Source organism: Ylistrum balloti, unplaced genomic scaffold (assembly GCF_031769215.1).
Source record: "Ylistrum balloti isolate Yb309-2 unplaced genomic scaffold, AGI_CSIRO_Ybal_v1 Utg369938, whole genome shotgun sequence".
Taxonomy (NCBI): domain Eukaryota; kingdom Metazoa; phylum Mollusca; class Bivalvia; order Pectinida; family Pectinidae; genus Ylistrum; species Ylistrum balloti.
In genome coordinates this window covers 46,206-334,563 of record NW_026782047.1, presented here as the reverse complement: position 1 = coordinate 334,563, position 288,358 = coordinate 46,206, and the positions used below count along the sequence as shown (strand labels likewise).

General features: G+C 35.9%; 2 protein-coding genes across 2 annotated transcripts; both read right to left on the bottom strand.

Moving 5' to 3' along the window:
* Window positions 1-75,614: 75,614 nt before the first annotated feature.
* LOC132547188 (conodipine-P3-like) lies at window positions 75,615-77,508 on the bottom strand. The gene is made up of 3 exons (XM_060210948.1): window positions 77,494-77,508; window positions 76,430-76,603; window positions 75,615-75,851 (listed from the first exon to the last, which is right to left on the bottom strand). The coding sequence occupies exons 1-3, from the start codon at window positions 77,506-77,508 to the stop codon at window positions 75,615-75,617; spliced, it is 426 nt and encodes a 141-aa protein (XP_060066931.1).
* A 4,560-nt stretch (window positions 77,509-82,068) lies between these two features.
* On the bottom strand, window positions 82,069-258,376 carry LOC132547210 (uncharacterized). Its single transcript, XM_060210975.1, has 38 exons — window positions 258,028-258,376; window positions 253,881-254,008; window positions 241,391-241,460; window positions 237,717-237,823; window positions 237,450-237,581; window positions 231,369-231,417; window positions 231,032-231,256; window positions 229,984-230,126; window positions 229,461-229,681; window positions 227,248-228,143; window positions 226,896-227,081; window positions 226,217-226,456; window positions 225,783-226,028; window positions 225,421-225,579; window positions 224,924-225,131; window positions 223,889-223,998; window positions 223,149-223,314; window positions 218,005-219,795; window positions 217,673-217,764; window positions 217,234-217,326; window positions 216,927-217,006; window positions 216,510-216,603; window positions 215,998-216,245; window positions 215,453-215,546; window positions 215,130-215,306; window positions 214,585-214,770; window positions 214,241-214,417; window positions 213,604-213,695; window positions 213,330-213,410; window positions 212,711-212,926; window positions 211,554-211,742; window positions 211,134-211,331; window positions 210,848-211,024; window positions 209,438-209,741; window positions 207,379-208,724; window positions 206,395-206,586; window positions 82,725-82,898; window positions 82,069-82,305 (listed from the first exon to the last, which is right to left on the bottom strand). The coding sequence occupies exons 1-38, from the start codon at window positions 258,374-258,376 to the stop codon at window positions 82,069-82,071; spliced, it is 9,873 nt and encodes a 3,290-aa protein (XP_060066958.1).
* Between the last annotated feature and the right edge of the window lie 29,982 nt (window positions 258,377-288,358).

Genomic DNA, 288,358 nt, shown 5'->3' with positions numbered 1-288,358 from the left:
TCTTAAATTTCACCGTACCACAAGTTAAAAATGACCTGTATGTCCACCTCAGTATGAACCGTCTATAAGCACAAATTGTTGTCGTCCGTCCGAACGGACATTATATTTAGATAAATCCATCATACCCTGTTGTTGCGTTCACCGTACATGAGAGTCGTTATACTATAAGCTCTCTACAGTAAACAAAGCAAAGCATGGTCACAGCTGTTCAGTCGTAACAGTACCAACACTCTAAACACTTTCAGGTATACAAGTTTCTTTTCGGTAATTCTTTTTCTAGTGGTACTATAGTTAACATCAGTGGCAACACTCAAGCTTGAATTAATGTGTGTCCGATTAGAATCTTAACTAAGTTGTGGTGGTGCTCATCTACCCGTCTCAATCCAGACGGCGAGCTGTGTGTGTACCTCACAGTGTTGGTTTAAATTGGCACCGTTCCAACCGGTCGGTGGCTCAAACATGTTCATGACGCCGATCTGGTTATTTTTTAAACTTGTCTTTGTAATTTTCTACGAACACAGCTAAGTGAATGGAAAAGTAAAAAGATAACGATAGACTTAAAATCATACTTAATATGCACACTGAACAACACCAAACAGCCAGACCAAAAGATCATGAAAAGGATGAAAGGTTTAAGAACAATACTGAAAAAATAAAATTTCTGAAAATGCAGATGAAAGTTAGATAGTTAAAAAAGAAATTATCATAATTCGACGTTGGAGTCAGTGTCAATGTAATAAAAGAAAAAAAAAAGATTAATTATAAAACACAAAACCAAAAAATTAAAGGCATAAACATACAAGCAAACAAGAGAACAAACATCTGACTGCTCAGGTCAGCTAACAAAAAGTTAATTTTATAGTAGGCTTTAAAAAAAAAAAAAAAAAAGGAAAGGGGAGGGGGAGGGGAGGGGACGGTGGTATAGCAAATATCTCAGCAATATTGCAGATTAGAATAAATGTTATTGGGAAATGGAAGTCAAGGAATGCCTAATAGCAATTAGAGGCCAGAAGAATGGGTGTGAGGTATATAATCGGTTGTCTTAGATATCGTTTGAGATACAATAGTATAAAGGCGTTAATAATGAAACAAGTGCAAGTCAGGAGAAGGGGAATAGGGAAAGAAGGATATTCAGTAAAAAAATAAAAACAACAAATATACTGACAGACTATCACGGTCATGCAGCAACAACAACAACACCAGGAAATATACAGCGTTACAGACAGACTATCATGGTCTCTCGCAACAGTAACAACAACAACAACAACAACAACAACAACAACAACAACAACAACAACAACAACAACAACAACAACAACAACAACTACAACAACAACAACAACAACAGCTGGAAATATACAGCGTTACAGACAGACTATCATGGTCTCTCGCAACAGTAACAACAGCAACAACAACAACAACAGCTGGAAATATACAGCGTTACAGACAGACTGTCACGGTCATACAACAACAACAGCAAATGGAAATATACAGTGTTACAGACAGACTATCACGGTCATGCAACAGCAGCAACAACAACAACAGGAAATATACAGCGTTACAGACAGACTATCACGGTCATGCAACAACAACAACAACTGGAAATATACAGTGTTACAGACAGACTGTCATGGTCATACAGCAACAACAACTGGAAATATACAGCGTTACAGACAGACTATCACGGTCATGCAGCAACAACAACAACAACAACTGGAATTATACAGCGTTACAGACAGACTATCATGGTCATACAGCAGCAACAACAACAACAGGAAATATACAGCGTTACAGACAGACTATCACGGTCATGCAGCAGCAACAACAACAACAGGAAATATACAGCGTTACAGACAGACTGTCACGGTCATACAACAACAACAGCAATTGGAAATATACAGCGTTACAGACAGACTATCACGGTCATGCAACAGCAGCAGCAACAACATCAGGAAATATACAGCGTTACAGACAGACTGTCACGGTCATACAGCAACAACAGCAATTGGAAATATACAGCGTTACAGACAGACTGTCACGGTCATACAGCAACAACAGCAATTGGAAATATACAGTGTTACAGACAGACTATCACGGTCATGCAACAACAACAACAACAGGAAATATACAGTGTTACGGACAGACTGTCACGGTCATGCAGCAGCAGCAACAACAACAACAACAACAGGAAATATACAGCGTTACGGACAGACTGTCACGGTCATGCAACAGCAACAACAACAACAACAACAGGAAATATACAGCGTTACAGACAGACTATCACGGTCATGCAACAGCAGCAACAACAACAACAGGAAATATACAGCGTTACAGACAGACTATCACGGTCATGCAGCAGCAGCAACAACAACAACAGGAAATATATAGCGTTACAGACAGACTATCACGGTCATGCAGCAACAACAACAACATGAAATATACAGTGTTACGGACAAACTATCATGGTCATACAGCAACAACAACAGAAAATATACAGCGTTACAGACAGATTATCACGGTCAAGCAGCAACAACAACAACAGGAAATATACAGTGTTACGGACAGACTGTCACGGTCATACAACAACAACAACTGGAAATATACAACGTTACAGACAGACTGTCACGGTCATGCAGCAGCACCAACAACAACAACAGGAAATATATAGCGTTACAGACAGACTATCACGGTCATGCAACAACAACAACAGGAAATATACTGCGTTACGGACAGACTATCACAGTCATGCAGCAACAACAACAGGAAATATACAGCGTTACAGACAGACTATCACGGTCATGCAGCAACAACTACAACAACAGAAAATATACAGTGTTACAGACAGACTATCACGGTCTCGATCACCATTCCTATACACAATCCCCCAAACACTTATCTTTTACATAATACATGTAGTCTTAGCACGGAGCTGTTTGACCACGGTGACGACATGCATATACATTATCATTACGGTTATGGGACTTCATTTCCATTTTATTACAATCCTAGACTATTGAATCAGTATTATATATATAAACACTCTCGATGAGATTATCCACTTTTACCGTCAAGGGTTTGTTTTAATATGTTTACTGGAATACGTTTTAGTATATAACATTTCAAGATGATTTTGTCTGATACTTGTGCCAGGAATAGATCTTATCAACAAGGAGTAAACTATATATCCGCAACAGGACCGTAGATCATTCATTCTTCGTACTATACACGATGTCAGCCTAGGCTCAATTGTAGCGAGATGATACAAGATAGTGTTTTTTCTATAAGGCTCTGCTACCTTCACGGAACTTTCTATTACAATCTATCGCTGTTTTTGATGCCCATTAATTTCCTGATTGTTTCCGTTTTCGTGTATCTTCTTTTCATTTGAGAACGTGACATTATGTACATGGATTGACCAAGGTTAACATGACGGGTGTCGATAATGAAGTTGAAGACGCTTACTCTTCCGGAACTTAAGGTTTTATTCCCCATGTATTTTTTCAGGAATATCCGAGTTCAGATTTTGCCATAGAATTTCATGTATTGAATTTGTGTTCTGAATATGATTATGTTGACATGTTTGGTATTTTCTTGGTGAATTTTGACTGATTTTGATCACGTCTCAGTAACTTTTTCTATCCTTTTTTAAAACATTTTCTCTGAGATTAAAAACAAAGTGAAAAATCAAATATTAGTTATAACTGTAATTTGAGGTTTCCTACAAATATTTATTGATCATAAAACAGTAACGTAGTCTCAAAACTGTTCAAAAATTATCATCCACAGGTTTTTGCTACATGTACTATCTGTATTCTATTTCACAACTCTCTCGAGAAGCATACCTTCGGAAGTGTTATTTGACGATAACAGCTTGTACGCAACATGATACAGGTCTATCACGTAGTTACTTACAATTATAACGACTGGATAAGCTAAGTATGATATTTTCTTAAATCTGCAATGCAAGTTAAAAAAAATTCATTTTGAGATTAAAAAAATGTTATTCAGTCATTCGGAAGAAAAAATGGAAGCGAGTAGATGTTATCATGCAATGAACCTATTAGTCGCGTTGCCCGACATTGAAATAATGATAACTGGTTTGACAGGACGCAGGCCTTTTGTATCCTCGGATGCTCCAACATGTTTCCAAGGGTATTACCAGATGTTTCTGTGTGGTAGCACTGAAAAGTGAGCATCAGTTTCGCACTAACGCAAAGAGGCTGACAAAAGCATATCGCAACATCCCGAACACCGACCCACTCGCATTGCATACATTGAATGACATTATTAAAATAAAACAATATAAACCTAAAACCGCTTACAGCCAAAATATATTGTATAGCATGACATAGATTGCGTAAAAAATGAAAAAAATGAAGGCAAAATAAATCATATCAATCATTTAATTTGACATGATTGACTGTAACATGACAATCAGTTATTTAAGTATTGCTTTATCAATAACAATTACAAGTGACCATTACTGACCATTGTTCCGCAAAAATTATCACGTTCCATTAAAATGTTATAGTGAGACAGACATACACATAAACCATTGCGACTAAATATGACAAGACACAAGGTTAATTTATAGACAATCTTTTCTTGTGAGTAAACCCTGAGTTCAAAAGAAAACAGGTAAGTGGTTTCCAATCGATCGTGTGAACACAATTATCTTTTTAATCATAATAAAAACACCATTATGATAGCGTAGCAATACCTTACCGACTATGCATGGACGAAAGACGCGAGGAGATATTCGTACAGGCTATGAAACTACAACACTAACTGGTGTTAATGGATACTTAGTTTTCACGCAATTTCTTCAATATTTTCCACGGGAATCCGTTTTGGAAATTTAGAACGGTATTTCTGTGGGAAAACATGATAAAAAATTATAATAATGATAATAAACATCCATGCGTTATACTGAACATATTGGAAGTATGTTATTGATAAAGTGTATATCTGTATATTTCATATCTCATATCTAATTTCATTATATGGGCAGTCACCTTAAGATGAAGATTTACGTACGCTGTGTATAGCAGAAGTTTGTACAAAAAAATACGCTTTATCGCATCTTTCAACATAGTAAATAAAAAGAAATATAATCAGACACAGTTACGGAAGCCATGAAAGCAGTTAACAACGTTAACTCAGTTAAGTTAATATCAAACTAGGTAAAAACGAGCACTGATATAATTGTACCCCCCCCCCCCCCCCCCCCACACACACACACACACAACACACACTCCAATTTCCTTCTCCTAAACCAGATCAACAAACATCTCAGTACCATCGGCATAATAGCATTGCCATCTCTTTCGTAGTCCTTTCTGCATTAATTTTTTTGAATTACTCGGGGTAATCATACTTGTGTATAATAGACATGATTTCCAATGAGTAAAAATCACATGTACACGCAATACACTAAAATGTTATATAACAGACTGGCAAGGCGATCGCCTGTGTATGAAGACTTATCGATTTCAAAAGTTACACCAGACCTTTAATTGAATTCGTTCGTCCCTTAATTGTTTTAAGGAAACCCGACAAATCCAGACTTTATAATTATATTTATATAAAGACTTTCATCACGTTTTCTCACAAACCATATTAAATACGTTTAATTACAGACAAGTCTGATCGGTAATGTCATGCTTATAAGCCCATTGTCAAATACAATAATCCGTCTTCGGTGAATTTGACATAGACTTTATTGAACAACGATGTCCCAAATACGGTTATTAGATAAATTTGAATCTCAGACACGAACTTCGAAAAAAATGTAGAACTTTATGTCATTCTTTTTTTTTTAAAAATTTGTGATTAACGCCAAACATTAGAAAAAACTTTATTTCCCTTTTTTCCTTTTTTTCCTTTTAGGAAATGTCATATCGCTAAGTTTTGTTCTCCAAATCTCACGACTCATCATCACTTACGAGATGGACTTGGTATTGAGCCTCCGAGGAAACAGGAGATACCGTAACCTCGATTTACTAACGAGTAAGTTTATTACAATGGCCGTAAATTTAAAAGTTGATGCCCCTAAAACTATCAATAATAACAATAACACTGATTATAAGATACAGCTCAGGAAAAAGTCATTGTACAAAGAGAAAGATGTCGATAGCTGAATACGTCAAATTTGGTGATAACATGAGTTGGAGTCAGGTAGCAGTGATAATGTTCCTGGTCTGATTAGTGAAATTCAAATAATGTAGTGATGGTACATTGAGTGATGAACGTACAGACTATTTCATTCCTTGTGTGGCAAGACACACTGAAGACTAGACATGTCGTATATATAATCTTCATATACTAGTACAATAGTGCTGGACTATTAGTAAATAAGTCACACCCATGCAATACATTATCTTAACTGTTGTATCAAACTTAATTAAATTGAAATACTATTTAATGATGAGTATAGATCATACGCCAGGTGTAAACTGAGATAAATCAAATCATTATATTATTAATTTTGAACTCACAACATTATAGCGATATTGACAATTTTTACAGCTTCTTAGGCATTCTCCTACATAGGTAGGGAACTCTTCATGGACATAAGTTCATGGTTGTAGTCATGATATAATAATTGTTGAACATGAGTTCATGGGATGCAGTCATGATATAATGTATAATAAATCAAGCCATACACTGACAGATTTATTTTTGCATATAGAATGTAGCGCTGACTTATTTCCAATGTTATTTCATATATCTATTACATTAGATAACACAAATTCATTGGTTTAAAAATTCACATGCAACAAATATGAAGAAATGCATTTCGAGAACGAGGCTGTGGTAGTCACAGATGATATGGTAGCCACGAGATGATACGAGAGGCACGCATAATGTATGTCCGCAAGGAATAAGATATAAAAAGTGATGTGTAAAATTGAGATGGCAGTGGCAGATAACGGGGTACGGCACCAGTACACTGGATGTGAGAGATAGATACGACTGAATAATAAGTCAATGAGTGGGTGATTAATTCGGGACTTTTCGCATATTTACGTGTTTGGCATTCTTTACAATATGACTTATATACAATTATAACATCTTAACGTAGATAACCTATTGCACTTAGCACCACAGCAATATCAACGGATGGGTTAGATGTTCGGTTTTCGAAAATGATTCGAAAAATGATCAATTTTAATGATTGCTGCCATTGAAATCAGTGATTACGCTTATGGTCTTATATTGTTTTATTAAACAAATGCCGCAAAATGCAAAGCGGTGGTGTGAGGATGGTCAGCTGATTAACTGAACTGGGATTATTTGGATGAGAAGGGGCTGGGTGGATGACTTGGGAAGGTGTTTTGATGGAATATGGTAATTACTGATTAGGTTTGCTGTAAATATTCATGTGAGTCAGCGGGCCAAACGTGTAATTGCTCACTCAATGTCATTTAACCAAAAGCGCACTTGGCAACTTCAACCTCTTATCCTTGACTTCGTTTAAAAATTTTGCCTTCATACAAAGATTGTTCTAAGTACGTAGTCATTGATTTTGTCAACAAATAAAAGTATGGGTCGATCTTATGGTCGGTCAATTTTTCAATAAAAATATAACGCCAATCATTTACTCCTTATGTGAATGATACATCACAACTTAAGGGCACTTATCGTGCTGCAAACTGTCTTAACAGAAAATAGAAATGGGGTACTCGTTATCGTGTCAAATCCACGCGTGTCCATTTCCCCGTGATATTTGAGAGAAGTCTCGTCGACGTCGTGAGTTAATAACGGTAGAACTTGAAGCGGCTTGACACCTGTAAATTTATATGTCTCTGGTACAGAAATATTACGGAAGCAAAAACATCAGAATTGATAATATATTATCATTTTTACAGTCTGGAAACTTCCGTTTCGTAAAGTGAAATGTCAGGTCTTTCACTCACATTATTTATTGAGGATAATTTTACCGTAATGGACTGTTTCATTTCCATATGAAAACATCACGGAATCCACTATACCAACTACTGACATACTTAAACAGGATAGATATGATTCAACAATTGTACTTGAAACGTTCTCCTAGAAATAATGAAAAAAAAAGATACATTTGTGCCCAAAATGACTGCTTTGATTCCATTGCATCAGTCTTGTATACAACGGATGCCACTATACCAGCAACCTAATACAAATAATGCATGGTCTACTTACTTTGTTATTAGAACGTATTTTTGTAATCACTTTCATAAAACATTCAGTATGATAGCCAAAGGCTGGTAGCCGTCGTTAAGGCCAAAACCAGGACAATTCTTCTACGGAAAATAAACGAGAAAAAATACAGGTGGTTATACACCGTGTCATATCGAGACTCATTTGAGAGCATTATGAAGCAATATCTCCAAAGACGGACGATAAAATCCAGATATTGCTCTTCTAGAATAAAAATCCAATTATCAAAATGCCCCTTTTTTCCACGCTTGATTACAGTGGATGGATGGGAATACCGAGTGTAATCATGTAATTCAAACACTTTTTATAAGAAGATTGTAGAAAAAACACACAAAAAAGTGACTAGCGTTGTTTAATATCACCATGGAGAAATGTACAGCAGAGTCAAACAATGTAGTAAACTGCTTCATAAAGCTGTTTTGTCCTTCTAGGGCACATCAGAGCCAAAGTTTACAGTCGAGAGGGCGATTGAGGAAAATTTAAAGTTGTCGAAAGAAAAGTCAAAATCTACATGGGGATGTGCTCTAGTCCAATAATGCAATAAATTTCGAAATGTTCATATGTCAGATAATTTAGGGAAAACGTCAAATCCACGTGTATATTCTGATCAAGATATTCGCTGCTTCTTGTCAACTATTGTGTAAGAGATACTTAAGCGTCTGTAAAGTATAATTAATATTTGTGTCATATGCAACTTGTCGATCTTCCAAGCTGCACAAGTCATACCCGCGAATGATCTTTGTTTTTAACGATTGGTAACAATAAATTCCGAAACAGGCTTTGAATTATGCGTGAATTGAATCAACTGAGCTAGTTGGACTTCACACACGTATTTGGTTAGTTTAATAGGTTCAGGAAATAAAAAGCCAGTGTACCATTTCTGTATTTAATTTTGAAATTATTTTATATCGAAATATGTATTTAAGTAATTACGTTCTCTATAAAGGAAAAGAAAATAATCAATATCAGTGGGTTTGTCAATTACAATTGTGTCAAAGGGCCGTCTGTTGTTAAGATGAATTCGGATGACGTAATATTCAGCCTTGACGAACAAGACAATCCAGACGACTCTCATACCCTCATGATTGGAGGCGATAAATAGAAATTTGCCGTATAAACGTCTTATAGAAGAAGACAGACATCCTGTAGATGGATTGGTAGATGTATAAGTTCCTTTGTGTCGCTGCTCCCTCAATTCATGGTGTCGACACTGGAAATAATACTCGGATATTGATAGTGGCTGTTAAAACAGGCCGGAGCTTCTGTAGTTATCAATTAAGAAATAAAAAAAACATGGAGTGAATCTATCAATATTTATATTTTAATTAAAACATAAGTGAGAAAATTTGATGAACTGGAAATAAGCTCAGAAAATGAATATAGCGAGACGCTATTTGAAACAGATCATACCTATAAGCAGATATTGAAACAACGAGTTACGTTTCGTTGCACAAAGTGTTGTCGTGTTAGAAACCAACGATTAGTTAATTGTGATTGAACAATTAAGCGAATGTTACATGTTTTGATGTTCATTTCTAAAGCACCAGTGTTTGTAATAACTTTCACAAAGAGATGTTAACAGAGAACCAATCCTTTCTAAAGAGATCTCTCAAGAGAGCAAATAAAGGTGGCTTTTATAGATAGGTTTATCCACTAAGAGTTTTGCTCCATTGTAACCAGAAGAAGAAATCCTCTATAGGAAGGTTTCTGCTATATACAAGTGGCCTTGTGGGCGAATTTGACTGCATTATCCAAATAAGGTAACAAAGACTTTTACAATAACATTGAAGGCAGTTGAATCTCTAAATCGCCCTCACGATCTTATCATGTGTATTGTGTTTTTCTTGAACGATATGAAATTAAATGTGGTCAGTGCTCGTTAGTATACTTTATGATTGAGTTGTTGTAAATCAGATTCTCATATGAATAAAAAATACCATATATACATGGATTGATCAAGAATTACGTGGTGCGGAGATGACAGAAGAAGCTTACTCTTCATGAACACCTGGTCTCATTCTTATATTAATGAGAAGGTACAATGTATTCGTGTCGATCTTTCTGTTGTTCATATCTTGTCCTAGTTGCACGATGTCATGATTATCTCACTAGGGAACTCGTCAGTATGATTGATGGATCCGTTTTTGTTTACCTATGGGAAAGCGACATTACTTGCTTAGCCTTAGTTCTTCCGAATTTGAGTTTGAATTGAGATTCCGTAAATTGCTGTTATTTTCGTTGTCTTTTTCTCATCAATTTCACCTAAGATTACGATTTCGCTAACAACACGATGTTCTTTTTTTCTTTATCCTTCATCATGACTCCTTCGATCAAAATCCGACATGGAAGGCAATGCGACTGAAAGCAAATTACAATATAGCTTCAAAGATACAGTATCGTAATGTAAGATGGTACAAGACGACTTAATGTACAATTATCCCGTTGCTGCCATATTGGATACGTCTAGCCTTTTGTTCTTTTTTCGAATCCATAGAGACATCTCTACTGAAGTTCCATGTTTTGAAAATGAAAACAGATGTTAACGGGAAGGAATATGATGTATTGGCGATGCGGCTGGTTAATACATCTGGAGTTGTCTCTGTATAGATTGACTAACCAATCCCTTTCTTTAAAATGAACCAGACACATTCATAACCCCAGGAGTAGTATTCTTAATTATTTGCTTAATGGACGTTCTATTTAGGACTAGTGGGTCATATAAGAATAAAGCCTTGGGGGACCTCGGTTTCTCTACTATTCTCGAATACTTCTTCCTTATCTCGATATATACAGCATTGACTGCGCCATTAACTACGATGTCGAGTGTTTAATAACATGTCTATGTATACTTTCTAAATCTAATGTAAGTGCATGTCACAAACGATAGACTTTCAGTCAAAATGTAAATACAACTTGAGTATCTGGTTGTTTTAGACGTTAATCTAGAAACACCGAATACTGTAAAATCAGATATTATCGTAGTGCTTAATTTTCGAGGTTCTAATTTTTTTGTTCGTGAACATTTGATTTCACGGATAAATATCTCAATAAAACAGATTGTACAAGTTAATGGACACGTGGATTTGTGTTGATTATGAGTATCCAAGAAATGAACGAAAATAAAAATCATACCATGCTGAATTATTTCATATCAAGTTTATCATCTATACATAACATTTACGAGACTTTCTGTTTTCAATAACCGACTCTATTTACAGAATAATAACACAGGGTTCCTAGCTACGTTACAAAGGGTGACGTAACATTATTGTCATGGGGTGGTAATATCACAAGCATTCAAGATAATAGGGATACTTATTATTATTTTTTATTTTATTCTATTTATTTTTTATTGATTTTTTTATTGCAAAAAACTCATACATTTTCGTTGGGTTTCATTTTCGTGGATTTGGAAATTGAAATCACTATTTCACGGCCATTTTTTGTCGTGGATGAATACAACTATTATCAGACACGAGAATTCATAAATTAAGAATAAACACGAAACCTTCGAAAATAAATTCCACACGACGTTAACGCCATTGTTCATGACGTCATTTTCATGATGTATTTGGGTCATAGACGTTATAATCAATAACAACAAGTTATTTTGTTACATTAATTCATTCCCTCAAAACAATCTTAAGTGTTAATATACTCCTTATACATTTTGCTTTGAGACAATATGTAGGTGCAATGTAGCAGACTCCGACTCTTCCGCGGTGATGTTAAGATACATTAGTTGTCCCTTTGACTTTTCCGGCCTGGAGCTCTTCATAAATTAATAATGGAAGTCAGACTATGTAATTATAAAGGCCTTAAACGCAGTATGAAAGATATGCTTGCATGATGTATTATGTCATTTAATTCTGTAAAGAATTTTCTGTGTTATTTTAACTTTTCTGCTGCTAGGATACTTGGCCTCGAGCTTAGAATAGATAGCTATGAAGCACAATAATGTCGTTCTATATATGGGAACCTTGCTGGTAGTATTGTTGGTTTGAGATTCGTGTCGAGGGTAGAATATCTATACATCTTAGCGAAAAAAAAAAAAAAAAAGCCATATTTCTTTTTATAAGTTGTATAAATGTCGCTTATGAGCAATAAATCACGTTTATGCAATATTCTTTAATAGGAAACTAATTGTGTGGCATGTGTTTTCTTCAAGGCTGGTATACATTATATTGTAGATAAGGCAGGATTTCATTTAGCATCATGGTGTACATCACAAGGACTAAAAATGGACTTCAACAACATTGATTGATCGACTTGATATATTGATCACAAGGTTGACTTGATTGATTCATTGATTGATTCATTCAAATACAACCATAGAAAATAAAGACCTAATAAAAGTAGATTTATCATTACAACATAGCAACCTATTTGCAGAGTTCATCTTGCAGTTTTACATTTTTCTATATCCGATGGTTCAACGATTTCAGAATATCATTGTTTGCTGTTTTTTTCGTCCTGCGAACATCCAATATCAATTGGTGGATGTCTTTTTGAATTTATTGGTGTCTATTTCATTGAACAACATGAGAGAGGTTAGTCGCGCATATTTGGGAATCTCACCCCAAGAACATACCATTGTCATCGAAAGACCTTCTGGATCGTATCTTCTTTCGAAACATGAACTACACCGACTAGGAATAATGTCACATATCTCCCGATATTCTGATCTTCTTCGCAGATTGTAATGATGTCAGCTGTAATGACTGACCTATCGCAGCACCTTAAAGGAACAGTAGCATCTGCGTGCGTGCAGCTCCTGGTGTATTTTCTTCATGCCATTAAGCAAACAATGTTTCATTTTTTACTCAGCTACAATTATCGTGATCAATAGGTCCTTAAGCAAGTTCACAATCAATATGTCAGAAGGAATTATTCAAGACATCCGAAATCGAAATTTCGGTGATATTGTTGGCAACTGCAGGATTTCAATGACTCGTATTCATTTGAGATTTTCAGTTATGTCATAACATCTTCAAATGCTTAACAGCTGCTTAAACAACACTTACCCAGCATACATCGTCTATTGAACTGCATGACTCCGATTTCAAATCATTGGTAGCAATTAAATCATATGAAAACAGATTGGTAAAACCTTAGATGTCACAAATACACTAAATGTTCGTTTCTGTATTGGCTGTTCTTACTTCATATAGGGTTATATTTCTCGTAAATATCTCTGGTCTTTGATATATATGTTTTAATGACCAGTTCCTGTTGTTTCAACCTTTTATAAGTATATTTGTTGTGGTGTTCACGCTATTTAATTTTCTTTCTTTACGTATCATTGACTTTATACATATTATTATCTAGGTTGTAGTCTTACATTGAACGTTAATATATGATGTCTTTTTTTTTGCCTTCATGCTCAGTCTAAAGGTATAAAGGATTGTGGATGAACCGTAACACCATGTTAAATGCTATAGTCACATGAATTAACACTAAAGTATGTCATTGATTCATTCCTTGATTGATTGATTGATTGATTTAATTGATTGATTAATTAATTAATTAATTAATTAATTCATTCATTCATTCAAATGTTACATGTTACTTATATATATATAATTATTTCTTTGATTTATCGAAGTCACATTTGTAGGTTTGTGGTTTTCCGATGATACATAATATACAAATTAACCCTGTTTATTCAACTCTGTGGGTACCTATGTTTAGTATTGGAAGAGTGTCTCTTCATTGCCTCGTGAATCTGTTCTCTTATTAGCAGTACTTCTCTAAATGACCTTGTCTGAGTTCTTATTTTTTAATGTTATTAGATTTTTATGGAGTAAATATCAACGCAATTGCCAAGGCCATATAAGGACATGTTAAACAAAATAAATATATCAAATTATTATGTTGCAGATGAGACTCAAATATAATGCTGTCAATGTAATTTCGGAGGAGAGTTGATATGTCACAGATTTAATTCCTAGGTGGTTTTATTAATGCGTCAGCAGTAGACAGATGTCAAGTAGATATATACATTTCATGACATGATTAAACTTTTACCAAAATATCAATCAAATAACATTTCTGACTTGTGTGCATTTTAATGGCACGGTGCGATTATAAAACTATCAGCAATCCACGAAACATTTTAACTGGGAGTATTCAATTTGAAAATAAACGATGAATATTTGAGCCAAAATCGCTTATGTCTTTGGAGTAGAACAAAACGACTGACTCTAGGGAAACAGACTAACAGTTGATGTTTCGTATCAAATGACAAAATAGAATTAATACACACCGAAGCAGTAAACATGCTAAAACATGATGGAAGATAATTTTTACCACACTTTGTCATTGATGTTATCATTGAGTGTCAAGGGTGTTCTCATAAATGTCGTTAACACACATCGCTGAGAACTGTGCACCCAAAGTCATTTCTTGTTTTAGCACACTTCGTAAATCTTCTTGTTGATGCTTAAAGGTCGCTGAACTGGTGTCTGAATAAAACTTGAAGAAGCAATAAGAGATGGGATGGTTAAAATACAAACCTTTCCTTAGGCGGCCTATAGTATAAAAGTGCTATTAGAGTAAAAACAAAGACTGACAATGTCACCCAATCGCCGAATAGTAGTCAGTCCTCAAGACTCAATAATTTACACTCGTTGTTTAAAAAAGGAAACGTTCGAGAAACTGCATAACAAATATAATTTTCAATATTTTTTTTATGCCAAAGATAAATGTATTTATAAGAAATGTAGAAAAGCAATACTTAAAACCAATCTCATTTTCTTCAAAAATATCTTGCCAAACGTGTCTTTTATATTTACAATCTCATTATTCATTCATTCATTCATCCATTCATTCATTCATTTGATAAATTTGACCTCCCTTGGTCTATCACCTTTCCACGTGAATCTGATCGACTAAGATCTGTAGTAACATTATTACACAATAAAGGGTATATTGTCCTAAAGGGTTGGAGCCGGATGTAGCTAGTCGTGTCCTGGATTTCTATCTCCGTTAGTTTGTCCCTTTTATATCGACATGGACTAAGACAATTTGATGTCAATCTTAACAATATATTACGAATGACTGATAGTTATAAATAGTCAACAGAATTATTGAAGGTTGGCTAGTCTACGGTAACTACAGCAAAGCATTGAAGGTGGTAACATATTCTGGTATCAGTGATGGGATAACCATATCGAGGAGAACTGCGTCATCACTTAGGATAGACCTCTTTATTACATTAACTTTTAATCTTATGAAGAGATGTCTGAGAATGCAAAATTAACGGCAGTTCAAACAAAATTAGAAATTTAACGTCTTGAATATCAGGCTGAGCTGGAACAAATGTAACTCGGAAATCTTCAAAGGAAGTTGATTAACCAAAACAAGAGAAAGGACGTGAATTAAAGCTGTATTGGTCAACTTATTAGAAAGTCTGCTTCTATTTCCATTTTCATTTAGATGGTCCTTATATGTCGGTTTCGTGTTTCGAAGCGGAGACACGGACTTGGGTGTGTTCTTCTGCATGATACTTTATCGTAATAGCTCGAGATGACATGTAGCCGGCCTCCTGTATGCTGTTCTGTAAGTTATCAGCAAACTAATATGATGAGACTCCATCTAAAAATGATCATGGCTGTTCCGGGTAGATAAACAAAGCAAACAATTATTTTGTCATAATTAGAACCACTTGGTATATGATCAGTGATACATGTCATATCATATTTCTCCTCTAACGTTACCAAACCATGTTCTTAGTTTTTCGGTCATTTGCTTGATATACTGCAGAGAAAAACTGAAAATTTAAAAAAAAAAATAAGTGTAGATCAGTTACGCATGTATTTACACACGTATGTATTAGTTCTCCTGTTCTCTTTAGTTTACGCCTTAATGTAAAGTCGACTGATATAATATGCAGTGTAAGTATATCAAGAAAGATAAAAGACGATACTTTATTCGTTGAGTTAGGTAGCACAGATATCTGCATACCTAAAAAGCAAACTGTGCCTCTCTCTTGACTGACATGATTTTATTTTCATCCAACGCTGTATCGTTTATAACCATCTGAATTGGAAAGCCAAGGACACGACAGAGACTTCTACATCAGCTGCTGCTACCGATCGTTTCTTATAGCGAAACAACAAAGAACAGCTTTCCAACAAGCAAGTGTAGTGTTTTAAAATTCCCTTTTCGATTTCTTGATGGTAACAATCTGACATCCCCAACCTACGCATTCTAAATGTCTTGCCCTGTTCACAATATCAAGATTTTCGAGTAAGATGTTGGCAGCTGCCAGCATAATACACAACACTTGGTTTTGGGAGATTCAGGTTTACGAACACTTTGTGGAAATTTTTATGATATTCATCATGTTCTCATGGATTTAACTATTTTAATGTAAGACGCATGCCTTAAATTTGATACCGTTGTTGTAATTAGGAAGTGTCTAGTTGTAATGAAATAAAAAGACGGAAAATGACATCTTGTAGCATGTAGGCATTGTAACTTGGTTACAATTCTTTCCACGAGCTCTGTGTGAGATTATCACGTTTTAGCGAAAGAAAAAAACCTTTGATAAATCACGATCGAAATAAACGTGACGTATTTAAAGAGGACATAGAACGTACAATTCAGATGGTATTGTGAGGACGGGAAATGCAAACGTGATCACAATGGACGAAATCAAATCGAAGAATATCTTGACATATATAATACGAGGCTTTCACGCAAACGTCTATCTCTGATGTATTGCTGGGGGCGCATGTCAAATACTTATGTCACATACGAATGATGCCAATATATTGCATAACTGTGTTGGAGTTGATGTAATGCAAATACATTCCCATCTATTGACTATGTGCAATCAACGATTTTCAAGTCAAGGCGATTATTTATAAGCGAAAGCTAGGTACAGAAATTATTCAACACATGTTATTATGGTTTGGAATGCATTTGACTTACTCCTGTTTAAGTATGCATTGCATATCAAGAAAGATAAAAGACGATACTTTATTCGTTGAGTTAGGTAGCACAGATATCTGCATACCTAAAAAGCAAACTGTGCCTCTCTCTTGACTGACATGATTTTATTTTCATCCAACGCTGTATCGTTTATAACCATCTGAATTGGAAAGCCAAGGACACGACAGAGACTTCTACATCAGCTGCTGCTACCGATCGTTTCTTATAGCGAAACAACAAAGAACAGCTTTCCAACAAGCAAGTGTAGTGTTTTAAAATTCCCTTTTCGATTTCTTGATGGTAACAATCTGACATCCCCAACCTACGCATTCTAAATGTCTTGCCCTGTTCACAATATCAAGATTTTCGAGTATGATGTTGGCAGCTGCCAGCAAAATACACAACACTTGGTTTTGGGAGATTCAGGTTTACGAACACTTTGTGGAAATTTTTATGATATTCATCATGTTCTCATGGATTTAACTATTTTAATGTAAGACGCATGCCTTAAATTTGATACCGTTGTTGTAATTAGGAAGTGTCTAGTTGTAATGAAATAAAAAGACGGAAAATGACATCTTGTAGCATGTAGGCATTGTAACTTGGTTACAATTCTTTCCACGAGCTCTGTGTGAGATTATCACGTTTTAGCGAAAGAAAAAAACCTATGATAAATCACGATCGAAATAAACGTGACGTATTTAAAGAGGAAATAGAACGTACAATTCAGATGGTATTGTGAGGACGGGAAATGCAAACGTGATCACAATGGACAAAATCAAATCGAAGAATATCTTGACATATATAATACGAGGCTTTCACGCAAACGTCTATCTCTGATGTATTGCTGGGGGCGCATGTCAAATACTTATGTCACATACGAATGATGCCAATATATTGCATAACTGTGTTGGAGTTGATGTAATGCAAATACATTCCCATCTATTGACTATGTGCAATCAACGATTTTCAAGTCAAGGCGATTATTTATAAGCGAAAGCTAGGTACAGAAATTATTCAACACATGTTATTATGGTTTGGAATGCATTTGACTTACTCCTGTTTAAGTATGCATTGCATGTTGGCGGTTCTTTTTACGGTTGAACGTCCTCGTAAAGTCTAAGATCACGTGATAAATTTTGCCCATGGGGAAATACAGAAAAGAAGGAGAAAATAGAAGATTAAACCGTGTGACAGCCGGCGAGCAGATTAATTTAATTTTTTCTGTGTTTCAAAACCATAACACTACAAAATGCCGTCATTTCCTCACCTCATTGTATTGGAGTCACGCAGTGGTATTTTCTGCTCTAAAAAGTCAACGACATATCAGCGTTATTAATCCATGTAAGATAAGTCCTAATGTAATACACGAAACGATTAAAACATGTATAACCAAGTTGAGTTTCTTATCGAAACTGTTTTGGTGAACCAATAACGCACAATATGCGTTTCAAACAGTAATGTTCAATGTTGGCACGGACAATCCTTCGTTCCATAACGAACAATTCGGGAAATAAATTTTCCGAAATGAATCTCAGGTTTCATACGGTCCTTGCCCGTGATAAATACTAATGCTTGGACTGGTATAACAGAGTTAACTGCTGCGGGAGGAGAATGGAGTGAAAAAATTATACTTCCAAGAATTAAATATATCTGCGTTTAAATAGATTGTATTGTTCTATTCGAGAAAAGGGAGTCTCCGCTTTCATGAAAGAATGACATCATGTGATACCGTAAACAAATTGGAAATAATTTCTACAAGTGTTTGCCTGGCCTTATTCTCCTTATTCAAAAGTCTCTGCATAAACCTTTGTTTTGACCTAGTATTATTGAATGTGAGTTTGGATTATGATTATGTTGCTATGTTAGTATTCTCTTTTTATCAGGTAAGCGGGTAGCAGTCATTCTAAAATGTCAACAATGTATATTTAATATCTGTATTGTCCCGATATCGGTCGACATGAGAAGTTCGAGTTAAAGATGAATATCTATTTCCATGCCTTTTGGTTATGATATAAATTTAATACGTTAACGAGTTCAAAAGCTTAAGTGAAAGTTGGATTATGTACAAATTGTGATTTCGATCTGTTCCATTTCTGATTAAGCGTTTGAAATAGAAATCTGTAATCTGCCCGATAGTATTGAGATGAATAAACCAACGTTTTCCGACCCACCAAACGTTTGATCTCAGACAACATATCTGAACCACAATAAGACGCTTATGAAATCACTCGATGCGATACTTATCAATTGCGTTTCTAGAAACGTTTCGTGATCAAAGAAAAGTTGTCCCCGGGAAAATCTTTCCAATTATTTCTGAATACCACTGACCTGAGGGACATTTCAGACATAATACCAGAATATCTAGCGATCATCCTGCGTGGTTTTTTCTTAATCGGTAAGTCTAGCATTACAAAGTTTTCCTTCGCTATCACGGGATTTCCGTATTGTATCCAAGCATGTAATTTCTACCCGGGTAGGAATTACAAACATAACAAAATGGATATATAGCAGTCAGATGAGGAAAGAAAAGACAATATAGACATTCACAATCAGTGTTGAAATTTGATATGTTTGGACTTTTCATTGTCCTCTAGCAGAAGAACAGCAGATGCATGGATGAATCAAGTGAACGACAATCTCTGAGGATGCCTGAAGTTAATGAATGAGGACTGGTTAAAGACTGTCAGTTTTTGTATCCTGGATGTATATCTCAGCACGGGGCACTTACACTACAAGTTACTTTATTAATTGCATTAAAAAAGACTTTTTTTCTAATTCGGTGCTATTCACTTCTGTCTTTTGTACAATCTTTGCATATAAGCAGAAAAATACAGTATCAATGATTTTGTCGATGGATTTATATTTCATATTACTTGCAAATAAAATTTAACCATAGGATTTTTTCTAATTTCTTAAAGTCATTCCACTTGAGAAAAACGTCACATGTTGTTAAGGACATCATAATCTTATAGTTAAACTACTAAAAATATGCTCTGCCTGCGTCATGACAACCTAGGCAGTTTGCTAAATGTCAAAACAGCCATACACATTCTGAATCCCCAAAAAATCCCAAAATTGAGGACATTGTTTGCAAGAACGAAACAAATGTAATTATTCTTGTTAATTGAAATAAACTATAGATATAGTATGAAAAAAGTTCGGAGACATATAGGTATCTCCTTACAAGCAAGATGGTTTATGCACTCCTAAAGGAAACGCTGTGTGTACTATAAGGGTTACAGAGGTCAAGTTTGTCACGGTATCTTTAATCCAATTGACACATTCTGCAATATTTCAAAATATTGGTGGACGAAGGGATCAATTCTCCCATCAATCTAAATAAAGGCAATGGATAGCAAAAACATTAGTACATATCAATACAGAAACGATCAATGATGTCTGGTTATTATCATATAACAAGGTTGAGGATGCTTTAAACTTGTCTCTAAATCAATCTATAACGACAAAATTTAGAAGTTTCTGTAAAAACATTGAACGCACGATAACTGTCTAAATTTTATCAGCTCAATGTTTCGTAAAACATTGGTAAAACAAATCAGAGTAAGCCCATGTTTTATATCAATCATACCGTATAGCAAGTCATTTTCGAGGGTCAATATTTTCGCACTTTTCTTTTAAAACGATTGGATTATATTTTAACGAATCAAAATTTCGCAACCTGTATATAAAAGAACCTCTTATACAATGATAATACAATAATGCCAATAATTTGTAATACATTACACTGAAAAATCAGGAGACATTAGTTCTCATTGTTATCGTTATTCATGTATTTGATAAAATTGACTTAAATGAAACAGTGGAGCTAATATTTTTTTACGTTTCTTCTGTATTCGATAGAGCTGCATAATCCATTTTTATCATCGTTTGGATACTGAATGTGAAGTTTCGATATCGTGTGGTTTTTGTAAAATATGTTGATGGAGACTATCCATTTGAATATACTCCAGTGATTATGGACGTGGTGATCGACATCAACCGATCTGGCGTTTTGTTTTTCTTTCCATCTCTTTGTCTATTTTAGGTAACTTCACAAATAGGCTGTGTGCCCGTCTTAGGAAACCATAAAGATACATTGCTTTTAATTCTTAAGCTCCTCTTTTTATAGTATACGGAAACCAATAAGAGTTACAGATTGTCATAAATCAAGCGCTCGCTACGAACAGCAACCTTTGAAACACAATATTCCATACCTAAAAAGTGTCGTTATCCAACAAGGTTATCTAATAAAGGCTTCTTTACGTATGCAAAGTGATTAGAAGTGTTGAGTGCCTGTTTTGTTTTCGCTAAGCAGCAAAATGTTCATATAATCTTTCATGTAGAAGTCCGGAGCTGATGTCGATTTTCAGTGCTACTTTACCGTTCTTTTACAGAATGTGTGGCAATAGTTACGTACATGTACAAGTATATATTCAGCAAAACTATGTCATCAGCACTATGACCTATTTATAACGGCATTCTGTAAACCCCCAATAATCATAAAAACCACGAAAGGAAGGTTTGCCTTGTCCCTTATATCAATAGTCTGTCTAAGGAGAGAAAATTAATGACAAGTGTCAAACATATGTCTGCTCTTTGTGTATATATAATCTTATTAGTTTACCGAAGTTTGGTTTCAGCAGACAAGACATGACATCCGGCTGTTAGCAATTTGTATCATTTACGTAAAAAAAGTTAAAAAAAAAAAATAGCGGAGAAAATCCTCAACGTGTCTAAAAAGTCATAATTCATACTCAAAGGCGACAATATGAAAGCAACAAATAAACAGAACCAATATTTCCACGGAGGCCACTGAAAAAGCAGAAACATAATCAAACTAGGTATTCCGGGATGTTATATGACTTCTGATTCATCGACCTTGTTCGTCATGATAATCGACCATCTCGGTAAGTAATGTCACGAATGACAATGTGGTTTACAAAAAGGGGACAAAAAGGCATACTAACGAGCGTCGGATATGGCCAACTTCATATTGGATAAGGACATTAACTATTTCACAATTATATAAATTTCAAGACAATGAATCTTCCTATGATCTTAATCAATAGGTATTCCTTAGAAACCCTGTGTTGTCTTCTATTCAACATTATGTAGATAGAAATTTAACGTATTAATACAAAGATTATAATGAATAGTACATGGTACAATCTGACACTATGATGTAATAACATAACTGACATAGTGGTACCTGTTTCTCTCTCACGCCTAAGAAAACAAAATCATCTCTTGTCTTCATCAATATGCAATGTCGACTTATTTGGATCAATAATTGATTAATTTCCAGTCATAGTTAGTGATATTGATTAGTCATAGCACTTCCTTTCCTTTTCCAGAATTAAAAAACAAAACAAACAAAACAAACAAAAAATCGCCTCAAACCTGATCCGTGGCAAAATGCAGCTTTGATACAGCGAAAGTACAATCCATGGCTACATGTTGAAAAAATACTTCCGTTCGGAATAAATAGGCATGATTCTTTTTTAAATTAATAATTGGGGCAAAGTGAGATGTCATCATTTCTTTCTTCTACAAAGGACAACCAGTATTCACATCAGGCCTAATGAGAGTTGCACGCGGTGAATGGTATAACTGGAGTCAGGTATCTTTCGCTTGTATAGGGTAATTGTTCGCTGTTTATCTTAAAGTTTACACAGCGAGGATTTCACAGTGGTGGGCAATTTCTGCGACATTGACCTGTCCACGAAATTTGATTTAGAAGTATATTTCAGGAATTCTTTCACGGATTGTTTTGTGTGCAAACTATAGTCAGACAGCTTTGAAGTATATCTACTTAACGAAAAGGTGAAACTCTTTTTTTCTTTTTCACTGCTGCCACTTTCTTTATGGTATCACTCTATTCATGTTCCAGAAGTTAATGAGTTAGTATGTTGACTCGAAAAAAATAAATTAGAAAATCTAATAAGACAACACAAAAAATACTAACATGTGAACAAAGTCAAAATCCAAACTGAAATTCAATAAAATTGAGCAGAATATGAATAAGGAGAAATGAACAGGGAGACTCCTGAAAATTTACAAGGAGAATAAGACCAGGTGTGCCGGAAGATAAGTGTTTTCTGCTTCATTGACGAAAAATGTTAGATGTTTGATATATAAACCTGAAAATGAAGACATTCTGTGTGCATGATAAAGAAATAAAATGCACAACAGATTCTCTTCAGCTTAAAAAAACTATAAAAAAAAACCAAACAAAACAGAAAACAAGACAAGAAACAAAACTAAAACAGGAAATAAAAAAAAGAGAAGAAAAAGTAACATTCAATATGGAAATTATTATTCCCTCTTCAATTTTCAAACATTAAGCTTTATATGTATCCCAATGTATTACATTGAATAACTACATTTTACGGAAAGTGAAACAGTTGATTAAGCTTCAGCATTTTGTTGACGGGTGACTAGCTTCGGTACCTTTCTGTAGTCAGAATCGAAATGACTTCTAATTACGTAACTTTGCGCTAATCAAGATGAACGAGCCTACTTGTCTACTTCCAGTCAAAGTAAAAAAAATTCTATAAATCTAACTTCATGTCGCATCTTTGTCCTTTGCAAGGACATCAAAATAGCGAACAAAAATCTAATTTCCACTAATGTTAAAGAATTATTTAAAAGATCCTTCAGTGGATAACTAATTCAAACAGAAATTTGAAGTTTAATTATATTTTTCATACAGCTGCTTTGTTCTCCTAGTAATTTCAGTGAAGTCAATCGAACATGCCTGAACACTACCTATTTCGGGATATCTGTTAATATGTTTTCCGTCTACAGCATAACATTATTGACATTGACTTCTATATATTTCAGTTATACGTGTAAATGATGTGTACATTTTTCTCTGATGATATACCAAATACTCTTACAAATCGTATTATTTTTATGCGTTTGACTGAAAAATATATAATCCGATTCACGTGTCTACTTATTTTACGGCGAAATAACAGCCATTTTGCAACAGAAATAATATGCAACAGCATAGTACTAAAGTTGGATTATACATGTAGCCCGTTGTCCGTATAACGTCACCAGGTTGGGTATCATACTTATATCTACATCATGATATTTCAGTGTGACAGCACCATAAACGCGTCCGTCATTGTCTGTAAGCATCAGACAACACCGTCTCACATGATCTTATTTGTCGTGTAAAAGATTCAAATCACTATCGGAAGTTCAAACAAAAACATTTTTAAGGCACATTATTCAAATTGCATTCATAAAAGCTTCTTACATCATGTTATTTGGATATGGTGAGCTGAAGGCGTTGAAGATTTATTTAAGATATGGCATATATGATTCTGACTTACATATACATGTTTCAAACAACTCCCATGGCTTACGCAACTGTTCTTCTTGTTACACGATAATGGAGCACCACGCAATCCACCATTAATTCTGAGATAGGAAATGTAGCACTAGTACATTCACCAATAACCATAGGTTTAAATTCATAAATCATATATATATTTCAATAAGAGAGCCGAAAAACAGCAGTGAGTCTTCAGGTATCGATTCAAATGTCTGATTAAGTTTCTTTTTATGTTTTTTATTTACATTTTGATAGTATGAAAGGACATTAATTTTTCATAACATGACAACTGCTCTCTTAAATTCTGTTTCCCTCCCACGATAACCGAAAAGGGATATTCACGGTCTTGTTTCATTGTCTGCCTTTGATTCCGAGCATGTTTCGGAATGATATTATTCTCAGACAAGATCAAGTTCTTAGCAAATACCAAACTCATTGTCTAATATCATTTTCGGCATTGTCCATTGATTTCCTCATGACTTTGAAAGACATGCTGTAAGTAAGGGATTTTTCCTGTTTTTTGTTAATTTATTTATTCATTTATTGCTTCTGACACACCATGGAAAGGACAATCCATTGACATTACATGGTGTAGTGTTTGCTAGTTGACTATAACCCTCTTTGTTTGCCTCAACAGCTTATGCTTTGATCCAAATCATATTTTTAACATTGCACAGATTAACACGGAAAGGAAAATCAATTGATGTTACATGGTGTAGTTTCTAATAGCTGAAGTACGATCCCTTGTTTTGCCTTAACATCTTATACTACGCTCCGAATCATATTTTTAAGAATATCTACATAACCATAGTGTTGTTTTGAAACCATCCAATATTGAAAACATAGAAAAGCACACATCCTTATGTGAAACGTTTATGCAATATCTATCAATTACATGTACGATTTTCTTAGTTATCTCAACACTTTAAGGACTTTGCATCACTGACAATTCCTACAAGTATACAACAGCTGTTTGATTGTGCTTTTGTAATTTTGAATTTATAAGGATGCCAATGTTTGGTTTATGTAGCATGTTATCATAGCACAAATGTTGTCTGAAACATTTAGAAATAGAAAATAAATATATGCGTTATTTACAAACACGTCCAATATACACTTTTTTCAGTAAGTAAACGAAACATTAACTTAACACACTCTTTAGTGTTGACGTTAGTAAACAATAAAAAAAACCCAATAAATTAATTTTCCATAGGTGTTGGTGTTATTTCAGGCTTATCTTAAGCAGCCAGAAGTATTTTCATTTATTTGGTGTCCCGTTCGTTTGCGTTGTATAGTCAATCAGGATATATCCATTGATATCGTTATAGTATTGACCTTGAAACGACCCCACGTTAGCATAACGACCACCTGTCTACTGCGGTCACGTACTTGGTTCCTATGTAAAGAAATTCATAGAAATCGAACCTCTATATAAAGGTCACCTACGAATAACGGCCACTTTTCTTTGCTCCGTTGAGTGACCTCTTTGTACGGGTTTTACTGTATGTACAAGGGACAAGGCCGAATAACCTATGACCTGATATAATTATAGCGGATGTTAATACAAATAAAATACATAATCTACTGACATATAAATATAACATTAACTGCAACTCAAATTTGATGAAACTAGGGCGAAATATTGACGAAAGTAAAGGTAGGAGTCATCCTGTTCCTCGGTGACACACGCCAGGCTAATCTTGTTCCGTTAAGTAAGTAATGTCACGTACTTAACTGAAATCAGGTTGAACACCTCCGAAACCTAAAGTGACATTAATCGCCAATATTGTCGCAACCGTTTGAGGCGGGAAGCTATTTTTGTTTACTGGCGACGGTGTTTTGTGCGCATGCGTTATCATATATGTCGATTGATCACCAAATAAGGCTTTTCTTTTCTATAATTCTTTATAAGGTGATACACTCAATATAGCAATAATAAGAAGAATCAGTGATAAAATCATTTTAATCTGTTGGAAGACCCTACAACCAAAACAGATATAATCAACCAGGAATAAGATCATTTTTACGACTTTGTTATCACATATTTCTTTTCTCTCTATTTTAGATATAATGATTCAGTCCAGTTCACGTCGATATTTATTGACGGTCAACTTTCTTTGAACTGAAAATTTCTAACTAAATAATGCTATTGATTCAGTATCGATAGATAAATAGGCCAGTAAGTTTGGTGAATTTTCATCCTAAGATGACGGGCACGCCGAGTTTAGCACACAAGTATTGTTAGAGCGGTGGTTTATTTGCTGATTGGGATTTCATGAAGAGCAAAGGTTCAGTTTTTCAGGTGGGGTCTCCTGTAGTAGTCTCATGTCCTCCAGAGCAGTACGGGTCATGTGTCAAGCCTAACGACACAATTTAGAAAGTAGGCAACCTCAAACATAAGCAACTTCTTTCGACCGTTTACCTGGCGACGACTGTTGCAGTCTAATCCATTGTTTCAGTCTTCCTTGAAACAAAATCTACACCCAAGGAATAAGAGAAAAAATGATATCATTAAAGAAAAATAAATAAATAAATGATTAATAATTAAAAAAAACTAAATATGTTTATAATTGCTATGCCCCGGCTAATTGCAAGTACATTTTGTAAAACAATTATGTCTTCATTGTGGTCCAATGTAATAATTTGATAGTTTTAGCTCAATAGTTATGGCTGATATTGTTTTTTCAAACGTAGGTAAAAGGTCATGGTAAAGATCACATGGTTAGAATGTTGGTACCACTAGACAGATCTTGGCACTAGGAACACAATACAAAATATGAAAGTCCTACTTCTTACGGTGCAACAGTAATGGGCAAGGTTAAAGTTGACAATAGACAAACAATCAGACAAGCAAACAGACAGCTCAAAAAACAATACGCCCCCATCATTCGATGACCAATAGTGAATTTAAGCCGAGTTGGTAGTAATCGCAGCTGTAAAAGACGTTAAACATGTATATATATATATATATTTACCAAAGACAACAAATTTGATTATTCATCTATCTTAGCTCTTTCTAATGAATCCCATTGGATAGATAAACTTTTTATCAAGAATTCGTTAAACTGCAATCTATCTTCATTATACTACCCCGGTAGAATCTTCACATCTTTATTCTAGGGTTTTAGTGCAACAGTATGAAGAAAATCTAATTATTTTTCGCAAATCCACACAAGATAGAAACATTAAAACAATTATAAAGGATGCCATCGTATGATGCAATGTTTAGCTAAGCTTAACATTGAGAAATAGTTCCCCGTAACGAAAAGATATTTAACCTCTCTGGGAGAAAATCTTATACTGTAGACAAAGTCGGGCTTTATATCGGTCACGATTTGGTTTGTGTAGGATGGTTGTTTGCTTGTTTGTTTCGTAACTTGCTTCTCCGCTCGTTTTTTTTTTTTTTTTTGTTGTTTTGTTTGTTTGTTTTTTTGTTTTTTTTTTTTTTGTTTTGTTTGTTTGTTTTTTTTTTGTTGTTGTTGTTTTGTTTGTTTGTTTGTTTTGTTTTTTTGTTTTTTTTTTTTTTTTTGTTTTGTTTTGTTTTGTTTGTTTGTTTTTTTTTTTTTTTTGTTTAATGTCATCGCGACAGCAGGGGTCAACTTAAGTCGGAAGGGCCTTATTAGTAACTTGATGTATGACATGTGAAATGTCATTAAATATATAACCCAGACACGATAGCATGATATTCCACTCGTTACATTATATTGACAAAGTACTTACAAAGAGGATAAATACGACTTTACGTTCATTATAAGTTCCGACAGATGAAAAACATTAATTGGAAACCAATCGGAATTTCCGCCATACCTTGAATTTGTTGTCACGTAAGGAGTCACTCCAAATCGATCTCAGAGCATAACGGAAACGTCAAAACTCTGACCGATTTGCGTCAGTTTTATACCGAGTGTAAGGAAAGATCCTTTAACATGGGTTCCAGGAGAGTATGTTGATGAGGACAAAGAGAATGTTTTTTATAAGAACGACAAGAAAATACCAACGTAATCATAATCCAAACTCAAATTCAATGACATTAAGGCAAATATTAACAAAAATAAGATTTAGGCAGAGACTCCTGAAAATGTACGACAAGAATCAGCTTCATCGACGAAATCTGCTGTGTAATTCTCAGTCAAACCAAGAAAGATATCACTTTCTCAAACAAGGTGTACAACAACGTGACCAAAGGCTAACTAACGAGCATCAAACACGTCCAGCTTCATATCGCACAAAGAAATAGAATAGTTCTCAATATCATAAAACCGTCTTCATTTCATAAAAAAATTTACTTCCTTGTTCGATATTATATCTTTCTGCATGGCGTCTGGTGTTATAGGACCGTTAAATATACTGGAATTTTAAAATTTTGCTAAGATGTATGAGGTATTGTCACGCGTCAAAATATACGTTTTGTAGCAAGGCTTATGTCTAACGACTAACAAGATATATTTTAGACAGTCAGGAATCGGACTGATATCGACCGAAGACGAAATTCATCTCATGTTCTTAAACTAGAACAGATCACTAGATATTTAAAATGACATGAAACGCGGATTTTGTATTTCATATAGGTTTATCATATATCGGTTAGCTACACGTAATGGTCAACGTTATTCAATCACAATGCCGTTATATGTCGCCATACTTACAATTAATAAAGCTATTTCTCGACAACACGTTCACAATTCCGTAGACTAATGATTGAACTGTACGTAATTCCAATGATGGATTGTCAAGACTGACTGCGATATATATAATCTACAATTTATTTTTTTGGGAATAATGAAATATCGCCGTTGTTAAAGTACACCTATTATCGATCTGTCTGTCCATCTCTTATTTCATGCATTTACATACTCAAAAAGTATATAATTGTGCTTGGAATTGCCGAAAATTATCCTCAGAAGCAAAAGTTTAAAAACTGAAGAAAAACAAAACTGAAAATCAATACCGTATTTTCCTTGGAGATGAGTATTGATGTTTCTTTCCACATAGGGAGACATGCAGAGGTATTCCAAAGTTAGGAACCCCTCTGTACCTTGTGTCTATAATGATGACAATTTTCAAAGCTAATTAAAAGGTAAAACACTACTTTCATGAACATTTCGATGTAAAAAAAAAAAAAAAAAAGAAAATACAAGTAGCTATTTTTGAGTTTTAAAAATCATATCTTTTCTAAAACTGAGAATGTGAATGCAGAATTTCACATGTTTGACATTCGCGTGTTCTCTTTTACAAATGACGCTATACGTAATCCAGGACATGCGAGTGTTCCTAAAGGAAACCACTCAAACTTACAGATATAACGACGGATCCAGCACAACAGTATTTGTATTTTCAGTATCCACTAAGCCGGATAATCAGACGGATAATCTTCTCCCGTTACTGGTTCAGATATTTATGATGTTAATTAACATATTTCGTTAATATGTCTTCATGTTTCCGTGTTTGACTTGGTATGTAATGCCCGTCCTCGCAACAATTAAGGACATTTGAAAATTGTGTCTTGCAAGCAAGAATGATTTGGTATCTGACGGATGTTTGTATAGTGCAATCACACTGAAATATCGCTACCAGAACACAATATTATGACACCCCACATGATAACGTTATGTAGAGACAAAAAGCTAACCAGTCTGGTTGAAAAGCAATATCTACTTGCAAGTTGATATTTAGACAATATATTGATTCACTGCGCCTTTTAACAAAGTAACTAAATGATGCAATTTTAATTGAATTTAGCATCAAATTTTGTTCCTCAAGAGATCTTTATCAATTTGGCCTCGTTTTAACTTTAAGGTTTTAGTTCGGAGCGAACCAAGATGAGAAAAATAAAGTGGATTCCAATATAAATTACAATAAATAATCACATCTAAACATTGCTATGCTGAAGTATTATCAAAGAATACATTTACTTTCTATCTGAAAAAGGCATGTCATTAATACTCGCTATTTAATTCAATTATGTTTATATGTTGAAATTTTACGACCGTTAAACCTTCATGGCTGTTATTGGCTGGCAGCTTTTTCAGGAACAATTATCCAGTTTTAAAAGGCTACTCCGCAGTTTAAAGGATTTTAACAGTTTCCTGTACAAGATTAGAAATCTAAAAATCCGATTCTGTGCGCAAGTGCAACAAAACAAAATCCGGTATTGATTTTTCAAATTTAATAGCGATGCGATTTTCTTTCACGTAACTTAAGAATTGTAGGGGATCCCCCTATCCTCATCCCAATAGACACAAGCTATGGGCAGTCTCTGTTTGTCGAATGTTGATGCCATAGTTACTATAAGGAAGTTACAGCGAATATGAAAGTACAAGTCGATTTGTTTTGCAAATATCATTGATTTTACTGGGTCAAAACCTCCATTGATAATTGTTGGCTTGATATGTTTATGTGAATGGATAAACAGATAAGTTGCGTGGTGTAGATGTTTTTATATTACATGGCGAAGTAAACAAATTATCAAAACTTCCAAACACTCTCTGTGCAATGTCATCTGGAAATCAATCTTCTTCATCACCACCTTCAACACCCCCCCCCCCCCCCCCCTGTATAAAGCGATTCTTCCAACCGACAACCGATTCTCTCGCAGAACCTCCTACACACGTTACTCTCGGAGCGTTTCGACTTCTAACCAAGAACTTCCCCACTTGCCACTCTCATGCCAGTATTCAGTTCTTTACTTCATTCTTTTCTACATTTGAATGGTTCCTCAAACTCCTCCTTCTGTTAGCTCAACCATGATCATTCCCTTTCCTCGGTGTGTGCCGATAAGCTTTTCTGTGGAGGTGTAGGTTTGCATGAACGATTTCTGGAAACACCAGATTTCCTCTCTCATATTCTAGTTTCCTACACATTTGAGAATTCTGTTCTGGTGACTTCTCTACTCGTCTTTCTTAATCAGTAACCTCCGACTTACTTTATCATATCTCAATCTGTATCGTCGCTGAACAAAAGCAATATCACCTGCAAACAGCACGTTGGCGAGGGTATCCGGTGTAGAATGGAGAAAACAGACACATATAAAGAGCTAATTACGATTCCAAGTGTTGAGGGTTTGGTCGCAGACCAATCCAAGTCTCCTTAATGTACCAGTAGGACAAAGCGAAAATACCACGTAGAAGGCTACACAATAAATGAATACTTACCATAAACAGCAGGGTCTTTACACGCTTCGGTACGGGCGGAACTATTTGTGATGAGAAACTCGTTAAGACGGTAATGCATTCAACGTTACAATGAACGGTTGAATTCCATTTTGAGTTATAACTGAAATCGCTACAGATGCAACATTTACGAATTACGGCGAAAATTTTGGTTTGGTTTTACGCCTTCATAATAAAGAGAGTTACATGAAGATAGTGGCAACGGTTGGTGGAACCAGTCATGAAACCACAACTTTGAAATGAAATATCCTAGATAGATATCCCCATTTGTCAAATTTTACTGTAAAAAGTTACCAAGCTCTTTTCATGAACATGCAATACAGAGCCACAAACAGGCAACATTTAACGCTAATTCTTTGGAGGTTATCGTACTATCGTTAATGACTAAGCATTAGAATATTTGAACTGTTAGGAGAGTTTAAATTAGAACCTTGAAATTTCGTGATATACTGAGAGGAAAAAGAAAAGCAATTAGGAATTTCCAGGTCAACTGTGGGAAATAGAAAAGGGTTTTAGAATATAATTATGGTGTAACTGGAAGATAGTCGAGCACTCTGTCATCTACGAGAATTGCATTTGTGTACGTTAAGTAAACCTTTCAAATTTGACGTTGATTCAAGAGTACCCCAGAATATTGTGTGTGCCCCCCGCGAGCTGCAGTAACTGCACGAACTATTTTGTGCATTGAATTGATTGGTTTACGATTCCATTCCTCATCCAGCGCCAACGTCAACTGAGCGCCGTTGATTGGAGGATTCGGCCTACGTCTTATCCTTCTGTCCAACTCGTCCCATAAATGTTCTATTGGGGAGAGGTCATGGCTGTATGGGGACCAGTCTAGGGTGGGGACTTTGTTTGCAGCGAGATAACCACGGCAAACCCTCGTTACATGCGGCCGGGCGTTGTCCTGCTGAAACGTCAGTTGACGCTGCTGTACTGGAGGAACAACATGCGGCGCTAGGACTTGATCTCTATAGCGCACGCAATCAATCCCCATACCATGACCGATCCTCCTCAAAAGCGGTCATTCTCTGTCATGCAAGTATCTGCATAGCGCTCGTGGGTACGTCTATAAACACGACGTCGGCCGTCTGCCCGGTGAAGTGAAAACCTGGACGCATCTGAGAACAGGACCCTTCTCCTACGTTGCATTGGGAACCGTCTTACGGAATGTGCGTTCAGCCACTGCATTCGTCTGGCACGTCGCCGCACATTAAGCTGTGATCCAACATATGGCCCCCGCTGTCTTAGACCGAAGGCACGCAGTCGAGTACGCACTGTCTTTGGATCAATTGGAACATGATGACGTCTAATTGTCTTCCTAGCTGTTTCCGTGGCCGTCAGAAAGCGATTGCGTAGAAAGTCGCATTGCCCCATCCTGCCGACGCGTCGTCACACGAGGGCGACCGCATCAGGAACGGTCTACAACCCTTTCGGTGGCATGTAGTCTTTGGATGAGACGGCAAATGTTCGATGGATGGACTTCAAATTGATTAGCGACTTGATTTTGCGGGGTACCTTGCATAAGAAGTGCACGACCCCTGTCAACTTCAGACAGTCGTGGCATTTTTATGGTGAACTGTTTATGCTTAAAATGTAGGAAATCAAGACGGATATGTCTGAAGATTCGCACACACAGATTTTGAACCAATTCTTCATACTGGGTTCGAGATATATTGTGCTTTTTTCTCTTATTCTTTTGTACAAGCGGCGTGCGCAGTTTAGTTATGCATCAGTGATTTTAATACGGTACCATAGGGACCTAACTCAAATGCACACATTTGTCAAGTTTCAAGGGTGTACGTCAAGGATTTAATATATCATATTAACTTTCTGCTAATTGCGTTTCTTTTTCCTCTCAGTATATATATATATTCAGGCGAAATATCATACAGAAAACAAATACTACTGGTTTTCCAATGTATAAGGGAAAACATGGAGCTGAATAAAAACTTCACATTTTCAGAGATATCGATTTTAACTTCTGGAAATCTTTAATTTCATTATGCATCCCACACTCTTTTCATCTGCTCATACTTTTTACTAAGTGCCGACTAATTTCGGTTTGTTGTTATGGTTATGCGCTGATAAAAAGTACCTACCTTTGCTTGTTGTTTTGCTCATCGTAATTTCGATCGAATTAATACCAATTACTAATGTAATCCGTAACTTCCTACAAAGGTGACAAGTGTCTTAAAATCCAGCTCCGTATATTCTAGACGTAATTGTTGGCATTTTCCTAAAGGTCAATGTAAAAGTTTACTTGTCTTCACTTCTAATTTGTCATGTGCATTTCCGCTTTGACAAAAATGTATAGCGTAGATGTGTTGTTAGGTAAAAGGTTGTATTTACTACCGAGAGTGAAAATACAATGGCTGCTATATGTTGTTACACAGATAATATATCACTCGATCGTCTTAGAAGCGAAGGAAATCGCAAGGGAACAGCACTGGTGCTTGAGTTGGTCACGACTGTGTTTAACTGCTATGAATCTAAGCAGATTGACCATTTTTTCAAAGCTAAATATATTCTTACATTTCGTGGGCATAGACATCACAGCCGGAGTGTAAGAGCCATGATGGAAATCAATCGTGTTTGGTTATTTTTCTCATATGTCAAGCAGTCACCAATTAAAATTTTCGTGAAACCTTTTTATCGCGCATTCATCAATATCCCATAAAATGAGCGTCAAAATTGATGACGTTATCAATTTGCGACATGGTGAAACTACATAACCTAACCTATTGTGCGTAGCTAATAGCGCGTACCATCTGTAATTTATACGTAATATATAATAATATCATACTTACAATACGAGGGCTGAGAGCACCCTATTCCCTGCCTATCTAACGCTGTGTACCCAAGGAATGGTGTCATTTGGTCAGTATATGTCGGAGATGTAACACTCAAGTAAACAAGACAATTAACTTTTGAAAAAAATAGCCAGAAGAATTGGTATTTCACAGGAATGAGTACACTCCATTCTTACGAAAGATATTGCAATGAGAAAAATCACCGGGTACCAGGACATCTGACAGTTGATCAGAATCACACCAGGAGGACATTATGACTAGTCTATACCTTTTAGATGCAGACCCATCTAGTTTTCTTCAGAGGTTTCTAACTATCGATGACACGTGGGTTCATAATTTCACCCAAGACAGCAGCCTAAACAATGGAAACACCCCGATTCACCCTCGCAAAAGAAGGCTAAAAACATCAAAAAGTGTTATGGCCGCGGTTTTCTTTGAAAATGGAACAAACAGTCAATAGCAAATATTATGCATCATTTCTTAGGCAGTGAAAAAACAACTCAAAAGCCGAGGAAAAGCACATGTGCGTTGTTCTACCATGACAATGACCCTTTTCACAAGTCTGTCAATGCCATGACTGCCATTAACGAATTTTGCTTTGAACTAATTGAGCATCTGCCATATTTGCCTGGTCTCGCTCAGACTTTCGTCTATTTCCAGAATTTAAAAAGGCTATTTCAGATACCCACCCAGGTGATGACGTCATACAGTCTGTGAAGTACTTTGTGTACTGTCAAGAAAAGGATTTCTTTAAAAGTGGCATTGAGATCCTTAAACATTGTTGACAAAAGTGTATAAATATCGAAGGTATAACGTTGAAAAGTAATGCAATACGTAATGATTAGAATATACAATAGTGTCTGCAGTAATAATAATAAAAAGTTAACAAGTGTGTCTAAAAATTAAGTGTCTTTCATGAGTGAGCTGCACAAGTGAATTATACAAAAATATTTGACACACGACTTGAATATGTCTATTATTAGTGCAGACATTAATCTTAAGTTTCAATAATTAAATTTTCACAAGCCTTAATAGCTAAATCACTGGCATATTTAGGACAGATATAAAAGGACGAAGCTGACTATACTTTTCGCGCACACTACTCACTCATTATAACTTCGCAGCACGGTTCAAAAAAATAAAAATAAATTTTAATGTTAATTAAATTTTAAATTAACATAGAAAATATCAATAGCAGATGAAACTGTAAAAATGTAAAAATTTTGTAAAATGTTCAGAGAGAGTAAACCTGTGACTTTGCGACTGGTAATATTGCGGCAATATAAAAAGCTGATGCTGCTGATGACACGAATCCCCTTTAAATGGCTAACACTACATTCAAGATGTTCGGTTGGGGATTGGGTTTGATCTCTGATAAGGTAATCTGAGTTGCATCGTTTGCTGACTTCAATGGGGGAATTGAAGGTCGTGACAACTCCTTTAGGCTTTTGATTGTGTGAAGATTTGTGCAGGGTTCTTGAATTCGCCAATTTTATCAGATGATTTGTGTTCTAACACTTTAATCAATGAGATGTTCCTCACTATTTCACTAGCAAAACTGTAATAAAGAGTTATCTCATTTCTTACAGCCACGGAACCACCATGTAAAGTATGTAAGAAAATATTTGCTCTCCAAATGTGTAAATAAGAGATCTTCGTCACTGTCTTTTACAATGGTTTGCAAACATTTATGAGACAACGTATCACTTGACAATCAACGTACATTAGTGTCAGATACACTTTTCCAGGTAAATAATGTCAATGTTTTCCTGCTTTATCAACACAACCATGTGTTTATGACGTTTTGATTCTCTATATACACTGCATTTTTTCTGTAATTTTGATTCTCTATATACACTGCGTTTTTTCTGAAGATTTGATTCTCTATATACACTGTATTTTCCCTAAAGATTTGATTCTCTATATACACTGTATTTTCCCTAAAGATTTGATTCTCTATATACACTGTATTTTCCCTAAAGATTTGATTCTCTATATACACTGCGTTTTTTCTGAAGATTTGATTCTCTATATACACTGCGTTTTTTCTGAAGATTTGATTCTCTATATACACTGTATTTTCTCTAAATATTTGATTCTCTATATACACTGTATTTTCCCTAAAGATTTGATTCTCTATATACACTGCGTTTTTTCTGAAGATTTGATTCTCTATATACACTGCGTTTTTTCTGAAGATTTGATTCTCTATATACACTGTATTTTCTCTAAATATTTGATTCTCTATATAGTATTTTCCCTAAAGATTTGATTCTCTATATACACTGCATTTTTTCTGAAGATTTGATTCTCTATATACACTGTATTTTCCCTAAAGATTTGATTCTCTATATACACTGTATTTTCCCTAAAGATTTGATTCTCTATATACACTGTATTTTCCCGAAAGATTTGATTCTCTATATACACTGTATGTTCTCTAAATATTTGATTCTCTATATACACTGTATTTTCCCTAAAGATTTGATTCTCTATATACACTGTATTTTCTCTAAATTTTTTGATTCTCTATATACACTGCATTTTCCCTAAAGATTTGATTCTCTATATACACTGCGTTTTTTCTGAAGATTTGATTCTCTATATACACTGCATTTTCCCTAAAGATTTGATTCTCTATATACACTGCGTTTTTTCTGAAGATTTGATTCTCTATATACACTGTATTTTCCCTAAAGATTGGATTCTCTATATACACTGCATTTTTTCTGTAATTTTGATTCTCTATATACACTGCATTTTTTTCTGTAGTTTTGATTCTCTATATACACTGTATTTTCCCTAAAGATTTGATTCTCTATATACACTGCATTTTTTTCTGTAGTTTTGATTCTCTATATACACTGTATTTTCCCTAAAGATTTGATTCTCTATATACACTGCATTTTTTCTGTAGTTTTGATTTTCTATATACACTGCATTTTCCCTAAAGATTGGATTCTCTATATACGCTGCATTTTTCTGTAGTTTTGATTCTCTATATACAATGTGTTTTTTGTCAAGATTTGATTCTCTATATAAGCTGTATTTTTCGGAATTTTTGTTTCCCTATATACGCTCTATCTTTTCTGAAATTTTGAATCTCTGAATACACTGCATTTACGAATAGCATTTTATAATTACTTTCAGATACCGTTAACGTGCAAGAAGAAAGGTATGAATACGCAACACGCACATTCACTTTTTTACATCATCTGTCTTGCTTTCTCAGTTTAGTTTCGTGCAAAATGAAATTAGAAAAGAGCAGTTGAAAACAATTATACTGGCCAATTTGTTTTCAGATATGTTGCAATTCACAAAAATTCACGATTGATTTAATTAAATTCACAATATCCTTAAAATCCACGCCATAATACGAACAAGAGTAAGATTTACACGAATACAACTACATGTCCAACGTCAAAAGTCTTTCCCCAAAATGACCGCATGTTCATATCTAATCTGTTTATCTTTAATTTAAACTGATATGACCACACATTAGACTTGATGTATGGACTTGGTCACCCCTTGTCACTACAATGTTGGAGTCCTATTGGAGGCCTTCCGCAATCTCATTAAAATCAGATGAAAATGAGAGTAAAGAACATAATAATGGCCCAATAGGTTAAGACAACGGGACAGTATATTCCAGTGTGGTAGCACTATAAAGCCACCATTTGTTTCGTACCATAACAAGGAAAAATACACGACTGTATTGAAACCTCCCAAAATACTCTTTTAACACATGCACATACCTCTAATACACCATGAGGCCGCACTTAGATGACCCCATCTGTTACTTCAGCAATCTAAAACAAACCTTCACTGAATTTTTTAAGTCATATTCCTACCTATTCATATAGACAAGCACACGTCGTCCAGTGATGGCTAAGCTAATGTCCCAAGATCGGTGTGGTCTTTACTAGTGTAGTCATTACAGGACATCAATCTTCTGTCAATGGTCAGTTTAATCAATAATAGCTGGACAAACAACAGAGGCGGTCACTTATACGCCTAATGTGTTGTTTGTCTCACTTTTACCGAGCACGAAGACGTAATTAGCGCTCGGCCAATATTCTAAATATACAATACGAACATTATGGAGAATGTCATTACACGATGAGTTTGAAACTTACTTCTTGGCCATTGAACCCATTGGTCGTTAAGGGAAGACTTAAACATATAATAATTCATTTTTGAGAAGGATTCATTAAATTGAAAACTCCATTGCAGATATGTAGTTTACTTTTGCAGGGGAAATTGCAGTCAGGACTAATTACGTACGACATAGGAGAGTATACAAAACATGTTATATCAAGAAATGTGAGGAACGCCTACGAAGGATATCTAATCTTATCACGAAGGCATTACTGCTTCAGTCGATAATTTCTATTCTAGTAATGGGTTAATGTTGAAAACCGTATCGATGCTTAAGGATAATGGATACCGGATATATCTACTCAAGACAGAAACAAAATAACGGAGAGCTTCATTTGTTATTGTTGTTGCTGATGTGGCTCACTGATAGTTCTTCTTTATTTACGTCCATGCAACAGCCTAATACCATACTTTGATTCAGCCTCTTCTTTAATATCAACGACAAAAGATATATTCCTTTCTGTTGAAAGATTACATATAATTTTCATTATAAAGTAACTTGTATCATATTTATAAAGCTAATTTAATGGTTAAATGCAAAAGCATCGTATTTTCATGTTCATGGATATATCAACAGACATGCGGCACACTATGTCAGAAATGTCAGAAGACTTCATATTCTATTGACAAAAAGTAAACACATTAACGTCTTTGGTCCACTTCGATGCTGGAGAGCAGGCATTAAATCGTCACAAATGCTCGAAATAGATTTGTATATAGATATTAAATTCCTATGTTATAAACCCATGTAATTAACAAGTTTTGTAACGTTACGTTTGCTGAGCTATTTGGCAAGGCAAAACTGGTTCATTCACGTGAGAAGTTAGAAATTCATTCATTAGTTTTATGCTGAATAGCCATAACTTAAAACGCGGAGTGATCCGACGGTACAAATCACTTGATGGTTGTTAATACACGTCTATATACTCACCAACACGGAGAGAATGTTTCAGAGGTATAAACTGCATCGCCTAATATACATGGTAATACCATTTGCTGTATATCAAAACATCACATTATTTTATTATACTCAATGAACAGGGACTATGGTTGTTATTACTGTAGAATTGATAAAGAGTTATCAAAGACACTGAGATGGAAAGGATTAGCCACTACATGCTCTACACTAGAACAGGAAACTTTACCTCATTGCCAGTCCGAATCATTGGCCATTGTAACTGAGGCATGACACAGGCCAAGAGATCAAGGAGAATAGGTTGTTTGGAACGTGGTCAAGGTTTCCAGGTTATAGGCTAGGAGGCATAATTACTTTTAGCATGAGAAACATGGGTCCATATTCTTGAAGGACTATAAAATCGATCAAGGTCATATCTTATTATTAACCACTATATCAATGCTGTAAATCACAGACACTTATTTCTTTGATAATAGCTTTCTAACCCTTCACGTCATTCCTAGTATGTCGCTAATAACGACTGTGAAGAAAATAGTTTACACCAGGGGGTTTCCCCTTTCCACAGTTTCTTACCACTGGTACTATTGGACATAATGCATTAGGAGGTTGATAAGACAACAAATGCCTACACAAAGGTCAACTTTCATTCTTATGTTCTCAGTGTTGATATTGCAAACAGGCGATGGCGAGGTTCAGGGTGTCTTTGAGGATGAATCAATCTATCGGAGACAAACTTGGCAGTTGTCCATTTGTTGCGCAAATACAACAACGAAAAATACATACGACTTATCCAAACTCAAGCAAACAAAAGAGCAAGTAGTGTCACGTTTCCAAATGAGAACATGGTATTCGATTACGGAACCAACTAGCAAACTAACGAGCATCAAACAAGTCCAACTTACGCATGGTTTTCATCAACCTGCGTCACTCGAAACCTTTTTAGGTGAGTTTGTCAGTTGTAGACATCTTGCATGACAATTGCGATAATGAGGACAGGCATCTGAATATCGAATGAACTGTGACATTTCAACGCAATATACTGGAGATGCAGAAATGTTATTACAACGAAATGTAAAATTCACTATTTGGACGTGTAAATCACCATGCTTATCATACAGTTGTCCATGTTGGTTTTGTGGTAGGAAAATCTCTCCCGATATGTCTCTTTTAATTTGAACGTATGGTCACGAAACTCCCTACAGCATAATGCACAACCATCGGTATTTTAAAACCGTTCACCTTTCTTGGAAAATGAAGTTCGCATAGCAAGAGAGCGAAGGTGTTCTTTTAGTTTAGAACGGGATTTGGTGGTGATCAGACAGGAAAAATCAATTGGTCTTATGGAATATTTTACCAAGCAGGTTGTTTTTATTTCTTAAAATTTTAAACATCATTACTTCCACCTCAGTTTCACATTTAGACTGTAACCATGAGTACTAAGAACAGTAGGAAGAAGTTCTAACAATACATTTATATATAAGAATATATGTAAGAATCGTCCTCTACGTTTCAACCCTTATTAGACAAACAGTAACACATATCCCCATCCGGTTGTACTTCTAGAAACAAGCTACAAAGAAATATCATACACAGTAAAATATGTAAACATTTGATAACTCCCATTTCTTAGAATGCTAATCGCAGAAAAGACAAATAATCTGTAGTCAACATTTAAAAATGTTTGCATAAGAATTACACTTCTAACTAACATTGTCCCTACAGAAGATGCCTGTTTCTCTAGACCATGTACTACTATTTACAATTTGTGCACGTACCGGGATAATTCTATTTATAAAGGCTTTTTCTTATTTGTGTTGTTTAAATTGAAAGAAGTAACTTCCTCAGTAAATGTAAACAATCTCTCAAAATAATCCCTGCTTTTGTATTCAGAGCTGTGAGAAAGGGTACAACGGCGAAGAATTACATTTCGTCGATTAAGCACCAGACGCTTCCACTTCCGGAAGAACTGATATGCTTTTCCTTGAAATATTTTGCCTCCGATTCATCAATTACGTGATGGAATTGAGATAATGTCGTTTCTATGGGAATGTTTTCATGGTCAATGATTACTCTTAAAGAGTGATTACATTGGTATTTATTATTTTCCAACCGTCAAAATGAAAAAGCTAAGCTTGCATTATTTTTCCAGACAAGAAGTGAAAAATCTACTTTGCCTCCGAATGTGATGGTGACGTGATACTCAAATTGAAACATTTTTTCATTAATAAAGCTATTCCGTCCAATGTAGGTTTGTCAACTTATTCTCTAAAGTTTCAGATATCCCTCTAACGTGTGAACGTCATAGCTATCAGATTCACCAAAAGCTCTTATAAGTTGATCTTCTCTGGTGTTCAGAGCATTGACGGGATCTGTGATAGGTCATTACATCCATAACATCATCCGGGGGATGATAGATATAAGATTAAATCCTATTTTTCTATACGAAAATGAATGTCGTAAAAATGGCCAGAATCCGGCCCGCATTGTTTCTTAACTCTCTGACCATAATGGCTTTTTATTATATTCTTCGATGAATGATAAGTACAATATTTTACTCACTCATATCTATTATAACTATAAGTGCGAGGTCATTTACAAATCATTCGTCCTGCACAATGACAGTATCTGTATGTGGCAGAGAAATCCGGGTCAGCGATTTCTACCCAACAGTTTGATTGACATACAGTAATGGGTGTTAGGTTCCTGTTGAAGGTCAGGCAATACTCAGGATATGCTTGATTGAGAGGAAATCCATCAGATAACCATGATTTGTGTACCGAATTATCCCTCCGTGTCCCTTGGGATGGCCTACAGATTTACTAGTGAAAAAGGTCGATAGATTCAAATTATGTTTTTTATTTAAGTGCATCACTACTTAAATAAGAAGTGATTTAAGAGGTCATGCAGTTATTAATGAAACATAACAATTTTGATTTTGTTTGATAATATCATCTTGCATTAAATTACTGGTTTATTTAGCATACTTCCAAGCACTGTACAGAACAAGTCCAATTTGGCTCATTCATATAATATGAATTTAATTATTTCAAAATAGATACAATTAGTATGTAGCAATGAGAACACAAAATGTACAACAAAACTTATTTCCGACTGCTAAGTTTTTCACGTACTGCCACAACATTAGGAAAATACAGTAGAGTTAAATAGGAAGACGTCGCGATGATATCATTAAACAATCGATAATTTTTCATTAATTAGAAGTTTTTGTGGCTATATTCTTCATAATAGTTTAATCAAATAGCATTTACAAAGGGCAGACCAAAATATATTTGTCATTTGATTCGAATTATATCAATCGACATTGCGACTCAATAATGACGTAATTATCCATCAGGTATATAAAAATAATGTTTATTTATTTGACAGAAATTTTTTTTGACAGAATGACTGCAGTCTTATCGTGGGGGGGGGGGGGGGATATTGGTGAACCATAGGAAAATGCACGTGCTCGGGTAGGTGATTCCTGCCATGTTTCCAGGTCTGATCCTGAAACAAACCCCGAAAGTTTAGGTGAACAACAAGTGTGTTACCAGTTCTCAGTCTAACTATCCATCGAAACACAGGTAAACCTATCAAAGGAAGTGCTTTTAAACTTTGCACAGCTTCCAAGTTGATTTGCGATCGCCGACTATGAGAAAGCTTTGTTTGATTGAGACACGTGATCCTGAGGCTATATTCTTTATCCTGTCTCAGTTTTGTTTTAAACGCCTTTACATATATATTAATAATAGTGTTTAAAATCCATACAGTCAAAAAGATCGCTCGAAGTTTATTGATTTTTGTCAACAATAGCCAGTTAAAGAAAACAATGTTCAATCCCAATACAAACTGGCAGGGTATCAGCTACTCCAACATCTAAGCATACCAAAGATCGTCAGACATTCTTTCCTGTTATGAAATACGACTTCAAAGATATACATACATGTTTTATCTCATGAATACCTGATTTTGGTAGGAAGAAAACGTGGGCGTACAATTTGTACTTTGTTTAAACAACTATATCTTTCCCAGACATGTAAACTAAAAGGTAAAATTACCAATATGAGACTTTCCAGAGCATTTTTGCCAGGGAACAGGTGATCTCTTAAGGTGGAGAGAAATGCAATGCAGGTTATAAGAATCAAAATCAATTGCTGAAAAACAAGACAATATACAAGAAAACACATGGACATTTTTAATGCGTTTATGTCGAATTCATGAAAAAATCTTGCAAAGAATCTCTTTTTATGAATTTCGATAAGTTTGAAACAGCATACGAAGTGGAATTTATGGCTTGACATATATAAAGTATCCGTACATAATGTATTTACTTGAAATACAATCACGACAAACAATTCAAATGTGGTCGCTCGGATAGCGCTGTGGTAACGCTATCTTCCGAACAGCGTGGATTGTTAAGGGATACTTCGATTTTAGGCGACAGTAAGAGACTTCTGTCCAACAAGACTGATTTATATAAGCTTAAGTAAGTTGTATGCGATAATTTTAAAACATAATTATGAATTTTTATAGTTCATTTAAATATAAAATCAAACGCATTTTCCCCTTTCGTTGTGTCTAATGGCAAAGTATGAGATACGTACACATGTGCTCTAATTCGAACATGTTTGAACATTTTGCTTGTGTGTGTACAAGCCCTTGATTTACAGAACATGTATTGTCTATTTTCGCAAAGTCGTCTGCGACGTTTTGTCTAATATCATAATGCTATTTCAAAGATACAATGTGTAGAGACACAACATACAGTCCAGCACCATGATTATACTCTACATGTGGTAGTTGTATTTGGCCGATATCTTGAATACATTAGCATCGTCGTGAATTGCAAATCGAAAATTGCGGCCAACATTTACACATTGATAGCGTTTTCATACTGCGTCGAAGGAAATAAGAAATACCGTTGTAAGTCGGTAGGACTAGGCTGTAAGACTCGATAACGGTCGTTATGAAGGCCTTGTGATATTCTAGGTTCTACATAAGGCTTTGGTACAGCAACAGTAATGGGATTACCGTAGACAGAAACAATTTTATCAGCAAATTTACTCTATGAGATTCATTTACAGATTTGAATGACGTAGTCTGGATGAAACACTGTCAATTATTTAACTCTACATATGGTGTATGGCGTATCTGTAGATATATATCTGTACAATACAAATTACTGATTTTTCTGATTTTATCTAAATTTTTATTTTTTTTTAATAAATTGCGTTGAATAAAATTTTGCGCCTTTAAAATGAATTCCCTTAAATCAACTTTTCTTATAAACAAATTGTAAAAATGTAGTGGTGTAATTCATTCTTTGACGCGAAATTGAAAACGCACATTTTATGTAAACTATTGGGAGCATGATTCAGTTACTGTTTGACGTTGTATGAAATACCATACCATGTTCTGGTCCTCGGTTTTATTACAGGAGAATATATAGTTTCCTGCTGTGTAAGTCAATAGCTTTCATTTCTATTGCAGCCAGCACTTTTATTAAATGGGTATATTTGCTTACTCAGACAGCATGCCGTACCAAATCAAACCAAGACGTCAAATCATGGTGGAATATGTTACCAAGGTCAGATGGGCTGATCAATCTGGCATTGACAAATACATATATCAAATCTCTGTTGTGTATCACATCGCTTGCTTTGATAACAAAATGATAGTTGAACTTATATGTACAGTTACTAATTTGTCATTTTGAATGATGAAAAACATCAAGAAAAACCCAACATATCAGCACGGTCATAATTCAAACTAAATTTCATGAACCCAGAGCAAAATATTAACAAAGGAAAAATTTACATAGAGGCTCCTGAAAAGGAACAAGGATAATGAAATCAGGTATTCCCGAAGACGACACCCGCCATGTAAACCTTGGTCAATCCAAAAAAGTAATTTCAAGTTCTCAAATGGGTACAGGTGTACAACAACGAAACCTCAGGCAAACTATTGATAACCGAATACGACAGGCTTCATAACACACAAAGAAATATGATATTTATAAATGAAATTACTATGGCGACCATAAAACTTTCACATGATTTTCATTAATCACCATGTATCTTTTAAAACTGTGTAGTAACAACTTATGACTATTTATAATTCATGACTTCAAGTAAAGAAGAACACAGCAAGTTTTTGTTTTGAATAAGTTTGGGCCTCACGACCCTAAAAACAAGTTCAAGAATGATGGGGCCACTGACGGGCGATTTCATAGTGCCAATATACTGAAATACAATAGGTTGAACAAGGTAGCGTGACGCCACTTAAGGACACATTGCAAATATACTGACAACAGACTAACAAAACCATTTGTGCCAAATACAATCATCGGCACAGTATACTTATGAAAATACAAACCCGTCGACAGATTAATGACCCAACTAAAATTAAATAAAACTAGGGTAAAACATGAAAAAAGAGAGAGAATTATTTACACAGTCTCAGGAAGAAGTACAAGGACTAGGTGTTCCAAAACTGATCGCATTTGTTTCATAGCTGACACCCACTATGTAAATCTTGGCAAATGCAAGTAAGTGATGACATATTCCCAAATGAGAAAAAGGTACACAACAGTGGAACCAACAAGTATTATGGCGATCAGATTTTTTCCTGTAAAAAATTATATGCAGAAGATCATAACATGAGACGGAATTAATATAAAACTTCAGAAACTAGATGCAGTAAACCATACACTACAAATCATTCACTTTTCCTGATAATGCTCGTGGTTTCTCTATTATAGTAATTAGTAATATATCACTGCCAGCTGACTTATAAGCCTTCTAGTGATCGGCTGGTAAATGGTTTTGATAATGGCGACGGATTGATAGCTTTCAATATATACATATAAGAAATGATCCGAAATAAGATGAACAATTATTAGAAGAAAATGAAGAAACCGTTCGGAAAGGATTCGCGGATTTTGTATCATAGTAAGTAACCCTACTCCCAATTATGTAATACCTTAAATTGCTTAAGTATCATCTTTTTTTTTTTTTAATTTTTTTTTTTTTTTTTTTTTGTCTTTATTTATTTATTTTTCCTTTTGTTTGTTTTTTTAATCAAGTATAAACGCTTGAATGTACTCGTCGTAAAATGTGTCTGCACAGTGTACAGTCGAGATGTATTTGCTGTCTCGCTACTGATATTAGTGAATTTGTCTTCGTTGAATTTCATCAACCAAATGTATATCACATTGACTGACTGTCGTACGGCTGGTTACAATTTAAGTGTCTTGTCTTTGCCATCTAATGTTCTGTTAATTATGCAGTCGTTTGAAGCAGGCTTCTGTTTTATCGACTCGAGAGTGTTTCTGTTTACAGTTGGATGAATACCAATATATCATTGATGTTGCATCCGATATGACATGTATCTCGTCTATATTTTACAATAAAGTGATGTAACATTACACTCACCGTCAGTATCTCATCCATCCGCAGACAAATCAATAATCATCTGGCATGTCAACATCACCCAGGGCACGATATGAACATAAAGAAATATTTCCACCGAGTCGCTGGTAGTTAAACAAAAACAAGGTGTTTCGGAAGTGGAAGCGTCTTCGGCTTCATCAGGCATTACCGAGCCTCACGCATTTACAACTCCTTATCGCGTAATGCACTGTTATAATAGATAATTATGACACCGTAAAACATCAGCGCAATTTTTACAAACGGGCATTTCTCCACAACCTATTAAACAGGTTTATCTGCCAATCATCAACACTTTATAAAGAAAGTTCTGGTTATTAATTATATATTGTGTACTGAACAATTCTGAAGGATACCAAGATACTTTAGCTATATATTGCTATATGTCTGTATCGAAATGCAAATGTTTAATAAACTAAAATAATTGATGCAGCGCCTAATCTATGGAACGAAACGGGCATTTTTCAGCCATAATATACACTCCTTTCATGTGGATTCATTGAAACACTTTATTCTATATAATGTACACAATCGAAGTATTATTCTCCTTCCTATATCATCTCCGAAGGACTCTTTAGATACATAGATTGGCACACCTTTTTCCATGTACATGGCCGAATTGAACTTTTTATATAAGATTTTTAAAAAGAATTTTGCCATTTGAATCACGTCTAGGTTCAGTTAAAATGTATATAATGGAGTTGGTTTTTTAAAAATATTTTTGGAATATATTTTTTTATATTGTTTTTATCATGTTTCAGGAAAATGGAAAAGAGGAGAAAAAACAATAATCTTTTGCCTGAGGCCACCAACAAGGAAGTTAAACAGTATGCTTGGATCAACGTGACTGTAGTGCATTGGCTGTTTTGGTACAACGACAGTATAATCCCATGTCCATAAAAATATATCTGTGAGCATATTGCTTTAGATTAGATTTATGATTCCTCCGCGGGTTAAATTGAAAAATTCGTTTTGATGCCTACGTGTTGCGTACCAACGGTTGGTTTTAGACGTTTGAATGTGTCCTTATCCTAAGGACATTGTAGAGCATTAATATAGATAAACGTACATCTCTCATGATCCTTCAGAACGGACTGGTCTCTGCTGTCGTGGTTTTGTCCTTGGACAAAACACTTAACTTCGATTTCGCTGGATGACATATGACAAGTTATTCAGTTATGTAGTCACAGCTACTATGAGGAGACCATGACCTCAAAATGACCATATAGCCGTTTATTGGACAATAAAACCAGCAAACATACAGCTGTGTATTGGACATTAAACCTAGAGAGAGGGGGGAGAGGGAGATAGAGAGAGAGAGAGAGAGAGAGAGAGAGAGAGAGAGAGAGAGAGAGAGAGAGAGAGAGAGAGAGAGAGAGAGAGAGAGAGATATGTGTGTGAAGGAGAGAGAGAGAGAGAGAGAGAGAGAGAGAGAGAGAGAGAGAGAGAGAGAGAGAGAGAGAGAGAGAGATGGCACCATTCTCAACATAAGAACTACAATGCGCCTGACTCTACTGCCTGATAATTATTAGAGGAAAAACTACTCATTACTCATCAACAATAGAAACTTGTTAACTTTAAGCCTAATGAACATCTAAATCTAAAGATCCGGATTTAGGAAAGGAGAAAATTGATGAACGGTTTGAAAATATACTTTATGTGTAAAGATAAGACAATATTTAAAAGAAACAAAGGAATTTATGAAAAGGTTAGGAATGTTTTCACGTTAACTATTGAAAAATGGACCAAGTCAGTCGTCTGGTGGAAGAGATTGGTCAAAGATATAATGATAAACACATTCTCTGTAATCATTGTTCCGGGTGTTTAAGTACTCTTGACATTGGTCAGCACTTTCTCTAACATCTAGTAATGGACTCAGTTATCCAACAGGTTGACCCGTGTTTACTTAAGGGGTTGTTATCATACAGGTCAGGTCAGAAACATCAACCGCCCAAAAGATTAATCCAATCCTTAAAATTGGTTCTTTGGTGAAGTGCGTCAATACCACAGTGAGATCGGATTGTAGGCATCCTCTCTGGTTAATAGTACAAAGAATTCTTTCAGGCTGAAGAGAAAACAACTCTATAAAGATATTTTGAACCTAAGAATCGATTCCATTATCAAAGAGCAAATGGTTGCACTGTATAAAAACCTGTTTTGAGAAGGAATAAGTCTGAATGATGACCTTTTAATTTACGTATCTCAACTTTGTTTGCTTCTTGCTGCGTTAACAGTGAAGAGTAAATGAGAATTCTCAATGAAACTTTAAAGCTGTGGAAATAAAAAAGATAACAACCCAGCAGAATAAAAAAACGAATTAATTATATATAGGTTTTGTTGTGGACAGAAGTATTAAAACACAGTTACTTGTAGCGTGTAGGAAAGTGTTTCTTCATGTTTGATAAACCGCAATTGATAGCATTTAAACACGACATCCTATTAAAAGGGTACATGATGCTATCATCATTACAACATTATATATAATTATCATGAAATGTCTCCCTATCTTTCCATATAACAATATTGTTTTAGAGTGACACGTCAAGGAAACGATGCACACAAACGTAGCCCTTATCTAGGGTTTAATTTCACTTGATGAATGACAAATGTAATTTACGGATGTCCTTTCTTGTATTTCAACAACGCGAATTCAGCTCAGGCGTGCGTGGGTTTTATACAAATATGAATTCGAGCATTTTGAAACGTAGTGGAAAATCAGTCCTTCAAACATTAAAACAAATACAATCACGGATGATTTATTGTTTTTATCAATCATTGCAAACTTTTTTTTCGTCTTTTGAAACACACGTTTAGACCTGTTTTCTATACATATCCACAAAATGATGTCAGGAATATTTAATCCATGTTTATGATAATTTATGTCTTTATTGAATGAACAAATATGCGGTTTCTTGAATTTCATTGCCGGTTATTATCCACGTTCTCTTTATGAGAACATGACATTAAATAAAGTGCATTATGGGTGTTGCCTATGAAGCAATAGACGCTTACCCTTTCCGAATGTTTCTCTTCGTTGAAATCTAAAGTTTATATTTCGCTTTGGTAATATCGATTTTCATTTTTCTACACGCTTGATGTTTTGGTTAATTACGATAGACAAATTGACTTTACATACTTCAAAATACAAATTATTTCTTTCAAGAAACACGTGTTCAGCCGATTAAAGACCAACGCCTGCGTATTCTGTGTTTTTTTTTTAAATTATCTATTTGAGGACACTCCATTAACCAAACACATCCATACCTTTTCACAATGCTTCATTTCGGAACGAACGATGCAAATCATTCAAAACAATCGGTTTTGTAAGAACCAATTCGTCGAGAGAAGTTGCTCATTCTAACATACTTTATTGATAATAAGTTTGGACAGTTCTTTTATCTGACTGGGCACTCTCTCAACGTTAAAATACAAATAATCAAAGATAACACATGATAACTTAATTTAATATATTTAGGACAGTTACTGGTACCCGTTCAACTCTATAATGTAAATGTTAATTCGGGAAGCACCAAAGAGAAAGGAAAGAATGGCGATTGGTTCTTAGCAAAATATATGTTCTGACTGCTCCAATAAAATGTGTGCCAAAATAGCACCACAACACCTTCATAAATCTAAATTCCGTCTCTCTTCAAATATATTAACTTTTCTCTTCCTGCTTCACAACCACTAAGAAGCAGTAAACTGCGCTTGATGACTAAACGTATTTATGAAAACTTGATATATAACACACGACTAGCCTGAGGGTGTCAATATTCCGTCACCCTTACTTAAAACAAAATACAACTGTATGAATATATCAATACTAACAGACATATTGACGGCTTTTTCTGTCCAAAGTTTGCTGATTGTGCTTAGCTTATTGACCAGAAGTGTTTTTTTCATTTCTTCTCGCAGACGTGAAATCCGTTTTTATTGTATCCTTTTGCACCGCGTCCAATTGTTATGTGTTACACTGTTCTTATAGTCCCACTTTTCCCTTCTTAAATAGTTTGTAGGGTTCGGATGGTAAAGTCAGTTTTTGTGTTCTTCTCTGTTCATGGACGGCATTGTGTTGTCTCGATTTATCTTATGATTGATGAAATGAAATAAAAAAAAAAAAAAAATATTTCGAAAACAGTATCATTGTGGACAAAGACGTCGCCCTTTTTTTAGATTTAAACTTGTTGATATTCATCTCATTGATCGTTGACTATTTATACGTTACTAATAAAGTAATAAAGTATATGTAGGAACAGATACCGTTAAAAAAGGCAATTACGTTTTGATGGCTATATTTAGTCAACTCAGAATTTGAGGAAAAGTTTAGATGATTTTCTAGTGTTTTTAGGAATATTTCATATCCTATGTGCCATTTATAACTATCAATTTATTCCTACAAACTTAAACAAGATCGGCTGATATGTATTCAGAGTTAATTCCAATCGACGATGTCCCTGTAAGCTTTTTTAAATGTCTTTTTATGGATGATGGTGTCCATATTTTTTATGATGATAACAGTCAAAGACTTGTTTTCAAAATCACGATTGTCGTGCGAAATGTCGGCCACTGACAGACAAACTAACAACATGGCGTTTCGAGAGACGCAGGTTGATGGAAAGATGGGGAAATTTTTACAGTCGTTATAACTATCTCCTTGGGATTATTTTTTTTTTTATTTTTATTTCCTTTTGTGATATGACGTCTTGAAAGCAAATACACATATTCTGTCCATATCTATCCAAAATTGTTACTGTAAACGGACATATTTCAGTAGTAACCTTATTTTAGCGCTTTTCGCAATGAAATTATAGCTCCTAAAATGATTGCGATAGCTGCTGTTTCTAAATATGGTTTGTATACCAATTAGGCTGCATATACATATTTAGAATTGTGTTAATTTGTCTAAAGTGGCAAGACGCTATTTAGCTTAAAAGTGGTCAATGATCAAGGGTCAAAGGACACATTCGACAGGCACTTCATAGTGATCAAACATTTATATTTATATGTATTGGGGCAGGAGTATTCATCTCTTATAGACATTTTCTAGTTTAGACAATATATACACAAATATATCGAGAGAAGTTTACGTGACCAAATAGACATTCAATGATTCGCTACTATTGTTCTTTAGTCAGATAAAGGTCTGGTGAGATTTATAGAAGCCAAGCTGAGATTACTATAAATCTAGCCAGCTTCTGAATTCCCATTAACTGACAATACCTCACCAAATAAGTGTACGATAAAGGTACCATTTCACCTCGGAATCGTGTGAGGAACCGTAGAAAGGGGGAACATAATATAGATATAGAACATATGTACACGTCTTGATGTATGCAAAGGAGTAGTAGTGTTATTGTAAATGGAATTTCTTTAAAAATAGAAACAAACAAACAAGAAGCGATAAGCACAGGTTAAGTGCATACTTAAAAGTTCAGCACAATAACAAACTCACTGGTCCAATGTCAGATTAATAAAAAGAATCTAGAAATTACTGTTCATCATCATTTGATATTCTTTAAATACCAACACCTCTTTTTATCGCATTTTTATTCGTCTGTTGTATTCGTATTGAAGAATGTGTTTACTTTCCGAGTATTACTTCTGATATTAACAATATTTAAAAGCAGACGTCTTAAGTGAAAGTTACTAATGTTGAATTATTGTAATCTGATGGCATGCACGTAATTGTCAATTCTAAAGTGCCTTAAGAAATTCTTAAAAACTTAAAGTTAAAACAAAATCTAATTGATGCATATTTCATCTGTAAATCCATACTTTATGTGTTCATTTGACTTGTCGCTGCTTTCAAAGGGATTTTGAAGTCTAAACGTATTCAAATCTGCCCATTTCGTTTTGATACCCCTGATTTACATACCAAAGTAAAAAAACAATTAGATGATGGCCGTGTTTTTCCTTATCTGCTCATTTCCTGGAAAGGACATTAGGTTGATGCAAACATAGTATAGCATGATGACTGCATAATTGCCACAACAAGAGGCCAAATGGGCTAGAATAGGCAATCGACTAACAAGCTTTTAAAAATGACTGATGAATCATGATACCACTTTGAAATCAATGTTAAACTAAAAAAAATATCATCAGCGGTTATTAGATTTGTCTCCTGTGAACTTTAAAGTGTGTGAGAGTCATTTCGTGTAGCAAAGTCGATAAACCTTCTGTCCAACATGTATTTAGTTATTGCTTTATTTACATCGTTCGTCAATATGAATACAAACTGAGAAAGAGTGGATTCAACTGTAAGACCTCTGTTTATTGCATCTGTGTTGTCCATCTGGTATTCATATCGCTACATGTATTTGTATTAACGCCAGCACAAGTTTCTTCAAGGCTTGATTTGGAAGAAAAGGTTCCATACAGACCCCGACCTGGAGTATTAGATTCCACGTCGTGCGGTTATAAACGTCGTTGCTGAAATGCGTGTCTTACAGCGTAAGGAATTTACAATCTAAGTCTTCTAGCTCAGATGTAGAAATAACTAGATTGTACGCCAATAACTGGACATTGCTTTGGCCGTCGGTAGCCACTTATCGAAGCCTTACAAATGCATCTGACCAGGAACTGACCATATTTTCATGAACAAGAATTGTCAGCTTCATCAGAAATGTCGTATTCATATTTCATCAGTAACATATCAAAATCATAGTACTTGGACTGCATACAATTCGCAAATAAATGATAAAACAAACAAGCAAAAATGGCATTTAAAAGATGCCGGGAATACAATAACGTCCAATCTAAGAGGTTGAATGTGTGAAGTACATCTCTGATAGAGCGAGGTCTTCGCATTTCACCCAAGTCTTGTGTTTTGTGTCAGCGACATTCCGTCAGTATGTTTATTACAAACATGAAATACTTCGATACTTTTCTTCTCGTCAAAGCTCTATGGAAATAAGAAAATACATATGTATTGTTTTTGGGATAGATTTACTCGTGAAAAACCAGTATCAGCAACTAGTGACATCGTTATTGGACAACATTAGGGAGGCTCCTGACATGACATCAAACACTTCGGATTAAGTGTATTGCGCAGGAATACAACCACGTCAGAACATGTCTGTCCTTTTGCATCAACTTTGGAAATCAGAATGGGGAGAATCGAACCACGCACCTGGGATCGTAACCTAAGGTTACATATGACAATGCTCTAACCGAATGAGCTCGCCATCCCCAAGCTTTCTTCTTAAATAGAATCTCTGCTTTTGATTAATCTAACTCAAAATTTTGTTTGAAATTTATTTTCCAATAAAATGATAAAACAATAATTTTCAAATTCGAATTAATTTTTGAAGGACACACACGTAGTAGAAGGTTCGAGATGCCGTAACCTTTATTCCTTTTTCAAACGGAACGATATATACTGCTGTTTTCATTAAGATAACAGATTTTAAATAAACATATCATTTGAAAACATGAACTACATAGGTAATAATCTGGCATTTTGCTATGGCGACATATAATCACTATTAATTATTCAATTAATTTCCGTGATAATTTCACCGACCTTGCTACAAGTTAATTGCATAGTGCTTACATTATTGACATTTAACAAGAAAACAAGTTCCTAAATCATAATAATCATTTTTACTTCAGATATCCTACGCGAGATAATTATTTTGATGCCCACACATCGTAAAGTGTATGAGGAATATGCCACACTGCTAATACGGATTTCTATAGAAAGCATAAATTTATCACGTTTTTTCTCCAGGGTCGTAAATAAAACTGACCCATATCACAAATAAAAATCTGTTTGCGCTGTTGGGATTACTACACAATGTCATAAATCTGAAATAACCTTTAATATAGATGAGTTTTATCTCCCCTTTCTGACAGTAAATCGGTAAATGTATATTTCTTAATTAGATTCCGGAATATCTATAAATGATTAGATTCCGGAATATATATAAATCATTAGATTCCGGAATATATATAAACCATAATTTTCATTGTCACATATCCCTATCAGTAACATAACTGTTATGAATGCAAGCTGTGACCAGAAATTTAGATTATTAAAAATTTAAAATGACTACTAAATGAATAATTTAAATAAGAGGGAAACGTTTATTTCTTAAAAATCATTCCTATCCTCAATTGTTATAAATGTTCATGAAATTTTAGAAAAACAAAACAAAAACAAAAATAAAACAAAAATATCAAAACAAATTACAGTAACGATCCTTGTTTTTGCGAGTGAAAATAGGTTTTTGCCCGAATGCTGCTGATGAAGGTTTTACAGGGTAAGAAATCGAACATGCTATTCAGTATATGCTGGAGGCGACTTCAGTTTGAACTCCATGCGGAAGTGAGACTTGGTTCCGTGATTTTGATATTCATAGTTTCTCCCTACTCGTTTCTCAGTCTTTTTTCTCACGGATTCGATCTTCATAGAACAGTTGCATAAGATTAAGTGTGATTAGAGTCTAGTTGGTAGTTTGATCTGTTTGTTTATTTAGTGTGTCGAGTCATGGAGAGTCAAGGTAACTTTAAGGCAGGATCCCCTTGTAGAGCTGTTGATTTCCTTACTGAACAACATAGTGGGTGCTTGTCGCTTACTACCCAGATCAATTATAGGGGAAAATGTCTTTCTCGAAAACTAAACAGCCACATGTCTGGATCGTCAAATCAAGTACCTGGTATCTTCATCTGAGGAAACGTTGACCAACGCCCTTCCGACTGAGGTATCGCAGACCCTGGTTTGATTGAAATTTATAGGAGAAAATTACACAAACATCCGGAGCCAACATTATGTAAATCAAGCACCTGTCTAACTCCAGGCGACGGTCGTGCCGGAGATGTCAGTGAGCTATTGATCTCTAAGTCCTCTCTCAAAATATTTATGAGGGATGGTTCTATTCTGAGCTCGATATTCAATAAGTCTATCACAGATAACCGCTTTTATCATAAATATGTCACTCTACATCATACTTATAAAAGATAACATCCATTACAAAAAAAGGCGCGAATCAGCGAGCAAACGGAAAAAAAATTAATACTCCCTCTTCACTTATGTACGTCAATAGGATAATAAAATTTCGTTCTTCCCCTAAATAAGGTCAATTCATGTTTAATAGGGTGACACTTAAACGAAACATTCCATTTTTTTTTCTTTCTTCTTTCTTTTTTTAATGTGAAATTTCAGTTAAATTTGGCATTGGAATATTCGATGTTACTTTTTTGGTAACCGAAGTACATTTGTGAGATCGCGACAACGTTACACGATGTGCAATGTGCGCATGATCTATGCACGCTGCGCACACGATAGGAAAATTGGACGAAATAAGCTATCGCTCATCTATACGCCCCAAGTACTGTTCTATCGCTCTCATGTACGATTCTATGGTGGTTGACATACATTTAGAAATTACTTACAGCGAAGGACAGGGTTTATATATTTTCTGAATATATTAAAGCACAACTAAGTGCATAATTGTAGTGCCGAATTAAGCAAAAATTTGTAGGATGAACACATATAAATCTATCAGATACAGACTGAATCGTTATATACAATCGTAATTTAAAATATTTTGTTTACAAATTGCTACACGTGACCAGCTTCAGTGTACAGATACCCATTATATATACATTATATAAGTAAATATTGAATGGATGTCTATTTTGTCCCGGCATTGAATCATCTGTTAACTCTTATTCTTATATCGTTTTGTAAACAAAAATACATATTCAGGTACATCTTCAGTGCTGTGTTTGTTACATGGGACACATAGCCGGTACTGGTCCTGTCACATACAGATATACGCCGCTCGCCACTCTTTTAGGTGTGAAACTATACGATAGAAAGACTAATTACTGCAGGGCCCAGTGTTCTTTCAAAAATTGTCGAATTCAAACATTTTTTGTTTAATCACCAATAAATTTTGATGCGCCTCTGATGGCTATTTAGTAATAATTTCATGGGTTTTCCGTTTAATTTTCAATCCGCAATATTAATCAATCATTTTGATCAAACCGAACAAAAAGAATTATAATACACGTGCTGTGTAGTTCGTGTATGAGCACGATTTATGCACTTTGTGTGCACGAAGGTTTTGGTGCGTTGTACGTTACCACAACTGTACATTTGGAAGTGTTAAAAGTTTGTATGTATCTAAAAGTAGTTCAATTCTCACTAGCTCCGTTGTATTCTCCTACAAACGTGTACTACTAATATACACCACAATAGATACGGGTAATTTATGAGGCGAACGGGTAATCAATCGTGCTGAATAGAAATTGATAGGAAAATAGAAAATCTCTTCGTCGTAGGCATTAATAAGCAATTACCTAACACAGTACTTATGGTGTAGATACAGGCACATTGTATAGACACAGCTCAATTTTCAAAGAACTGGAGAAAAAACGTTCCTTCGATACTAGTTATTGACTTTCCAAAACCAGATTTAATAAAATCATGTGTTCCGTGTACATAACAAGACGAAATGAGACGAAGTATATAGTATAGATATCTTTTTGTTATCCCAGAGCTGAAATGAAATTCTTTTGACAATTTTCATACAGCACAAACCAAGTGGAAAACAATTTGAAATCTTTTTTGATCACGTGCTCAATTTTTACTGACAAATATATTAGAAGCCGGACATTTCGAAGTCACATTTGAAGTCCAGGTTTGCTCTAGAGGTATATATAAGATGTTCGTTGTTACGTCACATCTTCTCAGTATCTGGAATGACGTCACGACATGCTTTACAAAAAAGATGACGTGAGTATATTCACTAAATTGACAAGGCAATCACGTGATATAACCAAAAGATGCCATACATCTATGGAGATAGAAATTGTGATCTAAGATTCTTATAGGTAAGGGTTTCATTAGCTGTAGTTCGCCTGTACAATGATATCTAAAATTGTTCGTTTGCAATACGGTAAAAAGAGGCGTACATGTAATATTCAAATCCTCTCATTGTTGTGTTTTTTGTCACTTGCAAGGTAAATTTAAAATGTCTAAACTCGTGAATTGTATCATACAGCTGTTTCGTCCTTTTATGACTCTTCGACTTCATTCCATTGTATGACTAGTAATTTACTCCTAACAAAGTCAACATTGTACTGACACAACCGTAGACAAAGTCACAAACGACGGTTTTTTTGAGGTTTTAGGACATGGATGACGAATATCGTACTCGTTACCAAGGCTACATACATCACACCGGTTGTTCCGAAAATAATGTTCTTATTTACTAAAATGTCACATTAACAGTTTATAATCTTGCATACGTCAAACATGCATTGTTTGGATCTTATTATGAATAAATCTTTTGTTAGATTCCGATGAGGATACATAACAATCTTATAGACCTTGATATTGCGGTAGATTCCAGAGAGGATGTTTTACAAAACCTTGCTAGTGCGACCATGGATCCGCGCCCGAATCATCAAATCCCTGGACCGCCAGCTTTTTCCACGAAATGACCATTAGGACGTCATTGTTGTAGGCATCCAAACGGCGACAGCTCGCTGACAAAATTGCTTTTTGTTGATTTGGGATATTGTATACCAGCTTAATCAAATCAAGTTCTTATAAAATTCTAAGAGCCAGAGAGAGAGAGAGAGAGAGAGAGAGAGAGAGAGAGAGAGAGAGAGAGAGAGAGAGAGAGAGAGAGAGAGAGAGAGAGAGAGAGAGAGAGAGAGAAACAGGCACTAAGGGACAGAGAGAACAGTATACATCAGGAATGTGAAGACTAGTATGCTTTGTTATATATAAACGACCATATCATCACATTTAAAAGCTTAAATATATGACAATGGTATATCAATTCTTGTTCGCAGTGAACGTTTTTCCGGAACTTGCCGAGTGTCATCTACCCAACACCAGTGGGTTCTTTTTTAAATAAACGTTATTAGACACTTTGTCCTTTCAGTGCGTGATACAGAACGGAAGTATCACGACAGATCTCGAATCATCAGAATGCAATCTCTGAGATTCAACGACAAGACAAACGATAGTGATGAGTAGGCAGTTAAACGATATTGTCCACAGCTCGTGGTGCTCGCAGACAACTGAATGGTGTAGTGATTTAGAAGTATAACGTTAACAGGAATTCTTTTTTTTATCAAAGACGATATCTGTTTGAACTTTTATAAGAAAATACGTTGAATGAACATTTACACGCGATGTAGGGTTTAATTGCAATCTTATCCATGCACATTTATGTACAAAGAACACAGATAGGTCTCTGATTTTTATTTAGACGATGCTGTAAATGCTTTGAAATCATCATAATTGATGTTTTAGGGAGAAGTCCAACATGATCCTGTATTTATTAAATATATTTACTCGTGATTCTTACTCATGCTCTGTTTAACTGGTCAGAATAACTGGGTGTAAACGGAATCCTGCTTGTTTTATTCGTAGCATCATTCCATTTTGTAATATCCCAAGTTAGTCAGAAGAGCCAGGTTCTGTAATGCCGAAACATACTTTTTCCCTAATTAAGGATGTTCGACACTGCTATTAACCAATATATTAACTAATGTAGTGTAAAAATGCATATCATGTTGTCAATTAAAACTTTAGCTTGAAATCTCTCGAGATTTTTCCTTCTCGTTCAATGTTGGTATTTAAGTTCCTCGTCGGTGATTAATTCCCAGCTAAGTATAACGATGTACTTCTTTCTTTCCTTTTTTATTTCGCAGTGATTTTGATGACATTGGACTACTGTTACAGAGCATGCACGACAAAACTCCCAGTACATCCAAAAGGTTCTACGGTACTTCAAAGTGTTGAGAGTAGTAATTAAAGAAATCTTACAGAAAGACATCAAAATGTATTATGGAAGTTTGAATAGTGAAATATCAAACGTTTCTGAAGACATCTGAAAAGTTATTTGCGGATTCGATAGAAAACGCACATACCTATTTTTGTAGATGGAAATTATTTCATGCATACAGGACATTGCAAAGGTCTTACCTGAACATGTTGTATAGACAAACAAATCAACGCCAAAAATAGCTTCCTGGTACGTTACGGCATCTTAAAAAATTTAAATCCACTTCATGTCTCTCGATTAAATGTCTTCTTTCTAAAAGTAGGTTTAAAGAATTGTCACGAACTGTAGAACTTGGCAATCAGTTCTTTCCTAAACACACTCCACATATTCTGTTGTACAAGTGTTATATCAAGTCTGACAAAGACAAATATGTCAATGGTTATCAAATTATACGACATCGGCTGCAAAGTTTTGTGAGGTGTGCATTACCACGTGCGACTAAGCTCAAGCAATGTTATTGATTGGACGTTGTTTCGGCCACACTCCTTCCAGCACGTGCACGTGGACGTGTGAAGCGACCACTGAATGTCAGCCCTTCTGGTAAAAGCAACACTGACTGAAATATATGTAGGCTGTAAGAGAGCGTCTCCTGGATTCAATACTTGCTACTCAATTCAAAATCTGCTACTCATGCTACTTTTTCATCGACAGATATTATTTTATGATTTATATTACACTGAAATTAGGTTATATAAACTATATTACACCAAAGGACCTGTTTCTCAGTAAATGTAATTCTGTCCACATCCCAATTTAATATTTATTGTGTGTTATTTGTAGTATCCCAGTAAACTCGTGAGAACGGATGTTTAAAAAATTCAAAAGTCACAGATGGCCTGTACCATGACCTATTTCATTATCCTTGTCATGGTGGCGAGCCAAGGTGCACATCTTATTTCAAAAGCTTGTTTAAAAACCGATAATAAATTGTTACGTTGGGTCAAATTCTCTTCCTTAACTTACAGTTGTTGTTTACCTAAAATATTTACATATTTTTTGGCCAAATGCATGTACTTAAAATATTGAAAATTTCTTCTGGAACCGGGAAAATTATTCCACAGACAGATTTTCTCGTGATGGCAATATCAGGAAACTCTTAATATTTCTGACATTTTACCCAGAGCGCATTTCTTTATCCAAATATAAATTAATTTCAATTTTCAGTTTTTATTCATTTTTTATCTGTATGCCTTAATTGAAAATAATGTTAAATCACATTTTGCCTCATTGGATTATAAACAGAAAAGGCTCACATGACCCGTACTTGCTCTTGACGTTGTCATCTAGTGAAGGCTGATTGTTCAAGCAACACTTTTCTCTAGAATAAATTCATCATCGAATGATACAGCAGTTATTTTTCAGCAAACGGGAGCTGCTTTTTTCTGTGATCAACTATTGGTACTTTGCATTAAATTGCACATTCAAGTCTATTCATAAGTTTAATTGCTTCTATTCCTGCTGGATGTATCTACTTATGGCACAGAATACCATTATCTGTATTTCATTCTATAAGATAAATGATTAATATTGTGATATTGCTTTTGGTAAAAATGGATAATGTATGTGTTATTCCAAGTTGCAAAACAGGATTTATCGTTCAAAGAAAGATCTTCGAATCAGCAAGAAGTCTAGATTTTCCTCGAAATAATTGGCTGAAGCATATGCTTAACAGAGAGGGGCTGGCTGTAGAGAATGGAAGGAGGTTATGTTTTAAGTGTTACATAGGGTACCTTAGAAAAAGACAACGATCTGACGCAAAGGACAACACTCACTGTGATAATGCTTACAATGTTATTTGCGATTCATTTGAGGATACTGACCTCATCCAATTGACAAGAAAACGAATTCTACACATCTAACTCCTCTTCGCATAGAAAATTTAAAGTACTCTTCCTCTTCACATCAGAAGTGTTCTTTATGTTTAGAGTATAACGACAGCTGTATAAATTTCCAACTGTTCCTAACTATTACTACTTCTGTAAATCTAGACACGGCCAGATTCACCATGCTCGACTTAGGATGCTGCACACTTATATTCTCGTCTTGTAAACAACTCTCTATGTTCTCCGTTCCATAAATATTCACTTTGGTGCCCTTCTGATGCTTGTGTATGTTCTGAACATCTCATGGGAAGCATTTTAAATCCTGATACAAAGATCCTCCGAAAAGTATCGCGTGGATTCATTTCCTCAGTTGTAATCAATTATTTCTTTGAATTCAAGTATCTAAATATGAGCATCGCCCAAAATTGGTCAATTTAAAGACATGGATGGCATGTGTGAATCTGACCTTCTGTCAGTTTTAAGTGACACTGCACCTGCAATAGACCTGTTTCTGTGAAACTTAAAACTAATATTTCACGCAATCAAATGACCATACTTACAAACCTCTCCAAAGTCACACTGTCAAGATATTCACAAAATTGTTGATATATTGAACACTTTAGTAGTCCCAGATACCACGGTACAGCCCATATATCACGCCAAGAAGCTGTCATACACAATACTGTATATACCAAAGTGTTTATGGTGATCATGTCACTCTCATCTTAGATGGTATCTGTATCTATCTCAACAAAAGCAAAGATCACCAGTTTCAAAGGACAGCATATGGAGGGGAGAATAAAAACGCAACTATTTAAAGTCCGTGTCCATTGTGCTGTCTGATGGGTATGTTTAAGACACAATTGGTCTTATCACGGCAGTGTAAGTGATGCATCCACAACTCAACTCATCGTGGAGAAATTAGACGTCCTGAAATCTTGGCTGTAAGTAAACGACAATATGATTGTGGTCGTAGTTTCAGGGACACTTAGATCTTTTTGCTGAGCTGGGAAATGATGCCAGAATGCCGTTTTTTAACAACTGGAAAATAACAATTGGTCTCTCAAACAGCCAACAGCGATCACTGTTGTACTAAAAACACAATGAGTTGTAGAATCCTACCATGGACCTCGAAAAAAGTGGGCACTTTTCAAGGATCAACATCCATCAAATTATTTCATTGAGATCACTGGCAAGTTAGTTCGTATTGTAACTGCATGCATGAATGACTTCAGAGGACCCATCTATGTTCCATATCCACTTCGAGTGGAACGGGAACTCAAATGCCTCAACGAATGGTTTTGCTCCTACAAACGACGACGTTTTGACAAAGCGATTTGGTGAAGACCACAACATGACACGCCGGGCTAAAAGTGATTGGCAGAAACTTTATGAGGTTTTTTCCCAATTAAACTTCCATAACCTTTTACATTTGGCCTAATTTTATGATTTACTCTAGGTTTTTGAACAAGTTTTGGGGTAAGATTTGCACCCTGGCTCACACCCATGACAAGAATCATAAAATATGTCAATAAGTCCTTTAGAAATGTTTGATAATGTATAACAGACAAAATTTCTATTTACGTAATTCTTTCAATTCAAATTGACAGATTTAAATATACTTAAAGTTTAAACTGCATCACAAAAATATCGTTTATACAATTTCTTTTCCTGTATAAGTAACATATCATGCGAAAGCTACAACTCTACTGTATGTGCGAAAACCTGTTTATAGAGAGTCACACAACGAATGTTTGTAGTATATGACACTTCTTTCACACAAATTAATTATCTTTTAGAAACTTATAATAGTCACGAGCTTTTTAAGAGTGTTTGTAACTTTTGGAAAATAACTAAAGAGGGTGGAGGAAATATATAACAACTACGAGCTTGTGTGACCTGATTCTACCTAATAAAAGGGAGTCTTAAGTTGTATTTAGTTGTTTTGTTTACGTCATCAATTTGTGCGTAATGATATAACCTTTGGTGAAATACAGCTAAATTTATATGCAAAACTGAGAATTTTAGATATACATGGATATGTTGTATATCATTACAAATTATAACCAGAAATTTGTTTGTTTTCTTCACGAAAGATCGAAATCCAAACAAAAATCAAATTATTACAAAATTAATCGTAAACTACATCAAGGGCGTTCTAATTTCTGTCAGTGCGTGAAGTGCCATCTTGGTCAGAGTCCAACTTGTCAGACAATCAAAACACGCTGGATTGTTCTACCACATGCATGTTTATATAACAGTTGGAATGATCAATTGATGCCTTGGGAGTTGAATAATACACACTTATAGTGGTAGAAACAACTTTGTATAGTACTTGTGAGAGTATTACGTAAATGGTTTATTTGAATGATACTTGTGTGCTGCGTCAGCGATACATCTGGAGTGTAAGACCGATACCTTTATGTTATGTTAACAATATTTGCGGGTTGTGTCAGCTGAGTGTAAAACCGATACCTTTGTGTTATGTTAACAATAGTTGCGTGTTGTGTCAGCTGAGTGTAAAACCGATACCTTTGTGTTATGTTAACAATAGTTGCGTGTTGTGTCAGCTGAGTGTAAAACCAGCACCTTTGTGTTATGTTAACCATGTTTGCGTGTTGTGTCAGCTGAATGTAATACCGCTACCTTTGTGTTCCATTAACACTATTTGTGTGTTGTGTCAGCTGAGTGTAAAACTGATACCTGATTGAATAGGTACCTTTCGGTGGCTATTTCAAATCTTAAATTAAAAAAAAAACAAAGAGAAGTAAAAAAAAAACAGAGAGAAGAAGGAAAAGAAAGAAAGATGGAAGGGCCGTGCTGCATATCAAAAATACGATATTCGTTATGTCCGATCGTCCGCACTTGACGGCAATTATACCACGATAGAATGAAAACTAAAGAACATAGATGATAAACCAAGATATAAGTAATTCTTTAAGCGGTTATTAAGTAAAGAATCTGCCAACGAAATTACTCATGGGTAATATTCTAAAAGTAATAATTACATGTATGATTGTTTTATTTTCGTTGGTATAGGTTGGGGGGATTTCAGAAGAAACACAATGTACGTTGTATAATGCGATCGTCCATTTTATGTTAGTAATAAACGCTATTTGGTTCATTTGTCTACATTATAACAGCTATTGGAGAGTAAAAGTCATATCTCCAGCAAAGGACGGTGTGTTTAAGATCGGATTCGTATCTTTATACAGAAAATCAGTGAAAGACGTTTTAATTGTATTAACCTAAGTGTACTAATGCAAACTACCTGGAGGGCAAATACTTCTACTATTTCATTAGACTGCGTTAGCCATATATAGATACATTGTGCTTAATATATATGCACCAAAGACCCCCGTGGAATATATATCCACACATCCCCAATACAGCTCACCCCAACACACACACACTCCACCTCAACAAACAAACACACGTACACATACACACCACCACCATACATCCCCTTCACACCCACTCCACCTTAACAAACAAATACACAAACACATACACAGATAACGATTAATATGTGTATATATATATAATCGTAGTACCGTGTTTTATATTTCCCAAGATATCGTTTATTTATTAAAATTTATATCCCTCCCCTTGTTTTGTTATCTTGTAACTCCTTTATTGATATTTCCGATTTTTCATTGATTCCACATTAGTCGCCTCACATGATTAGTAGGTACATTTATTCTCTAAATTCATCGATCTCTATTCCGTGTTTGTTCCCATAGTGTAGAACACTGTTTTGATATTAATGGACACTCGTCACCTCACACGTACATTACATATATATACCCAACTTAATTCCATTATTCTGTTATTCATATTAGATCTAAAAGGAGTGATAATGGTGAATGTACGAAAAAAAAGTTTTGCTTACTTATAGACTACCAGTGGAGTTATGTCACGCCCGTCAACACTGTTTTATGATTGCATTGCTCTGTGAAGAGTTTGAGGCTAAACAACTTACCGCTTTCATGAAACACAAATTAATCCTGCTGTTAAAGAAAAAACTGTCGAATTTATTTCTCTTGTCTGTGAGGCGATTATCAAACGTTAATTGTAAGGATGATTCGTCACATCGTTATTACCGAATAATCCCTGAAGCACGTTTTTGTTCTCAATAAACTCGAACTTATTTTGCTTTGAACCTTTTCTTCTCAAAACTTAGTTTGATTATATTATTAGCATCTGCAGCATGTCATGGAATTGAGTTTCATTTCCCATTTTTTCTTTCGTTTTTCACATCCTTCAGAAAATCAATTTGTGCTTAAGTTTGTGTTATACGGCAGTGTTGGTTTGAATGCACGAGTCGAGATCTAACATTTAAGGTTTTCTTAATTTCGCGAGTCCCTATTGTTTTCTTTAGAACAAGACATAACAAAAGTTTTCGTTTTTAAACATATTTATTTTAGATAGATCTATAATTTACTAACATGTTAAAATTTACTGTATATGAGTCTGAAGTCATTTTAGGAAAGAAATCCAAGGAGACGTGGAATGAAAACACGACGAACAAATAAGGCAGAGAGTTAAATAAAAATCCTATTCAAAGCGATCCTGGTGTTTCTAAGTCTTTGGTAACTACAGGAATCATGGGACAACTATAAATGGCGCATCTGTAGACGGTTTAAAACCTTTTTTCCAGTTTGTATGATGATGAATGACTGTGCATGAAGCTTTGTGGAGCTAAGCCGTGTGTAATTTTTTTTATTATCCCGATTGATCGTTTTAACATTTTTTCCTGTTGTAGGTAGCCAGGATTATTTCCTTTGCTCTCGTCCTTGTTACCACTGGTGTTGGATAGGATGCAGCGTTGATGTCTATCAAGTGATGTGAGATCACGACGAAGAGAGAAATTTGGCGGTGTTGTGACAAGTGCTGTCACACAGCAGTTCCACGATTCCTATAATCTGTTGATGATAAGCTAATAAAGGCTGCACATACTCTAGTGCGGGTCGGACATGATGCTTTCATACGCCTCCTACTTCACATGTTGACTGTAACCTCATAGACTTTAGATCCGCAGGATAAAGCTTGTAGTCGAGTTGCTCGACCACGGGTCTATGTAGGAGTAATGATGATATGCAAATCTCTCTCTCTCTCTCTCTCTCTCTCTCTCTCTCTCTCTCTCTCTCTCTCTCTCTCTCTCTCTCTCTCTCTCTCTCTCTCTCTCTCTCTCCCTCTCTCCTCTCTCTCTCTCTCTCTCTCTCTCTCTCTCTCTCTCTCTCTCTCTCTCTCTCTCTCTCTCTCTCTCTCTCTCTCTCTCTCTCTCTCTCTCTCTCTCATTCTTCCAACATACTAAGCTTCCAAAATGAAATGTATCTGTGATGCTTATCGAGAAAGGTCGGCAATATGAAGGACTACTTTGAGTGGCATCTCCAATGCCACTGGGGTTCGCAAGAGTTAAGTGTCTCGAAGTCTGACAGCAAACATTTTGTGTCTGCCTGGATGGCGATATTGCATACTTCCGAAGGGACGCATTTCGGAAAATCGTGCATAAGATCAGGGATGACAGCGGCCGTCTAACAGCCCTTGTGGTACCAAAAAGATGTGGATCTCCCATCAAAGTTGACATACAGCGTCACCATCGACCGCACGTCTTTGATCCAGTATGGAGTGCGACTACGGAGTTCTTAATGTTCTAGCATGTGTAGAGACCTTTAGTGAAGCACTGTGGGAACCACATTTAAAAAATAAAGCAGAATTACATGTAGTTGCTGCACCATAGCAAGTAACAGTGATATCTATAGTTAAAATGAGATGTGAAACAGGATCGTCTGCCTCTTCATCCCTACTGTCTGTAGGTTACGATCATTTGCTGGTCGTCATGGCGTATGATCTGATCACGAATGAAATACCTTACAGGAAACCGATGTAGGTGAGGTTGGAATGTAGTAGGAACCCTGGTATCAGGCAGAGGACATGACATATGATAAATCAAAACGCATGCTACAGACGTAGGTTGTTTAAGAATATGAGAACTTTTCATGGTCGGCACTATCATATCTTTGGGTAACATCCCATTTCCTTATTCAAAATAAAGGTAGACATTTCCAATGGCCAGTTAAATGCTTATTGGTTCCGTTGTTGTCGTTTTTATCACTTGTGACACGATATTACTTGCTTTAAATGACGTGTAGAGTGGCGTGTTGGGGGTCGTTGATGAAGCAGAAGAGACCCACCCTTCCGGAACACCTTGTTGTATGATTCTTGTACTTTTACAAGGCTTTCCACGTAAACGCTTCTCTTGGTCATATTTTGCCCTTATTCTTTTTGTTTTTGTTTGTTTTTTGTTCTCTTTTGTTTTTTGTTTTTGTTTTTGTTCGATTTTAAGGAGGAGGGAGGGGCTGTGGCGGCGATAGGATGTTACGAATAATTCATTAAATGTATCAGCGGAGCCTGCAGCAGAAACAATCTGCGGGCATTAGCAGGAAGTGTAAATGGAAACGAAACGCAAGTGTAAAAGTGATTAAAAAAAACACAGGGACTGAATTTAAAATGTACGAAAAGCAATTAGATTTTGGTTGCCTCAGTATCTAGATTCTGCAGTTGTCTTATTATCAGATACTGGATCTACGGTGGGATTGTTCTTTTTTCTTGTTTAATATGTAAGATGCGATGTCTATTACCAAAACCTGTCCGCGCTTGACAAAAGTTGTCGGAAAAAAATTAATATGTTTCTTCAATTAGGCGAAAGTCAGTTAAAGTGTGGATTGTAACTGAGTTTGTGTGCATCAAGGCCAAATTGAAGCCTGTATGTATGTATGCATATACATTGTCGTTACTATTGAACAGCCATGCTCTCATATTTATGGTCGATTTAAATAACAACACCTTGCAGGTAAACAATATACTTTATATTGCTCGCAAAATATCTTATGGAGAGATACTCTTTCTTTATATCAAAAATGTGCTATTTACTTGCATGTGTTTTGTACGATCTTTAAGATACCAGGTGGTAGACACTGCTGGTGGACTTTGAGTCACCGAGGTTTGCCGTAATCTGCATTCCACGTTTTAATTCATTCGAATAATATCACGGTTAGGAAAATACACGTGTACTTCACACTATAATGATAAACAATGTGTGAAAATTACGAAATTTATTGAATTATGGACATGCAGCACCATCTGTTCAGATTTTGACTTTCCTTAGTCGCCTCCTAGGCTTTAAAATGCATGCCCTCATCATCACTGACGAGTCCTAGAAAGCAAAACAGCTGTAAGGTACAGTTCAGTTCATTAGTGGGTTTATATTGTATCTAACTATAAATTATCTAAATATGCTGTTCACTCGTGTGTCTTTTCTATACTCTTTCAAATTCCTGTTGGTACATATACGACGGACATGGTCAATAAATGCTATCTAAAGACAGAAATATATCTTAATGTGAAATTGAATGACTTGACAACCTCTATAAGACCTGTTTTGAAAGATGATTCGAAAAATACATTTAGTATCTTGTTGATCGTCACATCATATGCAAAGACAGTAAATAAAGGAGTATAGACTTGAGCGTAACAATAACTCATTACAGTCCTAATGAATTTATGTTTTCTAAAATTGTTTACCTAAGGCATTAACTATTCAACCGAATAAACTATTCACAGATATAGTGCATTCGGCACGGCATATAGATTCTAAGGGTTTGTCGACAAATTACGTAACTATATATTAGTGTAAATGAGGTTGTGAATTTGTTTTCGTGTCTATGAATCACTTTCATTATATTATAACTCACGGAAGATTCGTTTCCCTGTCGTTTTTAGACGTGAGAAGAATGTCAACACACGATTACGACCCAAGGTGAAAGAAAAATTTTATCTCATTATCTCTATATAACCCATTGGATATTTTGGGATTTTTCAAATGTGATAGTCGTATATCAGAATCTTCATATTGATTATGTCAGAAACAGTTACTGCAAAGGAGTCACTATTTTCGTTAATCAAATAAAACAACAAAAAATAATACAGTCGAACCTCATTATCTCGAAGTCGTCGGGACCGTGAGTAAAAAAATGTTTTTGATGACAACGCATCTTTGACCGGCTGACAACAGGCTCATTAGGATGATGTAAGGGAAATAACTCCTATATCATTACGCGAACTAAAATCTGCCAAAACTAACTTATAGTTACACATTCAATAGCTACAAAGAGAGACAAATCCGTTGTAAAGCATTTCCAAACATTTTGATAATGATCTATAGTTGTCACAGAATATACTTTGTACCAAGGTTATATTATTTATTTAGTAATATACATATGGTACATGTCTCGCATTTTTCGTTGGTTTGTTCCGTAGACTTTCCATGGTGTGCCATGTCTATCCCGCTGAATGCGTCCGATGTTCTATACCATTGAAGTGCCACTAGACTAGTCCATTTCTGCTGAACGGCTAAAGACAAATCTTATGTACCATTATCAATGACAAATAAAAGTTCCGTCTCTATTTAGGAACCGTGCCATTAGCTAAAGTTTATGGTTTTTTTTCTGATATCTGTATTACAAACTTAAAGTACACAGTAGTGTGTGTTATCCATACATATGATAGAGAACATCTTATCATAGTAAATGTCTAATTAAATCAATTATCTAATGAGTGTTTATAAGTAGCTCACTTTCTCGGGATACGGATTTTTATATCACGTTTATCAATGTTACCGGGTTTCTAATGAAGGAATACACGAGTTGATATCTTATATAATGTTAAATGTATGTGATATTCAGCATTTCATAGAGAATGAATCTTTTTCTCTCTATTTGTTGTACTGTGAAATAATTAATTTACGTGAGACATTTATTTTTCGTTATATGAGTGGGTACTCGTAATCCACAAATATGTCCACAAACTGTTGAAATATGAAATATGAATATGATAAACCACGAATTGAATCACGCGAAAATATCTAATTTGAAAGTAAACAAATGCTTCATATTAAACATCTGTCCTTTCCAGCAAATACTTATTTTAATGTTTTTAGTTTGGATTCAATCATATTCGCTTCAAAACAAAGTACTTTCAAACCATCCGCCTATTGGCTTGTGTAATTATTAAGGTAAGGTGTGTCTTAGTAAAATCTTCCCTATGGTACGAGAAATAAAATCTGCTATTTGATGCTGAAACAAAACATTGATAATGATGATGATGATGATGATGATGAGGATGATGATGATGATGACGATGATGATGATGATGATGATGATGATGATGATGATGATGATGATGAGGATGATGATGATGATGATGATGATGAGGATGATGATGATGATGAGGATGATGATGAGGATGATGATGATGATGAGGATGATGATGATGATGATGATGATGATGATGATGATGATGATGATGATGATGAGGAGGAGGATGATGATGAAGTTTATGTTCCGATCATTGGAATTAAAAATTGTTACAAACAAACAAATGGGTATTTTCTGTATCACAGTGAAACAGTGATTACAGTGAAAAGACCAGACCACCTCATTATCAAGACCATTTCATTTCAGTTCCAAAAATAATCCAGTATACCTGTCATCTTGTATTTTACGAACACCTCACCATTCACGCCTCCTCACTATTAAAATCAGTTTAAAAGTCCTAACAACCAGTTTTGTATTGACTTCCGACTCTGTTATCGGACCATTAACTTGTCACAAAGTCAGAAAATTATCTCATTTGTATTATTTTAATACGTCTTGTCCTGAAGGAGGTCTTTATGGTGACTCTACATTTTCATTATCTTTTTCACGATGCCAGTTTGAATTCGCCGATCTATTTGCGTGCTCTGTTATCATTACACGGCCAGATCTCATCGCTCCATATCAAGGATGAATGTCTTAAATAATGTAACATTGTAACATGCTTAATTGAAACATGGTACAATTAGAGCTGTTCTTGAAATCCTACAAATTGATCGTTTGTCATACGCGACTGGTCAATATTGGTTACAATTCTCGAAGTGTCTATAACGTTTTCGTGGTAATGTTTTTTTTCTCAATTCTTTATGTTTTTTTTCCGCAGTGATAAATAAAAGATATTCCTGTCTATCAGAAAGTGCCAGTGAAAGGTTCACAAGGAGGTCATACTCACCATATCTGGATATCTTTGTGTTATGGCCTCGATGCACATGGTTACACGCTGTCTTGCATCTTTTACGATCTCTTCTAGGATGATAGTTCAAAGTGCAAACAGACGATGACGATGCTTGAAAAGAGAATTGTCCAAGTACATGTACTTGTAAATATCTGTTTGGTAATATTTTGAAATCCATGGCATTTCCGATATACGGCCATTGTTATACTGTATTTCAGCGATGTGTGTTCACATTCTAAACAGAGTTTTTTATATATAAAGTTATGACATGTGTGTTGTTGTAATGCACCTTTTCAAAACGTTCATAGAACGGTTATTCCAATGTATTAGGCAATACTGTCTGGACAAAAAAAATCCTGAAGTTTATATCTGTATTTTATTGATTCTTTGAAAGTAACTTGTATCGTCGAATGTTCCCACTTTTGCCTCGACGTCGGTTAGCTGTGTTTTAGTTTTAAAATCTTACGCGATAAAACCGCACAACGTGCGCATAAATTTGAGTTAGCTTATTTCGTCCAGTTTTCATACCGTGCTTACATCGTGCACACATTGTACAGACACCGTGCACTTTATCATGGTAGATATAGATTTAGAAAGGACATATAGGTAACAGTGAGGTAGAGTTTATTTATTTTCCAAATATATGAGTACAACTTAGTATATTTTCTAATTTAACTATAAATCTATAGGTTAGACACATGTAGATCTATCAAATACAGACTGAAGAATTATACACATTCGTATTATAATGTGTTTTGTTCACAAAGCGTCACAGGTTACACGGGTGTTAAAACTATGTAATAGACAAACCAATTAATACAGGATCCAGCGTTATTTCATAAAAAGTCGAATTGAAAATGACTCACCGATCAATTGTGATATTCCTGTGGTCGCTTTTCAGTCATCACTACACGTCCGTTTAAATTTCAATCCGTAATATTAGAAAACCAGTTTTACCAAACCGCAAAAATATGCGATTCTATCAGAGCGTGTGTGCTGACGATGTATGTATGATGTGCGCATGAAGTTTTTGGTGCGTTGTGCGTTACCACAAATACAGTGACTTAAAAGTAAAACGGTAAGTCATATCAGAAGCTTAATCATTGTTGATTATGTTTACGATGTAGAACAATGCGTGATGATTGTACTATAGTTCTCAGATTACTATTTGCACAAAGCTAAAATCGAATTTTCATTGTTGGGAATAGTCTAAATGTCGAGAGAGCCACCGAGTGTAGCACGGAGAAGAAAAACGATCAGTTGCTCGAAATATAACCGTGACCAACATTAAACACAAAATCATAACCAATATCAAACACAAAATCATGACCAATATCAAACACAAAATCATGACCAACATTAAACACAAAATCATGACCAACATTAAACACAAAATCATGACCAACATTAAACACAAAATCATGACCAACATTAAACACAAAATCATGACCAACATTAAACACAAAATCATGACCAACATCAAACACAAAATCATGACCAACATTAAACACAAAATCATGACCAACATTAAACACAAAATCATGACCAACATTAAACACAAAATCATGACCAATATCAAACACGAAATCATGACCAACATTAAACACAAAATCATGACCAACATTAAACACAAAATCATGACCAACATTAAACACAAAATCATGACCAACATTAAACACAAAATCATGACCAACATTAAACACAAAATCATGACAAACATTAAACACAAAATCATGACCAACATTAAACACAAAATCATGACCAACATTAAACACAAAATCATGACCAACATTAAACACAAAATCATGACCAACATTAAACACAAAATCATGACCAACATTAAACACAAAATCATGACAAAAATTAAACACAAAATCATGACCAACATAAAACACAAAATCATGACCAACATTAAACACAAAATCATGACCAACATTAAACACAAATCATGACACATTAAACACAAAATCATGACCAACATTAAACACAAAATCGTGACCAACATTAAACACAAAATCATGACCAACATTAAACACAAAATCATGACCAACATTAAACACAAAATCATGACCAACATTAAACACAAAATCATGACCAACATTAAACACAAAATCATGACCAACATTAAACACAAAATCATGACCAACATTAAACACAAAATCATGACCAACATTAAACACAAAATCATGACCAATATCAAACACAAAATCATGACCAATATCAAACACAAAATCATGACCAATATCAAACACAAAATCATGACCAACATTAAACACAAAATCATGACCAACATTAAACACAAAATCATGACCAACATTAAACACAAAATCATGACCAACATTAAACACAAAATCATGACCAACATTAAACACAAAATCATGACCAACATTAAACACAAAATCATGACCAACATTAAACACAAAATCATGACCAACATTAAACACAAAATCATGGCCAACATTAAACACAAAATCATGACCAACATTAAACACAAAATCATGACAAATATCAAACACAAAATCATGGCCAACATTAAACAAAATCATGGCCAACATTAAACACAAAATCATGACCAATATCAAACACAAAATCATGGCCAACATTAAACACAAAATCATGACCAATATCAAACACAAAATCATGACCAACATTAAACACAAAATCATGACCAATATCAAACACAAAATCATGACCAATATCAAACACAAAATCATGACCAACATTAAACACAAAATCATGACCAATATCAAACACAAAATCATGACCAACATCAAACACAAAATCATGGCCAACATTAAACACAAAATCATGACCAATATCAAACACAAAATCATGACCAATATCAAACACAAAATCATGACCAACATTAAACACAAAATCATGACCAATATCAAACACAAAATCATGACCAACATCAAACACAAAATCATGACCAACATTAAACACAAAATCATGACCAATATCAAACACAAAATCATGACCAACATTAAACACAAAATCATGACCAATATCAAACACAAAATCATGACCAATATCAAACACAAAATCATGACCAACATTAAACACAAAATCATGACCAATATCAAACACAAAATCATGGCCAACATTAAACACAAAATCATGGCCAACATTAAACACAAAATCATGACCAATATCAAACACAAAATCATGGCCAACATTAAACACAAAATCATGGCCAACATTAAACACAAAATCATGACCAATATCAAACACAAAATCATGGCCAACATTAAACACAAAATCATGACCAATATCAAACACAAAATCATGACCAACATCAAACACAAAATCATGGCCAACATTAAACACAAAATCATGGCCAACATTAAACACAAAATCATGACCAACATTAAACACAAAATCATGGCCAACATTAAACACAAAATCATGACCAATATCAAACACAAAATCATGACCAATATCAAACACAAAATCATGGCCAACATTAAACACAAAATCATGACCAACATTAAACACAAAATCATGACCAATATCAAACACAAAATCATGGCCAACATTAAACACAAAATCATGACCAACATCAAACACAAAATCATGACCAATATCAAACACAAAATCATGGCCAACATTAAACACAAAATCATGACCAACATTAAACACAAAATCATGACCAACATTAAACACAAAATCATGACCAACATTAAACACAAAATCATTACCAACATTAAACACAAAATCATGACCAACATTAAACACAAAATCATGACCAACATTAAACACAAAATCATGACCAACATTAAACACAAAATCATGACCAACATTAAACACAAATTTAGGCACAGATTTTATTTGATGATATATTCCAAATTTACCAGAATTTCAATCGCCATATCTGTAAATCACTTCATGCATGGTTTGACCCACTTTTGTCGACACCAACTTGGTGTCCTCTTTGAGACGGACTTGCCTCCTCCAACCCTTACTGCCGCAAAGTAGATATCAGCGTGCTTTTTACAGGACTCTCGTTTAAAGAATTTAGCAATTGCATTCTTTGCTTTGAGGGTTCCACATATCTTTTTCATGTTTTTCTTAAATCTTCTGTCGCACTGGAGTCGTGAAAGGCCAAACCTCCGAAACTGTTTATAAACATGTTGAAAAAGACTTTGAAATATATCATACTTTCTCCATTCATTTTGTTAGAGATACAAATAAACATTGTTTTCTATTAAAAACATATTGATTTTTATGGATATTTCAATATAACGCAAGTTCAAATCTAAAAAGATTTTTTTTAAAAATCAAAGAAATTAAAAAAAAAAAAAAAATTCATGTTATCAAAATCTTAAATTCAACTTAACGATTGTTTCTAAATGAAATTCGTTTCGTGATTATACAAAATACATAAAAGTTGTTAACACATTTCGATTCATATTTAGATCGTTATGTAACAAATGTGACACAGAAGGGTTGTATGACGTAAATGCTTGCTATCCTCAGTTATGTCCTTTGTACCATCTTAGAATAAGAGACAAGAATAGTAGAATAATAATCAGACTAAATGATATAAGAGAGTTTATGCTGATTTTCAAGGAAAGAAAATCGGGAATTAACGAAAGAGATGAACACATGTAAAGTTTAAGCTAAGCTTCATATTTGTGAAAGTGATAAAAAATGAAAAGTGCTTACTGCACACCTTTTGGTATTCCATACTTACACAGCGATAACATATGTCGTGTTTGTTACAGGCAGGCTTGAACCTCCCTTTGAACTCGATTTTAACACCCTTCGGCACACTGCAGCCATTTGAGTAAGGGTTTACGTTACAAGTGTACTTTAATTGTATGGTCACCGCTATCATAGACATCAGGCATAATACCAAAAGCGCCACCTGTAAATATCAAATTAATTGATAAACATACATATTTATTTTATCTTTTATTTGTGTCATTTTTTTAGTTAAAATTTACACATGAATCTTCTTCGTCGTCTTACCAAATTTTTAACAAATCTGTTTATTTATTTATTTATTTTTTTTTTGTGGTTATGAACATGGATATTTATGCTATCACCGATTCAAATTCGAAATAAGTCCGACATGTTATGTACCGTATAATTACGGACTAGTAGATGTGTAACCTCTATGTAGGCTATAACAGATACCTATATAACCATGACTGAACGGATTTCCGAGTACAATTCTGATAATATCACTCATCCATGACTGATCCCATTCTACCTTTGTGCTCACGTGTCTAAGTAAAACTTAGTAACATCTATGCAAATGAGTGTATACCCGACAGACGTATTTATGGAGTCATTATAGGAAATACACAAAAGGATGATGGTGGGCATGTCTCTACACCCAAAAAAGGCCTTCAGACGTTTCAAGGAAATCTAAATAGATTTGAAATGCAGGAAAAAATCGTTTTTTATACATTATAATGCCTGAATCGCAAAAATTCACTATAGTTGTATAAAGGGCTTGTGTGCAAACTTGTTGTTACAATTTACAAATCAATCTATTTGTACACGTATAGACAATTCAATGAATTATAGACATGTATTGTATATAAGTTTACATATGTAGGTGTTGCACCGATGCGTTTGATTTCCGTAAGGACAACAAGTCGATACATCCTATATACAATATGTACATTTTTGTTTTATTAAGAACATCTTATAGAATATCAACTTCTCTGGAGTATCTTTAAAACACAAGCTACAACCGCATTACTTCAATACAGAAATTGTGTAAGAAAAAAATATCGAGCACTCTACCTTCATTGTCGTCATCTCTAACTTAGCCACCAAACTCCGTGTACTGAGGGTTTTCACACAGAACCAATATATATAGCCTAAAAATTGATCTCGTGATAAGATGTGAACGCCGTTGGCAACATAATTATATACTTTATAATTCTGTAACTTAAAAGCCATTTTATATATTAATAGGTGTCATTCATCACGTCGACTCTGTCCTAGAACAGACTGCAGTAATGTGACAACTAATATCGATTATATTGTATTATGAATTATAATTAGCATAAAAATTACATTTCGACATACAGGTCATACATTACTCAAAATCAGTTCGCTTTGAATTCAATTAACTGTTTTGAAATAGTATGGGTTCACACATTCACAATATATCTATTATTATTATGTTGATTTGATGCAATGTAGATAGACTTTTCCTTGTCAGTCCTTCAGGGGCATTCTGTCGCTTGAAAGAAGTTTTCTGATCAGGATCCGATGCATTAGTACATATATATGTACATGAACTGTGCATAGATTCATAAGAGCATAGCTCTTTGTCGTCCGGGCAAAGCACAGTAAATATAAACTTAACAGAGTTGTCTCCCTTCCTACGTATGTTACCAATGATCATCGGATAGTTCATACTCCAGAAACAGCACTCTGCAGGAAAAGGCTTCGCTCAACCACCTTTTGAAAATGTTATGTAGAGATTAGACGATTGGTTGGTAGAATAGACGTTCTTATAACACAAACAGTAGAAGATTAGAATGTGACGTTTCAATGACTACACGACCACCTTCATCAGACAAATGACCAGTTTGGAGCGTACTAGCACTGACGTACGTTGTGTACGAGATAGCACGGAATCGACCAACTTTTCACCTGTGCTATAATCCTACATACAATTATGTCAAAAAATAGTGTGGCGAGACGGTGGACAGATTATCAGTAAGAAATATAAATATGGTGACAATGAACTGCTGTCAATTCGGTCAACACTCGGTCATGGATGTGCGTTGATGTGTAAGAGTCTGCGATACATACTGTCGAGGATATTTTGGCGGAATAACAGGGGGGAAAACAAAAAACAAAATAAAATAAAAAAACCAAACAAACAAACATCCAAAAAAGATTTATATGGAGACCTCTGAAAACAATGTAGAGGGTGGATTTATTAAAGGATCTTTTAACTCAAATTAGAAGATGGTCTTATTACACGATCTCTTGCTAAAAGTATGGATGAATGTAGTCCAAACTGGGAGTACAACTCTACAATATATCTGTAAACAAAGTATACAAACATGCTGTTTTTTTCTGTTTATTACACGACCTCGTTTAGTTTCATCTTACAGTGTGGGACACAAGTCACTACAGGTATAACAGCCTTGTTACACTGTATAAAACACGAACAAGAATGAAAATAAACACAATCATCTTTCGTGAAATGTTTGACAAAAGCCACAATTTTGTTCTTTTTCGTTTTGATTAATTGCTTTGATTGAGTAAGCAAATTGTTCACGTGATCTTAGACAGTTTAAAACTTTTGTATTATTGGGCAAATTGAATTGGTATAAACAACCACGCACTCTTTTGATTCAACAATCTTTTTTGGAGGTTTACACCATGTTTACTTATGACGTCATAATGAATAGACGATAATGCTTTCCAGTTTAATTACGATAATCTGTTTTAATTTTAGAAAATTGTGCTGCCGTGGAGTTATCAATAGGAAAATATCAATCTTTTATTATATGTTGCAATATTTTCTAAACAATATTTCCGTTTCTGCATAATTTATAGTTTTACAAAACTGAAATGATACCATTTTCACGATGATATATCATTAAATCAAATTGTCATTTTCTATAATACAAAGGATTTATTTTGGGAACACAATCACTATGCCTTGAACAGCTGTTAAGATAGGTGATGCAATGACGTGTGGGAGCTGGTGACCTAAGGGTGATTAACAGGGATCAGGAGCCGAATGACAGCAGAAACGTTCATTTACACAATACCTATAAATCACTTCTTAATTGTAAACCCAAATAAACATACATAAATATGATTTGATGTATGCTCCATGATTAGATTTCACTCTTCGAATGTTTCATTCTATTCTACATTCCCAGTGTAAAACTTAAACCCGTAGTCTAAAAAATGTGGTTCTTGTGAGGACAATCAACACCATAAAACCACGAAATCCTGTTGTAAGGTTCATTCATAAATTGTATCACTGTACATGTGTATCCCCAGTACACACATTATGTTCATGCTGTTCCCGATGCCGTGATCATTAGAGGTATTTACCACATTTAATTACTCTTTAAACACATTTTTTTCTTCCGCACGCTTCTCAAAACAATTACCCCTCGGGTGTTATCGAGTCCGTCCCGAAGGTACGCCATACCACCGTAGTTAAAATGGCGTTTTTTGTCGCTCTCCGTGTAACGAGATGTACAAAGACTTGTGTAACGGGGTGAGCATGTTGTCCCTGTAATAGTAGTGACAGCAAGGCAAAACACCATGTTTACATTATTTATCTATTTCCTATGTACAATACAAACATTCACATTCACATTCACAAAGATACCTTAGAATACAATACAGGATATAAGCATCACACTACATAATGACAGTCCATTGACGGGCTGTTTTCAGTTATTCTCAAGCTTCGATGATATAAGCTAATAACTACGCACTTTTTAAGGAATGACTAGAATCTTTCTCCTCCTCGCTGATGAAATAACGGATCTCAACCCGAGGGGAAAAACACGAGGTCTGTAACTTTATCATGATTTTTGTGACCCTCTCACCAACAAGGACATGAATGATTAGTTATTATTTCTCCCCCACACTGACATCATAGGGTATGTGTTTTGGTTGTTTCTGTGCTTGGTATCGCTGACGTAACTTCCGGTTTACTGAAGAGTAGTATCGGTCTTAAACTTACCAAGAGATGAGAATTTTTCACGCCGATAAGAAGCATGGATCGCCTGTACAGGGTATGAGAATACCTTGTTGTTATTTTTGGGTTTTTCTATTAGATATTTTTGAATTAATATAAATTACCAATATTTCAACCACATCAAATGTAAACAGGATTCCAGTATGACTCGCTGCTTAAGTCTAGTTGTTACACATTCCCGTGCAAATTACACAAGTGGGGCTGGTTATTTCAATCGTTGAAAGTTCAGTATCATACATATCTCGAAGACAGAGCTGAATTCAATCAGTTGTATCGTCGGGTGAATGTTTTCTTCATTTTTTTCTGTATTTCTATTATTCGTTATTTTTGTGTTTTTTTTAATTGAATATAGTAGTAGTTGTATTCAAACTTTTGATATTACATGGTTGTATAAAGACATAAAATAAATAACACCTGTTGATGCAAATTTAGAGCTGATGAAATACTGTTTTTATTTCTGGACATTATTTTATTAATCATTGAAATTGTGTAACGCAAAGTTGGGACGGGAACTGTTTTTATGTGTTTCATCAAGTTCCTTCATCAAGCAAAGAGTACAAATGACTGAGCATTGACAACAGTTCACTATTTGGCGATTGGACAATAAAAAGAGCAGTTTATTTTCCCAGACGTATTTTAGTCGCAATAACACTATATTACCACAAGCAATATATGGAACATTTGTTCTTGTATTCTTAGATAATAGATTCCTGAAAGTCGTAGTCAGTTCTAAACACTGGGAAAATGCGACATTTCAGGGATATATTCGTGTCTAAAAAATGACCGATAGTATGCCATCCTCGACACTCGAGATATTGTGTCTGTCTGTCTTTCTGTCTGTCTGTCTGTCTGTCTGTCTGTCTGTCTGTCTGTCTGTCTGTCTGTCTGTCTGTCTGTCTGTCTGTCTGTCTGTCTGTCTGTCTGTCTGTCTGTCTGTCTGTCTGTCTGTCTGCCTGCACCCTTGCAAAATTGAAGGTACAATGTGTTATGCCTTGTGAAGAAGACAAAAAGGCTATACTTTTCTTTTCGGTTAGTCTGATAATGACTAAGACACTCGAGCTTGACCATACAAGAGAAGGCAGAAACTTGTCACCAAATGCCTTATTATAAGCACACGATGCTTTCTCTGAACGTATCTAGGTAATGATATTTTAGAATTCACCTCCTTGGAGAAAGGTTTTTACAGATGTTTTCCAGTCAGACAAACATATATCTGAACAGTTTAAATGGGTTAACTAGAATTACTAGAATATGGGGTTGTATGAAATAGTAACTTTCTGATTTTCCGCGGATGAAATAAAATCGTAAAAAGTAGGCATTTTGAAAATTAAAGATTTCTGGTGAAAACTTTAATCTCTTTCATGTTATCTGTGAACAAATACTTATTAAATATATTCAGTTTCAAGCTTTCAGTTAAATCGTGAAAATGTGAATCGTAATAACGACATTGTGATTATTTTATCATTTCTAAAGTAAGCCAATTGTCGATTTCTTAAAACTTTGTGTTATTTCAAAAGGATGACAAGTACATCATTATTAGACACAAACAAAAGATAATCCCTTTAGGCATAAAATTTATTTGATAATTTTATCAAAGTAAACAGGATTTCAATTGCGATCTCTGTATATCATTTCATACATGATTTGACCCAGTTTTGACGACACCATTTTGGTGTCTTCTTTGCGACGAACTTGCCTCCTCCAATCCGCACTGCCGCATAGTAGATATCAGCGTGCGTTTTACAGGACTCTCGTTTAAAGAATTTATCAACTGCATTCTTTCCGTTGAGGGTTCCACATATCTGTTTCATGTTTTTCTTAAATCTTCTGTCGCACTGGAGTCGTGAAAGGCCAAACCTCCGAAACTATTTATAAACATGTAGAAAAGATTTTTAAGCATATCATGTATTATCTGTTTATATTAGAGAGACATGCAAATACGAATCGTTTCTTTTCTAAGCACTTTCAATTAATTTGATAATGTTCAAAACAGATCGATTTTAATGAGCATCTAGGATATCCATATCCTGAGCCGTTCCGCTATTTGTGTGAATTCAATATTCCTGGCTATTAAATTATTAACAATAAACACGATCCAAGTTAACCAATTTCAGTTTTTGTATGCTTTCCTCAGATCGTTCGTGTTAGTGCTTGATCCATTGAACAGCGTTATACACGTTCAACTAACAAAGTTCCTGTATTTGTGGACTAAAAGGTCGGAAAACAAAACGTGGTTGATGATTCAAATTTACAAAATAGTTCTTCAGGCCCTTGTGATACTTACACAGTTATAACATATGTCATGTTTGTTACAGGCAGGTTTGAACCTCCCTTTGAACTCGATTTTAATACCCTTCGGCACACTACATCCATTGGAGTACGGGTTCAGGTTACAAGTGTACTTTAATTGTATGGTCGTCACAATCATAGACATCAAGCATAATACCAAAAGCGCCACCTGTAAATATCAAATTCAAATATAAAGAATCATCGAAAAGTCAATTATGTTGATTTCTTTGCTAAGTGTATTTTTTTTTCAGAAAATGTTTTAATACATTCATTAATATTGAAAATTGAAAATGATGACGTTTCAAGTTTTAATTAAAATGCCATTGCTTTGTATGTTCTCTAATGTGAATACGTTTGTTCCGTACAAGTGGTTTGGGGAGTCTACGATATGTTCATGTAAGCCTTCTGTTGCCTGACGCTGACTTTAGAGCGCAATTTACACTGAAGTATGTATGCTGCCATATGCACCCTGTAGGTCACCTCGCACTGATTCATCATACCAACACCATTTCAAATTCAACAACGAGGAGAATAACAAATCTTACACATGTAAGGGTAATACAATTTACACAGAAAAAAAAACACACAACAAACGATACCAGCATGTGAACAACATCTTAATTAAAACTCATATTCGATGACACTAAAGCAAAATATGAACAAAACAGAGGATTAAAAGGAGACTACAAGGAGAATTATACCAAGTGTTTCAGAAAAGTAAAGTTTTCATTGTCTGCACTTACCATGTAAGTAATAGCCAATTAAGGTCAATCATATTCCCAAATTAAAACAAGGTTAACCATAACAATAAAACGCAAACACGAGGTGTTTTAATGAGCATCAGACACGTGCAATTTTATACCGCCCAAGGACATAGAATATTTCACAATGAGGTCATTTTGACGACCATGAAGTTTTCCCGTAATGGTCATTGATCTGCATCCTTCGAAATCATGTTCTCAGAGTTTATCTATCAGTTATCTGAAAGAAATATAGTGATGCTAAGATAACGTGTGTCGGCACAATGACAGGAGAAAAACTGATCCCAATCAGCTGATACATGTAAGTTAAGTATCAGGAAGCAACATAACGATTTGTAAATGGATGCTATTTTGTATATGCAATATGACGAAATTTGCTTTCCTGTGATATGATAATGACCAACAACACAAAAACAAAATTTGTCACTCTTTAGAATACCATTAACTGTATACATGCGTTTTGTTTTAAATGAATAACACATTCTTGATACAAATTTGATAACTATGGAGTACAGTGTAGTAATTAATTGACGCCGTTTAAGTTTCGCAAACACCTGTTGTTATATTGGGGCCTAGAACTCCACGATTTCTCTTTCACTCCGTGTACTCCGTTTTTTCTTTCAACAAGAGTGATTAGTATAAGTTTTTGAAATAACTTAATTCGCAATTGTTATAAAATAAATAATGTTTATATATATGCTCTTTTAAAAAAGTCCCCCATCCCCTTTTTTCATTAAGACTTGAAAGAACAAATGACATATAGGGTCCGATGAAATCGACAGCCATCAGAAAAATATACTTGTCAAAGGCAGGGAATGCTTTGCTTTTATATTGTTTTACCTCCTATCAACTGCTGTTGTCAATAAATGACGATCTCTACATGTTTTTGCAAATGCCTAAAAAAAGACAAAAAAAAAAAAGACTGAAAACCTTTCTTTGTATTGCCCTTTTTCAAGTTATGATAACTCATACTCCGTAGTCTAGACAAACTACACATGCATTACATAGAATCTGATGAAATAACATCAACCACTCTACCTTCATAGCTGGCATCTCCGACTTAGTCACCAGCAGCCGTATGATGTATGTAGTTAAACAATTAAAAATATATATATGTATGTACGTCATTCAAACAGTTTCGTAATGAAATATTAACGCCGTGGGCAAATATACAAATATATAAAAGATTAAAAGTTTTAATTGTTGTCATATATCACATTCACACATGTCTACAACAGATTGGAATAACGTTAAAATGACTACCAGCTTAATTATCCCAATACTGAATGTATAATTAGTACAATCTAATTAGACCATTTTGACATTCGTTGACCGTGTTTAACTATAAAAACCACGTGTTCCGGAAACGTATGCGTCTCCAGTTTCGTTGACGACAATCACCTTGGTCAATTCAAATAAGTAATGTCACGTTCTCAAATGAGAACATTGTACACATCAATGAAACCAACAGGCGAACAAGTGAGCATCAAACACGTCCAGCTTCATATCGCAGAAAAAAATAGATTATTTTTCAATGAGATCACGATGACGATAGTAAAACTTTATCATTATTTTCATCAAACTGAAATCTGTTGAACCCTTTGTGACGAATTTGTCCCTCCGTTGACGACGCCTTGCACGAAAATAGTGGTTGCAGACTCAGAAGTATTGTTATCCAGAAATGGAAAGTTCACGGTTGGGAAATTGAAATCAACACGCGTATCATACAGTTTGGTGGGAAAAAGTCCATGTTAGTTTCTTTGTAGGAACTGAGATCAAGATTAACGATAGATGTGGAATAGTCTGTCTTGCCTTTGATTTCAAATTCTTTTGGGTATATACGAACACGTGGTCAACTATTTAAGGTCAAGACATCATCAATACATCTGAAAGTGAAATTAAACGACTTTGCAAGTTTCTACGAAAACAGCATGTCAGCCAACGAGGGGCACAGTTATTTTCTATCGGTATACCAATAGTATTATGGGATGTTGTCAACTAGAAACTCAATCATTTTTATTATTTCGTCCTCCGCATACTTCTTCATTGTCTAGGACGCATTTTTCACGAATTTAGATTTAGTAAAGCTCATAGTCATACATCTGTACCATCGGTCGTAATAAGGAAACTAAAATATCATTATTATATTACAGTTTCGTAGGGAAATGTTATCTAATTGTTTCGATATTGGACAATGTCAAGATAAGCAACTGAAGTTGGAGAGTCTCTTGTGTTTTGTTTATTATATCAGATGGACATGGTCAATACACCTTTGATACTGTAAAATTGCATCTTTTGGTTTATAACAAAAGATAATAAAACGAAAAAAGTTTACGTTTGTACTTGATTTTGCAAATTAGTTTGTACCTCCATAAATCTACTTACACGTTTGAATTCGTGAGATAAGAATCGATGAAAATAAATTTCCAACGAAAATGATTGATTTTACAATAAAGAAAATTACTATCCAACTAGTAAAGAATTTATATACATTTTGTTTTCATGTCATGATTTCATTCATTTGAATGGTAGCGTGGTTCATACTATACATTTGTACTTGACTTTCTGTATATTATTAGATATATGAATAAGGACGGAATTCACTGTGTTATTGGAATAGTGCAACTCCCCATCTAGATTTTAGCATTGCTTTCAATGACTGTTGGTTTTCCTCAGTCGCCTCTTAGGGATTGTACAAAAGACACACAAGTGAATAAAACCTCTTAATTTAGAGTGACATACAGTAGAGCCAAAACCTGCCTTTTAGCATTTAGGTTCAACATTTAGGTGCCTAGCATCACTGTCTAGAAGGACGACACATATGTATAGTGGAGTTTAATCCATTGTTCTTCCATATCTTCTAAAATTTGTAATAAGTTGTGCTATTCACGTGTGGTTTTTCTACAACCTTCTATGACAGCTTTATATAGAAAATATAGATAGAAATATAATACTAGTTATAGCAAACAATTACTCGTGTGATATTTCTTGTATAAAACAATCAAAATAAATACACGTGAAAGCTATTTTATTGTTAATCTACATGTGGATTTCCCCAAACCATGTCGTCATAAGGAATGGACGATGAACATGAATTAATGTTCAATTACGATTTATCGCTTTAAGTTTAGACAAGTGTATTATCATGTGATTGTTAACAGGATTATTAATCTTTTATAATGTTCTCTTGATATGATCTTTAAATTAGTATTTCAATTTCTGTATAATTCTCAAAGACGAAATGACACCATTTTTTTATCATAAAACAACAATGTTTTACAATGACAACAGTAAGTCACATTGTCATTTTCTCATTTACATTGGAAAAAAATTTCGCTAACTCAAACATATTTCTTGAGGTTGTTAGGCTAGGTGATGTCAGGGTGTGTGGGAGCTAGTAACCTAAGGGTGATAAACAGCGAACAGCAACAAACTGGCAGCTGGGACGTTCATTTACACAAAATAAAAATATTTTAATCACCACTTTGCATAACATTTTACCCACCCACTCACACACCGTCGAACATACCACCATCCACACACCACCACCAATACACACACATACACACACAAACACACACAAACCACCACCACCACCAACAACAACAACAACAACACACACACACCTTAGTGTGTGTGTGTGTTTGTGTTTGCGTGTGTGTGTGAGGGTGTGTGTGTGAAACGGATTTTGTGCTAATCACAATATCAAAAACAACAGGGATTCGCAGTGGTACAGTGTAAAATTCCACACTGTAGTACATGCGAGTATATGATGGTATGAAAGTCCAACAATGTTGAAACAAGGGAGCTCGACATAACCTGCAGTATGTCCTATTCGGCAAAAAATGTAATGTAAGTGATAAAATGCCCGGGTTGCAAGGAACACATTTGGGAAACTAGTAACACATTGCAAGCTCATCCGATTTTTGCTGAGCCTGAATCATTCATCGGATCTCTGCTGAGACTGAAACACTCACCAAATCTGTGTTGATCATTTATCACTCACCTGATCTCTGGTGAGTCTGAATCACTCACTTGATCTCTGCAGAGCCTGAATAACCTACTTGATCTCTTCTGAGCCTGAATCACTCACTTGATCTCTGCTGAGACTGAAACACTCACCAAATCTGTGTTGATCATGAATCACTCACCTGATCTCTGGTGAGTCTGATCACTCACTTGATCTCTGCAGAGCCTGAATAACCTACTTGATCTCTTCTGAGCCTGAATCACTCACTTGATCTCTGCTGAGACTGAAACACTCACCAAATCTGTGTTGATCATGAATCACTCACCTGATCTCTGGTGAGTCTGAATCACTCACTTGATCTCTGCTGAACCTGAATCACTCATCCGATCTCTGCTGAACCTGAATCATTATTCATCTGATTTTTGTTGAACCTGAATCACTCATCCGATTTTTGCTGAGTCTGAATCACTCACCGGATCTCTGTTGATCACGAATCACTCATCTGATCTCTGCTGTGCATGAATCATTTACCTGATCTCTTCTGAGTCTGAATTACACACTTAATCTCCCCTAAGCCGGAATTACTCACATGAACACTTTCCTGATCACTGCTGCGCTTGAATCACTTACCTGATAACTGCTGCGCTTGAATCACTCACCTGATCTCTGTATTTAAAGACTGTTCATGGTAAGTTTTATGTTCACAAACATTTCACTTTTTTCTTTACAACCTACCATTATCTTTAATTATGCCATTGACAAAATACTAATGCCCTTGAAAATTGGTTATCGAAAAGTATTTTAACATATATAGCCCCTCCGATTGTAAAAGTAGGTCAAGGTCATTCTTTCAATAACACTTGGTTGCCCTTCATCTATTCATATTACAAGTCTCATTATCATGACTCTGGATCTTTTTTCATGGAGAAAAATTAGTTTGAGGGTAAACGATAACGGACGCAGTGCTATTGGATATGTTAACTTGTTCTTGATGTAGACAGGTTAATTACTCGCATAAATTAATTAATGTAAAATAATGGGTATCATTCTCAGGTACAGGTGTATTCACGCTGTTAACTGTGCGAGATAAAAAGAATATTTCGTCTATTTGGATATGAGATAGATTACCTCCACCCAAGGGAAAATTATTGCTTGCACGCACGAAGCCCACCGTTTATTTGTAACTTGATAATCGTTTCCATGGGCTCGAAATTTCTCATCCCATTTACAAGAGGATGAATATTTTTTCTCTGACCATGCTCTCATCTTATGGTGTTTGATTAGTTTCCTTAATGTTTTGTATAGTTGACTTGGCGTCATGGATATGGAAGGGAAATTCCCCTTACCGACTCTAAGGTAATACAAGGAAAGGTCACCACGGTATTATGTGTACATATACTTTTTCATAGTAATAAAATTCCTCGTTGACTTTAGAACCCAATAAAATGCAACATGTTCGTATGTTCTGAATTTTTGCCAAATGCTTCGAGAGTTCCAGGATGTCTCGGTTAATAGAAAATCAATAGACTCGTTGATTAAACCGAACTGTCCAACAATACTGTACACATTAGCCGCAAATGGGCAGGATGTGTCAATCGTTTAAAAGCCAGTATCGTGCAGGTCTCGATGACATCCATGGAACCAGGAAGTTTTTGGTATCAATCACATGCATTGTCGGGTGAGTATTTATCATTACAGGTTTAAGAAAGCTTGATACTACAAATGATTGATGTTATAAGATTGGGATCACGAGTTTTAGGAATAATTTGTTTCCCAAAGTTTAGATTAAATGTTTAATATGTGTAACAAGTCTTTACTGACGTGAAATCATACGATAATTGATTTACTACCTATTTCTCACCTCGAACAAACGATACGAGATTAACACCTTAGCTCACATACATGAACTTTTTAAGCTTGAGAATTTCGAGGTGTCGGGGATATCTTGGCTCTCTCTCTATATATATGTTAATGTGGGATTTTAGAGTAACAGGGGATCGCTAGGGTAGTATAAGTCACTAGTGGTGAGATTTTATAGGAATACTGCATGATTCTCACCTGAAACAGACCAAAAGAAATTGGAAGGAAAATCTCAAGTTGTCAGTTGACTTATCCTACCTCTTCATTGTTTTCCCCCAAAGGGAGAGCATATAGTCGCCGCTTTGTCCGTCCGTCCGTCAATCATAATTTTGTCCGGAGCATAAAAAGAAACTATAAAGAAGTATCAAAATAAAACGGCATAGGTTGATAAATCTCAACAAGGAAAAGCGCAGTACACAAGCACCATCACTCTCTTTTGAATAACTTAGAGCATTACCCATCCCTGACGATCATTGTCTTTATAATTCACCTGTACCGGTACGAGTGAGTATTTTTTATACCAATTGGCTTAATATTGATTTCAGTCGGTCATCTTCCATTAAAATGAACAAAAGGATTATTTTCTCGTGAAAATGATTTTTGAGATTATGTATCCTTACATCGCTGTCTTTCAAAGCGCAGTATATACGATATTACAATTGATTTATCTATTAACGACTGAGGATTTGTCATATACGTGTGTTCCCATCCTGACTGATGCATCCCAAAATAACACGTACGTCTACCAATATGATTAATCAATAGCAAACACATGTGTTTTTCCCAACTGAAATCACTTATAAAACTTTTTTGTTTTCAAATAGGCCCTTAAAACCTAAATTTAGTTTATAAGGAAAAACGCACAGAAATATTCCGTATTTCATGTAACCATGTCTATTGCAAAGACAGCAGCTGGCAATGCGTTCTCGTTTTTCACTCATTACTGATGACGTCATATCTGTATGAAATTTGATATGGATCTGCGTGAGAGAGCCTACGTTTTCTATTTTTGTAAATGAAAAATTAAAACTAAAGAATCTCCTATTGACAATGCAAGATACCAACGTGAGATGCGTATAAAATTAGCTAAAATCCCATCTCAAAGTTTCTAGCCTATCTTGAATTAAAATGAATTATGTTTCAAAATAAAGTTTTTCTGAAACATATTGTAAAATATACCCGCTCTCTAAGGAGTATGGCATGACCATTGGGTAATAATTTTCGTAAAGCACCTAGGACTCCACAAATAAGCTGCATTATATATGTTCAACATCTGGGCTCAGCCATACAATATGTGCATGACATTGAATGGCCATCCTTTACTAATAAATCTGACCATTCCTAAGTTATTCCAAATTAATATAAACATAATTTGTTCTGAATAGTTTTACTTTAACAGTTATAGTAACATTAAATCCTCCCCATTGGGAAATGAAAGACTCTTGGGTCTTAGAATTTACAGATTTGGTGATACAACTTAAAAACCCTTTTATCCATGAAGATAGTGAAAATCTTAGTTTTGAGGGTATGTTTCAAATCTGAATCAATATGACCAATTTTTGCTCCGCTCATCAGGCCCTTGGACTCAATAGGGACATCCTTTCAAACTCAAGAGGATTTTGAAATTTAAGCAAGTTTGACTCGTTTTTTCTCGCCTTATTTACAATTTTTGTTTACTTTTTGCCATGAAAGCTGCTTATTGCATGGAAACTGATTGCGAAATCGACGATCGCAATAATTTATAACCAGACTTTGTCCCAGACTAACTGATGGTATTGCTCTTTTCGTATCAACTATACTTCAAACTTCCCCCTAGAATTTCATGTCTCTTTCAAACAAATCTGACAAATTCATTTGATTTTCATTCTGAATAGTTGTAGAGGAATTATTTCCGTTCTCACAAGTATTAAATTTCCAAAACATCCGTCTGTCGACTTTCAATTCTCAAGAAATTTTCGATCCCCAACGTACAGTTATACTTTTTTTTAATGTTGACGCGAGACAAACTTTATACCAAAGCTCAAACTGTGGCGCTCTATTTGGCATATCTATTCTATTTCTTCAAACAAAAAGGGCATTTTCCTTTATCGTTGTCAGCGTCGTCTTTACTTTTGCAAGAAATTGTAAAATAACGTATTATATGCATATCATTAAGGTTATGCACTTTCCCGCAGTTGTAATAAAATTGAATTAAAACCGAAGAGTAGATCCCATCTTAAACTCAAACCAGGGATCTTATTCTAAACGCCTCCGCCATTTATAAAACCGCACATAATATATATGACAGTTGGACTACCTAATGTGATTTATGTATTTCCATCAACATAACTGACACGCATTATACATTAAAGTAAATAAATAACAATAATGAAAATATACACTAGAGTTTATATACATAATGGTTTTACTTCTGTTCTACAAAACATTCTGAAATGGTCATTTAATTGAGTTACTTCCCTTTGTCAATTCAAAATGAAATTACGTTTAAATTTATAGTCACATGTATGAATGATAAGGCAAAAACATATATGGTTCTTCACCTGAATGGTTCAGATATGTTAACCAAAATTCTAACGTAGATATGTTTTTCCGTGTATTCCAGATGAACAGTTTACAGGTAAATGAAGCTCTTTGCCCATGTATATCAGACATAAAAGTTAAAAATAATAATAAAAAAAAAAAAAAAATTATAGCAATAATCGGTCGATTGAAATTTATGCTATCTGGGTTTATATCCCTTCACATATGCTTGTATCCACGCGAGGACAGCATTATTAAATATGCTTTTTATCATTTGCCAACACTAGGACTTCTGAAGGTTATGAAAGATAAATGAAATCTAAGAATGTTTGCCTTCGACCTATGCATTCGTTGTATGTGAGAAAGGGCAGAAAATGATAAAAGTGACACAACCTTCTGTGCGTCACTTCGCACCTCCGGTTCTATCAAGCTATCAAATGTTCTCCTCTTTGATCTTTCCTCCGGTCGTTCTAGGGCCTATATAGTCTTATTAACACACCACATCTGCGATTTAACAATACAGTACTTGATGGCAGTTATGTTAAGGATTGTAAACAGAATGATACATAGGTCGATTTTGTTACATCAACATTTGCCAGCACAGTTAATACGCAATAACCTAAAAACACACCTGTATTATAAGAATTCAGCTAGTCGTTAACAGCTTTATACAATATTCAATAGCTTTATTATACTTATAACATAAAATGCATCCTTATTGCTCTAATCAATATCCATTATAAACATGTAGAATGGTGTCTCTTTGATATCAACACCATCTGTCATATAATAGGTCTCTATATTGAAACGCACATTCTATTTATGTTCAAAGTTCAACTTATTCATATTCAAAATTTCGTAAAGTGTACTTATTAGTTGTCATTCTATCTGTGTGTGTTTTTTTAATATTCTAGGGCACATGGTATTACATCAGGGGTCGATAACCGGCATACAGTTAAACACATCCACTTATTAGTGGTTAGAGGTGTAGCCAATGTTTTATAGGAGTGTATGTGTTTTCAAGAGAGGGCTGGAGGGTCGGGGGGATTCAAAGGAATTCGAGTGTATGATTAAGCATACAAGCGTACATTATTGCTACATCACTGCTAATTAAAACAGAAATTATGTCAAGGACGAGCTTCTTTTTCGTGGAATAAAGCATATGTTCTTGGTTTAAACACTATGTTATCCGCAATCTGAGCATTTGAGAGTAAAGACACTTCATCATCTCGTCTTACTCCAACACAAATCCGCACATGTCATACATCATATTTGTTGTAATGATCATTTCACTTGATAATCTTGAACGTTAATAATGATAAAATATTCCTGTATGAATCATTTTTGTCCAATATTCAATGACGCATGTAAGTCATTAATAGTCATGTTTTAAAGTGTTTTCAGCGTAAATTATTTCCGCGACTCCGTGCAAAAGTTCACAAGGGCAACACGACCTAAACATTATTTCACAGTTTATCAGGTGTTAGTGTTCAACAGCATCACAATGGTTAACATTTAATCATGTTTAAACTTTCAATACACGCAATAGTGTCTGTAGTTCAACAGTGCAATTCGACGTTCACTAGGGGTAACTTTTCCACAACTTCAACACAGTTCATCAGGATCTGACCAACATCATCAGAAAGAGAACCGCACAGCAATACAACAAGGATCTACAGTTTAAACATTACCCTCTGTTCATGTTCATAAAAAGAACATTTATGCATAACATTATCTATTATACGCATATTGACCTATATACTGAAGACACTTTCACATAAGTTCTCCTCACCAAATAATGGTATTATGTATAAGCTTTACCCGGAATATAAAACTCCGCGTAGTCATACAATGTCGAGATATGCATACACTTCACATAAACGTTATTCCACATTGCCTTGTCTTTCAATAATTCATTAAAGGGTATATTTCGTAACATCATTACAGTTTAATGCGGTCAGTATTGTTATATATTCACCATTCACCAGCACAATTTATAGAAAAATATTCCATGTAGTACTGTCATACTGGCAAACAAGATATAATTATTACACGTTTCGATCTTACGCGTAAGTTTAAGATATCAAAAGTTTTTGCATGTCACAAGTTTCACAGTAAAAATTTGAGAAAGTCCTTTATGGACACTAGGATACAGTCCATGTAAAATGTTTACTCTTTTTGGTCTTGTACACTGTAAAAGTGTATAACTATTTCTCCGGTAAATGCATTTCTGCTCTGGTGGGAATGATGTGTTAGTCTGACACATTCGTCACATTCATGATAATATCCTGATTCTGTTTCTAACATTCTTCTACTCATGGTGTCTCTTCCATGAGAATGATGACCTCATGACGTCGTTCTTGATTTTTTTCACACGCTTCTGAGGCTTGTAAAGAACTCAACCCCATTTTTATATCAGAGACCATTTATGAACCTTTACCTCTTTATACCATTTCTTTCTTCATCAAAATCGTATTAAGACATGTAATATAGCTTAACCTATTTTCATATATAAACAAATACTTCAGGAGCCATCTTTGAATTTGATTGATTCTATTACTATCGTGATAAATTAGCATGTCAAGGTATCAAATTATTGATCGAAATTTCTAGCACGTATTTTCATTTGTCAGGAATTTTTATTGTTTTCACTTCCGATTTTCCTTATTTTTTTCTTCTAGAATTTTTCTTTCATATATTGTACGTACAGCTTATCACGAAAAGAAGTTTTTTTTCTACATCTTTGCAATCTGTTGACTCACATTTCATCAGGAATAAAGAAATGTTGTGGACGTTGCCAATCTTTCGTTCACGACCGTGCAACATACTGTAAATGTACATAGTTTATCGGCACTCGTATGGTTACAGTTTTTCACGTATGGTTACAGTTTTTCAATTTAAAAGAAACATTAAAATATGCCCCTGTACTAATATAAACATACACTTGTTACATAGCAATGCAGAAATTCATACGTACTTCAACAACTACCTATGTATTCAAACTTTATTTCTACCTACGATTTAACAAATACTGACTTATTTAATCGTTGTTTTTAAAATCAATATTCATGTTTCTATTGATTGTTATTTGACACGATCACAGTATCCACCACAACGCAATCATATAAGCTTGCCCCTTATTTATTTGCGTACCAAGGCACACTGTCACTGTCAGAGACACATCTTCTAGCTTTAAAAGTGTTAATGGGAAAGAAGACAAAAATCTACCCCAATATATTATGTATTATGTAACTGACAGGATTAGTCCTTTTTTATCCCGTCACTTCAATTATGAATTAATCTTGTACACAAACAAGATGTGATTTGATCAACTGTCTAAGTCATAGTTTAACAGTAGAAACCCTCTGGTGGTTCAAAAGACGCAACTAATTAAGCTTGTAATAATGAACAGGGAACACAATTTTAAAAGATTATGGATGTTGATCATTTACTCCAGTGAAGGGAGATAGCTCTTGCACATGGTATAAATACCGTAATTTACTGAGCATTGTACTAGTGGCCATTAAAGCTATAGCAATTAAGAGTCATGAAAATTTCGAATTAAAGATGATAATGAGGGATAGTAAAAAACAAATTGGATATAATTTGTGTCAATATTCCTCTTTATCAGTCATGTTTCTGAGGAAAACGCTACAAGGAATACCAACTAGGAAGTGAGTGTTATAATTTGGACATACCTGTGGCACTGTAGTGGCGGAGTATATTATTCCTAATTGAATCGATAACAGAATATCAATAATACATTTCAGTTTGACACTTTCAGTTGTAATGTCATCGAATGTCTAGATGACGGAACTCTATCACCATCACAAACCTGTTCTCGATTTCGGACATTGAGTTTAGACGCAGATGCTACTTACAGTTTCATCAATGATAAATGCGAGATCAAAATATACCTTGGATTTTAGAAAACATTCCATTTATATATTTCATCATCGCAGCGGTTTTGTTGACAAGTAATTCATTGTGGCTGAAATTACCGGCTTGTGCACTATATATGGAGCGGTTTGTTAATGTGGTAAAAGAATGTAATGAAGCCTTAGATAAGTCCGGTTTTTGCTACAAAGAATGTCTTGAAAAAAGGACGCAAAGAAAATGGGATGCGTTTTCGCAATAAGGTGACTCCATCCGAACCCAATAAAGGAACACCAGTAGTGGATATCAAAAAAGGAAACAAAAGCGACGCAAACGCAACTGGTCAGGAGGCTACTGATGCAGAATTGATGCATTTAAAACTTTTGCACGAAAAGGTGTTGAATAGGATAAAGGTGACTACAGATGGCAAAATGTTTGCAGTTCTTATCGTACAACAATCTTTGCTGACAACTTTATCATTTCTATTTTATTTATTTGTCTCCTGTATATTCTTTTGGTTTGATTTTTTACGTAGCGTGTATGTCTGTGGTCTGGAGGAGTTTAGTAGAGTGGCATGCTACTATCGTCTGTACGCTACATATTGGTTTGTTGCAGTCCTTTTTTGTTTCTTTAATTGTTTACATTGTTTTTTGTCTTGTTTACACCTGTGTTGTATTATATATTACACAAACATGTCTTTTCTACATTATCTGTTTAAATCTGAAAGAACCAAATGTGTGTCGTCAGACCTAAAATTGATGTTGAAATTATTGGCTGTCAATGGCAGTCTTTTCTGTGACAGAATTATGTTGTTCATGGACGAACAGGGAGGTAAGGAAGTTAATTACCAGATATCAGAACATCAAAATTCTGTTAAAAATCTCGAAAAAAAAACCCAGCAAAGACGGAAGATTGAGATTCGATAAATTGACTTCGATACCACAAAGTTTCGATAGTCTACATCTCATTGCCAATCTAACAGATCTTTCTATATGTAGCTGTAATTTGAATGAATTTCCTTCCTGTATCCTTTTGGCAAAATCCCTGGTTAAAGTTGACTTAACCGGGAATAACATCCATATCATTCCGAGCCATACCAATGCGACAGAAAACCTAACTGGGCCAAAATATTTAGTGCTAGATAAAAATCCGGTTAATCCGTTAACAATGAAGAACCTTAGAAGTTGGACGATGTTAAGAGTACTTTCACTGGTTGAACCTAAGACTGAAAATGAACCTGTACCAAGCGAATTCTCCTTGATACATCTGCATGAAACTGAGTTTGACAAAGGCATAGATATTCTGGTTGATAATCTACACGACTTAGAATCGTTAAACCTTGTAGATGAATTTGATGATGAGCAGGCAAAACAGTGGCAGAATCCAGTAATCTATAGAATCAGGAACAAATGCAAAGTCATAGAACATTTGACAAATTTCAGAAATGCTGTAACAAACTTAAAAAACAAAGAGGCCGGAAGAAAACAAGTCTTATGTTGTTGCAACATATTGATTTACTTGAAAAGGCACTTGAACAATTTGAAAACAAACAGAGCATTCTTGATCAGTTTGATTATTTAAAAGACTTTTGTAATCGCCACTCAGAGATGAAAAAAAAATTGTCGGAAACTTTTCGGAAATTTAAGACAGAAATGAAAAAAAATTATCGAAGGTCCACATGTTATTTGAGTAAAAAATACGTTAAACGCAAAAAAAGAAAATGAAGTAAAAACTATAAAACAAGGTGACAAAGAAACAAAAACTGAAACAAAACAAAAGAAAACATCGGACAATCGAAAAAGCAATGATCTAGCATTTTGGCCAAATATTGAGTAGCAAGCGAAAAGCGAAAATGCAGTACATGCTCTACGAACAAAAACTATCCACCACAAGAAGAATGAAGACGGGAATATTTACTTAATACGACATTGTAACTCCCTACATTAAACAAAACGATGTGTAGTTATTCTATGGGTCAAGTAGTCACATCGATTGCATAGTCTAGTCAAAACGAAATCAAAGAACCGGAAATCCTTCATTGTCGAATTCGCTGTTCCATCTAAAGGATAACCAAACAAACTAAAATGACAGCGTAGAAGTGCTAGATATACTTATCATGTAATGATAGTAAAAAGTTTACAACAGAATATCAAACTAGATGTTCCATCCTTTATATCTCTGGACTTAGCACAGGATGGTATCTATAACTGAATATTAACTCCACTCTTCCTCCCTAAGGAGTTAAAATAAACTTTAATGACTCTGGCTTTAGCGACGTCGTAGCATTCTCCTCCGCTAAAACAAATACACATGGTGGCAGTAGAAAAATCACATGCAATAGGTAGTATATGTATCTATATATTTAATCCATAGCTTTATGATATGTATTGTTTTGAATGAAAAAAAAAATTTCATTTCATTTTCTTTTCAACAGTCAACATGGAAATAAACTAATCATTTTAAAGCTTTATTTAAAGCTTCAATGTTTAAATAATGTAGTGTTGTTCCTTGTTTTCATTCAATACAATTGGTTCCTTGTGATAGTTGATGCCTTATGGCTGTAGATTTACGAGTTATCTTCCTCGAGCTGTAAAAGAAACGCGTTAAGACAGACGGCGTGTGATACACCGATAGAAACTTTGTGAAGTTAGGGATCAATTTCAAAATGGTATTTATCTAAAAACATCCCATTTAACAGCAGGAGTACTTAAAGCGAAGTCTTGCAAATGTACCATTAACTGAGTAAGGCCCAATTACAATAATCTCACTGGTATATTCATGTCTATATACATGACGAAACAATTCAGTTGATGTCTTTATCGTTAACATTAACATTAACATAGTAACCGAATTTGAGCATCGCATGCACGAAACAACACGACATAGCCCAAAACTCAACAATACACCACTACCTGTCCAGTGAATGCACAGATCGATTGAAACGAGATGGGAGCGTCAAATAGGTTAACCGTTATTAATCCATTATTTTTGAGACTTTTGGAAGTTCTGATTCGTTGATGAAGTAGTGAAAATATTTAATGAAAAGAAGAAAACGTATCTATTCTTATGTTCGAAATTCATCCAGTACGTTGCAGATGCACTAAACAAAATAATGATTCTAATTGTCCCGAAATAATAAAATCTCTAAAATTGATCACTGGTCTAGTCTCAATGTTATTTGAAATCAATTTTTCTGAATCTTACGATGGGATTGATGTAAACTCGAATAATGACAATTATCAATATATGGAAGAACACACGACTCTAATTCGTAGGTTGTTTTATATGTTATAGCATGAAACCTTCTCGTTATTACTTGAAACTAACACAAATTTCGCGAAACCTACGCATAATAACACGAATTGAACTTTCTGTATGTAAACACGTGGTGTGATTTTTTTAATGGTGTTGACATGAAACGCAAAACGTTTGTTACAATTTGTCTTTATTTTGGTTTTTCATTAGCAGAGGTTTTGAGTGACCTACCTGTAGCACACATAATTACCAGATTAATCTACATTAACAAAATGCTCTTTGTGTGTGCAGTCTGTGTCGTACAAAACCTATTTAGCTCTGTTTTTGTTGGTGATTTTTAAAGACAATTTCTAGCAATTACACGAAACAAACGCGACAGCGGTAACAAAAAACCAACGTAATGCTTCAGACAATTAGATCAGCGCTAGAATGACGATTATATTTTTTAAATGGAACATGTTTCCTTGGAGGAGAATGTGATGAAGAAACATTGTTTTGGATTTTTTTACGCGTTAGTTTGCTGTTTTCTTTTAGCTTTATTGGTTTTTCATGACTGAACGTTCTACCTCGTTGTCATTGCAAGGACACACAAAACAGACTTAAATAAGGTAAATGCCTCGTCCTGTATTTCTAAAAGGTTAGGAACAGGAGACTTAGCATTTTTAATGAAGCACAGCGATGCAACTTTTAATGCCGTTAATAAAACCCAGGTATAATCCGCATCGGGCACTGCTTAAAAACAACAAAGAAAATATCGACCTGTCCATGGAATCTCTAATCGATATAAAAACCGATGAAAATCAGGAAAGAAATCAACAAAAGAAAGATTGATTTATAGACTCCTGAAGAAGTATAAGAAAATAGAATCAGGCGTTCCTGAATCGTAAGGGTCATCTGCTTCATTGGCAATATTTGCAATATACATCATGGTCAATGTCATGCCACATTCCCAAATGAAAACAAAATATACAACAACAGAACCATCAGGCACACTAACGTGCACTGAACAATTCTGAAATCATGTCACAGAAGACGTTATATGAACCCATTATGTGCCAAACTACACATGTTTTTGAGTTGAAATTTGAAATGAATATAAAGGCAACTGCACTTTATACGTTTATTTAGGAGTGTATTTATTTAGAATGGTACCCAAAGAGAAGAGACAAACCACACGTAGTTTGCATATGCACGTCTAGATGAACGATGGCTTCAGATTTTAAGGCTTTGATGAGCAGATGGTAATGACCAGGACAAGGTTTTGAAGCTTCTGCTTCATGGTAGTTCCGAGCCTTCAAGAGATCAGAGGAGGGAGAATAGAAAAGTGCGATCAAGAAGATTAAGACCAATTTGCAACAGAAGGGGTAACAAGGAAAATGGCGATGATAACATGATACTCATCGTAATAGGGACGATGAGTTACTACCCCGAGTGGAATTACATCACAATGTTGTAGGGGAGATAACGCGTTACTATTGGCTAATTGTAATTATTATTTTCAAATATGGTCATCACCTCTACAGTGTGTCAAGCACCAATCGAGTGATCCCATTTGATATCTTAATTATCACATGCTATGAAATAATCCGGTTCATGTTAAATGTTTGCAGGATTAATAGCGCCATAAACAGCTTAAGTCATTTTGAGGCGGGTTTTTCTTGTAGTAACCTCACCGAACAACATACTCATGTCGTCCACACCAATTTGGGTAAAATGTTTACATAACCATAATGCGCAACACACATAGTAAATCATGATAACGTACAGAAAGGAAATGTAAAATTTACTATATATCTACAAATATCAATATATGAAAACAGTAGTAACATATATTTAAATATGAAATTATATGAATTGATATTTTATGTTAAAGCGACAAATACATTCATACCATTGCAGTATCCGTGGATAATTGGTCTCAAATGTTATCAGGCTGAAATATCACAAACGTTCTTTTACATTCTAATGGTAACGTACCCACCAAAAAGTACCGGTCGCATATTTATGGACAATTAGTTGTCTCGGCCGTTGGGAAAGAACACAAAATGAATATACATCTCGCATATTGTTTCTTCTTACTTTTTCGCGTAATTGAGATAACAGATGCAACAGGTATCGCTTAACCCGTATTCGTCAGCCTAAACATCTACCAAGTGAGTGCATGTGCTTACTTTCCGTTGAATCAATATCAAATTCCAATGGTTACATAATGTACATGAGCTACATAGCCTGGTCTTATTCGCCTTGTACTTTTTCTGGAGTGTCCGTGTAAGTCTTTCTTTTGGTCATATTTTGCCCTAGGTTCATGGAATTTGAGTTTGAATTATGATTATGTTGACATGTTGATATTTTCATGTCTTATTATCACTTAACCAAAAACAATTCATACGAAGACTCCTGAAAAAAGTAAGGAGATACAAGGAAAATTCAGAAAAGGTTTAATGAGAGTAACACCATGTGCATCGAAAGGATGAGAGCCTCTTTTTTCATCAATATATTCAGCAGGTTTATTTTTCGAAGAGAATTTTGATAATGTATTTTGAAATGATCCATCTCTTTGAAAATAAGGATATTTTCCCTACAAAATGCTCGATGTCCCCTTGCAACCAAGCGACCCACCCCACCTCTTCCAGATTAATCAGCAGTGTACGGAATAAATATTCTCACGCCGACCGTTCATTAAATGATGATCTCCGCTTAACGATTAGCTCCAGATTAACATGTTGAAAATGTACAAAATTTGCATAATAATGCCAGACGTCCAACAGTTAGTAGTGATCAGTGTGTAAACCATCGAAGTTATATTAAAAACATCGATATCAATGTTAACAAGTCAAGTAAACACTAGAAATAATCGTGTTATTGCATGCTAAGTCAATATCTTCATATGTATTTGTTTCAAGACATTCATATCTTTATTGAAACGAAACGCAACCCTGATGCCATTGATTACAAGGGTTATGGAATATTGTTTGGGTTAAAGAGTTATGAGCTTGTCAACAGATAAATAGATTGCCGTATACAACACAGGAAATATCAATATTTTGCATTATTTGTCCGGTTGTGAATAATGATGATTTTGCAACAAAAAAATACATCAAAAAGATTCATTGAAACTTTAATCTTGCAGGGGTCGAGAAAATTGTGAGTAGGCGAACAAACAGGTATAAAGAAGATATCCCTAAATACACAAAACAAAGACGTAAACAAAAATGATTATTTAATACCCCAAACAGATTAAGGTGTTGGATTTGGTACAAGAACATTTTAATAACGTTACATTAACTTTCAGTTATTCTCGGGTAAGCAAATCCAATTCCAATTAAGCACTACGGTGACGTCAACGATATGAATTATAATACAAATTTCAATGAAGATGGTAACGTACTATGTAAATAAACGTGATTATTCCGGTTTGATTATCAATTTGAAATGAATTATACTACCCAATGGTAGCAACGTTATACTGGATTGGTACTGAACACTAAACCCACAGATTATTGACCCGTCTGCTTTGCTGAGCACAGGGCAAGCAAAGTGGGTTCTTATTTCCAATTGAAATTAACGCCGGTCTTTACGGTGATTAAATAATGGGATTGATATGAAGTGAACCGTAATTTACCCTCTCTCGTAGATGACAATTGGTAAGTAAAAGTCGTCCTGGTATTAAAGAGCAAACGAATTCAGAAGTCTCCGGATTACAAAACAGGAGTATTTATATCCGATTTTTCTTCTGTTATGGTTGTGCATTACACAACATCAATGTATCAAAATGCAATCGTTAAAGTTTATTTTTTTTTTTAAATCAACCTATTGTTTTTAATCATGTCCTTGTGCTTTTCCTAGTTCACGCGGCAAGGCACACTAACCTTTGTTAACTTATTATTGATAGACATGTGCACGAATATTATTGAAAATTGAACAAATCACCAATCAAATAATGAGACATATCAGTTTTCAACTAGATATGCTTTGATCAGTGAAAATTACGACTGAGTGGGAGTTTGACATTTTCACAACACTTAGTGGAGTTCATCCCTGTCGCATTTAACTGTAAATCTGACACTGATCATATACTCTATATTTAAATATACTTTGGTGTCAATTTAATATCTGGATTTGTTTTTTCTCTGATAGCAAATTTATTTGCAAACCGGGGATTGAAAGGAAGTATTTATTTATTAACATTAAAATCTAAGAATAGATAGAACAGAAACTGCAAACAAATATTTAAAAAGGAAATACTTTCTAATCTCTTTTTTAATCTATTTGGTCGGTTTATGTTTTAACCATTGCTAAAAATAATCAGTGAAATCCTAAAATTAAAGCTTAACCAAAATCTTGGGTAGGTCAAGAAACACACACTGCGTTATTCCAGACATCACACAAAAACAAAGTGATAAATACCTCTACGTATACTGCGGAATATTATTTCAAATAACGCTATTTCCCACCTTTGTAACTCCAGCGTTCAATCACCAATATATTTATATTACTCAACCATAAAAGTAAGACATGAATTGACGTTGGGTAAACAACTCCGATCGTGGATGCAGACGGGAGATAAACATCATGTAATTACTATGCTGACAAGTATAAACATCTCAATGAAAGGTAAATAAAAACAACGTTTTAACAGACATGTTGATAACAAATTCCGGTTGTGAAACAAAACTACATCACCGGAACGGAAGTTGAAAGAATCAAATAATACTAGAACAGGCAATGTGAACATAGAAATGTTGACTATGTGTGAACAGATTAACCCATTCCATTATCAAGGTATTATACAATGATAAACAAGAGAAACCCCGTTTCAATATGAATTTAGTTAAGCACGTACCTGACGGTACATAACTATCTGAATCGTTAAAACATCCTAGATATATACGTGTAGATTGAATGATGCACCAACAAATCTATTATATATATTAAATATACTTTTTGTTGGATATAAGGAATATATAAAGACATCAAAGATTCTTGTTCTCATATTAGATCTATGAAATAGGAACTAGTATATTTTTAGATTTAGTACATCGGTAAAATGAAAATATCATGATGATTTGGTATTAGAAATAACATTATCACGGCTGTGTTATGTTTTTATATACTGTGAGACTGTTATTAGAAATTACCTTAACGCTGTTTTAATCATATCCGCCCAATTATTCTGTAATGTCTTTAAATTGCTCACAAAACCAACTTACTGACGCACATCGCAAGAATATCAGAAATTGAAAAATGACAGTAATAAACAGAAAATTACCAAAACTACCAAACAACGTAGACTATTGTCTCCTCATTTAACTTTCTAATTTAGAAATTGTGAGGTAGTTAACACATTTTGTCCTTACGATTTTGCTCTGTGATTGAAACGTCATAAAATATCTTTCTTAAAATAGAATTCCGAACAAGTCTTGTTTCCACTGAATGCTTATCGACCGCCCAGGATACACAATATCTGTACATCATCAGTTAAGATAACATCGAACGCAGTGTTACCGTTATTTGACAATAGTTGATGAGAATGAAATGTGAGGATATATGGGCTGCAAGACTGTAGCAATGGTATTGCAAACAAAAATGCTGCTGATTCATGATATATGACCTTTCAATATATCATTTTACTTGTTTGACTCCTTAAAAACAATTAATTTTCGTTTTTTACAAAAGGAGGGGATCATCCATTTTTTTAAGATTTGTTCAATTTTTTGTTCGCTATCTGCGGCGTTTTATTTCTAAGCCTATGTGTGGTATTTCACCTCCGCTAAATGTCGTGTGCTACAACCTAGAGATCAGCCTCTGCATCTGTGATGGGGTTAACCTAATTACGATAAACGATATATTTTCCCGACCCACCACATGTCTTCAACAAAAGCCAGCAGTAAATGTTATGCCACAGAACACACAATTAATCTTTCAAAAGCCAAAGATATTGTAGGAAAAATACAAAAACACTTGCCCTTGTCTCAATATGTATCGCGACTTCAACCAAACCAACAACCCGTACAATCTCCACATTTTCCTAATTTTCCCCCAAACTATTGATGTTCTTGGCCACAAAAAAAAAGCAACTTTTTATCGTATCGAATGTTACGGCTTATGTTTTTGCGTTTAGATCGCTTTGAGGAAGAGGAGGTTGTTTTTAATCTGTCTTCTGCTTTGTGGATAAAAAATAAAATTTGTTATTCTCTCAACTACAAATCTTTCTTCCTAGCGGTACCCTCATTTCCACACATCTTCGATTGTTTTTAGATATTTGCCAAGACTTGAACTTTTACAAAACCTAACTTTACTAGTCACGATGAACTCCTTTGTGTAATCTCCCGACATTGTCAATACACCCTATTACACAAGCAACGATCATTGGTCAAGAACACGTCAATATTCGTCAACATTGAAACTAAGTCTAGTCTAGTGTTACTGGATATGTCACCTTCAGAAATAGCAGTAGTTGATTTTACATAGGAAAGTATAAGACAACGTTCAATTTCCTCCCTCATCGCCAAACCCAGACTAACTGTACAACAAAAGGAAGAACAGACCGGTAATCACAATTAGAACCGTCTATACTGTCTAGCCTCATGTAGTATTTCTTGAAACAGGACATTTATGTTTGGTCATCCACCTGTCAACGGCTATAAAATGTCGCCTTTATTGGATATCTTTATCAAGGCGTCTTGTACAATAGTCTTGGTGTTTACCAAACGACCTGTCTTTAATATAAACTTAATACTAACATCTTGCATCTTGTCTACCTAACTCAAGAATGGCGAGAATAACTGGCTAAAATGACATGTCAACGTAATCAACTCTAAACTCAAAAGATCGAAAGAAAGATTCACACAGAGATTCATGAAAAAAGTACAAGGATAATAAGACCAGGCGTTCCTGAAGAGCAAGCATCTTCCGCGTCATCGACGACACCCGCCATGTACACGTTAATCTTGTTCAAGCCAAGTAAATAAACAAATGAGATCAAACTATGCAATAACCGAACCAACAGTCAAACTCACGAGCATCAAACACGTCCAGCTTCGTATCGTGCAGAGAAATATTACATTTCTCAATGAGATCACTATAACGACCGTAAAACTAACCTATAATTTTCACCAACCTGAATATTATTACAAAGATAACTTTTTAAGGAAAAATATATGTTATCCACCACTGGGTACGGGGATTCATATTTTCATTTGTTGGGTGTTTTTGTCCATATCGGAAACAAAATATCACCTTGCCTTACACATATAGCCAGTCGTTAAATAACCATATATGTCATAAGGGCGTTAAGCATAAGCAAAGTTATTATGCCAATATCTACAATATATCGACGTTGTGAGTAGAAAATGATGTTAATCGGTGCAATAAATTTCCCGGAAAAATAATGACTTGAGATTTGTGTGAAAACCTTGATTCGGCAATTGTTAGCATTATCATACAGAGCTGACTTGTATATACATTTGGTGATCTATTCCACTGAATGTTTCATGAACTGAAATCGTGTTCAAAACTATAAACTAGTATACGATATACACATATCGTTAAGCTCTCATTGGTAGGAAAATTAAGTTTCCCTTACAGAGCAACTTGCATTGATGATAGAAAACAATGCAGGACTGACCGCTTTAAAAATGTTTATAGAAAACTATTGTTCGTGTTAAGTGAAAGTACGCGTGTATTGCCTTTCCTTATCCTGGAAATATTGCTCAAACTAAAATTCTAATGTTACGCTCCTAAAGAGAGAATAGGGGCATGGAATAAAAGTTTATGCGCCATAGAATATATTGCATACCATACCTAGTTTGAGAGGTACCAGGTACAAGATTAAATATTGGATTATTTAATGGACGAGTTTTATCATCGTTAGTTCGTCAGTTGGTTTTGTTGTTCTGTTAGGCTGAAACGTATCTCAATCGAAATTATATAAATGTGCTATTTATTTGTGTGTCTTTTGTACAATCTTTAAGATGATCGGTGGTAGACACTGCTGGTTGACTTTAAGTCATCGAGATCTGTCGTAACCTGCTTGCAACGTTTTAATTTACTCGAATAGTGGCACTGTTCAGAAAATACACATGTACTTGACGCTTTTTTAAAATTACCTTATGTATGAGAATTACGAAATTTGTCTAACTATGGGGCTGCTGCGCCTCCCCGTCTAGATTTTGACTTTTCTTTTAATCACTTTGAATTTTCCTTAGTCACCTCCTAAGCTTCAAAATTTAGGACCTTAGCTTCACTGACGAGTCCTAGTAGGACCAAGCAGCTGTATGATGCAGTTTTATTCGCTGTTTGACTCTACTGTATCTCACGCTAAATTATGAAAGGTGCTATTCACCAATGTGTCTTTTGTAAAATCTGGTATATCTTGTTCTCATTACTTACTTGAATTGATTAACATTACTCTTCCGAACATTCGGTCTTATTGTACTTTTTCAGGAGTCTCCGTTTTAATATTCGTTTAGTTCTTATTTTGCCTTAGTTTTATTGAATTTGATTATGGTTATGTTCATCATATGCTGGCAATTTCTTGTTGTTTACATTATCATCGAAAAGTATCGACAATATATCTGAAATAGAAAAGTATATATAGATACAGTGTAAAATGATGAATCTATATATTTTCACGACTGTCCTTTATTGATGAGCTTTTGTATAATTGATTGCATTCGGTAATGTACTGTGATTAGAATTTTTCGTCTATATCAATAATGTCAGAGATGTCACCAAATTCTTGTCCGTCTTGTCGTCAGCTGATAACCGTAAAGTGTCGCGACTTTCACTGCCAAATCATGCCTCCTGGTGAATAAATATATCGTGGACTAAATATGTCAGACAAAAATATATGCGCTCTCTGCTACTTGTTGAAAATTTCAGCGTAGGTAGGCAAGAAGGCTAAAATATAATAAGGAGAGAGGTCTTGACTTTTAACAGTGCTTCTTTGAAAATCGCCGTACAATTTGAAGGATAGCCATTTCACATTTGGGTAGGTATGGTTACCTGAAACAAGAAATATTTTTGTTTGGTCTTAGATATGAATGAAGATTTAGCTCTAATTGTCCTTGGTTGCATTTGAGTTAATATATGCTTTATATTTTCAAATATGCGTCATTATAAGACTCGAGTGGTGTATGTTTATTTTTTTAAAAGTCATATTTTTACCTGCATGGACGTATAATATAGAGGGACAAAATTTAGGCGCCATAGGGACTTCACTGCCGTTAGCTTTTGTGTTTGTTCAATGAGCAGTGAAACCATCGAAGTCACTCTTCGTATTCATTCTGTTGTTATTAAAACATTGATAAAGTGAAACGGTCTGACCATAGCCAGTGAAAAGTGAATCTCATTTGCGTAATAAGAATCATTCCTGTAAGTTTAAGAGGCATCAAAAACCTTATTTGAGTTTGTCGGAAAAGTTCTCAGACCTTAAATGCCGTTTACTTAGATATTTTTTTCCATCTCTCGGGCTGAAAGTGCTAAACAATATAGGGTTGTTCTCATTTGTGAATATCTTAAATATGCATTTTGTTATATTAGTATCAAAATGTTCCACCAATAATTTGTGACAAAACTCATTTGTTCTCATTTGTGAATATCTTAAATATGCATTTTGTTATATTAGTATCAAAATGTTCCACCAATAATTTGTGACAAAACTAGCACATTAAATTTGAAAATTATTCAGCTGTCTATTACTGGTTACTTTGAAATGGTTTGTTATGTAGTTTTGGAACAAAATGTTTTATCATCATATCACGGCTGGGCCAGCTGTAATGGTACAAACATTTATAGGCAGTTTCTTATCCTTCTGTAACATACGTCCGTGACTTCAGGTTGTAAAATATTCATCATTGTGACCTATCTCTGTCAAAGCTAACATAAAACTACAATGATATTAATATGAAATAAGAACGGCAACAAGTGTATGTATAGGTTCTGTGTAAAGTTCTCCGACATATTTATTGTTTTACTGACATTTAACACACCCTTCCTAGTTTAAAGAAGTATTTCAGTATTATCAACGTTATAAATGTATATATAACACTTGCTGAAACCTCACATAAATTTGAAACATAAAATAACTGAAAAAAAATAGCATTTTTGCATGGGCTTTTTTAGATTTAAAATGTTGACGACGACAAGGTCAAATGGAGAGGGCCATTTTGTTGCGCAGCTTTAATAAAGTCATATAGCTATGTCCATAGTATGATAACACATTCGATTTCTGACGGGTACGGCCAATGAAAAAACACTTCAGGGTATATTCCATTAGCGACACGTGCTAAATATTACAGGTGCGATTTTCTCGGATGATAAACGGATTATGTGATAAAGTTCAGTGCTGTACAATGAAATAAAAGTCCTTTGACCAGGATTTTGTATTAGAGCAGAAATAGGGTTACATTTCAAAATAATGGTAAAAAGAGAGATGTGAGTTTCATGCATGTAAAGATGTTAACTTTGGTAAAATTAAGTGTAATCCTCTGTTCTCGTTTGTGTACGTGGCATTTCCTACTTTGACAGACCAATATTTGCATCGCAAGTGTCATCACTGAACAAGACACAGAAAGCATTTGGTGACAATCTCATTGTACATTTGTCAAGAGTACCCGTATACTTTTCTCTTTTGTTCGTGTTTTGCTCCCGTTTCATCGGTTTTGAGTTTTTAAAGAGTGTTTTGTTAATTAACTTTGCAGTATTTTCCTGTTCTTTTTACAGATGTACAGTACATTGTTAAAGTGGTCCTACAGCTTTCGGTGATAGAACTTAACTGTAACACGATTTCAAAGATGTGCGGTCTTACAAGCAGTCCTAGCTCATCAAACGATATCACAGATATATATATTCTATCAGACTGTCTTACAAGCAGTCCTAGCTCATCAAACGATCACAGAGATATATCTAGTCCATCAGACTGTCTTATAAGCAGTCCTAGCTCATCAAACGATATCACAGAGATATATCTAGTCCATCAGACTGTCTTATAAGCAGTCCTAGCTCATCAAACGATATCACAGATATATCTATTCTATTAGACTGTCTTACAAGCAGTCCTAGCTCATAAAACGATCACAGAGATATATCTAGTCCATCAGACTGTCTTATAAGCAGTCCTAGCTCATCAAACGATATCACAGATATATCTATTCTATCAGACTGTCTTACAAGCAGTCCTAGCTCATCAATTTATTTCAGTTATATGCCTAACCTTTAAAACAATTTCAGTGAAATGCCAAGCACAAAAATACAGTTTCTTAATTAAGGTTTTCCCATCAAACGACTTTAGTGATAGATCTAGCCTATTAAACGATTTCAATGTTATGCCCTGTCCGTGTCAGCGATATATCTAGCCCAGCACACAACTTCGGCGACATGGCAAGCCAATAGGAAGACTATTCTGATGAGCCTATCCCGTTTAATATCTATTCTCTGTGATGACCTTCTATGTTGACTGAATACATGTAGTTAAATATGTCCCTACCCTACCAGCAGTCGAAGGAAACCCTACGGGAGTCCATCCCCTACACAAATCTCCTTCTATATCGGATACAATCTTCTTGACGAACAGCTACATTGTATACATTTATATAAATACTATGACACAAACTATTCAATGACAAATACTAACAATTAGCTACTGTACAGAACAGTACAGGGGATTTAAATAGCACAGCCATTTTTAAATAATTCTAAAATACTGTTTCAGACTATTCTGATTATCGAACTAACTGATCGGATAGCCGATCGTAAGGAGCACATCCTGTCTTTCTATGTAGCACCTGACCCGTAGCTGAGCACAATAGAACTGACGGTAGGGCGTCTCGGCTACTTCATACATTTGTTTCATGTCACAGGCATTTGTATAACAATTAAACAATTTATATGTATAAGCTGGGTTAGGATAACCGCAGAAGTTTAGTGTGTTACGTATATCCGTGTGTCCAGGACTTATTAAACAGGGTGTAAGTACAATATGCCTTATACAACTCCTGAACGTTAAAACAAAAAAACACTCCATATAAATATATTGTAGTGAATTCTACTGACAGGGAATCTTTAGCTACGGTCACAACTTAATTGAGTGGATATATATATACCCAGGTTTTCATTTGGATTTTACATCGGCCTGAAACACTAATGCGGTGAGTACAAAATTTTCTTTACATGTTAATCATGTGTGTATTAAAACCAATACACCTAGTGCCTATGTTTGTTTAGTGTAATACTGCAATTCCAATTGATATATACCATAATAGTTTCATCTGCAGCCACAAAACATGATATATAGCTATGATGTATGTTTAGGTTACTGTTTTATTATTTGTTTTGTATACATAACTGACATGTTGACATTTCAATGTTTATTTAATAAATGTTTAAGTTAAATATTTTGTCGGTTCATGATGACCAGTTGCACAAATTGTACGATTTACAAACAAAATATAGACTACAATTATAGGACATATTAATGCATTATTTTATACCATCCGAATTTCTCTCGTTTAGGATTCAGCAAAAATAGTATTAACTTTTCGATTGTACATGTATCACTTCAAGTCTGTCATGTGTTCTTACTATCCTTATTTCAGAATTCATCCTTTTGCTTTCAAATATTTCTAATAATAGACGTACACATGCTTTGATACACAACGGTAACTACATTCAAGAGTAATTCAGATAACATGTCGTGCGTGTACTATCTCGCAGCACTGTACATTCTACATAAGACATATTTACACACTGTCAATGGAAATCGTGCTGTAGCAGGGCATTACATGCTAAGATTGTGACGGTATGCTCAGAGTATGTGGACCAGACATTCATACTTTATGTAGTCTTGTCAGGGTGTGATGTATATTGGGTTGTATTTAGAATTACATTTGTATATATAGACCAACATGTGTGATATGGTATGTATGCTGTGTTATCATTTTAACCTGGGAGAACTTACATAATCACACCCGTCTTAAGCCATCCAGAGTAATCCCATTGCCAGATTTTGTTTCCCTTTCCCGTGGTGTATACACATTCAGCTGTAAAGGCATACACATCATACCGCTCATTTTTGACTCCACACAAGAAGTTATCAGAATCAATGTGAATTGTAGAATTTCGTTCTTAACATTTGTTGTGCTCGTTCGGTATTTCAGAATATCTGATGGTAGAGCATAAACATTGCTTTTATATTGCATAAATCGTAAAACGTAGGTAAATTTGAGGGCTTTACTCTTCCTTACGCCTTATTTAGCATGAACGATCATCGTTCGGCAAAGTCAGAAAGCCTGTATATTGTGGACACAAACCAATGTTTACAAAAACCTCAGTCATACTGCTTGACTTTAATCTTCAATGAACAGTTAAGACGTCTTAGATTGTTATCAGATTCACGCGGACTGAGTGTTATGCTACTATATCCAGATTCAAAACGTTCTTTGTGACTGCGCTATGGAGCTGTCTTTCGTCTATCCTTCATCTGTTAATGATAAAAATGAACGAAGCTGTTGTTAAGACTTGAAACTCCGAACAAAGAAACAGCCTCCCAAAGATGAATAGAAACAATGGTCACAGATGATGGAGTCTAGTTCATATATTTAACATTCTAGTATCACAAATATTTCTTCCCTGCTTAATCTTCGAATATATATCGATTTAAGCATTTCGAAAATGGAACTTGTTTTCATTTACAACTTTTACATGAAAGCATACGTTAGTAGTTATTCATTGAATTTTGTTTTATCCTCCAATATTTTCCTTTCCTTGACAGCCTTTGAGACTTTGAGACGGATACCTGCTATGGAAGTTAGATGTCTTTTTAGGTTTTGATTTTTTAATATATATTGTTTTTATAATAATCTTATTTGTTTAATTTATCTATATAATAACTACATAAGGCAAGATGTGTTTGCGAACAATCGCTAGTTCACCAAAGTCATTGCACCAACCTATCCCTTAAGTATCAGATGTAACCAGAATTTGGGTAATTGACACATCCAAGTTATTATTCACAACGAAAATCTGGAAAATCGATAGCAGAAAAGCCATTTATAGACTATTTCAAACTTCACTGTTGTTTTACTGGTGTCTTGGGTCCAGTTCACATCCAGGTAATCAATTATACATCGCCAATGCCGAAGACACGACACTCTGATAAAAACACGAAACTGAACATGACATATCTTTGTTACAACTATATCGGGCTATATCATTCAAATGGAAGCAAATGTTCGAAATTGTAATTTAGATTATCATTATTACCTTGGTAAATGGCCTTTTGCTGTAAAATAAAATAACATTGAAATTACTTTATGGATTTCAGAAATCAATTGTTTCAACTCCATAGTGATTTCTACAGTATAATGAGAACATAGACTCTCATTAAGCATACCATGAAGTTAACATTGTGCCAGTTATCTAATATGCATTAGATATTTTAGAACAAAAACGTTCCATCCGTTTCTGGCATTAATTGTTCAGGAAATATCAAATGTTCTCTACATATTTAGCTATAAATTATACAGAACTCGTCAGTGATCGTAGGGGCCTCAAGCTTGGAAATCTAGAAAGCACGTTACAAAAATCAGAATTGACCAAAACATTTTATCATTACATTTTTATATATTTTGAATATAAATGTCAAGTGCATCTAATCAGTTATAAAAATTATATATTCTTTTTATGGAAACATTTTAGTTTTCGCATCACATATTTGTGAATTTCGATCTCAAGTAACAACTAGTAATTCTGAATCTGAATCTGAATCGATTATAATGATGTGCTCTACTTTGATATTGACAACCAAACGTTCAAGTGCGTCTAAACTGTATTGCAGTATTCACGTCAACAACAAATGAACGTCGTAAATTTATACTATAAACAAAAATGCCTGTACTCCATACCCAGATGAAATAAAAAGAATTTGAAAGGGGATGTCCCAAGTCTTCAACAACATCGTCCATTTATCGTCAACCTGTAGTCCACAAACTCTACAATCGGTTAATGCGAAACGGTCAACGGTAACTGTAGCTGGTATCATTAAGATAGTTATCTCTTAAGACAAAAACAGAAACATTGTCATGAACACTAGCACAATGTCCAATTGTTTCAATGAATTTAACTATGATTATATTGTTCATGTTGATGTACCGGCTTATGTAATTCATGAATGGAACAGTTCACTTGTTAGATAGGTATTTGATAAATTAATGGAGCAGTCATATTAAGTACTGTACGTATTGTGCGACGATTGTCAGTCTCGATATAGGTTCATTTACTGACTGTGCACCTGGATTGACCACGATTAACAAGGCAGGTGTCGTCAATGAAACATTGAACGCCTACTCTTCTGTGTGTTGTGCAGACGTATAACAATACCATAGTTTACTGTTTATCGCTGATTTCCAAGTTATATTTATAAATCTTGAATAGTGGTTGGAACACAATGAAAGATCATCAACAGAAATGCAACGAATTCCAATACAATTGTTTATATAGTCAGATAATGAACAATAATACTGTACATCATACGACTTTATCGACCTGACAAGACTAATCAGTAATGAAAGCACTGGCATTTGGAGAGATGACCTTTAATCACCAACGTTGATCGAATTAAAGGTAACAAAATTAATACAGCCTCGAAGATTACACAAATAATCCAACACAAATGAAAAGCACCTTTCAGTACAAACTTTTAGTATTGGTTACAGTAGAGCCAAACCGTGTCGTACAGCTGTTTCGTACTTCAAGGACTCGTCAGTGATATTAATAGCCTAAAATATAGAACGATTACTCTTCGGGAACACCTGGTCTTACTCTCCTTGCATTTTTAGGAATCTCCATGTAAGTTTTAGTGTTATCTAATGTGAGTTTGGATTAAGATTAGGTTCAGATGTTGCTGTTTTCGTGTTCTTATTGTTTACATTTTGCATCAGTTTTATTAAATTTGAGTTTGGGTTATAATCCTGAGGATATGTTAGTATTTATTTCCTTTTTTCAAATGAATGATGAGGGGGTTGATATTTTGGGGGTTTTGTCAACATATTAAGGTTTGACATAAACCAAACCACTATCAGGATTTAGCATTTGGACTAAAACTTCTCTACGTCAATTTTTAAACCAATTTAAAATGAGCTAGTATTTTAATTGTGGGCTCGCGACTCATGATTATCTGGAAGATTAGGGATGATATTTCTAATAAGTAAATTGTTACGGCACGCCTAGAAATAGTTTTTGAAATATACGTGAAACACACAACAGTGTTCTGATCGGGGAAATATTAAACCAGTAAGCGTTAATGTGCCGTAATTAGATCAATAACCATATTTGCAGTAAGCAAACCACGAAAACATGACACCCCACCCGAACAAATTAAAGCTGACATTACAATAACCACTCGAAACTCAAGCAAATAAGTTTTACGTACCAAATGCAAATACATACATTTTGATGTTTCTCGTTCTTTGGCACACCATCGTTTTGCTAAATTAGAAGGGCTTAGGATGATGAAACATTGTTAAAAATATTCGAAGTTGAGGAGAACTATACTTTGCATGAGGTTGGGACAGTAAGTACAAATTCGAAGGTCATCATAAACATGAGTTTTTTTTATAAACATATACCACAACAGCAAAGCTCGATTTCTACGTCATATTCTAGCTGATGAAATAATATGCCATTGATTAATTACATGTTATTTTAGTTCAGGACTTGTTATATCTTTATTAATGTGTTGAAGTAAAGTTATGACTATATACCAAGATAAAAAATTATAGGTGTGTGTCTTTCTATTTTACATAAGGTTATATTCTTGGTGGAAAACTTCCCTGTTTGACAGTTAAATCTCACCCCTTACCCTCTCAGGTGCACATTGTATTGAAATGTCTATTTTAAGACATTTTTCCTATTTTCGGAGTTAAGTGCTGAGATAGAAATCAAATAGTGCCCCTATTGTTCAGTGTGAATTAAAATGGAAGAACTTCACGCCACGTGTACCAGTCACAATAACGATGTTTTTCGTTTCTTATTCATAATTTGTTATCTTAAGCGTATTATCTACCGAACAAAAAATTCCTATTAAAGTTTAAGAAATTCAATTTGCTATATATATTTTCTTTTAATATGAAAGAAAAAAAATTAATCTTATCACTAGTCCGGCCTCTGTTAGAGTGTTATGCGATACTACAAGGGAGTCCAAATCGCTATTATGGTATTTAACAATGTTATTCATTTGTAAACACAATAAATAGAAAATTATGTGGTGTCTGGTATGGAACGTATTATGTAAACGCTGTTGAAACGGGATTTATATTTACACACATAACCTTGAAATCTAATTCAATAGACAAGCTCTCAATCAAATTTGTCATGTTTGGCAAACAAGGTAAACTTATGCATTATGCAGGATAAAATTCGGTCGATGCCTTTTACGAGTAGTCAGAATCGATTGATGTTTTAATTCACCATAAGTTGGAAGTTGGTATTAGAAAAGGACACTTCGTGAATAAGAGACAGATTAAAGAATAGGATTTCAATGGAATTGTGTTACAATAATATGTATGATTAAAGAGTAATACCTATATCAATGAATTTGTGTCATTGAAATAACCTAATATAGGGACAGTATTGCGATATCGCTGTCTGCATTGCAATCCGTAGTCTGTGTGTGGTGCAGACGTATAAGAATACCATAGTTTACTGTTTATCGCTGATTTTCAGTTATATTTTTCTAAATAAATATTGAAGAGTGGTTATAACATAATGAAAGATCATCAACAGAAATGCAACGAATTCCAATACAATTGTTTATATAGTCAGATAATGAACAATAATACTGTACATCATACGACTTTATCGACCTTACAAGACTAATCAGTAATGAAAGCACTGGCATTTGGAGAGATGACCTTTGATAACCAACGTTGATCGAATTAAAGGTAACAAAATCAATACAGCCTCGAAGATTACACACAAAAAAATCCAACACAAATGAAAAGCACCTTTCAGTACAAATTTTTAGTATTGGTTACAGTAGAGCCAAACCGTGTCGTACAGCTGTTTCGTACTTCAAGGACTCGTCAGTGATATTAATGGCCTAAACTGTGCACTTAAGGTGGCAAATTGAGCACAATCCAACGAGATGAAAGAAATGGTAATATCTACATGAGAAGGTGCATTTTTAAATAAATTTCGTTATTTTCGTAAAGTGTTTGATAAACGATCCCTCGAGAATTTGTGATGACGTCACAAAACAAAGACATAAATACAATTATTACGTAACATCAATGAGCAAAAGATGTAGCTTTTTTGCAAGGAAGATTTTTTGCATTCCTGTGGTATGTAGATGTCAGATCAGTAATCAATACTTTGTAAAAACGTTTTAGTTAAGCCAGTCTGCTAGTAATAATGTACTCGGATTATCTAAACATTTTTCTCTATCTCCTTGTCCCGTTCAATAACGTCTGCTTTGTGTGTTCTATTTCCAGGTCTATCAGTGTCTTGCTATATTGTGTATCGTTGTGGGGTCCAATTCTTGTTTCGAACAGTCACTGTTTAAAATGCATTATCTACAAGTGTACCATCCTCGCCTTTCAGGGTTTTAAAAACTTAATGATATGTAATACCACAAAAGCTTTCCTACACTTGACGTAACATATCTTCAGGTTGTTCGTCGTTTTATATTTACAACTACGCGTCACTTGTTTGTGGTTAACGCTTTATATCAATTGATTTAAACTGTATTTGAAAGCAATTTATATGCTGTAAAATAATATGTTTTCGTGAGGTTTAAATTTCGTGGTTTTCTGAAAACATTTTCATTTATAAATAGTTTTATTGAGAAATCTCCCACTAATGGGTTAAGACTCAAAGTGAAACAATGTATTTCTAAAACTAAAAACTAACTTCCAACTAACGAGGATTTTAAGTGTTGATTTTAAAGAAACCTCCTGACGTATCCAGTACACTTAATGAACAGTATAAAGTCTTGTTTTGATATATATTTTTTTCTTTTGGAAGAATAGTTACGTATTGGAATGCACAGAATCGTGTAAAAAGATAACTAAACACGAAATATTGCAGTGACCAGATGTTAGAGATGCCTTGACCGCGAGGTCAATGAATAAGCTGGAGTGATACTTAAAATAATATAGTTAGTGCCTTTTTTCACATGTCCGAATTCTGACAGTGCTGAAGTTTTGTAACCATTCAGACTTACGTGCGTATACGTTTAAATAGTAAAGCTGGTGGATAAAGCAATTGTTAATAATTGTCTATAAAATGTTCATACCTCAAAATGTATTTTCAACATGTATTTCCATATCATGATCGTCTACTTAACGTCTTAGTCTTTGGCAGGCTCTATAGCCCAGTCGGTTAAAGTGTCCAAGGTGCGTCAGTGTGACGCTCTCTCCCTTCGGCGGTCTGTGTTTCTCAGAAATCATAGAAACGAATATGCCTTTGCTAATGAGCTGTCGTGAACAAGACAATTAACCCTAATTCTAATGGCCGTTCCTCCCGTACCCGTATGTTGTTAAGTAAGGTAGCCACCAGCTACTACAAACAGGCACCACCCCGACTGTTGTTTTGATTGGCCCTTTCCTATCGACCGTCTGATCACCTCTGTTAGTAGTGATGTGTTATATTATCAATAATACAGCGTTGTCCGTTGAATGACATCCTAACCTTGACATCAGCACTGGACTTTGTCCTCAACGACTAGTCTTAGAACATATATTTAGAAATCCAATAAAATGAAAAGTAATAATGACAGAAAATTAACCTTACACATAACAAGTTTATATGATAGGCAATTTGGTTTATTCTTAATTTACCGTAGACTTTATTGTCTTTCCTTTCTACCTCGACTAGTTTATTATCTGCAGAGAATGATTTTCGACTGACAGTTTCAGGGAACTTATATCATGTTGTATGATATCAGATTATCATAGGAACTATTTTCCATTATCTTCTTATCTTTCCGCCCCGCGGTGGTAGAAACCCTTCGAGATTGATTTCAGGGTCTTTGAAGGACGAAACTGTTGTATGATGCAGTATGATTTATCTTAGTCTTACATGTATCTCATTCTAATATTCATAGACTGTATGTAATAATATACTGTGTAAAATCGTATATCGATGTCCTTTATCAAAGTATGAAGACTTAGCCTAATGGAATCCTTACAAGGCTACATACCAAGCCACAGCAATATGTACAACAAGGCATGCAATATGTTTGTATCGCAGTGTTGTAGTGTTGTTATAAAGATATCGGTGACTTAACCGAGAAGGAGTTTTAGTAATGAACCCACCGCTATCAGGATTATTATATTAGTAAAGGCGATCATAAAGTTGTTTCCGTTCCAATACAAACATAAGGTTGTTGAAGTAATCGCCGCCTCTTCGCAGCAATTTCATGGAAGATAAAATCTGATGGAATTAATGCCAGAGCATGCCCGCTGTGCGCTAATGGTTTTCCCCTTTGTCCAGTTGTTATTCCGCTGTAATAAAAGTGTATGGTTAAGTGGGGGTTTTCTCAAGTAGAAATATAATCAAAATAAATGTTTCGGTAGTGGATGTAGCAGTTTTTAACAAACCATCCTAAATTGGATCCATTATAATGAATATTTATTTCAGAAATATAAACATGTTTGTTAAAAAAGAAATACAGTTTTCATTTTATTTGACACAAATAATCTATATATATAAATTTAAAGTGGATATCCTATCATATTAACTAAATACAAGGATTTACCATTTCTCTGCAAAGAGGAATCGCTTCCATTAGGATGTTAAACATATAACACATGATACAAGTCAATGTATGTGCACCTGGATTCAATCAGCGTCGTTAGCTAGACAAGATATTCCAATTTATTTCTTCTTTTATCTTTTAAACTCTTTGGAGTTATTTCATTATCTGCTTTATATTTCCACACAAAATCAAAACCAAGTACATGTCTGTTTGGCACAATAATTTATAAGTTTTACCAACATACTGGAGCGGTGTTAAAACGTCAATGATTGTTTATTTGGGTTTTATACGACCTGGTCACATCAACTGGTATATCAAGATACAGTGTTCAAAAGAAAGTCATTATAGTGTTAGCACACCGAAATATTCTAACCTGTACTTGGTAATGTCAGAATATACGAGATCATTTTTCTTTGTATGACGGTGGAATTTACGTCTTCGTGACAGCAAGTATATAGATATGGCGTCCTCGTTATATCTTAGGAATAAAAGATACAACACCTGGAAAGGGTGGGGGGTGGGGGTGGGGGGGGGACAACTGCAACCGAATTCTGTAATCACAATCAACACAAAGTTCAATACTGTGAAAATACCATCCAGGCCAGTCCTGATATGAAAGTCTTCAATTTGCGCAAAATTTCCTCAGTCCACTAAGCTTCAACAGTTATGAACGAGTCCTAGGAGGACGAAACAGCTTTACGATACAGTTAAATTCCTTGTTTGACTCTACTGTATCTTAATCTTGATTTATGTTAATAGGTGGTATTCACTTGGATGTCTTTTGTCCAATCTTTGCCACCAAAATTAATTTATCAAATTGTATTAAACGATTTATCTAACAAAAATACGTTTAAAACCATATATTTCAAAAACGTTTCCAAAATATAAGGAAGGCGTTCAGCATTGTCTAAATATTTAATATTTTCATAATACTGTGTTTAGAATGAATCGTTGCAACAACATGCTTCATATAATTATTCAAGTTTGAATAATTGACAAAATATTTATATAACACTTTTACATTAACCGTTGGTAAACGACAGACCATAATCTAATTTTGAATAGTTGAGACAATATTGACGAGCCGATCTAACATTTTGTGTCGATAAATGACTTGAGTGTCTATATAAGTGGGTAAAATAATCATATCTGGTATAATCAGCTTAGAAATGAAGATAAGAAATTTTCATCTGTTCATTTAATTTGATGGCAACTATTCGGTTTTGTGAAAAGTACATGTAATTAACCACACTCACACTATGGTCAGCTTCTTTCGTCTAATATTGAAAACATTATATGCATGATTACATGTAAATGCTCGGGTGTGGTTATGTATTATCTAACAGAACATTTATATAATTTACGAACGGCCTCTCCCGGTGTATTTGAAGTGATTGCATGTGTTAAACGTGTGTTTGAGGGAGGCTGTGATATTTTCATGTAAGTCTCATTGGGATAGTGCGTAAATGAAGCCAATTTAACAATCCTACCACACTGGTGTTTTCTACTGAAGGCCCAAAGTATGACATCCAACCCTGTCACAGTCTACTGTCACAGGCAGTATTGCCTACCGATTTTGTAGACGTTGGTGTATGTATACATATCTCTCTGTTTTTATATCTTATCTAGCTCATGTAAATCACTGAGGAGACATTGAATGCTTCAAGGACTGAATGTAGAGTTCAATTATCTTCTCGGCGTACACTGGGTAAATTACAAAATTGGTATGGAATGATGCATTTGGTCTTAAAAGAGAATGGCTATCATAATCAATTACAAAGAAGTCAATAGCGTTTCTGTTGTAGTAATAGTATTTTAACAATTACTTTTATTCAAGGATCAGCCTATATGATTTAGCGTTCTTTGCAGCAAGGTTTCCCTATAATGCAGTACGCAACATGCGTTAAACGTTTCTATTTCAAATTGCTTGCTAGTTCCTGAGTACAATCATTGTAGGGGCTTCGACTTTAAAAAGAACTCCACAAAGAGGATTGATATAATCCGAGATTTACTCTAAACTTGTGTATGTTTACATATTTGTATACAAACTACGTTAATCATGTTTATGGTATATGGTAATACCCTTAAAGTTAAACTTAGTTAATCTCTGGTACTATCCTTAAAGTTAAAATTAGTTATTTTATAGTTATATCCGTAAAGTGAAAATTTGTAAGACTTTGGTACTATCCGTAAAAATAAAATTTGTAAGTTAAAGGTACTATCGGTAATGTTAATATTAGTAAGTCTATGGTACTCTCCGTAATGTTAAAAAAAGTCAGTCTAATTTACTATCCGTAATGTTAAAATTAGTTAGTATATGGTACTATTCGTATTGTTACAATTAGTTAGTCTATGGTACTATCCGTAATGTTACAATTAGTTAGTCTATGGTACTATCCGTAATGTTACAGTTAATTAGTCTATGGTACTATCCGTAATGTTACAGTTAGTTAGTCTACTTTCCGGTTACAGTTAATTAGTCCGTAATGTTACAGTTAATTAGTCTGTGGCACTTTCCGTAATGTTACAGTTAGTTAGTCTGTGGCACTTTCCGTAATGTTAAGTTAGTTAGTCTATGGCACTATCCGTAATGTTACAATTAGTTAGTCTATGGTACTATCCGTAATGTTACAATTAGTTAGTCTATGGCACTATCCGTAATGTTACAGTTAATTAGTCTATGGTACTATCCGTAATGTTAAAAAAAGTCAGTCTAATTTACTATCCGTAATGTTAAAATTAGTTAGTATATGGTACTATTCGTATTGTTACAATTAGTTAGTCTATGGTACTATCCGTAATGTTACAGTTAATTAGTCTGTTGCACTTTCCGTAATGTTACAGTTAGTTAGTCTGTGGCACTTTCCGTAATGTTACAGTTAATTAGTCTGTGGCACTTTCCGTAATGTTACAGTTAATTAGTCTGTGGCACTTTCCGTAATGTTACAGTTAGTTAGTCTGTGGCACTATCCGTAATGTTACAATTAGTTAGTCTATGGTACTATCCGTAATGTTACAATTAGTTAGTCTATGGTACTATCCGTAATGTTACAATTAGTTAGTCTATGGGACTATCCGTAGTCTATGGGACTATCCGTAATGTTACAGTTAGTTAGTCTATGGCACTATCCGTAATGTTACAATTAGTTAGTCTATGGTACTATCCGTAATGTTACAATTAGTTAGTCTATGGGACTATCCGTAGTCTATGGGACTATCCGTAATGTTACAGTTAGTTAGTCTATGGCACTATCCGTAATGTTACAATTAGTTAGTCTATGGTACTATCCGTAATGTTACAATTAGTTAGTCTATGGTACTATCCGTAGTCTATGGTACTATCCGTAATGTTACAATTAGTTAGTCTATGGTACTATCCGTAATGTTACAATTAGTTAGTCTAAGGTACTATCCGTAATGTTACAATTAGTTAGTCTATGGGACTATCCGTAATGTTACAATTAGTTAGTCTATGGTACTATCCGTAATGTTACAATTAGTTAGTCTAAGGTACTATCCGTAATGTTACAATTAGTTAGTCTAAGGTACTATCCGTAATGTTACAATTAGTCTATGGTACTATCCGTATTGTTACAATTAGTTAGTCTAAGGTACTATCCGTAATGTTACAATTAGTTAGTCTATGGTACTATCCGTAATGTTACAATTAGTTAGTCTAAGGTACTTTCCGTTTAATAAAAGTTAGCCAAAGCTACAAAAACAGATTACGATACTTGACCTTTGTTACGGTCTTAATTCGTAATCTTTGTTTGGAATATACTTGCAGGGCATTGTTGTTCAATAATTTATTATTTAAACCTGTTTCTAAAAATAGACGCTAGCACTGTATCGATAACCTAACGAGTACGGGGTCGAATGTTCCTGTGTAGTCAACTGTGACAGATAACACAGTAAAACAATACCGCGATATACCCAGTTTACGCTCCGTCCGTTTGCATTAGAATGACTGTGTGCCATAAGGTGACAATAGTATTTAAAGGCCTGGCCTCGTTCACATATATATTTGTCTAATAGACTTTGCAGCAATCAGCGATATGTGTAACATTGGATCAAGTAGAAATAAATGTATGCTTGTATAGTTATCGGTCAACCAAACACTAAAAATAGCCTAGATAGATGAAGTAGAAAGCTAATATTTAAATGTATAAAAATGTATATACGGCAAATCCACATACCAAAATACGAACACGTGCAACACCCATTTCTCTGTTCGTAAATATAGTATGTCTATATAGCGTTAATGTAAACAACATCTTGATATGCTTTTTCAGACCATCAGATACGCACTGTCGAAAACAGAGCAGCTTATATTGCTGTCATAATAACTGTGGTTGTTGTAACAGACACATAGATATACATTTGGAAATAATTATTAATTTGTTAATAGAAACGGCTATTAGATTTCACGATGCATGTTCTTACACTCCAGTTTTGTATTCAGCTAACAAGTACTTAAATGTGATAACAATTGTTATAAAGATTCGTCAGAACGGTTTGGATTTTAAAACTTCACGCCTTGCGTTTGGAGAAATATTCACGAAATGCTATTTTCTAGACTTTTAAGATACCATTGTTGACTGCACAATGCGTGTATTTATAGATCAGCAAAAACATGATAGTCACATGATGTTTGTCTTTGCCATTTAACCTACAAATTATCAATTAATTTGCTTTACATTTTTGTTATCTTTTTTTAAGAAATGGTATTTGCAAGATAGAAACTTTGATCTTTGAAAACAGTCACGTGCAAATTAGCTTCATTACATTTCCATTCTATTTTAGGTTACACCGGCGGCTGATTGGTACAATGAAAATTCTTGACATTCAATACACACTAAATAAATTTCCCTCAAAATAAGTCAATGTTGACGATTTAAAAGAAAATTTACCGTTAATTGTCTGTTTATTTAATTACACCATAACGTGCTATCACTGTTGAAAATAAAAATTTGTTCCGTGTATATTTGTCGTGAATATAAAACTAAAACTTCAGTTTTATCATTCAACAATGAAAAGAAAGCAAGCAGTTTATGAATTAAGGAAATATCAGAATAACTGATATCGATATGTATATATAATAGTTTTATTTGTTTGGAGTTCCGTCTCTACAACAGTCAGCAGCAGACCTTAGCTATAGACAAATGTCTATTTGACGGACTTTTTTTCACATCGTTGTATAAACATGAATATCTCTTGAAATAGTATCCTAGTATCGAGTCATGTTTTTGTGTTGTGACTCAATAACAGCAAAAATATTATTTCAAGATAATCTTCATAATTCAATGACAGAATGCTATACTATTGATGTTAACAGTGGATTCATTTCGTCGATGATGTCTTAAATCGCTACATTGCCCAATCAAACGTGATGTTACGAAATGATGTTGATTTTCATGTTACAGAGTGGTAGCATTGGCCAATTAAAATGCTTGTTTCGAAGAGTGTTCGATTATTCTGTAACAATCGATATCATTACCAGACATGCCATGCGTCGCTTTTCAAATTCCGTTCCAAAAAAAAACTTAAATAAAAGTGATTATATTTCGGCGATGGATTGTAATGCCATATTTGGCAATCATCAACGAAGATAGGTGAGTGGAGAACAAGGAAAACGAGTCGCACTGGGATGCCAAGCTATTTAAGATGTCTTCTTTCACTTTAATTATCGTATTATGACTAATTTTTGTTTAGTTTTACATGACATTAGGAGAGATATTACAAAAAGGAGAGGGTGTTTTGTAAGCATTCACAATATGTCAATTTGTGAATATGTGAAATTAAAACTCCCGCGCATATCATCAATAATGCATTATGTTCTGCCTCCGCCACGACGCTTTTCTTCCAAACGTCTCACATTTGAAATACCCCACGTTTTGGTTCAATGTTGAGCATGCTCCTTAATGTCAAATAAAACTTTCAGTTCTGAGAAGACATCAAACCGGCAATACACCGTAATTGGTAGCTACTGCTGTTTGCTCGAAGAAAAAATATACACATTGCAGTATATGAGTAGGAGGGATTGCGTGACTAGCTGACGTGTCTTCCCACTGTCTTTATGCTGTGATGTTTTAATATTGTGGTACTTTGAAAGCTTCCTTAAGTATCCAGAAAATAGTGAACGACTTCTTCCTATGACCCCAGCAGTTGTGGAAATCCCAGATATAACAACAAGATAATTTAGAATCTAAAATTAGGAACTAGGTAAGGAAACGTTTACCGTACCGAAATACACAAATGTTTACACTTGTGTTTGAAACGAGTAATAAAGTTTCAGGTTTTTTTTTTTTTTACTGATTCTATCGACTTTCCTAGTTTCTCTTCCTAACTACTTTTACCAAAAAGCAATTTCATGCGTAAGCTCAATTTAGAACACTGAAGGACCTTCCATATCAGCAGTTAAAATCCTATACCTTCCGACCAATAAACTGTAATATCACGATGTCATTTTCTACCCGATTTCAACTTTCTTTCCGCACAAATGATTTGTCACCACGTTGGTGCGGCGCTTTCTCTGTAATTACAAAGAAACTTTATAAACCGTTCTGTCTAGTGTTAAGACAGACGGAAATAACAAATTAATGGAATATATCAAAGAATTTACGAGACAGCGTTGTCTAGCATACGAATAATTGCGGTCGTTATTCAGAGCCGACATGTGTTGTTAACGATTCTAATGCTATGCTAAAGTGATAACGCGCCCTGCCCCACATGTGTATTGTGTAATCTCGATATTATTCAACAATATCAGAAACGCATATCAATCGCTGACTATCTTCAACATAGGAAATGTTTTCTAGGGTATATCAGATTCTGGAACTCCATATCAGAAAATATGGGTATCATTTTTGTACAGAGGTGTAGCTTTGCTATGTTTGTCAATAGATATTAGTCACGTAGCTTGAAAAAACCTACTGTTGACAATCTGGGGTTGACTATACCTGTCGGAAAACTCTCAATATTTGTCGTAAATTTTGTAAGACAATATTAATGTCGCTTAGTGGGTTATATTTGAAACTTGGCGCAGAGTCATAAGTGTATCTATTATATATCACCTTCATAACTTCTTTTTAAAACAAAACAACAATAGTCGATGTTTACATTGGGTTGCAGCACATGTTACTAACAGTGTGTCTCCATCTAAACGCGCTGGCCCACGTAACCTCTGGTGAAGATCAGAGGGTCTTGGTTCGACGCTCCCTATTCGTGGCGGTTTATTTATTCTTAGGAAACTGAGAATCGGACCAGACTGTGATGTCGCGGTTTTGTTCTTGGGCTAGACACTTTAACCTGATTGAACTGTATGATATGCTAAGGTCCTCTCGTATTTTATCCAGCGAGCATTACTATAGGTAGGGGTCCTAAGATTTGTAGTCTAGAAGACGAGATACAATGGTAGGTGTGTTGCTTTATCCATTCAGTCGTTTTGATAACTACTCATAATTGGATTAAAAGCTGGACTAAGTTCATAATTTCTGTTTGCTATGTTAGGGGTATGACAACAGTATACAATATGTAATACGGTGACACCAGGCACATGGCGTTATCAAAGTTATAATCGACGATATAATTTCAACTTTTTCCTTTACGCCGAGTTGAATTTAATTATATATTTTGAACCTTGATTTCCTCTTGATATTTAAATACCTGTGCATAATCATCAACCATTATCGGGGCTAAGTTTTATCGGCTACTTTCATGGTACTAATATAATTTCACCTTGCGTGCCCTATATTTTTTTATTATATTTTTTGTTTAGAATTTAATACACCCTAGTGGATGTTTTGTTATTTATATATCACCACGATCGAAACACGTATCCTTACCTACTTTCTCGGTCAGTCAGTTAATTCATTCATAAAATCAACATCTGTAAAATGTTTTGTTAACCTTGACATACAATCACGTGGATTAAAGCGCTGATTAACAGTTGCTATGGTGGCAGGCACGGAATTGCTTATACTTTCCGCCATCTGTTACATAACAGAAGCTCATTTGGTCGCTTGTCAAAGAAGATATCTTCCGGCAAAGACTTGGCATGAAACTATTTCAAGTCAATTCAACACGTGCAGGAAATATTGGGTATATCATTTACCAGTTATAGCGTCAAATTACGTAAATGATGGATTTCCTCTCAACAGATTTCACTTCAATGTTTTGTTATTTGCGGTTTAGCTAAAGTTGCAAACCACAACTAATTGATCAATCATTTCTCTCTAATACAAAAAATATTATAGACATTCATCATTCAAACACTCAGTTAGTTAGTTACTTAGTTACTTAGTTAGTTGGTTGGTTGGTTGGTTGGTTGGTTGGTTGGTTGGTTGACTGGTTGGCTGGTTGGTTGGTTGGTTGGTTGACTGGTTGGCTGGTTGGCTAGCTGGCTGGCTGGTTGGTTAGTTGGTTGGTTGGTTGGTTGGTTGGTTGGTTGGTTGGCTGGTTGGTTGGTTGGTTGGTTGGTTGGTTGGTTGGTTGGTTGGTTGGTTGGTTGGTTGGTTGGTTGGTTGGTTGGTTGGTTAGTTAGTTAGTTAGTTAGTTAGTTAGTTAGTTAGTTAGTTAGTTAGTTAGTTAGTTAGTTAGTAGTTTATTTATCTATCTATTCACTATTGGATTTTTCTTTTTGAAAATAGATAAATTAGTTTTAATTTTAGAGATGCATGAAATAATTAAATCGGTAAGTATTATTGGGTTTTAAGAAAAACTATACCATCCAAACTAATAGTTTAACTCGTACAATATTTAAATAGCCACTGGCTCGACTTCAAAAATGAAATGGCTAACCTCAGGTCAATGAAAAAGGGCGTCAGTTGACAATCACTCCATGCGCAAATAAACAAACGCCTGTAAAAATGGTTAACCTCAGGTCAATGAAAAAGGGCGTCAGTTGACAATCACTCCACGCGCAAATAAACAAACGCCTGTAAATTGATAGATACTACGTTATAGTCGTCATTTAATTCTGTTGCGAGGTTCAGAAAGCACTGGAACAAACACACAAATTACATATTTCCAAGGATTTCAAAACGCAGGGGAAATAATCAATTTAGTCCCAAGAGGCGTCCGTTTACTATTTTTACAACAGTTTCACATCAGTTGTATACGTTACAGCAATATACATATTGATTATTTCTAAAAATGTACCTAATAGTACCTTTATTGTCTGATAATTTTCTCTACCTTGTCGCACCATTATACAGTAAATAGCGTAATTTAAAATGGATATTCTGAGGTATGTTCAAGGCCCTTGTACATTAAACCATTGTCTTGTCTTTAATTATGTGTTGTTAACAAAAACAAAAATAATTTATCAACAGGTAAACAGAATCAGAATCCCCAAAAACTCAAATTCAATAAAACTCGGACAAAATGTGCAAACATGAACAACACGAAAATACCAACATGTTAACATAATCATAACCCGAATTCAAATTCAATAAAAATGAGAAAAAAATATTAACAAGATTTACACGGAGACTCCTGAAAAAGTACATGGAGAATAAAACAAGGTGTTCCAGAAGAGTAAGCGTCTTCTGCTTCATCGATGACACCCGACATGTAAGTTAGCAATCCAAGTAAGCAAATTCACACTATCAATTGAGAACAAAGTATACAACAACGTCAAACGAAACGACTTAAGTCCTTGCATGAGATTAATGTTCTTTATTTAAAGTCCATTGGGTTCAATTTGTATTATCAAAAGAGTTTATGTCACAGAAATCCGTCTTTCGTCCAACCTTCCGTCACCATTGTCTCTAAAATGCTAATTCTCCAAAACGACAAAACACATTTTCACATTGTGAAACAGCCTTATGAAGGGTAATGCTGTATTTACGGAAATCTACGGAGAGAAAAGATGATGCTTAAAAGAGAAAAATTAGGACAGAGATTCCTTGCGGGTATCAACGGTTTTATCTAAAACCTGAAACACAAAGAACGTGTTGTTCATGTAAATGTTGACATGGATAAGTATTTCTTTATATATTTTATTTTTAATGTACAATATTTGTTTTTGCGCGGGTGTAATAAAAAGAATAGCGTGAAATCGAATCGATTAAAAACACTACGTGAAATTGATAGCTTATCGATACAACGCAAAACGACAAGCACTTTAGACACCGACGGGAAATGCTTGTAAGAACAAATACATTTAGTTAGCCAAACTACCAGCTGATACTCACACATTTCCCCTTCAACCTCCTCCATACTCTCTAAAATAGTAGAAAAGACTATTTTTACACATCATGATACGATTAAATAGCGATAGAACGGCAATGACTTGCACTACTGTAGGCATACCACGCGCTGGTCACGTTGGCACGGTGCCGATGACAGATCCGTTCGCGTCACACCCTCGCGGGCGTCCTACAAGCCTTCATTTGCAACGTTAGAGATCCACCACATAGGGCAGCACCATTTCGTCATATCTACAAGGAATTTCTGCCAGACAAACTTGTTCATCATGGCATTTCAATGGCCTCGCTGACCGATTGACATGACAATATCTACACTGTAACCATTTAACCATTTCTCAATAACGTTCCTGCATACGATGTTACCACTGGTCCATTCGCAATATTTTAAGTTAAACGTGTGAAGGAGCCCGGCCGATTTCGTAAACACAGAATGATTAAATCCGACAGCTGCACTCGCTAAACAATCACTCGGGGATACAAAAAATATGTTTATAATGAGAAATGTCATCTGCAATTAGCTTTATATCCCCTCGTTTGTGTTAATACAGGCACCCCTATCCGCAGTGTTACTGGCGCTCTGATTTTAAATACTGCTATTTTGGTCGGTACTCAGATGAAACACCTGTGTAAAATTTCACCTTTACCAAAGTTGTGCAAGTTCAATGGATGATTGTCGTGATTTTCAAAAACACGTACACGCTCACACACGTGCACAAAATAAAATAAAATGAGTATATGAATAAAACAAGCACATGTGTAACAGACTAAAACTATAACTGGCTGTATAACAGACTGAAACGATAACCAGCTATACAACAGGTTGAAACGATAACTGGCCGCAAAATTAAAGAAGATTTATCAGTTTATTCATAAAATCTGTACCGACTGCGGAACAGAATTTTTTGTAAGGTATCGGATCGGGGAAAAACGGTTTTATCTTTTACATTTTGTATACTGTTTTGTATATTTACATAAAATAAGTACACAGTGTGTGTAAACTTTGAGAGACAGAGCATGAAGTTCTGTTTCCCACGGCCAAGTCGTCTTCCCGATGAGTAAAGGCCTATTCACTTTCTTTACCCCCGATATGTCACCGCTTATCTAATAAAGTTATGCGCCCGCAGTTGATTCACAAAATGGACTGCCGAGAAGATCCAGGAGTGCTTTAGTATTTAAACTAATACACACCTGATACTGGGCAGAATCACTTGATAGCAAACACAAAAAACCCAAATAGACAATTATTCAATACATGTTTTATACGAAGTAAACAAGGAAGAGAATTATATGTTTCTCAATACAAATTGTTTCAATCATGCATGCTTCGGAATCTATTGTCAACTAGAATATCGCTACAAGCTAAAAATGGTAATTTTCAATAGTTACAGTGAGAAATCATCTCGCATTATATCAATTCCTTATTACTCTTACAATCATTACAGATAATTCTATACCTTCAGGAACGATTGTGTCTGTTCTATATTCAAACCTAAGAATAAGATAACTGAAATGTGAATATAACCAAATCAGTAAGGGAATTCTAGAGAAACTTTGTGCCAGACAACCACCTCTGTTGTGACATTGAAACATTCTAGAAACGTTCACTCCAGATGGAGTAAGCCACAGTGGTTTAGTTAACAATTGATTAGACAAAGTTTCTCTGTTCGATCAATAATTAAGATTTCGTTGTTTGTACGTAAAAATGCAGCTTCCCGGTTCGCGGATTTTTCTTTTCATTTCCCGGTGAAAAGACGTCACCTTGCGGCGGGTCTTTTAGAACTTGTTATTTTTTATGAATGTGATATCTGCTTACAACTTCATCTTGAGTTTGGACCACTGTCAATCAATGATGTAAACAAAAAACTGTCTACAACATCATAAAATATTCAAATATCTGACATTGTACATAAACAAAAAACAACGAATAATTAACAGATTTGTCCAGGAAGAAATATGTTTCTCTATATTTTTACACATTTTCGTTGGGAATGTGACGGACCCATTTATGAATGAATTTTGAATTACTGAAAATGGCTCAAATTATTTGTTTAAAATCAAAGAAAGGAATGTTACAGTCTAGATGCAGTTTCTGGAACTCCCTAAGGTTTCACAAACGACAAACAAGTGATCAACATTTTTCAATACAAATTTAGAATTCGACACAGCACGGTCAAATAATGAGTTTAACTACGTCACAAAGCTGTTTCTAGAACTCGTCAGAGATGCTAATGGATAAAATTGCTAAAACGAGGAGTTGGCAGAGTAAAACAGAAATAAGTCGAAATAAATATCAAGAACGAGACAGAAAGGCGTACTGTAACCCCAAAACTGGAAGACTTTTTTAAGAACGTCAAATATATTCGTATACGAATCAAAACATAGCATAAAGTCGGTAAAGGCAAAACTCGGGACTAAAAGACCAGAAACTCACCATGTAACACTGTTTAAGCTTGAGTGTTGAGAGATATGGCTCTTAGATGCTATATGACAGATTTTTTTCCCCAGAATCAAAATTCCGCCATTTTTACCAGGAGATTACTGGGTGAATCGTAAACAGGAGTATTTCATCAACCAAAGAGTTACATTGTGAAGTTAAAGTCTTTCTTTTTCAATCGTAAAAATATATGACTAAAATGTTATATTCTGGTTTTGACATCAAATGAGGTTTGCGCGTGGCTAAATAAACTGTTTATACGGTTTAATGACCAGTAACCTCTAACTGGAATTTGTCGGCGGTCCTGAAGGATCATTTATTACCAGTTTGTACTCAAGCAAAGGGCGATGGTCGCAATATTTACCCAAATAATAAAGCTGAACATGTTTGTAAGTTTAGTTAGTGAATATCGGGTTTACTAAATAGTACGTGGTGCGGACACGTAGTCACATGTACATGTGCTGTATTCGGTACCCCAATCATAAAGAGTGTTCCGGATGGACACCTATACAGCGACCTTTTTGTTACGTGGGTATATTTTAACAACTTCAATGTATTGTTAACGTTTATAAATAGACATCGGACAATGAATGGACACATTTGTCGGGAGATTTAAATCTGGATTAGAATGCCTTAATCATTGTTTCAGAAATTGCAATTGACATGTCGTTTCGTCTTTCGGGTAATTAGTTAAATCTACTTAAAGTCTATTTGGATATAAGTCAACGATATGACGAACAAAATTAGGGGGGCCGGGAAAGGAAAATGCCAGTGCAGGCCTTATATGAAATAAAACTTAAACTACAAAACCTATGTTTTACTGTGCAGCCATTGGATCTATATACGCTTAAAACCAGCCTTATACAGTCTGGTCCATTTTTGTAATCGTCTGTATCCAATGTTCTGCAAACATATGTCCTGAATTACCCTTCTAGAAGCAAGAATTTTAGTTCAGGCGAAAAAATGCTTTATTAAAACCAAAGAAATATATAGCTGTAATCATTTTTTTTTTATTTATTTATTTATCTATTTATTTTTGTTTTTTTTATGATTTTTTTTTTCAAGTATTCATTTAAAAGAATATGTGTATCATATTCTTTGTAACGTATATTTTGACCCCGTTGCGGCCTTCATCCCTGAAACTAATCCGTCCTAACTCCCGTCTCTACCCCTCCCCGCTCAACTTATGATTTCCGGCCCTCGAACGTTTCACGAGAGACGGTCGAGCTTAAACAAAACTTCATTGGTATCTTGTCGTGTTAAATGCTAGATATGGCGGCGATATTAGACTATGTGCTATAAATAGACACAGTATATATCTGTTATAATGATTTAATTAAGTATAAAGACACTAATAAGCAGTATCTTAAATCATAACTGAATAATTAGGACAAATATAACAAAGCATCTTCTATTTTGCAATGAAGATTTATCTCTGAACGATGTTAATGAACATATTTTAATCCCTGTTGACTTTAATGGCATTTCAGGAGCTCGTACTATACACACATTTTATGACGAGTGATTCAAACAATTGCAAATCTGGATTTCGATAATCTGTTGAACACACTCCAATAATTGATCCTCTCAGGTTTCAATAATCCGACAAAAAGACTACGTACAAGTGTAGCTCTGCTATATATAACGATAATTGTATGGAGTAGAAGCAATGGATTTGTGATACTTTGTGTAATGGTGATGGAAAGACACAAAACATGATTTTAAAAAAAAATTCTCTCTATTGGCACATTTACCAGAACTGCAGTATAAGGGTGGGCTGGATTACAGCCTGTAGATTTTTGCTCTCATTGTAACGTCTCTGACTTAGTAGAACTCTAATTCAGCACGCAGCCAATGTTCTGTCGCCGGTTTACAATGCATTGTGGTTTGATATGGAAGGTCTCAAATACACCAAAGCTGACTACTTGTGGGGCCCCTTGAAAGTCGGGGATGTTTTGTCCGATGTCTTCTGTTTAAGTGACGTTGGAGAGCCCAAGGATAGTGACTGCTGCATTCCGTTGCGTGGTTGTAGGAGATGACCAAAACAGGACAGAATGGAGGATTCTCATCCGTTGTCCTCTTCCAAAGTTGCATCAAAGAGATGAAGAAGATCAACTCTCTCAGTTGGAATCGCGATCGTTCCCTTTCTTATTTTGTTTTATTTTTCATTCTGCGCGTCGCTCATATGACCGAGGCTGTTGTAAGGACTTTGGACCCTTTAAAATCAAACTCCCCACAAAAGACCATGCTTCTTAATGTAACGCCTTTTACTTTATACGCTGTCATAATAACCTTTCCTCGCTCTTCCTCCAGCAACTTTTCGTGTATTTTTTAATGATCCAACAATCAAGATAATTTTGTTTCATATTTATTCAACTTTGTCCTTGTTTAATGAAATCTATCTTTTATGTTCTAATGTTTAAATATTGATATGGAATCCCACAAACATACATCTATCGTGTACATGTAGTATCGTTATGTTGTTACAAAATAAAGTATTAAATAATGTATTGTTTTTGAAGGCTGTGAAAATGTCAATGATGATCAGTTATAACGATGTAAACTCATCTATTGCAAGCAAACTAATTATAGTCCCAAAGGAAAAAGAAACTGGGAACATCAGTCTTCAGAACCGACAGATTTTTTTCTCTTCATTAAGTATTCACAATTCTCAAAAAAAATGTCTCCTATTGTGAAATTATGCAAAAAAAATACCAAACATCATTTCATTAAAAGCTTTTCGAGCTACCGGGAAAACGAAAAGCAATTACAATTTAATTTGAAAGTTTTGATAACAAATTTGCTTTCAAAAAGAAATCATTAGAAAAAACTTCAAAGCGTCAAATGGCACTGATTCTGATTAATTCTTATTCGCCATAAATTTTATAGTGTTTTAAAGAGAAGCCTGTCCCTTGAGACCGATCGGTGTCGTTATGACGCTTGTAATCTGTTATGCAACAACGGTTTCTTAGACCTGTTAACAGAGATTGATACCAATTTTGAACCAGTTAATGTGTTTTTGTCGGTACTTAAATAGCACTTTACCTTGAACTATCAGTATGAAACAGAATGTAATTGGTATTTTTGGATTTTCTAGGAAGTTTTTTTTTTTTCAATTCTCAAAGCCAATTCCACTTAAATACACGTATCTTTATCAGATTTGACGATCTCACATGAAGTTCACAAATTTTATTTAAACACTTACCTCCAGTTTGGTAAAACAATAAAAACGTTTAAGCTGAATTTTCTTATTTTTTTCCTTTTCTTTCTTGATGCTCTTAAAATGATAATTAGCGCTCTGTCGATAACCATGACAAAACATCTTAAGAGGAATGTGTGTGTGTGTTTTGTTTTTATTTTTTACAACCCCAATTACTGTTTACGGGACCACGTGTTGTTGTTCTGAAAACTTGTGTTATTGCTTCAAGATGGATAGACGAATGAAATAGCAAAAAATGTGATTGCAGCAAATTTTCGACGAATTCTTATTCAAGACGCTACATGTACTCTCATCTACATTACAGTTTATTGCATTTTAAAAATCGGGTTTTAAACTAGATTATTGTTTCTGGTTATATCTACAATCACAGCTAGTATCAGTGCAGCTAATTCTGAGACCTAGAACGGGAAGCAATAAATATGTTCAGTGAGACGTTTAGGACACGTACTTGCAGTATATGTCAACACCAGCGTTAAACATACTGTTTGTAATATACATTGTGATGGCGACTTGTCTGCCTGATTGAAGTTATTCACGGAATGCGGACTTTAGTTACTAATTCAAAAAGTATCTCATTGTATACGTCCATTGCTAACTTCAATGACCGACATTTTCACTCGTTTCTATTTCAGAAAGATCTAAGTGTATACGTCCATTGCTAGCCTCAATGACCTACATTTTCTCCGATTCTATTTCAGAAAGATCTTTGTATACACATCTATTGCTAGCCTCAATGACCGTCATTTTCCCCGATTCTATTTTTTAAAAGAAAGATCTAAATGTATACGTCACTTGCCAGCCTCAATGACCGTCATTTTCCCCGATTCTATTTAAAAAAAGATCTAAATGTCTACGTCCATTGCTAGCCTCAGTGACCTACATTTTCTCCGATTCTATTTCAGAAAGATCTTTGTATACACATCTATTGCTAGCCTCAATGACCGTCATTTTCCCCGATTCTATTTAAAAAAAGATCTAAGTGCATACGTCACTTGGTAGCCTCAATGACCGTCATTTTCCCCGATTCTTTTTTTAAAAAGATCGAAGTGCATACGTCCATTGCTAGCCTCAGTGACCGATATTTTCCCCGATTCTATTTTTTTTAAAAAAAAGATCTAAATGTATACGTCACTTGCTAGCCTCAGTGACCGACATTTCCGTAACAGCAAGAGCTATCCTAAATGACTGCTCGTTCTCCGTGTTCGCGCCATTAACATGTAATATTCCCGTGACACACCGGAAATTACTTCGTACTGCAAATGAAGACTTTCTGGGATGGTGTAAATCTTTAGCGCAACGTATTAGCACACCTGATGTGATTACATGTCATCGATTTCCCCTCACTGCACGTGCACCACAGAAACAAATAATTTTACATCTGAATACTGTATTACCCTTGTTTTATATGTTATTAAATTTATTTGTATCCCTAATATTTTGTGACCGATATCTTCGGTCTGTCGCCCACTAATACGCATGCCTTTTTTGAATGTTTGGTTATTTTAAGCCTATCCTGCTTCTGCTTTCACTTTACATAAAAGATGTCCATGATATGAATTATTTCTATTTAGGCATGTCATGACTTTCCAAACAATACAGATGCTTATATGTAAACTCATTTGTAGTGTCATTACACTAAATCATTTTGTTACATTACTAGAACCAATTTCTATTTACAAAAGGCTACAGCATGCAATTTTTCGCTACGTAGTGTTCTGCCAGCAGATAGTTTTGGGGTCAAAGGTCAACTGTGACAAACCTTCCTTTACCGAGAGATAAATGATTTGAATAAGTTGTACTTTCATGTAGCTATCACTCACTTGTACATAATTAATAACACTTTTGGTTAAGAGAAATCATTGACTGATCACATGAATTAATTTATCTGTAAACATGGACAACCTTGGGACAAAAAAATCAACTAGCTGCTCCGCCAGCTTTGTTGATGACAAGAAGCAACGCTTTCTTCCCTTCTATAATAAAGCCAAAAAAAAAATGTTCTGAAATTAAAGGTTATACGTTATTGTGGACCGCCAAGCACATTTATTTATTTATTCTTGGAGTTGTCTAGCTGCATTCTACTAGTCTTCTAACTAATCTCAACTTCTAATCGGATGCAATTATTCAGATAAAATTTAAGCTAAATTTGTATGGTACATGAGTAACTTGTCTTTATCAACAGTGCTTGGATAAGATGTGTTAATCTCAAGGTGATTAGGTATCACAATGTTCATATTTTCGACTACTGACCCATCAATACTCTACAATGTTTGCTATTTTGATTAATCACCCTGTCAGTACACGTACATGTACATGCAATGTGGGAGTTCCTATTTAAACAATACCTGTAAATGAGTGCACCTGTGTTTTATTCTAATGTTTTGTAGCGTGAGGCAGTTTTACGGAGTAGAGGTGACTTATTTTGCTAATGTCGCTTACACCTTATGGTGAACATAGACCAATAAAAATAATTTAAAGAAATAAACGCATGCGCATTTGATTGTTTGTATTGTGTGTGTTTCTCGGTCAAATTGCAGATTTATCTGTGTATCCAGTAGTAAGCGTCTACACACATCAGATAGCTTTGTTCTGTGTTATGAAGGCGCTTTAATTGTAACCGAACTGTAGAATGAAGGCGGTATTTCCGAGTTAATTGACTTTAACAGGCTAATGAACAACATATATAGGCCAATATGTTAACTGCCTACTTAGCATTCCACACTAACAACTATTATGTATCGCTGTATTTGTCTAATTGGCATCAATTAATTACATATATATCTTTTCTCGTTAGATATTCATTAATTTGTCGCTGTTTATATTGTCGGAAAAAAACAAAGAGAGGTGACATTCTGTAAATCACAGCAGGGATAATGGCGAAACGAAATGTACACATAGCTGTTAAATATTGAATGTATATTCCTGTGAACTTTAAATCGCCAAGGCTTTTTGAAAGGGGTTCAGACTAGAACAAACACAAAACAAAAATTAATCCTAATAAAACCGAAACGTTCGGTTCATATCACACAAGTTTGCAAATTGTTCAGCAAATTACAAATATTTGGATTTTTTTTTTATATTTACTGTAAATATTTTACTGCATTTTAAAATTCCCATTTAGTAGAGAGGGAGGTGGTAGTGAATGCCATGGATGATTTCCACTTTCCTGTACATTCGACATCTCTTTTTATAACGTTATCCGTGATTGGTTATGTCATAACTTAAGACAGCTTTAGACTTCAAATTAAAATCCAGTAGGTACTTATCCGAATTAAGAATCATTTTCTAGGGTATATTTCATAATATATATATATCTACTGCCTGCCGCTTGTGTCAATGAATGGAGCAGATTTGTTTGTTTTGTTTAACGTCCCGTCAACAGCTCTGGGCTTTTAATTATCGCCTTCCAAGATATGCGATGTGATTGAATGTGTTTCTGGAAGTCTGTTATGTTTCTGTAAACTCCTTGTGATATTGCTGAAATTATGCCGACTGCAACACTGAAGTATACTGCCGAAAGCTTCCTACTGACAACACACATACCATTGTTAAATACCATCATGCTAAGCTTGGGCAGTAAGTAGTAAGTCTCAGCAAGGTGCCAGTACCCGAAGCCTTCCTAGTAGGGGGCCAACCCTCAACTAAAGGCAACAAAGTGAGGCAGCGTCAATTGAGACATTAGAGAGAAGAGAAATGATCATATTCCAAATCCTATCGCCTCGTACAAATCATGTATAATTCTTACGCCCTGGAAGGATAAGGGATAGGGGAAAAGAAAGAAGAATGAAGGATGTTTCCTAGTATATAATTATCCCTGTAAATTATTTGTTCTTTAAAATACTCCTAGAGATTAAAACACGGGAACAATGGTTAACGTGTTTTATAAGGAAATATCGTCTCAATTCATTTCTATAATTACATCATTTAAGACACACCAGAAAGGCTGACAATGGGATATGCTGTATTCCATTGCATTGTTTCCCTCCCTTGGTGTCCCTCTTGACAACCGTTCTCAAATAACTCTGGCTGTTGCATGGACGTCGAATACCATAAAACACAACAGACATTACTTACTGTAAAGCGGGGGAAAAACTCCAAGACAAAATAAGGACTGCAGGCGTCAGCAATGGTAATGTTTTATCTGCGTGCAGATAAAAAAGTGACCAAAACATGTTCTGTACCTGGTGTAGAAAGAAGACGACTAAAACTGTTTCACAACCGTTGTGTAGTTTTATCGCACAGTTTTCTTGAGTAAGCAAATATCGTTTATGACAGGACTCAAATTAATTAAGATATGATTATACTAACGTGTGTTTTATAACTGATTGATTGTATCAGACATTATAAATCTGAAAACAAATAAAATGTCAGGACATATATTTTAGGCTTGAAATCAATATAATTTCTCTACAGGATTGTTGATCAGCCTTGGTTAAATCGAATTCTACAGGAAAATCATATTTGTATTTCATTTCAAATGAAATGCTGACATTTTATCTTCGGAATAATGGTATTACATCGTTTGAATAGGGACTAACTTTCATAATAATCATGAATGACGGTTCGTTCTATTACAGCCGCTGAAATTGTTGTTGACCGGTTTCCAATATTAACCTGTCACGTACGTTGTTAAGCTTGATCAATATAACAGAGTTTCAGGGTTGTTCTTGGGGGGATATTGTAAACGGATCTATAACGTCAACACTTTAGTCAAGCTGATATGAAGACATGCGTCTTGGGAGGAATTAACAAAAAACCAAAGTACAACTAAATGTATAAGATAAGTAGAGAGGATAAGAAAGAGAATAAGTAGATCGCACGTGTTAAAAACGAAAATTAGGCAAATATGTTCTCTCATTGATAATAACTAGTCCCATCGTCCTTCAGATTTCACATGATATGAATCATTCTTATGTTTATTGTTTAGTTAGATACATATTTAAAAAATGACAAATCGTACTCTCTTCTTCCCTTCTCTGCAGTCGACACACATAGATCCACTATTATTCTTGTATAATTAAATGTAAATGCCTATTATCTCCAGTAACGTCAAAAAATATATATTGATAGTGAATGAATTGTTATAAAAGCATTGGAAAAGATTTAAGTAAGATATTGGGTAGTATATGGCATTCTTCGTCACATGTATCATTCGGCCAATATTTTACATATATCATCTGCTCATTTTCGCTTTATGTACAGCTTTACTAGAAATCTAGCGTAGAAAACCTATTCTTCACTCTGTTTTGTGGAACATATCGTGTTCCGGTACACACTACTGCAGAAGTTTTTTTTAAACACCACCTAACACATCTGAGAAGTTTTGTTGCCACGCAAGCATTCCCGGATTTATTTGCGTCCTTCCTACACGTTGTTCGCAGTCTTTGATTCGGTTTTTTTACAAGACTTTTTCGCTTTGTCTTCATGTTTCCACGCGGCTTCGGAGCTTCTGAACACTTGTGTAAACATAAAACGGGACGTTAAAGGTCTCCTTGTGTTATTGTGTGGTCTAGTAGAACGTAAATTTGTTTGGCAATGATGCATAGTGTGTACATACCGAGCAATATTCGGCAGGATATTCTGGTTACCTTGACCGTATTGTTCTGACCCATTGAAGATATAGAAAATCTGGAGGTATTCCGAATAGATTCATCTCGCAGAGAATTCCGCCAGATGGAGCAGTTTACACTTACCAAACCACGCTGAAGCGAGACGGAAGTTTTATTCAGTAATTATATAACGGAAACTGACCACGCACGTGCCTTTAGTCATCCGATACATTCTTAACACCTGCTTCTACTACAAACGTATTCTCGCGAAACCTTTTCAGATAGCTACCACAATTTGTGAGACCGAGAAACGTTAATATCAGAACTATATAATATCACAGATCATTACTGTGTTAGTGCATCGGGGTCAATTGTATATTGACTTCTTAATATAACCGGTCATAAGGTCAAACACGTGATCATGTTTTGGAATGATGTATCTGATATATGTTTGTATAAAATCGGCTATATGCAATATTTCGGTTTCCCCACAAATTTATGATTTATAAATTGAATTGATTTATCACCGTTGTTTTGACGGATGGTAATCAATTTCAGGACAGGACACTCAAACTATATCGTTCTGTTTCACGTTCCATAGTATGTTTCAAACAGATGCAGAGTCGATGAAAAACTTTCAATATTTTACATTTAGAAACAACGATAAATCATCAGCGTGTGATCATATATATTCGTGGACAATTTCTTTTCGGATAAATATAACTGAATGAATACACTTCAGACACTTATGAAAGTACATTGACATATGAATCCGTGGATTTAAATAAGTCACGAAATGAAAGAAAATAAAAATCTCACGAAAATGAATGATTTTACAGTAACAGTATTTACACTGTATTTAGAAAGTCTCTTGTGTATATAGGTACACATCCCTGTATCAACAAAACCGCCTCCGATGAAAGGACATTACGAAATAAATAAACAAATGTATCAACTAAACGGAACATGGTAATGAAAATATCAAATATTTTGATTGATGTTTTCAAATGTAGTGAAAAGCATAGTTATCCAGTCTATAGATAAAGATTTCTTTCTGGATTTTGTGCTTAAGGGACATTACCCGACGACATATGCATTTATTGTCCTGCTTAGCGAGAATATGGGATTTATTTAGCATCAAATATCAAATTTCCAGAGGGAGCCCGAGGGAGCCCGAGGGATTTATATTTTCTGAGGTAAATAAACAGCCATATTTTTTCCCTAAAACCGGTGATTTGAAATGTTGATAATGGCAGAAAATCAAACAAATCTCCTGATACAACAAAACTCACAATACCACTTTATCAACATTTCATATCCACGAGGGAGGCTCACCATGTAAGCTTCGGTAAAATTTTAAAGTTCACGTTCTTGGCAATTGCCAGGTCAAGGTCACTGAAACATCTGTCCCCTTCCACGTTCCTCGTTTGATTATTTGTCTTTGACGTTATCAAATGGAAGGGCGACAACTCTGGCAGAATATGACGTATGTGCTACAGGGAATTCGCTAAGGAAATACTGTTTTATTTCTGCTAGGGAAATGTAGTGTTTTATTCCCCTGTTACTTAGCAGATATCCATTTATTTTCGACAAATCACGACAGTAAACATATTCGACATAATATTTTCAGCAATCGTCAAAATCACAATACAGGACACATTATCTATAAAAGTCAGGAAAGGCAGACGTCTGTAATCAAACTTCTGGAAACGTGATATTTCATTACTACAATTTCGATCAAGAAATAGATTTCTGAACATTGACTACTAGTATTAATTGGAGAATGGAGGGAATAAAACACAACTCTGTTCCGTAATTACACGAAGCAATTAAGATGTTCTTTTAGAGTACTCGGTAGACCGTGATTTAATTCGTTATCAATATACAGATATGTTGCACGTTGTACAATTTTACAACTTTTATGAAATTTCTAATCATTTTTCTTTTTAGAATTTGGATTTCAATAAGCATCAATGTAGAGTCCCAGGGCTTAATAATTATGCGTTAGTGACTTGTAACAAAGGAACGGGCTACCAATTTGAAATAAAACCAATTTCAAAGTTTTCATTAATCATTGGAATTTTGCCAACATTATTTAATAAAAATATTACCTGGAGTCTGCTTAAGACTTTCTTTTTAACATAATTAACACCATTTGTAAATCTAAGATTGAAGTCAAAGAACTCCAGTGAGGGTGAAGGAAAATAATGTTATCTATTATTGAACGTCGTTGGCATATCTAGGATTAAAGTCATGAACTCTAGTGAGGGTGAGGGGAAATGTTGTTATCTAGGACTGATGTCACAGAACTCTAGTGAGGGTGAGGGAAAATGTTGTTATCTAGGACTGATGTCACAGAACTCTAGTGAGGGTGAGGGAAAATGTTGTTATCTAGGACTGATGTCACAGAACTCTAGTGAGGGTGAGGGAAAATGTTGTTATCTAGGACTGATGTCACAGAACTCTAGTGAGGGTGAGGGAAAATGTTGTTATCTAGGACTGATGTCACAGAACTCTAGTGAGGGTGAGGGAAAATGTTGTTATCTAGGACTGATGTCACAGAACTCTAGTGAGGGTGAGGGAAAATGTTGTTATCTAGGACTGATGTCACAGAACTCTAGTAAGGGGGAGGGAAAATGTTGTTATCTAGGACTGATGTCACAGAACTCTAGTGAGGGTGAGGGAAAATGTTGTTATCTAGGACTGATGTCACAGAACTCTAGTGAGGGTGAGGGAAAATGTTATCTTATTTTTTGAAATGTGGGTTTAAAATATTTTCTGGAATAAAGTTATAAAGATAGAAAGTTATTTCTAAAGATAAAGGGAGTGAATTGTTGATATGTTACTAGTTCATTTATTTCTAATTCTGTGATATATACAGTGTGACGTAAGTTATCACGAGAACGTAAAATATCTAACAGGCAAACAGAATGTAAGTAAACATGTTTAATTTTAACAAATGTTTGCTATTTCAGTGAAATAATAGAAAAACCCTGTGTTATAAAAATGAGACATAATTCCCATATACATCAATGACGTCATCGGAGGGAATCTAAGGACGTAAAAATGAACATCATATAACTGGTGTTTATCATGTATGACTCTATTTAGCTAACTCTAAATTTGTACTAAAAGGTGCTAGTCACTTGTTTGTCTTTTGTTCAAAATTGGTAATGTTTAGAATGGTGGTAATTGTTTACGCTTGTCAAACAAATAACACACACACAGATTATCTATTCCAACACGTATTTGTGAGAATGTGACGTTTGTAGTAAACTCTTTCCGAACACAGTTAATCACAAACGATTTTTATTCTCCCCTTTTACTGATTAAACAATAATTGCAACCTTAATGTAGTGTTCTGTACTATCTGTCAATCGCTGTTTATTTGAAGGTTGCTGTTTATCTCTTTGTAAATCCTATCAGACATTTCCTTTGACAAATACGACAAATGCTCATTATCCGTAACACTGAAGTTTCTACCCTATCAATATTTGTCAATAGCGGTTTTGCTATGATTGACGTGAAATCGGGTTCGTTACCTCCATCTTAACAAAATAACCTATTTTTTTTTATCGTAAAACAAATTGGCATAGGTTTGATATCTTCCAAACAACAATTGACAAAGGTAGATGACAAGTGATTTCTTTCTATATGTATACGATGGTAACTTATGTTTTGGAGAATATACGAATTTTATTTCAAAAAATCACCCAATCAAGCTGAAATTCGTCCTTATAATACGTCCGTTAGTTCAAAATATTTAAGTCGGTATGTTAATCATATGTGTTTGATATTGATGACAATATTTGTTCTTTTAGCAATTGGAAAGTCGAAATGAATGTTGTTTCGCTGTTGAAGTCAGTCATTACTGAAAACTTTCATTGTACTGGTGAGTACATAATGTTTATATTGAAATAAAGCCACTAAAGTGAAAAGCACCGGTCAGTATAAATCTATGGGAAAAATAGCGCTAGATAATTAAGTAATCTATATCATACAGCTGTTTCTTTCAAGAACTCGTCAGTGATACTGAGGACTTGAATTTTGAAACCTAGGAGGCAACAGAGGGTAATAGAAATATCAGAAGAAACATGATATTCCAGATGGGAAAGCACAGACTAAGTACATGTGAACTCAAACCCAAAACCCATCTTCGCCTAAATAGCAATATGCACACAAAGGGTCTCCTTTTGTATCAGGTAGGGACAAAATCGTCATGAATCTACGTTTTGGTGTATGATTCAAAGATATTGTAGCGCACGCGCATACCGTAAAATCATATATTTTCGTAAGGCTCAAATTTAATTGTTTTCCAAAATTATGCATTTTCATTTGCACTTGATATTATTTTGAAAAAATTGCTCACAAAATCCATTAGTATAGTAATCCATACCAACTTGCATCCGTTTATCATTTCTTGAATTCGGAGTACCCACTAATTAAACTAAAATGAAATTCCCTGAAAAATAAATATTTTTACCGTAGTGAAATTTACCTAGTGAACAATGGTGAACTACGTCACAAACTCATGCAAAAAATGGCTACTAAATTCGATACGTCAATAAATGATAGTACATAGACATTGTCAGCGACAAGACGAAACGGCCATGGTGGTCAAATATAAACAAAAGGCTAAAAGATACTCATCCCTTACAGACAATCTCATCATGGAATTGTTCACATCGATCTTTTACCTCCGCAATTGATCGTCCTGGGAGCGATGTTGATGTTACTAAGCACGACAGGAAAGACGAAACCAGATCTGGATTCCGTAATGTTGATTCAAATCTCAAAAACAAGGACATGTAATATCAACTTATATTTACTAATGTATGACCAACAACGTAGGGATATTGCAGATAAACATGTTAAAGATTGCTTCCTCTATGTTAAAACGAAAATTGAAAACAGTTAATATAAGTATTGAACTGCTTTCATTTGCCATTCCTGTGCTATGAATGCCATTTAAATAAATACTATTTCAACATGAATCAATGTAATGGATTGAATCTGGCCCTATACTGTTGGCATTCTGCATATGAATGCCATCTGAAAACAGTTCAATGCTTAAATATGTTTACAAATATTGAAAATTTCCTTATGAGGTCTGAACAGTATTCATTTAAAAACGTACTCAAAATTTATATGAAACTATCAGATACAAATAATATTTAACGGAAAATATCTTCAGAACGTTAAACTGTTTGTTTTTGTTAAACACTTATATTAAAACTATGATGATGTTTGTTTAACCGCTACCTCCATTGACGCAGGAATTCAATTGTGTGTGTACATTATTTTACGGTACATGACATAAATCTAAACGAAACACAAATTATAGATCGTAACGATGAGAATATATGCTGCTGATGAAAACGCTCCACTATGCATTATGATGACACGAGCATTTGTTTTTCGAATTGATTAAGGTTTAACGTATTTGAGCAGCAAGGGTTACTTGATTACGGTTATCAAGAAAAAAAATGCAAAAATAAGTTCATATTTTGCTGACATATCTGTCTCCATTTGGTTTTGTCCCCCATACTTTACTGAAGAACTCTTTTCAGGTAGCCCTTTAGTTACCTACTGTGAAACCATTTATTTTCGTGAGACGAAGTTTTCGTGGTATTTATTTTCAGAAAATCACTATTTCGTGGACTATTGATTTGAAGGATAAATTAAGTTTAGTCAGTCTACTTAAATTAATCAAACACCTTGGGGACATATAAATTTGCGGATAAAGAGTTTACCCAAAATCAACTTTAAAAAATCTGATTATTACCAACATAACATTGTAGAATTATACCTTGACTTTATATCTAAATGCTAAAGTCGTAACTTTTTTTCCGGTGGCAGTTTCGGGGTTAATCTTCCGACAGCACTCAGACATTTGCCAAGTCAGAAACAAATTTATTACAAGACCGTCTTAATTGATCCAATAATAAAATTACAAATAAAGGGAAGCTGTAAGGTTAAAAACACGAATTGTCTTTAATTGGCTGAACTCGAATGACTTTTAAAGCTACAAATTGAATGGGTAATCTTTCAACCATGTAACAGAAAAGAAAATCAATTCTCATAATGCAACTTAATTAAAACAGGTACTTTCTTGCCTGATGTATGTTTATTATGCTGCAAGCAATAACATGGTGCTTGTTTTGTTTTTACTATGACCTTGGCATACTCAAAGATTCTTGCCATGTTTTATTGCGTTTGGGTCTAACACTGGCTGTAAATTGTCCATTATGTCTATAGTTGGTGTCGAGGAGAGAAAAATGGTTGTGCTGCATTTAATTAAACACGACATCTTGATTACAGACAGCTGTGAAGACTTCAACAATGCAGAATGTCGGAAGAAAGGAGAAACTTGCTCCGTGCTAAATTGTCACTTGTCTATTACACTTCCTCCTTTACAAGAACGTCACATATTGATAACGGCATCACATCGATCTATTTTTCATCTTCATCTGCATCAACATCCTGTACAAAATCATCAATATACTGCCCTTCCCATGTCGGTTGACTTGAGTGAAACCATCCAAGAAGGATAAAGTGGTATACTTAAAGTCGCAATGTAAGGTAGGGCAATTTCTAAACAACAAAGAAAGCGAACGTAACAGTCAACATAATGTTGGTAGCATTCAATATGACCTGAAGAACGTTCTTTTTGAAAGTCAGCTAATACAATTAGGATGAGTGTATTCTCATACAGTCTTTATAGCTACACCGTCTATACAAAATTTCCTGTTTACCTGTACATTAACGAGGAAAACTTTGAAAGAAGCTTTTAGCAATTTATCTGTGTTAATTACGCATATGGAATTGACTCTGTAGTAACCAATATCGGCCAGTATAATCGAAATGGGTTATATCGACCCGCTTACTCTCATATTTCTCTCTAATATCCCCCCCACCCCACAGACGGATGCAAGCCGTTTGATAATGTGTTTGCATTTGTATTTCTTTTGTTTTTGTTTTACGTCTTCGCTTAAGTGATATGAAGACTGTTCATGATTAATAGTACCGATGGTGGACGTTGTTGTAGTGCAATCACACTGAAATGTCATAGTCTAGACTCAGTAGCATTATACCTGTCCTTGAATGTCTACATATATCAATAGATTGTTGAGCAATGTGACGTCTTAACCAAGCGCTAGACATACACTTGTACGAGGCTCTCATTCACTATGATAGGAAATGCTTCATCATAAAGCATGGATTGTGTGTCTTTATCATGTCGGATCAACCAATTTATGTTTTCTTTGTTTAGTATTTAGGCATGCTTCTAACCTTGGCCTTATTCTGAATACCACAATTTCCTTGATAAGATAGATTTACGGAAGAGTGATAGGAAAAATAAAGGCTGATGAAGTATATGGGGAAGTTTTTTGCCGTAATTACGATCTCCATGGTTTTGAACAGATAAATAAGAAATATGAACAATGGAGTGACACATACGGTGACCCTTGCAAAACGCAAGAAGATTAAGACCAGATATAAAGGAAGGGGGCGGGTCTTCTGCTCTATCGACAACACCCGTCATGTACATAATGGTCAATTTAAGCCAATAATGTCACGTTCTTAAATGATAACACGACTAACAACAAATCCACTAGTGATACTAACAAGCATCGCATACAACCAAGTAATTTAGAATGAAATTATTATGATGACGAAGTCGGTTCCGTGGTTATAGAACTGGTTCTCATCTGAGTACGTGTCATACATAATTTACATTTACCAAAGATAACGTGATGGGCGAACGGTTGTCGTCGATGAAGCGGAAGCCACTTACCTTCTCCTTGTACTTTTTATGAGCCTCCGCGAAAATATTCCTTTAGTTTATAATCTAAAATTCATATTATCGATTTAAAGTTTGGATCAAAATGGTTCGATAAATTGGCATAATCTCCTTATCCTTGATTCATTACAGTGCCAGTCTTGTATTACCATATTTGTTACCAACTTATAATCAGGTTAACAAAGATGTCAATGTTTATATAAATACTTATGTAATTGACCTGAAATGAGAAAATGAGCCTTTAAAACGGACATAAGAAACTCATACTACAAATTTATTTATCTTTATGGGTGTTTTATATTTTCATACGTCCACGAACTGTTGAAATAAAAAAAATGAATGCTGATTTATTGATCTAGATTCATTCACGAAAAACAGCGCCCATGAAAACCTATTCTCAAAAAAAAAACTGAAATTGAGTCCCAACTACATTTATGAATTCACAGTACGCCAAAAACAAAATATGTATTTTTATGTTTTTCAGGACGAATGATCATACTCAAAAGCAAGGTTTACCTGTGGGCATTCCGCGATGAGAAACTGCATACATAAAACAGTGTAAGTCTGCCTTCGAATACTGTAGTATTTCTCGAGCCGAGACAGCTTAACTGCCAACAGTTGTTGGGTGCTGTTACAGCCACAAGCCAGATAGACGTTAGTACTACCAATTAGATTCTGTGATCTAAGTAGTGACATCGGTATCGGTATGCAGTAGTCGAGACTAGAACCATTCACACTAGATTTCTTAGACCTTTAGACTCGGTTACCAGGTGTTTGTAACGCTGGTTGTTACATCATTTTTCGTTTCTTCTGGACACGTCTTAATATCATGCTCACATCACCAAGATTGTCTAAGATTTTATTAGTGTCAAAGAGATATTGAAAGCAGCACAGTGGATATGAAATATTGCAAGGGTTGGCGTGCGTAGATATAATGATTGTTTTGTGACCACAATATTTACACATTGCACTGGAGACTTATGTGCAGAATGTATTAGAATTTGTGAAGAAGTGACTACGTTTTGTTATGTCTGTGGTAACTTTGGATACTGCCTGATGCTGATAACCAATACCTAGTTTCTCTGCGACACCTCGGAAAGCGCAGTTGGGGAAACAACAGTCAGCAGGTATTGTTAATGATATCACATCATTGTATTTGTGCTGGAACTTACCTGTGTTACATCTGTCTGTGTAACTCGTATGACAAATATCGATGTTTTGCAACTAAAATCAGCCGGAGGTGTAACTATACAACAGCAATTAATTCCTTTTAGATTAATCTTTTACCCCAACAATTGCATAAGTTAAGATTAGTCATCCCGTGATCCTAGGTTTAAGATAAAGGCAAGCTGTTCGAAATTTTTCTACAGCAACTGCAGTAGAATCGTTAAAATCAGCATGTGTGGAGCGTTTGTGATATTCAGACAGATACGCCAACTTTATGTTAATTTCAATTCTTGAGAGAATCGCTAAGAATTACGTTGTCACCTCCACAAGAAAACCGATGAAGTTTGTTTTAAAACTTCAATACAGCAGGATACGACTGTATATATCACATCTGTTTAAGCGTCATAGAACCATAGAGATACATTTACAAAATAAGTTTACGATATTTGTGAAATAAGAGATCAATCTAAATACTACACGTGCTGAAATATATTCGAGAAAAAATTGAACGGAGAGACACATCTGTCAATAATTGGAACAAGCGTATGTTTTAGACCAGATTAACACCAACCCGTGTAGGTTACGAAGGAGAGTACTTGTGTTTACTCGCAACATTAATCGCTGGAGTTATATGATCAATGACGGTGTAATATTTTACCTACAAGCGATAGAGCTCGTTCTAGATGCTGATTGGTCGTTTAGTCTTCCTTGTTACTCTTCATTTTCCATTTAATCACATTTCTCGAAAAGACTTTTGTAAAGTGTCTTATACTGTAATGTTAACAAAGCTAAGGAATAAATTGTAGGACTCGGTAATGGGAAATTAAGGTAATTAAGAAATCTCCAACCAATCTCTATTTCAGTGGCTGTGGTCTCGTGAGGTAAACCTACACAGAATGTCTACCGAAGACTAAAGAATTGCATCTGTCTATGGAACTGAGACAACAGTGAAACTAACTGTGCCGTCACTGTTTATAGGCATTTCTGTCACTTCACTGTTCTCTATAGGTGGTCAACGAAATTTCCTTTGGACATAACGAGAAAAACAGTGTTCAATTTATTCAAAGGGACTGGAATCACAGTGGATATACCATAACAAGGTAATATCTTTTTTATTCTTCGCTCGATCTGAAAAATTGAACAAAGCTGGAAGTCTTTTATCTGAAACTCCAGGATTTCCCATTTTTGAAGTCCATGATTTATCATTCGAATTTTCAGTGTGTCATATTTTCATCGATCGAGATAATATGTCTTCGCCCTAATCGCTCAATATCGACAGCTGTGCCATTATATTCATTAATACATAATTGCATTGATTGAGTCATCCATTTTTTACTTGATGTTGACCAATATTGATTTTCCAAAGACATCTTCTTAGTATAGATACCTAGCCACCTAGCATCACTGCCGAATCTTAGAAAGACGAAATAACTGTAGATTTTATCATTATTTTATATTGAAAACTTTTCTACACGTAAGACGTACAAAACCATATACATGCCATTACTACTGGCTGTCGACGAATCACCAAATCAAATAAAAACATTTCACCTAGCATATAAGACCGTAAACTGATTTAGAAAGATTTGCTTCACTTGTAAATGGCCCTTTTGCCACTCCCTAGGTTTCTAAACATCATACATTAATACATCACAGAGACATCTAATGATAGATTCATATCTTACTTATCCACGTGTGTTTTCAAATGAATACTTACTTTGATGACCACTACTTTAACCACAAAATCAAGATTCAATCTGTGGCGTTTTCAATGAATGCGACTAAGGATACGATCTGCTGAAAGTAGGATGTGACTGAAAGTGGGCCATAATGGAGTGGAGGTGGGGGGTCCTGATTGATGCTTCTTTGTTATCTTTCCTGTCCTATCTGCACTTTCCAGTGTGTTGCTTTCCGCTCCGTGGTATCTTCTTTGGCACACCTCTCCATGATAAGGTCCAAATTCTAATCAAAACAACTTCATATCACTCCTTGCTTTTTTAATTTGTTTTTACGAGGTCTTGTTTACATCTGAGATATTCATATTTCTCATATAAAAAGTTATGTCATTACCTTTACATGAGGCCTATAACCATTATCAATAATACAGCATTCTGCGTTATAGTGATAGACCGCGATGACATGTTGTGAGCAGTGACAAGGTCTCTGTATATCACACACAGACGGCTTTGTTACTCGACTCTGTCGATACTTATCTAAGGCTTTATACTACTTCAAATTTCCGATTTCACGTGGAATGCACAGCCTCCGGCATTTTTCCATGTCTCTATAGTTTGTACCACTGATATTTACATTGACGTTGTAGTGCTTTATATCTCCATTAATGGTTATAAACCTTGAAAAGGATGCTTTTCAATAGATTGATATTCCTTGATAATTACCAACCAGTGTTATAAACTTTGTGCAGCTCTAAACCATTTATAAAGATGTTGCTTCATGTCTACAATAGACTTTATGCTGCCTGAAATCTTTTATGATAGTGTTGTGTCACGTCTCACATAGACTTTGTATAGCTCGAAACCTTTAATGATAGCGTTGCTTCATGTCTACCATAGACTTTGTACAGATCGAAAAATTTAATGATAGCGTTGATTCATGTCTCACATATACTTTGTATAGCTCGAAAAAATTAATGATAGCGTTGCTTAATGTCTACCATAGACTTTGTACAGGTCGAAACCTTTAATGATAGCGTTGCTTCATGTCTCACATAGACTGTACGGCTCGTAAAACATTAATGATAGCGTTGCTTCATGTCTCACATAGACTTTGTACGGCTCGTAAAACATTAATGATAGCGTTGCTTCATGTCTACCATAGACTTTGTACAGGTCGAAACCTTTAATGATAGCGTTGCTCATGTCTCACATAGACTTTGTACAGCTCGTAAAACATTAATGATAGCGTTGCTTCATGTCTCACATAGACTTTGTACAGCTCGAAACCTTTAATGATAGCGTTGCTTCATGTCTCACATAGACTTTGTACAGCTCGAAACCTTTTTCGTATGATAGCGTTGCTTCATACAATATTAAACCTCACAACCATAGACCGTCTCATATATATATTTTAAACAGTGAATTACGTTGCATTATACCAGTTGTTTATCTTTCTTGTACTCGTCAGTGATGCTAACAAATTTTCCATTTTGTGCATATTGAAATTTGAGATCGATTTAGTATCGCACCATATGGTATATTTGCTAGTCAATGCAAAATATCACCCGAAACATTTTAACACAGAGCCGGTGAGCGAAATATTTCAAATAATTTCATCAAAGGAAAAAGCATAGTGTCATTGACCGTAAACATGTTAATAGCATATACTGACTTAATGGTGTGATAATACCGCCAAAAAGACACCTTATGTCTCTTTAAGATTTAGAATATATGTAGACTACTTTTAACAATATCGTTAGGTTTCGGGAGATTCGTGAATCTTGTATCGTACGATGTCATTAATTTCTGAAAATTCAAGTTATATACGAAAGGGTTAAGAAGATGTGGGAAAAAGCTTAAACAAAATTATATCTGAACTAAATAAAGATAACTTTAAATCAGCTTTTATTAATAGTCATTAAACATACGTTAACTTGTGTAATTAAACACAATATCTCTACACGATACTCTGTTGTGCGTTGTTCAAAAACACGCATGCTCAACTGATTTTTATCTCAAACTTAATTGCGAAGGGGTTTGGTTAGATTTTATATTGCCTTTTAACATCTACATACTATATAGATCCATCACAGCCTGAATCATGCTTGGTTTTCATTGCAGCTATTGCTACATGTATTTTTTGCGATCTTGAGCATCTTTTGAAGCAATTGTACCTATTGACCTTTACCGTAAACACTGTACGCATTGAAATACCTAGTGGTCTTTGTTGCGTGCTAAGTATTCCAGCTGACATGGTATTTGTCAACTTTAATTTGATATTAGGTATCAACGTATTTCGGTGGTGCGTGTTGAGAGAAGTGTGTAATAGAATGCCGTTAGTAGTTCAGATCATGTATATCACTGAGTGAAATCGATGTAATTGCTACGTACGCTGGAGCTTGTCTTCAGATTGGATCGATACGTTTGTTACTGTGGGTCAATATTAATCACATTTGGTTATATCATGACATAAAATCAGTTAAATTCTGAAGCAGATAACAAAATTATCAATATTTATCATTAAGGTGAAATCAGGGGGTGAGAATGTAGGCTGTCAGATGTCGCAGATGTAACGCACCTGTCGTCCACCTAGGCGACCGTGGTTCGATTTCCAAAACAAACGTAAAGATGTTTGACCTCTGCCCGATCATATTCCCTGTACTCGGTTTTACATTTACAACAGCATCTCTCAAGCGCCTCTATCCGTGCCTACAAGGGCGAATAAAATGACTTGTAAAATAAATGTTGTTATAAATTTGTTGTTTTCGATGATATATATTCAGATAGTTTCAAATCAAGATTACTTTATTTGAAACATCATATCAAGAATTAAAATGTGGATCAGTTTTGTCATCGTTGAGTGTTTCGCGTCAAGATCGCTTTGTGATTGAAATATAAATTATCTGAAAACATTTATTATACATATATATTGCAAACCGCTTGATACACCTAACCGAGTAGTAAATAAACAGACATAATTGAAGCACATTGATATCTTAAACAATATAATACATAGCTATTTTCACTTAAAAATAATAACTCTAAACTCAAAAATGAAGCTCATATTAAATTTCGTTTTTTTTAATTTTTATTTCTAGTTATTATCCGGCCCTAAGTTGGCCATACTTTGAATTTTTTTTTGTCAGCATTCTAAATCCTTTTCTCTGTGACATGTAAAGCTTTTCCTGTCAGATTAGGCAGATTTCTAAATCTCAGATGATTTATTTACATTTACAAAGGCTCTTTGGCAATATTTTCATCTTAGAGTCGTTATCTAACTGAGAATTCATCTGGATAAATATTTCTCGTTTCATTTTTTCTTTTTTCCCCTATTGTATTAATTCTTAATTGTATTGATTTATTCTTATTTACTTGGCGGGTTTTGGAAAGAATAAAGATGTTTATGTCATGAATGAAGACATACATATTACAATTATATACAAAGAATGTTGAGCGCTAATGAACGTTTTAAAAAGATAGACAAGTTACAGCAGTTACATTATGTCTGGTCCTCCTCGTGTAAATTAATGTTCTCTGAAATTCGGTATGTGGTATAAAGGTTAATTGGAAGAACTAAGTTTATTTCCTCTCACAAAAGCTGTCCTTAGAGGATTACAGTTGTCGATAGGACGTTAAAGAAGATAAAGCCAAGTTCACCTGAACTAAATATCTGGCACATACGACAAAGATGGTGGTTTAGGGTTCGGTTACCGATATCTATGGAACGGTACTTACTGCTTTTTTTTATTATTCTGTTGTTCAGCTTCAAATGGTATGACATATGGAATCGTTAGCCTGGTGCCAGAGTAATATGACCAGAAATGATGTCTCTCCGCGGCTTTTTACACCGTCTTGGTATGGAGGTAGCTGCTATAAACACAAAATATATACAACATTAGTGTACATAGGGGTATACTTCAGCCGAAAGAGGTCATCCCGAACACGTCAGTGTTAGTACGGTTTGTATCGGTCATTTTTGTCTGGTGACGGTGATTGTGTAGTTATAGACACGTCACACTCAAATCTTCTACTGGTTATGTTAATAGGACTGCTAGTATACTACCATTAAAGAAATGCTTCGACATATCATTATATTAACAGGTTGTTAATCAACGTTCCATGAAAGCAGATGACATATTAATAAAGGAAATATTTACACTTAATCGCCCCTACTACCAGATAAAAGAAGACGAGAACTAAAAGAACCTCGACAAACAAATACAAGAGAGTACAATACAATAATAGTATCAATTTTTTGTACTACTTAAACATAGAAGCAAAACTACACTATGGAATTTATTTTCGTTCGATAGATTCTGGTAACAAATCAACGTCACAGCGTGGGCTACATCTTCACGAGAAATAAGATAATTGGTTTTTCGAACGTGAAACACAACACCTGCAACAAAATGCAACTCAATGTTTATTGATATCATTTTTTGGTGTACAAAAGGACAATAAATCCATAGTTACAATCGGATGTGAAATAAAGGTCAATACAAATTCACCAGCCCAGGTACAGCAATATCGACTTTGGAAAGCACTGTAAATAAATAAATTTTCGTGGGTATTTATTTTTGTCGATTTCAAGGTTACTCTTATTCCAAGATTTCATATGTCCATGAACTGTTAAAATGGTTTTAGAAGATAATTCAGCTATGGTTATCCAAGATATCAAGTGCCCGAAAAAGCGAAAAAATTAACTCCGCAGAAGCATATGTACTCATGGTAAAAAGAATTGATTAGATAAATGGTACAGAAGGATCTATGATCGGCAAGTGCCTGTCGAATGGTGAACAAGAAGAACTTTTTGTCGTGGAATATTCTGAAAAAATTTCAGTAATAAAAGATATTACAAATGTTGAGGTAAAAGCAAGTTACTATCGGTAGGAAAATTAACGCCCATGGCGATAGTGTATGGGTAACTATTAGTAGGAACATTAACACCATGGCAATAGTTCCTCGTTTCCTTACAGGGTTACATGTCAAATATCCAATGCCGTTTTAACATTGCACATGTGACGTAGTCTGTTATACTATAGATCTCGTGTCGAATATACATAATAAAATGATCAGATTTCCATGGTTTCAAATGATCGATAATTTCACATTACGGATTAAATATAAATTACTTCATGGTCGCTGTCCTGCAGGTAAGGGTTAGGACCTGTACCTGTTGCCTCTTGACAAAAAAGTAAGGTATATGTTTATATTCTGAAAGTGACCACTATTCGAATGGACTAAAATGTGGTACACATGTTCTGGCAAACTTCGGGAACTAGAAGTCACGACCGTGCCAAACTTTTGTCGCTATGATTCCTATCTGTAAACATACCATTCCTACATCTGTCAAGTTCTTTGCAGATTATAGTCTTCATCATGATATTTAGACTATGTTGTTAATATTCACTTCTCATTGGCTTGTGTGTGCCCAATGAAACATCATAATTAAAACTTATTGTAGCCTAGCGCGAGGTACGTTACAACACCTCGGACTAAATGTAGGTATATAACTGATTTTTACAGCACTGCGTATATTGTGTACATACGTTCAACGCTCTCTCTGGTGGCTGAGGAGTGCCATTGACTTGTCACTGCACCACAATAAAATCACGTGATTTATTTCTTCAGTAAACAGGTTTCCGAGCTCTGAACTATTTCGTAAAATCCTCTTCGTGTTATTCAGACGTTTTATCGGATGGATTGGTGAAGAACCATTAAACTTGATTAGCATCTTAATTTTCTGTTGAAAACTAGAGGGTTGAATATGGATTCTACAGAGTTCCTTAACGACACATTAGAGAGCCAGTAGTTACACGATTGTTGTAGGTTTGTAATCGTCAAATCTGGGAAGGGCTTGAATTTTTTCTTTTTCATTTCATGGCAAGTGTTGATTTGATTCCCGATATATAAAAAATACCAAATTTTATTTTCATATGTTCGAAAATGTGAACCTTTTATTTGTAAATTACCATAGATTTGGAGGTCTGAAGTCTTTGGATGACTAATATAGTCATTTCTGGTGACTAATGACAATATCATAATAAGGATACAGAAACATACAAAAAAAACCACAAATGAAGTCGAAGAATGATTTGACTAAGAAAAATATAAACAAAGGAAAGGTTTAGCAAAAGTCACCTTTAAATTGCATTATGATTAAAACTAGATACTTCGAAGAACCTAGATCAAGGATTGTAAAAGATACAGAAGTGAAAAAAAATAGATACAGTAGAGTCCAATATTTAATTTAGCTGTATCATTCAGCTGTTCCATTGTTTTAGGACTCGTCAGTGATGCCAGGGGACTATTTTTTGAAAGCTTGGAGGCGGTTGAGGAAAGTCAAAATTGATCGAAAGAATGGTCAAACTCTAGGTGGGCAGGTGCAAAACCCCCAAAATTTCATAAATTTTCATACAATTCTGAACCGTGCCACCTGCTGTCTCGAAGATAATACAAAAGAGATAAGATATACCATGTTCTCAAATGAGAACAGCAGACATACAATCGAGCATACTTGCGTTCTGGGATATGGAATTCTTGAAGCAATTATGAGTGTTATAAATGAAAGATTGGTTGGCTTGTGCGCAATATGGTATGTTTTCTGCCCTCATAAACAACAAAAAATATACCGTCCTGCCAACATAATTCTAATACAAACTCCAATTCACCGGAACAAGAGCAAATTATGGACAAACGATTGATTTTCGCGCAGACCCGTAAAAAGTAGATCGAAAATGAGACCACATGTTTCGGAAATAATAAGCGTTTTCTGCTTCATCAACAACACCCGCCATTAAAATCTTGGTCATTCAAAGTTGGTAATGCAATGTTCCCAAATTTAAATCTGTTTTAAAAGTCGTGTTTGTTATTCTGAATACAATGCCGAGTTTTCCCTGATGGGATTAAACTTATCATCGTCAGGTACCGTAAACATCAGGTCACTCGAACTATGTGATAAATTTAAGCGCTATTTTTCTTCGGCTCGTTGTCGTAGTGATAAACGTTGATTGCCGTTTTATTACATATCTATTTAACCAATTTCCGCTGTCAAGTATTTTATTTACTTATTTATTCATTCATTCATTTATTTATTTATAGCAAAACTAAGCTGCTTTTTATCGTTAATTAATCTTTGAAATGTACCTCCCACTTAAAGTTTTAACATATATACCTTATCGAGATTTCATTTTTTGGTCGTTTCATGCATTCTATTTAAAACATTAAGTACAATGATTACTGTGCTATGAAGAACTCAATATGAACCCATGTTTTTTTACAATGATACATTTCAAAACGACCAATGATACTTTTTAATAATTGTAAAATAATATATCATGTGAAACAACTTGAATCAAACAAGACCTTGTTAAATAACATTCTTACAAAATGTTTCTAATAATGGTCCAATTTATTTACACCTATAGTACATATATGTTTAATATCGAAATATTTAATATTACTGTTCCCGACTATAGAATGTAAATTTCTTTCTTGTTCAATGTTTGTGATCTAACGTGAGTAACATTTTTGTCCGGATAAAGGTGTTAATTGCCTCCAACATTGACAATTTACAGTCATTATTAATTCATCGACCATATGCCACATAGGTATATATATATCTGATAGGCTTGGGTAGCAGTAAACAGTTAATTTGCATTTTTCCTGAAATTATTTGTCATGTTTGAGATATACAGGTATAGCAGATTGGTTATGAAAAATACATCATTACATGTATATATATTTATAAACTGTATAACAATTACATTAACAGTAGAGAGATGAAATTTGTGTAAAAAAAAAATTCCTCTGATTTCTGACATTTGATTGTCATGGTTACCTACTGAAAAAATGCTAAAAATGCAAAAATACTGCTAATTCCAATCCAACACTACAACTTTCTAGGAGAAATTTAATTCTAATCACCTATCTTACAATCAACAACACTGTCGTGGTAACAAAGTATTTACATTTCAGCAAATTCCAACTCGGAAATTCTTCATAACATGACCACATGTAAACACTATGAAAATTTCACTTCCTGTAAAGCTAGTTTTTGGTGCGTAGACACAGATTCGAGACTGCCCAAATAGTAATCTCCAACACAAAGCTAAAATATTATCCAAAAAAATGAAACCCCACATTGTCCACTTTAACATGACAGGACCAATTTTAGTTTTTTTTTTCATTTTTAATTAAAACCTTTATAATGGGGTAATCTAATGAGCAAAAAAATCACCCATGGCCACACCGAGAAACTGTGTACTGCTACCTTGTTTGTTTACATGGTGTCGATTTCCACCAGCAGAGTAAAAAAATATCGCGATATTGTGGGCGTTACATAGGTATATATAGAAAGCCAACGAAAGAAATATCTATGAATCCTGAAAGGCCGTCTTCATTATTGGTAAATAAAATCTAATTATCAAAGTCTTTATAATTCATTTTTACCGTTACTGTAAAGTCATAAATTTCCGTGGTGGCTTTATTTTAGTTTAATTCGTAGGCTCTCTAAATCCGCGTCTTTATACCTGTATGTTCGCGAAATGATAAACAGATCAACGTTGGCGTGGATTCCATTAGCATGATTTATCCACGAAATCAGATGGGGAAACCACGAAATTTGAGCCACATAAAAATATATGACATTGATTTAATTACCTTTGTTAATTTGATGACACAATAAAAATGAAATCAATATTGCAGCAAACAACAAACTATATACGAAACACATAATACAATTATAATCGATGACAAAGTTTATTTTAATCTCCAGGGCAACAAATATCAGAGGTAAAATATGCATTGCCAAATGTAACGATTGTACAAGTGTGATAATTACTTGTACTTTATTTGCAAAGTTTTGTAATCGATACACATTTTAAAGCTGAATATTTTTAGATATACTTAATCTTAACTGTGTGGGACAGAAAGCATCTAGAGGACCAGGGTTCGATTTCCTAATCTTACATGAAAAGGTATAAGGTCACCTGTCCGACAATGTAAGGTTTCCCCTTGGTAACATGGTTTCATTTCACACTTATATATTTTACTTCAATCCAGTCCTGCAAGAAGTATTGAAATCAGCTGATAGCTTGTTTAACAATTGAATTGTAATTTTAATTAAATTTTACATTTGAGATTTCATCCAGAAACGCATTAGCTGCTTGATGTTAGAGTAGTTTTTTATCTACATATTTCACAACGTTATGAATTTAATTTAGGGTTGATCGACATATCAACCTATCAAATAACATTGCTACACCAACTTTTTGCTGGCTTCTCTTTGCAATATTAAACTATTATATTTCTCGTTCAGTGCGCTTAGATTAATTGTTGCTACGTACGGTTTCCTTTATTCTTCCATCCTAATCATTTATAAAACTTCATGGGTTATATTACGTTGTAATATTCTTCTCAAATACATTTTTGTTTTGATTTCACAGGTCTTTCACACGTGTTTCAAAACAATATGGATGTTACTGGACAATTATTGAGGAAGCACACTGCTGACGTCTACCAGCTGTAACACCATGGCAGAGAACAATGCCCCTCTACAGGGGATTGGGAACTCTGAAAATAACTCCACAAGTGGAAACTATTCAGTATTCAATGAACCCGACTTAGAGCTGCTGGAGTCATTAAGAAAATGCCAAGAAAGTTCTGCGAAGATCGAGTTACATGCTGGTGAGTAGAGACAATAAAATCACCATCACTTGTTGAGGATTTTTTTTCAGGTCGATTCATTAATTGCTAATTAATGCATCACAAGGCAATTAGTCAGGAAGTGAGATTATCTATCAATGTTTAGTTAAAGGGCAATAGTTCTTTGACTATTGACGATAACGAAATATTTTCTTTAGATATCTTTTATTATGGACATTGTAAATGTCAAATGTAAGTACGCTTTCTCCGTAACGCATGACATTGTTTGTTTCAACACTTAACAGCAGACAAAACACACATAAGAGAAATCTAAATCCTGTTTAAACATCCGGCAAACAAATAAGGTCAACCGAATTCTGGGAAACACAGAACAACAGACGGTGTAAGACTCCGTCACATTTAAAATGTTGAACAGGGTTGATCTGTTAGTGAAAAGTAAAGAGGAAAAATTAGGACATAAGTTGCTAGTTGGTGCAGTGAAGTCATATTTAAAGGAACAAGTAGATGCCGTCTTATGTCAATCGGATTCGTCTACAGTGAATAAAGATATAAGTTTCATCTCCTTAATCTAAATTCTTTGGATTTGTTTTCCAAAATAAATGTCTCTAACATCTTACGAATGTAAGAAATGATATTTCGTTGTATTATTTAGACCTCCAACCATAACAGATATTTAGATTCCTTTGGGTAAGGCTCTTCAGAAACATATAAAGTAGCATACCTCCTTAAGTATAACCAATTGTCTTTCACATATATGTAGGTATATTTGTTCGATTTTTCCATCTGGGTAATTATCAAGTCTTGCTCGTTGCCAAACAACGCCTACTCTCTTGTGATAGAATATGTCACTTCATTAGCGCTATGTTTGATTCTGATAACTACATGTTATCTGTTTTAGTTCAAATTTTAAACCACACCTTTCTAATACTTAACGACATTGAAAATGCCAGGTCGCAGAATTTTCGTCATTATGGCCGATGTCCTTGCCGTATCTGAATCATCATTGGCTTTCCTATAGCAGCCCGTATCGATTGCAAACACTGTCAGATCCGATGGTTAAAAAGCTCTCCTGGAAATTGATATCAATATCGAAGTCAACTTAAGATGGAGCTATATTCTGAATTGGTAAATGGACCTGACATTGAGATAGATGTATTGACCTTGATGGAGCCTTTTTGCGGTGACGTATCATCCCTGGCATCGCAATTATCAAATTTACGAACGACTAGTCACACAAATACATACTTGCGTGTTTGAATTATTCCGGATAAAAGGTCCGTAATAACATAACATTACATGCAATTGTAGATGATACTTTAGGGCTGACATAAGAACTGGAAGTGACGTTGACGTCATTGTTTAGGGCTGACCTTGCCTGTGGCCTTGAGTGGTGATTTAAGTAGAAGTCTGGACTTCCTATCACAAGCAATTCAATCTAGTTAATGCTGTGTAGACGACTCTTCACTATTATGCACATATAATGATAGTTACCTCGTACACTTAGACGGTGGCACTCGAACAAATGGGTGATAACAATGGTAACCATGTCATCTGCGTGTGTGAGATAACCGGAAATGACCTCACTTCTCGGAAGTGAGAGATATTAGTCACCTATATATTTCTACTCAACTGTAACCTGATTATTTCTTATTCAATGAAAACGGAGTTTGGAATGACACAACATTGAAAGGAACTGATGACCTCTTGACCTATAACATACAGACAATTGACATAGAGGTCATGTGTTCTTAGCCACAATGATGTCTTTGGACGACCAATATGTAGTTCAATGTTTTATATAGTGTTAAAGGTTTTATTTTGGAAAATAGATCCCCTGAAAAGGAATTAAAAGGTAACCATGATCTTATTCATTATATCAGTGAACTTTACATCAATTTTGCTCCCAACTTTTGTTTCAACTCGCAAAAATTCGAATCATCGAAAACAGCAACGCCTACATCATTGTAGTATAATTTTGTGCTGAGATTGATTATCGATCCCTGAAGAATTTTTTTTCGTTTTATACCATGTAGACATTTTGTTCGTAACAGCGTGTTTGGTTTATACATTTCTAGGATTTGTGCCGAGACAACATAAATAATAGAATCGAATTAAGATAAATGACATAACACCTCCTGGTGATAGTTAAATTATCACATGTTGGAAATATCAGGTATCACGTCAGATTTTCCGTTTGAGATAGAGCTTGTAAGCTTGTATGGTTATTTGAATTTTGATTAAGTATCTTGTTCAGAGAAAATCCATGACAAAATAAAACATTCAGAAGTAACAAAGGAAATAAATTTTCTGTTATTGATGTCTAGTTATCGCCATCATGTTTCCATCTAAACAATTTAAACCACATCCAATTTGCTGTTAACTCGATTCTACCTAATGAAGGGGTACGCCATGTTTTTTTCTAATTTTCATTATTGTCTTTTATTTTGTGTTGAAACAGTTCAAAAAACACATTAAAGCCTCAAACGGACAACGAAGTCATTTAAAGAATTTTCAAGAAAACCGAATATCCTTAAACGGTCAACTAAAACATCTAAACGCAAGTCATTTTTAGATACCATCATAGACTGGAGATGTATTGATATATTGCTGTCACTAGATCAAATGAAAACGTGTTTACCAAACAGTATGTGTATATCACTAAACACCGTTGGACTTGACATTATATAGTAATATATCAATCAAATCTGATTATACATACATTATATCACCTTACATGCTAGCACTACTAACTGGGCATCGTTTATAATCGCCCATGATAATGAAACCGTGTTGGCTTGTCATCACTGAGGGTAGTTGAACTGTTATCCAAGTAATACATAAGCAATAGAGCGGTACTTTTGTCAAACATTGCATTATACTATCCTATAAGGCTGATACCGTCTTCTCTCTCGCCATAAAACCATCCTCATTAGCTGCGGTTTAACCCCGAAGACACGCCGTAGCGGCCTGTTGTTTGTCCTTTATCCTCCCGAGAAGTAGGGTCTTACCAAAGGAGTTCCGATTCACATAAAAGGCGTGATGAACACGGGATGTACATAAGGTCGAGACAGAAAGTAAAGACTACCGGAAATTATTTTGCACTATAAGATCATTAGGTTTTAAGTTGTCTGTCGTCCGTTCGTCAATGTGGGCTTATGGTCAATTGTGACATCAATTGGTGAATAAATTGGCAATAGAACATGACAGCAATATGTTAATATCAGTCGTCATCAATAAGAGTACGTTATGCCATCAATATATGTTTAAATCTTTTTCTATATCATAACGGTAAGTAGTAGCGTTGTAATAAAGCCCACTCAGCTGTTACTCGCAAGATTTGTATTTACAGATGACGGGCAACGTAAAACCAAATAAATTTTAAGGCAAGATGACAGTACAAAATAACTGCCGATAGGATTGGTATGCAACAGTATTTGCCTAAGAAAGAAGGAAGTGGGTAAAATATACTTGATTGGACTTAATTGAACAAATATCTCATTCAATATACAGATAAATTGCATATATTAATATCAATATAGTATTAGATACAATATATAACAATCATAGCACTTTCCCAAATTATTCAAGGTAAATGAAAAAATAATTCAATTTGGAAATGAAAGAAAAGGTTTCAATCCGAAAAATAAACTACATCACAACAAGATTTCCGACCTTACATCTGAGATTTTCCGGATATCGATCAACATGAAGTGACCAAATCAGTGGAGAGATGATAAAATATACACAGGGGTCCTGATAGGAATGTAATCATTCTGCTCGTGTAGTTTCCTGAGAAATGAAACTGTCATAACAGTCACTAAACTAAGATGTAAGGGGGAGTCTGTTCACGCATGACCAGCCATGACACGTAAAGGGGTGTGACTATACACTATTTGGGGTAATCCTGGGGTCATTATCTCCCTTTTCTAAAGACTTTTTCTTCTTTATATCTCTCCTGACATTCCCTCAGTTTTGACCTTTGAGTTGAGCGTCCGCCCATGTGAGGCAAGCTATGTTCTGCCCTAGAGTCTTGACAGTCAAATCAAATGTTACTTCGCGTTGGCTTCTGATCGCTTAGCAAAAACATCGGGTAGAAAAAGGGTCTGTGAAATTAAAGGGAAATATGACCAAATAAAGATTTACTTTCAAAACCTTGAAACAAGTGCAACTAGACCTTGACCAGGTATTCCGAAATAGTAAGCTTTTTTGTCTTATAGACGGCATCTACCATGTTTATGTTGTTCAATCCAAGTAAGATATGTCGTGTTTCCGAATGAGAAGATGTTAAACAATAGAACCACCAGGCATACATGCGAACATCAAACACGTCCATTATTGTGGCAATGCAAAAAAGTACACCAGTGGTCACATAATTCACGACCTCTGTCTTTGTTTGTGACAGCGGTAACAACTTCAAAATACAACAAAATATTCTTGAACACCCGAAGAAAACCACCAGCCGTGGCGTAAAACAGTTGGTGATTATCGTCTGTTTCTCTTATCTTATCGAAGAAACATAGAAAAGGCTAAAACTTGATTTTTTTATTCTCTTTTCTTTCATATCTTTTCTTACTTTCTGTGTGTTTGCTTATCCTCGTCAACAGTGGCTGTTATGTAGCCGTTAAAGATGAAGAAAACCTTACGTTCCGTTTGTTTGGCCGTGAACCTAATTCTAGCTTTACATCTTGTATTAACTCTGTCCACCAAATGACAGTATCGATTTCTGAGGTTAGTGACTTGTTCGGGCGTATTAGTGTTAACGAAGGGCTGTTACGTCAATAGGTATAGGATATTGGGCCCTTTTGTCTGCTCCCACGCCAATGAGATGGACAGAAGTAAAAACACTCAGTCAAACTATCGCAATACGGGCTGTCAGTGTTTACGGGTCATCTTATCCTAGGGGAGAACTGGGGAAATGGTTGGTTTGGGAATTTGTCAAATGTCGAACAAGTACTGAAAAGTCACATTTTTCGTGGGCTTTTTTTCTTTCTTTTTTTTTTAATTAATGTTATCTCAAACTAGCAGTAAATAAGTATTTACATATCAGTGTATCTAAAATGCAGCTGGTCTAAGAACTTATATCATTTTGAAAGTGTGCTAATATAGGGGTTAGCTCAATAGGTAAGCGCGAGAAATAAGATTATTGGTTTTTCGAACGTGAAACACAACACCTGCAACAAATTGTAACTCAATGTTTATTGATATCATTTTTTGGTGTACAGAAGGTCAATATATCCACAGTTACAATGGGATGTGAAATAAACGTCGATACAAATTCAGCTGTCAAATTGTAGCAATAGCAATTTTGATGTAAAATCATTAATTTTCGTGTGGTATTAATTTTCATTGATTTCGTGGGTAATCTCAATCAATTCATATGTCCACGAACCGTTAAAATAAGTAAAAGTAGATTTATATATCCGATTTCAAAATATACTACTTTTATTACATTGTTGCCAGTGACATAGATAGAAATATATCTCCCAGTGAAAAATGATACGTTTGCAGATTTCTACCAATGAAAAGAGAGAACACAAATCATCTGATAAAAATGACAAATCACAAAGCCCAATACAAAAAAATATTACAAAACCAGAAACATGGAGGCGTTGTTTACTAGTAACTTAACTTCCAATTCCATGGTAAACGTTAATTTCCATGAAAGTCAGCAGACAGTGCAACGCAAATGACCTTATCAGAGATCAAATCCAATCCCCAACCGAACGTCTTGAATGTGGAGCTAACACGCTCGACATTTCGGGGGGTTTTTGTCATCAACAGCGACAGCTCTAGGTTTCCACCATATTTTCAGCCGCGAAGTAATTTGTCACAGGATAAACTCTCTTTGAAAAGTTTAACACCAACTTTTGTTTCTGAGTAACATGAATAAGTAACATTTTCTATGTGAATATGAAAATAAATTTACATTAAATTTTATTTCTATCTTTAATGATATTTTGAACAGACTATATTTTGTCGCGCACTGCGAAGTAGTGTCCGCGATAAGCCTTCTCAACTTCCTCGTGTTATATCTGTTCTAAACATGCCAGTAGTTGGACTATTTTGCCTGTGAAAATGTTATAAATAGAATATATAATAGTGTTTTCAGTAATAAGAAATGTATTTCACTCGTGTGAATATTTTTTTGTATCTTTCACCCTTGCTGCAAACTCCTGAAAGATACTTAAATATTAGACACACTTGTGAAATATATTTGTTATTACTGAAGATATCCCCTATGTAACAGTCCGTATGCCTATATAAATAAGAGGATTAAAAATACCCGCGAAATCAGTATAAATTAATAACCCATGAACAATTTATAATTTTGCAATACTTAATATTGCACATATTACTTTTTTTTCCGAACAAAATTGCCACGTCTGCATTTTTTTATTTTTACGTATCTTATGTTTGTGGATATTTCCTAAATGTTGGGAAATGTTTAAAAAAAAAATCTTGACATCTTTACATTAACATCCCGTCGGAGGGTGAATAACGAAAGGACGACCATATAGTAACCGCAGAGTTGATTCACTTTAGATCATTATCATCGGACATGATGGCACATAATTCTGGTGTCGAACAACAGCTTGCTCTTAGATGTTGCTGCCTGGGGTTCCGATATTTCCACAGATATTTCTGGTGATTTAACGTTGTACAAAAAATTGAGGTAATCAAAAAGACAAAACAAAAGTATAACCAATCGTCCTGAAGATATTTTGTGCATTCCTCCGTGAACCCGTTTAATTACTGTCACAAGACTAGTTCAGACTTGCTAATCGTCTTTTTCCCTCCTGTCCCTCCTCCTCCGCAACCACCTCTTTACCAATCTCTCTCCCCTTCCTCCTCCATCTCCCCTTACCAACCAGTCCCCCTACCTCACCAACAACTCCATTTTATTAACCCTCCCATCCCTATCCTCTTCCAACCATTTTCCCCAACCAAGCTCTCCTCCTCCACCTAGCCAGCCCCTTAACCACCCATCCCTTATCCCTGACATATATTCATTTTGGCACTTAGCACACAGTGTCCGTCTTTATACTTAACAGAACACCCTGAACAATTAGGGAATATTTTCTCGGTATTTAGAATACTTATTGAGAAAATATTTCTGAGCGAATTCTATACTTTGTAATCTCAGTAATTTCCAGCACAATAAAATGAGGTAGTATTTTAAAAACCGGCGGTATGTATTACATAACATCAGTCTTTAAATCTTTGATTTCCTGGTGACAGCTAATTGACTTAAACAATGTTTCACCTTCCTTAAAATACATTGAAATGACGAGTACCTTTGATCACAAAAACAATCAACAAATATTTTTCTGACATATTCAAATTGTGTAGCGCTGTTAATTTCGCTATTTTTAGAATTTACAGAATATCAATGTTACGGAAATAGCCAACATTTTATGAGTACAGAAGTAAACACGGGAAAAGGACCTTACAATGGCGGTGGCATAAATAAAAATGTATGCTGAAACATATACCTGCATTAGATCCCTATATGATGTGTCATTTTTTTTTCTTTTTGGTGTACGCTGAGAGATACGAAATGAAAATATTGGAAACACTAGCATATTCACTGTGCATATTGCAGGCTTTGTTAGTATACTCAATGCTTTCTCTATCCTTTGTCATTTCAATATGGTTTCCGTCAATAACCACACTTGAGAAGAGTTCTTGACATATCTCATGACCACGTTCTGAATGACCGCAATGCGTGTAGCTAACGTGAAACAGTCAGTATTCTACTCATCAAAAAGGAGTTCGAGATGATAATACTTGTTTTACTGGTATTGTCAATGTGCCGATCAGTGAAAGTGCACTACCGCCAGCTGTTTTTGTTTACAAACAATAATCGCGCTTGTGTTAAAAACAGAGGCTGTATGTAGATTCACGTGAGCACTGTGTGATACTAACCGGATTTTTTTTAACCAGACTTTTTCAATTGACCTATTTTCACTCAGGATATGGCAAAAATCACAAACGAACGATCTGTTTAGAAAGGTTGGTATACTGGTTCAAACTATCTATTGTTCAGAAAGGACCGACGCGCTGTCTAATCATGCTACTGAAAAAGAAACTCATTAATTTGCGTCATTTTTCAAGACAAGTTCGATTTGTTAATTAACATCCAGCGCCACAAATGGCATCCCGAATTTCGTCTGAAATTTCTATTTCGGTATACGTACATGTAATTTGTCCTAACCATCTCCCGCTAGTTTGTAGATATATCTTACATGACAAAAACAGACCCAAGAACAATTCTCCATTTACATGTATTACTACAAAGTGAGCTTGGGCAGTCTTACAGTGTAGCGAATGGGTGATCAAGAGGAAGAAGATCAAAATGAAGGGAAGTAATCAGGTCGTCGGACACTGGTCTTTGACCCAGATTACAACTCGTCTACCAAGTTTTACAGAGGTCCGATAACAAAACCCACATTTCTAAGCTTTGAATCTGACATTTTATATATTCATAGCGTTTCCTATCTGGAGTCTTTAGAATAGGAATGAAAATAAGCCTGAGATGCTAATAGATAATGAAATAATGAAGAAACATTTGACACACAACTAAAGCTTCGTCTTCCGAACAATACACCCAAAGTTTACCTATGACGCACGTGAAAATGACAACATTCTGATATTACACTTCTGTAAAAATGTCAGCTGCTATCTCAAAATCTACTCTAAAGTAACCGATAACCACAAGTAAGGGGTCGTGAATGTTACTCGAGTTAACCTCAGTCGTGAAGAAAAGGTGGACTCGTAAGTTGGCAGTCTTGATTCGTTCAAACGGAAATGCTATCTTGGTAGCCTACCTGAATTGAAAACGCCATCAAGCTAACTTATCTCGGTTACCTCGTTCATGATTTTGCTTCTCTAAAGCGATCAGCTTCCTCAAACTAATTACCCATCCAATTCGCTTGAAAGTCATTTATAAAGATGTTAAGTCATTATCGTTTTATCTCACACCACTCCCCCCTCCCCTCTCTCTCTCTCTCTCTCTCTCTCTCTCTCTCTCTCTCTCTCTCTCTCTCTCTCTCTCTCTCTCTCACACATTATCACCGTATCATGGGTGTAGGATCATTGTATGAGTAAAAAAAATACTCGTGGACGGGACAGAACCATTGGTGTAAATTCAAACGATATCCATAAAAGCGATCAAGATGTATGATCCTTCCATGTTGAAACATCGACAAAAGTATTTTGAAATGTCTTTGAAATGCCAGTTATAATGAAGTTATAAACGCATTATGTGAAGGGAGATAACTTTTGCATTTTTTCATTAAAAACATGTTTGCGACAAACGTCTTTTTAATTGACTCAAATATAAAGCTTTCCCGAATCCATTTTGGTCCAATAGGAGTGTTTGAATTGAAAATTAGGTGAAGTTATTCCAACGCTATAAATGAAGGAAATTGAATTTATGGCGCAGAATGATAACAAAAAATTACGTAATTTGAAATATATTCGAAATGACAGTCGCCCTGCATTTTCAACGAACTGCCACGATAAAAGATTACGCGTTAGATTCAGCCTCCAGGTTGGTCCTTGTATCCACGGTTGGTGCCTTCAAAAAGAATCAAAATTAGATTTGCGGACATCCTTCATGCATAATATAAGTACCCCCCTTAAGGGCGTACTGGGGTTTTCACAGTCTATTTCTCGTAGTCGTGTCAGATAAGATCTATCCAGGGGTGGCGGCTCGCACTTGGAAATCCCGAGGACTTCCTTATAAAAATAAATTGTAACTTACAGTCACCATCTATCTTTATTTTATTCCGAAACAGATCACGATATATATGTAAGACAAGTCGGATGTCGTGTAGAATCTTACTTGGCCTCATGAGGTCTTCTGTAGTCTCGCTGTCAACAGCTTCGTGGATTTTGTATTTCTTCTACATTAGCGCGTGACAAGTCGACATATTCTTTAAACCTCGACCTGGTTCATCGCCTTTAATAGTGAAATATGTAGGTAGTTATACAACAAAATGAGACAAATGGAAAAGAACGGATGTTCTGGTGTCAAAATATACATATACATGTATGTTTGAATTGAGATAAAGTAACGCCGTTTTGTTATTTTAAAAATGATAACATTTTGCCGGGAAAAAGCACGTGAGTGCCCTCTGTTGGACCTGATAAATGGATACTGACTGACTTTAATTCTATCTTGTATTGGAAATCAAGAATCATGAAAAACTGTGTTTTCGAGTAGCGAAATAATTGATTCAAATATCCACGAAAAAAAATCAAACGAAAAACTATATTAGAAATTGTCACGTCCCAAAAAATCAATAATAACTGATGTCTAAATATAAACAAATACTTTTCACCTGGACTACTCTCATGAAATATTTGATAGGTACTGCAAATATTTTACAAATTGCCGGGTCATTAATATTTTAGGCTTAGAAAATTATCGCCGCATTTATTGAAAAAAGTGGGGGGGGGAGCCAAAATATATTAAAATTCTAAAATTAGTCGAAGACATTGTTGTGTTCTTATGCCATTTAGTTACAAGCAATTGTGTTAGAGTATATTACTTATATGTAAAAAATATAGAAACACTAATGAGATAGGTATGAGTGTACTGTTAGTCTCCTAATTAACTCGCCATAAAGTCACCGTAAAGTACAGGAAGACGGACGGATGTTCCGAAAAACGTTCAACTTTCAACAGTTTAGTACTTCTGTACTTACATTGTACAAATGTTATAAATACAGAAATACCCGTATAACAGCATGATGATATAACACAACATCCACTAAACATACTGACGAGACACAATATTTCTGTAACAATAATTGGTTATATATAATTATACACATATATATATATTCCACGTTATAACAGCACATTTCTCTTAAGCAAGATTATTTTTGGGTCTTGGGAATTTGCAGCAGGACGACGGTGACCGTATGTACGATATCTTGATTCAATAGTAATGCAATTCATCGGAGAAAAAGTCCAGTTTAGCAGCGTAGATTTATGGGCGGCAGAAACATCTCGTACAAAGTGGCGAAATAATCATCCATCTTTGGTAAGCTGGGAATTTGTTACCTTGACAACAGCTTCTTCCTTCATAACTTTTGTCAAGAAACATAAGATATAATAATTTATTGGTATGTGATTGTACAAGGAAATGTCACGTGTATTTGTATAAAAACAGATTGAGTTACGATGAGAAATCCCGGCCAACATCATCTCCAGACACTTAAATATTGTCCTTGCAGGAAAAGTGCGCTAAAGGGAAATGATAACAAACGTATTTTTTATAGTACTATATTTCATAAAGGGAAGCCAATTAATTGTGTGGTTCCTTCAGGATGTTGCATGATATCGTCAGACACATCTAAAGTTTATTCAATTGCCCTTCTTCCATTTTAGAACTTGAGATCGTGTTTTTAAGTATTCTGTCTGACTGTTAGTGTTGGTGTATTTTTATACCACGTACAGGATCATCGGTAAAGTTGGGGATTTTCTTCCCTGTCTTCCACCAAAGAGATATCAAAGAGATCAGAAACAACCCTCCACGTCCATTTGAAGCACGAGGGGTCGTGATCTCTTCTTCACTTGCCTGTTTGCTCTTTTTTTTCCTGTTTTATTTTTCACTCATTGACACTCGTCGCCATACTACTTTGGCTGTTGTGAGGATTTTGAATTAACAAGACAAATCTTTCAAGATATTAGTGATATTCTTCCTTAAATCAAATTAATGCTTTCTATAGAGAAACCTTTTCGTAGGATTTATCTTGCTTTACCTTGTCAGAAAATAATCAATGGCTATTTGATACATCGTTTTAAAGCCCTGCATGCATTCCTAATGTTACTGGAGGAAAGCTGTTTACACGAAGTCGGTTGTCATCTATATCCGTGGCATGTTTTTGACCGTGTTTTCTGTAAGTGTTCTACAGCAATCGATTAAATGATATCAGGTTATGATTTTGATGCACGTCATGCAATTCTAAAGTTGACAATGCAAGATTTAAAAACTCTCATTTTGAGTGTAAAAATGCTTCGGAGTAACGATAGGATTACGGTATCATCAGTTCAGCGTATCTAAGGAAGTGGTCGACATTTAAGTCCAAGCCCAGCTGGGAAACATGTACAGGCATCACAGGGTATAAAAGGCATACAATCTGTCATTTATCATTTTAACACTGACCGCACAAAGTGAAACTGACCTATATATTTTCATAACGTGCGCGTGACCATAGAAGAGTGCACTTACCCGAGACATTGAATTGAAATGAAGATGATCAGTACGTCTCAGTTATCCAGAATTACGTCCAAAAATAGAATAAAAATTAGAGAAAAAAATGAAAACATTGCAAACTCCCCTCTAGTCTGCCATATATTTCCTGTAACACGTGCATTTCACTATGTTCCTGAAGGGCTTGAAAAATGCAGGCGAGTGTCTGTTTATGTATTCTCAATGTGGATTGTATGAATACATGATTAGTAAAACATGTGTAAAGTGATGACCTGTCGTAGACTGTGTAAATTTGACCAGTGATCATTTTTCTGATGGAAATAACAATAATATTAGTTTTCTGTACTCTGGTAGGGTTTGTATTGCTATTCATTAGTTGATACGTGTTGTTTCCGTCCAAAACGCACGACTCATTTCAGGAGTGATACTTGTAACGTAGGCAACTGTTTATTTCTGTTGTTTGGCTTATATTCTATAATGTCGTATTGGGCATGTCTTCTACATCTATTTCCAGAATTTTCATTTAGTTATTTACTCGAAAGACAAAATGAAAGTGAAAAATAGTATGTTCTTCTATACATATCTATATACATATAGATGAGGCGCGTTACTCCGGCGTTGTAATAATGATAACCTGTTTGACAGGTGGTATAGCTGTCAAAGCAATTCTTGATTGAACTAAGATATCGGCAGCTTCCTCAGATACGATGACTTGAAGGCATCGTTAGGATAGAAGGGTGATCCCAGAAACATTCCTTATAGTATTTTTCTGTCTCAATGTCTATTTTTATACTTGCAATGTCAACTTCAAAGCCGTCGATCATGAAACTGTTTACATGAATAGCAAATGACAGCATACTATTTGAATCGCAATATAGGGAGGGGGACCATACGTAAATGGAAACAGTAGACCGCAGTTAAAGAGTCTTTATCGCAATATCTGGACATGTCTATAGACACGGTGCGTGGAGGTAAACACGGTGGTCTGTACAGCATAGGTAACCAAACAGTTAACTACAGAGTACACAAACACGGGTGTACATAATAACTAAAATCCAAATTATATTGAATAAATAATTTATTATACATTTGAAACTTATGTATCATATCCAGTGATGTTGTTGATCTGAAGGTTCCAAATTTTGAATTACCCGTCGTAATTGTTTCCGGGTATGATATGTGACACATTAATTTTGAGCAAAAAAAAAACTTTGAATAATATTTGTATCAGCTATTCCACGTCAAGATGCATTGAAATAAGTATTAATAAGACGAATACGTCATTGCAAAATCTGATGTTCAGAAAAGTTTGTTTACACAAGTTGCCAGGGATGATCGATCGACCATGTTTTAACAAACATAAAAATCCAATAAACTAACGATGGTTAAATAGCTTCGACAATTAGTGGCACTCACGTTCGTCGCTAATTTAGCAATGGATAATGATTTTGATTCCATTAATCCATGATAATGTGATTGCTATTTAGTGACCTGTGGACACCTTTCCGGTACTACCTTCCTTGTCGATGAAACGCTTGTAATGTCCTAATCATGCTTCAAGTAAAACGCAAGCCGACGTAGTCGTTCATACAACATCGTAGAGAAACTTGAGTCTTCGTCAATTTTCAATCAAGGCTAAATAGAATATTGACACGCTAACGTCCATCCGTAAATAAGTCTATATGAAAGATCAAAGAAATATATCTCCTTAACAGACTGTACGTCTTGTCTTGGTTTTCTTCTGATGAAATGTTCGATGGGTAACGCAAGGCAAGCAAAAGAACACATTTGACGACTAAAAGTAGTTGAATACATAGATTCAATACATTTTGTGAATAATTTGATCTTTAGGTTTAAAAAATCAATTAAATTAACTCTTTATTTAACTTTTGATAATATAATTCGGGGAGCGATTGTATGGAAGCTGCTGCAAAGCGTTTAATTTGAATCTGATGATAAGGAATATGTTACCACGAGATACAATCAACAAAGCTACACTCACTGTTATGGAAGGAACTAGCTTACCGGTCAATATTTCGTTTACTTCAAATATATGCATATATACAAAAATAAGATTTTATAAACACGTTTCCAGTTACTCAGAAGTTAAACTCGTTTTACAAAACGGCCATAACAAGCCTGATCTTGGCAGTCGTCTTCATAGGACTCTGGGCGTAAACAGCAAAATAAGCAAATAGTGTGAACAGTATGCTTAAGTAGACTGACCCAAATTGTTTTTCTCCCGACATCCTCGCGGTTTAGTGATTTGTTCACAGTAATACGACAGGTTTTTGTGGTAACCCTTTTTGATTTATCTAGAGGGAATTCGTGTTAGTTGTGAGATAATTATGTATCTCTCGTGATTTGTCTTCACTCTGCTGTAATTGAGAAGAGTATTACACGTGTAAATACCTAATCAACATATTGACCTATTTCATTCAGTTGTCCCGAAAAGATGATTTTTGCGAATTCTTTTGGTTTTAGTTTATTATTGTTTAACGTCCTATTAACAGCAAGGGGCATTTAAGGGCGTGCCATGTTTGGGTGGGGAAGGAATGCTGGAGTTCCCGGGGGAAAAAAAAAACACCAACTGCCCCACGTTTGTCTCGATCGCGCCACCTAGAGGCAGAGGGCTGGTGATAAAGACGGTTACACGTCTGAACCACTTGTCAATGGTGGTTTCTTACCTTTGAATATAATATATGTAATAGGTACAGTATTTACCAATTACGAAAACGTCACGGTTTTTTTTCATCTTTCTCATATCTTTGTTTCGATAAAGTCACTTTATTTGCGATGATACTTCAGGTCCCGTTCAAATTGATGCTACTGATTTTTTTTCTAATCATTGCTGAAAGCTTTAACTAAATACAGATTTTTGCGTCTTTTTAATTATAACATCACTTTGCTTCAAATGTCGCGAGAAAGTAACAGACAGAATTAAAAACAAAAGAAAAAGCTTGAATTGGTAATTGTTCCAATCGTTTGCTGGCAGGTGTGTAGCCTAGCTATAATGTATTGCATGCGTACGCATTTGTAAATGAATCCGAATGCAGAGAAGAGGATGGGGGATTGCAAGGGGGCGGGACCCTCCTGCGTAGGTTCAAGATGCAAAGTTTAGACGGGGTTGAATTGGCAAACTATTTGTTTCATAAAAATGATGTGTAAGAAATTGCGTGTTTGGTTAAAGGCAGATGGCTTTGTATTTTTGAAGAGCCAACTGTCTTAAAAAAGGATATGAGAGTTTTGCTCTGCTATAAATATATTTATTCTGGTAGGTCTTTCTCATGTGGTATATCAATTAAAAATATTGACCTAAATTTCTTTGTTGCGTGTATGCTGTAACTACACCTTGGAATGTCTTTATCCCTGCTCCACCACCCAACCCCACCCTGCCCCACCCCTCTTATACATGACAAACAGTGGTATTAAGCACCGCTATCTCATTGAAACCCTACACGTCGCTGTCCCAATCTCGCTGGACACAGTTTGTCTGACAAGAAACCTCTGGCCATCTGCGTCACATTAGCCAAGGTAAATTCGAATATGATTGGGACGCCTCTTCATTTAAACATCACTTTCTTCCGGAACATTTTTTGTTTTCTGAATAAGATGTATTAGGGGATCGTACGAAACGGTGGCCAACCAGACTAACTTATCATCATTTTACCATCAACAATTAGAAATTTGACAAAATAAAGTAATGTGTTAATTTAAAATTCGTGATAAGAAATCCTCATTTAAATTTTTCACTTCATTTATACATTTAATGTGTGATAAATTAATACTAAAGAAAACCGTCAAACGATATCCGTTATAGAACTATTTAATTGTCACAGACGTAACTGTATTATGAAACTGTTGCGCGCCAGTGAAGCGGATTTGGTTTTCTGTTTGTTACAAATATCTATTCAAATAAGAAAAATTAATATCTGATGCACTTTAATGGAAGTTATCAAATCAGATAGGTAAAAACAGAGTTCGCGATAACCATCGAGTTCTCAACATCAGTTCAAAATGGCGTCATCATCAACCGCTTGTCCAACAAAAATTTATACAGGAGACAATGTAATTGTAATCCTGGTTAGTGTTACAGGCAGCTGACGACAGTGAATTGGAGATTCGAGCAGCTGAAACATAGCCCTATTACCTCAATATGAAAAATGTATCTTGTCTCTATCCCGTTATTAACAGATCTGAAGGAAAATGTATTTCGACGTTATAACCTCGCATTGATTTAAAAAATAATTGATAACTTGCATTTATCAGACCAGATTGGAATATCGGTGAAAAATCATTTGCCGATTTCTTAAAGCCTCCCATCATCGACTTAATCAGCCTTGACCTTGTTTTGATCATTGTAGCTTCGCTTCCATAAATCAACGTACCAAGCTTCTCATAGCCAGAGTAAACTAAGCAATAGAGTGGAGCCAATCTGAATTTTATCTGTGCCTCTAATTGCAAATCGGTAGCCGTTCCCTTTATTCTGATCACAAGATATTTTAATCGTTTCAGTGGTGTTTAGTAGTGAAAGTTCTAAGGTCTTACATTTTACAATGTTTAACTGCCAAATTTCAACATCCCTAGTCATTAAATGGGCATTTTTTACTCCATCTTTATTAAATATATTGAGTGCCGTATTGATCACCGATAGTCCTTTTTGTAAACTTTAAAAACATCGACTAGTACGCTTTTGAAATATTACGATATCAATAAGTTGTGCCTCCTCTTCAAAAAAATCGTCGATAGTCTATAGAATAATTTCTGAAACATTCCGCGGACACGTTGGTATTGCCTTCGTTGTTTTTGTAAACAAAATGTTTACATGGTTTATAATATTACTGGTTTATCACATTTAATATTGTGTTGAGTCATTATTCTACCTGCCCTTCCTCACAGCTTGCTCGGTTTCTGGTGTCCTCATTGACACCCACCCCTGGCAGTTACAAGGAAGTAAAATCCAATAAAATACTAGCAAATTAAAATGTACCTGGTAGGCACAAGATTTTTCTTACTACACGATGAGCTCATGAAGAGAATGAAAATATCACTAAGGTTTGACATTTATGATATCATAGGCTCTTTGCGGTACTTAAAAAGTCATATCTTCTACTCAGGCGTCCTAAACTCAAGATATTGGCAAAAAAACAACTCTGAAATGTCATTCATTCTCCCATAAAAGTATTTTTTTTTATTTCGTTTCCCTTCTGTGCAGTACAGCTGGCTCAACGACCGTCTCCACATCAGTTTGGGTATTGTTGATTATGCACGACGTGAATTTGATAAGAGGCTCAAAGTCACATCAAATGTCTAATAATAGCCGACACGGGCAACATTTAACACGTATATTACCAGACCAGAATCATTTCTCAACCTGGTCTCAAAGACTTTAGATATAGGCCACAGTTTAAAGTCTAAGGTGCTCTATAGTCATACAGCTAGACGGTGTGACGGTCCACGTGACGGTCACGTAGTCCACGTGACGATGCACGTGACTTTTAGTAATAAACACATGTCACGTGAATGTGTTTTCACCCTTTGAATATAATTAAACAAAATTGTTTCTCCACGTGCCTCTTGACTAATTTAACCGATCCATATATTTTCATTGTCTCCGGTTCGAGTGTTACAAAGGATACACTTTATGTGTCCCAACACTGCAAACTGACTTTTATCGAACGCATGACCCAAAATGTATATATTAAGTCTAAACAAGTGTGTCAGGTTCTGTCATGATTATAGCCCGATTCTAGATCATTTGTTTTGTTCCTAATCCGGTATCTGCACTACATTGATATCATCAAAACACGAACTCCTAAAGACATATCTAGTGTTGCAACAGTTATCACTTTAAGATTTCAAAATATCTGTAATGTTTTTTTCGAGGTACCACAGAACAAATGTATGAGGTAAACATGAACAACAATGACCAATGATTTGCAATGCACCCAACGGTTTATTTTCAGTTAGCAAAGTGCTATCTGATTAAGAGTAAGTGAAGATATTATGGTCTGTGGTTGTAAGGATCTGGAGAGGATTTTGTACTATATTCACGGGAAGAGAAATTGGTTGAAGCGGCAAAAGACTTATTGGGAACTTATTATAACACGGTAACAGAAATAGGGTATGGTGGTAAGGGATCTGAGAGGCATTTTATACTACGTTCACGTGAAATGTAAGGCATGCTAGAGCTAGCATAGTAACGTACACCAATTGTTTACGTACTGGTAGTTTGCACACACAAGAAACCGATATATGGGAAGGGTCATTTTTGATTACATCTTTTCCTCCTAAATAAAAAGAAATTTTGGTACTGGCATTATAACGAGGACAATTACTCAGCTCAGCTCGGTCGTTATTTTGGTTATTACACGCGGAAATGCACACCGTAAGCTTTGCCGATCTATGAAAAGTCAACCGACCCGCTGACAAATGAAGTGTTTCTGTCAACACCCTTGGAAATGGGAGTACATCATTTCTTCATGATTGATCCTAATGTTTTACCTCTTGACGATGGTGATCGATATATCAGTGTACTGCTGTCGTCTGTTCAAACATCTTAACGACTAGGATTTTTCTGTACAAACATCCCCATGACGTTGATCAGTGACGTGAGTATTCTGATTATCAGGATCACCTAATTCCACTCAATTCCAATATGATAAGAAAATGCCGGAGAAATATATACAACTTGGTTTAAATGGTAATCTGCATTTTGAGGACAAAAATGTCCTACTACAATTTTTAGTGTTCCGGCAAGGCGCCTTTAAAAGAAAACAATACGAAAACAAAGGATGTTATAAATAATTTATCGGAACAAAGACCTGGGTCATACATGATTCGATTTATTGTGATCGATTACTCTGTCGTTTTAAACGTGTGACGTTCATTCCTCTAACAAACAATGATCAGAAACATGCATAAACCCATAAATTATAAATAAAAAAACTGATTTAAGCTAAATGTGGCATTTCGATGGGCAAAAGTTAAAAGCTTAATAACAGTCTACCAGAACTTGCAACGTGAGTTTTTCATAACTCGCAGGAGACCTGCACAATACGAGGGAGACAATGGGTACTCACACAGTACCTCATGTCAAGGTGTGTTTCAAATGTCGCGTGTTGAGTTGATCAATAATCAGCATTGGGTAACGAAGTGCCTTAAGTAATTGCAATAATTGTCACAAATATAACTGTTATCAGTTTTTTTTTTAATTATCCTTTTACACTTTTATTTCTTCTCTTAACCATCAAATATTAGTAGTGCACAATTCAAAGCATTAAGTTAGAATAGTATTTTTACTGTTTTCTGTCATTTTTACAAAAAAGTATTCTGTGAATAAAAAGGTGTATTCGTTCCTCTAACTTTAGCTTATTGTAGATGTCGCTGTCAGTGAGGAAAAAAATACGAAAGAGAAACATGATTTATATTTAGTAACAATTAACAAATTATCTCGTTTCTTATGGACTCAATGTACTTTTCACCAGCATTAATAAATCAGGAGGTATGAACTGAGAACAATCTTCCGGCCGCGACAGCCATTGCCTGATCGGGCTGTTAAGTCAATTTGACTCCGAGGAGATTCACATCTGTGCCAGCAAATTAACAATCTAATCAGGGCAAAGCAGGGGCAAGTAACTCCGATGTGTCAACATACAGAATACTATTATTTGCAAACAAGAATTGGCACTTGACCTATTTCAGTTTCTGGTTAGGATCGGCAAATCTGTAAAGATTCGAACAAAAAGTAGATATTGTTTTAACAAATACATTTTTTGCTTTACATAATATCAAACGTACGTACGACGTGCTTGACCTAGGGACGGAATTGTTTCAACCGATCAGTTTTGTATCTTATAATATGGAGTGAACGTGTTTCATTTGAAAAAAGTGGAAATAGTCCATAAAAAATAAAATCGAAAGGGGAATGTGCATCAGATGATTTCTCATGGGGATTTCTATGTAATTACGTTTGCAGACTGTGACAAAATGATTGAATTCCCGAATGACAAAGTAGTATATCCCCGGATTTAAATCATTTAGAAATGAATTTCTTCTTCGTGAGCTTTTTTACAAAGTAGCGAAGTGTTTGTTTTTTAATTATTGTTATCTGTGTATTATAAATCAGTGTGACGACCCTACTAAAGCGTCATACAGTGATCCTGCCCATTGGTAGTATCTCATTATCATCCTTGCTGCCGTGAGAACGAGCAACAGCTTATTTTTATCTTTCTGGCTTCATTGGAAGAGACGCTGCTTGGATATTGCTCTACAAGCCTGCTCAAGAAAAATAGAGTTGCTGTGTTGTTCCTAATTCACTATTCCGCGAAGATAAATTCTGTCATGAAAGGTTAAATGTAGAAAGAAGACAAGATTTTCTAAGTGAAAAAAAAAATCATACGTGTATTTCATTCTTAAGCACATTAATATTAAATGCTTTCTGTCAAAGTTTTACACATAATTTTGTATTCACATGCATAGCTGTATAAATGTAGATACGGTAAGAATACATGATGGAAGTATTTCATTGATGGTTTAAATCTCCATCGGCTCAGCGAGATCTTTACAGTCTACAAAAGTAAAGTCACTGGCGACCAGCGAACGCCAAAAGGTGGGAAGATAAAGATTAAATTCAACACCTGGTGTTCTTTTCAGTGAAGAAAATAAGATAGTTTAATTATATATATCTTAATAAAAAGAAACCATTTTGAAATGATGCCACTTTCATTTAATCTTAATTTCATTTTGGATGCAAGAAAGTTGAATACCTGATAAAAATCGTGATATCGACATACTGGCAGGCTTGATGATTTAAAATACAAAACCGGTGTGAATGAGATAAATTTCGATCAATACTGGTCAAGCGAAACCAATTTTCAAATAAGAAATGTATAAAGGGGTACAGCTTGGGAATTCTACATTGATAACTCTAAGAAGTGTTATCTACGAAAATATATATAATAATGTAATAATCCAAATCAAAAAGGTATGTGAGGCTCAAAAACGATTGAATCAGAAATCAATTTCCGTCCGTCATCAGACCAACCCTTATCCCTAGACATTGTAGCGGTAATTGCTTATATAACAGATATAGCGTTTCTGCATACAAGACACAACAGTTATGATATATCCGAGGCACAAATTATGTAAATTGTATAATGTGGATTCAAGTGAAAAGAAATTTTTAGTAAAATGATTATGAATATCAATCAATTAATTAAAATGATCAATCAATCGATCAATTAGGAATTACCTGGTTTGCCATTTGGTAGTGTAATTTGACCAGGTTGGGTTTTCGGTAAATCGTGTTCATGTTTTAGCATTTCAGTATGATGACACTATAGAAACGGTTTTAATGACCCAATTGTTGGTTCACAAAGTGTTCTTATGAAGGTAGCATACGCTGTGTGGCCATGCAAGATTTTCATGTATTTTCAATATCAAATGAAAATTTTTAACATGGAATCTTACTAAGCTGTAAGTCAGTTCAAGGAAGGTTGATTTTGAAGAATGAAGTTTCTAAAATCATATATTTTCGAGGAGCTAAAATTCGTGTTTTTTCATATATATATACATGTATGTTGGGACATGATTTCGTGGAAAACGTTTGCTCGCAATAATACTATAATCTATGTCAAACCTTTTGTTGATTATCATATCGTGGACATATCAACTTGTAGATTTAGCGTACCCACACATTTAACGAAGATATAACCCCCACGAAAAGAATGGTTTAACGGTAGTACAAAATATAAATCTTCAAACAGTTTGAATTTCTAAAATGCTGAAATTTAATTCCGAAAGAGAAAAATTACAAAAAAGATCATGTGAACATGAAAACATCAATAGTGAATTTTTTTACCCGATTTTTTTGTTTTTTGCTTTTGTTTATCTGAAAGCTGTGTGGTGTACACACATTCGTGCCGTATACAATATAAAGGAACTTTGTATATTCCGTATAGATTTAACACATTGACAGATAGCCGTTTGTTGACAACACTTATCTATTTCTTAAAACATGTATTTCAACACGTACACTAGATATTATATATAGTTGCTGCCAAACGGCACACTGTATCTATTGTAATCCAAATCACACAAGCTGTTACTGTTTGGTATGCAGGTAGTATTAGTGTGAATTTAGCAGTCGTGTTTTGGATATGAACATTGCGAATCTGTGGATTTCCCTGTGTTTACTTAAATATTAACAATATCAAGTTGATTTTAAGTTATGAGGAGAAAAAAAATATACAAAAGGAATCTTTTGAAATGATATTGTAGATCTAAAGACGAAGAAGTCATATAATGTGAAAACAATTACAATATTTGTAACGTTTTGAATTTCGAGTTTTGTTTTCAGAATTTTCGGATATAGGATATAATTTCCAAAAAAAACAATGCACTGTTATTGAGTTAATACCGAAAATCATGCTGTAAAATATTTAAATTTCGTGGAAGTTTTATTACCGTTACTTCATGTTTATTCCTAATCCGCGAATTTCATTGTCTACCAAATGGCGAAGACGTCAACATTGATATGGTTCATAGTTTTGGTGCAGGCCGTGAGCATGACTGATCCGGAACATAAGTACAAACCAAACGCAAACGCATTCTCTTTTTTTCTCTTTTTTTCTCTTTTTTTCGCAAAACCACGAAATTTGTGCCCAACGAAAATCTTCTATCCAAAAAGTGCAGTTTCTGCAAAACACTTGGTAAAACAGTAAAACATTAACCACCGAAATACACAATCTCTACAAAATGTTGTCGGATATACTGATCTTTTTTTATTTTTGAATGATGCACTCTTATGTTGTGATGACGTTATTTGTAATATTTGTGATTTTGCAAAATATAATTGCCAATGACATCACAAGAAATTGTATAAATTTCAATGATTTATATCTAAAGATGAAAAATTCTTAAGATAAAATAATTTATCACATGAATATGGAACAAAAATTGACGTTTTCTTGTATGATTACAAACTGGTGACAAGCGATTTGTCACTTTGATCACATTTAAATTGAACTGTAGGCTATGATGAATGCTACAAAATTAACTTTGCTGTTGCGGAGACCAACTCCTTATATTTTATCTGACGGAACGCATTTGTCACGCTGAAGTTTCATATAGAGAGAAAATTTTGCATAAAACAAGAGCTGAGAAAGCACATTATTAGTTGGATTGTTTTCGTTTAATGGTATGGTTTTGTTTAATCAAGTAATATCACTGTTGTGTGGCTATATAGGTATATAAACAGCTTACTCTGGCCTATATTTTAGTCGATATTTTCATGCAACTTAGCGAATAAGGAAATAAATATTTGTCAAAATAAATAACAAAAACCAAAGGTCGGTTTACGCTAACACCATGATTAAAATATTTCCATAATTCTCAATATTTTCGATAATTTCAAAACAAAGTGAAGTATATGTGTATATCATGAACCGTGTTATTGGACAAATTATGGCTAATTGCAAACTTTCATAAATCGGTCAGTATATAGAGATATTACAACTGTATTTCTTTCTAATTGATAGTGCTCAATATTATTGGAAAGTAAGAAACAGCTCTATGATGAAGCTTACGTCACTGTTTTGTTTTGCTGTCTCATAGCTTTAATTTGTTATGCAAGGTGATGTTCACATTTGTGTCTTTTGTACATTTTCGTCACCTGTATCTGTTCGATGTAGATTTTAATTAAGTTAAGCATTATAATGATAAGGATAACAGCAGAATATCAACATATCAATATGAATATAATTGTAAACTAATGACAATCTAAGATTGAATTCAGGAAAATTGTTGAAAATGTTTTACGCCAATAAGTCCAACTGAATGAGTACAGACGGATATTTGTTCATGTGTAAGCGTCTTCTACTTCACCGATGACACTAAATTCATCAAACCAATGACAGGTGCTCAATTTAGATAATGTAACATCAAATCTTGTAAGTTTATCGACGACGTGATTATGATGACGCGTAATACATTATCTTAGGCTAGATTTACGACGTCAAAATTGTCACAAAGCCTGAGACTGGCACAGTCGAATAGATTTAAACAGTGAATTGCTGATTGTTTAAAAACAGATGTCTTCTATCTTTTCATTATCATGAGTCTATTGGCTTCCAAAGTTACTGTTCTTATGATGCAATAGATTGATTTTTGCACTTACCGAAGGTTAACCGTAACTGAGCTCAACGAGTCTAATCAGTACATCTTCCAACTGTTATCTCATAGTAAGGCACGGTCATGAGGTTAATGTGTGTATGAACAGCGCATATTACATAAAACATTTGTAGAAATGTTTGTAATCTGGCAGTGATGAAACATAATAAAATAAAATATAACAACATAATAATAAGATACTCTACATTGGGGGTTGTAGAATTGATATCCGTGCAAGTTTTAAATTAGTTTTCAAAGAAATTGCCTGATGAAAGATCGCAATTCGAAAATACGTTTAATTAGTTTTGTAAACTAACATAGAAGGCAATGGAATAATTTGATGTTGTCATTAAACTGTTTCTTGCTTGAGAACATAACATAGGAAGATCGTAACTCAAGCGGGATGAGGTGAAGCATAATTCAGTATTTTGACAAAATTAAGTTAAAAACGTGTTTTGTTGTTGTAGCGAATATACGACCGACTGCAAAACATGTATAAAGTTGCCCACTTTTAATTATCATACCGGAAAAATATTCTTCCATTACATCCGAATTCAATGATTATCGCTTATAATATACTTGATAAATGGTGTTTTTATATCGCCATTCGATGACATTATTGAAGGATCATTTTAGAATTTCCATCATTAGTATCACTGAAATAATATTTAATTATTTTTCATGACTATAGGTTATCAAAAATAAAACAAAGCTATTGTTCTGAAACCGTACCCATATTGTTGTAGTCAATATGTTATTGATTCGTAATCAATATAGTGATTGATTTTTGAATATTAAGTTATTAAACATTTAAAAATATATCAAAAATTAAAAATCGCGTAGGCTGCACTTGTTTCTCTCTAAGAATACATTTGAAGATGAGCTAAATCAAGTTTGGCAAAAGTGATATATTTTTTTCTTGTAAATTAAGTCATTGTTTCAGGAAGGAAGTTGATATCTATATTTTCATTTCGACAAGATAAAGTGTTTATCATGAACTGCTCAGCATTTGAATACGCAACCAATATCTCAAGGAAGTACTCGGCGAAACGCTGCAGTTCTGTTGAAACTCGAATCTAACCCCCGCCGTGAAGTACAGTGACATTACACATGATTGACAGTTCCGATCCCAATTATAGAAGGCATCCGCGGGATGACCGACAAACACAGTGATTGATTGATATTTCAATTATACGTCGAAGTCATGATTTTGTTGTCTTGAAAGTATTTGTAGAGGAAAAGGTTATGATATAGAAATATCACACCTGTTAGGTTTTGGTGGTCGGAACGGCGTAAGAGTGACCATGTTGTTTACACTATATACAGAGCGCCTTTAATCAAAGAGAGAATTGGGTTAAAGTGTACTCTGTCGAGGCCCGGCTCTTAAGTAGAGGCACATGTAATAAAAGTTCACAACACGCACGTATTATCACTCTCCGAAAAAAGCCCGAAAAGCTTGTGGGATCTTACCACAAACTCATCACCTCCTGCCGTTTGTCTACAGCTTTGAATCTCGCCTGAATACACAGGCATGTCTCAATAAATCTTACATTTGTATATAAAGACAAATACAATGTTTTAAAATATTGTTTGCGAGAGAACATCAATTGTATTTCCAACAGCGAGGCCATATTTTTCAACAGTACAGACAGCGTATAATAGGCTTATATCCTGTTGTGTCTGCCTATTCCCTTCGACAAGAATGTCGGACTGTTATGAAAAAACACATTCAGTTTCAACATACCCTTTTATTGTCATTGATTGCTTCGGCAGTAAAGACCGCTAAGAGTGCTTTTTTCTGTTACACGAATTAGGTATATTGCATTTTTTTCTACTACATTCTTTCTTACAGAAGTCAAAACTGACGGCTCGAAAATGAGAAAAAAAAAGAACTATTTTTAACGGCAAAGTTGCAAAAGGAGGTTTCTAATCGGGCGTAGAAGTTTTTTTCTTAATATCCAGGAGCATTTGAGAATGGACTTCAATAGTGCTATAATGAATGAGTGCCAATCGTCACAGATGTGTTATTTCTATCCCCCGCAGATATTTTCACATAACAAAATATGTAGGCATGCTACCCAAGTAAAGCTTGAGAAACCAACTGAGTTCCACAGTTCCTGAGTATGTGATATTGCTAACGCTAGGTGCCTTTATGTTTTCGTCGTAAAGCTGGTTACGAGTTTTATCCGAGTGAATTCTTGAAATGTATATTTTGTGGTTTGCAGAAAAGCAGATTTTTCTTGTAATGTTTCAGTGACACCTGACAAAATACGAGTAAATTAATTCAGTCTGAAAGGACGTTTACTCGTTTTGAACGTTTATCAAAATTACCAAAGAAAATATGTTAAACCTTAATTATAATTCAACGTCTAGACTTACTATTCATTAAATATACTCATATATCTGATTATCATCAAATACATGTGTATATTCTGAACCGTACCACTGTTCGAAATAATCAAAACGTGACACGCTGGTTATGGTAAACCTCGAGGACCTAAAGTCTACCAGCAGTGTCTACCATTTCGAAGATTGTGGCATACCCGTTTATATACATATAATTAAAGTTTTAGTTCACGACAGGTTGTGCTATTACATAGATCAATAATCAAATATTTATAGTAATATGAAAATGAGCAATTTAACATATCACTGCTGGTTATGGTTTAAAACGATGTTTAAACCAGTATGTTGTAAAATCGAGGACCTATATAGTGAAAACTTTATAGAATCATGTTTTCGACAGACTGCTTTTCAAACATTCCTGTATATTTGTCTGGAAAATAAACAGTATATTTGTCTGGAAAATAGAACATAGCCAAAGAACATTTCAACAAGTGGAGTTCCAGTAACAGTAAGATACACTAGAGACAAACAGTTATTTCATTCTTCTAGGACACGACAGTGATTCTAATGGTAAAGCGTATATTTTTTAAGCTTAGGAGGCGACTAAGGAAAATAAAAACTGATCAGGAGAAAAGTCAAAATCTAGACTGACAGGAACAGCAAACCACATAATCAAATTAATTTCATAATTTTCATACATAATATGATGCAAGAACAACGTCCAGTGCATGTGTATTTTCTTAACCGTGCCACTATTCAAATGAATTAAAACGTGACAAGCAGGTTACGGCGAACCAGAGGGACTTGTTATGAGTAAATAAGTAAAATTGTTGGCGAAAGATTTGGCTTCTGTGGTCAAATTGGTAAAAAGAATGTTTTTATTTTTCAATCAAATTTGGTTCATAATTCCATTTCTTTTGCTATGATACAATTTGCTGGAAGGACTTCCACTCATCATATACACTCATCTTTTTAGGAGTTATTGTCCTTTGTTATTTTTCATAATTAGACTTAATCTATATATGGCATCAACATAAACTTCCTAGGTAGATAAATCGTAACATGGAGAAGTGCAGTGCACCAGAACCGTCAGTCCTTTTTGCATGATTCAGGACTCATTGCCCTTTATTATTTTTCATACTTAAATTATAAGAGGTATCAGCATGACATTCCCTAAGTAGATAGATGGTCATAGTGAGTAGGATGGCAGTGCACAAGAATTATAGCTCTTATTGCCTGTTGTTATTTTTCATACTTATTTTTTTTCCCAATCGGGGAGCATAACCCGTCCCTGACGGCCCTTGGTTCAGTTATGTTCTTCAATTTATTTATTTGACATTTGTATGTTAAATGTCAAAAATAGCAATTCTGTGGCGTGAGAAAATTTGATTTCACAAGATATCTTATTTTCATGCCGGTTTTTGACATTTAATAAAAGTCTTTTAAATAACCATGAACATATGGAAAAATATAATCCTGCATAGCAGATCATTTTATTGCACCTCCAAGTTTAGAATTGACTTTCAATTTTTAACAAAAGGTCTATGCTGTGAAAGGTCATACAACGAAAATTTGATATATAAGCATGTAATTTTATTTTACTTTACATAGATGATTTCGGAATTTGAACTGGATCTAATTTCCAAATAAATGACAACATAAGAATAAAATCATGTGCGTTATGAAAATTACATAAAAATATTATGACAAAATTATGATCTATAATATCTCACAGAATTGAAAATAGAACTCGCTAAGGTAATACCTTTTATGTTATGTATCATTGTAAAATGGCAGTTCCACACAGAGACATGGAATGTTAAAATTAGTGATATACTGTTTGATGTTAATCTTGTGATTTTTTTTTATTGATTTTTTTTTGAGAGATGTTATCGTCAAATGAAGTTATTCACATTAAGTCACATGCAAAGGTCTCATCCAAATTCATTTGCAGTGAGCTCACTTTACATCATAAATCATGAGCTTATATTACGTCACAAACCATTGGCTAACCTTAAGTCACATGCGGTAGGCTCGCGTTACGTTACAAATAAACGTCATATGACGTCTCTTAAGGTGAATTTACATTACGTCATATACAGTGAGTTCCTATTATGTGACTCACAGTAGATTTACATTACCAGGTAAGCTGTCTGTCTGTGTGTCTCTGAGGGAATTCTTTTTAAGACAATGATTTCAGTTTTCAGCTATGCTGAGGCTAGACAGAAGGAGTTGTAGGTAATCATCAAGAATTTAACCAAATCTTATTTTTAGGAATCGTTTTTATTCTATATAACTAGACCGGAATTTAGATCTAACTTCCAGGCTCGTTACTAGCCGTTTTTCTAATTTTCTATTTGCTGCTAGAAGACTAAACGTTGACGTGTTTTCCAGCAATATTTTCTCAATAAACTTGCCTTGGAGTTTCTTTTTTGAACACAAACAAGCTGAGTTACGATAATTATTTACCTTGTTCTCTCGTGACTCCAGCCATTTTGTATCACGTGATGTCTAATTGTTTGGCTATGTTACACTGGTTAATAGTATGAGTCTTTAGCAGTCAGTCACTAAACTAGCTAAGTGCACGCTTCTATAAACATTGTAAAAAATGTCTTCATAAACTCTTAACAGGAAAATGTGGATCTTATCTACTTATCTATTAGCGTTTATCACACTTTGTGCTTTGCCTAGTCTCCATTATTCATCACCTTGTAACACCATGATTAACTTTCAAAGAGGAACACACTGAAGATGCCTCAGGAAAAACAGTATTTTCAGCCAAATATCAATTTAACGATCGTATTAACATTCGAGTATTAAAATTGGTTTGTAATGTACACATGTACTTACCATTCTTTTATAATCATACAAAACTTTTAACTTTGAATGTTACTGAATTCACCTACCCATTTGGTGTTTATTTCGGCCAATTTTGTCTATCCACAATGTCCTTAGCAACACCGTTTCAGTCCATGATATCATTAGCTTTCTCTATGAACTCAAAACAGCTATACAATGCATTTTTATTCACTATTTATATTAACTATGAAATATGATTCAGACTTGTTGCCGTCTTCTTTATTTAATAATACTAACTTTCAAAAACATATATAAATGATAGATGTACCATTTGATGTTGATGATAACTCATTCAGCTGTTTGGCATTCTTAGAGCTGAAATGACTTTCGCTTCTTTTCATTACACCGTCGAGTTATATCTATGAATGTACGTGTTCTTTGTTCTCTTTCATTAGATTATTGTGTTCTTCTGTTGTGTTCGCTGACAACAATCTGCACGTGCATTGTCAGATAGTATTCGGCACTCAACTTTAGTGTACGTGTCTTGGAGTATATCCCCTATCTGTTTAGTATATTGCGGTCCTTGACCTCAGATGTGATACTATATGCTTGTAGCCTTCTCCCCCGCACCTTTTCGACATTCTCATTTCTCCGCCCCCGCGTTGACTGATTGTACAACACGGCGTCTGGGCTCCTGTTTCGGTGGTATTGGTTGGAGATTAGAAAAAAAAGATTCCTGTTATTTCTTGGAATTATAATTGAATTTTCACAGGAACTTTGCATCTGTGCCACCTCCGTGCGATATTGAATAGCACGTCCCCTTTCACACTAACATCTCGCACCCAACAATTGAGCTCTGCACAGGAAGTCAGTGTATGAAATGACGTATTAATCCTCGTGTCCAATAGCGAATACTTTGTTACACAGTCAGAGAGACGCTTGCTTTTTCACTTTATTGTATTTCGACTTGTAGATAATGACGACAACAGGAAACTAGAACAAAATGTCTGAGGATCAGCATGCCAAATAGGTCAAATATTTGGCTATAGACTGGCAAAGGCCTAATTCCTGTCACGTGCCGTTAATGTTATGGCAGTGTTTTTGTGCAGACGAGCTTTGTTTGAAGTACACTAGGTCATGGAAACGGTTGTCGAAACAAGTACATGTGTCGGTTATGACTGGAGTAACACAGCGTTAAATAGAACATAACATGTCTTGCAATCATGTTTCGAGGGTTCATATTTACAATTGATCTGAAAGAGATCATCCTGTTTTCATAAAAATGGTATTCGTGGGTTTTTTTGTAAGCTCATGAGGAATTTTGCCACTTTTTAACTCTTCTTCTGTGGTTGTTTTATGTGTGTTTGACAGTCCGTAAATAACCAGGGTCATTTTGAGCCAGATGATATTGGTCGTAAATGGTTCTAGTTATGCAATATTTGTAATATAAGAAACAATAGCAGTAACAACTTAAAACTTGACCTACATGTGGTCGCCTGTTATAGAAAGCAGCGAGCAGGAATGTTCTCATCTGGCACAAACCCTTACGTTACTAGCCAGTGGCTACACGATCAAAATAAGACACTTTTTTATTATTCATACAAACCATCGCGAAACATTCTAATGTCTTATATAAATCACTCTTACAGGCTCGGATTGGGGCACCTGGGGTTGGGGAGGGGGTCTTAATGTGGAAGGAAATCGGATTACTGGTGGAAAAACCAATGTCATCTGGCAATTGACCACATACCTTCTCGTCCGATCGCGAAATCGAACACCTGACGTCTAGATAAATGACGAAAGTGTTGCCACTGCGACAACCGACCACCTGTAGACTTATTAGACAAAGTCATTGTTAAAATGTAGAAGAGGGGATATATTTAACGACATAATTTGGAAAAGGGACTAACACAATAACTACGTTTCCTTTCACATTCCATATAAAATGTGTGCGAGTGTCGCGCTGCTGCAGAATTGATTAAAAGGTATTTTTAATGTAAGCTGAAATCAATTTGGATACTGGGTCATTCTCAAAGATTAAGCATGTGTTATGAATTTCTCTTCTAGTCGTACATCTACACGAAACATATAGACGAATGTGTGAACTAAGTTTTTACCATTATATATCCAATAAACCCACATGAACATACAAAAGCTACACAAACATAAACAACACATATATCTTAGAACGTTTTCAGCATTTTGGTAGCCTCACGTAGGTCTCGTGTACTGTTGTAAATCTACCTTGTTGACAGATATCCCGTTAAGACTGAATCAGAATTTTTTGTCTGCCCCATTTTCCAGAAATCCATAGATTTACTTATGAAACATTAGTATGGAACACGATCAAAAGATTAACTCCAGTCCATTACATCCCGATGGAATAGGCTTCCTTCATCCGCATGTTGTCAATATTGCACAGCCACCTTTCAACTTTCAGATGATGTGTTCCATGATTGATCAGTTAGACTATTGGAAACCCTTTTCCGTATTTATGTATTAGTCTGGCGAGAATTCCCGTCTGGGACGAAAGCCATAGTTCTAATAATGTCCGGTTGAGTACCGTCATTCAGTGTAAACTATATATCAGGTAACTCATCTCTTTCCACGACGTATAACTCTTCAATTAGGAAACTCTAAATGTCATTTTAAACTTAATATTTTTAACTTCTCCTGAGATAATTACACAATAAAATCTGTTACTTTTTCTGCTAACTAAGCAGAGTTTGTGTTTTGCATCTATTTACTACCTACGGAGCAGTCTGTTAGCCCCTTTTATACGTCCACCAAGTACAACTATACAGAACAACAACAGTGTTTTCATAATCACGTGATTGACGTTTATGTTTAGCTCAGTCTCTTTCCATGACAATTAAAGTATTTTGCCTTAATCCCATAATGTTCGCATGGGAATATTTTCATCTAATAGCCGAAAATTTTTCAAATGCTTTTAGGTATCGAAACGATTTTACAAAAGACAAACACAAGTGAATAACACATTTAAATATTAATTTTTAACAAGATAGAGTAGAGCTAAATAATTAATTAAGAAATATCACAAAGCTGCACGATATTGCCTACAAATACTTACAGGATGTATTTTCTTGTTGCGATTTAAGCGAAAAATCTTAGTAAAAATAGGTTTTTATATTACATATCATAACAATTAGATTTGATAATAGCCTCATTTGAACACAATTTTATGAAATATAATTATTTCAGTTTGTATCATGTTCCATATTCTGGGAGTCGTTTGATTCAATGACCAAAGTATCACCCGCCTTCAACAAAGGCGATCGGAGTTTGATTCCCCGTGAGACATTATAGTGGCCATCAGTCCAACGTCGTTGGTTTTCTCTGCTTATTGTCATTTTTCTCCAACGTTGATTACTTTGCACTTTCCTCTAGGTCAACAAGTGGAAAGGATATAATATTATTGAAGTTGTTCTATAATTGTTGGGAAATAGATTAAGGTGAAGTTTTAATATTTCACATCTAAAATCGCAATCTGTCTGTTGCAGATTTGACATACTGTCCACACGAGTATGACGGTATTCTTTGCTGGATGACCAGTCCAACGGATTCCTTTGCATCGGTCAAGTGCCCGACAGTCTATGAGGGTCACCCTGTACCTGGTAAGTCCAGTTCTTCTCTGTTATAGCTTACTGTAAAATTATCAAATTTGGCGGGGCTCAATTTTCGTGATTTTCATCAAGTTCTATTTCGTGAACACTTGATTTCGTGGATAAGTATAGTTTGATACATCTATTTATATTTCAACATTTCTTGAACAAATGATTACAAAAGATTTTACTGTGTAAATTGATCGGCCAAAATATCATGTGCACATACTTCTAACTAATCAAATACATTACATTCTTGAGGTTTGACTATTGACTAAGTACTTCCGGCTTGTGGCCTTTTGCATTCGCTTTTGATGATCACTATTTTCATCCTGTTGTTATCACTTTGTAAGGCTTTTATCAGCACATATCTATTAAAAAATGCCAAAACATGACGAAAAAGACGACTTTTACAAGCGAACCGTAGTCAAGTGATATACGCTGTAACGATTTGGATGTCTTAGGAGAATGCTTGTTGCTATTGTTGTCATAGTCGTTCCTTCTTATTTCAACACTGTAACCTTTATTACATTATAATTATGCTGCCATTTAATGCTATTAGAGTTTGGAGGGGAAATCTATAAGGGCCACCAACTCAATTAAATCTTATGAGTTTTTGTTTTTAAAAACTCTAGGGATGTAATTCTTAATCTCCCTGATGAAATTAGCTTCCTCTTTTCATTTCACGTGTTTTCGCTACGTTACTTTTGGTAGTTTAATACTGCCGTTGTGTTTTGTTTAGACCATTCCAATATCTGAACCGAACATTGATACAAACAAACAAACAAACAACAAAGCAGGTCTCAAAGTGACAGAACAAGAAAACAAAATAGATATCAGAGACACGTCGACATGTAGAAGCTTCATTTCCTGACTAATATGGTGATTTCATCATTGCTGTATTATTATGATTACAATGATTAGTTCATAATTTGATTGCAAATTCAATTTCTTGATTATGGTGATTTTACATATTTAGGTTATCTTCCAAATATTACTTTAAGTACAATGGAGAAATGAAATTTCGACAATACCACAGAAATGCTGTTGCACAGTCACATGTATATGTCTTTTGGATTTTTGTTCTAAATCATTATGTCACAAATGCTGATATGAATGTTCACATATAAGAAAATATCGAGACAGGTATAAGTCTGTTATATTGTCAACATTATCAGCCACATACTTCATAGCAAGAGGGTACCAGCAAGTTATTTATAGTGACGACATGGAAGCCCAACACTGTTCCAACACACCGATACCTTAACATTGTTTAAAATAGTAGACTGTGGGCTGACTCCAAATTAAGTCTCTCTGAATCGCTTGACATTAGTATCTCCCACAGTATGTAACAGGCAACAAAGTGACAATAGTGTCCATACGTCCTTGCACGTTCCTTGGCACGTGCGACGCTGTTTAAGCCCACATTTGGACTGGTAACACAAGCCAATTACATAGACGTTAATTTTATTTACTCTCAAGCTGTGCCCATGGTCCTAAATCACACAAGAATGTAATTTCCTTCCTCATAATAACGTTGAAGGTTTTGGTTGACATATTGGATAAGACATTTCGAATACTGTGAATATGTCAAATATTGATAAGCTTTAGTAGGTGCTCTGTTTTATCATTTTAGATCTTGTTCATTATGTAGTTGCTTGGGCGTTTAAAAAATCCACATTTCCGGACAGTATTTCTCTACGGTTTTGTTTTACTTTTTATTGGCATTACGTCATTGATTATAAAATTTAAATTTGACGGAACTGCGTTATTATAACCCTGGAAATGCTGTCAGGTTTTATTCACACTACAATGTAGGCGTCTTCAGTCTATTAGTTTCTGTATTGCTAAACGAGAATATTGAACTAACTAACCTTATCTAAAATCCAATACAGTACTATCAGGCGCCAATATTAACATGTATTTTATGACTAAGTGGGCTTATACTGACGATCAGAAAACAATTGTTCAAGAAACTTTGTCGTACAGTCGCTTTTCATACTTTTACTGAACTGATACGAGAATAAAACAAATGAGCAAATATTTTCCAAATATCGTATCATCTACGAACTAGCAATAACCATCCGGTTTCCGTCAGTAATTAAACCAACATTCAATATATCATTTTAGTTTTTCTTGGTTTTTAGTTATTGGACAAAATGAATAATTGCGGTATTTGTGTATCGTAGATCTGTGTAAACAATGCTAATTGACAACAAAGGAAGACTGTAGATAAATAGGTGAATACTCTATCCACCAGCCAAATATTTTCTTTCACAGCACGGGTCGAGCATACTCAACGCTATAGATAAACTGCTGAAACAGGTGTTTTGCGTAAAGGGGATCTCGTTAAATCTTAGGTTCTAAATGCGAATCGTTTGTACTCAAGTACCTATGGTAGGTATGAACAAATATGAAGCATTATATTTACATCTGCTGATACATGTACATAAGCATGTAACACATTTGATATTGCTTAATCCTGACTTATGTCCGATGCTTTATATTTGTCGAGTCGTGCATCAGATCAGAAGTTCTAACTCTGAATGATCAAAGTTGAATTAAAGAAAATTTCTGTAAACGTCTTTTCAGCCAAAACGACCAAAAGAGAAATAACGTGTAGAACATGTTTCCTAACACACAGCTGATATGGTTTTCCCTATCATGGATGTAAATATATAACGAAAGTAGGCCTTATTTTGTCCTCGCCCTTATTACAATGGTGATTCTATGGTGAGAGTGATTATTCTAATTACGTTGAAATGGTTTCGTTCGGTGAGGTGGTTTGAAATGTGTCAGACATAGAACTAGCCACAGACGGAACCTAGACGGAACACGTCGGCGAAGGGGTCGCTATCTTGTTAGTCTGGGCGCCAGTAGAAACCTATATTTTCCACTTCTCTGGAACCTGCACAACAAGTTCGATTCATCTAAATCCAGTTTTCTTGTACCTTTTAATATATACTTACTTCCACATAACATTTCTACAATAATACAGATAGCAGAACACGTCCTCTCATTATACTCCGTTAAGAAAAAAAAACATTGTAACACAGCCCGATTAAGCTTAATATTCCAAAATTCTCTGGTATGTATATGATTTTTGAGATGGAAAATCTCTATCCAAGTGGTGTAATATGCCTTTTTAAATTAAAAGATATGAATGTCATTCCATATCTCTTGCGATGGTCACCACTTACTGAGATTGCGCAAAAGTGAGACATTTTGATTAAAAACTGCAGAGCCAAAAGATAATGAAAAATACACCCATAAACTCAAATGTTCAGCAGGTAAAATATGTATTTCAATATCGATTTTAATGTGCAGTTTTGTGGATTTTTTTTAATTCTACAGTTCTGTCTATTTAATCTATATACCCTCGTGAACACTAAATACAGAAGTATTACGCGGGTAAATACCAGATATCAGTATATCTAGAGAATTACTGATCAAATATCTTTTTTAATCTTTGTAACCAAATATCAGGTTTGTTCAAAAGTAAACATGAATGAAAAACAAGAATCGTATTTTGATTAATCGGAGATTAGTGAACCTCAAACCCACTCTCTTATATGTAGCTCGCGTTTACAAGGTAAAAGGGACATGTCAGTGACCATCCATTGTACTCAATACAAATTCTCGACAAAAAGATTGAAAAATGAAACAGGTTGATAAAAAGATGTACTTTGGAATCTGTTCTGTAGGTACAAATAAATTGATAAGTAATTGCGACTGACGCCACCACGAGTCGGGTGATATGTTTTAATATCATTGTTAGCACTTGATGTTGGTAGGCAATTTCCATCAGACGTATCACCTCTGGCAAATTGATGATTTAATATCCAAAACGTCTGATGAAGGTCGTAAGGCCAAACGACGCCAGGAGTGGACATGATTACAGGGACGTCGCCGAGAGTCTTTTATCAGTAAGATTTGTAACGTTCATAAATCGAGCGACATTCATAAAATAATTATAAACACTGCTAATAATGATAGGGCTCGGAACAAAACAGATGGGTCGTCTTGATCTATTTTAAATGTATGACACTGTGTATCATTTCGTCTATAATTGTTTGAGGTTCAGTCAATATCATTGTATAAAAAGTAATAAAAATTGGCCCCCAACAAATATATATTAAGTAAAACATCTCCATATGTATCATGAACAGTTACCAAGTTTTCAACAACAATCCTCAATCCTGCATCTCTCTCTCTCTCTCTCTCTCTCTCTCTCTCTCTCTCTCTCTCTCTCTCTCTCTCTCTCTCTCTCTCTCTCTCTCCTATTCTAACATATCTAACTCTATCTCGTTATTAAGTCTATTCGCAGTCAGTACAATTCCATATAGCTATAAATTGTTTCCTAAGTGCGCTTTTGTTTTTGAAATGAAGCCACGTAGAAAACCACTATCACCACTCCTTAATTGGGGATTTCATTTCAGTAATAATTACCATAACTTTAGTATGCAAATACAGTACCTACACCCATCTTTGTATCCCAACAACAAAAGATTCAAAAGAAAAACAATCCCGCCCTCCCTACGATCCATGAGCCATCACGACAGGAACGCAGAGTGATCTCCCTTCCTCTTACCTTTATGGCTGCCGACGAGTGCGGAGGTGTCTGAGCTAAGTGCTTTTCTTACTCCTTCTCTTCGTACTGCCATTGTCGTTTGAGTATATTGTTACTCTATTAGTAGTCTATAAACCCATCTCCCAACTTATATTGTGAAATTAAGTATTGTCATTTGTTTATTTTGACCGTATTTCCGGCCGTTTTTTCCTCCACGTATTCGAGTGCGTGACTACTTGTCTCGTTGCTCGGATTTGCGTGAAGTTGGAATTTGTTTTCTTGCTGCTTTGTCGGCCGTGTTGTACGGCCGTTTTATTTATGCAGTGCAATCTTGCTGCGTACGGTAGGCTTTGTGCTCTCGTTCGTAGTTTTTTGATTGTTCGAGAACTTCGTTTCCGGCCGTGTTTTTACTCCGCGTGTTCGAGTGAGTGACTACTTGTCTCGTCACTCGGATTTTCGTGAAGTTGAAATTGTTTTCTTGCTGCTTTGTCGGCCGTTTTGTACGACCGTTTTCTTTTTTTGCAGTACAATCTTGCTGCGTACGGTAGGTTTTATGATCTCGTTCGTAGTTTTTTGATTGTTAGAAAACTTTTTATCCTTGTTTTCATTGTTACAATTTTTTATTGTTTCGATGCTGGATAAAGGTGCCGGGTTTACGTCGGGGGTCAGCGCATGGATGTTCCTATTTCTATAGATAATGGGAACCCCATGATACCTGTCCCATTTGCCGACATTACAGCCAGACCTCACTATGTGAACTTTGTTTGCACATGGAGTCTGCTGCTTAGGCTTCCATGCCTTTCCAGCTAACTTTCCGCCGGAAGAGGGATTCGTCCTCTTCTTCCGGTAAGGGAAGTAAGCTTTTTAAGACCTCCCTCCTGAAGTTCTGAACCAGAGCGTTCCTGCTGGGGGTGCTCTCGTTCCACCGAGCTCCGCCCTTCAGCAGGGGGTGGCTCCCCCTGTCCAGGTGCGTCCTGGAGTAGGGGGGGGGCAGCCCGACCCTGACTCGGCGCAGTCAAGGGTCGAATTGGCCGGTAGCTCTCGATAGGCGGCGGTGTTACCGTCGGAAAGGGACTTCCGGTCGAGGTCTCTGATTCCTTCAGGGACCTCGGCACGCCAGGTGGCGTCGTTGGTGGGGGCCGCTTTGACTCCGGAACTGTGCCTTCGGGTATAGGTTCAGGGGCCACAGACTTTTTGTCAGGATTGTCTGTGGCTACGGGGATTAGTGACACTTGAGTTCACTAATCCTGGTGTCAGCGCGGGGTCTGTTTTCCCACCCTCACAGGCTTCTGGCTCTGGGACTTCCGTCCCAATCCAGATTTCCCAGTGCAGGGTTTCCCAGGGGGTTTTCCTCCAAGGGTTTGGGGCTTCAGGCCAGGAGTCCGGTTTCCGGTCTCCCTTTCCCCCGGGCTCAGGGAGTAGGGGTGCCTGCGGGCACTTATTCCTGGGTCGCCCAGGCCAACCTGCGGATGGTTTTGGGTACCAACAGTTACTCAGCAGTTACGGGCTTAGCCTGTACATGTCTGGGTTTCCACCTGGTGGGAGTGGCGGTTCATCCTGGTCCTTTGGACAGGATGTCCAGCCCCAGACTCAGGCAGGCCATCTTGGCCAGTTCTGGGGTCACTCCCGGCCCGCTGGACCGTTCCCATTCCCTCAGGGGTTTGGGTTTTTACCCCATGGGTCTTCACTCGTGGAACCCATAGGGGTTGGTCTCTCCTCTAGGAGATGTTATAGCAGTGCGGAATCCCCCCAATGTTCTGCTACTTCGGGGGCCTTGTTGGCCGGTCCTATAAAGGTTTGCCAGACCTTAAGGACTTCCGCCTCCAGCGCGGACCCGTCGGTCTCCTGTTCCCAGGGGTCGGCTTCGGGTCTCCGACCCAAGCCTACAGCTACAGCTGTTGGTCGCGCTGCGTCCAAATGCCATAAAGAGGAGTTCCCCTCTGCGGAGATGGCTCCTCTGGCGGCCCCTGTTCCTCCCAAGGGGACTTCGGTCTCTATTGAGGAGGAGATGGACATCGAGGGTGCGGGCTCGGCAGAGGAAGACGATGTCATTCATCTTTCTCCTGGGCCAAGAGGGTTCACAAGGGGAAGATGGCCCTGAGACTGCTGAAGCTGAGGCTCAGCATGTGCTTTCTGGGATGCGGGTCCTCCGGGCCAACATCTCCCGGATTCTCAGGGCGGAGGTTTGCCCACCGCCTCAGCATCGTCGGCGCCTGAATCCACCATCCTTCTGGGTTCCCTGGTGGCTCCTCGGGCTTCCGTTCGCTCAGATCGGTCTCTGCCAGAAGGCAATATCATGTCTTCGGTTCTGGCCACGGCCCGGGCTCCGGTTTTAGAGAAGGACTCCTTCTCTACCCGTGCTCTCGGGTTTGTCGGTCTGCAGCTCAGTGTTGGTGAATTGTCGGAGGCTTCAGCTTCCGACTATGCCACACATGATGGGCAGCTGGCCTCTCAACCAGCACAGCTGGAGTTGAGACAGCTGGCTGCCTGGCCCGGCAAATCAGTGGACCAGGTGGTGCTCGATCCCAAAGAGCACCACAGGATGGAGAGAATGTTGCACCTCTCCATCCAAGTTCTGTCATACATAGACTTCCTGACAGTTTGTCTATACAGGGTATCCGATTTGCCTGAGTGTCGGTTATCCGAGACAGAACAGCCGACATACAGGACACGGCAGCCTTGCAGGTTCTCTGCTCGTCAATGCCGTGTTGGCTAGGCAGTTTTCAGTTCTGAAATTCCGCCCAGTCCAGTAACCCTACCGTTTCCGCTTGTTGAATGCCCCCTTCTAGGGCTCTACCCTGTTCAGGGGAGCTCTTCCTTGGGTTCAGAAGGATATGAAGGAGGACTCGGTCGCCTCAGCACTTCTGGTGAAGAGGTTTCAGGCTGAGAAGGCCAGTGCCTCGCAGGGGTCAGTGCCTCCTAAGAAGAAGGCGAAGTCTTCGGCTGCTCAGTTTTCTGCACAGCCCAAGTCCCAACCTCACTTCAACGGCAACAAGGGGAAGGGTAGGAAGGGTAAGAAACCTCCTGGGGGCAAGAAGAAGGGTTCCTGACTATTTCTGCTTCTTGGCCGCGAAAGGCGAAGGGTATGGCCGGGTGGACGGTGGTTCTCCTTTCCCGGGCTCATGTCCTTCTCCTGCAGGCTCAGGCTCCGGGTGGGCAGACGATTCTCTGGTCTGGCAGGGGCTCGATCTGCCCCATCCGGAACTCCCTGTGGGCGGACGTCTCTCTGCTTTCCTTTCCTAGTGGCAGGATATTACAGAGGACGCTTGGGCTTTTGTCGGTGGTCAGGGAGGGTCTAGGTATTCCCCTTCTTCAGGATTCGTCCCTCACCTCCTGGCCGTTTTTGTTTCTTTCCTCCTCCCGGGGATTCAGAAAGGGCACGGGTGCTCCAGGAGGAAGTAGGGACCATGCTGCCAAGGCAGAGATGCCCTTGGGGCTCACGACAGCTCCTTTGGTGTTCACCAAGTTGCTGCTGGTGTTTCCTTCACTCCTGCAGAATAGACGTCCACATCTATTTCGACGACTCCCTCATGCCTCTTTTGGTGTGGGAATCGTTAGTGAAGGACACTCGTCTGGTCCTGAAACTCTTGCTCAGAGTCGGCTTCATTCCTTCCAGAGAGAAGTCAGAGGTTCCTTCATATTAGGACTTCTTCTTCCTGGGGAACCATTTTGACATGGTTCGGGGCTTAGCCCTTCCACCTCTGGAGAAGTTTGAGAAGGTCAGGGCTCTGGCTCTGACTTTCATCACTTGGTCACTTGTCCAGGTACATTGGTTCCTCAGTTTTCTGGGGTATCTCAACTCCTTGGCATATGTGGTCCCCCTAGGGAGGATTCACATCGGACCTCTCCAGATGTTCCTCCTGTCTGACTGGGTTCCGTCATCCAGGAGGCCTGGATCCCGCTTACCCAGTCGGTCAGGGAGTTCTCTTGCTGGTGGACCATTCAGGAGAACGTTTTCCACGGGGTACCTCTGACCAAGCCTATCCCCTCTATGATCCTGTTCATGGACGCGTTCATGACAGGAATGTGAGCTTACCTCGATGGGGGAGTGGTCTGGCGAATAACTCTCGGAGCACATCAGTGTACTCGAGATGACACTGTTCATTTGGCTCTGCAGTCCTTTAGGGGTATCCTGCAGTCCAAAGTGTGGCTACCGACAACAGTTGTCGCGTATCTGGAGAGACAGGGGCCACCAGGTCTCATGTCCTGTGTGCCCTCTCCATCCACATCCATCTTCTCTGCCAGGACATGCAGTTGACCATAGCGGTCAAGCATCTTTCTGGCAGGCTGAGTGTGTTGGTGGCCACTCTCCAGGCGCCACCAGCCGGTGTTGACGGAATGGCAGCTGTGTCCCTTGATTTTCAAGGGGAATTGTCAGGCGTGGGACAGACCTATTATAGACCTGTTTGCCACTTCCCTGAACAACCAGCTGCTAACCTTCGTCTCCCCGGTCCCAGACCGTAAGGCGTGGGCTGTGGACGCCCTTTCTCTGGAATAGGAAGGGACGTATGCATATGCATTCCCTCCCTTCAACCTGGTGGGCAGGGTTCTACAGAAGTTCTGGGAGCATCACTGCTCCTTACTTCTGAGAGCCCCTCTGTGGCCGAGGCAAGCTTGGTTTCAGGAGCTCTTGTCGTTTCTGGTGGAGGAGCCCTTGGCTCTCCCCACCAGACCGAATCTCCTTCGCCAGCCTTGGCCCAGAACGACACACTCTTGACCAGAGATCCTCCACCTTCACGCGCTGAGGCTATCTCTGGAAGCCACGCCAAGGCAGGCTTTTCTCAAGAGGTGTCCGATTGCATTGAGCAATCAATCAGGGCTTCCTCTTCTGCCGTCTACCAGTCACGTTGGATGATCTTCTGTGATTGGTGTGTCGGCAAGGAAGCTTATTCATTCGAAGCCTCTGCATTTGATTGCGGAATTCCTAATCTCTCTGTTTAGGTACCGCTATCTGCCACCTGGCACTATTGCTGGCTATCGTACAGCTATTGCCAGAGTTCTTGCTTGTTATGGCAGGAAGGAGATCGGTTAGTCCTCCTCTCTTTCTGCCCTAATCAGAGGCTTTGCTATGAATAGAGTTGTTTTTAGCGAAGAATCAGGTTCCGGGGTTCTCGCACGATCCCATCAGGATCCTGGCTGTGACTAGCTCGGAGGAGCGAGATAGGTTGCTTTGTCCTTGTCGGGCTCTTAGGTTTTATCTTGATAAAACCAGGGGGGGGCGGGGCTCTCGATCCCGTCTGTTTTGCCCATTAAACAGGGGCAACGAGATATCTCCTCCCAGTCGGTTTCCAGGTGGGTTTGCCAGGTGATTTAGTATGCTTACGAGCATTTTGATGATCTGGCTCGGGCGAGAGTGAAAGCGCGGTCTCACGAGGTCAGGGCCCTTGCTTCATCCTGGGCCCTTCTCTCAATGAGTCCTCCTTTCAGGAGGTCATGTCTGCAGTATTCTGGCAGGGCAGGGATACCTTAACAGATTTTTATCTGTGATCCCTAGCTTCCCACTCAGAAGGCCTGTATCATTGGGACCTTTGGTGGTGGCATAGTCAGTGGCTGGGCCTCCTCGTTAGCCCCGGGCCATGTCTTTCCGTACGGCGGCATGTGGGTACACCTGCTCTTTCACAGAGAGGTCCCTTCCTTCACTTTAGCACTCTGTTCTCCCTCCCTACTACTTTGGTTGTGCTGAAGGGGCTGCCTGGCTTCTAGTCACCACTACGGTAAGACGAATTCGCATACTAAAGTTATGGTAATTATTACTGAAATGAAATTGAGGTTTTTTAATGTAAAACCAATTTTCATGATGTAATACTTACCATAACTTTATGGAGTCCCACCCTATCCTCCCCTCTTCCTTATCTGCCTGGCTGCCCCTCTGTGGGGTTTACGCCATAAAGGTTATTAGAGGAAGGGAGATCACTCTGCGTTCCTGTCGTGATGGCTCATGGATCGTAGGGAGGGCGGGATTGTTTTTCTTTTGAATCTTTTGTTGTTGGGATACAAAGATGGGTGTAGGTACTGTATTTGCATACTAAAGTTATGGTAAGTATTACATCATGAAAATTGGTTTTACATTAAAAAACCTCAAGTCACTAGTGTCACGTCAAATTTATATACTGGGTTCTGTAGTGAGTTTCATCACATCAGAACCAAAGTTATACACTGGGTTCTGTGGTGAGTTTCATCACATCAGAACCAAATTTAATTTATATTAGGTGAGAGTCTGATATCAACTTCACATAGCAAAGAGTCCAAAGAGTTAACACACAAATATATTACATAGACATTGAATACATTCCTGTGATATATCTGACCAAAGAGATTAATGGCAAGCTTGTTTTCACTACAAATAAAATCAGTGATTTAGTAAGAGAATGTTTCTAAAAAAGACTGATTAGATATAAAAACTGATGAAAAGATCACAGAGTGACGTTAGCACTCATCTTAACTTTATTGGCTCTCTGCAAGATTAATCTTTTCTCTACTTTCCCTTCCTTCTCATTTTCTTAATCAATTATTAACAATATAACTTTCTGAGAAATAGCAATAATATAATAATAATAAATCCAAAATGGTCTCCAGTCAGCCATTCTGTTTAAACTGACATAAAATTAAAAGGGATCCTACACATCAAATCTGAAACATCTCAAAAAAAAATAGTGATGACCGTCTTCATCACCCTCAGCCATTCTGTTTTTCTTATCAAAATTATATGGGCACAACTTCAGCAGTCAGAATCCAAGATGGCTACCTGTTGGTCATTTTGTTTGCTTGATCAGATTCAAAATTGCTTTGGCCTGAACTAGGGACCAAGGGGAACATAAAGTTTGAGATAAACCCTTCCAGTAACTCCAGAAAAGATTCCTGATCTGTCTCAAAATTGAGCATGCACAACTAGGGACTGAAGGAGAACTGTTCCAAACTTTCTAAGAAAGAGTAACAACAAATTTCACCTGTAGAAAGGGCAACCAATATTTCAAGTTTCAAAAGGAAGTAGCCATGACAAATTTTACATATTAAAATCAATCTGTTGGCCACTTTTTCCCTGACAAGACCTCGAAACTGGATGACAAGGAGGGTCCTACATATGAAGTTTACATATACAGTAATTAGCATCCTTGAAGTTCTTCTCAAGAACAGCAACAATAAAGATTGCTTACAGATGAAAAATGGACTGACAACCACTGACACAGTCTCAAAAATATTACTTACCAAGCAGTGAAAATCTCTACAGGGGTAGCTAGGGTCAGAGAAAGTGTCTGTGTGTCGTATGATCTGCTCCGCTCCAGTACTGTCACGGTAAAAACAATCGGTACATTCTGGACAACACTTGCCCAGAGATGGTGGAACAGCATGGGTGCACTGCACGTCACAAGATCGGGACACTCTGACGATGTTTCCATTCTAATGAACAAAACAACTACCAAACTGTATCATTAACATCAACAAGAGCCCGTAGGTTTTATTTGAATAGAATTTCTTTATAAACCCAAACTAAAGGAAAACAAATTTCAATGGTTTATACCTATTTCCCTATTGGTCCCCACCCTTCTGCCTGAGGGGGTAAGCAAAACTATTTATACAAAAAGAAGGATTTTAAAAGTTTGCTCAATTTTCTCTCATCCCCTCCGAGATCCAAGGCTTATACAAAATTGATTCCCCTTTATCATAGGATACAGCACACCAAATTGGGACAGAATCCTGACATTCCTACAGAAAAAGAGGGATTTTAAAGAACTTGCTATATTTTCCCTATTTGGGGTCAAGATCCACCCTCTACATTAAATTTAACATTGCTCAAGTATGCTTCTGACCAAATTTGGTCAAAATCCAGTCAATTGCTCATGCCTAGTGGTTTTATAAAGAAATTGTTGGATGATGGACAGCGGATAGACAACAGACAGATAAAGGATACCACAGTACAATAAAATTATATGGTAAAATAAGATTTATGAATTTTCGAATCAATACAAAGTAAAATTCAACTCCACTTAATTTAGAAATGTATAAAAAAAAATGGCCATAAATGGATTTGTTTTGATGATGAGTACTATGGTGAATTTCCTGGGTCAAGGTAAGTGAAAACAAAAGCATGCATGAACAACATGGTTATCATTAACAGTGGTCATCATGTTTACTTATGTATGTAAAAGTATGTCATTCTATATGTTTAATATACCCAATCACCACCCTCACCTGACATATCATCGTGGTACAGCTGTCCCTTGGGTCTTCCCGTCGCTGACCATTGGTCAGCAGGAGTGTCCTTTGGGAATCCGTCGACTGTCTCAACTCACAGTACTCACAAGTTGGGCAGCACACATCACTGGTTCGTGGATTCTGACAAAATGCAGGTGGACAGTCTACCCGTTGACGGCCAATGGTGCCGTCCCGTTTACAGGTACAGGTGTCACATCCACAGGGGAATGACTGACCAGGTGTGAAAAGCTGGTCTTTTTCATATGTACAGTCAACCAAGCGGTCGGGTGAGGGACACTGTTTACAGCATTTGTCACGTCCATAGAACTGGACATTTTCTGGGCAGCGCAGCAGTGGACAAGAAACACGAGCACATCTTACATTACCCTGCTGACATTCGCATTTCACACAGGTCTCGTTAGGGTCGGTGAAGTTCTGTCCATCGGCGTAGAACTTGTTACGGTAGAAACAGTCTCCACAAACTGGACAGCATCCTTTGACAGCAGGACAATTACAGTCTACAGGGTTACATGGTTGACGACTACACCTTACATTACCATCCACACACTGACAGGTACTACAGCCATCATCAGGGTTTTTAAAATACTCACCATTTCTCCTCTCTAACCCCCGGTAAAGACAGCCTGTACACTCTTGGCAGCAGTCACGGGTAACTGGGTTCTGGCACGACACACCAACACAACGCTTAGTTAGATTAGAAATTTCGCCATTTCTACATAAATGCTCCGTACACACATCCTGTTCACTGGGGACACGGTGACCATTTCTTATGAGTCGACCAGCCGAGTTTGGGTACATACAATTACCACACTCCGGACAGCATAGGCCATTAGATGGATAACTACAGGTTGGGGCAGGGCAAGATTTTGCCTGGCAGGTGACAGTGCCCCTGTCACACACACACAGGTTACAGTCATTGCGAGGATCAGAGAAGCGTTGACCATCACTGTAAGTACGGCCCTGGTAGAAGCACTGCTCACAGTTCTGACAGCATCCGTCTGTGACAGGATGTTGACAGTTGACTGGTGAGCAGGACTCAGGTGTGGACTTGACATTGCCATTAACACATGTACAGGTAGTACAGGTTTCCCCACATGGAAACCGTGTACCGTTGTTGCGGACCTGGTTTCCATAAAGACAGTTGTGACAGGTGGGGCAGCAGGAGGTACTGTTTGCAGGAGCAGGGTTACGACAGGTGAGAGGCTGACACTGATTACACTCACACATCACATTTCCTTGGATACAGGAACACGTCTGGTCACGCCTCACTGGGTGTGTAAATCTACTGCCACTTTTGTGGATCAATCCCTCAAAGTTACAATCTGTAACAAACAAATTTCTTACTTTCTTAATTTATTCACTTACATTAGGCAAGGGACTTGTCCAAACAAAAGAAAAATTCCATCTCATAAACATTGAGGCTGACATTCCACCTATGCAAAAAGTTACCTGTACATTGTTGTCACATTTCTGCTATGTAAATATTGTTACCTGTACATTGTGGACAACACTCCTACATAATATTATTACCTGTACATTGTGGACAACACTCTTGCTATCAAAATATTGTTACCTGTACATTGTGGACAACACTCCTGTTATATAAATATTTTTACCTGTACATTGTGGACAACACTCCTATATAATATTGTTACCTGTACATTGTGGACATGCTCCTGCTATATAAATATTGTTATCTGTACATTGTGGACAACACTACTGCTATATAAATATTGTTACCTGTACATTGTGGTCTACACTCTTGCTATATAATATTGTTACCTGTACATTGTGGACAACACTCTTGCTATATTAATATTGTTACCTGTACATTGTGGACAACACTCTTGCTATATAAATATTGTTACCTGTACATTGTGGACAACACTCTTGCTATATAATATTGTTACCTGTACATTGTGGACAACACTCCTATATAATATTGTTACCTGTACATTGTGGTCTACACTCTTGCTATATAAATATTGTTACCTGTACATTGTGGACAACACTCCTGCTATATAAATATTGTTACCTGTACATTGTGGACAACATTCCTCTTGTGTAAACACTGGACTGTTACATCGAGTCTGGGCACACAACTTCTGTCGACAGTTGTCTATTTGTCCCTGCCTACAAACACATTGTTGGCACTTGTCTGAGGGATGGGGCATGGTGGCCCCCTCTCGGTATGTTACATTGCCCATTTGACAAGTCAGGTCTAATGTTGGACCAGGCACATCATCCTCACAGACAGGACAGCACCGCCCAGGCAGATTAATGGATCGTTCACAGTTCAGTGGAGGGCACGACACAGTCATATTAGTGATGGATCCATCCTTGTGACAGTAAATTCTTGATATTAATGGCGGACCAATCCTTCTCAGATAATTATGCATGGTATATCATGGGTGACAGAATTTATTTTTGGTGTAATGATAGGTCAACGCATTGATGTATTGTAATAGCTTTGCTCTCAATAGCATATTTCAAGTCAATGTCAATAACTATCAATTCATTCAACTATTTATCCCAAATGCTAGTTGTTTGATTTTAGATAATGCTACATTAAAGCAAGATTTTTCACCAAGTTATTGCAAAAATGTGAAAGCCTCTTTGGGACCCCGATTAGGGATGATACTAAACACAACAACAGCACAAAACACCTACCACAGTACTTAGAATGGAAATAGAAATTTAAGCATAATTTGTTACACCGAAGAGAGTTTATATCTTAAACAAATGTTATATTGTTATTGTTTCCAACAAGATCTGATTAAACCTACAAAGTATAATAAGGGAGGTGGTGACTGCTTCAACCTAGGGTCCGTGTTTTAGACCATTCCTTAACTCGACACAATTTCCTAAACAATAAGGTAAGCAGTATCTTTAAAATTGTGCCTAAAAGACAAAAGCAATGGTAAGGCAGCATTTTGATTACGTAAAACATCAATGAGCCTCAAAACTTACCACAATTTAACTCCCCATTTTTGAAAACAGGCATATATGCATATGATAAACAGCTGTTATCCTACCTTTACTACATCTAGATATTCATTCTGACAAGGCTTTGCCAACCATCTATGAAGTGTGTCAAAATAATTGTCAAAACCAAATACTTCGTAATATTTGCTGAATTTTCGCATTTTGATTCATTTTTCTGGGTGAAAATAACATACTTCAAAGTTCAAAAAACTATTGTGATACTATCACAATTGTAATTTTACTACCGCAATACTATCATGATAATTTTTTTTTGGCCTCAACCTCTCCTGACAGCACAATTTATTGGAGACATACTGGTAACAATAACATTTATGTCAGTTACAACTAGGAAGCACAATATCAAATATTAACAACAAACTTGGCTATGTGCAATGTTGAGCCAAATAAGATAATCTGATATTGTACAGAAAAAGGGGAGACAACTATTTAAAAAACTTACTGTGCAACGACACTCCTTGCAGGGCTGTGTAGGGTCCACATACACTTGACCATTCCTGAGTAGGCGATTGTTGTATTCACAGTTACTGCAAGAAGGGCAGCACTGGCCAGGACGCCGTGCAGGGTTTGTGCAGCCGGTGCTAGGGCACGCATGGGACTGACATGTGATTCTCCCTCCCTGTTACACAAACATACACTCTGATATTACTGGGCAGCGACGAGATGGACATTTCTCTCTACTATAAACATGCTGTTGTTGGAGGGTCAGAATCACATTGTATACTTACCCAGCAGGTACACCTAGTACAAGGATCCATTGTATCCCCAAAAGACTGTCCTTCTTTGTATCTGGTGCCAAGGACATTACAGTTGATTGGACACACAGGGCAGCAGCGACCTGCGGGGCGGACTGGGTTAGGACAGTTCACTGGGCTACACTCCATTCGGGTACAGTTGACAGCACCTGACTGTACACCATTATCACACTATAGTCAACAATCACTTTTCCTGTTATATAACATACACAACTCTTTCTATGGCATCATTTTGCAGTGTTGGATTAGTCTATAAACATGTGTTATTCTTATTGATTTTGTGCATGGCTTTAATTTAAGACAGCTACTACAGCTGGAGTTATTGTAATGATTTTAACAGCCTTGACCTTGATCAACGTGTGTCAGTGTCAGCTGTAATACAGTAAAACCTACCTCGCACACGCACACCCTGCATGCATCTCCACCTGGTGGCACAAATTTCTGACCATTCTGGAAGTGCCTGTTGAGATATTGACAGCCTCCACAGGATGGACAACAATCACCTGGACGGGTCTCAGGATAGCGACAGTTGACTGGAGGACAGGTATCTACTGAGGTCTTCCTACATCTAACCTCACCCCTCTGTAATACATTGACTCATTAATGATAAAATATATCAAATAATCCATACCAGCTGGTATGATATACCAGACTTGGTAAATACATAACAAATCTATCTTATAAGTAACAGTAATTATCTTAAAGGTACAATTTATATATCATATACAGTACAGGTGAGTACAAATCTAACAGGTACAGGTAATTATCTTACAGGTACAATTCATATATCATATACAGTACAGGTGAGTACAAATCTAACAGGTACAGGTAATTATCTTACAGGTACAATTTATATATCATATACAGTACAGGTGTGTACAAATCTTACCTATAGGTACAGGTAATTATCCTACAGGTATATTTTGTATATCATACAGTACAGGTGTGTACAAATCTAACCTGTAGGTACAGGTAATTATCCTACAGGTATATTTTGTATATCATACATACAAATAATGTATATCTCAAAAGCAGGTATACCCTTCATTTCAAATGATTTTCTAAACTTAAAACCCAATTGATTTTCAACAAATTTAAGAAAACATTTTTTACATCTTTCTTTATGCATCTACCTGACAGTGGCATATTTTTTCTGATAACATCTTTACACACTACCTGACAGTGTCTTGTTTCTGATAACATCTTTACACATCTACCGGACAGTGGCATATTTTTTCTGATAACATATCTTTACACACTACCTGACAGTGTCTTGTTTCTGATAACATCTTTACACACCTACCTAACAGTGGCATGTTTCTGATAACATCTTTACACATCTACCTGACAGTGTCCTGTTTCTGATAACATCTTTACACACTACCCGACAGTGTCTTGTTCCTGATAACATCTTTACACACCTACCTGACAATGGCATATTTTTTCTGATAACATCTTTACACACTACCTAACAGTGGCATGTTTCTAATAACATGTTTACACATCTACCTGACAGTGTCTTGTTTCTGATAACATCTTTACACACCTACCTGACAGTGGCATGTTTCACATGGTTTGCTGGGGTTGGGGAAAGTCAATCCTTCCCTGTAATTCCTTCCCTCAAAGGAGCACTCCTTACAGACTGGACAACACTGACCGTCCACCTCAACAGGGTTTAGACAGGGTGGGGCAGGACACTGCACTCGGTCAGACAACACCTGACCTACAAAAAAACTTGCAGAGTAAGCTTGCCCCTTCACAGGGCACTGTTATGGTCATGTGATAATATAACAAGTTATGTACTGTAGGACTGTTTACGTAAAAGGACAGGTTACTTACATTCATGTCTATAGTAGAGTTAACTTGCATTTTAAATTCTGGTAGGACTGGAGGTGAGAGGATATAGTGTAAGTGGGATGTTTTAGTTAACCTTTTTCTTCTACAGTTTGGTTTCTTGATAGTTATGGATTTAACATCCTGACCCTAAAATAAATTACCATATTTCAGTTTTAGAATTTAACACACCTCCTCTCTCTATTTGTAAAAACAGATTTGGTTTCTTTATAGATATAGGATTAAAAATCCTCATCCTTAAAGACATGACCATATGTAAATAAAAATTTAACCCACCTCAACTCTCGATTGTAAAAAGTTGATCAGTGTACTTACCCTCCTGACATCTGAGAATGGTACATCTACTAGCTGAGACAGTGTCCCCGTGTTGGTATACTTGGCCATTGTAGGAACATCCTTAAACGAAAGATTACAATTTACATCAGCTCAATAAATTGATCATCTCCAGCCATTCATTACACAACAGTAAAAAGATAATTCAATATAGTATACATAGCCTACCTTTACATATAGGACAAACAGCACCTGGCGGGGTCTCTGTCACACTACATCTGAGTGGTGGACACGGACCAATCAGATTACACTTTACATTTCCTGCAGTACATGTACATCTCTGTAGACTGTCCCCAGGCATCATGAAGCTTTGACCATCACTGTATGTCTCTCCGTCATACAAACATTCTACAACATCCAGTTATCGTTGGTCACAAATACTTTCTAACTGAATACCCAGTATTTGGTTTAAGATCACAAAGTTCATGTTTGAAGGTTTATTAAGTTTCTGTAGTCACTATTTACGTTGACAACAGTAGTGAGTAATTATGGTGTACTACAGATACTATAGACCAGCTGGAGATCCAAGTTTCCATGATTGCAGTCACTTTAACTACAGATTATTAGATGTTCTGTCAAGTTCTATGTGAACTTGTTACAGCATCTGATGAGATTTAACATTACTTTATCTATACCAGATAGAGTTCATACAATCTGTATTACATGTGTTGGGATATATTTTTTGTTGGTGTGAAGGGGTTATACTTGCTCCTTCCACACTACTTTCTAGCTCATTGGATCGTAATGAATTTGGTTTGCGGGTATAATCTGTGCTGTGACTACTTCCAGTCTAGATCTAGACTGTGCTGCAAGAAATAAAACACTATTACAAATTGGATGATACTAGCATTAAAATATGGGAGCCAGGTGTGAGGTAGCTAGGGAGGTCTAACCTGTACAGCTGGAGCAACACTCATTACGACGGATCGTCCCATGGGTACAGGTACGGTCACATGTCTGTCGTGTCCGTGTGATGATGCGCCCCTCGCGACACTGGTTGACACGACAAGGATCAGAGGAAGACACCCATACATCCCTGTTCGCATACCGCTTTCCCTCATCAACACACTCTGGAAAAGAGAACAGTTTCTGTAAGTTTTGTTGACAAGACATATATATGTTTTATAATATTGTTTCAATAGAATTAGTTCTGGCAACATCAGAGATTTAGGCTTTGTATAATTGTAATGACATTAGTGATCTTGGAATTTCACAGATAGATCGTGTTCAAGTATACCTGGACATCTAAGGTCACAGCAGCCTGATCCCACCCTCACTGGGTTTTGACATGGCAATGTCTGTGTGTCACAGCGCGTAGGTACACAGCGAACAATAGAGTTATCACAGGAACAGTTAAGACAAGGGTCGTAAGACGCACTGAATACCTCCCCATGTTGGTACCGCTTATCATCATAGACACAGGCTGTAAAAGGAAACAATTCTGTGATAGTACTACACTTAATGTGTGATAGTGCCACAATATAAGCTTCATCTTTAAAATTGTAATAAGAACAAAATCTAGTAAGTCTTGGGAAAATCTCACCATGAGTTTATTTCACACTTGCATGAAACTGTTCATTTTTACACTGTGTTAAATTCACTTCAAATGCATGAAAGCCTATTTTGTAGATTTAATGTCAAACTTCACCTAACCTTTTAATTTCACTTGATTTGGAAATGGATGAAATAGGTCAAAGTTTCCTTTATACAGTAGCATCAATTCAAAACTTCCTGAAAACCTCAGATATCAGTAATTCAGTGTGCTTCCTGCGTAGTACTCACCACTGTTGCAGATGGTAGGACAGCACTCCCCTGGGGCAGTAATAGGCATGCTGCACTGGGGTCTTGGACACTGCTCATCAATACACTCAACATTACCATGTTTACACAGACAAGATGTACAGAGATTAGGAGAGAAGAGTTCTCCGTCCTGGATTATCCTCCCCTGGTAAAAACAAGCTGCAACACCAAGTCAGAGCAGAAATAAAGCTACGGTTATCAACTTATTTACTCAAAAAGATTTGGCTTTTCAATTCTTTATTTTTAATATTGAATCTAAGGAATAAGATGTTAAAGATTCATGTATGTGATGAATCTATACCTACCAACACAGACTGGACAGCACTCTCCAGCAGGTGTGTAAGCATGTCGACAGTTAGCCTCCCCACACTGTATCCTCCTCTGACTACTTACACCATTCTACAGAGGAAACAATCACAACACATTTTATCATATGACAAAACTAGAGTACTGAGACACATCAGGAAGGACCCTGTACTGTTTCTGGCTTTAAATATTAGTATCGTAGCAATGTTTATTGCTTGTGTAGACACAATAGTCGTACATTTTGCACTTTATCGACCATGCCCCAAAAATCACTTTAACACAAGCACTTCCTTTGAAGAAGCATTAAGTAAAGTCTGTATTGCACAGAAACATAAAAACGGACAAACAGACAGAAAGATGAACAACCTGATAAATATCGAAGCGGGCCCTGCAAATTACTTTTAACCATTACTCAGTACATAAATTTTGGTTTCAAACTTCAGGAACTTGATGCTAAAAAGAAACTGAAAGAAGTCCTAACTGAGTTAAAAGTTATAATAAGTAAGATTTAAAGTTTTATTTAAAGTAATAAATGGTAATTTACCAAGCATGTGTGTTCTACACATGGACTATCACGCTCCCGCCATCGTGAGCCGTTACTATGACTACCACAGTCCATACAGGTTGGGCAACAGTCGCCTGGCAGGAGGGTGCTGCTGCGACATCCAGGTGTGAGTTGACAAGGCTTACGTCGACACTCCACACTACCATAGTTACACTGACATGTGTTACACTGGGACTCCTCAAACACCTCCCCATTGGAGTAGATACTGCCATTATAGTCACAACCACCTGTTCCAACCAATCAAAATCAGATAATAGGTAGCTTTATTTCTTTGAAGGTGAGCCAAAATATAGAGGATTAACATGCAATAGATACTGGATAGACTTACAAACACAAGACATACACCACAAACTGCATAGTAGCATGGGGTGGGTGTAAGTTAGGTGTGAGGGTAAGTATGAGAGAGACTCACCATCACATGATTTACAGCAATGGCTGGGTATCTGTATTGGGTGGGTACATGTTAGAGGGTAACTATGAGAGAGACTCACCATCACATGATTTACAGCACTGGCCGGGCACTTGTATTGGGTGGGTACATGTTGGTTCAGTACAGATTGTATCAGCACAGTTCTGAAGGCCTTGCTGCAAGAAACAATACTTGCAATATAGAACAACACCATGATGTAACTTATCATATCATTTTCTAACTCTGAACTTACCTGCGAAGATGGACCATTATTGTATTTTATAGGTTTTTACCAAAGGAGCATGGTTTACTGTAAGCTAATAAAAGTTCAAGCTCTTGTCACATGAACTGTAATTGGTTGAGTTAGCAATATCACAAACTTCTTTCAAGGCAGTATCAGAGGGAAGGGCCATAAATCTGGGTGTATAGAGAGGAGTGTGACTATACATCCCCTCTACATCTGGCAATACATCGACATGTTCTACACTTTATACTTTACCTGGCAGGTACAAACTTTACACACAGATGGTGCCCAGGTGGAACCCTCTGGACGTTCCTTTCCATTCTCATCAACACAACCTGCAATCATAAGCAAGGAGATGAATTCCTCAGGAAGTTTGACTACATGTATGTAAGATTATCCATCCACCGAAAAACTGAAAATAACAGTAAGTTTTGCTTTTTTGTTAAAAAAAACTTAAAATAAATTCCAGAAGATTCAATTTAGTTTTGGGTCCTTTGATAAGATGATAAGATTTAGCATAAACATCTAGCACCAAACGATTCCTTCAGGGAAGACAACTCACCGCTACATTCAATGATGTTTCCTGTGACTCCGTTGTACCACTCCTGGTGACAGCGTCCACAGTTGTTTGTCCTACACACAGCATCTACGATACCTACAATGTACATCAGTGAGATACAGCATCAGACACCTTATCTAAAACTAACAACTAGAATGACATGGAAGACAAAGCATTAACATCTGGATTCTATGATTTTATTATTTGTTTACATGTTTTGGGTAGCTAAGCTAGCTGTCATCTGAACAATGGTATAAATATTTACATAGCTAAGATTGAAATAAGGGCTCATCTGTGACACAATTACAATTGTCTTTATCATGACCTAAAGCAGTCAGGATGTTGGTGCTCTCTCCCTTCGTTAGGATTTTTTTAAAATTTAACTACCAGAATTTAAAACTTCTACATCATCCATTTGATTGTTTTATTTGGTAGGCCTTACCTGGACATTGTCTATTGCCACACATATCAGGACAAGACACAGGTAATTGTCCAAATGGGCACTTGTTGTAGTAGTTAGTCACAAAACACAACCTGTGGGGAAAAATTAACAGATCATGTTACATAGTGATATTACAGTTGTATGAACATTCACGTGATCATGCTTTTTTATGATTCTGGAAACAAGCTCATGACACCAAAATCATTTGAAACAGGTCATTTAAATCAGGTTAATTAAAAACATATCATGTTTACTTACCTATAAGTTAAAACATACACTCAATTGTTCCGTACCTTTGATCTTGGGAAATGTGTGTCAATGAGAAAACTTACCTGTTGTCAGGAGGAACTGGTAACCAGAGGTCGTTGTCCAGGACACTGGATGTTCTAGGTGTGTAATCTGTCTGCTCCCTGTTCTGTATTGCCTCAATCTGGGCCACCTGGTTACCACGCAGGAACCAGCTGAATGAGTAGACCCAGGATGGTAGCACTGTTACTGCTGGACAGATCCTTGTGATGATTTGTAGGGACAAATCATCCAGTTTCTCTAATTCCATTTCTGTCCAGCGTTTAATGATCACATATACAGGACCTAGATAGAAGTTGTTACACATGCGTTTATCAAAACCTACAGAGTCAAAACCAAATACATCATAGCCATTTCTGTCCAATCCATTACTACTGTAACCATACCTATTGTAACCAAAATGATCAAATAGGTCCAACCTTTCTCCCCGTGTCCATGTCCCGTTGCCTAGGAAACCATAGGGTGTCATTCCATTACGGTTAAATCCATACCGATCATATCCGTCCCGGTCATAGCCAGAGCTGTCCACTCCATCCAAATTGTACATGTCATAGTAGAAACCATAACGGTCAAAGTCCATAGTATCATAACCATTCCGTTTATAGCCATGACGATCTAGACCCGTGGTACTAAAAATTCCACGCATGTCTGTGTTACCATCACGGTCCATTGCTCGTTTGTTGAATCCATCCCTGTCAAAACCCTCTCTATCATATCCATGGCGATCATATCCCTCACTGTCATAGCCAAAGAGAGGCACAGACGTGTTGCACAGAGCTCCTTCTGACAGGGGTAGATAACCCACACACATCTGTCCTTCTGAGGCCATCACGTCATCAGGGGTAACTCCAAATGGTACCATGGGAATATAACGCAGCTTTTGTGGATAGTTAAAGTAGCCATTGCCCTGACGTTTTTGCCACTCCGACCACAGCCTGTCTATAAATGCCATGTGAGACAGAAAAAGTGGGTCGTAGGGTGCAAGCTCCGTCTGCATATGACCTCCAACCCAGGCTTGGAACTGGTTGGACATTACTTCCAACCGCAGACGGAAATTCTCATATCGAGGCTGGCGCATGAGTAACTCTAAATTGACAGCATCAGGTAGACTGACTTTCGTGTTGAACTGACGCCGTAGACACGGGGCCCAGAAAGGTGGATGGTAATCCTTAAATGGATGAGTACGAACACAGCCCTCCAATGTCTCACCGTTACCACCATACATATTAGCTGCCCAAACAATACTTTTCCTCAAGTCGCCTACATCTACTGTCCAATCAAAGTAGGGAATGGTGAGACTGCAGTCAATTTCTTGGAGTTCCTGCTCCACATACTGCAGGAAATAACGGAGCCAAGGAAGATAGTGGTCCCCTCCCACAGCTTGTGGTCTGTGGTCTGCATACATCTTTGCAAGGGAGTACCAGCGCGATGGATGACCAGTTTCCTTGGCCAGATATTTAATGGCAGCCTGGAACTTCTCAATCTCTTCTCGGCTCATATCTCGCACCTCCTTCCTCTGTCGCACACTGACACAATCACATATCACGGATCCACTCGGCAAACAGGTGCACGTCTGGCAACCACGTCGAAACTTCTCCCCAAAAGCATAGCTCATGTTACCATGGCTACATCCACATGGCTTTTCACATTGTGTTACTTCGCATCTCTGGCCTGGAACAAACTTGATGGCCTCTTGACCCTTGCCCAGGTTCTGACACTGGTCCAAGGATGCTGATCTACAGCTGTAAAGGTAGGCCACAGTGACTTCACGTGAGTTCAAGCCACGCCGATTGTGTCCCTGACAATTCATGCCAGCCCTGCAAACAATAAGAAACACAAATAGAAAAACGTGAATTAAACAAATCCATTGGTAGAAATGGTGCTAATTAAAGGCCATTAACTACTGACATTTCATCACTCAAATCTTTGTTTATATTCAAGAACATCCTTTTATTAGTTTTTCAAGATTGTAAATATTTCCAAAATTACATATAACTGAATACTGAAGACTTTACAGATCTGTGATATTAGTTTTCTAAAGAAAGGAACAGGGTCAGCTGACTTCATTCAACACTCATTATTCTCCTCACTCATACTCTCAGTCTTCATAACTAAGGTTCTCCTCACTCACACTCTCAGTCTTTATAACTAAGGTTCTCCTCACCCACATTCTCAGTCTTTATAACTAAGGTTCTCCTCACTCATACTCTCAGTCTTTATAACTAAGGTTCACCTCACTCATACTCTCAGTCTTTATAACTAAGGTTCTCCTCACTCATACTCTCAGTCTTTATAACTAAGGTTCTCCTCACTCACACTCTCAGTCTTTATAACTAAGGTTCTCCTCACTCATACTCTCAGTCTTTATAACTAAGGTTCTCCTCACTCATACTTTCAGTCTTTATAACTAAGGTTCACCTCACTCATACTCTCAGTCTTTATAACTAAGGTTCTCCTCACTCACACTCTCAGTCTTTATAACTAAGGTTCTCCTCACTCATACTCTAGTCTTTATAACTAAGGTTCTCCTCACTCACTCTCAGTCTTTATAACTAAGGTACTCACACTCTCAGTCTTTATAACTAAGGTTCTCCTCACTCACACTCTCAGTCTTTATAACTAAGGTTCTCCTCACTCATACTCTCAGTCTTTATAACTAAGGTTCTCCTCACTCACACTCTCAGTCTTTATAACTGAGGTTCTCCTCACTCACATTCTCAGTCTTTATAACTGAGGTTCTCCTCACTCACACTCTCAGTCTTTATAACTAAGGTTCTCCTCACTCACACTCTCAGTCTTTATAACTAAGGTTCTCCTCACTCATACTTTCAGTCTTTATAACTAAGGTTCTCCTCACTCACACTCTCAGTCTTTATAACTAAGGTTCTCCTCACTCACACTCTCAGTCTTTATAACTAAGGTTCTCCTCACTCATACTCTCAGTCTTTATAACTAAGGTTCTCCTCACTCACACTCTCAGTCTTTATAACTAAGGTTCTCCTCACTCACACTCTCAGTCTTTATAACTAAGGTTCTCCTCACTCATACTCTCAGTCTTTATAACTAAGGTTCTCCTCACTCACACTCTCAGTCTTTATAACTAAGGTTCTCCTCACTCACACTCTCAGTCTTTATAACTAAGGTTCTCCTCACTCACACTCTCAGTCTTTATAACTAAGGTTCTCCTCACTCATACTCTCAGTCTTTATAACTAAGGTTCTCCTCACTCATACTCTCAGTCTTTATAACTAAGGTTCTCCTCACTCATACTCTCAGTCTTTATAACTAAGGTTCTCCTCACTCATACTTTCAGTCTTTATAACTAAGGTTCTCCTCACTCATACTCTCAGTCTTTATAACTAAGGTTCTCCTCACTCATACTCTAGTCTTTATAACTAAGGTTCTCCTCACTCACACTCTCAGTCTTTATAACTAAGGTTCTCCTCACTCACACTCTCAGTCTTTATAACTAAGGTTCTCCTCACTCATACTCTCAGTCTTTATAACTAAGGTTCTCCTCACTCATACTCTCAGTCTTTATAACTAAGGTTCTCCTCACTCATACTCTCAGTCTTTATAACTAAGGTTCTCCTCACTCAAACTCTCAGTCTTTATAACTAAGGTTCTCCTCACTCATACTCTCAGTCTTTATAACTAAGGTTCACCTCACTCACACTCTCAGTCTTTATAACTAAGTTCTCCTCACTCACACTCTCAGTCTTTATAACTAAGGTTCTCCTCACTCACACTCTCAGTCTTTATAACTAAGGTTCTCCTCACTCACACTCTCAGTCTTTATAACTAAGGTTCTCCTCACTCATACTCTCAGTCTTTATAACTAAGGTTCTCCTCACTCATACTCTAGTCTTTATAACTAAGGTTCTCCTCACTCATACTCTCAGTCTTTATAACTAAGGTTCTCCTCACTCATACTCTCAGTCTTTATAACTAAGGTTCTCCTCACTCATACTCTCAGTCTTTATAACTAAGGTTCTCCTCACTCACACTCTCAGTCTTTATAACTAAGGTTCTCCTCACTCATACTCTCAGTCTTTATAACTAAGGTTCTCCTCACTCACACTCTCAGTCTTTATAACTAAGGTTCTCCTCACTCACACTCTCAGTCTTTATAACTAAGGTTCTCCTCACTCATACTTTCAGTCTTTATAACTAAGGTTCTCCTCACTCACACTCTCAGTCTTTATAACTAAGGTTCTCCTCACTCATACTCTCAGTCTTTATAACTAAGGTTCTCCTCACTCATACAGTCTTTATAACTAAGGTTCTCCTCACTCATACTCTCAGTCTTTATAACTAAGGTTCTCCTCACTCACACTCTCAGTCTTTATAACTAAGGTTCTCCTCACTCACACTCTCAGTCTTTATAACTAAGGTTCTCCTCACTCATACTCTCAGTCTTTATAACTAAGGTTCTCCTCACTCACACTCTCAGTCTTTATAACTAAGGTTCTCCTCACTCATACTCTCAGTCTTTATAACTAAGGTTCTCCTCACTCACACTCTCAGTCTTTATAACTAAGGTTCTCCTCACTCACACTCTCAGTCTTTATAACTAAGGTTCACCTCACTCATACTCTCAGTCTTTATAACTAAGTTCTCCTCACCCACACTCTCAGTCTTTATAACTAAGGTTCTCCTCACTCATACTTTCAGTCTTTATAACTAAGGTTCTCCTCACTCATACTCTCAGTCTTTATAACTAAGGTTCTCCTCACTCATACTCTCAGTCTTTATAACTAAGGTTCTCCTCACTCACACTCTCAGTCTTTACAACTAAGGTTCACCTCACTCAACTGCATTCAATATGTACACATATGTGATGTCTTGTTATTCTAGACAAGAGTATCCACACTTTAACTGGTGCCAGATTTGCTTGTTGTGATGGGGAGGTGGAAATTCCTTTAAATCATAATGAATGAATTATTACAACCCACTGTTTGTCATTCAGTTACAAAATAGCAATAGTAAAAATGACCAAGCAACTCCCTGTGAGTGAAATAGAGAAGAGTGTAGTGTCTCAAACCTCAGAGAAAGATTATTATGTTGCATATAGCTAGCAAGCTATGTGTCTACCAACTTAGAAATCTTTTCAAGATTGAGATTTCCCTCACTCACCTCAAGGGGAAGAAGACGCCATTAGTCTACTCACCTGTTATATCCCTCACTATCGTATCCATCTTCATTGTAGTCAATGTTGCCATCATAATCCCCTATTTCACTATACCCGAGCAGGTTGAATCCTTCCTGATCAAAGCCATTTCTGTCGTAACCAAAGCGATCAAATCCGTTCTTGTTGTATCCAAATCGGTCAAAACCTGAACAACATATAATGTCATTAATCCATTTTTGTGATCAATGAAGTGAATTTTGCATGAAGCTGACATTATCCTGTTTAGCTTGATAAGGTTTAAGATGAAGACGTTTCTTTTATATACTGAATCACTCACCTATTTCACCCAGCACAAATTTCCAAATTCAAATATCAATTCGAGAATATCCTATTTCAACCACGTCACGCTTTTGTCATTACAGAGCAAGACTTCAATTTATCTTCACCAATTAAATACTCACCATAGCGTAAAATGATGAAAACATTGACACAAGTGAAAAAAAAAACCTGTTACACAGTATACATTACGAGAAAATAGTTTGTACAGTTCTTTATTTTGTAACAAATCTATAATATGCTATAAGTAAACATTCATCACTCTTGTTTGCCAGGATGAAAGTGCATGCTAGACCTTACTGTACGTGGAACCTTGAGTATCTGGAGAAAATCAAAGTGTTGGGACAAACTTTTCACATCTGGGGAACTGAATCACCAACACCTAGGCAAAAGACAAATACATTAACAATGTGCACTCGGGCCATCCTGTTCTTCCTACATACCCTGCCAATCGTAGCCCTTGGAATTGTAGACTTCACTGCCATTGAAGAATGCATTGTTGACAGTCCTGGGTTCTTCTCGTTTGTTTACACCCTTCATGTTGAACCCATACCTGTAGTCAGGATATAAATCATTATTTGAGGTTCTATATTATATGTGATGATATATAATTACTAAGATATCTGTAATTACCTGATGATATATAATTACTAAGAGATATATAATTACTGTAATTACCTGATGATATATAATTACTAAGAGATCTGTAATTACCTGATGATATATAATTACTAAGATATCTGTAATTACCTGATGATATATAATTACAGAGAGATCTGTAATTACCTGATGATATATAATTACTAAGATATCTGTAATTACCTGATGATATATAATTACTAAAATATCTGTAATTATCTGATGATATATAATTACTAAGAGATCTGTAATTACCTGATGATATATAATTACTAAAATATCAGTAATTACCTGATGATATATAATTATAATCGATCTGTAATTACCTGATGATATATAATTACTAAGAGATCTGTAATTACTAAGAGATCTGTAATTACCTGATGATATATAATTACTAAGAGATCTGTAATTACCTGATGATATATAATTACTAAGAGATCTGTAATTACCTGATGATATATAATTACTGAGAGATCTGTAATTACCTGATGATATATAATTACTGAGAGATCTGTAATTACCTGATGATATATAATTACTGAGAGATCTGTAATTACCTGATGATATATAATTACTGAGAGATCTGTAATTACCTGATGATATATAATTACTGAGAGATCTGTAATTACCTGATGATATCCCATGTGGCGGTTATCTAAACCATAAGTACCACATATATTTCTTAATTGTGATTTCCAATAAATGGGACTTGTAATTACCTGATGATATCCCATGTGGCGGTTATCTAAACCATAAGTACCACATATATTTCTTAATTGTGACTTCCAATAAATGGTTTTAAGATAAAAATGGACTTTTTATGAATGTATACCTACCTATCATAACCCTGAACGCCATATCCAATGTTTCTGTTTCTGAAGCTGGGTTGTCTGTGACAACATGCACCAATGGAACAACGAGCCTGACAAGCCTCTAATGTCGGGAAGTTGTTAGCATTACCTCCACAGCCCATGTATACAAACTCCTCACAGGCTCGTGACTGGGGGTTATAGTACCAGCGGGTTTCTTGCCCACACAGATATCCTGAAATAAACATCTATATATACCAACATTTCACAGGCCAGTGACTGGGGGTTATAGTACCAGCGGGTCTCTTGCCCACACAGATATCCTGAAATAAACATCTATATATACCAACATTTCACAGGCCAGTGACTGGGGGTTATAGTACCAGCAGGTCTCCTGCCCACAAAGCATTAAAGTAAACATGTCTGTCTTGAATATTTTTTGGGAAAAGATGAGGCCTACATTTTCTTCAAATTATTCAGTGCTGGAAACTACAGGGATCTGTCTTGGGGACAGGTACACTTACCTGTGTTGATAGGGAGGCTACAGACGTCCAGTGCTGGAAACTGACACAGGTGTCCGTCCCATCCTGGTGGACAGGTACAGGTGACCAGCTGAGGCTCAGTAGGCCAGATAGAAGGGACACAACTGCCACCATTCTGACAAGGGTTTGGCTCGCAGAAATCTGTTACAACAACATTATCATTAATTACTATTAACATACCTATTTTGGCACAAACTAATAACAATCTGAACAAATCCTGTTAACAGTTTGAATAAAATTATTGTATCAAATTATTTTTTATAAACATGAAAATAATGTAGATGCTCAAAAAGTTATGTCATACAAGGTAGATAGAGTTATCTACAGATGTGACAAACACCAACCCCTCTCTCCTTGACAGTCAACAATCTGATCATCATAAAACCAGACATCACGACATTCTGTGCAGAAATTGATGTGACACGTGGCTTCTGGCCAGGAGGGACAGGATGCAGTAAGGCAGGGGTTGGTCACACAGCTAGCCACTGTTGTCTCGCAGGTACATGGGGTCAGAAAAGACTGCGTGTCGAAGCAGAAGCGGGAATCTGCTGCTGATAATGTCTGGTCAGTGTTTGCACTGGGCACAAGGGCTGTAACAGACACATGTGGTTATAACATCCATATAACAATGATCTGAGTACTGGGAGAGTCTGTAATCACTGATGCTACTGAAAATTCATGTATACCTGTCTATACAAATTCTTTGTTTCTAGTCAAAAAGGTAACTTTTCTATCCAACACAAGCTAGCAGATTTATACAGATTAACCTCGTACCTACCTGACACATCTTTGATCTGTGTGATCCAGAACTGCTCAGCCCAGCTGATTGGAACAGGGTCCAGTGGAGGACACAGGCGAGGAAAAGTCATAAGAAAACCCTGACCTTGTAGAGATAAGATATCCCAGATCTTCAATGTCTGGGTTGTTGCAAAGGGTCCTTTATAGTAGTAGGAACACTCATTGGCATCAATCCCTCCGATAGTAAACCCGTGCTTGTCATAACCATCTCTTGTCAAACCTGGAAAAATCAAAATAATCATTTACAATATGTTTCACACCCACTGTAAACCCATACGTGAGGTTACCATCTCTTGTCGAACCTAGAAAAATCATAATAAAGTATGTACACAATAGGTATTATAGAAGATCTTTATATATGGTTTTTTCATTCATACAAGATTTGTGAAACAATAAAACAAAAAATTCCACTAAAGTTTCATAAATTCTCACACAAAATTGAATGCAAGACTGTTTATAATATAACTTTTATACTCTTATACACATTTGTGAAAACATTGATTTATCAGTCTGATACAAAATATAAATTAGCAATATTACTATGCTTTACCTCTTTTCCTTGCTTACATCACCATGGAAACAATGGGAACTTTCAGCTAATCACAGCTCTGCTAGATTATGTCATACAATATATTTCATGTGTAACGACAAAACTTTACCTCTTCTGTTCAGACAGAAGTCATTATATCCATTGCTATGGTAACGTCCTGTGGTGTCTTCCTCTCCATTACGATCAAAGCCCTCCACATCGAAGCCATATTTAGTGTAGCCTTCACGGTTCAGACCATATCTGTTATAACCACAGCGATTATAACCCTCCCTGTCATAGTTATCCCTGTTAAAACCTGAAAAACACAGATAACTACACTCGGTGAATACTTTATACTTTACTTTTCTTACATTTACTGATAATTGCATGAAGTGAATGAATATGACATGTACTTCTTATAAAGCCGGATATAAATTGACAGGTCATAAGATGAAAAGATTTGAAGGTCAAAGGTCACTCACCGTCCTTGCCAAATCCATCTTGGCTAAAGCCTCGACGATCAAAGCCTGCTTCATAGCCTGGCAAATTCAGATCAACTGTCACCGCAGGTATGTCTCCTCTATCTGGCTGTCTATTGGGATCAGGGCCAGGGGTCAAGGTCACATTACAGGGGTTACCTTTAGAGGGTAAAGCATATGTCACACACACTGCAGCTTCAAGGTCAAGAACACTACGAGCTGGAATGTTAAAAGGTACCATTGGAATGTTTCCGTAGGCTCCGGGGAACATGTTCTTGTTGTTTCCTTTCTGTTGCCATTGCCAGTACAACATATCTACATATGCATGAATAGAGTAGAAAATGGGGTCATAGGGGGCACCGGTGGTGAGCATATCTCCACCAATATAGCGATGGACGTAACTCAGGTAGGTCTCCAGGAACATGCTCATGTCTAAGAAATTCTCACTGCTGAGTGCAATGGACAGATCAGCTAAGGAGGGAATAGGAACCGCCATATCAAACTTTCTCAAGATACAAGGACGCCAAGACCCTGGCTGACCAAATGGATGGTCTGGCACACAACTGTCAGCCTCGCCTTCACCACCAAAGTAACTTGGTTGCCAGATAACAGCATCGGCAAGCCTGCCAGAGTCTGTGGTGAAGTCAAAGTATGGCAGCGTAATAGAGCAGTCGATTCTCTGTAGCTTCTGTTCCAGTCGCCGTAAGAAGATGCGGTGCCATGGAAGGTAGAACTGACCACCATTAGCCTGCATGCTGTGTATCATATAGACATCTCGTAACTTCTCCCAGTCATTACCGGGACCACTGAGGCGTAACTGCTGGACAGCAGAGTAAAATTTTACCAGCTCCTCACGCGTCATGTCACGGATTTCCTTCCTTTCTGACACCACTTTGCAGCTGTAAAATGTAATTATCATTAAGGAGTCCTGACAGGATAATATACGTAATGATGAGGTGAATACCATTCAAGAAAAGGACTTAAAAAGGCATATTGACAGATGACAGTATTGGTACAAGTATTCATTTGTTCATCATGTCAGTAAAAACTAAACATCTAACCAGAAATCTATCTGTTGGAACTAGACATCTGACCTCGTTCTGTATAATTCTGACCTCTGTCCAGAGTAACTAAACATCTGACCTCGTTCTGTATAATTCTGACTTCTGACCCGTGTCCATATTAACTAGACATCTGACCTCGTTCTGTATAATTCTGACTTCTGACCCATGTCCATAGTAACTAGACATCTGACCTCGTTCTGTATAATTCTGACTTCTGACCCGTGTCCATAGTAACTAGACATCTGATCTCTTTCGGTATAATTCTGACTCCTAATCTCTGTGTATAGTAACTAGACATCTGACCTCTTTCTGTATAATTCTGACTTCTGACCACTGTCCATAGCTACTAAACATCTGACCTCTTTCTGTATAATTCTGACCTCTGTCCATAGTTACTAAACATCTGACCTCGTTCTGTATAATTCTGAATTCTGACCCCTGTCCATAGTAACTAGACATCTGATCTCTTTCTGTATAATTCTGACTTCAGACCACTGTCCATAGTTACTAAACATCTGATCACTTTCTGTATAATTCTGAGTTCTGACCACTGTCCATAGTTACTAGACATCTGACCTCGTTCTGTATAATTCTGACCTCTGTCCAGAGTTACTAAACATCTGACCTCGTTCTGTATAATTCTGACTTCTGACCCGTGTCCATAGTAACTAGACATCTGACCTCGTTCTGTATAATTCTGACTTCTGACCCCTGTCCATAGTAACTAGACATCTGATCTCTTTCGGTATAATTCTGACTCCTAACCTCTGTGTATAGTAACTAGACATCTGACCTCTTTCTGTATAATTCTGACTTCTGACCACTGTCCATAGCTACTAAACATCTGACCTCTTTCTGTATAATTCTGACCTCTGTCCATAGTTACTAAACATCTGACCTCGTTCTGTATAATTCTGACTTCTGACCCCTGTCCATAGTAACTAGACATCTGATCTCTTTCTGTATAATTCCGACTCCTAACCTCTGTGTATAGTAACTAGACATCTGACCTCTTTCTGTATAATTCTGACTTCTGACCACTGTCCATAGTTACTAAACATCTGATCACTTTCTGTATAATTCTGAGTTCTGACCCCTGTCTATAGTAAGTAGTAACCCCTGTGATCTATAAGAGATAGCTCCTGTAGTTACCTGCAGGTCCACTGACCATCAGCCTCACACATACAGTCCTGACAGCCCTGAGGTATCTTGTCTCCAGGTGAGTAGGTCTGACCGTCATACATACACTTGTCAGAGGGCATTAGACAGTTGACTTCCTCACACAGCTGGCCTGGAGAAAAGGCTGTTACCTCCAGCTTGTAGCCTAGTCTACTGTCACCATGGAGGCTCCGACAATCACCAATACTTAAGATCTGTAAACAATACAAATCTGGGAGTAATGATATCAATGAAATGGAGAAATCAGATTTTGTTTAAAAAAGTCTAAGAATTTAAAGCGTTTCTCATACTGCAGCATTTGTATACCTATAATTCATTGTAAGCACTTGGTTAAGTCTCATGTGGTCACTGATGTTTGGGTCTATATCCTCATTGGATTTTCAAGTCTTCTTGAACCTAAACAAATCTGCAGCTTTAACACTTGTTTAGTTAATTAGTTACATTACCATTTTGTAATAAAACATGTGGTTGTCAAGGAAAGCGGGTTGCTATGTACCTCACACTTAGACTCCTCCCCTTGTTCTCCATCTATAAGAGCATCAATATCTGTCTTGAACCTCCTGAAACAGCAGGCACCAGTCATGGCCACACTGCGACACTGTTCTAGAGTCTCATAATTGTTGACGTTTCCACCACAACCTGTTCTCATACAATAATGTACAAACCCTAATTAGATAAAATCTCTGCAACTGGCAGCTTTGTCTAGTCAGTATAACTTTGGATGGTCCATTGACACAGGAAGTACAAACAGACATTGTTATTACCTAATCCCATCTCCAAGCCTTCCTTCCTACATTTCTTTTACAGAAATCATTTTCTTATTGTAACACGTAGCAGTGATGGGCATTTTTATTTCTAGAAGTTACAGAAACCTATGAGATTGTTTATTACATGTAGGAAACCTATCAAATGTAGAAATTTGTTCTGCCAGTCTCGTTCTAATATTGTTTTCAAATAATTTCTAAATCAAAGTTGTCAAAATGCTGCTAAATTTACAAGACAATTAAATGATGAAAGTAATTTCTTTGGTAAACGTTTAAAACCTTTTATGAATATTGTCCCAATTTGTTGATGATCTGTTAACATTTCATGGGCTGCCATTTTTGCACAAGAAGTACTATTCACATGTATTGCAGATATTTTATAAACTTTATATATTTATACACATTAAAACTAATGACCAGATCTTATCACTCTATTTTAGCCATATAAATCTAAATTTTCAATTTCTGCAACAACTTGGACTATCTTCCTTCTCTGAGGTGCTGATTTCAGTAGGCTTGGAAAGTGATTACTTATGACTGAAATTGTCCACTTTTTAAAAATAAATTGAACTTATGACTGAAATTGTCCACTTTTTAAAATAAATTGAACTATGACTGAAATTGTCCACTTTTTAAAATAAATTGAACTAACAGTTTAATCCTGGATATATAGAATATCTAAACTGAATACTATGTGTGTTTAGAAAAGTTATGTATGAACGGTCAGATAAGAAATGTAAAGACAATAAGTTACACCAAACTATATCTACAGAAATATACCAGAGTAGTTGAAAGGGAGACAATCCTCAGTGAATCGGTCATAGAAGTATCGCAGCACCGTGTTGTTACCATCACAGCAACCCATCTCCAGGGGCCATACACAGGGGTTCTGTCGCACCTCACATGTGGGGCCATCAAAGGGGGGTACACAATCACAATGGTAGCCGTCCATTCCAACATCGACACAGGACCCTTCATTTTTACATGGAGAGTCAGAACATGGGGCTGTAACAAACAATGTTACACCTTATTAATGTCAATTTTTGACTCATTATATATATATACATATCTCATGCCATTCCAGGTATAAGAAAACAAATATATTTTTAAAACGTACCTGTACAGTTGGCCATGTCAAGTCGAGGAGAGCATGATGGCTGTCCTTTCTGAAACCAAAAAAAATGGGATTAAGGTCAAGATAAGGTAAGTGAATGTGAAACCATTAGGTAGAAATAATGAAACAATGTGAAACCATTATGTAGAGATAATGAAACAATGTGAAACCATTATGTAGAAATAATGAAACAATGTGAAACCATTATGTACAGATATGAAACAATGTGAAACCATTATGTAGAAATAATGAAACAATGTGAAACTATTATGTAGAAATAATGTAACAATGTGAAACCATTATGTAGAAATAATGTGAAACCAGTATGTAGAAATAATGAAACAATGTGAAACCAGTATGTAGAAATAATGTGAAACCAGTATGTAGAGATATGAAACAATGTTAAACCATTAGGTAGAAATAATGTGAAACCAGTATGTAGAGATATGAAACAATGTTAAACCATTAGGTAGAAATAATGAAACAATGTGAAACCATTATGTAGAGATATGAAACAATGTGAAACCATTATGTAGAGAAATGAAACAATGTGAAACCATTATGTAGAGATATGAAACAATGTGAAACCATTATGTAGAGATATGAAACAATGTGAAACCATTATGTAGAGATATGAAACCATGTGAAACCATTATGTAGAGATAATGGAACAATGTGAAACCATTATGTAGAAATAATGTGAAACCAGTATGTAGAGATATGAAATAATGTTAAACCATTAGGTAGAAATAATGTGAAACCAGTAGGTACAGATATGAAACAATGTTAAACCATTAGGTAGAAATAATGAAACCATGTGAAACCATTATGTAGAGATATGAAACAATGTGAAACCATTATGTAGAGATATGAAACAATGTGAAACCATTATGTAGAGATATGAAACAATGTTAAACCATTATGTAGAGATATGAAACAATGTGAAACCATTATGTAGAGATATGAAACAATGTGAAACCATTATTTAGAGATATGAAACCATGTGAAACCATTATGTAGAGGTAATGAAACAATGTGAAACCATTATGTAGAAATAATGTGAAACCAGTATGTACAGATATGAAACAATCTTAAACCATTAGGTAGAAATAATGAAATAATGTTAAACCATTAGGTAAAAATAATGTGAAACCATTTGGTAGAAATAATGTGAAACCAGTATGTAAACATATACATCAGTAGTAGCCTACTGTGGTTAAACAGAGCAATTTCATAAAACAAAGCATTTCCTAAGAATGTTTCAATTTTGCAAATGTGCAAATTTTCTGACATTGGGAAATGAAGCTAACTGAGTGACGATGTCACAGAATTACAGGTAGATCTACACACTAGAAAATTCCCTAATTATACATCAGTCTGTGTGTTGGCTATCTAGCTTACATATCTCTAGACTTTACTGCAGTACTTCATCAATAGAAATGTGGCTTTCACAATAAAATATACAACATCGCTTTAATAACAAACATTTCTTGTCAATAAAACCCAACCTGATGTAATTACACACCTGTGTGTTTATCACCTGTGTGTATACCAGATGTAGCTGGTGATACCTATGATTTGTCATAAACTTAAATCATATTAAAACCTCACTTATCATTCGCTCATTTCACAACCATTCCAAACAAAATGAAACGATAGGAAGTCAGTCTTTCAGTAAAATATATTTAAAGTGTCAAATAAAACATCAGCACTCTGTCTGATCACTCTAGCATTATCACAATCCTCCATGTAACCACATGACTGGAACACTTGTTCATATATTAAGTGAACAACTTAGATATAAATTTTGGTGTGGAGGTAAGATTGGTTTAAACCACAACATCTAATCATTTCAGCCCTAAGCATAGAGTTAGTCACTGGGGATTTCCATAAAACCTTGTGATACTATCTCGGTTAGCCTCACAATCACTTATATATTGTTATTGTTTACTTCAATATATTCAGGTTGTTTATTACAGGTTCTTTATGGTTATGATCTTGCTATGATCCTCACCTATTCTGATGCAAATGTAAAACAACAAATGTGCAATTTTTAGATAAATTTTTAGAAAATCAAACACTCTTTTGTTTAATGGAAAGATAACGAGGCCGTTTATTCATATTCCTGCTAAATTTTATATCTTATGAAATAAAACACAGAACTATATCTCCGACAAATATAAAGGTGTTTACTGTTATCAGAGCAGCTGTAACTCCCTAACTAAGGCTAGAGAATGATGAGGCATCCAAATGACATCAGATCAGCAGCACAAATTCTTTTATTTTACAGCAAACAAAAATCCCCACATGATGCTACAAGTAAGACATTACAAAGAAGCACCCACCCACATTTTATTGATTCATTAAATTTTATCTTACACTAATTTCTTTACTGTTTCAAATGCCTTGAAACTTAATGAGTTAATTAGACTGGTTATGCTGGTCTAGCAAATGTTGGTGAAGGTCAGAATAATACTTGTCTGCATTCTATTGGCGACATGCGAGTTTATAATCAAGAGAAATGGTACTGTGATAAATACAAGCTGCAATATGCTGCTTGGATAGGGAGAACTTCATTCAAATGGTACTAGTCAGCACTTATCCCCTACTTTCACAGAAACAAATATCCAGGTACATGTCATTACTAATTACCTCCCCTTGTCATAGAACCAAAAATCCATATACAGGTCAGTACTCATTACCTCCCCTTTCATAGAACTAAGAATCCATATACAGGTCAGTACTAATTACCTCCCCTTCACACAAAATAAAATAATGGTACAAGGTCAGCACTTATCCCCCACTTTCATAGAACCAAAAATCCATATTCAGGTCAGTACTCATTACCTCCCCTTCACACAAAATAATGTTACAAGGTCTGCACTTATTGCCCCTTGTCGTAAAACCCAAAATCCTGGTACAGGTCAGTATTAATTACTTGAAAGTTTAGGAGAGTACTAATTTCAACCATATTAATAAGAATTAAACCTAAAAAATACCAGGAGTTTAAGAGCCAAGCATCAGCTGGTAGTAACAAAAATAGATTTATGGTCATCTCCACTTGTTGATAAACTAAGGTAATATTAGTATAACATCACTAGCTATCAGTTCAGAGATCTCTGATACACTTGTAAGATAGGGAATACACCATGCTGCTCAAAATAACACACACCACACCATATTTCTCCTGATTTCAGCAGAAACATACACAGCTATTAAAATTGTTAAGAAAATCTTACCGTGTACAGGAATAATGAGGGAAGTGATAAGACAAAATTAAACAGGGACAAGGGAATCTCACTTGGGAGGGGAGATTGTATTGTGATGGAGTTAACTGGGGAGGGGAGATTGTATTGTGATGGGGTGGAGTTTACTGGGGAGGGGAGATTGTATTGTGATGGGGTGGAGTTTACTGGGAGGGGAGATTGTATTGTGATGGGATGGAGTCTACTGGGGAGGGGAGATTGTATTGTGGTGGGGTGGAGTTTACTGGGAGGGGAGATTGTATTGTGATGGGATGGAGTCTACTGGAGAGAGAAGACTGTATTGTGATGGGCGAGTAAGGAGAGAAATCCTATTGTGATTGGATGAAATTAACTGGGAAGTGGAAACAATTTGGGCATTTTGTTTTGTATTTTGTAGAAACCAGGGAGGGGGAATGCGATGGAGGGTGGAAAGCACCTTGAAAATCTGTGTGTGGAGGCTATTTAGTGCAAAGTACTTGTGACAGTAGGCAAGCTCTTATTTTACATGTTATACTACTAACAGGTTATTACTGACTGGTTCCCTCGGGTTTTAGGTTGTAACAAACACAGGAGAGAACAAATATATACATGGTCACTAGATGTGGTCACTGTATATACTCTGGTGACTACATGTGGTCACTATGTTTAAGAACTGGTCACTTGGTGTTGTCACTATGTTTAAGTACTAGTCACTTGGTGTGGAAACTATGTTTAAGTACTGGTCACTTGGTGTGGTCACTATGTTTTAGTACTGGTCATTTGGTGTGGTCATTATGTATTAGTACTGGTCACTAAGAGTGGTCACTATGTTTAAGTACTGGTCACTTGGTGTGGACACTATGTTTAAGTACTGGTCACTTGGTGTGGTCACTATGTTTAAGTACTGGTCACTTGGTGTGGACACTATGTTTAAGTACTGGTCACTTGGTGTGGACACTATGTTTAAGTACTGATCACTTGGTGTGGACACTATGTTTAAGTACTGATCACTTGGTGTGGACACTATGTTTAAGTACTGGTCACTTGGTGTGGACACTATGTTTAAGTACTGGTCACTTGGTGTGGACACTATGTTTAAGTACTGGTCACTTGGTGTGGACACTATGTTTAAGTACTGATCACTTGGTGTGGACACTATGTTTAAGTACTGGTCACTTGGTGTGGACACTATGTTTAAGTACTGATCACTTGGTGTGGACACTATGTTTTAGTACTGGTCACTGGGTGTGGACACTATGTTTAAGTACTGCTCACTGGGTGTGGACACTATGTTTTAGTACTGGTCATTTGGTGTGGTCACTATGTTTAAGTACTGCTCACTGGGTGTGGACACTATGTTTAAGTACTGGTCACTTGGTGTGGTCACTATGTTTAAGTACTGGTCACTTGGTGTGGACACTATGTTTTAGTACTGGTCATTTGGTGTGGTCACTATGTTTAAGTACTGCTCACTGGGTGTGGACACTATGTTTAAGTACTGGTCACTTGGTGTGGTCACTATGTTTAAGTACTGATCACTTGGTGTGGTCACTATGTTTAAGTACTGGTCACTTGGTGTGGTCACTATGTATAAGTATTGGTCACTAAGAGTGGTCACTATGTTTATGTACTGGTCACTTGGTGTGGTCACTATGTATAAGTATTGGTCACTAAGAGTGGTCACTATGTTTATGTACTGGTCACTTGGTGTGGTCATTATGTATAAGTACTGGTCATTTGGTGTGGTAACTTCTTTGATGTGGTCACTACAATTCAACACACAGGACCAAACATCAAAGGTATCACCTTCTCCATACCTACTTAAGACACTCATCAGTCACTGAACCAGAAATGCCTCAGCCAGTAAAAAATCTCTGTGTTTAAGTGTTTCCTAACTACAGTAGGGAAACTGCTAGAGAGAAAACATTGTCGTGATTACTACCACAACAGACACAAATCCTCTATAAACTAAAATAATTTCTCAAGTGCTTGTCAAAGTTGTTGGTAACACTTGACAATAACTAGAGCAGAAATTCTACCTTACAGTGATTCTCATCTCCCACTGATTTACTCAGGAGGAATTAAACCGACACACAGAAGGGATCTCTGTTAGTAGAAAGTGACAACATAATTACATCTAATTGGTAACAAGGGGTGGAGACTGGATATTTCATTGGTATGTAATTTGCCTGATAAGTTGTTTCTCTAAATGATATGTAAAATGCATTTTTTTTACTTTAAATAGGAAATCTGCCAGCAATATGCACACTTATCAGAGAAAGTTGTCCACTAAAGGCATGTCCATGACTTTTAATATTAACGGATATTTGATGAGAAAATTCCACTAATTTCTGTAACCTTGACACCTCAAAAACCAGTTCTTGGAACAAAATATCACAAACACATAATGTAAATTATTTATTGCAGGTCAAAGATAGTTAAAATAAATTCATGTAATTGGTATCTTGATCTCTAATGTCAATTCTTTTTCTCTGAAGTAATCCTCAAAAAAAAAAACGTTTCTTGTGCCAACCCATGAGTTCCCTCCCACAGGGCATACATAACTTTACTAGCAGAGTTTTGTTGAAATACGTTCAGTAGTTATGAACAGGTATCTTTAGAATTTAAATCTGCCAATCTGACTCTTTCTTTTCCAGTATCGACTTCCTTTTTTTCCAATCAATTTAATCCACAAGACCTTTTGATGTTATCAGTGAAATGTGGCTAGGTTCTACCAAAAATTCTACCAATAAATCTGCAAGAAAGTGTTTTTAATCTATCACCAAATTAGCTAACTAAGATTTTTCAGACAATGTGAACATCTTGATAGGTTCAATAAGAAGCCCACTTCCAACCTTACCTGACAAACACAGATGGTACAGAAGTTCTGTTGCCATGTGTCTCCATCGTCATAGACAACTCCATCTACAATACATTGTGGGTAGCAGACACACTGATCCAAAGATTTCAGGGCTTCTTTCAGATACATGTTCTGTAACAACAAAATGTCTGTTTATCAAGGCACTCTGTCACAATGAATCATTAAATATAAAAGTTCAATGGACAGAGATTAATTATTTGTAACATCTTCAGCTACAAACTTTACAAAAAGGTTTGATAGAGTTACCTCTATTTCCAGATTATTGACTACTTCCTGTATGTCTGGCTCGTCTCCATAGCGATACCGGGCAGTGACCTTGTCCTTGGATGTGATGACCTCATCCTGCTGCATGGCTGAGGACATACAAGAAAACAATGGTGTTAATTGTTAAAGCTTCAAAGATACAAACAACTGGGTGATCCAGCCAAAATAAACCATAAGAAAGGGAGGCAACCAAAATTCTGTTCTTATGAATTCCTTACTGTAGGTTTAAAACTCGGAAGTATATATTCTGGTTTGAAAGTAAACTACATGCAGCTCACAGTGTTCAGTTTTTACAAGCAAGATGATTCTGTGTAATGATAACATGTCTAGTTTAATTTCAAAACATTGAGAATTGAGTAAACATGCAACATATTTCTGGCTAATGGCTGTTGATAGACTGGTGCTGACGGGACCATTGACACACTGTTGACATTGAATTACTTCGTATTAAATCAGTTTCAGACTTGGTGTGGCTTTGTAAAAGAGCCGATAAGTTGTGTCTTAGTAAGAATAGTCATTATCACACCGGAGACACCAGTTCACAACCAACAGGTGCTCCGCAGGAAATGCCCATCAGTGGTGCTGAGAATTTGTTGGGACTACTGTCTGACTGCTGATAGAACTCTCTTATGGTGGACCCCACAACCACTTAACTTGAGTGGCCTAAGAATTTCAACAATGGACAGCTATCTCTTAGATCATCAAAGAATCCCCGGACTGTCACTCTGCTATTGTAGCTTATCAAAATGAACAGAAGATTAAGAAGAAACGCCCCACATTTGACCATGTGTTGATGTAAGTAATTAGGGACAGACAGGTGACAGACAAGAAGAGAAGCACCTGTTTAATTCAGCAGCAGTTTCTGTCAGGACTTCTATTCAATGTGTACAGGGAGATTTTTATCATACATGAAACATCACTTGTAAATATGATGCATTTTACAAGGCGATTGTGATCCTTAGAAATCTCGTATGAAAAAAGATTTCAAAGGAAATATTCCCCAAATCAATAGACAAGACAAGTGATTTCCAGTGTTGCATCTTCTACCTTCTGACAGATTATAGGCTCTGATGACCTTCCATGATCTTTGACCTTACGACCACTACAGTTTCTCAATTGTATCAAGTTTTAACCAATCGAAATGTTTGAAGATTTGCCAATACTACAACAATATAACATGTAAATATCTCTCCCACTAAAGTACATACAGCATTTCTTATACCTAGCATATTTAACATATACTGCTGTATCAAACCTCTACAATAATTGAAAGTGTCAACAAAACATATTGACAGAAGATATGGACCAACAATCTTCCTTCCCAGAAATGATTAGCTCTCTGTACAAAAACATGCTGCAGCTTAAAGAGATGTCAAATTGACGAATGTTATAATAAAAAGTGTCTACAAGTTTCCAGATTATCAAGGCTCCACTAGGGATGAACAAACCAGTGTAACAGGAATATTAACCGGAAACTAAGGATTAATTATCTTTACAGCATTATTACTACCTGCACCAAGATTTTAATAATGAAACACGTAGAGTATTTGTGGGAATGAAAGGTATCCACAGATCACCTTATGTACAACAGTAAATGAGCCAAGTATTTCCAATTTAAATGGCATCAACTGTCAGCCTTATCAGCTAACACTGGCTTGGATTAACAGATAATTAAATTCCAGATTAGGATGAGACCCCCTCAGTAGAACATCAGAATGAGAGCAGGAGAATGGGTACAGCTGATCATTTCTAGTTCAGTGGTGTAGCATCTTGGGCCATTAATCAACAGATATAGAACACCATCTGGACAGTATCCATTAACTCACCTTGTCTGGCTTTTCATCTTAACCTCTCAATGTAAAATTCACATCTATTGACCTTGGACTTGTCAGAGATGATTCCAAGAGGTATTCCAAGATTTAAATCATAAACATCCAAATATTAAAAAAAAAAAACCCACAAGAGGCCTGTAATGGTCATCTGACAATCCACAAATGGATGGACAAACCACAAAATATGCTGATGGTCGTCTGACAAATCTGATAATTCAAATTTTGAACATTCTTTGAAAACTCATAAATGGTAGGTTCTATTCAGGAAAGACAGTTACACAATCATGTTACAACATGGCTACTGTGGTTACCATGTTGAAGTTTTGTTCAGGCTGAAAATCAGCAACATACCATATCTTTCTTTTCCTTAAAAAATCAAACTTCAAATATTTGTCACATTGGTGTGAATGAAACTTGAGAATTAGTTCTGATTGTTTGTTCTAGATGAGTTATCTTGGATTTTGGACCAAAGCGAAAAAATAAGCTTTAGTCAGGAAAATATCAAATTCACTTTATGCATGTTTAATATGACTGCCACTCCCTGATAATGTTTCAGGCCAAATTTAGTTTAACATTTTGTGAAAACAACAACCCACTGAATCAAAGTGTAGAATGATGAACAACAACCCACTGAATCAAAGTGTAGAATGATGAACAACTTCACTGAATCAAAATGTAGAATGATGAACAATAACCCCACTGAATCAAAATGTAGAATGATGAACAACAACCCCACTGAATCAAAGTGTAGAATGATGAACAACAACCCACTGAATCAAAATGTAGAATGATGAACAACAACCCCACTGAATCAAAGTGTAGAATGATGAACAACAACCCACTGAATCAAAATGTAGAATGATGATCAACAACCCCACAGAATCAAAGTGTAGAATGATGAACAATAACCCCACTGAATCAAAGTGTAGAATGATGAACAACAACCCCACTGAATCAAAGTGTAGAATGATGAACAACAACCCCACTGAATCAAAGTGTAGAATGATGAACATCTTCACTGAATCAAAATGTAGAATGATGAACAATAACCCACTGAATCAAAGTGTAGAATGATGAACAACAACCCCAGAGAATCAAGGTGTAGAATGATGAACAACAACCCCACTGAATCAAAGTGTAGAATGATGATCAACAACCCCACAGAATCAAAGTGTAGAATGATGAACAATAACCCCACTGAATCAAAGTGTAGAATGATGAACAACAACCCCACTGAATCAAAGTGTAGAATGATGAACAACTTCACTGAATCAAAATGTAGAATGATGAACAATAATCCCACTGAATCAAAATGTAGAATGATGAACAACAACCCACTGAATCAAAGTGTAGAATGATGAACAACAACCCCACTGAATCAAAGTGTAGAATGATGAACAACAACCCCACTGAATCAAAGTGTAGAATGATGAACAACAACCCCACTGAATCAAAGTGTAGAATGATGAACAACAACCCCACTGAATCAAAGTGTAGAATGATGAACAACAACCCCACTGAATCAAAGTGTAGAAAGATGAACAATAACCCCACAGAATCAAATACAGTGAACCTTAAGCATTCATAAAGAAACTCTGACATCAATGTAGATAATGCTGAGGTAGCTGAACAGGTGAGAGATTAAAACCGTGCCCTACAATACTGCCCTGCCTAACCCCTGCCAACATGGAGGGTATTAACAGCTAAACCGTTACAAATCAGCGTGTTTAGTGAGGGAATGCACACCATCAGCAGCTATGGATATGGGTATTAAGGGTATAATGATTTAACCATTACAATTTGTCGGTCCATTGATAAGCGTACCTTGATACTGCGTACAAGTCCTGGGTTTCTTCGTGATGTAGACAAACAGCTTCGCATCAAACAGAAGGCCCTGCAAACAGTTCAACATACATTAAGAAAAGTACAGCAAAAAATCCAATATACAAAAGTTCAGTGAATATTGAGAAAAACATATTACAAAAACTGCATACTGTGGATCCTATCAGCACTAGCAGATGGACCCCATGATATACTCCAGTGTTACAAATCTCTCCACAGCAAAATATACACATTACAGCAAAAAATCAGGGTATCCAAATTTTCACTTTTGATAACAAAATTCCCCCACCCCCTACTTTTTTATTTTGTTTGTTGCTGGTCCCCCTCCCCCACCCCCTCCCTATTTTTGTTTTGTTTGTTGCTGGTCTCCCTCCCCCACCCCCTCCCTATTTTTGTTTTGTTTGTTGCTGGTCCCTCTCCCCCATCCCCTCCCTATTTTTGTTTTGTTTGTTGCTGGTCCCCCTCCCCCACCCCCTCCCTATTTTTGTTTTGTTTGTTGCTGGTCCCCCTCCCCTACCCCCTCCCTATTTTTGTTTTGTTTGTTGCTGGTCCCCCTCCCTATTTTTGTTTTGTTTGTTGCTGGTCCCCCTCCCTATTTTTGTTTTGTTTGTTGCTGTTCCCCCTCCCCTTCCCCCTCGATATTTTTGTTTTGTTTGTTGCTGGTCCCCCTCCCCCACCCCCTCCCTATTTTGTTTTGTTTGTTGCTGGTCCCCCTGGACCCCCTCCCTATTTTTGTTTTGTTTGTTGCTGGTATACCCTCCCTATTTTTGTTTTGTTTGTTGCTGGTCCCCCTCCCCACCCCCTCCCTATTTTTGTTTTGTTTGTTGCTGGTCTCCCTCCCCTACCCCCTCCCTATTTTTGTTTTGTTTGTTGCTGGTCCCCCTCCCCCACCCCCTCCCTATTTTTGTTTTGTTTGTTGCTGGTCCCCCTCCCCCACCCCCTCCCTATTTTTGTTTTGTTTGTTGCTGGTCCCCCTCCCCCACCCCCTCCCTATTTTTGTTTTGTTTGTTGCTGGTCCCCCTCCCCCACCCCCTCCCTATTTTTGTTTTGTTTGTTGCTGGTCCCCCTCCCCCACCCCCTCCCTATTTTTGTTTTGTTTGTTGCTGGTCCCCCTCCCTATTTTTGTTTTGTTTGTTGCTGGTCCCCCTCCCCTACCCCCTCCCTATTTTTGTTTTGTTTGTTGCTGGTCCCCCTCCCCTACCCCCTCCCTATTTTTGTTTTGTTTGTTGCTGGTCCCCCTCCCCCACCCCCTCCCTATTTTTGTTTTGTTTGTTGCTGGTCCCCCTCCCCCACCCCCTCCCTATTTTTGTTTTGTTTGTTGCTGGTCCCCCTCCCCCACCCCCTCCCTATTTTTGTTTTGTTTGTTGCTGGTCCCCCTCCCCCACCCCCTCCCTATTTTTGTTTTGTTTGTTGCTGGTCCCCCTCCCCCACCCCCTCCCTATTTTTGTTTTGTTTGTTGCTGGTCCCCCTCCCCCACCCCCTCCCTATTTTTGTTTTGTTTGGTGCTGGTCCCCCTCCCCCACCCCCTCCCTATTTTTGTTTTGTTTGTTTTGTTGGTCCCCCTCCCCCACCCCCTCCCTATTTTTGTTTTGTTTGTTGCTGGTCCCCCTCCCCCACCCCCTCCCTATTTTTGTTTTGTTTGTTGCTGGTCCCCCTCCCCCACCCCCTCCCTATTTTTTTTGTTTGTTGTTTGTTTGTTGCTGGTCCCCCTCCCCCACCCCCTCCCTATTTTTGTTTTGTTTGTTGCTGGTCCCCCTCCCCTACCCCCTCCCTATTTTTGTTTTGTTTGTTGGTCTGGATCCCCGACGGGCTCTCTTTTTTTGTTTTGTTTGTTGCTGGTCCCCCTCCCCCACCCCCTCCCTATTTTTGTTTTGTTTGTTGCTGGTCCCCCTCCCCCACCCCCTCCCTATTTTTGTTTTGTTTGTTGCTGGTCCCCATCCCCCACCCCCTCCCTATTTTGTTTTGTTTGTTGCTGGTCCCCCTCCCCCACCCCCTCCCTATTTTTGTTTTGTTTGTTGCTGGTCCCCCTCCCCCACCCCCTCCCTATTTTTGTTTTGTTTGTTGCTGGTCACCCCCCTCCCTTATTTTTATTTTGTTAATTGTTGTTGTTTTTTCTCCATGTTTATACTTGACTGAAGTGAACCTACCATTAACTACTGAAATCACCTTTAATTCCTTCTTGGCAAAGATAGAGAGGTTTTGGTAAAATGCCCACAGGTTCAATGCAACATAAACAGGTGATTCTCTAAGGTACAATGTAACTGATGTGCAAGTGATTACTTATACAAAATAATTAACTTATAAAGTTACCAGGTCTGAAATATACACATACTTAATACACCTAACACCTGGCAAATATTTGATCTAATTTATAATAACAAACTATAGGGTTACCCTACAGGTGTGCAAAATAGAAACACAATGTCATCCAGTTAATAGAAAAAAACGAGTAAATTGGTCCACTTCGTCTACCTATTAGGTATGTTTTATCACAGTACATTTCATTTGAAGAAAATATTTACGTGATTCCGAGATCATTAAAATGAAAGATATTTACACAATATAGGGTATCTAGCTAAAAGTTATTCTATAATCTTAGTAATCGGATGGAAGAATCCATAATACCATAATTACCTTTGTGCTTACCATACCAGGAAATACAGGGGATGACAAACAGGTTAGGGAATGGAGACTTTTTTATGTTACATGAAATATAGGGGTACACATACATCTGTACATGTAGATGCATGTACAGAATGTTATCATACTAAAATTACTGTGAATAGCATTACTTGATGAAAGATGATGGAGGATGTGGAACTTGTTCTCTACAAACAATAGGCCCATGGTGGTGGTATTAGTAGTAGTAGTGGTAGTAGTTTATCCTCATCAACTTTCAGCTGAATGGCACAAGAGTAACTGGAGAAGAAGTTTAAAATGTGTTTTTTTTCAAGATGGCAGCCATAGTAGCCACATTGAATTTGGATCAACCCAAAAGATCATTACACTTGGTGAGAACCATTGCAGGATCAGACAAGATTCAGCTCAATATCACTGGTGGAACTTCAGAAGAATTTAAAGATTTGAACAAATAAGGCACAGAGGATGTGCATAATTCCATATGAAACGGAAAGCCTATAGGTTATCTGAACAGTAGGACCATAAACAATGAAACAGTGTTTTGGACTGCTGACTGTGGGACAAATAGCAAGGTACTGTCATTTTTTTGATATGTTGATAACCTAAAAAAGGATGGTCTATTGGGACATAAAATATAAGTGGTAACAGATTTTCATAAGTGATCTATAATACACTCAAATAAAAACCCTACATCTATCCATCATCTCACATCCACAGACATAGTCCATCGGTGACAGAGAGTGTTTAACTCAACACAAAATATCATTAAGGTATTTAAACAATTATGTTGCAACTCTAGAAATCATTTTCTATATCAGGTACAGTATACCACAGAAGATCCTGGTGAGAGAAGTTGAGAAGATACTGTGCAGCTGATCAGCATGTCCTGATGTATTGCCAATCACACACCATGCTGAATTTAAATAGTGTATATTGCTAACCTAATAACACTTGCAGATGCCCTCCCCTGAATTATCTCCCTTGAATTATCTAACCCTGAATTATCAAGATGTATTCTAACATTTAAAGCAGTAATATTTTCATAACACTTGAAAGATGCCCTTCCCTAGATGATCGCCCTTCAGTTATCTCCCTTGATTATCTAAATCATCTTCCTTCTGTAAGTACTTGAAGAGTTGAAGGTGTTTTTCCCCTGAATTTATACCACTAGTCATGCTGTATACAGGCCAAGGTTAGGTAACAGATTGTCTGCTACCATAAACAAAAGAAAAGCTCCAGTGAGATACATTTCATTTGATTTATATTAGAGTGTTATTGTTGTGATATATCATAATTTACATACTGATTCATTTCAGAATTTGTCACAAAGCCGATATGTACGAAATTTCAGCTCAGTAAGTAAGGTCTCGAAATTGTCTCCTACTGGATGATCATAAGAGGAAACTAAATTTCCTTTCTCTTCTTTTCTTCCAAAACAACTCTTTTCCATCCTATTGCTTCACTTGACAATTGTTTTTAGTCTAATGGTTGAGCATCTGCCCAATTGCGAAGGTTGTAGGTTCTGCCCCCAGAATGAGACAAATCAAGGCCTAACATATTATATAATATTAGAACATCTTATTCTCGGTATTCAACTTAAAAAAAAATGCAGTATGAAATGATTAGCTTGTCAATATAATGTGATTGGGCGAGTTGTAATGCTTCAATGTTTATGTCATTTCAGTGTGTTGGCACTACAAAAGTGGTCTAGAATGGCCTAAAAGCCCGTGAATTAATGCCTTTAATGACTTTTGCTGTTGTGATAGCATTAAACACTAAAGTAACTTTGCACCAACTAACTGATATTTACAACGGATCAATAATTGATACAGTATATCAACTAACTAATGTCCAGAGCAATAAGGGTAAAGTGTCACATCTGAAGATACAACAACAGCAGCACAGATTAATCTGTTTCTCAGTTTTCCCATAAATACAAACTACCACGTTTGGGGAGCATCAAACCATGCAGATCTGCACCTGAATTTAAGATTGCCAATGCTCTATATATATTAACCACCTGGGCTAGTACGGCCCCTGTTCTAATCACTTCCATAAATTGTATCTATTTTTGTAGTGTTCAGATTGCTGCGATTCAGTTATTATTCCCTCTATAAATCCTTACCAATCATGTATAAATAAAGTAATGGTCATTGGATAAGACTGCTGTCAAGGTAAATAGCTAAACTCTGTGCTCTGCTGATTTCATTTGATGTAAGATGTCAATATCAAATTTAACACCATCAGCAACAGGTATGAACACTGACTGCTAAACAACACTGCAATGTTCAGGCATGGAATTCAGAAAACCAGCCGATAGTTAGAGGATAGATGTTTCATTCATCATTCAAGGCTAACGGGGCTACATCCTGAAAGTTTCAGGGCTCATTTTAATAACCCCTTACCTATTGCCCAAAAACATCCCAAACATGCTCAAATGGTGACAAATCATGTGGTTTTAATGGCCAATCTAACACCTGCATATATGAAAAATTTGTCCCAGTATTGAATGTTGTTAAATTGCTGTTTACCACAATAAGTCCAGTGTGATTCCCCCAATAAATACTGCCCCAATCCATTTAACTTTCATTGCCAATGCAGTCCCATTCTGTTTTCAATATACTGCCATCATCACCATCTAAGCTCGGCCCCTTCTGATAGCATATTAAAAAATTGCAACTCATTTAAAAATGAAACATTGTCCCATTGTTGTAAGTCTAAATGCCGTAATGGTAATTTCTAAACCAACTACAGCAATTATTACGGTGACATCACAACATAATTATCAGATGGAAAGCTTTCAACCTGTTGCAGACTGATTGAGCAGACACACAACGTCCAAAAAATGTACATGTAGCCTCTGGTACATTAACAAACTAATAGCACAAGCTAGCTAATCGTAGACGATGGTCATCTCTTGGTTGACTCCATCTGGGATGATGTAGGTTTTACCCAGTTTGAATCAAATGTATTAACAAGTGCTTAACTGTCTCATCACTGTAACCAAGATGCTGTGCCAATCAACACAGAGACTGACTCAGTCTTGATCATGTCTACAGCCCTTTCCCTCTGTATTTGTGACAGTCAGGGCATACTGGTGATAAAAAGTAAAATCTGATGAATTCTAAGAGTTGAGAATCTAAGTGACAAGGGTCATTTTGAGATTTTTGCTCCAAAGAAATAGAAATGTTCGATGAAGGAAAAACCTCATGGAGCTCATTCATTAATACAGGCATTCAAACTTGAATGACTTTGGTAACCATCTTGTTTTTCTAATCATTCCCCAAATTGAAAGGACACAACTGCAGACCATGAAAAGCCTACACATCAAATCTGCATAAGATCCAACGGTACTTCTTGAGAAACTGAAAAAAAAGTTTCATTGCCAAAATCCAAAATGGCTACCTGTCCACCATTTGTTTTCTGATCAGTCTCCAAATCAAGAGGGCTTAACAACAGACCATGAGGAACATACATATCAAAATTAAAACAGGAGAAGACTCATTCACTTTTTCTTGAGAAATATTTGACTGGCACAACAAGGGACCAAGGGAAACCTACAAATTCAAGTACAATCCAATCAGGCCTCTGAGTAGCGATAAAATGTTTGTCTGCAATCATATGAACAATAGATGGACTAAGGACAGGGGTCAATTTCCCACCATTATTCCCACCATCTGATGATGGGCTAATGATCAGTGATAAGCCGAACCTGTATCAACAACTATCAGTGCTAAACCAAACATCCACCATTAACCATCAGCGATAAACCAAACATCTACCATTAACTATCAGAGATAAACCAAACATCTACCATTAACTATCAGTGATAAACTAAACATTTACCATTAACCATCAGAGATAAACCAAACATGGACCATTAACTATCAGAGATAAACCAAACATCCACCATTAACTATCAGAGATAAACCAAACATCTACCATTAACTATCAGTGATAAACTAAACATTTACCATTAACCATCAGAGATAAACCAAACATGGACATTAACTATCAGAGATAAACCAAACATCCACCATTAACTATCAGTGATAAACCAAACATCTACCATTAACTTTCAGTGATAAACTAAACATTTACCATTAACCATCAGAGATAAACCAAACATGGACCATTAACTATCAGAGATAAACCAAACATGTACCATTAACTATCAGTGATAAACCAAACATGGACCATTAACTATCAGTGATAAACCAAACATGGACCATTAACTATCAGTGATAAACTAAACATGTACCATTAACTATCAGTGATAAACCAAACATGGAGCATTAACTATCAGTGATAAACCAAACATGTACCATTAACTATCAGAGATAAACCAAACATGGACCATTAACTATCAGTGATGAACCAAACATGGACCATTAACTATCAGTGATAAACCAAACACGGACATTAACTATCAGAGATAAACCAAACATGGAGCATTAACTATCAGTGATAAACTAAACATTTACCATTAACCATCAGAGATAAACCAAACATGGACCATTAACTATCAGAGATAAACCAAACATGGAGCATTAACTATCAGTGATAAACTAAACATGTACCATTAACTATCAGTGATAAACCAAACATGGAACATTAACTATCAGAGATAAACCAAACATGGAGCATTAACTATCAGTGATAAACCAAACATCCACCATTAACTATCAGTGATAAACCAAACATTGACCATTAACTATCAGTGATAAACCAAACATGGACCATTAACTATCAGTGATAAACTACACATGGACCATTAACTATCAGTGATAAACCAAACATGGACCATTAACTATCAGTGATAAACCAAACATCTACCATTAACTATCAGTGCTAAACCAAACATCCACCATTAACTATCAGAGATAAACCAAACATCTACCATTAACTATCAGTGATAAACCAAACATGGACCATTAACTATCAGTGATAAACCAAACATGTACCATTAACTATCAGTGATAAACCAAACATGGAGCATTAACTATCAGTGATAAACCAAACATGTACCATTAACTATCAGAGATAAACCAAACATGGACCATTAACTATCAGTGATAAACCAAACATGGACCATTAACTATCAGTGATAAACCAAACATGGACATTAACTATCAGAGATAAACCAAACATGGAGCATTAACTATCAGTGATAAACTAAACATTTACCATTAACCATTAGAGATAAACCAAACATGGACCATTAACTATCAGAGATAAACCAAACATGGAGCATTAACTATCAGTGATAAACTAAACATGTACCATTAACTATCAGTGATAAACCAAACATGGAACATTAACTATCAGAGATAAACCAAACATGGAGCATTAACTATCAGTGATACACCAAACATCCACCATTAACTATCAGTGATAAACCAAACATGGACCATTAACTATCAGAGATAAACCAAACATGGAACATTAACTATCAGAGATAAACCAAACATGGAGCATTAACTATCAGTGATAAACCAAACATGGACCATTAACTATCAGAGATAAACCAAACATGTACCATTAACTATCAGTGATAAACCAAACATGGAGCATTAACTATCAGAGATAAACCAAACATGGACCATTAACTATCAGAGATAAACCAAACATGTACCATTAACTATCAGTGATAAACCAAACATGGACCATTAACTATCAGTGATAAACCAAACATGGACCATTAACTATCAGTGATAAACCAAACATGGACATTAACTATCAGAGATAAACCAAACATGGAGCATTAACTATCAGTGATAAACTAAACATTTACCATTAACCATTAGAGATAAACCAAACATGGACCATTAACTATCAGAGATAAACCAAACATGGAGCATTAACTATCAGTGATAAACTAAACATGTACCATTAACTATCAGTGATAAACCAAACATGGAACATTAACTATCAGAGATAAACCAAACATGGAGCATTAACTATCAGTGATACACCAAACATCCACCATTAACTATCAGTGATAAACCAAACATGGACCATTAACTATCAGAGATAAACCAAACATGGAACATTAACTATCAGAGATAAACCAAACATGGAGCATTAACTATCAGTGATAAACCAAACATGGACCATTAACTATCAGAGATAAACCAAACATGTACCATTAACTATCAGTGATAAACCAAACATGGAGCATTAACTATCAGAGATAAACCAAACATGGAACATTAACTATCAGAGATAAACCAAACATGTACCATTAACTATCAGTGATAAACCAAACATGGACCATTAACTATCAGTGATAAACCAAACATGGACCATTAACTATCAGTGATAAACTAAACATGTACCATTAACTATCAGTGATAAACCAAACATGGAGCATTAACTATCAGTGATAAACCAAACATGTACCATTAACTATCAGAGATAAACCAAACATGGAACATTAACTATCAGTGATAAACCAAACATGGACCATTAACTATCAGTGATAAACCAAACATGCACATTAACTATCAGAGATAAACCAAACATGGAGCATTAACTATCAGTGATAAACTAAACATTTACCATTAACCATCAGAGATAAACCAAACATGGACCATTAACTATCAGAGATAAACCAAACATGGACCATTAACTATCAGTGATAAACTAAACATGTACCATTAACTATCAGTGATAAACCAAACATGGAATATAAACTATCAGAGATAAACCAAACATGGAGCATTAACTATCAGTGATAAACCAAACATCCACCATTAACTATCAGTGATAAACCAAACATGGACCATTAACTATCAGAGATAAACCAAACATGGAACATTAACTATCAGAGATAAACCAAACATGGAACATTAACTATCAGAGATAAACCAAACATGGAGCATTAACTATCAGTGATAAACCAAACATGGACCATTAACTATCAGAGATAAACCAAACATCCACCATTAACTATCAGTGATAAACCAAACATCTACCATTAACTATCAGTGATAAACCAAACATCTACCATTAACTATCAGTGATAAACTAAACATTTACCATTAACCATCAGAGATAAACCAAACATGGACCATTAACTATCAAAGATAAACCAAACATGTACCATTAACTATCAGTGATAAACCAAACATGGACCATTAACTATCAGTGATAAACCAAACATGGACCATTAACTATCAGTGATAAACCAAACATGGACCATTAACTATCAGTGATAAACCAAACATGGACCATTAACTATCAGTGATAAACTAAACATGTACCATTAACTATCAGTGATAAACCAAACATGGAGCATTAACTATCAGTGATAAACCAAACATGTACCATTAACTATCAGAGATAAACCAAACATGGAACATTAACTATCAGTGATAAACCAAACATGGACCATTAACTATCAGTGATAAACCAAACATGCACATTAACTATCAGAGCCAAACATTTAACTATCAGTGATAAACTAAACATTTACCATTAACCATCAGAGATAAACCAAACATGGACCATTAACTATCAGAGATAAACCAAACATGGACCATTAACTATCAGTGATAAACTAAACATGTACCATTAACTATCAGTGATAAACCAAACATGGAATATAAACTATCAGAGATAAACCAAACATGGAGCAAACATCTACCATTAACTATCAGTGATAAACCAAACATGGACCATTAACTGTCAGTGATAAACTACACATTTACCATTAACTATCAGTGGTAAACCAAACATGGAACATTAACTATCAGAGATAAACCAAACATGGAACATTAACTATCAGAGATAAACCAAACATGGAGCATTAACTATCAGAGATAAACCAAACATCCACCATTAACTATCAGTGATAAACCAAACATCTACCATTAACTATCAGTGATAAACCAAACATCTACCATTAACTATCAGTGATAAACCAAACATGGACCATTAACTATCAGTGATAAACCAAACATGGACCATTAACTATCAGTGATAAACTAAACATGTACCATTAACTATCAGTGATAAACCAAACATGGAGCATTAACTATCAGTGATAAACCAAACATGTACCATTAACTATCAGAGATAAACCAAACATGGACCATTAACTATCAGTGATAAACCAAACATGGACCATTAACTATCAGTGATAAACCAAACATGGACATTAACTATCAGAGATAAACCAAACATGGAGCATTAACTATCAGTGATAAACTAAACATTTACCATTAACCATTAGAGATAAACCAAACATGGACCATTAACTATCAGAGATAAACCAAACATGGAGCATTAACTATCAGTGATAAACTAAACATGTACCATTAACTATCAGTGATAAACCAAACATGGAACATTAACTATCAGAGATAAACCAAACATGGAGCATTAACTATCAGTGATAAACCAAACATCCACCATTAACTATCAGTGATAAACCAAACATGGACCATTAACTATCAGAGATAAACCAAACATGGAACATTAACTATCAGAGATAAACCAAACATGGAGCATTAACTATCAGTGATAAACCAAACATGGACCATTAACTATCAGAGATAAACCAAACATGTACCATTAACTATCAGTGATAAACCAAACATGGAGCATTAACTATCAGAGATAAACCAAACATGGACCATTAACTATCAGATAAACCAAACATGGAGCATTAACTATCAGAGATAAACCAAACATGGACCATTAACTATCAGAGATAAACCAAACATGGACCATTAACTATCAGAGATAAACCAAACATGGAATATTAACTATCAGTGATAAACCAAACATCCACCATTAACTATCAGTGATAAACCAAACATGGACCATTAACTATCAGAGATAAACCAAACATGGAATATTAACTATCAGTGATAAACCAAACATCCACCATTAACTATCAGTGATAAACCAAACATGGACCATTAACTATCAGAGATAAACCAAACATGGAACATTAACTATCAGAGATAAACCAAACATGGAGCATTAACTATCAGTGATAAACCAAACATGGACCATTAACTATCAGAGATAAACCAAACATGTACCATTAACTATCAGTGATAAACCAAACATGGAGCATTAACTATCAGAGATAAACCAAACATGGACCATTAACTATCAGAGATAAACCAAACATGTACCATTAACTATCAGTGATAAACCAAACATGGAGCATTAACTATCAGAGATAAACCAAACATGGACCATTAACTATCAGAGATAAACCAAACATGGACCATTAACTATCAGAGATAAACCAAACATGGAATATTAACTATCAGTGATAAACCAAACATGGAGCATTAACTATCAGTGATAAACTAAACATGTATGTTAATTTCCAGAAATAAATGATGTTTCTTTTTTATTGAAATAGGACACTAAATTCCACATTTTTTGTTTATTTTCAGTGGTTTTGATTAAGCATATGAAGCTAAAACATACTTACTGTGAATTTTTGTGATTTTCTTGGATCACTAAGCGAGACTTTTGCAGTTGAAGGGATTTTCATCAGAGGTTGCGAGAGCTGTATTACATGTTCAGCCTCACAACCATGTCGCACAACAACTGAAGTCCGATTGATATGTAGTAAAACACTAAAAAATTTCATCAAAGGGGCAGATAAATCTACATCCTTCCTCTGGAATGATATTTTACCCTGATATCTCACAATTAACTTGCGACTTTTCATATTTATAGATATATCCAGGATCGGTAATAACTTTTTATGGTGATATATAGACAAAATCGGCACTGACTTCAGCCCTTCAGCACTCTGGCCCGATATATAATAACTTAATTCTCCTCTGTATTTCCGCCAAACTTTTCGTTGGTGTTTACTATTAAGGATTTTTGGATCCCACTTGTTTGTAAGTTTAAATCCTTTAGGAGTTAGTTTTTCCACTCCTGGACTGCCTTTAGACTTCCTCACTAAACGAATAAAATCCATTTCTGAAAGTAAAAAAAATTCATTATAAAAGAGTACATGTTTTGTGTAATTTTTGTGTAAATGTCTTGTACTGGTAGTTAACACTATTTTACAGGTTACTTCACAGATCACTATTAATTCTAGTGAGTGGAGATTTGTACCATTTATGCTTTGGATGGGAGGGGAATTTGCTTCATCTGTATGAGAGCTAAAGCATAAAACTTCTGTAATTTATAATTACCATTATAAAGTGTTTCCTAGAAGAAACTACCACAGTATAATTTAGGTTTAATGTAGCCATCCTTGATAAATCAAGAGGATGGTCTGATACAAGGTTAAAGAGTTGTGAATGTTTCATATATAGTTCACTCCTGGTGTGGCACCACTCAGAGATGTTCACAAGGTACTCGGGTATAGACTGATCAATGATAGGAAAGGTTACTGTGAGCTGGAGTGCACTTTACCAGTAAAAAACACAGATTAAACATGTGAAGGGACAGAAAATAATGATGTATAACATCCATCTAGTCCCTGAGAGTGTGGCCTCTGTTAGAATAAGAACTACTTCAGGTGACTACAGATGTCTATCATACCTCATGGGTAGCCACTCACTACACCACTTTTGTATAATGCCACAGATTTACAAATTACAGTACAAAACCCCCTACTGACCACCACTGATAGTACAAGTGTGATATTCACATCTACCATGGCATTCACACCCTAATGTCTTTCACTCTCAGTACATGTACAGGTGTGATATTTACATCCAACATAGTTCAACCACCCTTCAGACCCTCACTGTCAGTACAGGTGTGATATTTACATCCAACATAGTTCAACCACCCTTCAGACCCTCACTGTCAGTACAGGTGTGATATTTACATCCAACATAGTTCAACCACCCTTCAGACCCTCACTGTCAGTACAGGAGTGATTTTTGCATATAACAAGGTACAACCACCCCTTCTGACCCTCACTGTCAGAACAGGTGTGATATTTACATCTTACAAGGTACAACCACCCCTACTGACCCTCACTGTCAGTACAGGAGTGTTATTTACATCTAACAAGGTACAACCACCCCTACTGACCCTCACTGTCAGTCAGGTGTGATATTTACATCTTACAAGGTACAACCACCCCTACTGACCCTCACTGTCAGTCAGGTGTGATATTTACATCTTACAAGGTACAACCACTCCTACTGACCCTCACTGTCAGAACAGGTGTGATATTTACATCTTACAAGGTACAACCACCCCTACTGACCCTCACTGTCAGTACAGGAGTGTTATTTACATCTAACAAGGTACAACCACCCCTACTGACCCTCACTGTCAGTACAGGTGTGATATTTACATCTTACAAGGTACAACCACCCCTACTGACCCTCACTGTCAGTACAGGTGTGATATTTACATCTTACAAGGTACAACCACGCAACTGACCCTCACTGTCAGTAGAGGTGTGATATTTACACTTTTTTTTTGTTTTTGTTTTAGGACACTCTTCAGACCCTCATGGTCAGTACAGGTGTAAATTTACATATAATTATGGTACATGCTCCCCTACAGACCCTCACTGTCAGTACAGGTGTAATCCTTACAGTATGCATCTGTAAACTATCCCCTCTAGAAATATTAATAAACAGAGAGCAGATCACCAAAACTCCAGCACACCTATGTTATAGAGATAGGGAAGATATCTTACATCCCACATCTAACCTTCAACTTACAACCTGCCATTTTAAATCATGTTACATCACACCAGAGCAAAGATAGTACTCTCTTCACGTTACCTAAAAGCAGGATGAAACTTCAGCTTCATCAACAACTGTATCTCTGTAAGATGGTAAATAATCATGATGGAAGACTTTAATTGATGTTTTAAAAATAACACAAAGCAACTAAGAGTATGGTATATTCTCTTAATCTGTTATACAGATAATAGGTAATGATAATAATAAACTTTATTTATTTCAACAATCACTAAACAACCTATCATTTTTTTTTTTTTGGTGCAGATCAAAGAGTATGAGGGTTCCTACTGAGAGAGATGAAAACCCCCAGGACTTTAATTGGCAGGTGACCCCACCCTTTTCATGTCCATTCTGGAAATAGACAGACATATAGGTGAAAAGCATGTGCATTTTCTACTTAGCTACCTGACCAACCATTAAGTCATTTGAGGTTTAACTTGTAAAAGACCATGCCTTTTCATTGTGAATGTAGCCATTTAAAAGCAAATCAAGAACTACTGAACAAAAGTAGATTAATACTGTTGGATGCTTTCTATCATCATTCCATACCCAGGAAAGCTTTGCCTAGTATTCCTGAGCAATGTGTTACATAACCCAGTGGATTATATATGGAATTTTATCAGGGATGATGTACCCATTATCTCTATAACTGGCTGTATTACCAATAACAATGTTTGATCAGTGGTCTGTAAATCGTGTATCAATGAGATGCCAAACTCTCAATACGAACACCTCGCCAACACAGGTGTAAACAAACTTAGCCAGGTGTGTTTGTTCTCTACTTGCTCTTTCTTCTAACTTCTACATAAAACAATTAACAATACCCATGGAAAAGGTTTAGAAAAAATCAGTGACATCACAATTGTTTCTCTGATGTTTTATCTGCCAGAGTTTCAAGTAGACAGAACAGGTGCATTGTCAAACTCATCACCTGTCAGACTAAGATCCATCCACACCTAGGCTGTTGGCTGTTTACCTGGTAAAAGTGCTCTGCAAACACTAGCTGATTGATGAGAGAAACTATCAGAACAGATACACACACAACACATTATATACAGTTATATGGGGAGTCAGCAGGACAATCAGGACAGGTACAACACACAATTAAAGGTGGTCAGTTAGTAGGACAATCAGGACAGGTACAACACACACACTATTATAGGTGGTCAGTTAGTAGGACCGTCATGACAGATACCACACACTCATTATAGGTGGTCAGTCAGACAGCACATACATAATTGTAGGTGGTCAGTTGTAGTATCATCAGGACAGATACCACACAAATAAATATAAGAATATAACCAGTGAAACAGATCCTGAATACAAAAGGGACTGTATAGAGAGGTTGACACTGTTTCTAGTTGAGGGAGGGCCAGTATAGTGACTTATTAGAAAAGAGGGCTAGCATGGTGCAGCCTGGATGGAAACAATTGAAGACTGGCCACAAGGGATGACCATTTTACAATCATTATACAACCTGCAACAGATGAAGTATCCCATAGCCTTGAATAACTAGGTAGAGGAAAAATTATATTTATCAAAATTCTATTTTGATTTGGTTACAAGACTCATGTGAAATCTGACTTTGGCATGGAAATAAAAAATTAAATGACATTCTAACTTGGATTCATTTCTCCCACAATCCTAGACCGAATTTGCAGATGTAGGAACAAAAGAAAACCAATTTTGCATGGTTCAAGACCTCTGCAACAGATAGTGGGCAGCTGGTCGGACCAGATGAAGTCTGGGAATTGTGTTCAAATTATAAATGACACCTAGGTGGGTTAGATTCACCGTCTGGCAGAATAAAGTGCAGATAATGTCTAAAACAATATCACAATGCCAACATTTTTGGTGGAATGTAATGGAATCTGCGGACATGTCACTTTTTCTAGTTTTGTTATCCGGTCCACCAATATAAAGCGTGTGTAACACCAGTGTCTTAGCTAACATATGAGTAGTAATTTAAGTTTTCTACAGATAGCAGTGATAATAGTATGAGTAATATCCTGTACTCTTCCTAGCCTGTATTCACAGGTGGTACAGGATACAGAAGCCACATTAAGCAACCTTGTGGTCTCTACTACAGCACCATAACTTACCAGGGCGGGGTAGGTACTGAAGTCAAATGGAGGGTCCAACCAAGAGATGATGCTGGTAGGGTGTCATAGTAAGAGGATAATGTTAACTACAACCTGTAAAATGTGGTTTGATGACTTAATACTTCAGTTTTAAAGAATTTCGTTCCATCCTCTCAGAATTAATGTGATTTCTAAGGACCTGTGATCATAATTCCAAGCACTTTCAATCTTATTTCCCTGTTTCCTAATAACCATTGAAAATGTAAAGAACTCAGGTCAAAGTTCAGCAGCTCTTTCCTAGCTGTCATAAAATCAAAGGAGAAATAGTTTACTCCTATGGGTGAGATCGGCCAGGTGTGTATTTCCACCTTGGCGAGGGAAAGAGATACATCTTCTTTCTCCAATGGATGTGTGAACCACATGTGTTTTCTCTTCTGGTTGTGTGAAACAGGTTTGTAGTCTCCCATCTTGGTGTGGAAACCAGATATGGTTTCTCCCCTTGGTAAGTGAAGCAGAGGCGGTTTCACCCCCCTCGGGGTGTGAACCATTTTTATTTTCTTTCTCTTCTGGTTGCGTGAACCAGATGGGTTTTCTCCCCTTTGTATGTAAATCAGGCATGTTTTGTTTTACCTTGGTGTGTGAACCAGATTTGTATTCATCTCTTTTTGTGTACATGTGAACAAGATGCGTTTTCTTACATAGTTTTGTGAATCAGACATATGTGATGTGTGATGTGAACCAGGTGTGTTTTCCTCCACCTTGACATGTAAACCAGGTGTGTTTTCCTCCACCTCGACATGTGAACCAGGTGTGATTTCCTCCACCTCGACATGTGAACCAGGTGTGTTTTCCTCCACCTTGACATGTGAACCAGGTGTGTGTTTTCCTCCACCTTGACATGTGAACCAGGTGTGTGTTTTCCTCCACCTTGACATGTGAACCAGGTGTGTTTTCCTCCATCTTGACATGTGAACCAGGTGTGTTTTCCTCCACCTTGACATGTGAACCAGGTGTGTTTTCCTCCACCTTGACATGTGAACCAGGTGTGTTTTCCTCCATCTTGACATGTGAACCAGGTGTGTTTTCCTCCACCTTGACATGTGAACCAGGTGTGTTTTCCTCCACCTAGACATGTTAACCAGGTGTGATTTCCTCCAACCCCCCCTCCCTTTTGGAAGTACGTTCTTTGTTGTTTCCCGTTATTCCCTATTGACACATATTGCTTTCATCCCACAGCAGTTTTTGTGCAATGTTGCTGTCTGGGAGGTTAAACTTCACACACAGACATCTTGATTTATCTTCAAATTAAAAGATAGATGTGAACTGATCTTCTTTACCAAGAAGTTTCAAAATATCTTAAATACTCATGTCCTCAATAGACAAGTAATTACAGCCAAAATAATTTTCAACCATATCTTAGCCCTGATTTATGTAGCTAAATGTTGGTAGACTGTGTAGTCTCAGAGTCTGTCAGTCCCAGGTAGTGTGCACTTCTGTCATGACCCACTCTATAACAGTACATATATATATGCCTGTATTTACAAAAATGCTTTGGATAAAACTTGACTGTAAACTATATGTTATTGTACAATGTAACCCCAGTTTTTATGGTCAGCACCGACAGGTCATCTATAACACACAACAAGAGTATCCCAATAACACATGTCCTGTGCTCTGTAATCTATCCATATATCTGGGTCATATCACCTAATTAGTCACACAAAATCTTATTTTATTACATTTAAAAACATAAAAAGGCCATAATTAACATGTGTTTGAATATAGTATGAACACTTCATCCAAAAGATGTAGGAAAACTAATCACACCATGACTTTAAGTCTTCCCTTACCTAAAACCTAACCCTATACTCCACCTTAATACAAACGTTGTACTGACCTTGACATAAAACTAAAATCCTGAGTTAGTACTTCTTGTGGGATCAAATTGTGTAGATAATGCATTGGTACCTGCAGCAATAACCTTTAGACATTGACTTCTGGTCAGGGAGTGTTCAAGGGTATTGGAGTTCAATATACAATTTGTGTCAGTGTAGTAAAACCAATACAAAAAATCACAAGTGGTTGGAAATAATTATCTCTAACAATTAGCACCAGCGTTAAATATAAATTGTTTGGTAATCATTGTAATCTTAATAAAAGCAGAGAATTAACAGTAACTGAAGCTTGTGTTTAAGACTTTTACACCCGTTCAACACAGTTCTGCAAGTGAGTTATTTAAAAGCTTGTACACCTGTCTGTCCTTACATATCACATCTAGTGACTGATCAAAACTTCATTAAAATATGTATTATTGTAATCCAAGATGGAGGGCAATAAAGAATGTATAGAATTTAAACTATTAGGAATGAAACATGCATTTGCATGACTTTTTAACTTATTTAACATGTGTGAACTTTTTAGCAGGAAATGGGGCATACGCAGCTCCAAAATAGGAATTTGTGAACACATCCTAGTCTGGAATAGCCTTCCCCACCAAGTCAAGACATCTCCGCCACAGGATTCTAAATCCTGTAATAAAACTCCGTTTTTTGTGCCCCATAACTATTAAATCAGTACTTTTTACTTGTAGTGTTAACAGGCAGATGGATGTCTGATCTCATCATCGTGATGGTTCTCATTGTGTCCATCTTGTCAAGATTTTCAAATTTATGGTTACAGCTCCTATGCTGTGTGTTCTCAAAACAACCAATAAATCTACTTTTCCTGTTGATCAGGTTAATGATGAATGAAAACATCTCACTTTATTTCAGCAAGACAGAAGGTATATTTGATAAAGTTGCCCTATATATCCCACATTGGGTATGTTACCACATACATCTACACATGTATTTGATAAAAAAAACACCATAAATCCACCCTTTGCTTTATTACATCAATAAAAACAAATCGAGCAGGGGATCACAGAGACCCCCAACAGGCTTCACATCTTTTCCTTCCAATCCAAATCTATTGAGAAGTTAATCTATTTTAAGGTTCATGAGGTATCTTGTACACAAGCTTTTCATTTAAAAAGTGGTAAAGGTTAAACGCTGACCTTTAACCTTGACCAATGACCACCAATCTCTTATAAGGTGTAGACCTTAAATGGGTGATTTTATGATAAGAATGTGAACTGCATTTGTCCATGTATTCATGAGATATCTTGTATACAAGGTACGAACACACTGACTCATACATGCACACATCAAGCACAAGGTCAAATGACCATATACCCACCTCACCTTAGTGGGAGGTATAATAAGAGGCCCAATTGGCCTACAACCATCTGACTATAAAGAACTATACAAGTGAAGCAGCAGTAGTAGCAGGAGCAGTTATTGAATCACAATCCAATTCAGTTTCTCAACAATCCTACAAAATGTCAGCTCAATGACACCAGTAGAATAGAGTTGATTTAAAAAATTTTATTTGAAAATGGCAGCCATGGTGATCATAATGGATTACCGACTGACCCAAAAAGAAAAACACTATTTTGTCAGATCCATCTCAGGATCACTTCAGGCAAGTTTCTACTAAATCCAATTGATGGAACTTCAAGAAGATTAAAATAGATGTTGTTATATGACTGAGAAAATCTCTCTCCTGTGATTGGCTCTGAGGTTTCCTGCAGATTTTGACAAAAACTGCAATGTTTACTTCAGACCTGTAAATTCCTGCATGAGAGGTTAACATCGAAATTGATAACCTAATCTAAAAATAGTAGATAATAACAGGGAATTTCCATGATGAGATGTGCTTCTGACCAATAAAAAAGCAGTATTATCTATTTACAAACATGTCAGATGTCAAGAGCTTTATTCACACAAATCGTAAAGATTATTGGTTAGCCTTAGTTTCAAACGGGATTTGCAGAAAATTATACTCAACTAATCATAAGATTCCAAAAACACTAAACTAATCTGCTGTAGACATTTTCAGGAGTACTGGACTGAAAAAGGACTATTTTACCTTTTTTCCTTTTTTTTTACTTTTAATTCCCATCTTAAATGCAGTGTTGTGTGACAAAACATTATTAACTCTTATCATTAACCTACAAACAGTTAATAATTAATAATTGTTTGTTGCTCTATAAAACCATGATTGAGCAATCTTGTTACAAAATTATCACCATGGCTGCCATATTGAACTTTTGACAAAGACGTTAAAAATGTGTTTTTCAAGATGGCAGCAATGGTTGCTATATTAGATTTTGAACCACACCCAAAAATAACAACACATAGTAAGACAAATCCAAGCAAGGATCTTTTAAATAAAGTTTCAGCTCAATTTCATTGATGGTACTTGAGAAGAAGTTTAAAATAGGTGTTGTTCAGGGAAACCATGATTGCACACAATTACTTTACCCCATCTCTATAAATCTGAACTTGTATTATTCACGATGATTCCTCATTTATCCCCCACTGGGTATCTTGAATGTGTCCTTGTAAATCTTAAATCATTTACGTAACTATTCCCCACAAATTCACCCCCTGTATATTTGCTGTATCCCTACACATCCATCCTTGAGTTAGGTGTCAGTACAGAGCATGAGCCCCAGACCCACTAAACATGACAGCCATTTAAAAGAATCTGCCTGTTATACCAAAAGGAATTATCTCCAAATTATCCTGCTCTTACCACTGAGATAATGAGGTTTAGTCATTATGTGCTCATAATAGCATTTGAGTACATCTGCAAAATTTTCTTAACTCAACCCTGTTACTATAATAATGAAGTTCCGCCCAGTTGGGTTTTTGTGGTTGGGAGTCTCACCTTGTCAAGTTATAAGTCATATACTAATATCCTGCTTTAGGAAGGCATTTCATGGTTGTAACAATGCATATGTGCAACTTATACATTTTGGGTTGATATGGTTGTAACTTTGTCAAGCTTATGAGGTTGATATGGTTGTAACTTTGTCCAACTGAGGGGTTGATATGGTTGTAACTTTGTCCAACTGAGGGGATGATATGGTTGTAACTTTGTCCAACTGAGGGGATGATATGGTTGAAACTATGTCCATCTTGTCTGGTTGATATGGTTGTAACTTTGTCAAGCTTATGAGGTTGATATGGTTTTAACTTTGTCCAACTGAGGGGTTGATATGGTTGTAACGTTGTCCAACTGAGGGGATGATATGGTTGTAACTTTGTCCAACTGAGGGGATGATATGGTTGAAACTATGTCCATCTTGTGTGGTTGATATGGTTGTAACTTTGTCCTACTGTGTTATGTTAACATATCTATTCCATGTTATTAGACAAGATGAATGGCTTAAGATTGAAAAGATCCATGAAATGTATTTACTATTTCAAGATGTACATTTATTTACAACATTTTGAAACATTAGCACCTGGACCTGAGTACGTTGGTATATATGTTTTACGACATCATGTTAGAGTTTTGTATCACAGATCAGTTTCCGGCTATTTAACGTACATCTGCACTACCATGATGCCAAAGATTACCCATTGGAGAGGCAGTGATGCAAGTCCAATATCACCTCCTAGACATTAGCTGAATATGTACGTCAACCATTGAAAATGTTGTTTTAAATGACAGAACTTATCAGGAACAATCTAATATTATGATTCATTGAATATCTTACATATTTTACTTCAAAAATGACAGCTGAAGATCAACCACCAACAAAATATTGTACTATCATATGACCAATTTTAGCAGAGGTTTGCTAAATTGTTTGATGTAGTTTAGTGTCCTTTGTAATGTCCTGATGAATTACTCTTAAATGTGACCAACAAGTTTGATTCTTAATCTCATACAACACAAGTAAACACAAAATATACAAGATTTTAACACATGGCAGATAAGAAGCATGTGGCGTATTATGTCACTGGTTGCTCCAGGTACATTCAGGACACCAAACACAATTCAATGCCATCGTTACCTCCTTCCATTTTGCAATATATTTAATGTATTGATGATGAAATGTGCACAGGCCATACTCTATGTAAAACAACTTTGCATGACATTGCAATTAACATTGAAATTTTCTGCTGTATGACAGATGTATATATTTTTTTACAAACTATGTCTAGGAGGAAACATGGACTCTGATTCTGAACTGGATGTTAAGCAAGACATCATAAATGCAACTGGTGAATAAAATAATTGTCAAGTGATAAAATTCTTTAAACATAATTTAAAAAATCCTTATAGATATTATTTATTCGGTTGCAATATAGAAAATAATCCATCTTCATCTATTAGTATCCAAAAAAACTTGTTGATTGTAAAATTGGTGTCCTGTTACCTCCGCTAATTATTTTTGTAAATAAAACTTGTTTGATGGCCTAAAATTCCGATTACAAATACATTATTAAATAGAAAGTATTTTTTCATGAATTTGACAATAAAATGTACTTGAGAAGGAATTATATTCCCAAATGAATAGCCTTTGGTGTCCTGTTACATCCAGGAACTCTACATAAACAGCAGTATTTTCTCCATCATTCAAAGCAGAATTATCTTCTCCTTTATTGGTCCGGATGCGACATCATTTTATAATGTGAAATCTACCACATCATTGAGCTGCACCTTGTTTTAAATTTCAGAAAAGGTTGTCTCAGACATAACAGATATTCTATGACACCAAATTCTGCCTCATATAGGTGTAGCTTTGCTGAATTTACGAGGTTGATATGGGTGTATCATTGCCAGACTAATATATCTAGAGTTGATATAGTTGTAGCTACATGTACATTGTAGAATGTTAATCATGGAATCTTTGGAAGTCACCATAGGGATTTATGGAAATAAATTATTTCTTCTGAGCTATCTTGTTTGTAAATTCCACCTTATGGGGCAGCAAGTCACAGTTTGTGGTGTGAACTGAATTAAGATTTTTCTGTGTGTATGTATATGATGCACAACAAGCATAAAAGCCTTTTGCATGCTAGAGTGAGGTAAACATATGGGAGCTCCATTAGAGGATGTGATCTTACACGCTTTGAAATTCTGTTCTCTTGGAAGTCAATATCAAATTGTTTTAACACTTAATGGGAAAAGAATGCATTTAGTGTGCATATGCTTTATGTGATATGACACACATGGCTGCAGTAAGTACAGGAGTATCAATGACTGTAGTAGACCTGATAAAGCCTCCTCAAGGTCTCAAAAATAATGTTATACCATGTTCTACAATTACTGTAGACTCACAAAATAGATCTAAATGTGACCTCTTGACCTACAAAGTTCTCAACTACCAAAATCTTTGTCCTATACCTTAATTCTAGACTGACAAAGTGCTCATTGACCTAAAAATTACCTCTTGACTGACAAAGTGCTCATTGACCTAAAAATTACCTCTAGATTGACAAAGTGCTCATTGACCTAAAAATTACCTCTAGACTGACAAAGTTCTCATTGACCTAAATCTTACCTCTAGACTGACAAAGTGCTCATTGACCTAAAAATTACCTCTAGATTGACAAAGTGCTCATTGACCTAAAAATTACCTCTAGATTGACAAAGTGCTTATTGATCTAAATATTACCTCTAGACTAACAAAGTGCTCATTGACCTAAACATTACCTCTAGACTGACAAAGTGCTCATTGACCTAAAAATTACCTCTAGACTGACAAAGTGCTCATTGACCTAAAAATTACCTCTAGACTGACAAAGTGCTCATTGATCTAAATCTTACCTCTAGACTGACAAAGTGCTCATAGATCTAAATCTTACCTCTAGACTGACAAAATGCTCATTGAACGAAATTTTACCTATAGACTGACAAAGTGCCCATTGAACTAAATATTAGACTTACATTATAAATTGCTCCAAGACTAGTAAGCTTAAGGTCCAGAGTTTGAATCCTGATGAAGGCATTGAAATAAGTAATGATCTCTATTACACATCTACTACACCTTCAAAATGTTTCCAGAGCAAGCCAAGAGTAAACTGATCAGACATCTTGATTCACATCATGCCTATAAATTCTACCTGCAGACTCAAACTTCTTTATAACAACAAAAAGAGCTCTTAAGTCTAAATAATCATCACATTTTAAGGTGCTAATAAACTTATAAACTTTAAGTGGTTGTAATTATTCATCAAATAAGAGGGTCCTTTGTAGCCGAGATTGTACAGGTATACATAATGTGCCTGTCTACATCAAACATCTATACATTAAGTATTAAATTATCTCAAATTCCCTGACAAGAAATGTCAGAATTATTCTTAATGCTTCTCCTGCCGGTGAACCCTAAAACAGTTATACAGCACTTTAGTTTGTTCACAAAAATGACAGAAACATATAAGTTACTGTTGTATACTATTATATCTCCAGCCTCATCCCCACAAGGGTTACTGTTGTATACTATTATATCTCCATCCTCATCCCCACAAGGGTTACTGTTGTATACTATCATCTCTCCAACCTCATCCCCACAAGGGTTACTGTTGTATACTATCATCTCTCCAACCTCATCCCCACAAGGGTTACTGTTGTATACTATTATATCTCCAGCCTCATCCCCACAAGGGTTACTGTTGTATACTATTATATCTCCATCCTCATCCCCACAAGGGTTACTGTTGTATACTATTATCTCTCCAATCTCATCCCCACAAGGGTTACTGTTGTATACTATTATCTCTCCAATCTTATCCCCACAAGGGTTACTACTGTATACTATTATATCTCCAGCCTCATCCCCACAAGGGTTACTGTTGTATACTATTATCTCTCCAATCTTATCCCCACAAGGGTTACGGTTGTATACTATTATCTCTCCAGCCTCATCCCCACAAGGGTTACGGTTGTATACTATTATCTCTCCAACCTCATCCCCACAAGGGTTACTGTTGTATACTATTATCTCTCCAATCTTATCCCCACAAGGGTTACTACTGTATACTATCATCTCTCTAGCCTCATCCCCACAAGGGTTACTGTTGTATACTATTATCTCTCCAACCTCATCCCCACAAGGGTTACTGTTGTATACTATTATCTCTTCAACCTCATCCCCACAAGGGTTACTGCTGTATACTATTATCTCTCCAGCCTCATCCCCACAAGGGTTACGGTTGTATACTATTATCTCTCCAACCTCATCCCCACAAGGGTTACTGTTGTATACTATTATCTCTCCAACCTCATCCCCACAAGGGTTACTGTTGTATACTATTATCTCTCCAGCCTCATCCCCACAAGGGTTACTGTTGTATACTATTATCTCTCCAACCTCATCCCCACAAGGGTTACTACTGTATACTATTATCTCTCCAATCTTATCCCCACAAGGGTTACTACTGTATACTATTATCTCTCCTATCTCATCCCCACAAGGGTTACTACTGTATACTATTATCTCTCCAATTTTATCCCCACAAGGGTTACTACTGTATACTATTATCTCTCCAGCCTCATCCCCACAAGGGTTACTGTTGTATACTATTATCTCTCCAACCTCATCCCCACACAGGTTACTGTTGTATACTATCATCTCTCCAATCTTATCCCCACAAGGGTTACTACTGTATACTATTATCTCTCCAACCTCATCCCCACACAGGTTACTGTTGTATACTTTTATATCTCCAGCCTCATCCCCACAAGGGTTACTGTTGTATACTATTATCTCTCCATCCTCATCCCCACAAGGGTTACTGTTGTATACTATTATATCTCCAGCCTCATCCCCACAAGGGTTACTACTGTATACTATTATCTCTCCAACCTCATCCCCACAAGGGTTACTGTTGTATACTAATATCTCTCCAACCTCATCCCCACAAGGGTTACTGTTGTATACTATTATCTCTCAAATCTTATCCCCACAAGGGTTACTGTTGAATACTATTATCTCTCCAGCCTCATCCCCACAAGGGTTACTGCTGTATACTATTATCTCTCCAATCTCATCCCCACAAGGGTTACTGTTGTATACTATTATCTCTCCAACCTCATCCCCACAAGGGTTACTGTTGTATACTATTATCTCTCCAACCTCATCCCCACAAGGGTTACTGTTGTATACTATTATATCTCCAGCCTCATCCCCACAAGGGTTACTGTTGTATACTATTATCTCTCCAATCTTATCCCCACAAGGGTTACGGTTGTATACTATCATCTCTCCAATCTCATCCCCACAAGGGTTACTGTTGTATACTATTATCTCTCCAACCTCATCCCCACAAGGGTTACTGTTGTATACTATTATCTCTCCATCCTCATCCCCACAAGGGTTACTTTTGTATACTATTATATCTCCATCCTCATCCCCACAAGGGTTACTGTTGTATACTATTATCTCTCCAATCTTATCCCCACAAGGGTTACGGTTGTATACTATCATCTCTCCAATCTCATCCCCACAAGGGTTACTGTTGTATACTATTATCTCTCCAGCCTCATCCCCACACAGGTTACTGTTGTATACTATCATCTCTCCAATCTCATCCCCACAAGGGTTACTGTTGTATACTATTATCTCTCCAACCTCATCCCCACAAGGGTTACTGTTGTATACTATTATCTCTCCAATCTCATCCCCACAAGGGTTACTGTTGTATACTATTATCTCTCCAACCTCATCCCCACAAGGGTTACTGTTGTATACTGTTATCTCTCCAGCCTCATCCCCACACAGGTTACTGTTGTATACTATCATCTCTCCAATCTCATCCCCACAAGGGTTACTGTTGTATACTATTATATCTCCAGCCTCATCCCCACAAGGGTTACTACTGTATACTATTATCTCTCCAACCTCATCCCCACAAGGGTAACTGTTGTATACTATTATCTCTCCATCCTCATCCCCAAAAGGGTTACTGTTTTCACTGTTATCTCTACAATCTTGTCCCTATGCCTTTCATGGGTAAAACCATTCATAATACCCATAAATCCAATCTGAAGAAGGGTCCCAAGGAATTTCCTGACATTATAAACTTTCAATATAATTGGGTCACATTATGACGTTACAAGTTACAACACAAGATACTATATGGTCGAGTCTAGACACTAATAATAACCCCTCCTCCCTCTGAGACAATGTCTTTAACAGGTAATCAGGACTGCACACAGGTCTAGACATGAATGAAACAGAACACAGGTGTCCCCCTTGGTTCAGTATCACTGACAATTATGCAGACAGCCTAACAGTACCAAATTTCCTAACCCGGAAGAATTTTCACCATTATGATAGGAGGCCGACACAAAGTCATGATAGTATAGATGTAATAAATGTTGTACAGCCATGTGGTGTGTGTCAGAGTGTTGGCTGATGGGGTGGCCACACAAAAGTCTTCAATCATTTCCTCATCACCAGCCCACATCACTGATATACAAAGTGGTAAGTAACCTCATTCTAATTGTGCACAACTTTACGTATCAATACCTGTCAGACTCCATTCTGGTCCGCTAACATCTCACTTTCTACCCAGGATTTAGACAGTTTGACAGTTTGAAATCCGAAGCATTCTACAAGATATTAAACCCAACTGGCCTTAATATTTTACACAAGTACCTTTGACCTGCCCTAGTTTCACTTAACATTAATATCTGAGATTGCAAACAGTGTTGTCTTCAATTAATTGTTTTCTTTCCTTTTTTTCAGGGGGCAAATGGCTTAGAAAGTGAACAAGTTGGGAAAACTAAATCATATAAAATGTGGTGACCAGATAGCTAAGTTGGCTGGAGTATCCTCCAGAATGTGGATAAACTCCCATTTCTGTATCCATAAATCATCAAGCTATTACACAATTTATAATAATTCAGCATCTTTGTCAGCAATCCTTGCCAGAGTTACACAGCATTATGTTATTAAACAACCCTCTTAATTATCTGTTCAGATTCACTAGATTAAAATGATTCACCATATACTCAAGTGTTTCATGATGAAACATAATAACGATAATAAGCTGTACTTGGCACAAAAAGGATGTGCATTCAAATTGGTATCTGTATGATTCAACAACAGAACAAAGTGAACTTTCTCATGCATCCATGTATGTGTTCTCAGGATCAAGGACAAGTACATCTACAGATAGTCCACATATCCATAGCTAGTGTCACAGATACCCATATATACCCATGCAGTAACCAATACATACTCTCAGTGACCCATTATACCCAGTGACCTATATATACTCTCAATGACCCATTATACCCAGTGATCTATATATACTCTCAATGACCCATTATACCAAGTGACCTATATATACTCTCAGTGACCCATTATACCCAGTGACCTATATATACTCTCAGTGACCCATTATACCCAGTGACCTATATATACTCTCAGTGACCCATTATACCCAGTGACCTATATATACTCTCAATGACCCATTATACCCAGTGATCTATATATACTCTCAATGACCCATTATACCAAGTGACCTATATATACTCTCAGTGACCCATTATACCCAGTGACCTATATATACTCTCAATGACCCATTATACCCAGTGATCTATATATACTCTCAATGATCCATTATACCCAGTGACCTATATATACTCTCAGTGACCCTTTATGCCCAGTGACCTATATATACTCAAAGTGACCCATTATACCTTGTGATGTATATATACTCACAGTGACCCGTATATACCAAGTGACCCATTATACCCAGTGACCTATATATACTCAGTGACCTATTATACCATGTGACATATATCTGCTCACAGTGACCCATATAAATTAAATGACCCATTATACTCAGTGACCTATATGTACTCAAAGTGACAAAAATATAGCAAGTGATCTATACATATACCAAAAGCGACCTATATATCACCATAGTAACTTATATATACCCATCATGACCTATATATCCACAGTGACCTACAGATACCCCCAGTTGTCCATATTTAGTTAAATGGGGGTCACAATATCCCCCATGGGAGTTGGATCCAGTCCTGTGTTTAATGGGAGCCCAGATTGACCTCCAAATCTTTAACACTGTCGTTAAGGTATGTGGACCATGTGCACTACAGAGTCAGGATCAGGATAAAAGTAAAGGCATGTGTCACCCTCATTCTGTCAAACATACATAAAATATGTAACCTCATATACTTGTTAAAGATACATTACAATTCCATAGGCCTTAGTCATGATTTCATTAACAAACCTTGCAGTATTGGATCAGTTTGATACACATATCTACATGATCTTGACACAAATAGACATTTTTCAGGTTTTAATTTGACTGCATACCTTGTCTGTGATTGCTATAAAATAATAAAAAAGAAATGACTGTGGGGAATTGGGATGAGGAGGTTGACAGGACCACATGTTAGGAGACCACCACCAGTCCCGGGTGATAACAATCGGTACTAATGAAGCAGCCACCTAGATACTTCCCACCTAATTTGTGACGTCTATCACACAGGACACCACACTCTTTTTATACCTAATTATTCTCTGATAATGATCAGAAACCTCATCCTGCTTTTTAAAATATCTATTTTGGAATTTACATTTATTTTTAGGAACATATTGGAGGCAAAATGCAAGTAAAAAGAGGTAATATACCAATAAGCTGGTCTTCCTAGTGAAATAGCAGGTTCAGCAAAGTACAATAAAGCCCATCTTACTGAGAAAATGAGATCCACACAGGACTATTTCAAATACTTCTACACTGCTAAAAAGAGATACATTTCACCTAAAAAGATACTTTTAAGACACCTTGTACCCAAAAAGATGCTTTGTAAGATACCTTGTAACTCCCCGAAATGATACTTTGTAAGATATCTTGTACCCCCAAAAAGATATTTTGTAAGATATCTTGTACCCCAAAACGATACTTTGTAAGATACCTTGTACCCCAAAAAGATACTTTGTAAGATATCTTGTACCCTCAAAAAGATATTTTGTAAGAAATCTTGTACCCCAAAAAAAATACCTTGTACCCCAAAAAGATACTTTGTAAGATAGCTTGTACCCCAAAAAGATGCTTTGTAAGATACCTTGTACCCCCAAAAAGATACTTTGTAAGATATCTTGTACCCCCAAGAAGATACTTTGTAAGATATCTTGTACCCCAAAAAGATATTTTGTAAGATATCTTGTACCCTAAAAAGATACTTTGTAAGATACCTTGTACCCCAAAAAAGATACATTGTAAGATACCTTGTTACACAAAAAAAGATATAAAAGATAATTTGTACCAAAAACAATACTTTGCAAGATACCTTTTAATGTTTTGATAAACATCAACAAATCTAATCATAAACATATAGTATTAAGAGCTGAAGGGTTTTCAGATTATTCTAAGGAAATCCTAAAAACCATTTTGATGGACTGAAACCCTGGTAAAATACTGCCCCAAGTGCAAATCCTTACAAAGCATTGAAATAATGACCTCTCTTCTACAACCATGTAAGAATACTGTAAAATCACATATTTTCATTCTTTCAAGATTTCAAAGAAAAAAAACCCCACTCTTTCTTAATTTTGTTACTTGTCTACTTGTGCTAATTTTAAAAGTTTTTGGACATATAAATTTATGGATTAAGTGTACAGTGTACCCACGAAATCAATGAAGATAAATTCCAAAAGAAAATTAAAAAGTTAGTCATTTATAAAGGACAAACATCATCAGTATGAACAGGTAAGCTTTCACATAAACGTGACCTGTATTCAATTTTGTCAAGGTCACATACACATGCCAAAAAAATAAGAAATGCCAAAAGTTACATTTTAACAACAAAAAAGCTATCATCCTGGGGCAAATCTCCACAGATCTATGTGGAAATACATCTACACATCTGTAAGTCTTAAACATTTTACGACTGCCCTTGTTTTTTTTTATCTCTCAAAAGACCATGATTCTTATAACTGGCATTTTTTTATCAATAAAAAGATCATCATACTGATTTTTTTTTCACTCTAAAAGATCGTTTTAATCAAGCAAATTTTCAACATGTCAGACCAGTTTTAATCTGATGCGGCAGGCAGCTGTGTGCTCGGCAGACTCCATGTTTCTTGTACCCTGTTCACAACAAATAGGCAAGCTTTGCTGTCACTCGTTCATCTGTATATACAGCTTGTCTGATGGTCTCTACCCCATGTTAACCCCATTTTTTTATTCTCTTCATTCTTGTCCTAAACAATTTTTCATCATACCAGTGGGAGAACATTACAGATTACTGCACGTGGTGGTCATTTTCCTGGAACCTGGATTTAGTCCCTAAAAACACTCGAAAAAACAACACAGCTTTATCATAGATAAATGTTTCCTTCCTGTCAATATTTGATAGCTACAAGATAAAAATGTTTGTATAATTTCCGATACAAAACCCCTTAACATTAGAATTGTAGTTTTATTAGATAGGACTAAAACAGGCACATTGATAGTGCACCATCCTTAATATATAAGCAAAATGATAAGCTTGATGATTTTTCCTGATGGCAGATAATGTTAACGAAACAAAAGATGTTTACTCTTCCACAACACTTTGTTTTATTCTCCATGTACTTTTTCTGGAGTCTGCTCACATTTTGTCATAGTTTCATTGAAATTGAGTTTTGAATATGATTATGTTGAAATGTTCATATTTTTTGTTGTTTTTTTTAAGTTCATGAAGTTTAAATTCCATCCCTTTCTGACACTAGAGGTGTACAAGGTTAAGATACTGAGATAATTAAACTTATTCAGATAATTACCTATAGCACTGACTATCCTTGGGAAACCAATTTAGTGTCAAATATGTGGGATCTATACTATCCTTTCTTAAACTTTAAGAAAAAAGGAAAGTTAGTTTTATTTTCGAAATATTTTCCAATTGATTAGTACTATTAACTCACCAAAGGCTTGCTGAAATAAAAAAAATTCTTGAAGACTTGTTTCCTTAATTCTCATGTATATTTCAAATGGAAACTAGTGTAAAATCCAATATGTACATGATACCAATATAATAGACTATTATTAGAACCTGTAGGCCACAATGGATTTATCATGTCAGGTACAAAATGTACTGGAATAGAGACCAACTTGACATCTGTTTCTATTGTTACTTCTGTAATGCTATAAACCAATACCCTTGTCTATAATGTATAATATGTCCTCCACATTGATTGCATCAATAACCTCGTTGGTATACCAATTAATTCATCATGGTTGACAGCTAGACACTATTTAAGATTTCCCAGAACAATTCCTTTGATCCATCACATAGTCAAAAGTATGTTAATAATAAATCATTTTTTTAACTGAATACCTTCATGAAGGTGTACAATTTACATCAGAATTCACCATCACTTTTAGGGTATGAAACGACAAAGAAGATTTCAAATGTAGTTTCTCAGTTCTAGTCATCGATAGGAAATCTCATTGTCTGTGAACATCAGTGTTATATTGTCTGCAGTATAAAACAGTCACAAATGTAAGACATTCGATATGCACAAAGTCTAATGGACTACATGTTCTGGCATAGTACCGTGTCATTGAATGCTGTTTGATGCTAGTAATCACAGGTCACAGACATCCATAAAAAGTCCTCTACATTTCATTGATGTTCTCTGTAAGGCAAACCTAATAGTGAAGATGCTAATATGTATTCGAGAGCAACATTAGTCATACTTATGCAGTTCTCTCCACTGAGAGGTACAAAGACACTTGTGCACTTTAATGACAGCCATTACAAGGTGTTTTACTTCAGGAGTACAGATTCAGGTAAACTAGGCGTTAATTTATCAATCTGTAACTTTAATCAACAGAAGCATTTTTTTTCAGTTAAAAATGCTGTTGTGCTGCTGCACAACTCATTCAAGTTTTTCAATGTTTGCCTTCCCCCCCCCCCCCGAAATAAATTTCATTTGATCTAACATTGGTGGTCAGCAGGTAAAATCTGCGTTGACCAGCTAGGTTAAGCTGAGATACATGAAGTATTCAGGTATGTATATTGTATGATTACAACTCACTATGTGAACATTTGTACAACAGTAAATGGACAGACATCCCATCATACTGCTGTCACACAAATCCACAACACATTTACCACGCTAAGCCATAGTGCTCTACTCAAATAGTCAAGCACAACTTCGAGAGATTCATCAGAATGCCCCCAACCTAAATATTTGCTTTGAAGCTTGGAATACATTCTCAGCTTTAATCCTTCCTCACCGATAGGAAAGACAGTATGTCCCTCACTCAACAAAAGGTGACCTGACCCGGAATTCTATATATATTTATGTTATTTTTCTTTCAGAAATTTAATTGGAAAAGATTAGAAGCATTAGGATACTTGATCTAGAGATCTGATCCAGGATATTGACAGATAAAGAGATTCGTAGTATCTCTATCCATTAAAAAACACGAAATGTTTGTAATTCCTACAGGTCCCATCATCTTAGCTCTGACTATAGAGGACGTCACTGCTGGGACTTCAATCCAAACTACATTTGCTGATGGACTTCATGACACTGGCATTTGTAACCTCAACTGTAGTATATATTTCTGTACAGAGTTTGTTGTGGGTCTAAAAACTTTCTATATCTCTTACTGATAAATGTTGGATAATGTCTGCACATTTTACTGTATCTAACATTCAGGTCACTTTGTGCGAATCTTGTATCAACCCGTGGCGATAACCAACTGCAGGGGTGTGGTTCAGCATACATACCAGTAGACCAGGAAACCCAAAATTCACTGATTAATGAACAACAAATTAACTAGTGGCGAGAAGAAACCTACCATCAGAACAAGGTACACAGACAAAACACTAGTTACATAACCAGAAATTTACTGGTGTTGGTGTCATTTAATCATTTCAGATCAGGATAAAAACATTTCAAAATAAAGACATATCAATTAAAACAGTGTTTAAGATATCATCTCTAAATGTACTAATGACTTATATTCAGTGAGCCTTCAAATCATTCTTTTTTAACAGGTTATATGCCCTAATATGGAAAGTGACATATTAATATATAATACATCCTTCATTTCATGCACGTGTAATGGCATTTCACAGAAGACAAAATTATTTATCGATCATATTTCATCATGTATATTTTTTGCTCAAATCCAAACTTTAAAAGTGAACATAAAAGTCAGTTTGACACATTCCCATAACAAAGAATTTCAAGGAAAACAGTTCAGGACACAGGAAAAAGTTCCTGAAAACATGACTGGTCAGGAAATTTAAAATAGTTCACAAGTACATGAACAGAAGAAATAGATAGGACAGCAGACAATGATTACCGAGTGAAACATACTGTGAAACTCCCATGAAAATCCAGATTGTTTAATTATTACACAACATTTGTAGGAAACAGACATGGTCTGTGTAGATATTCCACTGATATCTTGTGGGTGGCACTCACTGCTAGTGTAAAAGTGATGTTATCAAATCATCTCATCATTAACATCAATCTTACTTGGTTAGGTTCAAACATTCTGCCTGTATGGCTGATCAACGTCACCACAGGATTAGCATTGCATTTCAGTGTTACTGTTGCAATGTTTGAGGACTGCAGTTGAAGACAGACTTTTTGTCTCTGTATCTATCTTAATGGTTGTTTCATCCTCTCGTATGGCAAATTTAGTCTGACCCACAAACTTTTGGTCTATATATCTTCAGTGTTTTAATGTGATATAGGGTTTATATGCCTTACAGATGAAAACGGATTCACCAATTAGTTCCAAACTTGTGATAATTCATTCAACCAAGAAAGAAATATATACTCAGCGCCAATGAAAACGCAACACTAAAATTTTGGACATAATATATTCTTCACAACAAGGATTAGATTCTTATTCTGCTGTATTTAGCCACAACACAATGCACTACAAAACTAACGAAATAATGGTTGAGTAATATCAACTCCTTGTCGTACCACAGGGCATTGTTGTAAAAGCAGGAGTTTGCACGTCGGCGCTCTAAAGTGCGTTATATCCTTGCTCAGTCACTACTAGTGAACACTGTAGTTACAGGCAGACATTTTTCCATCATCAATTTTTTAAATTGTCATCATTATTTGCTACAAATGCCTCGACTGACAGACAATGAAAGACACGAAGCTCGGGGTATGCTGGCAGGAGGGCTTTCTCAGAGGGAAGTTGCCAGGAGAATGGGTTGTTCTGCTTCCACAATCAATCGACTGGCAGAACAAGTGCGAAAAACCGAATAAATGAGAGATCGACCTCGTCCGGGGTGACAGAGAGTGACAACGCCAAACCAGGACCGTTACATTCGACTAAGTCACCTGCGAGATCGTTTTCAAACCACGACAAGAACGGCTAGACAGACGCCTCAGAGGAAATGACGGTAGAATTCGAGTGTGGCGACGTCGAGGTGAAAGGTTTTTGGACTGCTGTGTAATGGAAACGGATAGGTGGGGCGGGGGGCAGTGTGATGTTGTGGGGAGGTATCTCTTTTGCATACTGTACCCCTCTAGTAATTATTGACGGCAATCTAACAGCACAGCACTACATCAACGAGGTCTTAACTCCTGCTGTTGTTCCATTCTTTGCTGGACACCCAAACGTAGCGTTATTACAACAGGACAATGCACGACCACATACCGCTTGTATCACTACATACTACCTTCAACATCAGAACATCGCAACCCTTCTGTGGCCCGCGTTTTCCCCGGATCTTAGTCCGATCGAGCATCTTTGGGACCAATTGGGTAGGGCTGTGAGAGAGCGACCACAACAGCCCCAGATGCATTAGCAGCTTGAAATCTCTCTTCAGGAAGAGTGGAGGAACATTCCTCAAATCAAAATTCAACGCCTTATTCGGTCAATGCCTCGAAGATGCCGCGCTTGTATCGCTGCAAATGGTGGCCACATTAGATATTGAACGTGGTAATTTTGATTTTGGGGGTATGGACATTAGTCACCGGAAATCAAAGTATTCCCATGATGTAGTGCTGATTGCATTGAGTGAATTTTGTTATGGACATAATCAACTTTTAGGTATTTTATTAAATATTGTATTCAAAACTATAACTGGTAAATTTTGAAAGTAATTTAAAGGTGTTGCGTTTTCATTGACGCGGAATATATATGAAAGATGTTTTCTGTTGATATTCTGTTTGTAAGGAACCTAATATCTCCTGCCAGAAAGAAAAAATGCTAAAACATTACTGACACTTGTTAGTCTGAGTAATGTCACATCCATATATTATACAGGAGAGGTCATGTGAGGACACAATGGAGCCAGATCATGAGGTCACACCTTGGGTCAATTTTTCCTGTCAGTCTGTCTACCCTACTGCTGACAGATAATCTTATTATACCTACTTATAGAAACCTAACACCATCAAACAGACAATTTGTGTATAACTTTATATAATAAATTTCCTAATCCATGGAAACTTCAGGATCAAGATCATAAGAGGTGTTAATTTAATGTCATGTGACATTAAACTTCTGGTCTTACAGCAGACCCACACAAGGTCAGACGAGGTCAAACCTTGAGTCATACAGGAGACAAACACAAGGTCAAGTGAGGTCAAACCTTGAGTCATACAGGAGACAAACACAAGGTCATGTGATGTCAAACCCTGGGCCATACTGGAGGAAAACAAGGTCATATTAGGTAAAGCACTGAATCATAAAATAATTAAATACAAGGTCATGCAAGGTCAAACACTGAGTCATACCGGTCAAACACTGAATTTGCAATTCACACTAAATTATTTGCGCACTGCCAATGAGGAGTTCATTTCATTAACCTCAGTTGTATCAAATCAAATACAGGGTAGCAATCAATCCAGTCATCATTCTATATAACAGGTAACAGTCACATTATCGGTGCCCAAACATCCACAGGTCCTTTGTGGATAACTAATTGTTAGAATGACAACTCCTACTATGTTGTGAAATCTTAACTCCTATCATCAAACATTTCCTGTTTATATCACCATAAATCATTACAGCGACACTGATTACTCTCGTCTGACATAAAAATTACTCCCCTTTGTGAGTTTGAGACAAAATGGTTATTCTTCCATTGTGTGGACACTATCAGATTTCACTTCTATCTTTGTTACTTGTCACTCTCACCTACATTTCAACACTGCTGTTTCTACCTAACCCACAAATTTCACTTTTTCATAAAGAAATGGTACACATTCTAAAAAGTACTTACAACATTTTCATTGTACAGAAAAGTGTAAAAGTGATCGGATGTCAGATTTTATCTTCAAATCTGACAGGATAAGGATTTCCTATGGTAATTTGATTCAGCCTACTTTCAACAGACTTTCATTCATTCTGATAAAGTCATTCACCTTATGTAGATATAGTGTTGAAGAATGTATAATTTAGTAAAGTTATTTCACCTAAAAAATGCTTTATTCTTACTGAAGTAAAACATGGACAGTTAAAACGAAACAAACTCTGGTGGGTAAATCCAAATGTTTTATTGTTTATTCCTGGTGGATGCACACAATGTACATCTTTTCATCTATGCCACAGCTATGGGTTCAAAAGAATGCCAAGTGTCCCTGACACTGAGAGCATAACACCAATAACATCAACATGTATTTATATGTACCAGCATGTGTTTGAAACATGTTCATGTTTACAAATTGAGAATCTCAACAAATCACTTTAGTGCAGAACAAGCTATTTTGAGTGCATGTAATAATTCTGTAAACAGGTGATCAACACTGAGAACATAACAAGTGCTTTACCCAACATCCTTCCGTCCACTAATTATAACTGTTGTAACTGGTGTAACCACAAAACTGCCTGTTAGCAACTAAAACACTGTGGGATCTGATAGAATGACTCGACCTCAGGTCTACCTCTATAATACACCACAATCTGCCTGTTAGGGACTGGTCCACTAAGTGACCTAGCAGGATGACCGGACCATCAGGTCCACCTCTATAATACACCACAATCTGCCTGTTAGAGACTGGTCCACTAGGTGATCTAGCAGGATGACTGGACCATCAGGTCCACCTCTATAATACACCATAATCTGCCTGTTAGAGACTGGTCCACTAGGTGATCTAGCAGGATGACTGGACCATCAGGTCCACCTCTATAATACACCACAATCTGCCTGTTAGAGACTGGTCCACTAGGTGATCTAGCAGGATGACTGGACCATCAGGTCCACCTCTAATCTGCCTGTTAGGGACTGGTCCACTAGGTGTTCTAGCAGGATGTCCAGACCATCAGGTCCACAATCTGCCTGTTAGGGACTGGTCCACTAGGTGATCTAGCAGGATGACTGGACCATCAGGTCCACAATCTGCCTGTTAGGGACTGGTCCACTAGGTGACCTAGCAGGATGACTGGACCATCAGGTCCACCTCTATAATACACCACAATCTGCCTGTTAGGGACTGGTCCACTAGGTGACCTAGCAGGATGACTGGACCATCAGGTCCATCTCTATAATACACAAACTGCCTGTTAGGGACTGGTCCACTAGGTGATCTAGCAGGATGACTGGACCATCAGGTCCACCTCTATAATACACCACAAAGGGTCCCTCATATCACACACTGCATGATTTTATGAGGGGTTTATATTACAAAAGGCTTTTCATATCTCGCACTGCATGACTTGAAGTGATAAGTTTTGTGAGGAAATAAACTTTTACAGTGATGGTTTAGAAGTAACCCTTCACGTTCCTCATATACTTATTTATTACACGTTTCATTACAAATTGAAAAGAAGAAAAACTTCTGGCATTATATCCTGATAACCTTTAACAAGTGATAAATAGTGAGACTTTCATCCTTCAGATTTTTTATGAAGGCAAGTTACTAACAAATCATCAACCATTTTGATTTCCTAACATTGCTACTACTTTATCTAACCCACAAACATGAAAACGATATATCCCTCCTTTAAAATCTGGGTCTTCTAACTGTTTGAATCTCTAGAGTTTGCAGCCAAATTTTAATGAAGCCTGAATATCTCCTGTCTAGTGGTATAACATTATGGTAAAAATGATGTAAATTTGACACAGAAATTAGCCTTCCTAATTATAAAACTCGATCCCACAGCACCACTGTAAATATTGGATTCCTCCTTCACCCAGTGAACTCTGAATTGACTGACATGTGCTGTAGCTTAAGAACTGTAAAGGCAGTTTGATTTCATCAGCTTTAACTACCTACCATACACACATTGAACCTGAATTGTCATTATACCATAAATAGCTCATCTCCTTAAATTCCACAGGTCTCAGGTGCAAAATCTCAGGTGCAAAATGGGCTTTGTAATTGTATCAGTTTAGGAGTAGGTATGTCTGTAACTTCTGACTGTGTGTGCATCAGAGGGTGGTCATTATATATGGTGACAGTACAATAGTGGAGCCTGCACATAAGAGATCAGTGCAGGGTCATCTCCGTCCAAGTACACAATACAATGACAGCAGACCTTACACATCTGTACACATTAAAGGGCCTTTACTGATCTTGTAATTCATTGAGACATAACCATAGTTAAAATCACTTTAAAAATCAAACTAAATCAAACAAAAAGAAAACCTTTCTTCCACCTCTGGCTTTCTTCCTTACATGATTTGAGACATTCAGTAACACAGTGACAGGGACCACACATCAATCCATAGACTTCAATGCCTAGTCTGTTTGCAACTGTGATATCTTCTTTTAAGCCAGACACCTTTATTTGGACAAAAGACTGTAAAATAGTTATTTTCACGATTTCTATTCTATGTTGTTTTCACAATGCAATGTGAAACCAAGAAAAACATACACCTTAGATAACAAAAACAATTTTTCATTTCATGACTTCTGGAAAAAATACATTCTTTTGCATCAAGCTTTTGATAAAACTTTGAATTTGAAACACAAAAAAAAATCACCATAAAATCATGTACAACATATGTGGAAAACCTATGATTTACTTCAATTATACCTCAAGTTCAACATCACACAAGCTGCAGTCAGCTTGCTCAACCTTTTCTGATGACTATAAAATAGATCAACTCCACTGTAAAGACAAAATGTGCAGATTTATACATATCTTGGCACAAGGCTATAATTTTGTATTGTCCAGGTTTACTTGTAGTGATAAACAGGAGATAATCAAGATATATGCCTGGCACTGACCAATCCCAGCCCATTCCTGCCTGGCAGATAGGCCTGCCCTTCTGACCATAAGACATAATAAACATGGCCCTAATTAATCTCTCAGAAGATACATGCACATATTGAGAACTCAGTCTCCCTTTAAAACCAACTTCATCCTGGGTGTGATGTCATACGCTATATCCAAGATATCCTGATAGTGGTGTGATACCAGCCTCTGTAGTCCTGTCTCCTCTATATATCTCCTATATCCTGATAGTGGTGTGATACCAGCCTCTGTAGTCCTGTCTCCTCTATATCTCTCCTATATCCTGATAGTGGTGTGATACCAGCCTCTGTAGTCCTGTCTCCTCTATATATCTCCTATATCCTGATAGTGGTGTGATACCAGCCTCTGTAGTCCTGTCTCCTCTATATATCTCCTATATCCTGATAGTGGTGTGATACCAGCCTCTGTAGTCCTGTCTCCTCTATATATCTCCTATATCCTGATAGTGGTGTGATACCAGCCTCTGTAGTCCTGTCTCCTCTACAGATCTCCCATATCCTGGTAGTGGTGTGATACCAGCCTCTGTAGTCCTGTCTCCTCCATATATCTCCCATATCCTGGTAGTGGTGTGATACCAGCCTCTGTGATCCTGTCTCCTCTTTGTATCCCCCATAACCTTATCTTACAAGCAGAGTTTGAACTCTTCAATAGTTTTTTTTTTTAAATAAAAAGAATTATACAACCCTCAAATATAAATCACAGGTGTATAAAATGTCTGGTAATATCTAACCTTCTTTCTAACATTACCCAAGTAATCACAGGTGTATAAAATGTCTGGTAATATCTAAACTTCTTTCTAACATTACCCAAGTAATCACAGGTATATATAATGTCTGGTAATATCTAAACTTCTTTCTAACATTACCCAAGTAATCACAGGTGTATATAATGTCTGGTAATATCTAAACTTCTTTCTAACATTACCCAAGTAATCACAGGTGTATAAAATGTCTGGTAATATCTAACCTTCTTTCTAACATTACCCAAGTAATCACAGGTGTATATAATGTCTGGTAATATCTAAACTTCTTTCTAACATTACCCAAGTAATCACAGGTGTATATAATGTCTGGTAATATCTAAACTTCTTTCTAACATTACCCAAGTAATCACAGGTGTATATAATGTCTGGTAATATCTAAACTTCTTTCTAACATTACCTAAGTAATCACAGGTATATATAATGTTTGGTTATATCTAAACTTCTTTCCAACGTTACCCAGGTATCAAAGGTATAAAGAGTAAGGAATTTCGTTAATTGGTGAAAAGTGCATCATCCTTAGTTTCCCAAAAAGCTACAGCACTGATCATTATACCTGGGGATATCTTCCTCTTGTGGTTAAATCCTGATCTCTCAAAGAGTTTTAAGTATTGATTTTTAGATAACATGACTTCTTTATCATCAAGGACATCGTTTGGGATGATACAACAAATGTCTACATCAAGAATACTATTATTTAAACTACTGTAAATGATGCAAAATCCTAAAAAAATCAGCAAGGTTTCTTTTAAATAAATGGAATGAAATATATATACAAGATTTATTGATAAGTCATGAATAAATTCAACATTTAAATTTCATTTTGAAAGTTTATATAGATTTTTACGCGATATTCTGTAAATTCCATTTTGAACGTTTATATACATTTTTACACGATATTCTGTAAATTTCATTTTGAACGTTTATTTACATTTTTACACGATATTCTGGAAGTTTCATTTTGAACGTTTATTTACATTTTTACACGATATTCTGGAAATTTCATTTTGAACGTTTATTTACATTTTTACACGATATTCTGGAAGTTTCATTTTGAACGTTTATATACATTTTTACACGATATTCCGTAAATTTCATTTTGAACGTTTATTTACATTTTTACACGATATTCTGGAAGTTTCATTTTGAACGTTTATTTACATTTTTACACGATATTCTGGAAATTTCATTTTGAACGTTTATTTACATTTTTACACGATATTCTGGAAGTTTCATTTTGAACGTTTATATACATTTTTACGTGATATTCTGGAAGTTTCATTTTGAACGTTTATTTACATTTTTACACGATATTCTGGAAGTTTCATTTTGAATGTTTATATACATTTTTACGTGATATTCTGGAAGTTTCATTTTGAACGTTTATTTACATTTTTACACAATATTCTGTAAATTTCATTTTGAACGTTTATATACATTTTTACGCAATATTCTGTAAATTTCCTTTTGAACGTTTATTTACATTTTTACACGATATTCTGGAAGTTTCATTTTGAACGTTTATATACATTTTTACACGATATTCTGGAAGTTTCATTTTGAATGTTTATATACATTTTTACGTGATATTCTGGAAGTTTCATTTTGAACGTTTATTTACATTTTTACACGATATTCTGGAAGTTTCATTTTGAACGTTTATTTACATTTTTACACGATATTCTGGAAATTTCATTTTGAACGTTTATTTACATTTTTACACGATATTCTGGAAGTTTCATTTTGAACGTTTATATACATTTTTACGTGATATTCTGGAAGTTTCATTTTGAACGTTTATTTACATTTTTACGCGATATTCTGGAAGTTTCATTTTGAACGTTTATATACATTTTTACACGATATTCTGGAAGTTTCATTTTGAATTCTCAGGATGGTAATCATGCACTAAACTGGAAAATGTTTTGGTCTGGCTGTCTCCATTCTGGAGCCATTGAAGGAAGCAATGTAGTTCTGCACCCCATGTGAGCAGATCATTACAAACCACATGTCCAATGATCTATAGTATCAGTTGGATAAGAAACAAGGCTGTACATGTTTTCTGTATCAATTTGTGTAATTAGAAAACACAGGCTCAGTACAGTGTATATAAAAGCTAGCATTCAAAACTGTACAAAATCGTTGTAGAGATCTAACATAATTCAGGATGACCGGAGTAAAATCTAATGCAAGGCATGCTGGTAATTAGTGATTTACTGGTACAGAGAATCTCAGCACTATTTATCATCTGTTTCAGACTGCTGAATAAGTAAGGCCATAGTATTGGTAATTTGCCGTGTTAAGGCATTGCTATAATCCTCCAATCAGGACATTTGATTTCTCTTAAAACTTTCACCTGTGATTCAAAAGATTTACATGTTAGACTGATAGTCTGCAATGTTTATGATAACAGTCTTCTGATACCTGAGAACACCTACTTCATTAGTTACTAGTTCAAAGTAATATTTGGTGATATATAAGATGGAGCCTAAGACAATATTTGGTCATTTTCAATTCAGTTACTCATGATCAGGGTCAATAATGACATAGGATTCCTGTTTAAGTAATGTGTGATTTAGGAACAAACCATACCTGCTGATTTCCCATTTCAGTACCATAACTAAAAGGTTTGGGATACCTAGTGACTAGGGATTCCCATTTCAGTATCTTAACTAAAAGGTTGGGGATACTTAGTGACTAGGGATTCCTTTTTCAGTATCTTAACTAAAAGGTTTGGGATACCTAGTGACTAAGGATTCCCATTTCAGTATCTTAACTAAAAGGTTTGGGATACCTAGTGACTAGGGATTCCCATTTCAGTATCTTAACTAAAAGGTTTGGGATACCTATACCCCATTTCAGTATCTTAACTAAAAGGTTGGGGATACCTAGTGACTAAGGATTCCCATTTCAGTATCTTAACTAAAAGGTTTGGGATACCTAGTAAAGGATTCCCATTTCAGTAAACTAAAAGGTTTGGGATACCTAGTGACTAGGGATTCCCATTTCAGTATCTTAACTAAAAGGTTGGGGATACCTAGTGACTAGGGATTCCCATTTCAGTATCTTAACTAAAAGGTTTGGGATACCTAGTGACTAAGGATTCCCATTTCAGTATCTTAACTAAAAGGTTTGGGATACCTAGTGACTAAGGATTCCCATTTCAGTATCTTAACTAAAAGGTTGGGGATACCTAGTGACTAGGGATTCCTTTTTCAGAAGCTAGTGATTGAGGATTCCCATTTCAGTATTTTGTGTTAGGGGATTCTCATTTCAGTAACTAATAGCTCGGATTCCCAATTAAAAAACTCCCATAACAAGAGTAGAGTATAGAGAACAGCACAGTTGCTATTGCTTTATAAACTAGCAGAACAATCTTGCCAAAATCTTGTCAAGGTTCAGTTCAACCCTACATCCTGATTCTGGCAGGACCACGCTTCAGCAACAGACAGGAACTTCATGACTTTAATAAGGTGAAAACAAAAAATAAACAAATACAGATACATAGTATGTAGAATGGGCGACAGCTGGAGGAGCTAATGCTTGCACACCCCGATGTTAGATTAGCTCTGACAGGATAGTTTACACTTAAGTCCAGTATATTGTAGGAAGACACCACTGGCTGGAGACATCCTAAACTCTGTTAAACTCTAGTGCTATTTACCATCCAATTTTTCTCTACAGATCCTCAGCTTCAAACTGCATTGTAGTAAGAGACATTATGGAAGAAGAGACCAGAGGTATTGGATCCTGTGCATCATTCTGTAAACAAGTTTCCATTGTCTCCAGTGATTTCAACTTTAGACATTTTTTTCACTTTATGTGGGAGGTTTTACTTTCAGAAACAAATTTTGTATCATCAAATTGTAAATTGCAATTCAGACCATTGTCTTGTATCTGAAACTGCTACTTACTAGTCATGTTCCTGTCATTTTTTTAAGTGAAAATCAGTCTTCATTACACAGCTATAGGGCCCTAAATTATGTACAGTTTACTAATCAATCTCTCCATCAGTGTCTACTATTAAATATTAAAGAAGGCCCTTGCCTGCTGACCAAATTCTTATAGTTCCATATCATTTCTTCTTGAAAGTTACACTAAGCCATTCATATTGTAAACAAGCATGGTGGTCATTCTAGAATTTGTCCTATAGCCCGATGACCTCTTGATTCCAGGATGTAAACTTCTGCCATGGGTTCAAAGTAACCAGGAAAGTTCAGAAAATATTATTGTGATTCATATTGAAAGGTATGAACAATTAAATCCATGAGAATATTATTATTATTAATTCAATCTTCAAATCATCCTGTATATGATTGCAAATGATGACTCCAGTCTTTTTCAGTCACAAACACGTGACGGGCAGGTACTCGTAAAATAACTAAGTATTGTCACATACTGGTATACTGGTATGTTTCCCATTTTCTTTTTTTTTCATTCTGCCAATTTCTTTTGTCTACATGTAAGCCACACTCGACTCATAATGAAAAAAGGTGTGGCTTATAATCGGGAAACTGAAATGTAGAGCTTAAAATCATCCAACAATTAGGATCATCAGACCTTCAGAATTCACTGATATTATAACGCAAATTAACTTGTAATAATGTAACTTTCGAACCCTCAAAATCCACTAATACTTTAACCTGAATTAACTTGTTATAATGTAACTTTCGAACCCTCAAAATCCACTAATACTTTAACCTGAATTAACTTGTTATAATGTAACTTTCGAACCCTCAAAATCCACTAATACTGTAACATGAATTAACTTGTTATAATGTAACTTTCGAACCCTCAAAATCCACTAATACTGTAACATGAATTAACCTGTTATAATGTAACTTTCGAACCCTCAAAATCCACTAATACTGTAACGTGAATTAACTTGTTATAATGTAACTCTTAATTAGACCTTCAGAAACCACTAATACTATAACGCAAATCAACTCATAGTAATTAAGTCCCAGATCTTCAGTTTACTATAAGGCAAACAGATTCATAATAATGTAACTATCACATATCCATAGTATTCATAAATATTGAAATGCTGACATTAATTGAGAAAGCTGATTCATCAAATTATCATATTGAGGAACTGTATTAGAAACACAAGTTCTTCACTAATATTTTATGAAATTAATCTTACAGGAGCGAAATTGGACTATGTCAAGTTCATGATTTGATTGGTGTTGATGTGTATATCCTGATAAGATGATCACAGCATTCAATACAGATTTTTTATCTTAAAACATCAAAAAATTCTTATTCTGTTCAATATTCAACTGATTTTCAGTTTTCCACCATTGATCAGTATTCTACTCTGATAGATTAACTGAATAACCCAATCTAAAAACCTATATAGCAAAAACGGCTGACACACGGTGCCTAAATTATAACCTGTCAGTTTTTCCAGACTTCCTTCTGTTACCCGGAGTTGATTAAGTTACGTGACTTAAGGTAATTATTACAGTTTAACAGACACCCTGATCTATTCACCAACGGTATTAATCTAAAACATTGTTGAGAATCCTATTCACTCGGGGTAAATTCAAACCAATTCTTGCATTCAGTGAACACAATTGAGGAGGTGTTCCGAGGAGGTGTTCAGCTCTCGGTCTTACACCAGAAGAAAGAAAGCAGACAAGCTCAAAATTTGTTAAACCAAGCAATTGTGTGAGGAGAAATCTTAAATATACAGTAGACACACCAACAAT

Excerpts from the sequence above, each read along its gene's own strand:
- LOC132547188 (XM_060210948.1), bottom strand. Across the intron at positions 75,852-76,429 it reads ACGACATATGTTATCGCTGT|TTTCGGAGGTTTGGCCTTTC; the intron begins GTAAGTATGGAA and ends GTTTATAAACAG.
- LOC132547210 (XM_060210975.1), bottom strand. The coding sequence starts at position 258,376 with ATGGTTCACACCCCGAGGGGGGTGAAACCGCCTCTGCTTCACTTACCA. Across the intron at positions 237,582-237,716 it reads TCAATAATCTGGAAATAGAG|AACATGTATCTGAAAGAAGC; the intron begins GTAACTCTATCA and ends TTGTTGTTACAG. Across the intron at positions 217,765-218,004 it reads CCAGTTCCTCCTGACAACAG|GTTGTGTTTTGTGACTAACT; the intron begins GTAAGTTTTCTC and ends TTTTCCCCACAG.